Below are 237581 nucleotides of genomic sequence, written 5' to 3' on the forward strand. Positions count from 1 at the left end.
GGAGGTAGTGATTGGGTGTTTGAGGTGTGCATGCAGTGAAGATACAAACCATAAGCGGGAGCACATGTGTTGTGTCATGTGGACAGAAATAATAATGCTTTGAATGGTGTTGACAAGTCATGAGATGAGTCACTGAGTACAGCCAGAAAGATAATAACTTTCTGGAAGAAGAAATCACTTGGGGGGAGAAAACTGCTTTTGCCTTAGTCTTTCTAATTAGTTTGCTAGAAAGGTAGGCACATTATCCAGCCCAGTAAGGCAGCTGTTCGTGACTCACTCTACCTTCTGAGGACGCAGCAAATGGCCACCAGGCCAGTTGACATCAGGGACTGGTCAAGAAAACAAGCTCCAGGCCCTCTGGGACCAGCTCTCCATTGGCTCCATTCCCCATAGCTCATGTCTGGCATGCACAGCACGGGCCTGAACTAACTTAGGGCTCTGGAGGAGGCCCTGAAGTCAAATAGTGGGGAAAGACTTTGACGGACGTGCAGGAAGAAATGGAACAAACCAAGGGTACAATAGAAGGCTGATAGCTCTGTCTCAAGAAGAATGAGTTTGTATATTTATAATCAGACAAAAAGAATAACTATTTCATCAACTCCCCCTATAACCAGTGTTTTGTTTGTTTCTTTGTTTGTTTTATTTGCTTTGGGACCTAACAAAAGGTAGATCGCATTCACGTTAATGACAGCAGTCCTAAAGTGGGCGGGGAACAAGGAGAGTGAGTGAGCCGCAGGCCCCACACTGGCAGCGCCTCTCACTACCCCTCCCACCACGAGACTCGGCTGTAAACCAAGCAGCATGCAACTTTTCAGAATGAGCATGTCCATCCAGTGCGATAGGACTCCAACGGTCATATATGTTTAATTCTATGATTGCAGAGAGGCTGGAGAAAGGGGTTTGTGTGAGCTGAGGAAAGCACCCGCCAGATGTGAGAACACAGCCTGAGGGCCCCTGAAAAAGCTCAGAGTCTGAAAGAGGCGCAGGAAAGGGGGGGCTTTCTGAAGCTTGGAAAGGAGGAAATGAACTCTTTTGTGCCACAACACATTTGGAGGCCAATAGACTGAGCCTGACTAAACTAATAAATGTGACATGTGGCCAGAGTTAGCTAAGACCTGGGAGAATTAACCCATTCAACTGGAAGACTTCCCACAGAACAACCAAGCCGTCTTTCATCAAGAACAGGTTTGTCATCAGACTCATAGGTACAGAGATCAGACTAATGGTTGCCAGAGGGGAGGGGTTGGGAGCTTGGGTGAAAAAGGTAAAGGAATTAAGAAGTACAAATTGATAGCTACAAAATAGTCACAGAGCATAGGGAACGTAGTCAATAATATGGTAATAATTATGTACAGTGCCAGGTGGGTACTTGAAATATCAGGGGGACCACTTTGTAAAGTATATGATTGTCAAACCACTATGTTGTACACCTGAAAGTAATACAGAATAATATTGAATGTAAACCATAATAGAAAAAATATTTTAAATGACAAATGTTACATATAAAATCCAACTTATGCTTCAACACCGGGCTGCAATGCTACGTCCTCTAGGAGGTTTTTCCATTTCTCAGCAGACGTAGTCGTCCCTCCTGGGCTACAGAGGATGTGCTCATGCCTTCCAGAGGGCACAGTCCTTGGAGCTGGGATTGTGCCCCCAACACAGCGCCAGTACTAAAAAGCATGTTCCTTAGTGTTATGAATAAGCCAAAGCATATGTCCATTTAGTTTACTAAAAGAGATCATTAATGATTTAAAAGGTAACAATTTCATCATGGTATGTTTACTCAGTCTGAGAATTTTTAACAGTTGTAACTAATAGTTGGCTAAAATTTAAAAGGTCTGTTCTGTGAAAGCCAATCTCAAGAGAACAAGGAGACATATCACAGGCTGGGAAAAAATAGTTGCAAAAGGTACCAGCTGACACGGGACTGCTAAAAAATACAAAGAAATCTTAAAACTCAGCAATAAGAAAACAAACAACCCCATTTAAAAAAATGACCCAAGCCCTTAACAGACACCTCCAAAGAAGGTATACAGATGGCAAATAAGCATGTGAAAAGATGCTCCACATCATATATCATTAGGGAAATGCAAATTAAATTTCCCTAATGTAAATCAGGGAAATGCAAATTAAATGTCCCTAATGCAAATCAGGGAAATGCAAATTAAAACAATAATGAGAGTCCCCATATACTATTAGAATGAACAAAATCCTGAACATTGACACCACCAAATGCTGGCAAGGATGTGGAGCACCAGGAACTCTCATTTATTGCTGGTGGAATATAAAGTGATACAGTTACTTTGGAAGACAGTTTGGTAGTTTCTTATAAAACTAAATATAGCCCTGGCCGGTTTGGCTCAGCGGTTAGAGCGTCAGCCTGCAGTCCAGAAAGACCCGGGTTTGGTTCCTGCTAAGGGCACGTACCTCGGCTGCAGTTTGTCCCCGGCCCTGGTTGGTCGTGCGGGTGGCAGCCACTCGATGTATCCCTTTCATGTCGATGTTTCTGTCTTTCTCTCTGTTCCTCTCTCTCCCTCCCACTCTACCTGAACAAAAAAATGGAAGAATGTCCTTGAGTGAGGATAAAAAAAAATAATAATAATTTAAAAAAAAACAAAACTAAATATACTCTTACCATATGATCCAGCAATTGCTCTCTTTGGTATTTACCCAAAGGAATTGAAAACTTATGTCCACACAAACACCTGCACATGCATGTTTATAGCGACTTTATTCATAATTGCCAAAACTTAGAAGCAACCAAGATGTTCTTCAGTAGGTGAATAAATAAACTATGGTACAGACAATGGAACATTATTCAGCACTTTTTAGAAGATGAGCTATCAAGCCATGAAAATAAATGAAGGAAACTTAAATGCAGATTGCTAAGTGAAAAAAGACAATCTGGAAGGGGTACATACGGTATGATTCCAACTATATGACATTCTGGAAAAAGCAAAACTGTGGAGGTAATAAGATGATCATTGTGTGCCAGGGGTTGGGGAATATGAGGGAGGGATGAATAGAAAGAATACAGAGGATTTTTAGGACAGTGAACGTATTCTGTATGATACTATAATGGTTGATACAAGCCGTTATACATTTGTCCAAACTCATAGAATGTACAACACCAAAATGAACCCTAAGGTAAACTATGGACTGTGGGTGAATATGATGTGCAATGTAGGATCATAATTACTATAAATGTGTCACTCTGGTGATAGATGTTAAAATGGGGAAGTCTGTGCATGTATGGGGGCAGCAGTATATGGGAAATATACCCCTGTACCTTCATTTCAATTTACTGTGAATCTAAAAGTGCTGTAAAAAAGTTGAGTTGTTTTTTTTTTTTAAAGTAATAGCTGTCTAAAATGTGACTTCCTAGATTGCATCCTGGAACAGATAAAGCACATTAAAGGAAAAACTGGTGAAATACAAATAAAGACTGGAGTTTAGTTAATAGTAATGTACCAATGTTAGTTTCTTTGTTTTGACATATGTACCATGATATTGTGAGATGTTAACATTAGAGGAGACTAAGTAAAAGATATTCAGGAACTCTCTGTACTATCTTTGTCACTTTACTACTATAAATCTAAAATTATACCAAAATTAAAAGTTATTTTAAAAAATTAATATTTGGCATATTTGATGGTTAAATCCAAAGGTTATCTGAAAAACATTCCAAGGAAAATTCATTTATAGCTTTCTAATTCTTGCTTTCAAAATTGTAAGGGATTCTGGAATATTTCTACTAGACATACAAAATATTATAAGAATCCCAGTAAGCATCTGGTAAATTTCTCACCTCTACTACTCCTACCAAACTTCTAGACTCCTGTGGCGGACTATAGGAATAACCACAATTCTTTACCCCTCCATGTATCCATACCTTCTCTGCAAGGTGAGGTAGCAGATCCTACCATCAAGAATCTTTTTCTACCTTGTGAATCTGGGCTGGGATCTTATCATTTCCAGTGAATGTGATGTGCAAAGTCTGAGCCCAGGCCTCATGAAACTTTGATATATTCACCTTCACCATGCGAAGTCTACCACCATGTGAACAAGTCCAGCTCACCTACTGGAAAATTGGAGACAACATGGAACAGAGATGAGCCACCCAGCTGGGCCCACTTTCAACCAGCCAGCTCCCGGCCAATCCAGTTGTTGACCACAGCTGTGTTACTGAACTCACCAAGACCAGACACCCAACCAGCTGATCCTAATCCAAGCTGCCACCCTGCACATTCATAAGCAATAATAAATGGTTGTTGTTTTAAGCCACTAGGTTTTGTTTTGCAGCTACAGTTTACTAATATAACTTCACATACATTAGGATGGTCATTATTTTCAAAAAGAAAATCACAACTGTTGGCAAAATAGCAGAGAAATTAAAACAGTGTGCACTATTGGTAAGAATGTTAAGTGGTGCAGCCATTATAGAAACAGTACGGCAGGACCTCAAAATATTAAAAATAGAATTACCATATGGTCTAGCCATTCCACTTATGAGTAGTTAGCAAAAAAATTGAAAGCATGGTTTAGAACAGATATTTGTATACCCATGTTCATAGCAGTAAATTTTGACACATGCTACAACATTTTATTATATTTAATAAAATAAGCCAATCACAAAAAGATAAATACTGTATGATTCTACTTATATGAGACACCTAGAAGAGTCAAATTCACAGACAGAAAGTAGAATGTTAGTTGCCAAGAACTAGAGAGAGAAGGAGCAATAGATAATTGCTTAATGGGTATAGAATTTCGGTTTTGCAAGGTAACAAGAGTTCTGCACAACAACATGAATGTACTTAACACTACTGAACTGTACACTTTAAAATGGGCAAGACAGCCCTGGCCGGTTTGGTTCAGCGGTTGGAGCGTCGGCCTGTGGTCCTGAGAGACCCGGGTTCGGTTCCCGCTAAGGGCGCGTATCTCGGTTGCAGTTTGTCCCCGGCCCTGGTCGGTTGTGTGGGTGGCAGCCACTCGATGTGTTCCTTTCACATCGATGTTTCTCTCTCTCTCTCTGTTCCTCTCTCTCCCTCCCACTCTACCTGAACAAAGGGTGGAAAAATGTCCTCAGGTGAGGATAAAAAATAATAATAATAAAATAAAATGGGCAAGACAGCCCTGGCCAGTTTAGCTCAGTGGTTAGAGCGTCAGTCCACAGACTGAAGGATCACTGGTTCTATTCCTGTCAAGGGCATGTACCTGGGTTGCAGGTTCAATCCCCAGCCCTGGTCAGAGTCATGTGAGAGACAACCAGCTGTTATGTGTTTCTCTCTGTCTCCCCCTCCTTCCTTTCCATTCTATCTAAAAATCAATGGAAAAATATCCTCAGATGAGGATTAACAATAAATAAATAACATAAAATGGTTAAGATAGCAACTTTTATATTATGTATATTTTACCATAATTTTTTAAAGCTTATGATATAGCCCTGGCCGGTTTGGCTCAGCAGTTAGAGCGTTGGCCCGCGGACCAGAGAGTCCCAGGTTCGGTTCCTGTGAAGGGCACGTGCCTCGGCTGCAGTTTGTCCCTGGCTTCGGTTGGGGTTGTGTGGGTGGCAACTACTCAATGTGTCCCTTTCACATCGATGTTTCTCTTTCTCTCTCTCTTTCTCCCTCTCTCCTTCCCACTCTATCTGAAGATAGGTACAAAAATGTCCTCGGGTGAGAATAAAAATATAAATAATAAAATAAAGCTTACGATATAAATCCCCTACTCTCTATTCAGTCTTCCAATCCCTTCTCAGCCAAACTCAGCCTCACAACATGAAGATTTTATCCAGAAGTCCTTAAAAGATATCTCAAATCACTTGGTATCTCTGATACCAACTTCTACTTTAAAATAGAAAGAAACAGAATACATAAAATTATCCTTTACCATTTTATTGACTAGATGGCAAGAAATTAGTTATTCTAGAAGTCCCCTCCCCCCCCCCATTTATTGGCCACTATGAGGAAACTATACACCCATAGAACCTTTTTTACTACAAAACTCCTGAATTATGTCCTTCCCCCTTCTTTTTTTAAAAAATTTTCTAGTTCCAGATGAGGAAGTAAAAGCTAATTCTTTTTTTAAATTGATTTTAGAGAGAGAGGAAGGAGAGGGAGAGAGAGATAGAAACATCGATGAGAGAGAACATAGATTGGCCGTGTCCCCCCACTGGGAATCTGGCCCACAACCTGGGCATGTACCCTGACTGGGAATCAAACCAGTGACCTCTTGGTGCATGGGTTGATGCTCAACCACTGAGCCACACTGCCAGGCTCTTTCCCCCTTCTTTTTAGCCCAACTGCCTCTTTTAAACCTCACCAGTAACCTTACAGTGAAAAGCCAAAGGACATACTGCATTCTAAAAGACTGATAAATGGAGACTTTTCTGAAGCTCAAGTACAATTATGCTGTATAATTCAAGGATACACCAGCACCCTGCAGTTCAGTGCTTCATGGAGACACCTTCTCAGGAATATAGTCCATAAAAAATAAAGTAATTACAACCTTCATGGGTCATTATCTCAAAAACTAAAGGTCCCAGGAGTGGAGGACAGTACATTCTTATGTCTAGCAAAACATCTTTAAAATCTGTTCTCCTCATTTCCATTATATCCTCCCCCATAAATGCCAGTCTTAAATCCCAACCAAAAATTTCTTTCTTTTAGGCTTTTCTAACATAAATCTGATAGCCTCTCCTGCTGCTTCTGCTGTCCCTGTTCAGATTCATAAAATAAGAGCCAGTGGGGAAAGGAGACAGAGGAAATTGTTTAGTGGCCAAGGCCTTCATTTTCTGTTTTGGGCCAATGAAACATCCCTAAGTAACCTGGTTGGAAGGTCTGATTCTAACAAAAGAGATACATATAGGGAAATTAATAGAAATACTTAAGATCTATTGGTCTTGTGAAATAACTTTTAGATGAGATTTATATTTAAACTATACCAATTCTACTTTCCAGAAAGTGTGTCTCTTAAAATTAAAGCCCAAATGAGTTCGAGCAAAGCTGTTTTCAATGGAGCGGGCTTGACATTTCTCATCCCACACAGAAGAAAATGAAGAGTGGAGCCATCTTCCTTCATGGAAACAATGATTTCTGGTTCTCAATCCACTGGATTCTGACCTAATTGCAACACCACACAGCCTACCCTCTGGAGCCAAGGAAAGGGGAAAACCTCACTCCCTGACACACACAAAGGGTCAACAATAAAGTTGTGCTGGCACCTTACCTCCTAGAGGAGAGGCCAACCATCTCCCAATGCTTTGTAAGAAATATGAGCTAAAAAAAAAAATAATAGCTCTGGCCAGCGTAGCTCAGTGGTTAGATCGTCAGCCCATGCACCATCACTCTCTCTCTCCCTCTCTCTCTTCCCCTTCCCCATCCTTTCCACTCTCTTTAAAAATCAATGGAAAAATATCCTTGGGTGAGGATTAACAAAATAATAATAATAATAATTTAATTTCCTTTGAAGTGAAAGTTGATCTCATCTTATACATAAAATAATCCTTAGAATATGACATCTGCCAACTCTCCCACTGTCAGCTCTCCAAATCTCCCTCAGCCTCTTCCTGTACACTCCGGTTATTGTGAACAGCTCACGCTCCCTAAACCAGAAAGTACCAACCTGTGTGCCACCAATGTATTGCATTACCCAGGGTGCCTTGCAAATCTCATCTTTTTCTCAAGGTATCACTTTCCATTGGGAAGCACTGCCTTTCACACAGTGTTCCTGGACTCAACTGCCTTTTCTGTCTGGAAAACCTTCTATGTGTGTAATTTATACACATCTTTTCAGATTCAGCTCTAAGTATCTGACTTCCTCCTCCAGGAAGTCTTCCCTGATCTGACCTAATCCATCATTCAAAACAGGTTAGGTACTTCTCCTCTAAGCTCTGAAAAGCCCCCTGCACCTAGATGTGTGTACACTGTATAGTGTTATATGTAGCCACTAGTAAGTAGTTCCCAAACTAGATCTTATTTGGAGGGCAAAATCCTCTCAACTGTTGTTATTCTATACTTCAATGAAGTTAGTCTCAGTGTTTCAGTAAGCTTCAGATAATCATCTCTGTCTAGAGCAAGTCTCTTTATCCTTCAAGTCACCCCTCCGATCTCACCTTGGTGACAACCTCCGCTGCCTGACCTCCACTCCAGTGAGAGTGCTTTGCGCATCCTGCATCACAGCCCTGCCGGCGTCGTGTTCTGCTCTGAGGAACCCAGTTTTCTTATCACTAGACTGCAACCTCATTGGCACCAGAACTATGTTTGATTTCTATTTGTATGTCCAATGCTAGCAGGCACCCTCTATTCCTTGAGTAAATACTCTGTTTCCCAAGAAGATCAACCATAATTCAAGATAAGTCACCAGAATGTAAAGATGTGTCAACTTTTCTTACTGCTTTTATAAACCATAAAATTTCCCTCTTTGTACTCTACATCATTGGTTCTCAACCTTAGGATGCATCAGTGCTCCTTCAGAGCTTGTCAAAACATCACTGGGGCCCTGGTCGGTTTGAATCAGCAGTTAGAGCATCGGCCCGCAGACCAGGGGTCCTGGGTTTGATTCCCACTAAGGGCACATACCTCTGTTGCAGTTTGTCCCAGGCCCTTGTTAGGGTTGTGCGGGTGGCAACCAATCGATGTCTCTCTCATGTCAATGTTTCTCTCTCTCTCTTCCTCCCTCTCTCCCTCCCGCTCTATCTGAAGATAAATGCAAAATGTCCTCGGGTGAGGACAAAAATTTAAAGAAAAAAATCACTGGGCCCATGCCCAGAAATTGTGGTATATTGGTCTGGGGTGGGACTCAAGAATTTGCCTAAAAAATATCCACGTGATGCTAATGTTGTAAGTCCAGGAGCCAGATTTTGAGTAGCCCTGTACAAAGCAAGCCATCAGACAACCCAAATAGATCTTATCGAACACACACATCTGATCCAGGACTGAATGAATAATCTTAAAGAGAAATATACCATAAAGTGCTTACCTGTTCTGGGTCAAAAGGAAAAAGCTCTCATTGTTTTGCACCTCACATTTTTATCAATTTTGTTGCTATTGCTTTTATAACATGGTCCCAAAGGGAACTGTCAGTCAATACCTACTGTGAGGGACAGCTGGGTACAGAGTTGAAGACCACAGGCCTGGAGCTAGACACCCTGATATCAAATCCTGGCTCAGCTCTGTGCTTCAGCCTCCTCTCCTGTAAATTAGAAATAATTATAGTCCTCCCTTATGTGGTTGCTGTGAAGCTTCGATGAGTTAGTACGTGCAAAGTGCTTAGCACAGTGTCTGTCTAGGTAAGTCAGTGCTCAATGTATTAGCTTTCCTCACTATTAGTACTCCTAAACATTCCTGTTTTCACACACACACTATCTAATTTAATCTTCACTACAGCTCTATAAACAGCTTGCCCAAGGTCATATAATTAAAAGGAGTCAAAACTGGGATAGAAATAAATTTTGTTTCTAATTATCTTTCTAGTCATTCATACATTTGAGAGCTTATTAAAAGGCAATTTCCCCAGTCCCATCCGACTGCCCAGATTCTTATTCCGGTCTAAGAGGGATCCAGAAATCTGCATTTTAAACTAGCTCCCCAGGGAATTCTAAGTCTGATGTTGGTGGTATAGGATCATCTTTTCTACATATCGCCTTGCAGGGTGAACATTAGAATTAGTGAGAACAAATGAAGGGCAGGACTTTAAAAACTAACTACTAAACAAATGTCTTTTGTTATTATGAAAAGAAATGATTTTTCTTCAAACATTAGAGCTTTATCAAGATAGGAGAAACTATTAGACAAAAGTTGAGAACTGAAAGCTACTGATCTAATTGGACCAGGTAAATGAAAGCTTAAATATTCTCTGGAATCAAGGGATTTAACAAAGACTGAGAACTTGGTTTTTGGAGTCAGAAACACTTGCATTTGATTCCCAAATCTGATCCTTATTATAGAGTCATCTTAAGCAACTTATTTATCCTCTCTGAACCTCAATTTCTTCATTTGTAACTAAAAATAGCTACCTCAGAGGATTGTTGTAAATACTAAACAAACTAATGTATGTGAAGTGTTTAGCACTGTGTCTGGAACAGATCATACTCCATAGATGGTGGCATTGTTATTTCTACTAACGTTGACAGTTACAGAAGTTGTACAGGAAGGGGAAGCAGGTATTTGGCAACACCACAGCTTTATCCACTGGCATAAGATGGTGAAGAACAGGAGTGGAATGGTACTTTAAAATGTAATAATATTTCAGAATTTTTAGTGCTCACCATTATCCCTAACATATGTGTATAAATTGCAGCTCACCATATCTTTACCTTGAAAAATGTGATGAGTGTGTACACTAAAGATTCCCTTCCCAAAAGAGCTCCTCATGGTCCCCAGAGCCTGAGGCAGAAATGAAAACTGGTGCTTGCTCAGCAGTTGCAGGGAAATGAGAAACCTTTTCAGAAAGTCTTTCCACTCTTTGGGAATTTGTCCTCATTAACCAGCCTCTTCCCAAGACGATCATCAGAAACTGTATACTCTAAAATGCCTCAGACATAGACCTTTGGAAAGAGTCTGCAGCCTACCCAACTCCAGTGTCTCCTGTCTTTGGATACAGGGAAAGAATAAGAATAAAAGGACCCTTAAGCAAGAGAACTCATGCTCCTGTTTGGTTCACACAGTCCATGAGCAAATTCTGAACCCAGGCTTGTGTGTGTTTGTATGTGTGTGTGTGCTTGGAAAATAAAAATGTGGAGGTTAAAATTTGTTCTAAATGTTTTAAAAGCCTGTGTTAATGTTGCCTAAACAATCTATGCTGCTGACATGTCATCAAAGTGATTTGGCATGAAATAATTCTTAGAAAACACTTCACTGCAGAGAGAACAGAAATGTACTACTTCTCCAAAAGACAAAGAACTGCTTTGTGAGATCAGCCTATCTGTCAAAGGAGCTGGGCTGTTCACTGGGTGCAAAGGCCACTGTTAGCTCTAATATTCTAAAAGTCTAGGATTTTATTTATTCAATAGATAGATAGATGGGTGCACACACACACACACACACACGCATAAATACGTATTACAATATAAATTTTAATTGGTTCCAAGAATATGATAGAATGGTGTAATACTATTTAAAATTCACAGAATTCTCTATTCTAACATTAAACTTATTCATAAACACTAAGAAATTTCCTACCAAATGAAAAAAGGTGGGATTTCCCCACCCCCCCACCCCCCCAAATTAAAACCATCCTATAAGAAAAGTATCACAGCATTTTGTTAGTTTAAATATTAGGTTAAAATCCTGCAAGTGCTGCCCTGGCTGGTTTGGCTCAACGGTTAGAGCGACAGACAGTGGATCAATGGGTCTCCAGTCTGATTCTGGTCAAGGTAAGTACCTCGGTTGCCGCCGGTCCCCAGCCCTGGTCAGGGTTGTGGAATGTGAAAGATCGGTGACCATCTTACATAGATGTTTCTCTCTCTCCCTCTCTTTCCCTCCTCCCCGCTCTCACTGAAGATAAATAGGAAAATATCCTCAAGAAAGGATATTTTAAAAAATCTTGCAAGTGCTAACACTATGAAATTTGAAAAATGTTATCCAATTTTTAATTAAATGCAATATGCCATGTAATTTATTTACTTATATTTTATATGTAAAGTTTGTTTTTTATAAAGGAAATGTCTCTCTTCTAAAATCATGCACAAAAGTCGAAAATTGAACGTGTCAGTGGAACAAATAGTGGAGGAGGTCTTGAATCCCTTTGCCAAAAAGGCACGTAAAGACCGTTTATCCATAAATCTTAGGTTGTCACACCTTCCTAAATAAGCCTCTTTCCTATTCCTCCTGGGCCAGCAAACCTAACCCCGCCCTCTGTCTTGATCCGGAATATGAAAGCGTTTTCCTTTTCCAAGGTGCTGGGTAACCGTCAGGGCGCCCTGCCTGATAGGGAGGAGGCCGAGCCTCATGTGCAAGGCACACCTCGAGGCGGGGCGCGCACTGGTCACTCCTCCCTCCTTCCCACCCTCCCCCATCTCCACTGTCCGGAACATCAGATTTTTTTTTAATGGCATAAAGGTCCCTGTTGGAAATGCGGTCCATGGCCACTTCTCTTTCTGGGCAGCGGCAGGTAAATATAACGGTGGAAAGTGCCAGTCCCCTGGGCCTGCCCAGAGTAACCTGCCCCCGTGTGGGGCAGAGCAGACACGTTCAAGACCGAAAGGGCAGGAAAACAGAAACGCTCTGAGTGACCTCAGACGTCGTTTTGCTCTCATGAACCGGAAACTCGACGGCACAATCCCAGTGATTTCCAAGGGGCGTGGGTTTCCAAGCTCACAGAACATGTACAGTGTCCCTGTCTGCTAGAGCAGTAAGAACCCAGCTGAGTGTGCTTCCAAGTGTACAAGGCTTCCTGCCTAGGTAAAGGTTTACAGATCACACCAGCCAAGAGGCCCTTACAGCTTGCCCTTGGAGTTTCTGAGCTTTGTGGTCATCTGTAATGCCCAATCAAGGGCCCTCCCCACCACCTAGCTCCTTCCTGACCCGGTGAGTGTGGAAAAAAGGAGCTGGACAATAATTTGACTTTTTTTTTCAATCCTCACCTGAGGATATGCTTTTCATTGATGAGAAAGAGAGAAACATCAGTCTGAGAGAGAAACACCAATCAGTTGCCTCCCGCTCACACCCTGACCAAGGATCGAACCCAAAACCTGGGTATGTGCCCTGACAGGAATCGAACCTGTCACTTTTTGGTGCATGGGACAATGCTCCAATCAACCAAGCTACACCACCTAGTGCCAGACAATAACTTTAGTAACTATTTTAATTTTCTAATTAACCCAGGAGAAATACAAAATAATGTAAACCTTTGCGGGGAAGGGAGTTAATTCTCAAGGCAAACATAGTGTTCTTTTTTCAATGATCTGCACCAAGTTTCTGACCTTGACAGGTGCCTAAGCAGTTGCTGCCAGAATTTTATTCTGGAAATAAAGGAAGGAAGGAGCCTATAAAACAAGTGCAAGTTAGCTATAGTCTCTCTTAAAAGATGAATAGCACCAAAATCTTTGTTTTACATGTTTGCACATTTTACCATGAAACTTCCCATACCACCACCACCACCCCACTTCTCAGCAAACAAAACATTTGAGCAAGGATACGAGAACGAGCACCCATTTCTTAACGTGGGAAACCAGTTCTATTTATGAACATGCTCAGTAAATCCTTGCCCTGCGGGATTCTGCACTCTGAAATGTTTAATGAGAGCTCACCTGGTCTTTGGGCAGGCCTGAATTGAACGCAAATAAAATTTGAACTTCTTGTGCACACAGGATCAAAAAGAGACTGTTGAAAAAATGTACTGTTGTGTTCCACAGGGATTTGGGACCTTCTGTTCATTCCTAATTATCCATACCTTGAGTTTTATGAAATATATCTGATACATTGATGGGGGACTTTTGCAAGATTATTTCATTAAATGTTAGCACTGAAAGGGACCCATTGAGTCAACCTTCTCATCTTTGCAGTTAGAGAATGGAGACACTGAGAGGTGGTTACTTGGAACCAAATCCAAAAGATACAAACAACCCTGAAGACAAAGGAAAGCCTAGAAGCCAACATTCGGGTCTAACCAGCAAGCAGCAGGCCTGCCATATAAAAATCATCTAGGCAGCCCTCCTCCCACCGGCTACCAGGTTACCCAAGGGCCCTAAATTCCCAGAAAGCACTGCATTTGAAAGTCCTCCCCTCCTCCTTTCTTCTTCCCTGGTCCTGAGTACTAGCCCTTCAGCTTTCTAATGAGGCCCATCTGGGTAGGAATGGAGGCCTAAAGCAATGGGATGCTGTCGCTCAGGCAGTGCCATATGTACCAAATGCACAATGTCCACTTCAGCTAAACCCTTTTTGCTTGCAAGAGGTAGCAAGCTTTATTTGAGTATTAATAACATATGTGGCCCTGGTAATGAGAGACGAACTGAGTATGGGGAATGGAGCTCAAATCAAAGCAAAAGCCAGCTGCCCCTTCTTCTCTCTCTGTAGGCATAAACCAGCTGTTTAGAGGCAGAAGGGGAAGTCAGGGGGAATACAAAAGGGGACGCCTCTCCAGTGGAGTTCCATTTATTTTTTTAGAAAGGTTCAAGGGCTTCTTTTGAAATGAGAGCCTAGAAATGAAACCACTACCCCAAATAAGACATGACATTATCTGCAGATATCACCTAATCCATTGTGTAATATTCATCCAAAAGGGGCTAGTTTTCTCTTTAAAGAACCAACCCTTTAAAAAAATTTTTTTTAATTTTATGATTTTAGTTTAGCTAATGAGAAGAATTAGAACTTAACAAAAAAAAATTTGGTTTCAACAGACTTTTATATGTTGAAATATAATACATTTATGTTGAAATATAAAAGTCTGCTAATATATGTTTGTTTAGAAATTTGGACTCCTATTGCATAAGGAATCTTTGTCTTTTGAGACATCACACAATATTTACCTGATCTGGAGCTGCGAATGAAGTTTCTCCTCAAATAGGTCAAGGTTTTCAGCCCACAACACACAGTTCCCAGCACAGGATGCCTGAATATCAGTGTTTTACCCATGAAGGCGGCTGGGTTAAGGCCAGTTTAAAGGCAGCTATTCTTTTTAAATCCTCACCAGAGGACACTTTCCCATTGATTTTCAGATAGAGTAGGAGGGAGGGAGAGAGAGAGAAAGAAACATCAATGAGAGAGACAGACATACTGATTGGTTGCCTTCCGCACCACCCCAACCAGGGCTAGGGACTGAACTGCAATCAAGGTAGGTGCCCTTAACCAGAATCGAACCCACAACTCTTTGGTCCACTGGCCGATGCTCTAACCGCTGAACCAAGCTGGCCAGGGCAAAGGTGGCTATTCTTATTTTTACACTACCTAAATTTCATTATTACACTTCATTTAGAAGTGTCATTCACTTTTTAAAAAATGTGTTTTTATTGATTTTTTTTTCTTAAGAGAGAGGAAGGGAGAGAGAGATAGAAACATTGATGTGAGAGAGAAACATCCATCGGCTGCCTCCTGCACGCCCCTCACTGGGGATTGAGCCCGAAACCCGGGCATGTGCCCTGACCGGGAATCTCTCAGTCCATGGGACGATGCTCAATCCACTGAGCCACACCAGCGGGGCTCATTCGCTTTTTTAAATCATTGAGTGTGTTAATGGGCAAAGTGGAAATGAGTAAAATTTCCCTATACTTCACAACGGTTCTGTTAATTTATGCTTTTAAAAATAATAATAATAAATTATCATCTAACACCCCCAAATGTTACTTCCTAGGGCAGTTACAAAGAAAAGAAATTGATCGATCATGTAAATCAAATGCAAAGATTACAAAAAGTTCAAAATCAGTCATGTTCTTTCTATTTGGGAGGAAAACCTATCTCTTTTGAGCATCACAGTCATGAAGTGGTACATTTCTGATTTAGTTAATAAGAGTCCAATTATATTTGAAATGTAGATTAATTCTCCTAAAAGCATGAATCAATTTGGCAAGAACATCTCAATAATAATGAAGTCTCTTTATTGTTTCCATAGTAAGATTGTGCCCCTATAATTGTGATTAGCTTATTGATACAAATACCTCTTCCCTTTAGTTAATTCAAATAGGACATTTCATAGGTGCTTTCAGCTGATGGGATGGTAAATAATTTTTTGACTAAAAGTCGAAGTGGATTGATTAGAAGCCATTTTTTCTGTTTTGCACAATAAAAAGACGAACTGCATGATTCGCCAAGCCAATTTGCAGAGCAACCTCTTCTCTCTAATTGCTGTCAGACTAATGTAGTAGGAGCTGAGTCCTAGGAAGTAGAGAAATCCATTTACCCAGCCATGACATTTAAGTAGCAAACACAAGTACTAGATTTCTCCATTACCCTTCATTTCAGCCCTGCTACGTTCCACCTGTGACCCTTATGTGATGAGGGCAATGTGCTTTCATACAATTTGGTAACTATAATAAAGGTCCACTTCAAAATTTTTGAGAGCAGACTAAAAACATTTTTTACAAAAGCATAATTAAGTCCATAACCAATCTCGCTAATTCCTGATAATGTATTGGAAAACGAAATTATTTCATAAATGCTCTGATAAATGCACATTGTACCAGAGAGGGAAAATTGCATATTTCCTCTACCACGAACAGCACTGTGTTTGTCACCAATAGTCCCAGCATTGAACAGTGCTTTTACTTCATATAAGACCTGCTTTCAACAACAAAAAGCAGGCAGGTTCTCCAAAAACAGCCTGGGCTCCTTTGTTGTATATCTCACCAAAAAGAAGTGAGAAAGCATTTTCAAATGGAATCCAGATGGAAATGCATATCAAAGAAGAAGAAAAAAAACTCTGTGCCTTTACTTTTCACAACTCCCCTAAGACATTTTGGTCTCAGCCAGTTTCCCCAGGTAAGTTATCATCAAACTGGTACAGAGATGCTCCCGGGTTGTGGTCACTACACTTCCTAGTACAGAGAACAGTACCTGGAATGTAACAGATGGCCCATTAATGTCTGCTGAACGAAGGATGAATGTTTTCAGGGCCCTTGAACTTTGAGGGTGGAAAAAGACAAAAGCAATATATTTAAATAAAACAAACTAAGTCAGTTTTATTTTTATTTTTTTCTGTTTTCCCCCCAACGGGGGGGTTACTCTTGACCTCCAAAAAAGAAATAACAGAAGAAAATTTAGGATTATTACTTCCAATTGAAATCCATTCAGTAATTCATCAACACTACACTGGAAGTCAAAGCATTCGCTTCAGGGTTGAATTCAGAAGCTGACTCCACAGAAAGTCAGCCGAAGTCTGTGCAGTGCCACTAAAATAGAGGACAGTCCTTGGAGGATATGTTATCTGAAAGCTAAATGCTTTACCCTTTTCTTTATTTTTGTTGTTTACTTAAATTGCTTTGGTTTAAGAAAAATTATCCTCCGGAGCTCTTCCTGTTGTAAATTTAATAGCCTAGATATTAAAACCATCAAGTTCGAGGTTAGAGAGGAAAATGCCAACCTTGCTTCCTAATGACAGTGGCCCACCCAAAGAGGCTTGAATACCGTCAACAATATGCTTGATGTGTTAAAGTATATTTAAAAAGCAATTAGGTATGCCAGTCTCAGGCTGAAAACAATTTTAAAATAACACAACATTAAGTCCCTACTTCTCGACAAAGTAGTGATTTGACTGACATGATTTAGACAATGTGCACTGTTTCTACAAAGTAATTTCCACAAGGTGGGAGAGCGTGTGCTTAGGAAGATTCAGGCTACTGTAGGTTTGGTTTTTATCACCCCCATTAAAAACAAAACTGCATATAATTGACTCTAATAGTTTTGAGTAATTACCAAAAACTTCACCACTGTACAAAGCATTGACATTAGTTGCTAAGAGCTAAAATTTAATATTTATTGATCTTTGACTCTGACTTATTAAGATACAGGAAGGTGGAGGGTGGTAGGGAGGACGATGGAAAAAGAGATATAGGTAAAGAACTTACACTGAGAACTTGCTTCACTTAGGTGAAGATTGCACCAAGTCACAGATGAAGTCAAACACCACTGACTTCTCAGTAGCTGTAACTGGGGAGGATGAGTAGCAGCTAAGTGCATGATGTTGACCTGGCAGGACAATGATGAGATGGCTCAACCCTGGACAGCTGAGCCTACTCAGTGCAGTGGGTTGTAAAGCCCATCACGCGGTACTTCCCGTCCCTGGACTGAGGCACAGTACATGGCTAACTGAAAACTTGAGTTTGAGGGAGATCATTTGCCAGGGGTTAATACAAGGCAAGGCATGCAATGGCAAACAGCAAGGCGTAACTCTGGTCCTTTGGTCAAGCCAAGACCATGTAGATATATAAAGGAATCTCAAGACTTTACAGTTGTCTGGAACCAGTGTGTCTGGGCAGTCATCAAAAGTTTGGGGTGCCCTGGCCAGTTTGGCTCAGCAGTTGGAGCATCGGCCTGCGGTCCAGAGAGACCCGGGTTTGGTTCCCGCTGAGGGCACGTACCTCGGTTGCAGTTTGTCCCCGGCCCTGGTTGGTCGTGCATGTGGCAACCACTCGATGTGTCCCTTTCAAGTCGATGTTTCTCTCTTTCTCTCTTCCTCTCTCTCCCTCCCGCTCTATCTGAACAAAAAAATGGAAAAGTGTCCTCGAGTGAGGGGAAAAAAAAAAGTTTGGTGTTCCCCTTGTTTTCTCAAGACTTTACAGTTGTCTGGAACCAGTGTATCTGAGCAGTCATCAAAAGTTTGGGGTTTCACTTGTTTTCTCAAAACTGTCCTGGTAAGACAAATACAACCCATTTCTCAGATGGCATAATTTGACATGAACAAAGCCTGGTTCCTCATGTTCAGTGTAGACAGTGCCTCAGGCTCTAAGATCCAAGTTTTAAATGCCCAGATGTTTGTTTGTTTTTCCTAGAAAGCCATAGCTGTATAGCTTATCTTCAGCAAAAGCAGGGCAGCAGGGTGAAGGTATTAGGAACACAGGCATCAGTCAGAGCCACACAACTGGGTCCCAGATGATGCTTCTGTGATGCACTAGCTGTGTAACTTTGGGCGAGGTAATCAATCTCTCTGAGCCCCATCTGTAAAACGAGGACAGATAATTTGAGGATTAAATGAGATAAGCCATGTTAAGTATTTATCGAAGTACTTGACACTGTGGGCCATCCAGGAATGATTGCTGTTATTGTTACAATCAGACAACAAAATGCTGGACAGAGCTGGAATCTTACATTTGGGCCTCCGAAGGCATAATGCTCCCAGCGAGAGCCACAGCTATTGTTCCACCTCAAAATCGTCTTTGGAATATAGCAAGATATAAATTAATAATTGACTAAAATGTGGACTCTTCTGACTGTGAACATTTTTCATTTCCCTTTGGCTCTAGCCCATGTCCCAACTATTTCCAGATTGCCTCTCCTTGGAAGCAGTTTGGTGTGTACTCTAGAGAGATAGTTATTTTAATACAAGTTCAAACCAAATGTAATTAGTCAAATAAGCTTCTGGGAGAAAAAAAAATGTATCATGCATTCTAGTGCCAAATATTTTCAAATTATTCCTTTGGTCAATGCCTCATATAATTAAGAAACCACTGTATGCTGTAGCAGTGTAGACATTCAGGAATTAAAATTCGTATATTGTCCATTCAAATGGGACAATACCTACCCCTTGAAAAAAAAAAGTCCTTCTACCTGGAATACTCATAACTACTTTAACCTGGGTCATTCCCACTGATAAGTTATTAATTCATTAGTGCTGGTTCTATCAAAATGTAGGTGTCTTTCTCACAGTAAGATAATATACAACTAGGGCCTTAACGGAGAGGTAAATTTTGTATAGGAAAATAAAGACAGAGATGGAAAGAAGATCAGAGCCATAGAGAAAGGAACAATAGAAGATGGAGAGGGGTGAAAAGCTAGACAGTGGTCAGGCCTGCGAGTGGTTATAAGTCCCGGATACTCCAACCAGGAAAGGCAGCAAGCCATTCACCATGCATCCTTTTACAAGTACCTGGCTCCTGAAAAATGATGAATAATATCCAGGGGCTGCACATCAAATAATAAGTCCCAGATACTCAAATCTCAGAAAGGGTTATTTCTTGAATGACCCTTGAGTCTCCAAATTTAGGGACGTTCTGTCATCCAAGAGGCTAAATATGCACTGTTATTCCAGACCCTGAGTGCTTCATTCTCTTAGACTTTGACCTTAGTTCTTGGCTTTCCCTGCGTCCAACTGTCAAGGATTTCAGGGAGTGAAAGGGAGCTTGCCACAGCTACTGAAGAAATAGGCAGTAGTAGGTGAGATATGAACGAGGAAAAAGTAATTTGGAGGCCCTCTAAATTTCAATGTTCAGAGACAAAGCTTCCACTATGCTCTTTCCATTGCACGTTATTTTAATAAGTTTAGAAAAATGTGTTTCAACAACAGCGCTGTGGAAACATACCGTACTCTGTCTCAGTGATTTACATACAGGTAGATAGGACATCTATTTTTAAATGTTCCATCGCATAAATTAGCTTGAGCCCCAGACTTTAATTTTGAAGGAAAATTAGGTTGGATCCAAATAATTGAAGACAGGTGGAGAAAACATTTTAATAAACCTTCATAATTTGACTCATAGTTCCTTAAGCCATTAGTACTCACTTTCATTAGATGCATGATTACTAAGGGGTTGGTATCAGTTAATAACCTGAACATTTGTGGGACCTTTTTACCTAGCTGAAAGCTGATTATGTTTATTAGAAGTACTTTCATCCCTCTTCCTCAGACTGAATTGCCCATTCATCCTCTATGTTATTTCTACCTCTTTTTCATATTATTTTTTATATGACAATGCATGCCAAAAAATACCCTATGTTTGCATGCTGCACTTCACAGAGAACTTTCACAATTATTATTGAATCTATATTATGTAACTTCAAGTTTAAAATAAATCTTTCATTGTAAATCCCTAGAAGATCGTGGCTGAATTTATGTTACTTCTCTTGATACAGTTCATAATCAATAATATTTTCTGATAATGGTGCATTTTTTTAAGATAATAATGAAGCTGTTTTTTCAAATGTACCATAACTGTGTTCTTCTCAACTGTGTTCACAGTATAAATTTAAATGACAATGACTCTTACAATCACATAAGAAAGAGTGGTTAATGTTAATGAGGAAGATGAATGAACCGGGCCCTGGCAGCTGAGAATGTTCGATATTTGCAATTCTATACATTTGTTAACTAATTTAGTTATTTTGGTGAATAAACATGATCTGTGGGCAAGTCACTTATTAGTTCTCTGGAACTAATTGAAATTATTTAAAAATATTTAATTGATCTAACTTGAACTAAGAGGACAAGACTGAAGCACTTTACATCAAAACAGAAATTTCATTGAAAAGAACAAAAGCACTTGAACCCTAACTGCCTGGCTGAGAAAATCTCCCCGAATGAGATGGAGCCAACTAGGGAATCTGTCTGATTCCTCTACTGCCACTGCCACTGCCTTGCATGTTATTTCTGCACTTAACAGCTGTACCAAAGACACCAATTCCCCTAAGTGTGTACTAATCTGAAATTATTTCCATTTCTTTATTGTCCCAACTAATGGATAGAGACTATTTCTTAGATGAAATATAATTGTTACCTTCATTATTTTTTATATTTTATTTACATTTTAAATGGTAATATATTCACATAGTTCAAGAATCATATAATATATAAAAGTATACAGTGAAAAGTATCACACTCACCCCAAGTCCCATCTCTGCTCCAACAACTAATCACTTTTATTAATTTCTTGTATCCCTTTTCGAGTTTCTTTATAAATCTAGAAGCAAACATGCATATACTTTTATTTTCTCCCCCCTTTTTTCCATAAAATGTTGCATATTATATAGTTTACTCTGCCTTTTTGGTTTTTTACTTAACAATGCAGTTTATCCTGGAGATCTTTTCATCGTATCAATTCTTCTTTTGTTTTTTGTTTGTTTGTTTAATAGCTACATGGTATTCCATTGTATGAATATGTCATAGGTGTTTTCTTTTTTCAACCATTTCCCTAACTTTTGCTCCTGCAAACAATGCTGAGATAAGTAACCTTGTTCATTCATTGCAATATTTATTCTAAGATCATGCTTGTGAATGCTTTACTCCTCGTTATCATGTTATACACCATTTCTCTATAACAATTCAGCATGGCTTAATAGATGCTGCTATGGGTACATATAAGAACCCGAAAAAATAGGCACTCCTATGCTGTGGTGTACATCTTATGTGTTATGTGCTAGATACAAGCCACCATCCTCATTAAAATCTAGAGTCCTCATATTCATTCTTTCTTTCTTTTAACAAACATTAAGGGTCTGTGATGAGTCAGGCTCTGTTCCAACCACTGGAGAAACTGAAGTGAGTATAGGAGGCAAAATCCTAATTCTATGGTACTTACACCCTAGTGAAGAGATGCAGAAAATTAATAAATATATAACAGAATCCCATTTTCCTTTACAGAAACCAGCGGAAATCAGGTATAACCTAAAGTTCAAGTTGGCCCAGTGAGTAAATTACCCATCATTCCCATAGTTGAGAAAAATCTGAGCAGTGACCATTAAACCCCTGGCTTCCCTAGAGCTGAGACTTACACATTTTTAATTATTTTTGGACAGGTTTTATAGTGCTTGTTTATGTTCAGACTCCCAACTGAGAAAACATCATTTTATAAAAATGTTGATTCTCAAAAAAGTAATCAATACAGTATAAATATAATGCAATTCCACTCAAAATCCCAATAGGATTTTTTTATAGACCTTGACTGACTGATTTTAAAGTTCATCTTGCCCTACCTAATATGAAATATACTATAAAGCTACAGTAATTAAAACAGTATGTTACTGGCATAGAAATATAGATTGGTGAGTAAAGATAGAAAGTCTATGAACATTCTAATATATATGAGGAATTTAATATTAAATTGACTGAACTGCTATTTTTAGAGATCAAAATGGCTGAAAAGTGTATATAGTATAGTCAAATATATCATAAGGGTAACATTTTATTTATTTATTTATTTATTACTATTTTTTAAATTAATTTATTTTTGTTACAGATGTTTCTGCTTTTTCCCCCACTGATTCCTTCCTCCTCCACCCTCCCTACCCTGTCCCCAGCTTTGTTGTCCATGTCCATTATTCATGCATACATGCATATAAGTTCTGTGGTTTATCTCTCCCCCACCACCTCCTCTTCTGGGCATTGTCAGTCTGTACCCCACTTCCACGTCTCTGGGACTACCCCATTCCTCAGACTGTTATATTCTTTATATTCCATAAATAAATGAGATCATATGATACTTGTCTTTCTCTGTTTGGCTTGTTTCACTTAGGATGATACTCTCCAGGTCCCTCCATGTCATCTCAAAGGATAAGAGATCTTTCTTTCTTATAGCTGCATAGTACTCCATTGTGTATATGTACCACAGCTTTTTTATCCATTCGTCTACTGGTGGACATTTGGGCTGTTTCCAGATCTTAGCTATTGTGAATAGTGCTGCTACAAACATGGGGGTAAGGGTAACATTTTATATAGGTAGAAAAAAGACAAATGATTCCCCAAAATTGGCTATCCATTTGAGGAAAAGAAAATTCAGTTAAATCCTTATCTCAGAGCCAATCATAAAAACCAGTTATTTTATCACTTGTTTTAAAGGTGTATATTATATATATGAATATATATTAGTTAACTTAATTAATGGCTAAAGTAGGTAAGTCCCCAAATCTCAATGGCTTAAAACTCAGGTAAAATCAAAACAACTGTTTCTGATTGAGTAGCACTTCTCCAAGGGATGATTCAGATCCAGGTGCCTTCCATGTTATTGTTCCACCATCTTCAATATTTGGCTCTGTACCTTCCCCTCAAGTTTGCTGTCAACCTAAAACTGCTCAAAATAAAAGGTTTAAAGAAAAAAGAAACACATTTTTTTTTAAAAAATCACATAACTTGCATATATATTTTTCAAAAGATGAAAGGCATATTGGGGAAAACATTCGTAACATAAATATTTCAAATGTGATTATTGTTCAGATGTGAAGAACACCTATATGTCAATTAAAAAAAAAAAAAAGAAATGCAATAGAAAGATCAGGAATAGACTGAAAACTTACAAAATAAGAAACAGAAAAGGAAAATAAGTACAGTATATGAAAAAATAGTCTCATGAGTGATAAGAAAAATTACTTCCCAAGTTAATGCTTCCCACATCACTGTCTAACTGCCTAAATGAAGTTTAAGGGAATGAGAAGCCAAGGATCCCATAGGAAAAGATGGAAACATGGGGCCATCAGGAAATGTTTGAAGAAATGATCTTCCAAGAAATTGGGATTGGTGAAAAATGCGGTATGAGGAAGCAACCAGGAGCAGCTTCAGGAGGAAGACGTTAGAGAAGGCAGGAACTAATGAAATGAGCTCTTAGATATATTAGCTAATATCCCTGGCTCCATTTGTTGATTCTACCCTTGTTTTCCATTCTTTTTTCACTCCTGGTTTTCATAGGCCATTTTGTTGTATTTTATTTTCTTATAAATGGCCTTCTATGTCTGGAACATTTTTGAGAACAGATAATCAAATGAATGAATGATTTGTTCACCAGATGGTGAAATGAATGAGTGGCTGAATAAAATGGTGACTGTTTTAAAAAAGAGAAAGTTCCTCAAAATGATTTGGTGGGGCGGAAATGCCAGACTTTCTGAGAAAGAACTACGCTAGCATCACTGGAGAATAACCTAGACAACAGAGTCCCAGAGAAGGGGATGTATGAGAATCAAAGTTATACCAGAAGCTTCAAGGAATACTGGTCCTGTGTCAGCAGAACTCATAGCCCTGATGTATACTGTGACTGAAAGCACAGAAAAACACATAAGTTATAGTTAGGATAGGTTAACTGTTATAGCAAATAAACCCCCAAATGTATAATGGCTCAAACTTAGTTCAAGTTTATTTCTTGCTCACAAAACAGTATTGAGCAAGTGAACAGGTTGGCAGAACAGTTATTCAGGGAGCCCAAGCTAATGAAGGCACAGCCATCTTCAACATGTAGGTTCCAAGGTTACCCAGGGAGTAACCTCCTTCTAATCAGCCAGAAGGAGAAAAGAACAAGGAAGTTATGGGAGATTTATATGGACCAAACCTGAGAGGAGGACATATCAGTTTCAGATAAAACTAAAGCACGTAATCATACCTAAGGCACGTGACCATATCTAACAACAAGGGAGGCAGCGAAATGTGGTCCAGCTGTGTGCCCAGAATGAAGAGAATAATGTGGCTTTGGATGAGTCCATAGTATTTCCTGCTACAGACCATTAGCAAACCTGAAGTAAGACTTCAATAAGAGACCTCAATAAATTTCAAGCTCTGCACTATGAGTCTCCTTCTCAGGAGACTGGGAACATGTGCCAAACACCTGTTCAAGAGTTACTTTGGTAATAAATTCCAGATGAGAATTCTATCTCCCAAGATTCTATTACTGGAGGCTTTTTCAGGAAACTCTCCCATCCTAGTATCGAGGGAGAAAGGCAAAGAAAGCCCATTCCTACAGTGCATTTTATCAGTCACTGTGGTATCGAGGAGAAATGGGAGATCAAGATTGACCGTACTTGTAAATACAGATTTTTCTGTGCAGCCTTGTGCATTTATGGAGAGAATGTCATGCTAATGTCCATCTTTGTTAAACCATTGATCAATCCTTTTCAGAAACATTTTTTTTTTTAATTATTTCTATTGTTCACTTCTGCCTTGCCCTGGTAAGGACACTTCCACACAGAGTGGAAGATATAAAAGAACCTAGTAGGCACCCATTTTGCTAAAAAGGAGAAATCAATTTTTAGTTTTACGAGAGAGAGATAAAACCCACTTAGAAGGAAATATTAAGAATGCCTATTTAGCCCTGGCTCAGTTGATTGGAGTATGGACCTGTACACCAGAAGGTGGCAGGTTCGATTCTTATTAGGGGTACTGGAGTGGCATGGGGGATGGGGGGAGTGACCAATTCTTTCCTCTTACATCAATTTGATGTTTCTCTCTCTTTCTCTCTCTCTCTCTGTCTCTCTCAAATCAATAAACATATCCTCCCTAGAGGATAAAAAATAAAGAATGCCTATTTAAATGTAAATTGAACTATAGCATTTACACATGTCAATTAAGATCCCTCCAAGAATTTTCTTGAAATATTAGCATTTTCTTATATAAATATTTTTTTGTTTTAAAGAAAGAGACTCACCATTAAAAGTTGTTCTGGCCCTGACCAGTTTGGCTCAGCGGTTAGAGTGTCGGCCTGCAGTCCAGAGAGACCCAGGTTCGGTTCCTGCTAAGGGCACGTACCTCAGTTGCAATTCATCCCTGGCCCTGGTTGGGTCGTGCGGGAGGCAGCCACTCAATGTGTCCCTTTCACGTCGATGTTTCTCTCTCTCTCTTCCTCTCCCTCCCACTCTATCTGAACAAAAAAATTTTTAAAATGTCCTTGGGGCCCTGGCCAGTTTGGCTCAGCAGTTAGAGCGTCGGCCTGCGGTCCGGAGAGACCCGGGTTCGGTTCCCGCTAAGGGCACGTACTTCGGTTGCAGTTTGTTCCCGGCCCTGGTTGGTCGTGCGGGTGGCAGCCACTCGATGTGTCCCTTCACGTCGATGTTTCTCACTTTCTCTCCCTTCCTCTCTCTCTCCCTCCCACTCTATCTGTACAAAAAATGGAAAAATATCCTCGGGTGAGGATAAAAAAAAAAAAAAATGTCCTTGGGTGAGGATTAAAAAAAAAGGTTGTTCTCAATTTCATGGCATGACAGCTTTTTAAAAAGTAAATCATTGTTAGCTCTCATAACATTTGATTTAAGGGACTGATATAGTTTCAGCATGAAAAACGTGATGGCTCCTTTGCCCATGCAAGAAAGGTCATGCCCATGATTTTGTTCTTGCTTGTGCTCTATTAGAAGAACCAAGGTGAAGAGTGACTGTTGACCCCCACAACACAATCTAAGAATAATAAAAAGCTAACATTCACTGAATACATTTTGTTCTTCAGATTACATAAGTTGGTCTCCACAATCACCCAGAGAGGGAAATGGGTAAACATTATTATCCTATTTTTAACAGATAAGGAAACCAAGGCTCAGAGAAGTAGCACTTACTCTCAATTTCACAATAAGTCATAAATCCAGGATTCAAAGCTAAATGTGAGTTATTTGAAAGCCCATTATTATAATCACTCTTCTAAACTAGCTCACATATATCCAGGTCAGTTGGGCTCTTCCCAGTCAGATACTTTTCTCTTGGCTGTATGGAGGCCAAGACTCCTTAGGCTGCACTTGCAACCCCTGGGTCTTTTTCAATTGTGTAATTTTTGGAAGAAGAAAAATAGCAGCCACTGACCCTGCTAAGAAATTCTGCCTACTAGCTGGCACAACCTCATTTGGCTGTCCTGCACTTTGAGCCCGTCCTGCCCTTTGAGCCTGTCCATCAGCTCTTCCAATCAGGGTAGTGCTGAAAGAAAAGAAATGTCAACACAGAATTATATATTCAGTGAAAATATTCAGGAATGATAGTTTGTTTCTGTTTTGTTTTGTTTTGTTTTTTAAAAAAGATATCTCAGCTAAGAAAAACTGTAATTCATTGCCAGCAGACCCACTCAAAACTATTGCTTAAAGAAGTTCTTCAGAAAAAAGGGAAATGATACCAGAGGGAAACTTGGAATATCAAGAATAAATAAAAAGCAAGAGAAATGTTAAATATATGGATAAATATAGATAATTCTTCTCCTCTTGAGTTCTTTAAAATATGTGTGACAGCCAAAAGCAAAAATTATAACAATGTCTAATGGGGTTTGCATTGTATGTAGTTGTATTACATAAAACAATTACAACATAGAGTGAGGAGAGTAAAAGAGACTCACAGGGTGATAAGAGTCTACATTCCACTTTGTGTAGGAATCCCCAAGACCACACTCAGGTTCTGTGATTTTCTAAAAAACTCACAGAACTCAGAAAAGTTATTACGCTCTTCATTAAAGTTTATTACAACAAAAGAATACAGATCAAAACCAATAAAGGTAAAAGGTAGAGTTCAGGAGAGACCAGGAACAAGCTTCCAGTTATCCTCTCCCTACAGAGTTGTATAAATAGCACTTAATTTTCCCAGCAGTGATGTATAACAACACATATGTAATATTACCAACCAGAGAAACCCAACCAAGAATTTGTGTCCAGGACTTTTATTGGGGGTTGATCACATAGTTATAAAACACCTACATGACTGATCTGAATTACTCAGTCCAGCCCACTCAAGGGGTCAAACTGATAAAAGTTCAAAGACCCCACATAAATCACACTGTTAGTATAAATTATCTGGCAAGACCCAAGGCCCTTGGTATACAAAAACATTCTTATTATACAAGATATTCCAGGAGCTTAGAGATTATTTCCCATGAATTTGTCAAGGGCCAGCCCACTGGAATGTACAAGGCTTGAACATCCCAAGCCAGCTGAGTTCATCTTTACTGCCTGTGCTTGAAGTGGTAAAATATTGATTCTAAGTAGTATGTATGTGCTTTATAACCCCTAGACCAATTACTAAAAATAAATATAAAAAATATAGTCAAAGATATAGTGTAAAGGGAAACAAATGAATAAAAATCAGAGGGGAGAAAACAGAACACAAATAATAAAATGATAAGCCCAAATCCAAAAATATCAATAATTACATTAAACATAAATTTTCTAAATACACCAATCAAAGGCAGAGATTATCAGATGGACATAAATGGATTTAAGAGAATAAGAACATGAGATTTTATGCTCTCTACAAGATATTCACCTCAAATATAATGATATAGGTAGATTAAAATAACAGGTAGAAAGTATATACCATGTAAACACTAATCAAAGAAAGCTGGCATAGCTATATTAATAACAAAGTAAACTTTGGATCAGAGAAAATTACCAGCAATAGTGATACTACATAATGATAAAAAGATCAATTCACACCCTGGTCGTTTTGGCTGAGATATTAGAACATTGGTCCACAGACCAAAGTTGAATTCTGGTCAAAGTCACATACATCAGTTGTAGTTTGATCCCCGGCCATGTGGGAGGCAACTAACCTATGTGTCTGTCTCACACTGATGTTTCTCTCCCTCTCTCTCTCTCTCTCTCTCCCTCCCACTCTATGAGAAAAATCACTGGAAAATATCCTTGAGGTGAGGATTAAAAAAAAAAAAAAGATCAATTCACAAAGAATACATAACAATGCTAAATGAATATGTACATAACAACAAAGCTTCATGAAACAAAAACTAAAAGAATTGAAGGGAGAAATAGACAAATCCAAAATTATAGTTGCTTACTTCACTACTATTCTCTCAGTAATCAATAGATTAGTAGACAGAAAATTAGCAAGAATATAAAAGAACTGAATAATATCATCAGACAACTAAATTTAACCAAAATTTACAGAACACTCAATCCAACAACATATTGTACATTTCTTTCAAATACTTATGGAACATGCACCAAAATTGAGCATAACCTGGGTCATAAAACAAACCTTAATATGCTTAAAATAATGGAATTGTAATATATATAAATATTACAAAGATAACAGAAAAATCTACAAATGTTTAGAAATTAAACAATATATTAAGGAAGAAATCTCAATGGAAATTAAAAAATATTTTCAACTGAATGAATATAAAAATAAAACATCAAAATTTGTGGGATTAAGCTACAACAGTGCATAGAGAGATATTTCAAGCATTAAATGTTCATACTAGAAAAAAATGTTTCTAATTAGTAATCTAAGTTTCCACCTGGAGAAAAATAAATCCAATACAAGCACAGGGAATGGGATAATAAAGATGAGTAGCAATCAATGAAATTAAAAACACAAAAACAATTTAAAAAATCCATGAAACAGGTAGTTCTTTTAAAAGATCAATAAAATTAATAAATCTCTAGCAAGATTAAGAAAAAAAAATAGAGTAGTCACAAACTACCAATATCAGAAATGAGAAAGGGGATATTACTACAGACTCTGCAGAAGTTAGAAGAATATGAGGATTCCACAAACAACTCTACACACATAAATTCAAAAACTTAAGTGAAATGAAGCACTTCAACAAAAACCATAAACTCACTCAAGGTAAAACAGATAACCAGAATAGTCTCATAACTATCAAAAGAAATTGAACTATTAGTTAAAAATCTTCTGAAAAAGAAATCTCCAGGCTCAGAATATTTCACTGATAAATTTTACCAAACAATTAAAGAAGAAATAACACAAATTCTATTTTTTCCAGAAAATAGAGGAGGAGGGAATACTTTTCAACTCATTTTATGAGGACAGCATTACTCTGATACTAAAACATGACAAAGACAGTACAAGAAAAGAAAACAACGACCTTATAAATATTTTTGCAAAAATGCAAAACAAAATATTTGCAAATGAAATCCAGCTATATAAAATAAGTAATGCATCACAACTGGTTCAATATGAAAAAATCAATGTGATGCATTATTACAACAGTCGAAAGAAAAACAACATGATCCTATCAATTTATACCCGAAAATATTACTTGAAACAATTCAACATTCATTCATAACAAGAACTCTCAGAAAACTGAAATAGAATGGAACTTCCTTAACCTGATAAAGGTACAGTTAGAGGCTGAAATTGTATCCCCCCAAAATTCATACGTGGAAGTCCTAATCTTCAGTACCTCAGAATGTGACTGTATCGAGGCCATTATGGTGGGCCCTAATTCATTTGACTGGTATTCTTATAGGAAGAGAAAATTTGGGCACCAGAAAGACACAAAAAATGTGTGCACAAAGGAAAGACGTGGGGACACAGAGAGAAAGCAGCCATGTATAAGCCCAGGAGAAAGGTCTCAAAGGAAACCAAATCCGGTAACACCTTGATCTTGGACTTCCACATTTCAGAACTGTAAGAAATATATTTCTGTTGTTTAAGTCACTTGGTCTGTGGTAGTGTATGGCAGCCCTAGCAAACTAATAATACAAGATTATACAGATACCTATAAGTAACATGATATGTAAGGTTGAAAGACTGAGTGCTCCCCCACCCCCACCCCAAGATCAAGAACAAGGCAAGAACGTCTGCTCTCTCATCAAGTGTGAAAAGAGGAGAATTCAGTGATTTATCAAGAGAATCTATTCAATAGATATATTCCATCCCCTCACTTCAATCCCCTTCATCAGACCAACTCCAACACCAATTAAACACACAAATACACACACACACACACACACACACACACACACACAAATTACGCCTATTATCTAAATGTCTTTGTTAAAAGTATTTTTCATTCAAATTACCAAAATAGTTGCCTCAATTCAATTTGAGTGTACAGAGCAGTCTTGGGCATAATGAGGGAAGGGAGCAGGGAATCAAATTAACAGCAAGAGTATGAGCTCTGCATAAAGCACAATTTTAAATGGAAAAAACAATTTCAGTGTGCTCATTTATAAAAATTGCAACCCATATATCCCTGCCATATTGTGGAGGGTCATGGTACATTCGGTGGAGCTTCCTAACACCATTATGTTCTCTAGTCATAGTGTAATATCTGTGTCCTAATTAAAGAGGAACTAAAATATGATTATTTAAAAAGCATAAAGCTTCTTAAAAACCTCAGTTTATGGCAGTTATTTGGAGATTTATCTTCTTCCCACAAATAATGTATCTGAACAATTTAGAACTACTATATACCAAGCCCCACTTCACACCTGCTCTGATAAGAAAAGGGTTTTATGCAAATGTGAAAATTGCAACTGGAGACATTATATGTAGGCTACTTAATCTATGTTAGGGTAGGTCTACATGCTATATGTTGCCAAAGATGGACATGAAAAAAGGTCGTTAAAAGAAAAAAAAAATTATGTTCTGAGGTTGTGTTTTCCTTTGAGGCTCTTTAAACAATGCCTTTATCTGTTTCCTATTTTCCAATTGTCTTCTCCAGCGATGCGGCAATAATTTAGCAGTACGATGTGCTGTCACTTCTGCATTAGTAAACACCAGGACTTGCTGAGTAATTACAGAATAACCTCATAATGAAATGCAGTGAAGAGTTCTAATTAAAATGTAATGTTGCTTAACAACTATTCTACTTTAAATGAGAATTTTCCAGCCATGTATCCTAATGAGTTATCAGAATGCATTACCCCCCAAAAAATGTACAAATGAGAGGGTAAACATTAACTATTACCACCAGTAGACACGTGTGTGGGAACATTTATAATCAAAATTAATGTACTACATTAAAATTATTAAATATAAAAGCACATCAAAATGCTGTAACAACTACAGGGCAGGATTTTTTTTTTTTTTTGAAAGTTCATATTTCACTTTGAAGGAGAATAAATGATATATTATCCCCCAATACAGACGTTAAACTGTCTTTTTCTGAACATGGGAGTAATCCATGTTAAACTAAGAATAAAATCACAGAGCTAGAAGAAAACTCACTGTGTAATCTAAAAATCAAGGCCTTCCTTTTACTTTGTTCTATAAAAATCTGCCAAGAGGGTTATCCCTTCCATATTCTGCTGTTCTACTGCCTTCTGAGCATTTATGTAAATTCCTTTGAAGCTGACCAAGGGAACATGGTGACATGGTGAAAATCTATTATCCATTTCTCTCTTCATATCACAGGAATATGATATTAATATTCACAACCCTCTCTTGTCCCTTTGCATTGCCAGAATTATCAGGTGAATTCCATTTCATTTTGGGAGGAGACCTATCTCCTAATTCTTCCACTGTTACCTGCTGAGATGTGCTATAGCTCCATAGCTTCTCCTCACGCTTCTGTCAAACCATTTATGTTGCTACTTCTACTTATAAGGCCTAATTAATGCCCTTTGGGGTATAAATTTTAAAATACAGTCATGTGAAGCCCAGGGAGGATATTGCCTATAGAATTCTGCAAAATGTGCTCCTGTTTCACATTTCCTATCAGTTTACTCTTTTTCGCCAAGATGCAGAGCTAACATAAATATTGCCATAGACAATCTGGAGCCTTTATTTCCATTATTAGGAATATATGCCCACCTCACTAACCCTAAGTATCTCCCTCCACCAGGTTCTACAGCCCACACTCACTCACAGTACAAGTTGTTGAAGCTGCTATTGATGAAGAGATTTGTTTACAGGTGACTGTAGCAAGCTGTCTTGGGACCCTTTCTTCCCCTGCTACACCAAATAAGTTAAAGAGGTGACATTTCTTAGCTTTTCTGGGATTCCCCTTGGCCAAGGTTACATATGGAACAAGGCTAGAAGTTCTGGGAACTTCTGCTAAGCAGCCTAGACAGGCTGAAAGGACAGGGGAGGAAGGGGCCTTTGCTCAGACATTTCACGTCCCATTCCAGTAATTTTGCAGTGTCCAAGGGCTTTCCACCTGTGTGCAGGAAATTGTCTGTGTCAAGCAGAACCAACGTGGCGCTGACCTCTGCTCAGTTATCAGACACAACAAATCATGGCTGAGAAATGGCAAGACTCTTCCACCTGCTATCCCTTTAAGAACATAAATAACTTCACTAGGCAGTTTTCAAGAGGACAGTGCTTCAGGGCACAAGTTTTGGAGTCAGACAGGCTTGTGTTTGCATCTCAGCTCTGCTGCTTGTTAGTTGTGTTACCTTGAGCAATTTGCTTAATCTTGCTGAGCCTCCATTTCATCATCTATAAACTGGGACTATTAATACCTCACAAGATTATTCTAAGAAATAAATTATCAATATATGATAGACAGTTGACATGGTGACTGATTCAAGTATTCAACTAGTGGTAGCTGCTATCATTATTACTAATTCCCTTATTCATGCTCTTTCCCAAGTGGTAATACCTCCTGGCTTCTGTAATAACACCACCATTCTTCCCCAAAAAAACTTTCAAGACATCCTTGCCTCTTACCCTTCCCTCAGCCCCCCCCCCATACAAAAAAGACCAAGTCTTATCAATCCATCCTCCCCTTTGCATTTCCATTGTCACTCCTCTAGTTCACACCTTCATTACCTCTCACCTGGACCTTCACTCAGTGCTTATTAAAGAATCTACCATGTGCATGTGCAGGGAAATACGAACGTGTGTAACACCTCAAAATACTCGAAATACTTATAATCTGGTGGTGAAGTGGGGAAATACAAACATTTAGAGTTAACAAGACTGCAAGGTCAAATGAAACAGAATGGAATATATAGAAATGTTTCACACATATGTGACGCAACAAAAAAATAAGATATATAGGAAAGTTTCACAGAGGCCATGCCCTGTAAGGTGAAACTTAAACAATGAATAAAAAAGAAAGAAAGACATTTCCGTCTAAGAAAACAGCATGAGAAAATGTAAGGCTTCAGGAAATATGTCATGTGGAGAGAAAAGGGTGTTACAGTGGCACTGGAGGATGGGGTGAGAAGCACAGAGCAGCAGAAGGTGGAAACCCTGAAGGGGTGGGGAGCATTCAAGGGGCAAGAGCATAGGTGTCACATGGCTCCTTCACATTCTGGAGAAGGCAACTTTTATTTCTAGGCCAAGTTCCAAAGTCTGAACCTGGTATTCATTTCATTATAATGTTAAAGGTAACTAAACCTGCTCCCAGTAATGCAATCACTCTTGTTTTTTTAAGTCTATTGTTTTTGTTGTTGTAATCCTCACCCGAGGATATTTTTCCATCTATCTTCAGATAGAGTGGGGGGTACGGGGGGGGGGGGGGGGAGCGGGGCAGAGAGAGAGAGAAAAACATCATAAATTGGTGCCTCCTGCACGACCCTGACCAGGGTAGTGGAACAAACCACAACCCAGGCACGTGCCCCTGACCAGAATCGAACCTGCGACTCTTGTCCTCAGGCTGACACTCCAACCACCGTGCCAAACTGGCCAGGGCAGTCTTTATTGTTTTTTTATTGCAATAGCAAACAGACCACGGACTCACTATTGCTGTGCACACCTGCAGCTTCATATTGCAAGCTTCTCTAGCCCTCAACCTGTGGGCTTTCTCTGGCTGCAAAAATGAGCTCACCACTACGCAGGGCAGGCCCGAGTTGCCAGGGAGTCAGCCAACCACTGCCCAGAGACAAATGGAAGATGGGAGCCTCCTCTGCCCTTAGGTGGGACAATCTGAGGTGTGTTCTACAGTCTTCAGAGGCCCACTGCGGGACATGGCCCCAGTTGTCCCCAGCAGCTCTAGATTGGGTTCCTTCCTTTCCCTCTCACGTCTTTTATCCATTTAGAGTTTGCTGGGGCCACTACTCTGCAAAAAGTAAACTATTGGAGTGTAAATCCCCATGTGCATGTGAGGAAGCCAACCTAAGACAATGCCCAATTAGTCAGCTCAACCTGCCAAAGCAAAGTGCCATAAACTGGTTCAGACTAAACAAAAATTTATTTTCTCACATTCTAGAAACTAGATGTCAAAGATCAGAGCATCAGCAGGGTTGACTTTTTTCTGAAGCCTCTCTCCTTGGCTTGTAGATTATTACCATCTTCTCCCTCTGTCTTCACATGTTTTTTTCCCTCCATTTGGGTCTGTGTCCTAGTCCTCTTCTTAAAGGACATCAGTCATACTGGATTAGGGCCCGTCTGTATGACTTCATTTAACTTAATTACCTCTTTTAAAGGCCCTATCTCCAAATGCAGTCACATTCTGAGGTGCTGGGGATTTGGACTTCAACAGATGAATTTGGGGAGTGGAGATGGACACAATTCAGCCTATAAGAGCCTACTATAACCAAAATAAAAATAAATAAGTATATAAAGTTAAAACATGTAAGCTCCTCCGATCTAACCTCTAACCTTCTCCAAAGGAAAAAGAAAAGAATGAAGAAAAAAGAAAAAAACAATTGAGTCCTTCAGGCTCTTTTTCTATGTGCAATAGGAATGATGTTGCAATGACAAACTCAGGTGTAAAGAAAACATCAATTTCCTTATTTTCTTTGATTGGATTTAAATGAGAACCCTTGTACTAGAAAATTCAATCTCAATTGATCTAGACTCCTTTCCTTCCCTTAAATCACCCCCAAATCATGAAGACTTATGAGATTCCAAGAAAACATGAACAGTTCTCACCTTCAGTCAGTCGTGGTCACTGCTTATTAGCTCCAGGCCCAGCTGCTCCAAAATAGGCAGCTCACATGTCAGGCTCAGGGTGTTAGATTCTGAGGGTTTTGGTGTTCCGGACCCAGTCTTACAGATGCACCCACTTCCTTCCAAGGTCCTACCATCTCCCCAGGCCACAGGTCCCCACCACCATGAGGCAATAGAAAGAGAGTAGCAATTAAGAGCATGGCCCAGGCCCTGGCCAGTTTGGCTCCGCAGTTAGAGCCTCAGCCCACAAACTGAAGAGTTATGGGTTCAATTCCAGTCAAGGGCATGTACCTTGGTTTCAGTTTGGTCCCCGACCTGCCTTGGTCGGGGTCATGTGGGAGACAACCAATCGGTGTGTCACTCTCACGTCAAAAAAAAGAGCATAGCCCAGGAGGTAGGACCACCAGAGGCTCAGTGCTGGCTCTCCTGGCTCTATGCTTTGCGAGTTTTGTGACCTTGGGCAAGGTACTTCATCTCTCTATAGTTCAGTTTCCTCATCTGAATAAAAATACAGTAGCCTGTTTCATGATTAATACTCATACTTATTACAATAAACTTTACATTTCAGATGAGGGAGAAAAAAAGCCCTTTCCAAGGTCACACAGGTAGTTAGTGGCAAAACTAGGATTCAGTGCAAAAACTAATCAGTGCAAAAAACTAATCCTTGGATGATAATTTTGAAGTTTAGTAGCTGATAAGAAAATAACACCAGAGAGAAACAGTAACTCTAGCTATACTGCAAGAGAAGCCACATGAAATAGAGTGGAAGATGGAAGGCTGTCTTCACATCTCCAAACAGAATAGACGCAATGGTCACACCTGAAATTGCTTATTGAACTTATTTGCATGTTTATTTTCCTTGCTGGACACCTTGAGAGATTGAAGACCGTTGCACAGAACACATATTTATTAATTATTTGTTGATTAAATAAACAAAATAAATGATCACTTTTTTCCCTCCTATATTTACTCACAATATATTTTTGCTACTGAAACCAGCATTGCCTCTAGTGGGTATTATGGGTACCTTGAAAATAATTTTATGTAATTAGTGGTATCTTCCACAGTAATCAAACTAATCCTATTACTGATAGAATTACTGATGACTGATGCCCTTTCACCACTTGAAGTTTTGCATTTATGGCAAGTCTACACCATACCTTTCCATTTGAATCATGCAAGACCTAGCTGCTTTATTATTACACACTGGAGCCATTTATCAGACAGGAGTGGTTCTGTTGTTTCAAACTACATATCTAATTTGATAGAGTCCTATATCTCTCAGGTTTTCCAATATTTTTGTTGGATCTGTCCAACATTTAGTAAGCACCTACTGAATATTTGTATGCATACCACTGATTCATTCAACAAATTGTTGAATATTTTACGACCAATAAGAGCAACAGAGTGGTATTATATAATCTCTACCTTCAAGGAATTCTGTTCTACTGGAAGAGACAAGACTTACATGAAAAGATAACTTAAAATGGATCTTATTTAAAGCAACACATTTAATTTGTGAAATGAGAAGCATCGAAGACAAATGAAAAAAAAGAAAACAAATGACAATACCCTTGGTTATTATTTTACCTGCCTTTCCCATTATACTGTGAGTGCCTTGAAGATATGTTATTTTGTAATCTTGGCACCTACTTTTCAAGAGACATCTGATTTTTAACAGGCTTCTCAGGTGATTCTGATGAACAAAGAAGTTTAAGAATCACTACTGGAGACAATAGGGAGGGATCGGGAGCAAAACAAGTGTCATGATAGAGATATTTGATGAAGATTCATCCAGTAGAATACAAGATGGAGCAGAGCATGGTGAAACTGGAGATCAAGGAATACAGAACAAAAGCTGATGCATTTTTCCACGCATAAAATATTAAGAATAGTATGAAGGGAAAGGAAGGGGTGGGCATGGAAAACAATGAGAAAGAGGAATCACTAAACTTGGTGATTGAGTGTTTGCTAGGGAAGAAGACGGGGAGTGAAAATAACTTCAATATTTATAACTTAAGGAACTGGACTAATAATAATAATAACAGCTAACAGGTAAAATCACTGTATCACTGTGGCCTGGCTACCTCAACAGCCACTCCCAACCCTCTTCTTTTTTGCTTGTTTCCCGTTATAGAAGAAAACTGGACAGTCACTTTTTTGGCCTCTTTTACAAGGTTGGACATGTACTTAGTCTTGGCAGTCAGACATACAGAGAACTCATTTGAGAGGCACTGGATGAAAGGGACAGTTGACGCTGGCCCTGCCCATCCCCCTTCTTCCTGCTTTGAATGTGGATGTGATGCCTGGGGCTGCAATAGCCTGGTGATGTAATGTCATAACCATGAAGATGCAAAGCTGACATGCTAAAGATGGCAGAAGGGAAAGATACAAAGAAATGGAGTCTTTGGTGGCACCACTGAACTCTGCTGCACCAAATCTGGAACTCCTCACTCCAGAATTTTAGCCATGTAACATAATGGCATGTGCTTATTGCTTAACTTACTGTTAAGTGGTATTCTGTTACTTGCAGACTAATACAAGCAAACTGATATGAACATTGACTACATGCCAGGCACTGGTCTAAGCAACTTAATCCAACGCTTACAATTTGATGAGGAAGTGTTATTATCCTCATTATACAGATGAGGTAATTAAGGCACCAAACAGTTAAATAACTTGCCCAAGGCCACACACATAGTAAGCGGCACAGCAGGGATTTGAAATCAGGCAGTTAGCCTCCCAAGCCCTCACTCTTAACCACTACATACCCAGTCTCTCAATAACGGTAATGGTGATAACATTAAAATAAGGAGGTCTGAAACAGGTATCAACAACTGGAAATCCAAGTAGAATGTCCATCAGGCAGTTAGAAATGCCAAGTCTGAAGCATTGAATATAAAGGATATTATTTAGAACAAGGAGCTATCTGCATTGAAATAAGAGTTGACTTAGAAACTATAGAAGTTCCAAATTCTCCTCATCTATCTACAGGGTGGGTTGAACAAAACTATATATGTAGCAACCCCAGATTGGCCTGAATAATATTGTTTTGTTGACAGAATGCTTTCAACTATCCCAAAGCTGGCTCCCTTGTTAGTGTATCATTTAAGTTCTGGCTATGAGTGCATCATTTAAAGGAATGTTGTGAAGTGGGGTTCAGAGCTGCTCTTCACTCCTTACTGCCAGGGAAGATTGTTGGCTCTGCACAGCAATTCCTCAGAGTAGGCCAATGCTGAACATGATCTCAATCTTCCAGGCAGCTGCCAGTTTGCAAGGCTGTGCTGACCCAGCAAAATTACCTGGAATCTGGAGTATGGCTTCCAGGGCTGCTGACTGTGTCCTATCACCTTCAACATCAGGGCAGCTCGTCCTCAGAAAAGAGAATGAATGTTTACCTTCGTAAAACTGAGTTTAGAGTAAAAGATGCTCATGAGAACCAAAGTGAGAGAAAGTAGAAATAGGTGATATTCATTCCAAATATTAAAAATAATAAGACCATGCATTTAATTGAGTACTGGCCCTGTGCTTAGTGCCTTTTAATGCTTTCACATTATCTCACTCGAAGCAAGTCAATTTATGGTCTGCTTTTATTTTAACAAAATCATAAAGTGTCTAAAGAAAATTGCTGTTAATCACTGAAGGTATCTTTGCATGTGCCAATTTTTGTTTTTTATCTTTTCTCAAAGGCCTACCAAAGGTCAGCTGGAACATTCTACTGATACTCATGACACTGCAACAATTCTTATGCAAGGCTGACAACCAGGACGATAGAACAGACCTGTGGAAAACAGAGTGGCCTGCCTGGGAGAACTAAGAGGTCACACATATGAAAAAGATACATGTATGAACTTCCTATCGCCAGTTTTGAAAGGTTGGTATTTATATGGTCCTAGAAATTGGAGACAACCTAATTCTTACTGATCCAACATAAGATTGTAAATACTCTGCTGCATTGGAAAATGTCTATTATACAATCCAGGTATTGGTCAGAATGTTTTGTCCTTTCCCTGGTTATAAACTTCAATTAACCCAATTCTGATCTGGACATACTGATCTCCATCACAAATCGCAGATGGCATTGGAACAATTTCACTCATTAAATGCTTAAATTATGTTTACAATCCCTTAAGCAACTAGAGTACACATATTAATGTTTTAATTTATAATCCTTTTGCCAAAGCACTTCTCTTAGAATTTAGTTTAATACTTCTCTAGTCTCGAAACACTCCAAGTTCCATCATTACAATTAATTCCACTCTCCCTAATCAAGGATGCATGTCTTTAATCTCCCTAAAAGTAATGAAGATTATAAATGGATGGATTTCATTACTGTTTATGATTGTGGTTGGGTCCTCAGTCTGGGACCATTTCCCTCTGGGAGGCTAGTCGAAAGCTAAACAACCCTACATTTAGCTGCTAACAACAGCAAAAAAGACCAAAAAAAAAAAAAAAATACACATCTATCTTATTACAGATATAAGAATAAGACAGGCTGAATCACCACTGAAGGAGTTGGTAGTCCAAGACCACTCATGCTTCATGATTGGCAGGTGCGAAAGGTTCCCTCCTTGAAGCCCACTGGCGAGAGGACAAGGGGTCAGAATGTCTATACACCGCCTTGGAGAAGTGACTCACCCAGCATTAGTGGCTAAATCCAGACCGATTGGAATAACACCTGCAGATGGGATCTAATCTAGTATTTAAAAGCACACAGACAGGGAAGTAGCTAGTGAGTCCTTTCACAATTCTGAGAAAGTTGAGTTTTGTCCCAAAAGAAAATGCAAGAGAAATGAATTCCCTCCTAGACCTCAAACTCCTTGAGAATACAAACTGAGTGTGCATAACTACCTGACAAAGTAGATACTATTGTTCCCATTTTATTACGAAGAAATTGAAAATGATCAGTTTGGCCCTGGCTGATTTGGCTCAGCAATTGGAACGTGGCCTGCGGTCCAGAAGAACCCGGGTTCGGTTTCCACTAAGGGCATGTAACTCTGTTGCAGTTTGTCCCCGGCCCTGGTTGGGTCGTGCGGGTGGCAGCCACTCAATGTGTCCCTTTCATGTCGATGTTTCTCTCTCTCTCTCTCTCTTCCTCTCTCTCCCTCCCACTCTATCTGAACAACAACAAAAAAAAAAATGTCCTCGGGTGAGGATAAAAAAAAAGAAAATGATCAGTTTGGTAACTTTTTAAAAAGGAATAAAGCTAGGACTCAAGTTCAGGTCCTTCTGGCTCCAAAGTTCAAGTTCTTTCCATTAAGTCATGCTGCTGCAAACCACCTGCTTTGCTAAATAAAAACCCTCCCAAATTTTTTTCTAATTATAAAATTTATAAGACTATTCTCTGTGTAACCTCCCCCACTTTCTATTCCATGTCCTGTTCTCTGCAGATAATCTTGTTCATTCCTTTAATCAAATGTGGAGATGATTCTGCATCAACCTACTTCTTTGTCTCTTCCCCATCCTCCCTTCCTTCACTACTGTCACTGAGAAAGAGGTGACCCTCAAGTTCTGGGTGACAGACTTTCCACTCTAGAACAGTGGCCCAATTTGTCCATAACCTCACAGAGAAGGCTCCAGCCTGGTAAACCCTACTGTGACTTACTTGAAGCCTCACTGGCCATATTTTGGCACTATTGTCGAGTTGAGCTGGTTCCTCCAATCCCTGCTGAGATCACCACAGCTATTTGAGCTGTAATAAGTAGTGCTCAAACTAGTAGCTGCAAACAGTTCAGTTAAGGAAGCTTATGCCGAATGGTTTGGTAGCCACTGAGGTGTGAATGTGGTTTTATGTCGGTGAGATCATAGACAAGAGTGGTATCATTGGCTATGTTTAAAAACCAATCTTTAACATCTGGTTATATTTGGTTTATTATCTGAGTGTTCTTGGACCATGTGTGAACAGACTGCTAGTGGAATAAAATAAGTCATAATCAATGTTTTCTCTATCAAACACTAAATGGAATGTAACAATCTCTCATAGTAGTAAGCTGGGTCATCTTTGGCTTTGCTACATTAATACAGCTCTAAATGTATATCTTTGTTTAGCTTAAAACTGGAAAGAATATGTACATGAGAGTAACATTTTATTATTTTTTTTATTTTCATTATTATTTTTTTTATCCTCACCCAAGGACATTTTTCCATTTTTTGTTCAGATAGAGTGGGAGGGAGGGAGGGAGAGAAAGAGAGAGAGAGAAACATCGAGGTGAAAGGGACACATGGAGTGGTTGCCACCCACATGACCCAACCTGGGCAGGGACAAACCGCAACCGAGGTACGCGAGGTACGCGCCCTTAGCGAGAACCGAACCGGGGTCTCTCTGGACCTCAGGCCGACGCTCTAACCGCTGAGCCAAACTGGCCAGGGCCATTTTATTATTTTTTAAATGTTTTTATTGATTTTAGAGAGTAGAAGAGAGAGAGAAACATCCATCAGCTGCCTCCAGCATGTCCCCTACTTGGGATCAAGCCCACAACCTGGGCATGTGCCCTTACTAGGAATCAAACCCATGACCTTTTAGTGCATGAAACAATGCTCAACCGAGTCACACTGACCAGGGAAAGGGTTACATTTTAATTTGAATGTTTGAAATATATGATAGTTAAATTTTATTTCCATTCAAGTTAAGACCAAAGCCTTAAGAAAACTAAAAATTGCTGTAGGAGAAATAGAAATAGTCGTCCCTCATGTGATCATGTGAAGCCGTGAGAAGTGGCGAGGCAGGACTGTGTATAAATAACGAATCCTACTTCGCAGAAATTCATTTATCGCGGTAGAGTCTGGAACTTACTGACCGCGATAAACGAGGGCCTACTGTACCATGTGCCGGAGTGGTGTAGTTAAATCATGTCAGTAGTCATAAATAATAAAATTTGGACTGTATTTCTTTGCTAAAATCACAGTTCCATTTCTTAAGGTACTTTAGTCAAGTTGAATATAGCCTCAAGAGAGAATAGCTGGGCGGTGTTCTAAATATGTACCTTTGTAACATCTTTAACAGTAGGACAGAGTGAATGAGGGCCATTAATCTCTCTAGTTTTATGATTTTTTTAGAACCTATCTTTGTGAAATAAAATAGCTTACAGATACTTTAACAGAGTTGTTTCTTAGTATCATCCATGGGACTAAATAGCATATTATGTCCTGAAATAAACAGGATTAATATAAAAAAATTTTTTAATAAGTGACCCTTCTCTATTTCATGGTAAAAGCCCCTCACTGGCCCTTATTCTCATCCATTCTCTGGGGCTTTACTCCATGAATAAGCCTCCCAACCTGGCTACGTTTCATTCTATCTTCATTCTTTCTTCTGTGACCTCTTCCTGCCAATGTAATAAATGTGCACACACACATTCACTTACACATCACTTCTACTCACCAGGCTACTCTTTGAACTACATTCCTGTTCCTCCCTCCTTCCCTTCACTACCAAGTTTCTTTCTCATGGCCTCCATTTCCTCACCATCTAATCATGTATAAAAAATTCTTTCAATAATCATTGAAGGATTAAATCCAATAGCTTTTCCTCAGTTCTCATCCTCCTCAGACTCCATAGCAAGCCACTGTCAACAAGTCTCCTCATTGTCTTCTCCCATGACTTTTTATAATGCTGTTCACTCTCAGATCTACCTCTCATTCTGATTCCTCTTTATCCTTTTGACTCCAAATATACGTAGTTGCTTTGGTTATGTCCATGGTCCATTTCTCTTCTATGTTCTCTCCTTTGGGAATTTTACTCAATCTGTTCTACCAATCTTTTGTCCAGACTAGTACTGCTGTCCATATTTCCCATTATCTGTTGGACATCTGCCTGTTCTTCTGACATCCAAAGTCAGTCTGCTCAAAATAGTTATCTTTTTTGAACATCTATTTATTATATTGTAATAGGAGGTACAGTACAACCTAAACCTGACACATAAGCATATATAACACTCCCCAAAATGATTGCTCATGTGCACCAAGACATGTACAAGGGATGTTCACAGCAACATTTGTAAAAGCAAAGCACTGAAAACAACCTAAATGTCCATGCATAAAATGTGGTCTTTTACCTCAATGAAATATAATGCAACAAAATTAGTAAACTATAGCTACATGCATCAACATGGATGAAACTCAGGAATGCAATGCTGAGTGGGGAGGGGAAAAGCACAAAACAGAAAGATACATATAACACGTTATAAAACATTCAACACTAAATATATTATTTAAAAATACAGAGTGGTAAAATTAGAGAGAAAAGCAAGAAAATGTTAAACACAAAATTCAGAATAATGGTTCCTTCTGAAGGAGGGAAGTGGAATTGGGAAGGAGCAGTCTAGGGGATTTTAAAGTACTGGGAACTATCTAGTTCTGTGAGTGGGTACACCAATATTTGTTGTACCATTCTTTTTTTTTTTTTTTAATCCTCACCCAAGGATATGTTTACTGATTTTAGAGAGAGGGGAAGAGGGAGAGGAAGAGAGAGGAACATTGATGTGAGAAAGAAACATCGATTGGTTGCCTCCCATACTCACCCCAACCAGGGATTGAACCCACAAACCTAGGTATATGCCCTGACTAGGAATCTAACCCACAACCTATTGGAGTATGGGATGATGCTCCAATAAACTAAGCCACCCTGCCAGGGCTGTACCATCATTCTTTAAACTTACATGTGTCTTATAAATGCAGTTAAACTATTCATTATTTAATGAAAACACATTTCAGAAAAGATATAATAGGTATTTTAATCAGTCTGAAAATCTCTTAGTTTTCATTATTATGTGGAATGCAAGTAAAATAACACTGTACTCAATAAATGGGATCTATTTTTATGGGCTTTCAATCACCTGCTTGTCCTATGAGGGTTTTAGGAAACTAAAGCAAGAGTAGCAACAGCATTGATTTGCTGAGCATGGTAGGTACTCAGCAAGCAGCTTTATGAGGTCCTAGGCAGTGCCAGCACAACACCCAATGGAAGTGGAAAGGCTGGATTGTCACACTACTCTTAAAATGTCAAAAATCCAGTTTGAATTATCTTCTCACCGTAAATGTCCTCCTCTACATCTGTGTTCACCTTCACAGCATAGCCCTGCTCTATGACCCTCAGCAATTACCTTCAGCATGCTGGATCAATAATGGCCATCACTTCATACACTGAGGGCTACAGTCATCCCTCGCCACTTCGCACTTCAACTTTCATGGCTTCACTCTATCACAGTTTTTTCAAACATAATTCATTAAAAAGTTGATCGAGACAGTGAAAATGATACACCGCACACTCAGTTGTCTGAGTCAATTATACACCCCTGTATTACAATTAAAATTACTGTACATTGGACTGTAGGCCTATGTATTCCAGCACCCCCGGAAACCCTTCAACGCCAGGTGCAACCACTTGACCACTCCTTGTGTGTGGGCAATAACTTTTTTCCAAAAAATCGGGTGTGGTGAAACCAAGCCAATCAGAGCGTCCTGTTCACTGATTGGCTATCCTATCCTCTTCCTATCCTGGCCACCGATTGGCTCATCCTCACACAAGTTTGTTTCTCTCATACACACTTCTACATCGCTACGTATCAGAAGTATCTTTGCTCTTGTGTTTGCAATTTCTGATAACTTTTATCTAAGCCCCACGATGGCTCCTAAACGTGCTTCTTCTAAGCCTTCTGACAATGAAACTAAGTACCAGAGAAAGATGCTTACCATCCAGGAGAAGGTGAAACTCTTGGATATGATCAAAGATGGCAAGAAAATCTTGGAGGTTGCCCGCCATTACGACTTGAATGAGCCTACGGTTCTTTCCATCCGTAAAGATAAAAAGAACATCTGTGCAACAGCTATTCTCTTTCAACAAGGAAGCAAAGCATGTCGTGACAAGTTGTAATAAGTTCATAGTGAAAACAGACTCTGCCCTAGCTGTTTGGATCAGTGACAGCCGCAAGAAAAACATTCCATTGGATTTGCTGGTCATCCGGGAGAAAGCGAAGCAGCTCTATCAGCGCCTTATGGCAGACGAACCTCAACAAAGACCCTCTTCTGCAATGTTCATGGATTTCACGGTGAGCAAGGGTTAATTCGAGAAGTTCCAGAAAAGGTATAATCTGAAGAGTGTCGTTCTCCACGGAGGACTACGTGAACAACACGTTCCAGAAGATCCTCGATGAGGGCGAGTATCATCCAGAACAGGTGTTCAATATGGACAAAACAGGACTGTTCTGGAAAAGAATGCCTTCCCGTTTGCCTTCATTTTCAAGGCATCATTCATCAAGGCATCAAAAGAACGCCTTCATCATTTTCAAAGATGAGGCCAAGGTCTGTGGCTTCAAGGCATATAAGAATCACGTCACTATCGTTATGTGTGAAATTGCAGAGGGATTTTTGCTCAAGCCTGCTCTTAACTACAAGGCCAAGAACCCTAGGGCCCTGAAGAATAAAATCAAGAACCTGCTGCCAGTGCATTGGATCCAACGACAAGGGCTGGATCATGAACAGCTGTCATTAGACTGGTTCCATGAGTGCTTCATCCCCCAAGTCAAGCTGTAGCTCACAGAGAAGAGACTTGAGTTTAATGTCCTTCTCCTCATGGACAATGCTGGAGGTCATGTGCAAGACCTATCCTACGACGGTGTGCGGATCAAGTTCCTTCCTCCCAACACCACTTCGCTGGTCCAGCCCATGGATCAAGGTGTTATTTGCACATTCAAGGCCCTCTACACCTGAAACACCCTGCAGCACCTCGTTGAAGGCATGGATCTTGAGAACTTCTTGCTGAAGGAGTACTGGCGGCAGTATACCATCGTGACCTGTCTGAAGAACATCCAGGCCACGTTGGCCATAAAGACAGAGACCGTAAAGGCCAGCTGGAAGATGTTGTGGCCTGAAATTGTCCACGACTACAGAGGATTCACTCCAGAGGATATAACCAACTCAGCAGTGGATAAGGCAGTTAGGCTATTCCGGATGCTGGGAGGTTTCACAGATATGACCCGCAATGATGTGGATGAGCTGCTGGAGATACATTTGGACCCCTTAACTGACAAGGATCTGGTGGAGATGACTAAGTCTGCAAGTGAGGAGGAGGAAGAGCAGCCAGAGGTTCCTGGAGGTCAGGAGGAGAAAGATGGCCTTACACTTGAGTGTCTCTGGCAAGTCGTGAGAACTATTAAGGTAGTACAGGACATGATTGGTGAATGGGACCCACAAATGATGTGTGCATTGTGATTCATGCACTTGATGGAGCAATAGAACCCTACAAAAGCCTCCTCACGCATATAAAGAGAGCGCCAGCAACTGCCTATCATAATGTTCTTCAACCGCGCACCCAGACACCCAGTCTACTCCTATTACTCCTTCAGCGGAAGATGATGATGCACCTGCTGAAAATACTGCACCACCTAAAGACTCTCCTACTGAGGTCATGCCTTCAGAGGAGCAGTAACCTTGCTCTTCTTTGCTGTGCAATGCATTTCTTCATTTTCATCATCGAACAAGCTGCACTATTTTCATAGGTTTCACAAGTTAGAACTGTGTGTATGTGTGTGTAATTAAATGTACAATATTTGTAACGTCTAATATGTCTTATTCGCTCCTGTTTTGTCTAATATATTGGACATTGTAATCACCATTGTAATGGTGACTAAAGGGTGTTATTTCATGTCTAGAAGGTTCTAATAATGTTAACAAATGTATTTAAAAGGTCATAAACAGGTTTTCTATGCTCTAACTGCAAAAATATTCGATTTATAAATAAAGAATCCTACTTCGCGGAAATTCATTTATCACAGTAGAGTCTGGAACTGATTAAACATGATAAACGAGGGCCAACTGTACTCTTTGCCAAGTTCTACTGTCTCACTCAGCCCCACAACACCCCTCAGGGGTAGCAAGTACTAAGTCCATTTTATAAAATAAAACAAGTTCAGGGGAGATAAACATCTAAAATTTGTCTATAATCAGTTACAGCAAGTATTGGAGGCAGGATTCAAGTCTAAGTATCTGACTCCTAACTTCTCACCTGGCACTCAGCAATCTTCATCATAGGATTTCCCCCGTCTAGCTAATTTCCCAATGAACCCTCCTCTCCAGTGAGGCAGGCAAGTCTCCTAATGTCCCCTAAAAAAATCAGGCTCAATATGTGTTCACGCCTTTCCTATGTTATTCCCCTGCTGCAAAACATCCTCTCCTTTCCTCTACTCATCCAAATACTATCCAAATACCAAACACTTCTTTCGGGCTTCCATTTGGGACTCATCTCCTTTTGAAGCCTTCCTGAACAAACCAAATCCAGAGTGGTCTCACGTTGTCAAAATCATTTTTGTCCACAAGAGGCAAGGTATTCTGTTCCTCTGTGGCATTTTGTTTTGCTTGATTTGGGATTCTCCACATACACACAACCAATAACCACAAAGTAAACTCATGACTCAGGTACTATACAGACATAATTATAATTCCTGTGGCAGTGGTTCAAAGGAGATTCCAAATCCCCCTCCGTACTTGGTAAACCTACAGATGCCAGACTCCATTCAGGGACTTGGTGAGTCAGAATTTCCATGGCAGAGAGTGGGAGAACCGGGTATCTATATTTTTTACACATCTTAATTGCACCTTCAGGTGAAAATCTTATGTTTTGTTGCAGTTTAGGACCATGTCCATCCAGATAACCACAGTCATAGAAAGAAAAGTGAACCAAAATTAAAATATCTGTACAATAAGATACTTAAGTACATATTTCAAGAAATCTGTTTCCTTAGGGGAGTGATTATTTTAAGGGAAGAAGGAAGAAAGGAAGCAAAGAAGAGAGAAAAGTTAAAGGGGAAGAGGAGGGGAAGGGGCTGTAACTTTATGAAACTTCACAAAATCTCAAGGCAGTTCATTTAGCAGTCCTGATTGATAGGAATTCGGGTCTCTCCCTGGAAGGCCTTACAGAACCCAGCCTATCCAAGGGTTACAAATACAAATACCTACAAGGCCAAGGAAGATACCTAAGTGAGTGAAACCAGCATCATATTAGACAGCAGGAAGTGGAAAGAACACAGGTGAATTAGAGAGTGAGAGCCATAATTAAAGGAGTGAGCAGTGACATAACTGTCTTCAAGAAGCTCAAGCCCACAGTTGCCAGGTCCTCCAATTTATCGGAACAACTGTGATGTTTCCCAATATTTAAGTATTGACAATTTAAAGAAAAAACAAATTTAAACACTGGTCAGGCCTACTTTCCACAGGATAAATATGCTCCTTTTTCAACCACTTCCTTCCTACAGCGTCAGGTCTCTCCTGCCTTAAGCAATATATCACATTCCCACCTCGAATAGCCACAACAATCTTGAGAAAGAATAAAGTTTGATACCTTATATAGTAACAGTTATCAAAACAGCATGGTAGAGGCATAAAACAGACATATAGATCAGTGGAACAGAATAGAGAACCCAGAAATAAATGCACACCTGTATGATCAATTAATATTTGACAATGGAGGCAAAAACATACAATGGGGTAAAGACAGTCTATTCAAAAAGTGTTGGAAAAAATGAACAGATACAGGCAAAAATAATGAAACTAGATCACCTTCTTATACCATACACAAGAATAAACTCAATATAAATTAAAGACTTAAATGTAAGACTTGAAACCATAAAAATTCTAATAGAAAACAGTATAATCTCTGACAAATACTTAGCAATATTTTTTCTGATATATCTCCCTGGGCAAAGAAAAAAAAAAAAAACAATTAGGACTATATCAAACTAAAAAGATTTCATACAGCAAAGGAAACCATCAACAAAATGAAAAGACAACCAACTGAATGAGAGAATATATTTGCCAATGACACATCTGAAAACGGGTTCATATCCAAAACTTATAAAGAACTCATACAAATCAACACAAAAAATTTTTTCAATTAAAAAATGCCTAGCCCTGGCCAGTTTGGCTCAGCAGGTAGAACGTCGGCTCATGGACCAGAGACCTGGGTTCGGTTCCCACTAAGGGCACGTACCTCGGTTGCAGTTTGTCCCCGCCCGGGTTGGGATTGTGTGGGTGGCAACCACTTAATATCTCTCTCTCTCTCTCTCTTCCTCCCTCTCCCTCCAGCTCTATTTGAAGATAAATGCAAAAATGTCCTGGGGTGAGGATAAAAAAAAAAAAAAAAAAAAGGCCCTGGTAGTTTTGGTTCAGCAGTTAGAGCGCCAGCCCGCGGACCAGAGTCCCAGGTTCAGTTCCCTCTAAGGGCACGTACCTTAGTTGCAGTTAGTCCCGGCCCCGATGGGGTCATGTGGGTGACAACCAGTCAATGTGTCTCTCTCTCTCACATTGATGTTTCTTTCTCCCTCTTCTCCCCTCTCTCCATCCCACTCTGTCAGAAGATAAATGCAAACAAAATGTCCTCGGGTGAGGATTAAAAAAAAAAAAAAGGGCACCCTGGCCAGTTTGGCTCAGCGGTTAGAGTGACGGCCTGTGGAACAAACAGTCACGGGTATATTCTGGCCAAGGGCATGTACCTCAGCTACGGTTCCTCCCCAGCCCTGGTCAGGTCATGTAGGAGGCAACCAATGGATGTGTCTCTCTTACATCGATGTTTCTCTGTTTCCATCCCTCCCTCCCACTCTATCTGAAGATAAAGGGAAAATATCCTCAGGTGAGGATTAAAAAAAAAAAAAAAATGGGCAGAGGACCTGAATATACTTCTCCAAAGAGGACATACAGATGGCCAATAGACATATCAAAAGACTCTGAATGTCACTAATCATCAGAGAAATGCAAATTTCACACTTGCCAGAATGGCTATCATCAATAAATCCACAAAGTGTTGGTGAGGATGTAGAGCAGCGGTTCTCAACCTTCCTAATGCTGCAACCCTTTAATACAGTTCCTCATGTTGTGGTGACTCCCAACCATAAAATTATTTTCGTTGCTACTTCATAATTGTAATTTTGCTACTGTTATGAATCTCCATTGGAAATATGTGTTTTATGATGGCCTTAGGCGACCCCTGTGAAAGGGTCGTTTGACCCCCAAAAGCGCTGTGACCCACAGGTTGAGAACCGCTGATGTAGAGAAAAAAAGTTAAAAATGGAACTGCCGCTTGACCCAGCAATTCCACTTCTGGGTATATATTCAAAGAAACTCAAAACACTAATTCAAAGAATATATGCTCCCCCTATGTTCACTGCAGCATTATTTACAATAGCCAAGATATGGAAGCAACTCAAATGTCCATCAATAGAAGAGTGGATAAAAGAGCTTGGTACATATATACAATGGAATATTTCTCAGCCATAAAAGAATGGAATCTTACCATTTGCAACAGCATGAGTGAACCCAGAGATTATCATGTTAAGTGAAATAAGTCAGAGAAAGACAAATACCATATGATTTCACTTATATGTAATCTAAACAACAAAATAAACAAAAGAGAAAGACTCAAAATAAATAGATAAAAAAATAAAAAATAATAGAAACAGACTCATAGATACAGAGAACAGAATGATGGTTCTCAAAGGAAAGGGAGGGTTGAGAGACTGAATGAAAAAGGTGAAGGAATTAAAAAGTACAAATTGGTAGTTACAAAACAGTCACAGAAATGTAAAATACAACATAGGGAATATAGTCAGTAATATCATAATAGCTAGGTATTGTGCCAGGTGGATACCAGAAAAACCCAGGGGGGAGCACTTTGTGAATGAAGCATATTATTGTCTGACCACTGTGCTGTACACCTGAAACTAATACAAAATAATACTGAATGTAAATTATAATTTTAAAATTTTTTAATGTTTTTAAATTTGTCATCATACTGGTTTTTATCACCCTAGGCTATCAGAATAATTTCTGAATTCCAATTCTGCATCCAGTATTTGAAAATCCCTCCCATACTTGAAAAAAAAAACACTCCTCTCTACTTATTCAAGTCATTGCCTTTAAAAAAAAACTGTGGAGCAAGAGCAGACTGTGAGGCCAGCCCTCTGACACACTACCAAAAACCACAATCTCATGAATCCATTTGAATACAGTAAGTCAACAAGTAGGTCCATTTCATTGTTCTTAATTCTATGGAAAAACATGAAAAATGCCTTGCATACCTCTAAATACACTACATATTCCTGTTTTCTCTAGTAATCTAATATTTTATTTATTCATTCAACACATCTATCACTATATTCACAGCACTGAGCCAGGCTCTGGGAATGCAGCAATGGACAGGACAATGTCAAATTTCCGAGCTCATGGAATTTATGTTCTGGCTATAGAGACAATAATTGAACAATAGAGTTCACATTATTAAATGATAATCATGACACCAAAATATTAGTGATTAAATATATGTGTGATTTCCTTCAATTAGGGGATTATTAACTGTGCAAGACACATACTATTTCATTTGAGCCTCACAAAAACTATAGGCTATAAATCATCATCCCACTTTATCAGTGAGAAATCCGTTTTGGCCTAAAGAAATTAGGCAACTGTCAAGGATACATGCCCTAACACTACCACTTCAAAACCCAAAGTTCATCCTGTGACACTGGTTTCAGACTTGCCCTCTTCCAAATGACTGTATGCTCCATTATCAGTACTGGATCACCATCAGTGAATCTTATTAAAGATTAAAAATTGAGTCCAATGCCCTGGCTGGTTTGGCTCAGCAGTTAGAGCATTGGCCCTCAGACCAAAGAATCATGGGTTCGATTCCAGTTAAGGGCACGTACCTCGTACCTCAGCTTCGGTTTGGTCCCTAGCCCTGGTTGGGTCGTGCAGGAGGCAACCAGTTGATGTGTCTCTCTCACACTGATCTTTCTCTTTCTCCCCCCGCCCCTCTCCTTCCCTCCCACTCTATCTGAAGATAAATGGAAAAACATCCTTGGGTAAGGATTTGGGGGGAAAAAAATTTTTTTTAGTCTAATTACTGTAATTCACATTTAGGTGTAAAGGCATTTTAATAGATTAATTTCTTAAATCTCTGGAATGGTAGATGGAAGGGGAGGATTGTTTTGTTTTGGCATGACAGTTTGGGAGAAGTTGGCCAGGAGGTAGCTTTCTGATGCACTTTGCTACATTTCTACTCCATCACAGAAAGACTTGAGTCAGGAACCTATCCTCCCTTCTGAAAGTTTGCAAACGCCAAGAATAAGCCAAAACAGAACTACTCATTACACTTCTTTTCCATTCTCCTTCCACCCTCTACCCATACTTCCCCTACCTCCATTCAGAGTTAAATGTTAAAAATTGTTAAAATTCTTGAATAGTTTGATAACATTTAACAAATGTTCACATGTGAAATCACCAGGGGCAATCTGCCAATTTGTATTTCTCGGGAAGGGGCAGAGGGGATTTAGGCTTCTGTAGCTCTGTTTCATTTCATTAGCACTGAGGTCCCATTAAAATGACATAAAGAACCAGGCCTTCATGGGAAAGTAATAACATCACATACATATTTAAAGCTTATTTATATTGAGTAGTTTTTAAAATGTACTGTAGGCCTGCTGCCCTGAATCTCAAAGCTACAATGAATACTAACAGCATGAATTCACAAATATATAAAGAAAAATACAAAATTTATTGCATTTATTTATGGGACAATCATGTGTCTTTCACTCCTATTAGAGACTGTTCTAAAAACTTGGTGTCTTGTGAGAAAGCTTTAAGACCACCATCAAGGAAGATAATTCACAAAATAATAATAAATGATCAGATTGACAAAGATCCTGTTTATAATACCTTGAATAAGTATTTGAGAGGTTAGGAACTCACAAACTCTGAACTCCAGATGGAAATATGAACTGAAAGAACTTTAAAAAGTAATAATAGCTACCAATGAGTACTTACCATGTGTAAGGCACTGGACTAACTGCTTTAAAACAATACATTTTCACATTATCTCCATTTATGGATAAGGAAACTGATGCTCACAAAGTTAAGTAACAAGTAACATTACTACCAAGGACACAGAGGTAGCATTAAAAAAAAAAAAGGCAATATGGCAAGAAGTATCAAAAATCTTTTAAAAATATGTATTATTTTTTAGAGTCATAAATTCCCCTTGGAGTTTACCATAAAGAAATAATTAGAGGTCCTGGCCAGGTGGTTCAGATGATCGGAGCATGGTCCCATCCCGTACGCCAAAAGGTTGCAGGTTCTAGTCCTGGTCAGGGCACATATAGGAGGCAACAGATCGATGTTTCTGTCTCTCTCTTTCCCTTCTTCTCTAAAATAGATTTTAAAAAGTAATTTTATATAATATATATATATGTGTGTGTGTATAAATACACACACACACACACACACACACACACACACATATTCATCCTCAGGTGAGGATTAAAAATAATTTAAAATACATATAATTTGCACAATGATGTCCATTATATTATTATTTATAAAAGTGGTAAGTAGCCCTGCTGGTTTGGCTCTGCGGTTAGAGGGCTGGCCCAAAGACGGAAGAGTTTCAGGTTTGATTCTCAGTCAAGGGCATGTGCCTCCGTTGCGGGTTTGATCCTCGGCCCATCAGGGTCGTGCAGGAGGCAATCAATCAACATGTCTCTTTCACATCAATGCTTTTCTCTCCCTCCCTCCCACCCTAGCTAAAAAGAAAAAAAAGGAAAAGTATTGAGGATTAAAAAAAAAGTGTACATATATATATACACACACACACATACAAAAACAACCTAAAGCCCTGGCCGGTTTGGCTCAGCGGTTAGAGCATCGGCCTGCGGTACAGAGAGACCCGGGTTCGGTTCCCTCTAAGGGCATGTACTTCGGTTGCAGTTTGTCCCCGGCCCTGGTTGGTCGTGCGGGTGGCAGCCACTCGATGTGTCTCTTCACATCGATGTTTCTCTCTCTCTCTTCCTCTCTCTCCCTCCCGCTCTATCTGAACAAAAAATGGAAAAATGTCCTCAGATGAGGATAAAAAATAAATAAAAATAAAAAACAACCTAAAGATTCAACAACAGTCAAATGGCTAGTTTCAGTGTACAGTGAATTGATGCAATGGAATACTATACAGCTATTTAAAATGATGGTATAACTCTATACTTATTAAAATAGAAACTAGTCCCATGTTAAAAGGAAAAAGCAAAATAGAGTAGTGTATATAGTATGATTGTTATTAAAAATAGGATAGATTATGAGCCCAGATGGTGTAGTTCAGTGGCCGAGCATCAACCCATGCACCAAGAGGTTGCCAGTTCAGTTCACAGTCAGGACACATGCCTGAGTTGCAGGCTCAATCCCCAGTCGATTGATGTTTCTCTCTCTTTCCCTTCCTCTCTCCCTCTAGAAATCAATTTTTAAAAAATTATAGCTACCATCAGCAAATCATCAAACAACTTGCTGGAGAGGATGTAGAGAAAAGGGGACTCTAGTAGACTGCTGGTGGGAGTGCAGACTGGTGCAGCCACTGTGGAAAACAATATGGTGTTTCCTCAAAAAATTAAAAAGGTAATTGCCACCCTGGCCGGTTTGGTTCAGCGGTTAGAGCGTCAGCCTGCAGTCCGGAGAGACCCGGGTTCAGTTCCCACGGGGGGCACGTACCTCGGTTGCAGTTTGTCCCCGGCCCTGATTGAGTCGTGTGGGTGGCAACCACTCGATGTGTCCCTTTCACGTCAATGTTTCTCTCTCCCTCCCACTCTATCTAAACAAAAAATGGAAAAATGTCCTCGGGTGAGGATTAAAAAAAAAAAAAAAAAAAGGTAATTGCCATTTACACAATGGAATACTACACAGCTGTAAGAAAGAAGGATCTCTTACCCTGAGATGACATGGAGAGACCTATGTTAAGTGAAATAAGCCAGAGAAAGACAAATATCACATGATCTCATTTATTTGTGGAATATAATGAACAAAATAAACTGATGAACAAAATAGATCCAGAGACATGAAAGTAGAGAACAGACTGACAAACCTCAGAAGGAAGGGGGATGGGAGGATGGAAGAGATAAACCAAAGAACTTATATGCATATTTGTATAACCAGTGGACACAGACAACAGTACTGTGAAGGTGGGATGGGGACGGAAGTGGCATGGAGGGTGTCAACAAGGGAAAAAGGAGGGACAGCTGTAAAAAAATAATAATTAATAAAAAGAAGAAAAAAAGGAGTTTAAATCTAGCATAAATAGGATAGGTATGCCTTGGCTCATGTGGCACAGTGGTTAGAGTATAGGCCTGCACACTGAAGGGTCATAGGTTCAATTCCTGGTCAAGGGCATATATCTTGGTTGTAGGTTGGATTCCATAGCCCCAGTTAGGGCGAGTTTGGGAAACAATGAATTGGTGTGTCTCTCTCACATTGATATTTCTCTCTCTGCCTCCCTCCCACTCTATCTGAAGACAAACGGAAAAATATCCTCAGGTGAGAATTTTTTTAAAAAGTACAAATTGGGCCCTGGCCGGTTTGGCTCAGCGGTTAGAGTGTCTGCCTGCGGTCCGGAGAGACCCGGGTTCGGTTCCCGCTAAGGGCATATACCACGGTTGCAGTTTGTCCCCGGCCCTGGTTGGTCGTGCGGGTGGCAGCCACTCGATGTGTCCCTTTCACATCGATGTTTCCCTCTCTCTCTTCCTCTCTCTCCCTCCCACTCTGTCTGTACAAAAAATGGAAAAATGTCCTCGGATGAGGATTAAAAAAAAAAAAAAAAAAAAAAGCACAAATTGGTAGTTACAAAATAGTCATGGGGATATAAAGTACAGCATAGAGAATATAGTCAATAATATTGTAATACTTAGGTATGGTGCCAGGTGGGTACTGGAAATATCAGGGGGAACACTTTATAAATTCTGTGACTGGCTCTGGTCAGTTTGGCTCAGTGGTCGGCCCACGGACCAGAGTGTACCAGGTTCGGTTCCTGCTAAGGGCACACACATCGGTTACAGTTCATCCCTAGCCCGTTGGGGTTGTGTGGGTGGCAACCAGTTGATGTGTCTCTCTCACATCAATGTTTCTCCCTCTCCCTCCTGCCCTATCTGAAGATAAATGCAAAAAATAAACAATTATGTGACTGTCTAACCACTATGCTGCACACCTGAAACTAATACAAAATAATATTGAATGTAAACATAATGGAAAAATAAATGTTTTTAAAAAAGAACTCTCGCCCTGGCCAGTTTGGCTCAGCAGTTAGAGCGTCGGCCTGCGGTCCGGAGAGACCCGGGTTCGGTTCCTGCTAAGGTCATGTACTTCGGTTGCAGTTTGTCCCCGGCCCTGGTTGGTCGTGCAGGTGGCAGCCACTCGATGTGTCCCTTCACATCGATGTTTCTCTCTCTCTCTCCCTCTCTCTCCCTCCCACTCTATCTGTACAAAAAATGGAAAAATATCCTCAGGTGAGGATTAAAAAAAAAAAAAAAAAAAAAAAGCTCTCACGCACTGCTCAGAGGAATGCAAAACAATATTATCACTTTGGAAAACTTCAGAAGTTTATTAAATTAAGCATACACCTACGATTTAATCCCACCATTCCACTTATAGGTGTGTACCCAAGAAAAATGAAAGTGTATGTTAACACAAAAACTTGTGACAAATGTTCAAGGCAGCTTTTAATAGCCAAAAACTGAAAACAATTCAAATATTCATCAACAGGTGAATGAATGAACAAGCTGTACACTCACACAATGTGCTACTACTCAGCAACAGAAAGATTGAAATACTGTTATATAACTGGACACACAACACAGATAAACCCCAAAATCATTATGCTGAGTAAAAGAAGCAGATACAAAAGAATACACATTATATCATACCATTTATATAAAATGGAATTTATAGTGACAAAAACAACAAAAACCACCACCAAAAAACAGACTGAGCCCTGGTCGGTTTGGCTCAGTAGATTGAAGGGTCGAGGGTTTGATTCCTGGTCAAGGGCACAAGCCTGGGTTGCAGGTTCGATCCCCACCCTGGTCAGGGTAGTATGAGAGGCAACCAATTGATGTGTCTTTCCTTGGAGTGCTGGCTCTCTCCCTCCCCAGTTTCCACTCTATCTAAAAATCAACAGAAAAATATCCTCAAGTGAGGATTAACAACAAAAAAGACTGATTGCCTGAGGCAGGAGCAGGAAGGATAGACTACAGAGAGGCATAAGAAAATCTAGGGGGCAAGGTAATGATGGAAATGTTCTGTATCTTGATTATAGTGGTGGTTTCACAGATATACAGGATGGGACAAAAGTAGGTTTACTGTTTTAAGTAAAACAGGTTAATCTTGTGTTATTATTTATTACTGTCTTATTTCCCATATGAACAACTGTAAATATACTTTTGCCCACCCTGTATATAACTATCAAAAGTAACATCAGCCTTATGGCAGCATAAGTCATTCCTTTTTCCTCTCTCCTTTTACTAACGAATTAGATATCCATAACCAAACAAAAGTGCCTCTGCACATTTCACCAAGGTTTTCAGCCCACTTGTACTCCAGAAAATGAACAAGATAGCTATCAAAGCTCTCATTAAACTGTACCAATTAAATTAATGCAGCTTGGCCCAGCCATTGTGGCTCAGTGGTTGAGCGGTAACCCATGCACCAAGAGGTTGGCGGTTCGATTCCGAGTCAGGGCACATGCCCAGGTTGTGGGCCCGGTCCCCAGTGGGGGGCATGCAGGAGGCAGCCAATCAATGTTCTCTCATTGATGTTTCTCTGTCTCCCCCCTCCCTTCCTCTCTCTCTAAAATCAAGAAAAGAAAAAATGAATGCAGCTTGTTTTACTATACTTCAACAATTTTTTAAAAAGCTTATAGGAGTTATGTCTTGAAAAATATACATGCTTAGCCCAGTCAGTGTAGCTCAGTGGTTGACAGGCAACCCATGTACCAAGAGGTCGCTGGTTCAATTTCTGGCCAAAGCACGTGCCCAAGTTGTGGGCCCAATCCCCAGTGGGAGGCATGTAGGAGGCAGCTAATCAACATTCTCTCTCATCAATGTTTCTGTCTCTCCCTCTCCCTTCCTTGCTCTCTAAAATCAATAAAGAAAAAATTTTATATATATATATATATATATATATATATATATACACACACACACACACACATACATACATATACATACATGTTTATTACAGTTTAACTGTTTCCCTAAATTCTGTATAAAGGCATTCCAGGTCACCCAATTGGTTCTAATCTTAATAATAACAAAAACAATTGCAGCTAAAATCGATATTTTTATTGGGCATGCAAGTTAGCAGGGGAAATCATGAAACACTTCAAAAGGCACCTAAATTTTAAGCTGAGTTGGAAATATGAATGAATTTGAGAGGTAAGGGGATGAGGGGGCATGGACTCTTTAAGCTTCAGCATGTATATTTACCTAAGTGTTTGGGAAACTACAAATAATTCGGTCTAAAATTCAGAGGCAGACTAGGTAGGAGAAGACTAATGGGGGATGATGAGGCTAAAAAGAACGGCAAAGACCTTACATACTATGAAGAGTTTTAATTTGACCCTTGTAAGTAAGGGAGAAAAGGCTGGTATTAAAGGTTAACATAGAGAAAAATAGAGGAAATTTGTTCTAAAAAGATCATTCAGACAGAATTATGGGAAAGGTTTGGGGGTAAAATAAGGCAAGGATCAATTAGTAAACCTACTGTAATAATCCAGGCCAGAGACCAGAGCCAGAATCAAAGCACCAAAAAAGGATAAATATGGTAAAGTACTATACCCAGTCTTTAGTGACTGAATATGAAGAGAAAATAAAGTCTAATCTCAGCTTTCAAGCACTACTCACAGAGACAAGACTACAAGAGAAAAACATGCAGAAGAAAAACAATGCTATCTCATTTAAGTCTCTTATAGTAAAAGAGCTATGAAAGTATACAGAAGATTACCATATGGCATACATCAGCAAAATCAGTTTAGTTCCTTGAACTCTGATTATCATCTTTCAAACAAAAAAAGATTTAAAAAATATTTTTCTACTATGTCTATATCATATTTTTACATATGCATTTATCCTACTTCCAAATATTTTCCTATTATATTATTTTAACTAAAATAAAACACATCTTCATTTTATTATTTAAGTATTTGTTTAATGTTTTAAAATTCAATACACTTAAAAAAATTTAAAGACAAAGATTAATAAAAATAACCTTACCTTTCAAATGTGACTTTTTAATAGCAACATGGAAAAGTGATAAACAATCTCCCTTAAAAATTAAGTCAACACTTCCAAAACAAAAACTAGAGAGATTTATGTAAAGCTAATTCAGAAAAGGGATAATACCTTATTTTAATCCAAAAAAGTGAAATACTTACTGGACCATAATAATGAAAATTTTAATATGTCATTTAAAACAAATGATTCTTAAAAATAAGGTTTTTTAACCTTTCATTATATTCTCTGCAATGGTATTTTGTTAACTTAATATTTGTTAACAAACATCTAAAATCAGCAAAACAAAAACCAGCAAAACAATTTGCATCTTAAAGCCTGACATTCTGATTTACTGGTTTACATTTTCCTAAGTATATTAATATAAACAAAAAATTTTTTTGAGTATTTAATGTATTAGAAATACAACTACCAATTTAAAATTGTTAACTTTGAACAATATGACACACCAATAAACAGCAATACATTAACAATATCTGATATGAAATAAGTGGAAAACAAATTTCTCAACGAGTCAAGTTCCTTTATGTAATAAAAAAATTTATTAAAAAATCCTAAACACACAAACATGATTAAACACTTTTAAATTAAATTGAAATAAGTTGTGAAACTTCGTTTTTTCCTTTTACGAACAAAATAAAAGTTTCAAAAATAAAAAGACAAATACAATTCTAAATATTTCATTGTTTTCTAATATATTTCAGTAAACTATTTATTCAATCGCTTCTTTAGGTTCTCAAGGTGTGCCACATTAACATCTTCTAATGCCAGTACCATTGCTTTAGACAAGAAAAAATTAAATGAAATAGTCATTAGACAGCACAAATCTATTAGATCTCGCTGACATTTCTGCAAACCTTCCAGGAACTTCTGGTATTGAAGAGGATCCTTTTTTAACTTTTTCATCTCTGGTACTGAAAACCCTATCAGACTAGTAAGTATTTCATCTACAAAGTCTACATCTAGATATGCAGTTCCATCAGAAATCTTTGCTGTTATACTCCAAACACCACCAGAACTCGAGAGATTTCCAGTTAAGGTTACAATAAAGGCTTTGACTTTCACTGTTATAACTTCCTTTGGTTTGCTGGCCATTAGAACAGACAAATATATAAAGGGTGGAGAATACAAATCCATGGTGATAAAAGGATTAGCGCTGTTCTGTGATGATCTTAAAGAACAATTCTGTAAATGGTGATCATTTTCATTAGAAACTTGTGAACTCCTTTTTGGTACATAACTGACCAGTTCTCCACTCAATATGTTATTATTTAAGGAATGTACATCTGAACTGTTGATGGCTTGTTTCACTTTATTATCTGTCTCTGGCTTCTTATCTTTATTTGTAAAACCATGGTATAAGGGTACATTATGATAAACTGAAAAAATACTACCGCTGTGGTCTCTAACAGACAGACAACTAGAAGATTTATCTTCGTTAGTCATTTGTTCAGATGAATTATTTTCATTCCAATTATCGTTTCCATTTTTGCAAATCAAAGAAAAATTATTCAGAGTATTAGGCTTAAGTGAAGATCTCACTATACTTTCATCTGTGATTCTGTTCAAAGTCAATGGCTGCAATTCTTTAGTCTCCGTTTGTTCTTTCTGGACAGCTTCTTCTAAAAGCAAGACCTCCTCCAATGAAAAGTCATCTATTTCCCCATCAGTGAAATGCACAGATTGATTTGGTGGTTTCTCCTTTGGTCGTGGAGAAATAACAAGTCCTGGTTCAAAACGTAACTGTCTTGTGGGAATAGTATTTGAGGAACTACCTGTGCTGAAACTTCTTTCCAAGGAGGTGTCATTATTTGCTGCAAGCTCATCCTTTTCATCAAGACTTGCCAAGAGTTCTTCATCTGAAGGTTCTAACACAAGCTCTAGATCATCTATATTTCTGGGGATGTTTTGGTTAGAATTACTTGGCATGACTGAAACTATAGAATCAGGTTCCCCAATTAATCTTCCAAGTACTTTTTCTTGGGCATATTCTTCTAAAAGAGCATCTACTTCTCCTCCCAACACCTTCACATTTTCTGGTTTCAGTAAGAGAACACCAAGACGGAAAGAAATGATTCCATAAATTAAAATTTTTGTACCTGGAGGAAGATGACTATGAAGAGCTGGAATAGGCTGATATTCCATTCCCTGCACTTGTACAATTCCATCAGTTAGCTGTAGCATCAACATTCGTGAAGGCTTGGCTTCCCAAGGCCTTTGGGTTACTTGTGTTTCAGCTGTAATTAGCTCATTCATAGTATTCTTTCCTCTCAACTTTTGCATCTGGGAATATGCAGGCTGGCTTACATCAACCAATGAGTTAATCTGTAGAGCAAAATATCCATTCAGTTCTCCTTTTGGAACTTCTAAAATGCCATCAGGTAAAAGAGGATGGTCCAAGTCTTTCAGATCGGTAAGAAGCCATTGCTCAAAAACTTGTTTATTCATTTGTGCCTGACTCAAATTAACATTATCATTTTCTTCTTGGATCCAGTTAATACAAGCTTCCAGCCACATTAGAGGCACTTTAACATGCCATGTAGCTAAAAGCCAGGTTTCAACTCTTAGTGCAATACTAGTTACACTCATTTCTTTTAAATAAAATAAATATTATACATCTGTTACCTAAAAACAAAAAAACAAAAGAATTATAATTCAGTACACTTAAATATAGTCTCTCTAATTCTGTACAATGCACAAACAGGCATAACCACAGCCTTTTGATTTTTCTCAATTTCAGCGTCTTAAAATTCTTTCACTTTCTACATACCCAAAATTTAAATATCACAAGTAATCAGGTGGTATAATGAGAAAAGTAAAAGGTTTGAAAGCCAGCTCAGCCAAATTAGTTCTCTGACCTAATAGAAATTTCTTAACTTTTCAAACCCAGTCTTTCCATCTGTAAAATGTCAATACCACTATCTATCTTACAGGATTGTTGTGAGGATTACATGATTAACATTTATAAGGCATAATGTCAGACCTATGAAAGACACACAGTAAACAGTAATTATTACATTAATATAATAATCAGATTTTAATAATTTAAAACTTAGTTAAGAAACAATATCTGAGTATGGGTCTCAGAAATATTCTAAACTCTAATAAAAGCAGCCTCCTAACTATTCAGGCAATAGGAAAAAAAAGAAACAATATTTACTAAGGTTACTTTCATAACTATAATTCATACTCTATTAAAGCATACCATTGTGTTTGATCATATAACACTTAAATATGTGGACTAAGGATAGAGTTATAACAAATAACAATAAATTCTAAGCTAGTATAAAGTATCTTATTTGTTTAGCTACATAATATCAATAGTCCTGCCAGGTAAATATAATTTTTCTGATTTCTCAGTATGATAAAACTGCAGCAACACAGTAAAAATTACTCAACCCTATGTTCACAAAGTGTATTTTTTCTTTCTATAGATAAAGCTATCTAAGAGTTAGCCCTGGCCCATTTGGCTCAGCGGTTGGAGCGTTGGCCTGTTGACCAGAAAGTCCTGGGTTCAGTTCCCGCTAGGGGCACTTACCAAAAAAAAAAAAAAGAGTTAGGATTTATAAAAGTTTTAATACATCCATAAGAAAACTTACCATTTGAAACAGGAGCATAAGATTTGATGACAGGACTTGGAACTGGTTGTTCAGTGAATACTTGTAATCTCTACTGCTTAGAAATAGCCCTGGAAGCTAAGACAAGAACCAATAAGGGTTATAAGAAGAAGCTGCAAAAAGAATCACTAGTCTATTTTCATGAGTGCAAGAGTTTGACGGTATGAGTTTTCAGGTTCCTATTATCAATCAGAGTCAAGTATAGGTAATATAGAATTTTAAAAATGAGGTTTGGAGTGAGATGAACAAAAACAAGTGACCATGAGAAATTCACACACACTAAGCTTGTTTCCTTGTCTGTACTGTACCTACTTCATGAGGTACTATGAAATTGGTAGGGCACCTGCTACGTCAGCTGACCTAAGGGGCAAAACCAGCCCATTTAGGGCACTCACCTCGGCCTCAGAATTAACACCTCTATGGCCAGTAAGTCACAAGGCATCCAGCAGCTGCTACAGGCCGAGAAGCAGGCCACCCAGAAGGTGTCCAAGGCCCACAAAGCGACCAGAGGCTGAAGCAGGCTAAAGCAGCTCAGGCTGAAATTAAACAGTACCACCTGCAGAGGGAAAATGAGTTCAAGGCCAAGGAAGCTGGGGCTCTGGGATCCCATGGCAGTGGCAGTACTGAGGTGGAAGAAAATAACTGGGAGAAGACAATCCCCTAGACCCACTTCTGGCAGACCAGGGACAAAGTCCTGGATAACTGTTGGTCTTGCCAGCGACTTCAGCCAGAAATCCATGAAAACTACTGCATAAATAGATAAGAAGAAGCACCTGTCCATGGATTGCATTTTAGATGCCTTCATGGAATATGAACCATTAGCAAAGCTCAAGCTATTTCTTGTGAAAAGGCATTAAGTTATTGCTGTGTATTATATGGTAGGCCCCTTCACCCTATGAAGAATAGCAAATATTGCTTCTTTGTAAAGTTAAAACTTATCCAAAGATTTCAAATTTTACCTCTTATTTCTAAGAAATTTAATTGGTATATACATTGTCTGGTTTCCTATGCCTTTTAGCTCAAGCAACATATATACTCATTATTAAATTTTTCTTCTTTAGATGTAAAGAAAGCAATTTTCTGAAGAAAGAAAAAGGGATTAAAATTTTTTCCCCTAAAGCTTTCTTGAAGGTCAAGGGTTTTCTCTATGTAAAAGTAGTAAATAGTTACTTGGAACCTGTATTAAGCAGCAGCCAACCTTAAAATACTACTTTCTGGCAAAGGGTTAGAACAATAAATACTACTATAATTGTTTGGGCTGCTTTTAGTTTCCCTTATGCAAAATTACTAGGTAACAACTCAAGAACTTGTTACATGTCATTAGTTAAAAAGTAAAGATTCTTTATCATGTAAAAAAATTTAAAATAAAAGAGCTAGGACAGCCAATAAATTATCCAGTGGTTCAGAGTACAACTATGGTGCCAATTACTTTTCACTTACAAACTGTCACCCCAAACAAGTGGTCACATTATTAGTTTAAAACAGGTTAAAAGTAGTTAGTTGTGAGAATTACATGAATAACATTTTAAAGGAGTGAAGAAGGCCATTATAATTACTAGCTCTCAGATTTAAATGGAAGCATTCCCTAACTTATTGCTAACTAAGGAAATAAAGACACAGTGTGTTAACTTTTGTGTACAAAAGAAAGGAAAATAGGCATGTTCTTATTTCCTTGTATATACATAAAGGACCTCTAGAAGGACATACAGGAAATAAAACTGTTAATACATAGCTACATTCAATAACAAAGATTAAGATCTTTGTGGGCAAGAAATAGAGGAGAAACATAGTAAGTGGATATTAAAGCCCTAAGGAAAAAAGGACTAGATGAAAACAGTGTAGGCTAAAGCTTCAAAGCTCCAAGGGTCCAACGTGCCAAGTAGGGGGTAGAAGACCAGAAAGGTTCCTTACTCAAATCAGGCCAAAATATGTTCCACCTACCACCTACCTATGGCTTATGGAGGGAACAGAGATACCTTGAGAATGGAAATGGGGCCTACATAACACATATAGCATATATAGTATAGTCCAGAAGTAGGCTATTCACATTAAAAAAAAAAAAAAAAAGCCCAAATCCCTAATGAAACAGCTGACCTAGTGCTATGCCAGCCAGAAAATTCAGGCTGAAAGCAACTCCAAAACCACATAAAAGAGAAAAATATACATGGGGAAAACTATCCAACATGAGCTCTCAAACCAAAATTATAATATACTCAAGGAAAACTACCACCGTGAACCTCACTGGCAGACACAACAAACAGGAGAATTTTCACCTGGAGACACTCATATTAAAAATAAAAAATCTTGCCCTGACCAGGTAGGTCAGTTGGCTGGAGCATTGTCCTATACACCAAAAAGGTTATGGGCTCAATTCCCAGTCAGGGCACATACCTAGGTTGGCTGGAGCATTGTCCTATACACCAAAAAGGTTATGGGTTCAATTCCCAGTCAGGGCACATACCTAGGTTGGCTGGAGCATTGTCCTATACACCAAAAAGGTTATGGGTTCAATTCCCAGTCAGGGCACATACCTAGGTTGCAGGACACATATAGGAGGCAATCAATCAATGTGTCTCTCTCACATCGATGTTTCTCTCTCTCCCCCTCCCTTCTTCCCTTCTACTCTTTCTAAAAATCAATGGAAAAATATCCTCAGGTGAGGATTAACAACAAAAAGGATGTTCAATATGATTAGACATTAGGGAAATGCGAAATTAACTCATAGTGCAAACTACACATCTATTAGCATGGCTAAAATAAAAAATAACTGATAATACCAAGTACTAGAATTCTCATATTTACTGGTGGGAATATAAAATTACACAGCCACTTTGGAAAAACAATTTAGGAGTTCCTTAGAAAGAAAAACAGATTAGCATTTACTTAGAAAGTTAAATATATCCCTATACCATTCAATCCAGTAATCATATTACTAGGTATCTACTCGAGAGAAATATAAACTTACACTGAATGTGAATGTTTATAGCAGCTTTATTCATAATCACCAAACCTGGAAACAACCTATATGTCTTTCAACTGGTGAGTGGATAAACAAATTGTGGTACAACATTACAATGCAATACTATCCATAAATGAAATGAATAAACTACTAATAGACGCAATAATATGGATGAATGTTGCTATCAATTGTGTCGCGCACCGCCCCCCCCCCATTCATATGTTGGAATTCTAATGCCTAATGTGATGGTATTAAGAGGTAAGGGCCTTTGGGGCATGATTAGGTCATGAGGGTGGAGCCCTCATAAAAGAGATATAAATTCTTATAAAAGAGAACCACCACCAGCACCCCCAACAGAATTACCCTGCCCTTTTCACCATGAGAGGTTACAGTGAATAGATGGTCATCCATGAACCAGGAAATGTGTCCTCACAGACACCTACCAAATCTGCCATTACCTTGATCTTGGACTTCCCAGCCTCCAGAGAAATAAATTTTTGTTGTTTATAAGCCATCCAGTTTATGGTATTTTGTTATAGTAGTCCAGACTAAGACAAATGTCAAATGCGGTACGCTAAGTGAAAGAAGCCAAATACTATATAATTCTATTTATATGACATTCTGAAAAAGTCAACACCATAAAAACAGAAAACAGTTCAATAGTTTCCAAAGGCTTTGGGTGTGAAGAGGAGTTGACTACAAAGGACACAAGGAAATTCTAGGGGTGATGAAACTATGTATTCTGTATCATGATGTGATAGTGGTGGTGGCAGTGATGGTGATGTGACTATATTTTTATCAAAACTCATACTATAGCCCTGGCTGGTGTGGCTCAATTGGTTGAAACATCGTCCTGTACACCAAAAGGTGGTTGGTTCGATCCCCAGTCAGGGCACATACCCAGGTTGCAGAGACGTGTGGGAGGCAACCGATCGATGTTTCTCTCTCCCTTCCTCTTTCTAAAACCAAATTAAAAAAAAAATTTATAGAACAAAAAGACTGTGAATTTTACTGAACATGAATTATGCCCAATAAAAACTAAATACAAACACCAAAAGAACAGAAATATTACTACTTTTCAAACTTGCTGAGGAAAAGAGAGAGAAAAAATCCAAGAGGTACAATAGGAGCAGAAAAGCATAATAAACAGAATCTACAAATAAGATGGTAGAGATAAGTCTAAATATGTTAACAATCATGATGAAAATACTCACCTATTAAAAGATTGAATAAACCAAATCCAGCTGTATGCTTAAAGACAGACCTGAAAGAAAATAACATCAAAATATGAAGTTAATTAAAATAAAGGCATGTTAAAATCTCCAAGCACAGTTCTATGAAGCCGTAGCCTAAGATTCCAAAATGCTGTTATTTTTTCTTTTCAACCTCAAAGATTACACCAGATCCATGGCTTTTAGGTGAGCTCACTTAGTATTTCCTCTAGTATAATTTCCAAAAGTGTAGTGATGTGATGACAGTCAGCAAGTAAACTAAAATCAGAACAAAGAGTACTTTATTATTTTGTTGTTGTTGTTAATCCTCACCGGAGATAGAGTGGGAGTGAGGGAGGGGGAGAGAGAGCGAGCAACATCAATGTGAGAGAAACACATCAAATGGTTGCCTCCCGCACGACCCCAACTGAGGCCAGGAATGGAACCTGTAACCCAGGTAGGTGCCCTAGACCAGGAATCAAACCTTCGACCCTTCGGTCCATGGACTGATGCTCTAACCACCAAACCAAATCAGCAAGGGCCAAAGTGTACTTTAGTATTTATAAACTGTTTAAGTGAATTATCAAGTATAAATGCCATAGCAACAATTCAGTTGTTAGCAAAATGTTTTGTGCTAAAAATAACACTAGGTACAGTATATACCCCTAAATTATTATATGCAGCCATATACCACAAATGCTATTTTCTACTTGAATCTGTTAAATACTAGGAGATAATAATGCTGATACTTCTGGGAGGAGGGAAGAAACAGTAAGAAAGACAGACTCACTGGTTGTGAATTGAAAAGGTCAAAGCTAGACAGAAAATGAAATGAACAAGGATGAATTTCAGATAGTAATCCTATAATTCCAACAGGCACAGCTCTATAAACACAGAATTAAAGACATGATTTTGCTGAAAATAAAAATTAAAACCTCTTATTTTTAAGACTTTAAAGCTCTTTGCAAAATACTTTTATATCTGCAGTATTTCAAAATAATAATTTATGGTAGGTAGGTATTGTTATCTATTTGGGAAAGAATGAAACCGAGGCATGAAGATTAAGACATAAAGATCATACTAATAGCAGATCTAGAAATAGAACATAAATTCTGCTCATCTCCATTCCTAGGCCTTTTTCTAGACCCTGTTAACTTAAGTGGAAACAGAATATAGTAGTATATCCAGTCCCTTTTTACATATAAAACTCACTCATAAATGGCTATTCTATAAGAGCAGTACACTATTAAAATGAACAGATTTCTCAGATCTCATTTAAATAACAAGCTCATGTAGTGCATTCGAAATTGTTTCATTTACAAAATCAAGATAAACTCTATCACTGATTGCATCTATCTTTATGACAGCTTCAAAACAATGTTATAATAAAGTACCACTTTTCCTGTTATAACTATGAAAATACTGCATAATTTTAAATTTTCAAAAATATCACACACTGATATTTTAAGGCTTATGTATGCGTTATTTAATTTTAATTTTTTCCTTTTCTTTATTGATTTTAGAAAGAAGGGAGAGGGAGAGAGAACATCGACTGGCCACCTCCTGCACACCCCCACTGGGGATTTGGCCCACAACCTGGGCATGGCCCTGACTGGGAATTGAAACGGTGACCTCTTGGTGCATGGGTCAACATTCAGCCAGGGAGCCACATGGGCTGGGCTTTAACTATTTTTTTTTTTTATTGATTTTTAGAGAGAGAGAGAGGAAGGGAGAGGGAGAGAGAGAGAGAGGGAGAGAAACAGTGATGAGAGAGAACATCTACTGGCCGCCTCCTGCATGCCTCTCACTGGAATCAGGCCCATGCTCTGGGCAAGTACCCTGACTGGGAATAGAACCAGTGACCTTTTTTTTTTTAATCCTCACTCGAGGACACTTTTCCATTAATCTTTAGATAGAGTGGGGGGGGGGGGGGGGGGGAGAGAGAGAAACACTGATGTGAGAGAGACACATCAACTGATTGCCTTCCAAGACCCTGACCAGGGCCAGGGACTGAACCACAACCAAGATATGGGCCCTTGACTGGAATCAAACCTGAAACTCTCTGGTCTGTGGCCAAAACTCTAACCACTGAGCCAAACCAGCCAGAGCCCGGGGACCTCTTGATGCATGGGTCAATGGTTAACCACTGAGCAACACCACCTAGGCTATGCATTTATTTTTAAATATTTTATTTATTTCAAACATGCACTTGTTTGTGTTGTTGAACATGGCAAGTAATAAAACTTTTGAAAGACAGTTGGGACAAATTCTGAGAAACAATGCTCAACTAAACCATAACTAAATTGTTCTATTATTGTTTGGCAGTACTAATTAATAATTCTTTCCAAGTACTAGCCTCTAGGATTTGAATCTCCACTTCTGGAGCTAAATGATATCCTATAATTTTATACTAGTATCACAGGTAAAGAAAAAATTTCAATTCCTAAAAAAAACCCTCCAGCCTAGCCAGTGTGGCTATCTAATTGAGCATCGACCCATGCCCCAAGAGGTCGTGGTTCAATTCCTGATCAGGGCACATGCCCAGATTGTGGGCCCAATCCCCAGTGCGGGGCATGCAGGAGGCAGCCAATCGATATTCTCTCTCATCAGTGTTTCTCTCTCTCTCTCCCTTCCTCTCTCTTTAAAATGAGTAAAGAAAAATAAATTTTTAACTCCAAAAGATAACCAAGATCTTTTAAAACAAATGTGCTAAGAGATATTTAACATTGTGCAAGCACTCAAATACAGCGAATAGCAAATATTTTACCAAAAAGTCAAGAATTTTGGGGAAAAATGCTAAATGCACATTTTTACACAGAATTCTTCAATTAACAGCAAAGTAAATGGAAGGTATATAGATCTGAACATGGATCAAGTCCCCACAATTGCATGTTATAATAAATGTAATAAAAAATAATTCTATGCCCTGGCTGGTTTTCTCAGTGGTTAGAGCGTCGGCCCGTGGACCAGAGGCCCGGGTTCGGTTTGCACTAGGGGCACGTACCTTGGTTGCAGTTTGTCCCCAGCCCCGGTTGGGGTCATATGGGTGGCAACCGGTCAATGTGTCTCTTTCACATCAATGTTTCTCTCTCTCTCTTACCCGCTCTCTCTGAAGATAAATGCAAAAAATGTCCTCGGGGGAAAATAGTAATAATTCTATGCTCTGGCCGGTTTGGAGTGGTTGGAGCGTCAGCTTGTGGATCAGAGTCCTGTGTTCGGTTCCCGCACCAAAATAATAAGTCTATGTATAATAGAATTGTTTTCCTACAGGTTACAAAAAAAAAATTAAAAGTTTTAATCAAATGGCCTAGCCAGTGTGGCTCAGTGGATTGAGTGTCGTCCCATAGACTGAGAGGTACCAGTCTGATTCCCAGTCGGGGCACATACCTGGGTTTCAGGCTCAATCCCCAGTGTGTGTGGTGGGTATCGATGGATGTTTCTCTCACATCAATGTTTCTATCTCTTCCTTCTTCTCTCTCTAAAATTTCAATAAAAACATTTTGGAAATTTAATTAAATGAAAAAAGCATTATCATGTGCGATCTGTATTGTTTCCACTGGATTTCAATAACCAAGCCCCTTAATAATTTAGTAAATCCTATTATACTTGTATCTTCTCCTTCAGAGAATTTCTAAGGTTTTCGTTTTTCCCTTTTCCAGAAATTGAGTAACCATAGTTACTGTAGGTAGAAGCAACTCAGAGGGGAAATGTTAGCTAGGGCAGCACAGCTTCCCATCTGCTCATATTAAAAAAAACAGCCCTTAATCCTCAAAAGTATATGGTTTTTATTTTTTAATCCACACCAAGGACATTTTTTTCCATTGCTATTTTAGAAAGGGGGGCGGGAGAGAAAGAGAGAAACATCAATGAGAGAGAGACACATCGATTGGTTGCCTCCTGTACACACCTCAGCCAGGGCCAGAGATTAAACCTGAAATCCAGTACTACATGCCCTTGATCAGGAATCAAACTCAGGACCCTTCCATGCGAGGGCCAACACTCTAACCAATGAACCACAGCAGGTAGAGCATAAGTATGTTTTTTTTTTTAAATTGTTCATTAAGAATTGTTTAAAAAAAAAAAAAGCTCTGGCCAGTTTGGCTCAGCAGTCGAGTGATGGCCTATGGACCAGCGAGTCTCAGGTTCAATTCAGGTCAAGGCACGAACCTCGGTTTTGGTTAGTCCCCAGCCCTGGTCAGGGTCACGGGGACATGCGGGAGGCAGCCAATCGATGTGTCTCTCTCATGTTGATCTCCCCCCCACCACCACTCTATCTGAAGATAAAAATAGAAAAAAGTATCCTTGGGTGAGGATTTAGAAAAAAAGAACACAATCAGGAATGAAGACAAAGATTTATGTGCCAGAGTATTTACACTGTTTTTGCAGTGGGGGGGAGGGGCAAACAATCTATGAAATGTAAGCTAACTGCATCTTTTAAAAGCTTTATTTTTTTAATCCTCACCCAAGGACATTTTTTCCATTTTTTGTTTAGATAGAGTGGGAGGAAGAGAGAGAGAAACATCAATGTGAAAGGGACACATCAAGTGGCTGCCACCTGCACGACCTAACCAGGGCCAGGACAAACAACCAACGTACATGCCCTTAGTGGGAACCAAACCCAGGTATCTCCGGACCGCAGGCCGATGCTCTAACCGCTGAGCAAAACTGGCCAGGGCTAAAAACATTTTTAAGGACTATTTATTGACATGTTCATATTTTATCTTGTTAGGAAAAAGGCCAGTTTAAAACTACATATATCTTAATGCCCACTAATTTTATAATAATGACAAACACTTTTTAAACAAATTTATTAACATTTTGTATATTTTGAACTTGGCTGACCACAATAATCTACATTCTAGATCTTGATTGCAAGAACTAAGCAAAGAGAACAGAGCAGTAAAATTCTCATTCACCACCAAGACTTAAGCATATTTGATCTAAAAATTAATTTTCAGTCAGCCTTGCCTGGCCGGTGTGGCCCCAGTGGATGAGCATCAACCCATGTACCAAGAGGCTGCTGGTTTGATTCCCAGTCAGGGTATATGCCCAGGTTGTGAGCCAGATCCCCAGTGGGGGGCATATAAAAGGCAGCCAATCGATGTTCTCCCTCATCAACGTTTCTATCTCTCTCTCTCAAATCAATAATGAAAAAAAATTTTTTCATTTAATTTTCAGTCAGTCTCACATATTTCAATTTTTTAAAAATAGCAAAAGAGCCCTGGCCAGTTTGGCTCAGCGGTTAGAGCGTCGGCCTGCGGTCCTGAGAGACCCGGGTTCGGTTCCCGCTAAGGGCACGTACTTCGGTTGCAGTTTGTCCCCGGCCCTGGTTGGTCGTGCGGGTGGCAGCCACTCGGTGTGTCCCTTCACATCGATGTTTCTCTCTCTCTCTCCCTTCCTCTCTCTCCCTCCCACTCTATCTGTACAAAAAATGGAAAAATATCCTCGGGTGAGGATAACAAAAAAAAAAAAAAAAAAAATAGCAAAAGAGGCAGAAGTACCATCCTTTTGAGCACTGTATATGGCATTCAACCAATAGCTAAGACTTAAAAGCAATAATACTTAAATCATAATGACTGAATGTTTCCACTATTTTCATCTAAAAAAATAAAGATGAGATACATCTGCAACAAAAATAAATTAATAAAAAAATTAAAAATAAAGGTAATCTGGGTTTTAACTTATTTGTGATGACCTCAAGGTAATCCCAGAATGTTGAGAAGGTACTCTCTGAAAATTGGGGGGAGGGGAGTCGGGGATTACATGTAATGACTGAAATCAGAAAGAATTAATTAGTGATGTTATTTGTGGATCTTCCATAACCTAAAACAAGGAAAAAAAAGAGAACAGGTTTAGAAGTTTGAATCCCAACTCTGCTATGTGACCTCAGACATGTTCTAACAAAGATAACCACAACTTACCCACAGAATTGTAATGATCATTAAACTGCCAGCACGAGGTCTGGTACATGGTGGGGAATTTGGAAAATGTTAGCTAAATTTTAAATAATCATTCAGACAGTGTACAATCTCAATTATATTAGCTTATCTAAAGTAAATCCTGCCCTGGCCTCTGTGGCTTGGTTGGTTGAGCAATGGTCCATGAGCAGGTTTAATTTCTGGTCAGAGCACAAGTCAAGGTTGCAGGTCCCATCCTTTGTCCGGCATATGCAGGGATCGCTGTTTCTCTCTCTCACATGGATGTTTCTCTCTCTCTCTAACTTCCTCTCTCTCTGAAATCAATTAAAAATATATATGTATAAATATACATATTTTTTAATCCTTACCCGACGACATTTTTCCATTTTTTGTTCAGATAAGAGTGGGAGGAAGAAAGAGAGAGAAACATCGATGTGAAAGGATACATCGAGTGGTTGCCACCCGTACGACCCAACTAGGGCCGGGAACAAACAGCAACCAAGGTATGTGCCCTTAGCAGAAACCGAACCCAGGTCTCTCTGGACCATAGGTTGACGCTCTAACTGCGGAGCCAAACCGACCAGGGCAAAACATATATTTTTTTTAAAGAATAAGGTAAATCCCACACCTAAATAATAATAGCTCTGAATTCATTGAGAGTCCAAAATGATCATACAATTAATTACACAAAACAGGAGCCATTGAATGTATTAGTCAACTTGGCAAAAGTCCTTGAATGAGCAGAGGTATAAATATAGTGTGGCTGACAACATTAGAGCACAAAAGCATAGTGAAAGACAAACTTTCCTGTAATTTAAAGAGCAAACCTAAAAAGTAAACCCATGTACTAAGAGGTTGCCAGTTCAATTCCTGGTCAGGGCACATGCCCAGGTTGTGGGCCTCACTCTCAGTGGGGGGCATGTAGGAGGCCGCAAATCAATGTTCTTGCTCATTGATGTTTCTATCGCTCTCTCTCTCTCTCTCCCTTCCTCTCTCTCTAAAAATCAATAAAGAAAAATTTTTTTAAGTAAATTTCAAGAGGAAAGAAAACAAGTGAAAAGGAAAAAGAAAAAAAAAAAAAAAGTGCCACACTGATATCTACAAAAACTGAGCAACAGGCTTTAATCAATTTGAGTTCAGTTAGAAGAAAGTAAAATTGGGAGGAAGTTGTTCCTGGATAGCGGCTTACTTTGCATTCCTACTTAACAGGGCAGAAAATGATGGCTGCAACAGAAATACATACCAGTTTGAAAGAAAGTATCACTAGTATGGTGCCCCTATATGTGCCTATTAGTGTAAGTGAAATGTCCCAGATTTTAAATGACAAAATCAATTAAATGTTGCAAATCCAGCCCTGGCTGGTTTGGCTTGGCGGTTAGAGCATCAACCCAAGACCAGAGAGACCCAGGTTCGGTTCCGCTAAGGGCACATACCTCAGTTTCGGTTTGTCCCCGGCCCCAGTTGGGGTTGTGTGGGTAGCAACCAGTTGATGCGTCTCTCTCACATCAATGTTTCTCTTTTTCTCTCCCTCTCCCACTCTATCTGAAGATAAATGCAAAAATGTCCTCAGGTGAGGATAAAAAAATGTTGCAAATCCAAACTGGCAGATTAAATGTTTACAGTCCAAGTATTCCCAGCCCCCACATATACTCAATTCTTGAACACTTAATAAAAATCTGAACTATGTATCACAGAACCAAAACATGAGCTAAGTTGATTTATAATACACTCTTCATGGTGGGAACCATTAGAAAAACTATATTACCACTTAAAGAGACCTTTTATAAACTCCACAATCCCAGAAACTATGCTTTAACAGTATTTGTTAACTATCCTTCCAGCCAGTAAATGGTGCTTCATGAAGTCTTCAAGTCTTCAGTTCCCCCTAACAAGAGTTTTCTTCCTAATTAGGCAAGTAAAATATTAAGCATAGACGAAATCATAGCCATTTAAAATAGATGTTGGTTATATCTATTTTGCAAATGATTTAAGAGAAGTTAAGTTACAATGTAATGAATCAGCACAAATTGATCATTACAAATATATACATGTATAAATGTATTCTGCCAAGGGTGTATTTACCTTTATATGTAAATTACAACACTTTTACACCGTGAGTTTGGGGTGGTGGAGGAAGGCTGGAGGGTTGAGGAGTCCTAATGTGAAAATTGGGTTTCCCGGGTTTTGTCATAGTTCGGAGCGACCTTAAGAAAAGAGACCTTCAAAGCTTAGCACCGGGGCCTTAGAAGTAACCGAACACAAAGCAGGGAGTGTGAACTGAATACGCTAACCCGGTGACATTGGAGGGCGAGATTTTTGTTTTGATCACTGCTGGATACCCTGACACACGGTAGGCTCTTTAAAGAAGTGAACGAACAGAACGCGCAAGTCGAAACGTATTTTGGGGTTCGCGTCCATTTTGGGCGAATGCAATACTATTTTCAAAAGTTTTCCACAAATAAAATGCAACGATGAGACCACAAAATAATCGCATCACCGGCCCCATTAACAACAACAACAACAAAAAAAAAAAAAAAAACACGGAAAAGAATGAAAAGTCTCTTTTTAACGGAGAGCCCCGTAGAGACGCCTGGACTTCCCCGGGCGTGCTGGCTGAAGGTCGGAACCAAAGGGACAAGTTCTCCACGACTCCGAGGCTCGCCGCCACAACCCGGCGGACCCGCCCGCGTCGCCAGGGATCCAGCCCGAGCAGACTGCCAGCCTCGAAGCGCCAGCTGCGCCCCGCGCCCGGGCCACGCCAGACCGGCGCGGCGGCCCGTTACAGACAGCAGGTTTCCCCGGGGCGGCGGGCGCGCAGACTGCACTTGCGGATCCGCAGCTCGCCCCGCAGCCCGGCAGCCCGGCGGTAGAGGGAGTGCGGGGAGAGAGGGAGACGCGAGTGTGGACTGTGAAAACGAAGGAATTCGTCTGGGCCTACCACCGACCTGGGAGTCCTGCCTTCCCCTCGCGCAACAGCAGTTCCCGGGCCGCGCGACTCTGAGAACAGGAACCGAAACGGCGCGCGCCCTCATGCTGTTTTGCCTCTTCCCGCCTGTTTTGCCGCGCGCTCATGCCCCTCCTCCAAACCCAAAAGATTTCTGCGAGCCCGAAAACGCCCCTTCCCCGCCCCCTCCTTGCACTTGTGGACGAGGCAGCGTTTAGTTCTCGCGAGAGGTTCTTCCCCTCCCCCAGCTAGTGAGTGCGCGAACGAGAAAGGAGGAGGGCGCTCCAGGCGAAAGCGCTGCAGACGCCATTATTCTCTGTTTCTCTGCTGCACCAACCTCTACGTCTTGCTTACGTCCCGCTTGTTTACGGCCTTTAGGTAATTGGGGCTATTGGGGCTATTGGGGCTTCGGTATTACGGACTCAGGCAGGGAATTGTCCTCCCTAAAGGCTGCGTTGACTTTTCCCAAGTCCGGGTTTTCTCTGGCCCTTAGCGGCCTCACAGCCTGAAGGGAGGCGCCGGCAGGGGGCGGGGGTGTCGCCTCCTCCGGCGCCTTGACTGACGCGGCCTTAGACCAATCGCTTCGCCCTGGCGCCACCGCTGAAGCTGGAGCAGCCAATCGGGCACAGCGGCGGAGTAGGAGAGCGCGGGAGGCGGGGGAGAGCGGCGGGGCCCTGCGCTCGTTTCTGTCTAGCTGTGACCGGTTGAGGCGGCGCGGCGGCATAGGGACGACGGCCTCGCGCGGTGAGGAGCGGGGCTAGGCAAACGGCGCGTGAGGGCGAGAGTGGGAGACCAATTTTGTCGCTTGAGGGAGGCGTTTAGGGGCTGCTTGGTGGTTGGCCGATTCTCAGCGAGGGAACGTTGCACGGTTCCCCTCCCCCCACCTCCGCCATTTCCCTGAGCGTATATCCGCAGTTCGCGTTGTTGTACAAGAGGTTTCGGGGCATTACGAGGCATGTGCCTGCAGGATGAGGTGTAGCTTCGTAGTCTTGGGGACTAGGCTTCTTGTTTGGGAAGGAGAAGGGGCCGGCGGGCGGGACCCGAGGGCGGTAGAGATCGCCGCCGTCTTTTGTGTGGCTCCCGCCGCACTTTGACGCTCCTGGCCTGGGCTTGGGGCGGGAGCGGGGGAGGTCGAATGGTCAGGGCTGCCTCCGTTGCTTTGTCTCCCGCGGTGGGGGGAGGGTGCGGGGGATGAGCTCCCGGGGCCGCGTGGTGGGTGGGGGAGGGGGTCGGCTCCCGGCTCCGCCTAGTAGCACGTAGTCGCCATTACAAGGGCGGCCATTTCCTGTCGGATCCGGGAGAGGAGACGTGCAGCGCTTCTGCGCGCTCCTCTGGCTTCTCCATTCCTGTTCGTCGGCTCCGCCGATCCCGGTGTCGGGAGTTGGGAGGGGAGTGCGTGTTTGCCTCGGCTGGTCACGCGCATACTTAGCTATTTTTGCGGCCTGAGGAATGGTGATTGAAGAATCGCGTCAACGTTTTATTCTTACAGATAGACTCAGCTAGTTGTCTGGAAACTCCTTTATCCAAGTCTTCCGCCACACTTCATACTGAACTGAGTGGTGGGCCCGAAGGGGAGTGTTTCAGTTAGTCGTTGGGAGAGTGGCTTATCGACAAACATGGAAGAATGGAAGGCATAAATACTGCCTTTTTTTTTTTTTTTTTTAAGCGCTAGGCTGCCTAGCTATTCCTCTATCTTTTTTTTTTTTTTAAGGAAGGGGGACACTTAACGTTGTCTGCCATTTCTGAGAGGAACAATAACAGGCTGTCTGCAGTCCCAACACCAGTCTGATTGTAGAGGTGTAATTGTTAGGTTGTACCCTTTTCGGCGTAGTGTGAAAAATCTGGCTAGTGTTCAAGGGCTCCATTAACTGTTGAATAATCGAGTACTACTAGCAGTGTGGGGCTGCTCTTAAGTCAGGTTTTGAGATTTATTCCTTCAGCAGATTGACCTGATTATTGGATATAGCTTAAATTTGCCTGTATATGTGGAAACTTTTGAGGTTTTAGAAAATAGCATTTCCAGTCCCGATGGAAAGAAACCAAAAAAATGACTTAGGTTTTTTCATACAAAACTAGTTTTTTATATCTTTCTATAAATTGCACTTTTGGGGACAAAATTGAGATTTATGGGCTGATGTGCCTTTGAGCTTATGTATATTTGTCATATAAAATAACTAGTTTCTGTGGTGGGACTAGATCCAGTGGCTTAAGTGTTCTTTTGCAAAAAAAAAAAAAAAATCAGATATCATAGTTTGGGGTCTTGAAGGCAATCATTTGAGGGTTTAAGACTATAAGTGAAGAAACAAGTTCTAGAAATAGCTCTTTAGCTTGTGTTCAGATCAGTGTTTGTTGGCATCCAATAATCGGCAACCAAAAGGCAAAACTGATTTGTGTTGGTTTTTGTAGGCTACTGCAGCACTAGGGTGTCAGTTGGTCCCGCCCAGAACACTTCAGTTCTGCTCTGCAAGGATATATAATAACTGGTACGTTCTAGAAGCAGAGTCATTTCTTTGCTTTTTAATATACATTTAGCAAAATGCACAGCTTACTTTTAAATAAACCAAATGTACTAGCTTCTTTATTTCTTCAACAGATTGGTGTGTCCATATAATCTAAGAAAATGGAAACTGAACAGCCAGAGGAAACCTTCCCCAACACCGAAACCAATGGTGAATTTGGTGAGAAGACAATTTTATATTTTTTGTTCTGTTAATTTTTATTATTTCTTTATGATTGTGTGTTTAGTCTTGTGAGTTACACCTCGGCTTTCATTTGTGAACTAAAAGTAATCCTCTCTTGCATAGGTAACTATAAACTAAGACGTAAAAGAAAGCCAATAAATACGAAAAAGCTTTTGTAATTGTGTTCTTTAATTCCTGTTTGAAGTATTTTGTGTTATAAGAAACATTACTGGAAGGAAGCATGCTTTGATTCATATGTTATTTAAAAGTCAAAGAATATGAATTGACTTTGATCTTTTTAAAACAAACTTGTAATTAGCAATGAACAGCTTAAGACAATGTAGTTGCTTTCTCTGATTTGAGTTAATTAAATTAAAACTTCAGTTAACGATACTTTTTCTTGAATTTGCTGTGCTTTCTTTGAAATGTGAACTTAATTTCTAGGTAAACGCCCTGCAGAAGATATGGAAGAGGAACAAGCTTTTAAAAGATCTAGGAATACTGATGAGATGGTTGAACTTCGCATTCTGCTTCAGAGCAAGGTATTAATTTTATTCGTGAAAATTTGAAAATGGTTTTTACTTGAGTAGAAATTAAGATAAATTCTGGTTTGGCCCTCTAGGAAGCCTTCAAAGCCATATGGCTCTGCACAGACTTGTAGGCAGTATGATGGCTTTGTTTTTTGCCTAACAGTTAAAATGAAATCTCTTAATATGTTGAGCCATTTTATAGGTCAAACCACGGGGAAAGTGTGGGTGATCCTTAAAGCATTGATGGATCTTGATTACATTGTGAATTTATTAGAAAGCAGTTTGACAGTTTACTTGATACTATTAGATCACAGTGTGAAAGTATCTACCAATATTTATTTATTGTTTTACAGATGGGTACTATAAAATTAATCTCTGCTTGTGTTTTATGTTTAGTGTATTCTGACATTCTAAATATTCCAAATTTTTGTCTTGGTGATTAGACCGCAAAAAGCACATAGATGTTTAGTGTCTTTTAACTTTATTTTGATATCCCCAAATAGATTTTTTAGCCCTATAACAAAAAAAGAGAGGGGTTAGATTTTTTCCCCCCTTTTTGTTTTTTCTTGGTTAAAGCTTCAGAACACAGGAAAGGGCAAAACTAATTTCTTTTTTACTTTTTCCAGAATGCTGGGGCAGTGATTGGAAAAGGAGGCAAGAATATTAAAGCGCTGCGTACAGACGTAAGTATTAAAGAGTTTAAACTACTACTCAAGCAGCTTCAGTTTATGTTTGTAGAAATTTAAAGAGTTGCATCATAGAAATCATTTAATAGTTTAGATACAAGCCATTTGTAATAATTGATTGCATAGATAATTTCAAGGTTTGCCATTCCTGATTTAATAAAGTTGGGATTGGGTTGGGAGGGGAGGTTATATCAAACCTCTTCGCTTTCTAATAACTTTCCACCAAATTATTCACTTCAGGCAAGATAACATCTTAATTAGAAATAACCACAGTGTAAAAACCCTTAATTGCACCATTTCCCATGTGTGAATCAATTACAGTGTCACTGAAATCCATTGCAGGTGGCTGATTAAACTCAAATTTTTATTTCCTTTTTTAATCGTCCATCTGTTCTTTAACAGCTTGCACATGGAGCACAAACAAATTAATATTGAGCTTGCATGATTTAAATATGGGTAAAGGAGAGTAGGCACTTAATCTTAAGGTTGGGAAACCTTATGTCAATAATTTGTTTGAGTCTTCATATTTTATAGTGGGTTGACTCTTGTGATTAGACACATTAAATGTTGGTATCACCAGAAGTAAGCATATTTATAGGACTTGGCTACACCTAAATTCCTCTTTAAAAAATTTCTCATAGTGAACATGCTCTTAATGTTTTCTTGCTAAAATTGAGGCAAATAATAACTTTGTGTTGAATACTTATTTAATAGTATTTCATTTCTCTCTTGGTCGCAGATCTTTGTATGTTCCTCTTGATTACTGTAAACTGAACTTGAAAATTTGTTTAAAATTTTACAAACTTTGCCTGTTAGGATCTAGGAATGCGTTTTAAACCTCCAGGAAACCAACTAGTCTTTTAAGAATTAGGGTTTTTGGTGGTGTGGGAATTTTTGTTTTGTCTTTTATAAACCTCTTTCCTCTTAATCCAGATGTTCTGTATAATTATCATCTGGGTTATTAATTTCCCCATTTCCTCAAGAACTTCAGTAAACTGAGTCATGACAGGTTTTGTGTCTACCCTCATGAGCCAGCCTGCTACTGAAACATCGTTTGTTTTTTTTAAAAAAAAAACAAAAACAAAAACAGGCTAGTACCATCATTGAAGGTCCTTAAATGTTAAGCCACTGTCAGATATAGAGAAGTCCATTATTGTGTTAATCTTCAGAACAACTTAAACTTGTTTCATTAATTGAGAGTATGAGTATAGTTTGTATTAAATTAAAATTTATTGCTTTTCCCCCTTTTCCCTCTCCTTGTTTTTTTGGCCATATATCTCCGTTGCCCATGTACTGGATCGACTTACCCCTGCGTTGCCCACCATGACGTTGGCCCATCCGCCCCTGAACGCCCATGTGAAAACCCTGGTTGGCTATGCCCAAAAATGTGCTCGTTGCCAAACGGGTACCATACTTGACAACTTCTGATTGAATGCCCATGCCCAATGCCAACATCCACGAACGCCAATGACCAATGCAGTACAATGCCAGTGTTTCAGTCCCAGACAGCAGTGGCCCCGAGCGGTATGTCCCAACAGTTTATGCCTCACTGCCTGATTAGAAAGAGAGAAATGTATTTTATTACCTGCCTTTTATATAATTAAATAGTATCCCCTTTAGACGGTGTATTGTTTTTCAAGTTTCTGTCTTATTTTCCCCATTAAGTCTTTTTGTCACTGAACTTTTACCGTGAGTTGCCCACCCAAACGATCCACTAATTTTATTTCGATGGAAGGAGCACAGCTTCAAGTGTTGCATATTTGCTGCATTGTAAATCAAATTGTTACCAAAATAGTCTCTCGCTCTGTCTTTGTGGCCCACCTTGCTTCCCAACATTGCCTGTTCATAATTTTTTCTGATGAAATGCTAACTCTGGTTCACTTTCCTTCACTTCTCATTTGTATTGTCTTTGTTTTGTCTCGCATTTGTATTTGTTTTCTTGCAGAGCCCATTAGTGATCTAATTTCTAACTGGTATCCATAACCTTACTCCAAAGATAATGTTCACCACTTGCATATTCCCCCACTTTGCCTAAGAGAAGGTGTGCCAGTTTTACCAATGTAACAGCGAGGGTATCCTTAATTAACTTAGTGGTGGCGGGGAACATAAATATTCAACTCTGCTTCAGTTCTGGTCAATTTATTGCCCACTTAATCTGAGCCCTTCCAAGAGCCCATTCTCTCTGTCTCTCTCCAAGTCTCCTAATATTGTTATCATGTCTGTATTGGGCATAAAACAAAAATGCATGTGTAAATCTATAAATAGGCTACTTTAAATGGGGAGTGTTAAATAATTGTATGTTACTTCTCTGTAAAAGTTTGTATGACTGCTGGTGATAAACACAAAACTCATTTTTCTTTTTCACCTTTTTTGTACTATCTGGTATTTGTGATGTTTGACAGCATATTGAGTATCAGTGCTGATATTGAAACAATTGGAGAAATTCTGAAGAAAATCATCCCTACCTTGGAAGAGGTAGGCTCATTTTTTATGTATTTGTCGATTGGGGTGGGGTTTTATTGGGGCATAATGGGGGAGGTGGAGAGACAGTGGATATAACAGTTTGTAGCAGCGCCATGTACAACCTGCTACATAGTGTAGAGGGTTACTGTACTCACATTATTTGTTTTAAAATGTCTGGCCACTCCAGAGTAAATATGAACTATTTGGTCATTCACTTTCATGGGTTTAGTATATATTTTATGGGCTTTAGTTTTAGAGGAGGGTTTTTTGTTTTGATTTTTTTTTTTTAAGTTATAATGTTGATTGTAGATGTATGTTAGAAAGGACTGTGTTTTAAAAGTTTGAGGCTTTTTAAATTCTGTATTTAAGTGTGTAGAGAAAAAACATTGTACATTCTTAGTGTAGATGAGCAGTTTCTCGTTATTTAATGATGTAGATGTGAAATGTGTTGTAGTAGCTTTACCAATATATGCGACAATAGCCTGATCACACTAGACACTTAACCTATTACTCTTATTTTTCTACTTTCAGGGCCTGCAGTTGCCATCACCCACTGCAACCAGCCAGCTCCCGCTCGAATCTGATGCTGTGGAATGCTTAAATGTATGTCATAGTGCCACTGAACCCCACTGAAGTATGGAGCCTGGCCCATGGGATTAATTTTATTTTTAACATCGTGTGCTTTTCCCGTCTCTATAGAAAAAGGCTTAAAAACATGATAAATGAATGGTCTTACAACTCACTGTTGACCCTGCTCCATGCTGCAGTGGGAATTAACTACATTTGCAAAGTGCTTTGCAGTCATTTATATTATGGTGTTATTTGAATGTTAATAATGATATTGTAGTAACAGCGACATGCTAAATGGCTGCAGTGTGGGTATGGTGTTGCAGGACCTGAAAATAAAATAGTTTTTTAAGGTGGTGCAGAATGTCCTTTTTGGGCCTGGCTATTGAGGATAATAAGCACATAACTGGTAAAGTTATTGAAATATAAATTCAGGTTGCTCACTGCAACAGTATGTTATGCTTATAGCAGATAAAGTGTGTATTATTGGGGAATCCTTAATTTGGACCTAAAATTTTATAACTCTCCCTCTGCAGTACCAACACTATAAAGGAAGCGACTTTGACTGCGAATTGAGACTGTTGATTCATCAGAGTCTGGCAGGAGGAATTATTGGGGTCAAAGGTGCTAAAATCAAAGAACTTCGAGAGGTAGAGGCTCTGTGTTATTTTCTCCTGTTATATTACTGGAAAATAGTTTTGTATTTAGCTTGCTATTAAAATATCACAATAAGGCCTGGCCACATTATTTTGCCAGAAGTCCTAGGGTTACTAACAAGATTTGGGGTGTGGGACGGGGGTAGTGGATTTATTTAAGGTAAATGTAAGTTTGTTTCCTAGGTTTACTAGCCTCCTCTTCAGTGCACTTTTATTTCTTTTGATTAATGTTTTTTTTCTTTTTTAAATTTATTACAGAACACTCAGACAACAATCAAGCTTTTCCAGGAATGCTGTCCTCATTCCACTGACAGAGTCGTTCTTATTGGAGGAAAACCTGATAGGGTTGTAGAGTGTATCAAGATCATCCTTGATCTTATATCAGAGGTACCTTCAGAATACTTATCTTTCCATTTAACTTCATGACACAAATAGGTCTTGGAAGTAGTTTCAGAATGTTTAGATAGATGTCTTTTACTTGTCCTTTCCCTAGCAATTTTCTGTCCCCCATTTATAGCTATCGCTTTAATTTAGAAATGATTGAGGAGAGCATGGGGAATGGTCATTTGATTGTTGGTGAGATTTTTAAAGCCTTTAGTCTTTCAAAGGAAGTTTATACAGTACTGCATTGCTGTTTCCCAACTGATAGCATCAGTGTGGATTATAGGCTCACCCAAGATAATGATCCTTTTATCCCTTTGAGGTGGTCACCTCTTCCTAGACCTCATTGTGAAACATGAAAGGGGTTTGTAGTCTTTTCTTAAGGTATTAGGGTAAAAATAAGCTGCTAATTCTTCCCCCACAAGCAGTAAAGCTCGCTTTTTGTTTAGGACTCACCAAAAATACTGCATTGTTTTCGGTCCTTTCCTTCCTACTATATTTTTGCCTGCATTCCTATCCTGTCTGAAGTGCCTCCCAGGAAAGAAAAGATTTTTAATGTTTTGTTTATAAAAGTAATGGTTGGCTGTGAACCAAGGCTATTTTCTTTGGTCTATAATATTGCTATGTTTTTGCTTTAGTCTCCCATCAAAGGACGTGCACAGCCTTATGATCCCAATTTTTATGATGAAACCTATGATTATGGTGGCTTTACAATGATGTTTGATGACCGCCGTGGACGTCCTGTGGGATTTCCCATGCGGGGAAGAGGTGGTTTTGACAGAATGCCTCCTGGTCGGGGTGGGCGTCCAATGCCTCCATCTAGAAGAGATTATGATGATATGAGCCCTCGACGAGGACCTCCTCCCCCTCCTCCTGGACGAGGTGGCCGGGGTGGTAGCAGAGCACGGAATCTTCCTCTTCCCCCACCACCACCACCTAGGGGAGGGTAAGTTTCTTCCTCTGTGTATTACTATCATGCAAATTGCTGCACTGTAGGGAGGTGGGTAGGATAGGTTTTTTATTTGATGTGTGAGTAAACTGAGATTACAACCAGTATTATTCTTGCAGAGACCTAATGGCTTATGACAGAAGAGGAAGACCTGGAGACCGATATGATGGCATGGTAAGAATTTTCATTTATCATCAGTGTATATTTGAAGGGTGTAAGGGATTTTGTTCCCAAATATTGTTAATTGAAAAGCTTATCTTACAAATGGACCTCTTAGCCATTTATATCATTTTGGTTGTTTGCTGTACTGTTAAGATTTTGTTGACCATCATCCCCCAAAATATGTGATGTAGAATAGAAATTGGCCATATAAAAACTAGCTCTATGACAGTATTGTGCCAGATTTATGTTAATAACTGTCTTTTAACACAGGTTGGTTTCAGTGCTGATGAAACTTGGGACTCTGCAATAGATACATGGAGCCCTTCAGAATGGCAGATGGCTTATGAACCACAGGTTGAGTATCCTGGGTGTTTGCACTCTATGAGTGATGATTAAGGAGTTTGCCTACTCACCAATAAATGTTTTCTTTCCTCTTAATATTTTTATTTCTTTAAATGCTGTGTACCTGAGTGGTTTCATGCCCTAAGGATTGTTTTCTGAAATACGCTTACTTTACTAGGGAGGATATGGGAGGACTTTGGTTTTCTTAACTGAGGGGTTTTAGGAATACTAAATTATTTGAAGAGTAGTCTTGAAGGCAAAGTAATTTTCTGTTTTTTCTTTCCATTTTTAGGGTGGCTCTGGATATGGTAAGTTTTCTTATTTGTGAAATCAAACATTATTTTATTCTTTCTAAATGAACTTAATGCTCACTATTTAAATCAGATTATTCCTATGCAGGGGGTCGTGGCTCATATGGTGATCTTGGTGGACCTATTATTACTACACAAGTAACTATTCCCAAAGATGTAAGTATCTTTGCTGTAATACAAGGAACATTTAATGAGTTATTTTAAGTTCCCCAACTTAAAATATTTTAACAAAAATATTTCATTTTAGGATTAAAATTGTTTTCAAGGACTTCAGTGAGATGTCCTCCAGTTTGGGATTTTTCAAGTGATGTCCAGTACTATCAAGAGCTGTTTAGATGGTTTTGAGCCCTTGACTTGTTTATTAAGGAAATGTTGAAGTGTTAAATGCATTGTTATTTAAATCTTGACTAGTTTTAGGAGCCATCAGAATAAATGACTACAAAGTTAATGCTCTTGAAGGTCATTTAAAATATAGGTAATGTACTTTCTTTAAGGTATATCATAGACACTTGTTTCTGAAAATTTTTTCAGTTGGCTGGATCTATTATTGGCAAAGGTGGTCAGAGGATTAAACAAATCCGTCATGAGTCAGGAGCTTCGATCAAAATTGATGAGCCTTTAGAGGGGTCCGAAGATCGGATCATTACCATTACAGGAACACAGGACCAGATACAGAATGCACAGTATTTGCTGCAGAACAGGTCAGTTTAAGTTTAGCTTTATGTTAGCCTACACCTACTAAAACTTTAAAAAGCTTTTTCTTCTCAATTGATTTTTCTTTTAGAAGCCATGGTGTCTCAACCTTTTGGGGACCTAACTTCTAAACATTCTAATAGTGTTGCTTTAATTTTCTTCTGCTTTTCTACTAAAAACGGAGACACTCAATACTAATCTTGCTGGAGGAAGCCTTAACCAAGCAAACTTCTCATTTCTCTGGTGAAAACTGCTGCCAAAACCACTTGTTATAAATTATACAGAGCCTGTAGAAAATATAGAAGATTCAGTGGATGTTGGTCTAGTTCTGTGTGGAAGACTAGTGATTTTGTTGTTTTTAGATAACTAAATCGACAACAAATCACAGTCTACCATATGGCACAGGCCATGCCTCTACAGGACAAATGATTGGTGCTGTAAAATGCAGCATTTCACACCTTTACTTGCATTTCTTGTCTTTTCTACCAAGTATTAACAACTTTTTATTTCATTTTCTTAATTCTGCTCTACTAATGTCTGGTTCACTATTAATCATTTTTTCTTGAATCTTACATTGCTCTAATTTGTAATTGCTGATGTTTTTAATTCTTATTTCTAATTATAATGGTCATGCTTATCGTTTTAATTTAGCATTGAAATTGTCTTAATGTTGATTAAGATGTTACGAACAAAAATTCTAATTCGTACTTTTTTTTCTTTTCTTTTATAGTGTGAAGCAGTATGCAGATGTTGAAGGATTCTAATGCAAGATATTTTTTCTTTTTTATAGTGTGAAGCAGTATTCTGGAAAGTTTTTCTAAGACTAGTGAAGAACTGAAGGAGTCCTGCATCTTTTTTTTTTTATCTGCTTCTGTTTAAAAAGCCAACATTCCTCTGCTTCATAGGTGTTCTGCATTTGAGGTGTAGTGAAATCTTTGCTGTTCACCAGATGTAATGTTTTAGTTCCTTACAAACAGGGTGGGGGGGAGGGTGTGCAAAAACTAACATTGAAATTTTGAAACAGCAGCAGAGTGAGTGCATTTTAATTTTTGTTCATTGTTGGTGGTTAGAAAGGAAAATTCCCCCTATGTAATTATTGTGAACACTTTGCTTTGTGGTCACTGTAACATTTGGGGGGTGGGGGGACAGGGAGGAAAAGTAACAATAGTTCATATGTCCCTGGCATCTATTCAGAGCAGTGTGCAGAATGTAATGCTCTTTTGTAAGAAACGTTTTATGATTTTTAAAATAAATTTAGTGAACCTATTTTTGGTGGTCTTTTTTTTTTTTTTTTTTTTTTTAATATGGTCATTTTTCAAATGGCTGGATTCCCCAAACTAAACACTAAGTTTGATTTTCAGCTCCTCTGTTGAACTTGGACTTAGGCAAAAAAAATATATATATATATCTCTTGGCATATTCCGTTCTGGTGGTTTCTGGATGGTTTGAATGTCCATTGCTTGGGAAGAAATTCCATCATACACAATTCATGCTTATAATAAGCTGGGGATTTTTGTTTGTTTTTGCATATGCTTGCCCCTACTTTACACCAGTTTTATATGTTAGTAATTGTGAAGAACCAAGGGTTGGGAGCAGCACTAAAAATTAAGTAATGGTGTACGTGTATACCAGAAGCCTAATGGCAGCAAGTTTTATTAATTGGAGTAATATTTGGTTATGGAAGTGACTGATGCTAAATAAATTTTGATTATTTTTTATTAGATAATTTCTCACCTATAGACTTACACTGTCAGCCTGCCTAGTGTCTATTAGTTAAACTTTGTAAAATATATATATATTCTTGTTTTTCCATTGTATGCAAATTGAAAGAAAAAGATGTACCATTTCTTTGTTGTATGTTGGATTATGTAGGAAATGTTTGTGAAACAATTCAAAAAAAAAAAAAAAAAGATGAAAAAAGTTCCTGTGGATGTTTTGTGTAGTATCTTGACGTTTGTATTAATAGTTAAGTTCACTTCCAAATAAAACTCCTATAATACTAGATTTGATGTGTGCCCAATTTGAACAAATTGACACCTGTAAAATTTGTTAAAACGTTCCTCTTGTAAGGAAATACAGTAATCATAAATTATATTTTTCTGTGTGAAGTGTTTTTCTAGAATTTTAAAAATCTGGTAGAGGTGGTAAATAATTTCAGTAGCTGGGCTCTGTTAGAGGGTGTATATATAAAAGAATGGGAGCTGAGTCATGCAATTTTACAACTCCCATTACCTATGAGAAATTTTTTAGTTTCTTTGATTTCTACCTGTAGAATTAGTTCTGGTTTGATGTTGGAGAATATTAAAATAATGTGTTGAGGTTTCTGGTTCATAAATTCCTGAAACCACCAATTGTCCAAAAGGCATGAGAACTTAACATGGAAAAGAATTCATGTGTGTAGTTCTGCTTAAGTTTAGGAAATGATACATGGAAATATGCCAGTTTAAGGCCATTAGTATTTCAGTAACATTCCCCTTTTAGGGGAGAGGAATTGAAGTGTTCTCTTGATAGTGAAATAACATGGTGTCACTTCAAAACTAGTGTACTACCTGTTGAAAGGTTTTCCCAGAGGTCGTATTAGACTGAGCTGCCAAGTTGGTGTTAGCTTTTCCTTGAGTATTTTAAGAGTGGGTGAGTTAGGGTTGGTGAGGGTAATGCAATCTGCTAGTGTAGAAATGAGCCTTCCCCAGAAAAAAATCATCAGTGAGGACATTTAGTTGTTATTCCTATCAGAGGAAAGCATTCCTAGAGACAACACTTTTGAAGCTTTCATTAGTCATTGAAAAACTTATGTAAATATACGGACTATTAGCTTGTAAGTTTTCATTTTTGTTTTCTACAAACAATTCAGACTGAACACATGAACCTACTAAAGAATTGGAGAATAGCATTGATAAGTTGGGTGTAAAACTGGGAGGGAGAGGTCTTTTGCATTGCTGCTGTTATTGGTAAATGGTGTTTGTGGGCTGGGAATTGAGTTAGGCTGAGAAATTTTGAAGTCAAGTTTATAATTCATTGAACAAATGCAGCATTAAACCAACTTTGTAATAGTGCAAGTACTGATTTTTACAGCCCTCGTATCTCAGTTGGGTAGTGTCTACTGATAACACCAAAATTGCAGGTTTGATCCCAGGTCAGGGCATGTACAAAAATCAATCAATGAATGCGTAAATAAGTGTTATAACAAATTGATGTTCCTTGCTCCTTACTATAAATAATGAAACAAGGTTTTGAAAGTGTTTTTGGCTTAACTTTTTGACAAGTTATTACCAAAATGCCAACAAACGGAAATCAGATTGCACCAAGATTTTACGGGAATGAAGAATTTGAAACCTTTACCTACTATTCAATTTTTAGTAGTTCGCCTTTATAATGAGACTGTAATGGGAAATTTTCATTTGTATTGAGTGATCCAGTAGTTAACTCCTAAATCTTTGATCACTGATACCACTGGTATACATAGAGACTAAATATTTTAGGAAAGTAAACCATCGCCCTGGCCGGTTTGGCTCAGCAGTTAGAGCGTAGGCCTGTGGTCCAGAGAGGACCCGGGTTCGGTTCCTGCTAAGGACATGTACTTTGGTTGCAGTTTGTCCCCGGCCCTGATTGGGTTGTGTGGGTGGCAGCCACTTGATGTGTACCTTTCACGTCAATGTTTCTCTCTTCCTCCCGCTCTATCTGAACAAAAAATGAAAAAATGTCCTCAGATGAGGATAAAAAAATAAAAAGTAAACTATCAAACTAGCAATTCTCAAGAATCATTTCAGTGGTTTGTTTTATAATGTTTTATGTTGGTACTAAAAATGATTTTTCCACAAACATGACAGATTGTGATTTGTTTGAGATGGCTGCTGAAGAGGCCTATATTTTATTTTATTTTAATCCTTACCCAAGGACATGCTTCGAGGGGGCGGGGGGGATATTGATTGTAGTTGCCTTCTGTAGGCTTCCCAACTGGGTATCAAACCTGCAACCCAGGTATGTGCCCTGAGCAAATTGAACCTGCAACCTTTTGGTGCATGGGACTGACACTCAACTGAGCCACTCCTGCAAGGCAAGGCCTATATTTTAAAATTTACTTTCAGATCAATGAAAACATGTCTGTAAGGTTAGTTTGGTTTTTTTAAATGTTTAGTGCCATCTGAATTTTAGAAAGGGGTTTAATCTTGATGGCTAAATTAAATTAACCTTAAATACTATGTTTACATCTGTTTATCGTCAAAGTTTGCCCCTTGCTGGCAAGTTTGAAGTGAGACTAACCCCATTTCTTGATGGTGACACTGAACTTTTACAAAGCAATATCACAGTGTTTTTCAAACTGTTCCTGGGACCATCTTCAACATAACCAACAGTGCTAGTTAAGCATGAAAATGTCTGTCTCACCCCTCAGTTCTAGCGAATCAATCACTGTAGTGAGGCATCAAGAATCTGCATATTTGGCATACAGATGGCCAATAGACATGAAAAAATGCTCACGGTCATTAATCAGCAGGGAGATGCAAATAAAAACTACAATGAGATCACTTCATACATGTCAGAATGGCAACTATCAAAGTGCTGGTGAAGATGTGGAGAAATGGGAACCGTAGTACATTGTTGGTGGGAATGTAGACTGATGCAGCCACTATGGAAAACAATTTCCTCAAAAAATTAAACATGGAACTACCATTTGACCCAGTGATCCCACTTCTGGGTATATATCCTAAGAATCCCGAAACACCAATCAGAATATATGTACCCTAATGTTCATAGCAATGTTATTTACAATAGACAAGGTCTGGAAACAGACCAAGTGCCCATCAGTAGATGAGTAGATAAAAAAGCTATGGTACATATACACAATGGAATACTACTATACAGTTGGAGAAAAGAAGGAACTCTTGCCCGGCTGGAGTGTCTCAGTGGTTGAGCGTCGACTCATACACCAAGAGGTCACCGGTTTGATTCCCGGTCATTGATGTTTCTCTTCCTCTTCCTTCCTCTCTAAAAAATCAATAAAGAAAAAAAGAAGAAGAAGAAGGAACTCTTACCTTTTGTGACAGCATGAATGAACCTGGAGATTATTATGTTAAGTGAAACAAGCCAGAGAAAGACAAATACTATATGATCTTACTTATATGGGGAATTGAACAAAAACTGACAAAATAGGACCAGAAGCATGGTTAAATGTAATAGACTGACGGACCTCAGAGGGGAGGAGGGTGAGTGAGGACAGGAAGAGGTGTTTGTGGGAGGGGTGCAGCAGGGAGGGAAGCCAAGGGGTGAAATGGGTGGCATCTGTAATAGAGTCAACTAATAATAAAGATAAAAGAATCTGTACATTTAACAAATTCCCGGAGTTAATAGTTTAAATTGTTCTATGATTATGTTTCCAAGACCTTCCAAGGTCTTCTGGGTGCAAAGGGTTTAAATGTTCTGATAATGGGAGGAAAGGGCCTTTGTCAGCAATTAGGTAATGTGTAGTAAGAATTACAAGTATATTTCTATACCTTTTCATTAACTTATATGTGTTTAGTTCCCAAAATATACAGGGACAGTTGTAGGCCCTAAGGGTACAGTGGTAAAAATAGTCTATTTAAAGAGACAATCCAATAATTATAACAAATTGATAATGAGGGAAAAAGCTTCATAGTATTGTGAGATGTGTCTACATATGTACATTTACAATCACATTATGTTGCTTGGGACAACATTGTGAAGTGTTAAAACTAGGAAAATCTCAGTATGTTGATCCAAGATTCTGCCCTCTGCTTTTAGCGGATGGAAAAGACGCCAGAGTTTGTGCGCACAGAGGGACATCACTTGCCCAAGGCAGGCCTCAGCGCTTCTTTTTCTGACCTGAGGAAAAGGAAAGAAGGGAATACATGGAAAATTAAAGTCGAGGCAGTAGCCCTGGCCGGTTTGGCTTAGCGGTTGGAGCAGCGACCTGCGGACCAGAGTCCCAGGTTCGGTTCCCGCTAGGGGCATGTACCAAAAAAAAAAAAAAGCCGAGGCAGTTATACATTTGTCTATATATAAAAAAGGGAGCTGAGTTACTGAGCTGGGTGGATGTACAAAATGCAAATGTTATGTGGGATTGGGCTCCACTGTTTGTCAACTGAGCAACTGGCACTGGCAACTGAATTGGGGTAAACTGAAACACCAGCTATCCTATGACCTGAAATCTTTCTAGCCTCCACCTCATTTTTTGTCCAGAACCCATAAGGATTTCCTGTCCTCTCATTCAACAGCTCCACCCCATTTCTACCTGCTTCCTCAAACTCAGACCTGTAACCCCCAGAACTATAATTTTGAGGGAAATAAAAGGCATAGTCACCAAACCCTCACACTTTTCAAAATCTTGTCAAATATTTTTCCCTTCTGGTCACTTCTCCCACCCCCCTTCTCCTTTTCTCCCTGAAATCTACCATTAAGGGACAGGCTTCATGGAAGGGCCAGTTCGAAAAATAAAAGTCTGTGGGATAGAGGAAAACATATGACAGCTGCTTATCAGACCAAAAGAAGGAGAAGTAGTTTTGATAGTAAGGTGAGAGACAGGCAGGAACAGTAGAGTAGAAGGTGCCAGTTTGGTCCCTCATAAACCTCCCCAGGGTTCAGCCTGGTGCAGGGTAAAAGTAGGGGATGATTAGTCAAAGCAGCAACTCCAGATAGGTATGAATAGGAAGCTAAAAGCAGAGAAGCAAGGCTCAAGCCTCGCTTCTATTTGAAACCCTGCAAAGTATTCTTATAACCACAGGGGCTAGTAAAGCACGAAAGAAATTGAGGCATACCATGTTTTGGCACAGAGACTGAAATTACACACACACAAACTCCACAGAATTTCCTTTGATTCGCTTATGGCATCAGAGGGATGCTAGTTGAGTGCTAATGGGATTGCCATGGGGTCACCAAGTGAAGAGGGTGGTTATTGCACAGCAGAAACTATAAGGTAGACAGCCCAGCCAGGGGCTGGATGGAGATGCATCAGAAACTCAAAGGATTGTTAATACTAGTGAAAGTTAAGGTCAGATTGAATTAGTCAGGGAAGACCACTGGGCTGAGTGCTGAAAAACCAGACCAACAGTTATACTAGTTTTAGTCCTTTAGTGGTAGTAACTATGGGAAGAGCAGAGGCCAAAATTCAGACATCAGACAGACTACACCTTAGCTAGAGGTCAAAGACAGTTCGCTGGCAAAGGTTCTTTCCTTTCATTATCAGAACATCTAACCCCTTTGTATTCAGATTTTGGATGGTCTTGGAAAGGTGGAGGTGAGGTAAGGGGCCACAACTAACTGAATAACTATTTCCCTTAAATTAGACCATTTAAAACTGGAAGAGACCAACTTACTTTTACTTGGCAAGTTTATGTGTTTTGTTTACCATCAATGAGAATGGGAACTTAGGAGAAAGAAGGCATATGCGAATTCGAGGGTTCCGGAAGTCCTCATAAATGCTGGAGAGGGGAGGCTACAACTGTCGCACCATGAGTTCTAGGTAGAGGTGGTCCCAGTTGGATTGGAGGCTTGATTTGGTAGATCAAGTGACCTTTTTACCTAGATCATTTATTCATACCTGTGTCTCAGACTGGCCCAATTCTGTGTACAGTTCACACTCCAGAACTATGTAAGATCAGGCTAATCTCCGGTTGAGACCAAATCATAGCTTGACTAATTAATTCCCTGCCCTACCCTGCTTCCCTAGGTCCCTTTCACCCGAAAGCACTTCCCCAGGGAATCGCTTGCACATAAATCCCTGGCTCAGGCTCTCTTTCTAGGGACGCAATCTAAGACAGTTGAGCTGGAGCTAGAGCAGAAATGTACATCTCCCAGACATCCCTGACTTAGATTTTGATGCACTAGTAAGGAGACACTGAGTTATCTTCTTTTGAAGAAGGGGTGATAATTTTTTATTTAATTAAATAACTGCATTCTGATAGACAGGAGTATTTTTTGTTGTTCATCCTCACTCAAGTTTTTTTTTAAGTACTGTTATTTTTTAAATTATTTATTGATTGATTTTAGAGAGAGAGATAGAAAGATAAATGAGAGAGAACATCGACTGGCCACCTCCTGCATACCGCCCCCCCCCCCATTGGGGATCAGGCCCACAACCTGGGCGTGTGCCCTGATCAGGAATCGAACTGGTGACCTTTTGGTGCATGGGTTGACGCTTAACCACTGAGCCACATCGGCCGGGCTCACTCAAGTTTTTTTCCATTGATTTTTAGAGAGAGTGGAAGGGAGGGAGGTGGAGGGAGAGGCAGAGAGAAAGAAACATTGATGTGAGAGAGAGAGACATGAATTGGTTGCCTCCTGCACACACTCTGACCCAGCCGGGACTGAACCTGCAACCCAGACAGGTGTCCTTGACTAGGAATCAAATCTGCGCATCCGATGCTATAACCACTGAACCACACCTGCCAGGGCAGACAGAAGTATTTTTGAAAGTATGTGCATGGGAAGAAAATAGTTTGGATGCTGAATTATAATGGACCCTTTGCTAAACAACACAGCCTCAGTTTCCCTTTTCTAATAGTACCTAGTTTTCCTTTTGGAGTTTTTCTCTCCCAGTTGTATATAGGCTTGATGAGATAGACATTCTGGTCTTTAGAGACTCTTTATCACCCAAGAGGGTAGACTTTTGACCCAGGCTTGCCCAACCAGACTCTTTGTCCTGGAAATTTGAATATTGAGCAATGATGCAAGCAAGTTGCAATGATTATATATTTTTTTCAGCAACACTAGTAAGACCTTTGTGCAGTTTCTGCCCTGAATACTGGGCCTGATTTTTGTTTACAAATCTCTAGCCTTCCCTTCCAACCTGAGAACTTATTTATAACTTTTCAAAAAATTATTTTTGCCTAAATTAATCAGTTGCTATTATATGCAGCCCTTCAATTGAAGAGGCATATCTTTTTCTTAATTTTTTAATTTAAATTTTATTTATTTGAGAGAGAGAGAGAGATCTGTTGTACCATCTATTTATGCATTCATTGTTTGATTCTTTTTTTCCCCCTCATTTTATTTTATTTTGCATTTATTTTCAGGTAGAGCGGGAGGGAGAGAGGAAGGGAGAGAGAGAGAGAGAGACATCGATGTGAGAGAGACACATCCACTGGTTGCCACGCACACGACCCCAACCGGCACTGGGGACAAACTGCAACTGAGGCACATGTCCTTAGCAGGAACTGAACCCAGGACTCTCTAGTCCGCGGGCCGATGCTCTAACTGCTCAGCCAAACCAGCCAGGGCCATTGGTTGATTCTTATATGTGCCCTGACCCAAGATGAACTGGCAACATTTGTGTATGGGGACAATGCTCCAACCAACTGAGCTAATTGGCCAGGGCCAAAGAGACTTATCTTGAACAGGCAGCACTGATAATTTCAGGGAGGAGAGTAACAAAGCAGAGGTGACAACTGCTGGCTCCACCTCAGCTGCCACTACTGTCAACTAATGTCACTTGGGCCTTCACTGTTATGCCATGTGGGGTATAAATCAGTCATTTTCTAGGGGAGTGCCAGGCTCTATGTCAAGGATATCACTGAACATCCAGGGCAACCAGCAACATGCTGGAGTTTCTGGCTTTTTCTCTGTGTTCGGACTCATAAAATGCCACACCTCACAGGCAAGAACTTTGACTTCCTGAGCAGCCACCAAAGCAACTGAAATGCTGGAGGAGTCAATTTTTGTGTGGGGAAAACTGTGACCAGTGGGGCATAAGGAAAAGGAGACGCGTGCCACCCATCGTCGGTCCTCTAGGTCCACTCTGCTTGGGCTGCCAAGGAAACACTGTGGACAGCTGGTGGCAGGTGGTCAATTTCATTTGTCCTGGGCCACCATGCTGTTGTGCTCAGTGTTGTTAGAAATACAGAGAGAATTATTAGACTACAAAGGACTTGACATTTTTGTTCTTGTAATGAGCCACTGGCCAACCCCTTTCACTAAGATGATTCACAATCCAGAATCTTATGGGAGAATTGTTAGCTGTTCCAGACTACTACAAGGTGATTCTTATGCAAAGAGATGGGTCAGGCCAAATCAGGCCATTAAAACTAATTGATCTGAAAACAGAAAGTTGGGTCAAGTATGTGGTGAGCTCAGGTTGCAGAAAAAGCCTAGAACTTTGGGATTGTGGATATCATTTGTTATCCTAAAGTTGGGAATTATATGAAAAATCCAGATCCAAGTTCGTGAAACCTCAACTCAGATGCCTCTTCTATTGGTAACATTGTACCAATCAGGCCATGCACCAAGCAGTCGGTTTGCAACAGGTCCTCTAACTTCCTATCTAAGCCAGTGGATGTCTCCAAGTTTGGTGTGATATTTGCTCTTCTGGTGCACAGAAGAATGTTGACTCTTCCAGGGTCACAGTGGTGATCCGCAATGACCCTTCAGCCCTGGAATACAAAGCGCAGGCTGGTGACAACTGCTTGTGCAACACACCTTGGTGTTTCAGTATCTATGGCATAAGCTTGGTCCTGGAGTGGATTAAGAAAGGTGGTGCAGTGACCATGGAGAAGCTTAGCTCCATCCTATCTCAAATGATTCATGATATCGATGAGTCTCAAAGATTCTATGTATATCTAGTGGACCCCAGAACAGAAGAAGCAAGATTCCATGATGCATCGGCAATGCCGAAAAAGACAATGCTTTAGAAAAAAAGATTTATCAGTAAAACTCTTGAACTCCATGTGATCTCCTTGAAAGGGAATGAGTCTGTAGAAGGCATCTGGGCCTTTTTGTATAAGGCAGGCAGGATGGAAGATGTTCAGAAGTTGGCAGCCTTCATGAAAAAATTCTTTGGAGCTGCATAAGCTATGAACACATCCTAATCAATATGTACTCTGCTCTTGAATAGTGTACACGATTTCAAGTAACTCAGGAGCCCAGCCAGTGTGGCTCAGTGGTTGAGCATTGACCCAATGCACCAAGAGGTCGCTGGTTCGATTCTCTGTCAGGGCACATGCCCAGGTTGTGGGTATGATCTCTAGTGGGGGGCATGCAGGAGGTGGCCAATTGATGTTCTCTCTCATCGGTGTTTCTATCTCTACCCCTTTCTTCCTCTCTCTCTAAAATCAATAAAAATAAATTAATTAAAAAAATAAAGTAACTTCCCAAATAGAGCAACAGCAGCTCGTCAGTGCTGAAAAGGCTTTGGCAATTCTTTTACAGCCTGTACCTTCACTTGTTGTGGACCACGAGCTATTAAAAAATCTTTTGAAGACTGTTGTTAAAAAGAGTCAGAAATACAATCTTTTTCAGTTGGAAAATATGTATGCAGTAATCAGCCAGTGTATTTATCAGCATCACAGGGACTATGACAAAACACTACTTATTCAAAAAATGGAGCAAGAGGTAGAAAACTTTATTTGTTCCAGATCATGATGTCATGATATCACATCTTTTTTTTTTTTTTTGCATTTATCTTCAGATAGAGCGGGAGGGAGGGGAAAGAGAGAGAGAAACATCGATGTGAGAGAGACACATAGAGTGGTTTCCACCCACACGACCCCAACAGGACGGGAACAAACTGCAACTGAGGTACGTGCCCTTCGCAGGAACCAAACCCAGGACTCTGTGGTCCACAAGCTGACGCTCCAACCACTGAGCCAAACCGGCCAGGGCAACATATCTTTATGTTGTTTTTATTTAGTTCACTTTTGTCATGTTCACATAACTGATGCAAGATGAAATCCTCCATCTTTAAGGAAAAGATTAAAATAGTAAATAAAAATATTTAAACTTTTTTAGTATTTATGTACATGTGTAAGATAAATTACAAAGATAACTGATAATACTGGGAGTTTTACTGAACAGGGCACTATAGTAATAGTAATGCTATGGCATATCAGTAGTTGTAGTGTGGACAACTCTTAATATAAAGTTATTGGATAGCTAATGTTTTATGTCACTGAAGAGTAATTAGTGACATTGACATTTTCTGTTGTAAGCACTTTTAGTTTATCCTTCCTAGTTTATTCTATCAGACTAGAAACATAACCATGATGTCTTTGCCATTCTTTTTGTTTTTTTCTTCAGTGCTCATCTCCCATCTGCCTTTAGCTTGCCCTGCCCATTCACTTAAAAGCCAGTGTTCTGGTCATGATTTGCTAGAGGGCCCTTGACAATTTCTGGCTGCACCACAATTCTGTACTTGAATGTCAAAATTAATGCTTTTTATAACATTTTTATAATTCTAATTTGGGTTAATGAATATTTAAAATATTTTTTAGTTAAGTTTTATAATTATACATAACAAACATTAATAACTACTTTGTTGAACAGCTTTTTAACAGCACAAAGTTTTTATATTTAAAAATGTTTATATCCTTCTAAATTTGTGTTTGGGTTATATTCTATAGATAACTTTTATATATAATGTTATAAATATTATAAATTTTGTAATAATGATACCAAAAATTCCTTTTTTTTTCTTAAAGGAATATAACCATTCACCACCATGAAAAAAAATAATAATAAAGTAACTTGGGAATGGCTACAAAAACTTAAACATAGTATTTTTATTTTTTATTTTTTATCTTTATTGTTGAATGTATTATAGATGTTCCTCATTTTTCCCCCATTGACCCCCTCCTCCCCACTGCCACCCCCCTCCTGCCTTTTTCCACACTGTTTTCTGTGTCCATTGATTATGCATATAAGTTCTTTGATTTATTTCTTCTCACCCCCAACCCCCTTCTCTTTGAGGTTTGTCAGTCTAGCAACCAATTTGTTCTTCTTAATCCCTTCACCTTTTTCACCCATTCCCCCAACCCCCTCACATCTGGCAACCAACAAAATGTTCTCTGTATCTATGAGAATGTTTCTGTTCTGCCTGTTTTTATTTGTAGATTCCATTGTCAACAGATATGTATTCATTGCCATTTTGTTTGTTCATATATTTTATCTTTTTCTTCAAAAGGACCCTTCAACATTTCATATAATAATGGTTTGGTGTTGACTTTTTCTTTTTAACTTTTAACTTTTCTTGTCTGGGAAACTCTTTATATGGCCATCAATTCTAAATGACAGCTTTGCAGGATAGAGTAATCTTGGTTGTACATTCTTGCTTTTCATCACTGAATATTTCTTGCCACTCCCTTCTGGCCTGCAAAGTTTCTGTCGAGAAATCAGCTGACAGTCTTACAGGAACTCCCTTGTAGGTAACTAACTGCTTTTCTCTTGCTGCTTTTAAGATTCTTTCTTTGTCTTGAATCTTTTGCATTTTGATGATGATATGTGTTGGTGTGGGCCTCTTGGGGTTCATCTTATCTGGGACTCTCGTGCTTCCTGGACTTGTATGTCTGTTTCCTTCACCAAGTTAGGGAAGTTTCTGCCATTATTGTTTCAAATAGGTTTTCAATTTCTTGTTCTCTCTCTTCTCCTTCTGGGAACCCCAAGATGCGAATGTTGGCATGCTTGAAGTTGTCCAAGAGGCTCCTTACACTATCCTCATTTTTTTGGATTCTTTTTTCTTTTTGCTGTTCTGCTTGGGTATTTTTTGCTTCCTTATATTCCAAATCGATGGTTTGCTTCTTGGCTTTACCTACTCTACTATTGAATCTGTGTAAATTGTTCTTTATTTCAGTTAGTGCCTCCTTCATTTCTGACTGGTTCTTTTTTATGCTCTTGAGGTCCTCACTAAGTTTGCTGAGGTTCTCACTAAGTTCATTGAGCTTCTTTATAAGCAGTATTTTGAACTCAGCATCTGTTAGGTTGCTTATCTCCATTTTGCTTAGTTCTTTTCCTGGAGATTTTTTCTGTTCTTTCATTTGGGACCTGTTTGTCTCCTCATTTTGACTGCCTCCCTGTGTTTGTTTCTATGTATTATTTAGTGGGAGGTATGGGGCTAGCTGACACCATATGCTGCTCGTTTGAAAGAATTTAGGAAAACCTGAAGCAGCATCCAAGACAGGCCAATCCTATGGTTAAGCAACTGGCAACAGCTTGGGTGAGCCTGAAAGTTGGGTGGGGTGGGGCCTCAGGGAATCACCAGGCCGGGGCAACCAACATAGTATTTTTATTGAATGAACATTTTTATTACACATTTTTCTTTTTCCAAAGAACAACAGCAAAACATCCAGTTCTGTAAAATGGTGGGACTTTGAACAGACACCTTAATTCTGACTTGAACTAGAAGCATTTAAAATATCTTCCTCTTTCTTTTCTAATGAATTCTAGCTTATATTGTCTTTGCTGCTACTTTTTCTAGCCAGATCTCAGTATTCAAACTTGTCTGCGGACTTAATTATGCAAATTGCAGTTAATATTTCTGGAGACACACAAACACACATCGTGGAGAGTGAATGGGGTCCTCTAGGTGCCGAAACTTGATCCTTTTCAAAATGACAGCAATAGGGTCTCCTTGGTTCCACAACTGTTAATTCAGGTCAGCACTGACCTATGTGATGAGTGTTTAGGAGTTCTAGGCTAAAGGGCCGATTGGAGAACTTTCTTTATACTGCTATTCTCATAAAGAGATAAAAGTGACATACTATATGTTTTTATAGCAAGGTCTGTTTTAAATACTAAATAGTTTATATCTCTATGCATTTACATTTCTAATAGTACAGTCCTCAGTAACAAATGTAGAGAAAGTATTTATTAGAATCCTTGACTTTGTGTGTTATAGCATTACATTAGCCCAGTATGGCCCACCTCCCACCCTCCCCACTCCCCTTAAAGTTGCTTCATAAAACAGATGTACAAGTTCTCTGATTCACTTGTGCTTTTCTTTCAGTGGGTAGAAGAGAAGGTTGATGGTTGGTTATTTTTTAGATATGTCGTTGGACTAAAATTCTCTGGTAAACTCCCCTATCCTTTGTTCACTTGACTGTTCTCTTCATAGTGTTTGACCAGAGTGATACTTTAAGTGTTGGAAGATCTGTACTAAAGAGTCTTTCCCCTACTGTTTAACCATTGCCAGTATTTTATGTTGAATATGTGAAATACATTAAAATTCTAAAACATCTGAGAGCGAGGTTTCCTTTCCCCTTCCCACAAACTGCTCTGTGGCACAGTTTCTCCATATAGTTTGTCCAATGTAGTGCAGACTGTGCCAACACTCCTACAGTGACTAGCTGTGTCTCTTTGAGGCTCACTGCAAAGCTATGACCAGCATAATACTACGTCCCCTTGTATCGCTTGCTATCTGAACTTTCTCTTTTCCTTTTCTCACTGTCATGCCCTCAGGTTTGACCTCAAAGATAAAACAACATTTTCCCTGGCCGGTTTGGCTCAGTGGTTAAAGTGTCGACCTGCGGTCTGGAGAGACCCGGGTTCGGTTCCCGCTAAGGGCACGTACTTCGGTTGCAGTTTGTCCCCGGCCCTGGTTGGTCGTGCGGGTGGCAGCCACTCGATGTGTCCCTTCACATCGATGTTTCTCTCTCTCTCCCTCCCACTCTATCTGAACAAAAAATGGAAAAATGTCCTCGGGTGAGGATAAAAAAAAAAAAGATAAAACAACATTTAACCCTGCCTCAGGTTGTGTTCAAGATAAATATTCCTTTGTGATTATTTTTATACATTTTTTTAAAAACAGGTTTTTATATTTGTTATAGTTGTATAATCCCCCTTTTGCACTACAATCCTAGCTGAGTCACCTATTGCCAACTAGTGCCAATTCTCCAAATCAAAGTGTGCGAGGGTATACATGCTTGTGTGATCCTCGTTAATAGAAGATACATCAGGCAATCTATCTACTTCTGTTCCCCAGAAATAAAATAAGTAGAAGGGCTACTGCTCCTCTTCCATGTATTTGAATTTCAATTCTGGAAATTTCTTCAGCCTGTCTTTGGGCAGTGCAACAAACCTTTGCTTGATGTTTTCCAGGACCCATTCTACTAATCGCTCAGCTCCAGCTTGTAGCAGCCTTGAGCTAAAGAATGTGATTACCAAATCAGTATTTTGCATTATATCCTGAAATGAAGAGTGAGTTTAGAATTGTTCAAAGAGATCGCATTTGTAAAGCAGTGCGTACACCAAATTTGTATTGTGGTGAAGAGAATCTGTCAGGTAAGAACTAATGCTCTCTAACATCATTCAGATCACTTCTTCCATGACATTTAAGTCTTGTGCATAATCTAGTAAAGGAACATCACTGGAACTCAGCAAACCTCTCAAGGTCTGTGTGGCGTATTCCAGAACTTTGTTGTGTTTTTATTTATTTATTTATTTGTAAAGAATTTTTATTGCTTTTTACAGAAAGGAGGGACAGAGAGAGAGAGAAACATAAATGAAATAGAAACATCTATTGGCTGCCTCTTGTACACCCCCTACTGGGGATCAAGCCCCAAACCCAGGCAGGTGCCCTGACTGGAAATCAAACTGATGACCTTTCAGTGTATGGAAGGACACTCAACCAACTGAGCCACACCAGCCAAGGCTTGTTGTGTTTTTATATTTTTTAATTTAATTTAATTTATTTTTTATCCTCACCTGAAGACACTGCATTTGTCTTTAGATAGAGCGGGAGGGAGAGAGGGAGGAAGAGAGAGAGAGAAGCATCGATATGAAGGAGACATATTGAGTGGTTGCCACCTGCATGACCCCAACTGGGGCTGGGGACAAACCGCAGCCAAGGCATGTGTCCTTAGCAGGAACTGAACCCGGGCCTCTGGTCCGTGGGCTGATGCTCTAACCGCTGAGCCAAACTGGCCAGGGCACTTTTGTGCTTTTTTAGAGAGCAAAAAAAAAAACAAACCACAAATACAAGGTTAGGCAAAAGGAGGTTTACAGTCGTGAATACATGAGTTTATTCTTGTATTATTATTTACTAATTATTGTGTTATTTTTCATACGAACAACTGTAAACCTACTTCTGCCCAACCCTGTAGATTAATGACTTATTATAGAAAGATATAACTCGCCTGGCCTGTGTGGCTCAGTGGTTGAGCACTGACCCATGCACCAAGAGGTCGCCAGTGTGATTCTTGGTTAGGGCACATGCCCAGGTTGTGGGCCCGATCCCCAGTAGGGGGCATACAGGAGGCGGCCAATTGATGTTCTCTCTCATCGATGTTTCTCTCTCTCTCTTCTCCCTTCCTCTCTCTCTAAAATGAATAAAGAAAACAAAATTTGTTTTTTAAATAAATAAAAGGATGTAATTCAGGAACAGCCAGATGGAAGAGAAATATAGGGCAAAGTATGTGGGAAGGGGCACAAATCTTCCTTGCTTTCTGAACGGATCATTCTCCCTGAATCTCTACATGTTCACCAAACTGGAACCCCTGTACTGTTTTTTTAAATAATATTTAGTTCTTCCCTCTAAGTAGAAAATATTAATTTCATTAGTGAAAAGCAAATTGTGATTCAAAAAATTCTAATTAGTTTTGAACTCTAGTAATAATGCTTATAATATATAACAGTGAAAATATATTTATTCTATTATAATAAAATATTTTAAAACATAAATAGAAGTATTTAAGAGTCAGAGTTTTCACCAGAAAGCGTTTAGTCTGTCCCTAAGCCATAGCCTACAGATGGGACATTTTATACACAGTAAGAGAGTAGAAAGGAAAAGAGCCTCCCATGCTACTAAGAAAACTAGGATAATACAATGTTCTAGTAATCAAGAGTCAATTTCAGGAAGTGGTCAATTTTAAATGCTATATATATAAATAAATCAAGGAGAAAAGAAACGGAAAACTTACACAGTAGTGAAACATATCTTTTCTGCTAAGCCTTCTTGAGGCTTTAGTTTATTGATTACTTTGGGAAAGTTGGAGAAAATGAAAATAATTGAGATGCCCTACCTTCACAAAATCCATTTTACTTTTCTACTTTCTTTTTCCTGCATATATGATAAACTACAGCCTCTTCTCTAGCAATGTCCATTGTCCATCCCTTGCTCAAGCCCAGCGATTTTCAACCTGTTTAATCTCATGGCACACATAAACTAATTACTAAAATTCTGCAGCACACCAAACAAAATATATTTTATCTTTTGCCCATCTGACAAAAAAAAAAAAAAAAAAAAAAAAAAAAGGTATAATTTTAATCTATTCACCCCAGACAGCTATTGTATTGGCTGTTGTCATTTCTTAATTTGACCGTCTAAGGGAAAAGAGGTCAGTGTCCCTGACTAAATAGTGAGGTATTACATGTTTTAAAAATTCTAACAGCACACTGGTTGAAAATCTGCTCTAGCCAACTTTTGGAACTTTTCCTCAAGAATACATCTTAACCCACTATTTCTTTTTTCTTTTTTTTGTTAATCCTTAATCCTCACCCAAGGATATTTTTCCATTGATTTTTTTTTTTTTTTTTTTTTACTTCTTTATCCTGACCCGAGGACGTCTTTTTACATGTATCTTCAGATAGAGCGGGAGGGAGAGAGAGGGAAGAGGGAGAGAGAAATATCGATGTGAGATCGACTGGTTGCCTCCTGCACAACCCAGACTGGGGCTGGGGATAGAACCTGCAACCCAGGTATGTGCCCTTGACTGGAAATCAAACTCGAGACCCTTTGATCCTCCGGCCAACACTCTAACCGCTGAGCCAAACAGGCCAGGCTTAACCCACAATTTCTTTATCTGTGATAGCCTATAATGACAGAAAATAGCAGATGTAGCAATGATTATTGCCAATGCTTGACATTTAATTTAGCTATTCAGAATAACAGCTCCCTTGATGACCTGGATACTAACCCGGATTCTGTTCAGGAGGGGGAAATGATAGTGACACAACATCACTGATCACGCCTACCTCCTTTGTTAACCTTTAAAATATAATATTAGGAACTATTTGGAAGTCATCTTGATCTTCTCTTCAAAAGCCTATGCCTATGGGGTGAAGCTCTGGCAAAGGTTTTCAAAAGAAACATAAGTGGCCAGTGTGGTTCAGTTGTTTGGAGTCGTGCCATACATCAAAATGTGGTGGTTTTGATTCCTGGTCAGGGCACATACCCAGGCTGTGGGTTTGATTCCTGGTTGGAGTGTGTGTGGGAGGCATCCGATTGATGTTTCTCTCTCATATCAATGTTTGTTTCTTCCTTCCTCTCTCTAAAAAAAGAAAGGAAGGAAGGAAGGAGGGGAGGAAGGAAGCAAGCAAGCAAGCAAGCAAGCTAGCTCAGCTGGCACGTTCCTTTGGCCTTTGCTTTTACTTTCCTCATTTTTTTCTGAGAACACAATGCTTATAAGGGTAAAGCCATCTTACAACGATAAAGACAGAAGACACATTGTAGATATAGTGAGACATAAAGCAAGGAATCTAGTTCCTTGCACCAGCCTTGGAGTGCCTATACCTCTAGATTTATTAAATGAGAAAAACAATCCCTTTTGTTTAGTCATTAGTCTGGTTTTCTGTTTCATGAAGTACAGTTCCATCCAGACATTTGATTGTCTGCCTTCCCCACTAGAACATGTCAGATACCATGTCTGTATTTGCTACCTGTGTAAGACAGAAAACCCAACTCAAAACTCCTTTAAACTATAAGGAAGTTTGTTAACTCACATAACTGGAGACCCAGAAGTAGGACAGACCTAAGAGTTGACGTGATCCCATTGCCGCGTTCCATTTCTCTTCTATTCTTTTGACCTCCCCTGTGTGTTATTTCATATACTCAGGTTGCCATCAAAAACACTGTAGTAATTTCAAGCCTTATATCAAAGCTCAATGTGTCCAGTGGGAACACGTGAATCACTTCTGGAAGTTGCCCTGGTAAAGCTTTTCTGAAAGCATCCTGAAAAACCTATCTTTGCAACTTCATTGAAATGGGGTACATGCATGATCCTAATCCAATGCCTGGTAAGAGGGTGCTGTTATCCTTAGGCCAGTCCAGACCACCCCTGGAGCTGAGGAGACTGAGCTACACCAACTATGGGTTAAGAGGGAGGGATTCCATTCCCTGGCTGGTTTGGCTCAGCGGTTGGATCATCGGCCTGCGGACCAGAGAGTCCTGGGTTCTATTTCCGCTAGGGGCACGTACCAAAAAAAAAAAAAAAAGAGGGAGGGATTCCTGAACAACATCAGGGTTCTGTTGGACAGGAAGGAGGGAAAGGATGTTGAGTAGGTAAAGAGTTCAATTTTTGTTTTTCAATTTTTTTTTTCTTTATTGCTTTTCGAGAGAGAGGAAGGGAGAGGGACAGAGAGATGGAACCATCGATGAAAGAGAACATCCTCATTGACTGGCCGCCTCCTGCAAGCCCCTAGCTGGGGATCTGGCCCACAACCTGGGCATGAGCCCCGACGGGGAATCGAACCGGTGACCTCTTGGTGCTTGGGTCAACGCCCAACCACTGAGCCACACTGGCTGGGCAAGAGTTCACTTTTTGTATTCCCAGCATTTTTTAGACATACTTAAGAAAAAAAAACATCAAGTTTATGCTTCATCTCAACAATAAGTTTCTTGAGTGAAGGAAGTGTTTTACTCGTGTTTATACTACTCCTAGTGTTTAACTCAATCCTGAACATAGTAGGGATTCAAAGTGTTGATTGGGGGGGGGGGTGTCAATAAGCCTTAGTGAGAGAAAATGGCCTAACTTATTTAGCTTCCTATACTCTTTTGTAGATTGCTAGATTTTCTTGCTAATCAATTTCTTTGACTCCCAAGACTTAGAGTTGCTGGGGTACACAGGAAAAATTCCAAATTCACAGATTCACATTTATTCAACAACTGTATTAGTGACTTTTTCTGGAAAAGTAAAGCATAGTGAAGTCCTGAAAGTTCCTTTTTCTTACCAAAATGAAGAAACCGGAGAGATGATGTTCTGCTTCTCTAGGAGCAGTTGTCAAACTTAAAAGTTCCAAAATATCCCAAAAGTCCAAGGTTCTTTACTGTCAATAACTAGAGATGACTACTGATTTTTAAAAATAGTTGATTTTCAAAGGTGTAAACATTTTATATTATCCATGGAAATTTGTTTGCAAAGAAGAAAAAAGAATATGCCTCTATACAGAAATTTTCGTCACTAGTCAAATTTGAATCACCACTAAATTGAATCCTGTAACTCTCTTCATCCTATGAAAAAAAGTGTTGTTTAAAAAATTGGGGGCTGCAAGGTAGTACTTATTTCCGCTGTCTCTCAGCAGGGCCATTAATGAGTCACTACTTGACAGTACCAGTTCCCATTGAGTAGCCTGGCTTGCAGAAAGTGCTCTTTCCCCGGGGGATCAGTGAACAAGGGTTCAAGTCCCAGGCCATTCTGTGACTAGGGGTTAACCACTCAATCACTTAGCTGCTCCTGCAAAATGGGGATTATGATCGTTGCTTTCGTCACGAGCAAGACTGGGGATGGGGATAGGGGGACCGTCGACCCGTGTCCCGGTCTGGGGGTGGCTCGGCCCTCCGCACGGAGTCCAGAGGCCAGAATGCTCTTCGCGGCCCCAGAATCCGGCAGCTGGGCGTCGCGGAGGGCGTTCAGCCGACTTGGCCCCGGGAGAAAGAAGACGCGGAAACCACGGGAAGGAAATGCAGCGCCCGGACTGGAGTCAGCGGGACTGCGGCCGCGGATGCGCGGCGCAGTCCACCGCCCGAGGGGAGGGTGGGAGCACAGACAAAATGGCGCAGCCGCAGGGCTTAGGGCGGGCCACTCCCGGCCGGCGCGCGCTTGGCCCGTCCAGGCGGTTTCTGGACCTGCGGAATCGGAAACGGACTCCGGGAGCGCGCCCGGGAGAGAGGAGGCGGGGCCGTTGTCCCGGAAGTGCCTGCGGCTGTAAAGGGGCGCTCGGCCGCACGGTCTCCGTAGTTCCCCGCCCGCCCGCGCGTGAGCGTGTGTGTGCGCGCGCGCAGGCGGCGGCTCTCAGTGGGCTGGCCCGCTGGAGAAAGTGTCGTCCGCTAGCCCCAAGAAGGAGGGAGGATGGTCGGGCTCCTAACTCCCAGGGAGTCCGCAAAGTTCATCGCGGAAAACAGTCGAGATGTGTTCATCGACGACGCGGGCGTGCGGAGGGTGGCCGAGCTACTGCTCGCCAAGGCCTCGGGGCCGGAGCTGCGCCTGGGAGGCTGGAAGGCCCTTCACGAGCTGAACCCCAGGGCGGCCGACGAGGCCGCGGTCAACTGGGTGTTCGTTGCAGACACACTCAACTTCTCCTTCTGGTCGGAGCATGATGAGCACAAATGTCTGGTGGGGTACAGGGGGAGAATGTACAGTGGGTACTGGTCCCTGTGCGCCGCGATCAACAGAGCCCTGGACGAAGGTTGGTGCCCCTCCTGCCGGTCCGACCCTGCCGCCTTGGAGGCTTCAGTTCCCCGGGAGGGCCCCAGGGAGCGGATGGGAAGACGGAGTAATATGTTAGTAAGGCGAACTTGAAGTTTTGCATTGCTAGCCCCTCGGCTTAAAGTAAAAGAATAAAAGACTGGCATTAAATCCTTATTCAGTGGGAACTGATTCCAATATCGCAGCTAAGTATAAAAGCCAGTCTGATGAACTCTTGAGAACAAAGGGGACAGACACATAACACATGTTACACAGTCAAAATACACCTGATGTAATATTACATTTGTTAGAAATGAATGAATAAGTACAGATGGGCAAATAGAAAATGAGGGGGCTGCTCTGATTTTTCATGATTCATCCACTTTTAGTTCATTCCCGTAACACTCATTTAGTTTCATATTAACTGTTGTAAAAGAAAGGGACTAGTGAATATAAAAGTATGACATTGTTCCTCTGCGTTTTCTTTTCCTCCCAAAGGGATACCAATAACTAGTGCTTCGTACTATGCCACAGTGACCCTGGATCAGGTTCGGCATATACTCCGTTCTGACACGGATGTTCCCATGCCTTTGATAGAAGAGAGGCATCGGATTCTCAATGAAACTGGGAAAATTTTACTTGAGAAGTTTGAAGGCTCTTTTCTTAATTGTGTCCGAAAAAGTGAAAAAAGTGCACAGCAGTTAATGCAACTGGTAGTTGAAAGCTTTCCCTCTTACAGAGATGTGACTGAATTTGAGGTGAGTTACTTCTGTTGGAGATTTTACAATTCTTTATCTTTTTATTGTCTGCTCTTTTAGTTATTAGGTCGTTTACTTCTGGAACTCTTTTTGAGAATAAAAACTTAAATTTTGAAGTTTTTTCCTGTGGACAAGGAATAGTATCAAAAGTAGTGTTTCGAAGACATTACTTTTCTAATGATTTCTAATCAGTATATTCCCTTTATTCTTTGTACTTTTCTCACTGTCCTTTAAAAATGCTTCAAGCCTAAATAAAACACTGGACCTTCAACATGATGTTGTCACTTAGGGACAAGGAGGTTCTTTTAATACTTCAAAAATTTACTTCATTGGATGAAAATCAGAATGTATACTAAATTCTCTCTCGTAAAAAGTATTTTTTGCAGAGTTCTAATGTATATATACTATTTGTTTTTCCTTTTCATGCACAGGGTACCTTTGACAGTATTATTTGCTTTATGGCACAAACTATTTTAAAGAAATTTACTTTTAAAATAGTGAGCATATTGTATATCCTGCCAGTGTACTCCTGGATTATGTTTTTGTAAAATTTTTAGAATCTGTTATCACTGTGTGTTTTAACTGTGACAAGAATTGAAAGCAATTTCAGCAGAATCTCATAATATAAATCTGTTCACTTATTGCCTAAGTTAATGAACACTTACATCAATTCAGATGTTAAAGCTACCCTTTTGTAGTTACAGTTCAACAACTAAAATTACCAAAAGTATTGCCCTTTATGATTTATAGGGTGTTTGCTCATATGCTCTCACTTGATCCACACAACAACTTCCGTGGGGCCTGAGAACAAGGGGCATATTGTCCTGTTTGCAGTAGGAACCAGTTGAAAAAGAAAGTTTAACTAGTTTATCTTATGTCATTTAGTCAATAGCTAGCTATAAAGTGAGAGACGGCATGATTATGCATGTAAAGATTGTTTTTAATTGCAAGTGACATATATAAGAATAGAGAAAACTTAATCAAAAAGAAGAATTTTTGGATAGTATTGGGGATAGGCACATTCAGGGTCAAGGACTCAATGCCATCAAGATTCAGTCTCTCCTTTTAGCTTCTGTTGTCTCCATTTTTCTCTCACTGTTGACCAACTTTCTCCATGAAGTTCGCCTCTTAGACTTTCTCGGTTCTAGTTCTAAAACTCCTGGGCAAGGACTGATTGAACTGGCAGGGATTATGACCGTTTAGGTGTGGCTTGCAGGAGTGTGTGGATGGGGCAGAATGCAGTTCCTAGAAAAGAGTCTATAGATCAGCTTACTGTTGATAATGCAGAGATTACTTTGAGATTTATCTTTGTCTTTAAAGTATGTTATCTCAGCCTTGTTTTTAAAGAAATTACGGATTCAGTTCCTTGGTCCATCATTTAGGCCATCTGAATAGATAGGGTTGGTAAAAGTAGGTTTACAGTCGTGAGTACATGAAATAGTTTATTCTTGCATTATTATTTATTAATTATTGTATCATTTTCCATACAAACAACTGTAAACCTACTTTTGCCCCATCCTTTATTAAATAGTGTATAAAAGAAATCCAACTGCTGTTCATATGGCTAAGAATCTATATATTCCAGAATCCACATGGTTGTAGTAGATTGGCTAAAATTAAATTTAACATGACTTCAGGACACCATGTTATGTGTTTACTTTAAAAAATATATATATTTTTATTCTTTTTTTTTTTTAGATAAAGAGGAAGGGAGAGGGGGAAAGAGATAGAAACATCGATTGGCTGCCTCCTGCACACCTCATTACTGGGGATCAAGCCCGCAACCAGCAAGTTCTCGGTACAAGGGACAACACTCAATCCACTGAGCCACACTGGCCAGGCTATTTGTTTACTTTTTTTTCCCCCCTTTATTGATTTTAGAGAAGAGGAAGTGAGAGGGAGAGAGAGAGAGAGAAACATCGATGAGAGAGAACATCAATTGGCTGCCTCCTGCATGCTCTGCACTAGGGATTGGGGCTACAACCTGGGCATGTGTTCTGACTGAGAATCAAACTGGCAACCTCTTGGTGCATGGGTTGATGCTCAACCAGTGAGCCACACCAGCCAGACTATTTGTTTACTTTTAAATTGTCCTGAGTTTTTGTTTTTGCGGAAGAAAGGAGTGAATTTTTTTTGTAGATTATAATATTAATTTAGTAAGCTGAGTTTCTGTTTTATTTACACCATAGTGCTTTTGATTTGCTTTGCTGAAAAGTTCAATTTTTTTTTTTTTTTTTTAATCCTCACCCGAGGACATTTTTCCATTTTTTTGTTCAGGTAGAGTGGGAGGGAGAGAGAGGAACAGAGAGAGAGAGAGAGAAACATCGATGTGAAAGAACACATCGAGTGGCTGCCACCTGCACAATCAACCAGGGCCGGGGACAAACTGCAACCGAGGTACGTGCCCTTAGCGGGAACCGAACCCGGGTCTCTTAGGACCGCAGGCCGACGCTCTAACCGCTGAGCCAAACCAGCCAGGGCGAAAAGTTCAATATTTTAAAACTGTATTATGATATAGACTAATTTTAAGGTTGCTGATATATTTTTAAATGAAAATTAGTACCTGAACCATTTCCCATCAGTAGTCATTTCTAAAATACATTTTTATAGAACAATCCCCAAAGTATAACAAAAGTCATAGTTAAGAGTTTTAACACTTTTTTAAAGGAATATTATATTTTTTCAATAAGATTATCATTAGTGTTACCCAAAGCACTATATTTCTATAACCCCTATGATTCCTAACATAACACTGAGCAGGTAATGAAGCTCACTTACTGCTTTGATTACTCAGTTTATACTTATCTTTGCATAGTCATGTAAAAGATACACAAATAATTAAAGTACTTGTGCAATTCCAAATCTGGAAGACTTCTAATGAACAATTTTGGGGCTGCTTTGAAATTCAGAAAGTATTAAAATCAAATATATCTTTTTATCCATATATTTTAAATTTCTAATTGCAAAAGTAAAACATATTATAGAATTTGTAAAGTACAGAGAAGCAGTCTCTATTCTAAGAGGTAACAACTAATTACAATTTGTTCTTTCTCTGTGTATGTGTGAATGTGTATATGTACAGACAGGGGAGAATTAATATCATGCTGTATAAACTTTTAAAATTTAACATATTATGAACATCTTTCTATGTCAATAAAAATTCTTTCACAGTACAATTTTTTTGTAGTACCAATTTTAATAGCTTCACAGTATTTTGGTACCTGGATGTACAATCCCATAATTACTTGCCCAAATTGTTTTACTACAATAATTGTTTTTGATAGACAGTTTATTTTATTTATTTATTTATTTATTTAATCCTCACCCAAGGACATTTTTGCATTTATCTTCACAGAGAGTGAGAAAGAGAGGGGGCAAGAGAGAGAGAGAAACATAGATGTGAGAGAGACACATCGACTGGTTGCCACCTACACGACCCCAACTGGGGCCAGGGACAAACTGCAACCGAGGTACATGCCCTTAGTGGGAACGGAACCTGGAACTCTGGTCTGTGGGCTGATGCTCTAACTGCTGAGCCAAACCGGCCAGGGCAAAACATTCTTAATGGTGGTCAAAGTAACCCAGCTGATGTGGCTCAGTGGTTGAGCATCAACCCGTGCACCAAGAGGCCACCAGTTCGATTCCCTGTCAGGGCACATGCCCAGGTTGTGGGCCCGATCCCCAGTGGGGGGCATGCAAGAGGTGGCCAGTTGATGTTCTCTCTCATCAATATTTCTCTCTCTCTCTCCCTCTCTCTAATATCAGTAAGGAATAAATAAATAAATATAAAAAATTCTTCACTGTCCCCATTTCCTTTAAAAAAAAAAAAAGAATTTACAGAGAATCAATAGTAGAGTAGGTAAAGCCAAGAAACAAACCATTGATTGAAATTTAAGGAAGCAAAAAACACCCAACTGGAACAGCAAAAAGAAAAAAGAATCCAAAAAAAAAAAATGAGGATAATGTAAGAAGCCCCTGGGACAACTTCAGGGATGTCAACATTCACATCATGGGGGTGCCAGATGGAGAAGAGAGAGAGCAAGAAATTGAAAACCAATTTGAAACAATAATGACAGAAAACTTCCCTAACTTGGTGAAGGAAACAGACATACAAGTCCAGGAAGCACAGAGAGGTCCACACCAACACACATCATCATCAAAATGCCAAAGATTAAAGACAGAGAGAATCTTAAAAACAGCAAGAGAAAAGCAGTTCATTACCTGCAAAGAAGCTCCCGTAAGACTGTCAGCTGATTTCTCAAAAGAAACTTTGCAGGCCAGAAAGGAGTGGCAAGAGATACTCAAGGTAGTGAAAAGTAACCACGTACAACCAAGATTACTCTATCCTGCAAAGCTATCATTTAGAATCAATGGACATGTAAAGAGTTCATCACCATCAAACCAGAATTATATGAAATGTTGAAGGGTCTTCTTGAAGGAGAAGAACAAAAATGTGAACAATAAAAGGGCAATTAATACATATCTATCAACAGTTGAATCTACAAACAAAATGAACAAGCAGAACAGAAACAGGCTCATAGATACAAATAACTTTTGTTGCTTGCCAGTTGAGAAGGTGCTAGAGAGATGGGTGAAAAAGATGAAGGAATTAAGAAGTACAAATTAGCTGTTAGACTGATGAACCTCAAAGGGAAGGTGGGAGGGAAGATGGGATGAGATAAACCAAAGAACTTCTATGCATATATGCAAAACCAATGGACACAGACAATAGTGTGGGGAAGACAGGATGGGGGCAGGACTGGGAGGAGGGATCAATGGGGAAAAGGGGGAGGGCATCTGCAATACAATCAACAATAAAGATAAGTTAAATAAACAAATAAAACACACAGAAAAGAACTCTAAATAGTACCATGATTACATAAATTGTATTTTATGTGCCTTGAAAAATATAGGAGGTAAATTTGGAGTGCTAGAGATAATTTAATATTTATTACCCCCCCCCCCCTTTTCTGTAAGAGGTTTCTAAATTCTTAACAACAGGGTAAGATTATTCTCCCCTTGAAAAATATTTTCAACATGTCTTTTTTTAAAAATAGCATTTAATAAAGCTTTGAGATACCCAGGTAACATTTATACTCTCTTCACTCATCAGGGGAAAAGAATTTCTTTTTACAAACGGGCCCAAATCCTTGTGGCAGACACGTGGAGTGTGTTGGAGGGAGAAGGAGATGGCTGCTTTAAGGACATCTCTAGTATTACCATGTTTGCTGACTATAGATTACCTCAGGTTCTTGTTCACCTGGGAGCACTGAAATACTCTGATGAACTACTGCAGAAGCTTCTCAAAGGTTTGGCAGCTTAATTAAGATATTCTCTGTTATACTATGATTTACTGTTGAGTCTCTAGTTTTTTTCACAAAAAGGTCTCTTTCCTTAGGAAAAAATCACTATTTATTGTTAAAAACATATGTAAAGAAAAAAATGCAAGGACAATTAAAATATGGAGAAAATTGCTTTTTGTTGTTTATACTGTGGACTATGGATATTGTGGGAAATTGTACTATTTAGACATAATTTCAGAGCATCATAATAAAATAAAATCTAAATTTATGTTACATGAAGGCATGCAACACTAAGACAGTTCATCAGGTGTAGTATTTGAAGAGTGTTAATTAAGCTGAATAGCACACTATAGTGTGAAATAAAAGGCGACCTAAGAGGTGGTATGTACTAGATTTTGAGTCTGGAGGCTCCAAGGTCTGCCACTGGGTTATCTTGCCAAGTCACTCACTTTTCTTTTTCTTTTTTCTTGTGTGGAATTTTTATGAGTTTATTTGTTTATTTGAGCCAAACTTATGACATGCTGGGGAGCAAGATCTCAAATGCTCCAGTTACTCACTTTTCTAGGTGTATTTATTTACCATTATTGGATCCAGTTATTGATTCTCAAGAGTGGAAACCTTATTATAACATATGAGTACAAATAATTGTGTTTGTGAGAAAATTAGCTTTTTGTTTTTTAAACATTTCTTTGTATAAGAAAAAATTATATTGTGTAACTTTAATGTTAAAAATTTCTCTTTTGGGTGCAGTATTTCAGCTCCTTTTTTCTTTGTTTTTAAAAGAAAGTAGTTTTTATAATTGCATAATTTTCTCTTGTGAAACAGATTTCAATATCCAAAAATAAGAATAATACAGAATATAAAGGTACCATTTATTCCTGTGGTTGCTTCTACCAGGTTTTTATGCTGCCTTGGGCAATGTACTTTGTCCCTCGGTTTCCTCATTTGAAAAATAACAAGCCATTTTATGTTGTAATGCTCATGTCCCAGGTCATTAATTGTTGGATAACTTTAAAAGTGACAACTGTTGCTTGGCTGGTGTGGCTCAGTGGTTGAGTGTCCGCCCATGCACCAAGATGTTGCCAGTTCGATTCCTGGTCAGGGCACATGCCCACGTTGTCAGCCAAATCCCCAGTAGGGGGCATGCAGGAGGCAGCCAGTCGATGTTCTTTCTCATCAATGTTTCTATCTTTCTCTCCTTCTCCCTTCTTCTCTCTATAAAATCAATGAAGAAAAAAAAATTAAAAATAAAAAAGGGACAACTGTTAGCAGTCAGGGCTTCTTTTGCATACAAACATATTCAGCTGATCTTTTTTATTGGGCCATTGTATATGCTGCTCATTCCTATCTCTAAACATTTTCTTGCCTGGTTTTCCTCATCCAAATTTTCTTTTTTTCAGTTAAATCCGACATCAGCAGAGGCTTAGCTCCAGTGCTCCTCTTCAACAGCTTTTCCTGACTCTTCATGATTGTCCATCTCCTCTTGAAGTTTTATAGCACTCAATTGTCACTGCTATTGTGATAAAAACCCTGGTGAGAAGGGATCAATCCAGCATAGTTGGACAGAGCTGTCTGAATTTTCTTCTCACATTCATTTTGTCTCCAGACGCTCTTTCCAGATGTCCATCCACAGCTGTCACTGCCTCCATTTTGTCCAGTGTCTAAAAGGAGACTCTGCTAGCTTGACATAGGGTGAACAAGCTTCTTTGCTCTTAGTTTATTTAAACAGAGTTGGATTTTGGGTTTTTTTTTCAAAAAGTACTTTATTAGCAAACTAGAGGAGAAACAGAAACTGTAAATGTAAAGGTATATGCACTGATTTAAAAAAAAAACTATCTTTTTTTTAAAAAAAAACTATCTTGAGTGAAATCTAAGACAGGATGGCTTCACTAGATGAGGTAGAACTTTCCTTAGCTGGCCTCCAATGATACTTCTTCCAAACTTGAGGATGTGCTACACTTATATTTCTTTTACTCTGTCCTTTTCTGGATATCTCCTAGCCAGATTTCTGTTTATTTTATCTTTAACCCATCAGTCCACTGAGCCACACCAGCTGGCTAAATTTAGATTTTGTACTGTGATTCTAGGGTTGAGTTTTAGACCTAATATGTTGGTCACATTATTTTCCCTGCTGCGATGTTTGTTATTTCTCTCAAATGGTTTCATTATTTTTCTCTTTCAAAGTCCATGTCCTATCCCATACTGTAAGTTGCTGTACCTGTTAACTTTATTAGTTTCATAAGGCTGGCCTAACAAATTACCACAAACTGGATGGCTTAAAACAGCAGAAATTTATTCTCTCATAGCTATGGAGGCTAAAAGTCTGAAATCAAGATGTTGGCAGGGCCGCACTCCCTCTGAAGGCTCTTCAGAGGAGTCCTTCCTTCCTTCTAGCTTTTGATGGTTCCCAGCAATCCTTTGCATTCCTTGCCTTGTACCTGCATCACTCCAAGTATGGCCTTCTCTGTGTGTCTCCTCTCCTTTGTGTCCTCTTCTTTTCTCACAAGGATACCAGTCATAGCATTTAAGACCCACCTTAATCCTGTATGACCTCATGTTAATATGATTATATCTGCAAAGACCCTGTTTACAGAATTTACAGATAAGACCACATTCACAAGTACCAGGAGTTAGGATTTTTTTTTAATCCTCACCCGAGGACATTTTTATGTTTATCTTCAAATAGAGCTGGAGGGAGAGAAGGAGGAAGAGAGAGAGAGAAACATCGATGTGAGAGAGAAACATGGCCCTGGCCGGTTTGGCTCAGCGGTTGGAGTGTCGGCCTGCGGTACAGAGAGACCGGGGTTCGGTTCCTGCTAAGGGCACGTACCTCGGTTGCAGTTTGTCCCCGGCCCTGGTTGGTCGTGCGGGTGGCAGCCACTCGATGTGTCCCTTCACGTCGATGTTTCTCTCTCTCTCTCTCCCTCCCGCTCTATCTGAACAAAAAATGGAAGAATGTCCTCGGGTGAGGATAAAAAAAAAAAAAAAAGAGAGAGAAACATGAAGTGGTTGCCACTCACATGACCCCAACCAGGGTGGGGGACAAACTGCAACCGAGGCATATGCCCTTAGTGGGAACCGAACCCAGGTCTCTCTGGTCCATGGGCCGACGCCCTAACCACTGAGCCAAACCAGCCAGGTCATGGATTAAAAATATATATATATTTTTAGCCCTGGCCGGTTTTCTCAGTGGTTAGAGCATTGTCCTACAGACCAAAGGGTCTCCGTTTTGATTCTTGGTCAAGGGCACATACCTGGGTTGCAGGTCTGATCCCTGGACCCCGTTGGGTCATGCGAGAGGCAACCAGTCGATGTTTCTTTCTCACGTCTATGCTTCTCTCTCTCTCTCCCCAACCCCTCCTTTCCACTCTATCTAAAAATCAATGGAACAATATCCTTGGGTGAGGATTAATTAAAAACAACAACAACAAAAATTATATATTTATATTTATTTATATTTATATATAATATTTATATTTATATTATTTATATTTATAGTTATAGTTATAGTTATATTTATATATATGGCCCTAGCCAGTTTGGCTCAGCAATTAGAGCATCGGCTGCAGACTGGAGAGTCCCGGGTTCATTTCCCGCCAAGGGCACATACCTCGGTTCCAGTGTGTCACAGCCCCAATTGGGGTCGTATGGGTGGCAAAACCACTCTATGTGTCTCTCTCACATCTATGTTTCTCTCTCTCTCTTCCTCCCTCTCTCCCTCCCACTCTATTTGAAGATAAATGCAAAAAAAAAGTCCTCAGGTGAGGATTTTAATTGATCTTAGAGAGAGAGGAAGGGAGAGAGAGAGAGAAACATAATGTGAGAGTGAAGCATCAGTCTGCTGTCTTCTGCACACCCCCTACTTGGGATTGAACCCGCAACCCAGGCACATGCCCTGACTGGGAATTGAACCAGCAACCTTTTGGTGCATGGGACAACACCCAACCAACTGAGCCACACTGGCCAGGGCAGAGTTAGGACTTGAATGTATCTTTTTGGAGGACACATTATACCTTACACTTATTTATTGCTGGGTAACAAATTATGCTAAAATTTAGTGACTTAAACCAAGACATTTATTATCTCATAGTTTCTGGGGATCAAGAGTCTGGGTGCTGCTTAAAGCCTGTGGGTCAAGGTGGCAGTCAAGCTGTCAGCTATGGTAGTGGTGTCATCTAATGGCTCTACTTGGGTGGTGGTGTCAGCCTCCAAGATCACTGCTATAGTTGGTTTGAGAATTCTGGCAAGCTGATGGTTAAGTTTGGAGGAATTGATTAACAAGAGAACTGAAGAGGAAGGAGTGGATTTGTATGTTGGCACCTGGAGCAAAGTACGGAAATAGAGGGGCACAGCTACTGTCTGTTCTTCTACCTGCCCCAGTAACCAGTGCCTAAGCCCTTGGGAAAGATGGGTAAAGGGGACATAAGTAAATTACTTAAGAACCCAATGGGGCTGGGGCATTTTTCCTAAGTCTCATTGGATCACAGGGCCTATCTGGTACTGTGAAGCTCTGTGCAAGATTGGTGACCAAAGGTCAACTATAGCCTGCAATTGTGTTTTGTTTGGCCTGAACAGTGTTTTAAGCAATTTTTAATTAGTTATCAACATTTGACAGGAGATTTCATATGAAAATCAAACTTTCTGACTTGTAAAAGTAGAGAAATATGGAAACACTGGGTCTACCTTTAGATAGGACAGCACACAGTCTCTAGCTCACCACAGTTTGCATCTGGCTACTGCATTCACTTACTCTATCTGCCTGATCCTTATAGGCTTTTGAGTTGATGAGCCCAACTCTAGTGTCAGTGTCAAAGCACAGCCAGTACCCACCCTGTAGGATCAGATATACCCTGCGGGTCCTGTGGGAGCCTCGGCTCCATATTCAGGTAGAGCTGACTAAAGGGTCCTGAATCCAAAGAATGATCATGGTTTTCCTGGCTCAAGTTAACCACTTTGATTTCCTGGGTTGTCCTTGATGCATATGGAGTGTCTCCAAAAACAGTATTCAGTTCTCAAGTGGGGATGGGGATGCTGTTTATTTGGCCCCCTAGGAGTCTGCCAAATTTTGCAGTATTTTTTCCCCACATTAAACCTAATTTTAAATCCTTTCTTTTCAATAGTTTAATAATCTTGCTGTCACACTTTTAAATTTATGGTTACCTTCTATTCTTTTAGTAAATATTTATTGGGGAGGTAGTATGTGCAAGGTGCTATGCTAGGTCCTAGGAATATTGAGACAAACAAACCAGACATCGTCCTTGTCCTTGTGGAACTTGATTTGCAATTTTGAATTAATGCCTGAGTTTATAAATGGTTCAAATTGCCAAAAATTATAAATAAAGTCTGAGGTTTACAGTTTTAACCTGTGTTTTGTTCTATAGTAGTGTTCTAAGTAGATTTCTTATCATTGACTCTTAGTGCTTCTTGCTGTTTTTCCCCTTGCAGGAGAAATGCTCTCGAATGGGAATAGGCAAGAGGTGGAAATCAGAGGGTGCTCACTTTGGTGTGTTGAGCTGATCCGGGATTGTCTTCTGGAGCTTATTGAAAAAAAGGGTGAAAAAACTAATGGAGAGATCAATTCCATTCTTTTGGATTATTACTTATGGGACTATGCCCGTGATCACAGAGAAGATATGAAAGGAATTCCATTTCATCGAACACGTTGCATATATTACTGACCCAAAGTGTAAATTGATCCAAAGAAAACTCTTGCATTTTTATATCACGTAATCATTTATACAATTTCACTTTGGTATTAAGAGAAGGTGGTGGGGCCCTGGCTGGTTTGCTCAGTGGTTAGAGCGTCGGCCTGCAGCCCGAATGGTCAGGGGTTTCATTCCCCGTCAAGGGCACATGCCTGGGTTGCGAGTTTGATCTCCGGCCCTGGTTGGGGAGGCAACCAATCGATGTGTCTTTCTCACATCCATGTTTCTCTTTCTCTCTCCCTATTTCCCTTCCACTCTAACTTTAAAAATTTCTCCTGACACATTACTCTGTATTCCCAAATTTATCCTTTTTCTGCTAGTTTAATTTTGTTTCTATTTTCCCTTTTTGTGGACACATTACAGAAATAATGAACTTGAATGCTTTAAAGCTCAGATTTCTTAAAATCAATCATGTCTTACAATGTAATTAATCTCCAGTGACAATATTTCATCTATTCAATTGGTATCTTTTCTCAAGGTGTAATTTTTTATATACCTTAATCATGTGATGTGTGAGAGCTGTGGATAGGGCTTTTACTGTATAAATGCTACTGCTCTTATAAAAAAATCAATCTTAATAGCTTATTTTCAACTTTTAAAAAAAATTTTGTTTTTATCCTCACCCAAGGACATTTTTCCATTTTTTGTTCAGATAGAGTGGGAGGGAGGGAGAGACAGAAACATTGACGTGAAAGGGACACATCGAGTGGCTGCCACCCGCACAACCCAACGAAGACCAGTGACAAACTGCAACCAAGGTATGTGCCCTTAGTAGGAACTGAGCCTGGGTCTCAGGACCGCAGGGCAACGCTCTAACTGCTGAACCAAACTGGCCAGGGCTTATTTTCAACTTTTTGTTGGTAATGACAGTGGGTTTTATACAATTACTTCAATTTATGATATTGGTCTGTCTAGTTTTATTTTTTCAGAGTATGTAATTACATTGAATTGAATAAAGATTTAAAAAACTTTTCTTAAACTTGGAATGGATTATTTCATTAAAATAGAATTTAGCAGATATAATTTTAAAAGGTTTACAATGAATTTGATTATTTACTTTATATTTCAGAACTCTACCTACCACACACTAATTCCCACTTTCATCCCCACTTTCCTTCTAACATAATTTTGATTTTTGTCAGCTCCCTGTGACTTTGTGACTCAAAAGGTGTCCTTTTCCCAAGCACTTTACTGCCATCTGGTGGAAATTTGTCATAACTTTGTAAACGACAATGAATATGAATGGGCCCCAGTGAAGTTATGTACTGTACAACCTGCACCATCATAACTAAAGTGGTTCCTGTATCGGTCCCTCCCCACTAGGACTCAGGGGAAGGTCATCCCCTCCCCAGTTCCACAGATAGTCTCGTTAATATCAATGGACTATGATCATGATAATCCTGTTCTCTGCCTGTGACTGCTTTAGTAATGGGTGTAAAATCTAGTTCTGACTCTGGAGAGGAAGTCTGCAGGGAGGCTTCTGGGAAAAGGTTTCCTGACTTTAAAGAAAGAGACATAGGACAAGGATCTCTTCCTCTGAGCAGTGTTCTGTCTGAACATGATACCTAAAGCTGCAGTCGCCACTGTGTGGACCCGGAGCCGTACCACACCTGCCCCGTCTGAGCCCATCTTAGTTATGGACTTCATTTCTGAGACAGTAAACACATTACCTTATTACTGCCATCATTTTGAATTTTCTGTAATTTGTAGTAGAAAGTGTCATAACTAATAGTTTCAAATATAACTTGCTCTTGAGGTTCTGGCAAGCAGAAGCAAAAAGTTCTGGCCCTGAAGCCTCCCAGGATTTCTATTCCTGTTGCTCTTCCTCTCCTCACCCTCTGCTGTCTGCTCCTGTACCTTTTCTTCCCCTTCCTCTCTTTTCCCTCTTCCCCTCCTCTCAGCTCTCTCTCTTCCCCTCTCATCTCTCCTTCCTCCTCCAGGCTTGGCCAGCTCTGAGCTTCCTGCTTTCTCCAGTTTACTTCATTGTGTAAAAATGACAGGGAAGGTGTCCAAGACCCAGTTGTCTTTTCTCTTGTGCCACTAAGCACAGCCTGGACTCATGATCCAAGATGTCTGTGTTCTAATCTAGGCAGCAGATTGAAGAAACTATGAAGCTGAATAGTGCCATGTTGACAGGAAGGCTGTAGCAGCTATCATGCATTTTTGCCTTAATCTCACTTACCAGAACTTAGTCTTGTGACCACAGCTAACTGCCAGGGAGGCCAGGAAAGTAGTCTCAGTTCTGATTATTGGGTACCAACTAAACTGTGTAAGGAATGTGGATGGGTATTGGGAAACAGTAAATTCATCACCAAGCATGGATCTTGTAATTTTCATACCTGATACAGACTAAGGTTTTAAATAACATTTTACCTAATGGTTTTAACAACCATTGGTGATCATTTTCCAGATCTGTTATTTCATTAGGGATTTATAAAATTGTAATATTCTTGGTTTTATGGGCCTTGTGCATAGATAACTTCCCTCTTGTTGGATTTCAGGGTAGTCTGGGGAACATAATGAACATGAAGCCAGCTCCTGAAGTTCTAGAAGGTGGGAATGTAGAGATAGGATCTGAAAAGTTGTTTCTGTGGTGTTGATTCATTCCCCACTCCCTCCTAAAGACAATGAATGAAAATGTGCACAGTTCCTGGAGCCCCCTGATCACAGCCCTCCATTCAGAGAGGTCTTGTTTCCTATCAATAAACCAGTTCCCTAGCTGAGATTAAACATTAGTTCTAATTCCTTGGTGACTCACTTTCAATGGCTTTTGCTTTTTGGCCATGCAATCATTTGCCTCCCTCTACAAACTCAAGTATTTAGCCACAGTGCCATGTCAATGCCCTCCAATCAAAGTACACAGGTTAGTTAATCACTTGTTGCAGCATGGGGCCTCTCGGTAAGAGGATGATTTGGGGGAGTGCCTAAGGAAGCAGGGTTCTCTCTAGACTGGATGCTGTCAGAAAATGGGCAAGTCTACCACTGGCCAGCTCAATAAATCTTAAGTATAAGGAGGGCAGGCTAGAGCAGGGAAAAAGCTGAAAGTGGTAAAGAAGCAGCAGTCACTTATTTTAGCCAAGATAGAAGGACGTTTGGTACTACATGTGTGTGGCACAGTGGCTTTGTTTTTGTCTGTGCTTAGATAAAATTATCAAGTGGCCTTATTTTGTCTCACATTATCATGGTGACCACGTCTGATGTTGGTATTCTATGAGCTCATGTTCAACAGTAGTCTAACATGGCAAAGCTATGAATGCCAGGTCAGCTTTTGTGAGGGGCTGCTTTTGTTTTTTTCCTCAACTTTTACCCCTCCCCCCCTCATTAACATTAAAGAACTTAATATATTTCATTCACTTCAATTCAGAAATCTTATATTGAGCTCCTTCACTGTGTCCCCTTCCCTGAAGCTGAATGGGTACTGGTTTAATAATCTGGTGAAGAGGTACAGGTTAAATGAGCCACAGTATATGACTTAGGAATCAGCTCTGAGGAAACTACACCTTCCTTTTCTTGTGAAAGGGACTGAGTCACCTCTCTCTCTCAGTAGACTTTAATCACTTTTCTTTCTCCCCTCTCTCTTTTTTTTAACCTTGGTTTTTTTATTCTCATCCCTTTGGTGGATGCTATTGTCAAAACAAAACCTGAACAAGTAAGGAAATTGATCTTACTCAGTCTATTGCAATATGAAGAGCACCCCAGATCCAAAGTTAAAAATCTCTTGGCAGGGTGGTGTTGCCCTAGTATTTTATGAAGAGTAGACAAGTTACAGGTCAGGGGATTTTACAGGTGAGGTTGTTTTTAATCAAGAGAAATCTCTTTAGGTTACTGAACGGGAAATGTTTATCTCTGTGTCTAGCTGGTTTCAGGTGAATAGTTTTACTTTTAGCTAATCATTCATGAGACAAAGACTGAGGAACTGGAGAGTCTGGCCTTGTCAGCAGGTTTAGGCAAAAGGAGAAAGATGTGTGTTTGGCCTTATCAAAGGCAAACAAGGGAGATGTGAGAAGGAGTCAACAATTAGTCTTACCTAAGTCACATAAAGAATAGTGGTCTTGCCCTGGCCTGTTTGGCTCAGCAGTTGAGTGTTGGCCTGTGGACCAGAGAGGTCTGGGTTCGGTTCCCGCTAGGGGCACGTACCACCAAAAAAAAAAAAAAAAATGGTGGTCTTTTTAGGTAAACCATTTCCCAGAATATAAAAGGGTGGGGGATTTCTCAATGTCACTGTTTTCTGAAAGTACAGAGCTCAGGTAAAGTTCAATATTGTCACCTTCAACCCTTTCTGGTGCTTGTGCATTGGTTGGGAACAAAGTAGGCTGTCATGGCTTAAGGAACATTTTTATTTGCACATTCATTGTATTTGCTCCCAAACCATTAGAGGTAATGACTTTCAAAGTAAGGAAATCCAGAATTATAATTGTGAGTTCTCCACAGTGTAAAATGTCCAGAGTCAAGAGCCAAGAGTCTGGGCTTCCCTAAGGGAATTAGGATATGCTCACTGCCTTGGTCTGTCATCAACTTTTTTTTTTTATCCTCACCCGAGGACATTTTTACATTTTTTTGTTCAGATAGAGTGTGTGTGTGGGGGGAGAGAGAGAGAGAGAGAGAGAGGGAAACATCGATGTGAAAGGGACACATTGAGTAGCTGCCACCTGCACAACCAACCAGGGCCGGGGACAAACTGCAACCGAGGTATGTGCCCCCAGTGGAAACCGAACCCAGGTCTCCCTGGACCACAGGCCAACGCTCTAACTACTGAGCCAAACTGGCCAGGGCTGTCATCAACTTTTGAACAAATCAGTTAAAACCTCTATGCCTATTTAATTTACCTATGAAATGGGATAATTTGATTTTTTAGTTCTGGTTCCAAGTTTCTTTTTGTATCATTTTATAGAATGTATGCATGTCTCAAATTATTCATAGGATGAGGTAGGATGAGACTACAGTGGTTAATTTTATGTGTCAGGCCTGACTGGTGTGGCTCAGTGGTTGAGCCTTGACCCATGCACCAAGAGGTCACTGGTTTGATTCCTGGTCAGGGCACATGCCCAGGTTGTGGGCCAAATCCCCATTGGGAGTCATGTGGGAGACGGCCAATGGATGTTCTCTCTCACCGATGTTTTTATCTCTCTCTCCCTCTAAAATCAATAAAGAAAAAAATTTTTAAAAAGGAATTCATAATTAAAAAAATTTTTATGTGTTAACTTGGCTGCACTATGGTGTCCAGTTGTTTGATCAAACAGCAACAGATGTTGCTGTTAATTAACATTTGCAATCAATAGACTTGAATAAAGCAGTTATACTCCATAACATGGGGGAGGGGGGTTTACCTAATCAGTTGAAGACCTTACAAGCCAAGACAGAGGTTTCCAGAAGAAGAAACAACTCTGCACCAAGACTGAAACATAGAAACCCTGCTTGAGTTTCCCACTTGTTGGCCTACCCTGCAGATTTTAGAGTGAAGGCTACCACATCAACCCATATCTGAATTTCCAGTTTGGTGGCCTGACCTATAGATTTCGGACTTGCCAGCTCCCACAATCATGTGGGTCAATATCTTAAAATAAATCTCTCTTACTCTCTCTCTAGATGGATGAATAGATAGATAGATATTACAGGTCTATAGATAGACCTATTTCTATCTTTATCTCACTCTTTATTCTATTGGTTCTGTTTCTCTAGAGAACTCTAATACAGGTATGAGTAAATAATATGGCAAAATAACTTTGGTCTAACTCAGGGATATTGAATATAAAATAAAAAGCTAATAAATGAATGGTGGGACTAAATTACTTGTCAAATTCCTTTGAGATATAAAATTCACTGTCTAAAGCAATTGGAAGTTTGAAGAAATATATTATTGTGACATTCATCTAAGTAAATTTCTCTTCTCATGTATACATTCCTTCTTTTCTGTTTCCTTTCTGTTTTAATTTATTTGTTTGAGTTAAGGACATTTTAGTTTTAAGTGAAAAAAAAAAAGATAGACTGAAACTAGCTTAATGCAAAAGGTAATGTAATGATAAAAAAAAAAAAAAGGATAAATCCAGAGTAAGAACTGGTCTTAACCATGCCCAGACACCATACCTTGCATTTCTTTTTGCTGTTTGAAGAGAGAACTCTTTTTTAAAAAATCTATAATTATTTATTTTTGTAGTTTTTCATTTAATATTTTATTTATTTTTTAATTAATTAATCAATTAATTTCTGTTACAGATGTTTCTCCTTTTTCCCCCTTTGATACCCTCCTGCCGATCCTGCCCCCCCCCCCCAGCATTGTTGTCTATCTATGTCCATTGGTTATGCATATATGCATATCAGTTCTTTGATTTATCTCTTCCCCCCTCCCCACGTCCCTCCTCTGAAGTTTATCAGTCGGAACCCTACTTCTATGTTTCTGGGTCTATTTTGTTCATCAGCTTATTTTGTTCATTATATTCCACAAATAAGTGAGATCATGTGATATTTGTCTTTCTCTGATTGACTTATTTCACTTAGCATAATACTGTCTAGGTCCTTCCATGTCATCTCAAAGGATAAGAGATCTTTCTTTCCTACAGCTGTATAGTATTCTATTGTCTATATGTACCACTGCTTTTTTATCCACTCATCTATTGATGGACACTTGGGCCATTTCCAGATCTTAGCTATTGTAAATAGTGCTGCTATGAACATAGGGGTACATATATTCTTTCTGATTGGTGTTTCAGGCTTCTTAGCATATCTTCCTAGAAGTGGGATCACTGGGTCGAATGGCAGTTCAATTTTTAATTTTTTGAGGAAACACCATATTGTTTCCCATGATGGCTGCACCAGTCTGCATTCCCACCTACAGTGTACTAGAGTCCTCTTTTCTCCACACCCTCGTCAGCACTTGTTGTTTGATGATTTGTTGATGGCAGCCATTTAAGATTTTTATATATACATATATATATAATTTTTTTTTGAGAGAGTGGAAAGGTGGGAAATTGAGAGAGAGAGAAAGAGAGAGAGAGAGAGAGAGAGAGAGAGAGGCATCCATATGAGAGACATATTGATTGATTGCCTCCTGAACAATCCTGACTGGGGCCGGGGATTGACCTGCAACCCAGGTATGTACCCTTGATGGGGAATCGGACCCGTGCTCCTTTGGTCCTCAGGCTGACGCTCTAACCACTGAGCAAAATTGACCAGGGCCTGTCTTATGTTTTATTTTATTTTATTTTATTTTTTTATTTTTTTATCCTCACCCGAGGACATTTTTACATTTTTTGTTCAGAGTGGGAAGGAGAGAGTGGAAGAGAGAGAGAGAGAAACATCGACGTGAAAGGGACACATTGAGTGGCTGCCACGCACACAACCAACCAGGGCAGGGGACAAACTGCAACTGAGGTACGCGCCCTTAGTGGGAACTGAACCCTGGTCTCTCTGGACCGCAGGCCGACGCTCTAACTGCTGAGCCAAACTGGCCAGGGCTTATGTTTTATTTTAAGTATGTTTTTTAAAATTGATATTTAGAGAAACAGGAAGGGAGAGGGGGAGAGAGAGAGAGAGAGAAACATTAATGAGAGAGAAGCGTTGATCAGTTGCCTTCTGTATGCATGCACCCTGATTGGGGATTGAACCTGAAACCTGGGCATGTGCCCTGACTGGGAATCAAACCAGCAACCATTCGATGCATAGGGCAACACTCAACCAACTGAGCCACACTGGCCAAGGCTGTCTCATGTTTTTTATATGTGTGTCTCTCCCCTGAACAAAGTTGAGAAAATTATCATTATTCTAATCACCTAATGACTTAAAAAAAAATGTCTGGAATACTTTCTTTTATTTTTTCCTGGTTAATATTACCCCAGCTATGTGCTTTTATTTATTTATTTTTCATTTTTTAATTTTTATTCTCATCCAAGGACATTTTTCCATTTTTTTGTTCAGATAGAGTGGGAGGGAGGGAGAGAGGGAAACATCGACATGAAAGGGACACATCAAGTGGCCACCATCCGCACAACCCAGCCAGGGCCAGGGACAAACTGCAACCGAGGTACGTGCCCTTAGCGGACACTGAACTCCGGTCTCTCTGGACCGCAGGCCGGCGCTCTAACCGCTGAGCCAAACCAGCCAGGGCTAATCACCTAATAACTTTTAAGTACTTACTGTTCTGTGTTATTTACAATTATTTCCTCCTTTCAAACCTCACAACAACCCTGTGAAGCAGAGGTGATTTTTATTTCAGTACTTCAGGTGAGAAAACCATATATTATTTGCATCCTTTGTTTGTAAGCATTTTCTTCTACCAAATTTTTGTAAACATGAATTTCAGTGAGGACATAATGTTCTCTTTTATAAATGTACTATTGTCAATTTAGTAATCCCTTTCATTGAACATGTATGTAACTTCCAAGTTTTTGCTACTATAAAGAATATGCTTGTACATGATTCTTTTATCAGTATCTCTATTTTTTTAGGCGAGATGACACGAGGTGGAATTATGTATAAAAGTGTCTGTCTTGCCCGGCTGGTGTGGCTCAGTGGTTGAGCATTGACCCATGTACCAGGAGGTTGCCAGTTCAATTCCTGGTCAGGGCACATGCCCAGGTTGTGGGCCTGATCCCCAGTGGGGGACATATAGGAGAAAGCCAATCAATGTTCTTTCTCTCTCATCGCTGTTTCTATCTCTTCTCCCTTTCCATTCCTCTCTCTCTCAAAAAAAATAAAAATTAAAAAAATTAAAAAAAGTGTCTGTCTCACTTGCCGATATCACATTAGGATCAGTGTTGACAACTTAATAGGTGAAAATGGTTTATCATTTCAATTTGCATTGTTTGATTTATTAGCAAAGTAAAACAATGATGCAAGTCAGACTTTAGCTTTCTTCTAATCCTCTGCCTTCTAGGTCCACATGATCAAGCTTTGGTTTTATTCATCATGGGACTAGACTCTGACAGGCATATCTTTAAGTTCCTACAAACAATCCTTTGTCACAAATGCTTTCGTTAGCTGTGCAGAATTTATTGAAGATTTTCTAGGGGAGAGAGAGGAAGGGGTTCACATCACATACCTCACAACCTAAAGATCCCTATTAGTGATTTCTGTTCTCCCTGGAATCACCTCATCAGCTATCCTCTTCCTCCTCTCTGATTGCCTCTTCCCTACACCTTCCCTTTCCTCCACCTTCCTCATTCCTTCTCAAGTACAGTCACATAATTCTTCCCTTGGTCTCATATTAACAACACCATCCTCTTAGAAGCCTTTGTACCGACCAAATCAAGCCCAGGAGGCTTATCTTCCACTTGGGCATAGGCTAGCAAAGCATCTTCGCAGCAAAATTCTGTCTTTTGGTACATGGATTTCTCATTCCAGCTGCTAAGAAGTAGTATTCTCTATGACATTACAAAAAGTCTACAGGCAAACAACAGATTTGTGGTCAGACTTGTGTTCTAAGTAGATCACTATATGAGGTGTAGAGGATGGATTTGTGAGGGCAAGATTGGAGGCAGGTTCTCGCCCTGCCAAGCCGCTCCACTCAGGGTCCTCTCTGTAATGCCATTCAATTGCATCGGTTTCTTTAGAGAGGCACAGCCCTCCTCTTCCTTTCACCATGCCCAATCTGAAGGCCAGTTTCCTCTTGGTGCCACTCTCCAAGACTCTCCAGTTCATTCTTAGAGTCTCCTTTGACTTTGGAGGGAAGCCTCTTACTTGTGAACCCACTATTCACCACGCTACAAGGCCTAAGACTACACAACTTTCCCTTAGCACTCAGGTCCTTTGAATGAGGACTTTAAAAGGAGACAGGGTTGGAACTGGAGTGGAATTAGCTTTGATCTGCTATATATCCCGTGTGTGTGTGTGTGTGTGTGTGTGTGTGTATCTGTGATAATGACTGGTGTTCACTTTATAATGTGGGAAACTTCATTGACCCCTTCTCTTCAATTTTGGACTCAAGACACCAATTTGGGGGCAAAAGGAAATGTCCCATTCCAATCCTGTTAAGCATTTGCTGACCTCCTCTGCAAATGTGTGGCCTCCTGAATCCTACTGCTGAGCCTTCCTAGGAATTCTCAAATCTCAATTTTCACTCTTATTCACTGAGGCGTTGTCAGTAGGCCAGGCTTATCTATCAATTTGCTGTTGTGAAGCACAACTTTTTTAAAAGAGTTCTAAAAATGCAACATAATTAACAAAGTCATATCTTTGAATTTGAAAAATTATTAATTAAATTATGATTAATTAATAATAATTAAGCAGCTCTTTTTCACCTTCACCCCTACGTTTCATGAGAGAAGGAATGCTTTTTGAAGATGCTTAGATTGTACTGCCAAAAGTGGGAGGCACTGAGGCTATTTTAAACTAAATTGGAAAAGTTAAACACAGAATTACCACATGACCCAGCAATTCCTCTCCTAGATCTATACCCAAAAGAACTGAAAACAAACATTAAACAAATACTCCTACATGAATGTCATAGCAGCATTATTCATATTAGCAAAAAAGTAGAAACAATTCACATGTCCATCAACTTGTGAATGGATAAATAAAATGTGGTACGTCCATATAAAGACATTTATTATTCAGCCATAAAAGAGAATAGAAAGTACTGATATATGCTACAACATGGGTGAACCTAGAAAACATTGTTTAGCAAAAGAAGCCAGATAAAAGACCACAAATTATGATTCCATGAATAGGAAATGTCAAGCACAGGTACATCCATAGAGACAGAAAGCAGATTACTGGTTTCCAGGCATTGGGGGAGAGGGGAATGGGAGTAGCTACTAACTGGTTCAGAAAATTTCCTTTTGGGGTGATGAAAATGTTTTGTAATCAGACAGAAGTCATGGTTGCACAACATTGTGAATGTCTAACATGCTACCGAAGCCCTGGCCAGTGTGTTCAATGGTTAGAACGCTGGCCCAAGCACTGAAGGGTGGTGGGTTGGACCTGGTCAAGGGCATATACCAGGTTGCAAGTTCCATCCTCTGCCCCAGGGTGCATGGGGAAGGCAACCAATCAATGTTTCTCTCTCTCCCCCACTTCCACTCTCTCTAAAAAAACCAACACAACAAAATGCCACTGAGTAGCACACTTATTTTTTATTCCTCACCCAAGGATACTTTTCTATTTATCATCAGATAGAGTGGGAGGGAGAGAGAGAAAAACATCAATGTGATAGAGCCACCTGGACTGGTTTCCTCCCCAACGACCTGACCAGGGCTGGGGAGGAACCGTAACAGAGGTACCAGCCCTTGTCTGGAATCAAAGCCGCAACTCATTGGTCCGCTGGCCCACGATCTAACCTCTGAGCCAAACCGGCCAGGGATGAATAGCACACTTTTAAAGGGTTCATTTGATGTTATGTGAACTTAACTTCAATAAAAATACACTGAATTGGTGGCTTAAATATTAAAATGCAACGTGAATCTTTCGCACATTCATTTTACAAATCCGTGGAGAGTTACTTTGGCCCAGCAGTCTGAAAGGGGTTCCTGGCTGTTGGCTTTATAGCGTCGCTGGGCGGGAGGCCTCCCCAGGGGCTGGCTGGTATGCTTTCCCGAGGCGGGGAGCGACAGGGCGGGGCTTGACAGGGTAGGGCGGGGCCTGGGGCGGGGTCAGACGCGCAGCGTGACGCCCAACCGGAAGGGGGCGCGTTGGCGTCGGGCTTCGCCGGTTGCCGGGAGAACCCGTGACAACAAAAGGCGCGGACGGCGGCGGCCGCGGCGGCGAGTGGGAAGGAAACTGAGGAGTTCTGCGCTGCGCTCGCCGCCAGAGACCGGGACTTTCTCTCGCCGGTCAGTGTGCGGCAGGCGGGAGGACCGGGCCGGCGGAGCTGGGTGCGGTGCGGCGCGGCACCCTGCCATCCTCGCTTCTGCTGCGCCTCGGACCAGCCGTCGGGAGGGGAAAGCGCCTGCCGCACAAGGGCCGCCGCAGGTGGGCTGCGGGGGGCGGTTGGGGCGCTGGCGAGGCCGATGACGGCGCCCGAGGGGGTGCTGGGACCCCAGTCGAGCGGCCGGAGGAAGTTGGGTCCCCCTGAGAAGGGAGGGGGGAAATAGGGATGCGTGGGAGCGCGGGACCCAGCCGCCCTGAGGTGGCTCCTTGTGTATTTCTCGTGTTCGTACTTCTAACTGCGGGATCTGGAAGGCCCACCCCTTTGGGGGTTTCGTTTTGTCGCAGGCCGCCTCTTTTCCTTCGCGGATGTTGAAACTTCGTGCATTTTAAGTGTTATAGAAGTCCAAAGGCCCCTCCCTCAGAGGTAGTCGATAACGGATAATGACCAAATTTCTTCTTTGAAACACCTCTAAAATAACACCGTCTTCTTCAAGTTTTTAAATCTTGGATGTTTTCCCCTCTTTACTCCCTGTATGCTCTGTCTAGTTCTTTATGTATTTGGAGCCTTTTCTGAGATCCTTATGTGATTCACTATCCATTGCTGGGAAGTTTCTCGTGGAAATATTAACAAGCCAAAAGTTTTAAGACACCACTACTTCTGAAAAGCCAAGGGCACAGGATGGTAACAGTATTTGGAAACGCTTATTTGTGGTTAATGACATGGCACCGGTGAGGAAGTATTTCTCTTGCCGTTGCTCAGATTTCAAACTTGCATTGAGTATGCCTAAATATTAGTGCTCTGGATTTTTAAACAAATTCTTGTATATTATATATATATTTTTGCAAGTCAAATGTTTACGGGCCCTTGCCTTTGTAGCCAAATTCCTGTTATAAAAACCAAGAAAATGGGGGAGCATTTGAGATCATGCTTCTCGACATGTTGCCCGTTTTATTCAGATACATTTTTATAAAAGTTCTCCACAGGTTTGCACATTTCGTAGGTCTACAGTCCATTCCCCTCCTCAGTGGGAATGAGAAAAGTAAATGAAAGCAGAGGAGGAACTTTTACATCTCTAACCACTTTGAAAAATATTAATGGTGTTGCTATGTAAAGTTGAGAAATCATCAGAAGAAATTGTGGAAATAATGCAAAGTATTATACAGGCTTTGGAGGGCAGTAGAAAGCTTGAAAATCTCATTGGTATCTCCTGTGGATCATGTTTCTTGAAAAGAGAAATTCAGAAAACGGAAGAACTAATGACAAAAGTCACAAAACAAAAACTGTTTGAAAAGAAGAGTTCAGAACTTTCTAACAAAGAAGTTAGAACTTCCTCACCATTGATTTAAATCAACATCCTGTGTGAAACACAAGTATGCTATTACAAAAAATAAAACAGGAAGGCTACACCAGCCAGCCAAGATGCTGACATTTGGGCACCCTGATTACAGGTGGTGATAAGGACAGTGATGTTCCTGCTGATTAGGCAGTGATTCAAGGCTGCTTTTCTCTGCTGACCTGCCCTTTGAGTCTTTATGCACATTTACTTTGAGAAATACTTCTTGATTTTCCCTTTATCACACTGAGAAACATATACCTTCTTGAACCAGCCTGTGGTTGTCCCTGTCTAAAACCAGATTTTCTTTGTGTGTTTAGCTTGCATTGTTTTAAAATATGCCACCTCTTAGTTAATGTGCTTTATGTCTGTCTTATGAAATAAATATATTCATTAAAAATATATGTTGATGGCCCTGGCTGGTTTGGCTCAGCGGTTAGAGCGTCGGCCTGTGGTCCAGAGAGACCTGGGTTCGGTTCCCGCTAAGGGCACGTACCTCAGTTGCTGTTTGTCCCTGGCCCTGATTGGTTGTGTGGGTGGCAGCCACTCGATGTGTCCCTTTCACATCGATGTTTCTCTCTCTCTTTTCCTCTCTCTCCCTCCCACTTTATCTGAACAAAAAAATGGAAAAATGTCCTCTGGTGAGGATATATATATATTGATGGGGAAACAAACCTAAGAAAATGAAAATATCCCAATTACACTTAGCATTTTTTAAAAAAATTTCTCATACAAGGATACTTTTCTGTTTATCATCAGATAGAGTGGGAGGGAGAGAGAGAGAAAAACATCAATGTGATAGAGCCATATGGACTGTTTGCCTCCCCAACGACCTAACCAGGGCTGAGGATGAACTGAAACCGAGGTACAGTGCCGTTGACCGGAATCGAACCTGAGACTCACTGGTCCGTGGGCTGATGCTCTATCTGCCAAGCCAAACTGGCCAGGCACACTTAGCATTTTTTATTAGCAATTTCTTTGGAAGTACTTAGGCTTGGCTTAATATAGACCATGACTTATTTTAATGTGATGAAACTTCTAATGTAGGTGTTTAGAGACATTCGGAAGAACCAACTCAACACGACACCTCTATAATTTCTTTGGAAAAGTTTCCGGTACCAAATGCTTATAGAGTCCTTTAGGGTCCCAGAAAAGATTTACCATACATTTGAGTATTTATTTTTCAATGCTGAATTTTAGTAGAATGAATAAAACTGACAAGATTACATGCATCTCTTTAGCCATTAAAGATAGTTTGCTAACTCTGTTTTGGGATTTTATAGCCCAAGGGAGCTGATATATTTTTTTACTCTCTGTGGGCTCATAGTAGGGTGATGTAAATGTTTTTTGTTATTGTGATCCTTTTCAGACTATCCACTTGCAAAGTTATAATTACACAGTACTGCTGCAGATTTTCTTAAAGGCTAGTGAATATTAAAGACGTCTTAATTAACATTTCCATAGCAAGTAGTGCTGAAAATGTTACTTTAGTTCATTAGTCTATTAGGTCACTTAATGATATTGTTCAATACTTGCCTTCTCCCAGACTGATTATTTTTCATAATGTGCACTAAAGGTTATCATAGATTACTTGTTACATTTTTAAACTTTTTATCCTACCAAGATAATATTCGTATACCAGTTTTTTTTTAAAAAATATATTTTTTAATTGATTTTAGAGAGAGAGGAAGGGAGAGGGAGCGCAATAGAGACATCAATGAGAGAGAACATCGATTGGCCACCTCCTGCATGCCCCCCACTGGGGATTGGGCCCACAATCTGGGAATGTGCCCTGACAGGAAATCGAACCCGCAGCCTCTTGGTGCTTGACTTAACTAATGAGCCACACCAGCTGGGCCATGTACCAGTTTTTATGTGAACATATGAACATATGTTTTCATTTCTGTTGGGTATACACCTAAGAGTGCAGTTTCTGGGTCAAATGATAACTCTGTTTAACTGTTTTTTAAACTATACTTAATAAGTACTTATTTTCATTTAATAAAAATTTGCATACAATAAAATCCAGATTTTTAAAAAATGTACTCTCTGTTTAACTTTGTGAGGAACTGCGAGACTGTTTTCTAAAGCAGCTGCATCATTTTACATTCTCATCAAGCATGTATGATGGTTTTGTATTCTCTACATTCTTGCTAATGCTTATTATAATCTATCTTTTCTATTAGATTTGTATTAGTGGACGTGAAATAGTACCTCATTGTGGTTTTTGTTGTTGTTAATCCTCACTCAAGGATATTTTTTCCATTGATTTAAAAAAATTTTTTTTATCCTCACCCGAAGACATTTTTTTGTTTTTTTCCAGATAGAGTGGGAGGGAGAGAAAGGAGAGAAAGAGGGTGAGAGAGAAAGGGACACATCGAGTGGTTGCCTCCCATACAACCCCAACCAGGGCTGGGGACGAATCACAACCAAGGTATGTGCCCTTGGCCGGAATTGAACCCACGACTCATTGGTTTGCGGCCGATGCTCTAACTGCTGAGCCAAACCAGTCAGGGCCCATTGATTTTTAGAGAGAGTGGAAAGGAGGAGGAGAGAGAGGGAGAAAGAGAGAGAGAGAGAAAAACATCGACCGGGTCTGGGGATCCAACCTGCAACCCAGGCACATGCCCTTGATCAGGAATCGAACCTGTGACCCTTTGGTGCAAGGGCTGAAGCTCTAACCACCAAGCCACACCTGCCAGGGCTCATTGTGGTTTTGATTGCATTTCCCAAATAGCTAATGTTGCTGAGTGTCTTTGCCTCTGCTTATTGGCTATTTTAATTATTTTGAAGAACTGTCTTTTCATAACCTTTGCCTATTTTAAAATTGGGTTGTCTTTTTACTATTGAGTTGAATAGTAGTTCTTTTTATATTCCAGATACATTCCTTATTAGATATATGACTTGCAAATATTTTCTCCCATTCAGTGAGTTGTCTTTTCACTTCCTTAATGGTATCTTTTGAGGCATAAAACTTTTAGATTTGATTAAGTATATTTTATCTATTTTTTTTTTTTTATTGCTTATCGCTTTGCTTTTGGTGTTATATCTGAAAAACCATTTTCTTTTTTCTTTTTATTTTGGTACGTGCCCCTAGTGGGAATCGAAACCGGGACTCTGGTCCTCAGGCTGATGCTCCAACCACTGAGCCAAATGGCCAGGGCATCTTTTTTTTTTTTTAATTATTTTTTCTTTATTGATTTTAGAGAGAGCGGAAGGGAGAGGCAGAGGGAGATGGAAACATCGAAGAGAGAGGACATTAGTTGGGTGCCTCCTGCATGCCCCCACTGGGGATCAGGCCCACAACCTGGGCATGTGCCCTGACGGAATCAAACCGGCAATCTCTTGTTACATGGGTCGATGCTCAACCACTAAGCCACACTAGCCAGGCTGAAAAACCATTTTCAAATCTAAGGTTAGGAAGAGTTAACCCCATGTTTTCTCTCAAGACTTTTATAGTTTTAATCCTTACATTTAGGTCTGTGAACCATTTTTGAATGAACTTTTGTGTATGTGAAGTAGGAGAAGTAGGAGTCCAATTTCATTCTTATGAGCGTAGATATCCAGCTGTCCCATGATCATTTATTGAAAAGACTGTTTTTCCCCATTGACTTGTCTTAGTATGCTTGTTGAATATTACTTGCCTATAAACATGATAGTTTATTTCTGGATTCTCAATTATTTTCCATTGATCTTTAAGTCTGGCTTATTCCTGTACTACACTGTCTTGAAACTGTTGCTTAGTTTTAAAACTGGGGAAGTGTGTCCTCCATATTTGTTCTTTTTCACTATTGTTTATGTTATTCTGTGTCCTTTGAATATTTCCATATGAATTTTAGGATCGGCTTATCAACTTCTACAAAGCTGGGATTTTTTTTGGAGAGAGAGAGAAACATCAGTGAGAGAGAACACCTGTTGGCCACCTCCTGCATTCCCCAACTGGGGATTTGGCCCACAACCTTTGACCAGGAATCGAACTGGTAACCTCTTAGTGCATGGGTCAATGCTCAGCCACTGAGCCACACTGGCTGGGCGTCAGCTAGGATTTTGATAGGACTTGTGTTGAATCTTTAGATCAGTTTGGAGGATATTGCCATCTTAAATGTTGTCTTCCAGTCCATAAGCATGAGATGTTTTCCCATTTATTTAGATCTTCTTTCCTTTCTTTCAACAATATTTTGCAGTTTTCAAAGTATAATTTTTACACATCTTTCTTTCTTTCTTTGTTTATTTGTTTGTTTATTTATTTATTTATTTATTTATTTTTATGCTCACCTGAAGACATTTTTGCATTTATCTTCAGATAGAGTGGGAGGGAGAGAGGAAGGAAGAGAGAGAGAAACATCGATGTGAAAGAGACACATTGAGTAGTTGCCACCCACACAACCCCAACTGGGGCCAGGGACAAACTGCAGCCGAGGTAAGTGCCCTTAGCAGAAACCGAACCCAGGACTTTTCTGGTCCACAGGCCAATGCTCTAACCGCTGAGCAAAACTGTCCAGGGCACATCTTTAAAAAAATTATTCCTAAGTATTTTATTCTTTTGATGCTAATGTAAATGGAATTGTTTTCTTAATTTATTTTTTAGATTGTTCATTGTAAGTGTAGCTACCAGTTTAATTTTTAATGTATTAATTCTACTAGAGATTGTCACAAATAAGTAATAAAATGCCCAGCTGGAGTGGGTCAATTGGTTGACTGTCGTCCCATGCACCAAATGTTGCTGGTTTGATTCCCGGTCAGGGCACATACTTAGGTTTAGGGTTTGATCCCTGGAAGGCAACTGATCAATGTTTCCCTCTCACATTATGTTTCACTTTCTCTCTCTTTCTCTCTCTTTCTCTCTCTCTCTCTCAGAATGTCCTTGTGTGAGGATTGAAAAAAAAAAAAAAAAGTATAACATAATTTAGGAGAAGAAAAGCAGTTTTTCTGTTAGGCTTGATTGTTTTTTAATAAAATATGACTTTTCAATTTATGTTGACTGCCCAGCCAGTGGTTGAGCTCAGTGGTTGAGCATTGACCCCCTGGGTTGCAGGCTCCATCCCCAGTAGGGGCCGTGCAGGAGGAAGCTGATTGATGAGTCTCTCTCACATAGATGTTTCTATCTTTCTCCCCCTCTCCCTTCCTCTCTCTCTAAAATCAATAAAGGAAAAATTTTTTTAAAAAGATGTTTCTATTTCTTTCTCCTTTCCTCTCTCTCTAAAACTAAAAAAATATATAAAAAAATAAATTTATTTTGACTTCTGGCAATCCTTAAAATTATTTCATGTATTTATTTATAATATTTGTGGCAAAGAGAAGATGTTATTTTTCTATATATAGCTATAAAACCTAGTACAAGGATTTGCTTTTAACACGTGGGCAATCACCCACTTATTTCCTTGCCATAATTTTCTAATTCCCCAATTATTAAATATTAGATTAATGAACCGGGAAGCATATTATCATTATAGAAAGAAGGGCACAGTGGAATCGCATGTGCTTATCATTTAGTTCCATCATTTACCAACGCATGGTCTCCACCCCCTAGATTATTTTAAAACATATTCAGACATCATATTATTTCATCTATAAATTGTAGATGTACTTTTGTAAGACAGATTTACTCTTTGTAACTGTCTTATGTTGGAACAAAACCTGCTGTAATTGACTTTACTTTAGGCGATGATTTGTTTATTAGGATAGAGGAGTTAATAATTAAATTTTGTTTTTATTTTGATACACAGGAGTCCAGATCTTATGTAAAATGGATGGTTCTCACACTAGACACTGAATACCAAATAGAAAATATATTTAGCAAAATCTAAGCTGCCATGGAAGAAATACCAGTAAAAGTTGCTGTAAGAATTAGACCTCTGCTGTGCAAAGAAATTCTTCATAATCATCAAGTTTGTGTGAGAGTTATTCCAAATACCCAGCAAATTATCATTGGGAGAGATAGAGTCTTTACTTTTGATTTTGTTTTTGGCAAAAATTCCACTCAAGATGAAGTTTATAATACCTGCATAAAGCCACTAGTGCTGTCACTCATTGAAGGCTATAATGTAACTGTTTTTGCCTATGGACAAACTGGATCTGGGAAGACATACACCATCGGAGGAGGCCACGTTGGTAAGATTCTCATACTCTGACTTTTGAAACACTTGAAGGAAGCTAAAACATAACAGTACCTGACACATAGTAGTTGCTTAGCATATTGATTGAATGAAATGATGAATAGGATAATCAAATGTGCTCATATGTTATCTTTGAAACATTTGTTTTTAAATATTGACGTTTCATTAAACAATTTAATTGTATTTGTTTGAGAAAAGAAGTTTAAGATAATGTTCATTGTTCAGCCCTTTGACATTTTTTCTGTTTTATTGAACTAAATTTACATATAATATTGTATTAGTCCAAGGTATACAATATAATGATTTAATATATGTTTATATCACAAAATGATTACCACAGTTAACATCAATCACTGCACACAGTTCCAAAAGATTTTTCTTGTGATGAGAAATCTCAGCAACTTTTAAATATACATATATAGTAATGTTAACTACAGTCACTGTACTGTACATTATGTCCCCAGGACTTACTTATAACCGGAAATTTGTGGCTTTTGACAACCTTCGCCCCTTCCCCTCCCCCCACCTCTGGCAACCCTTGTCATATTGAACAGAATTTAGATTAGAGAGATATGAATTAACATCATCAGATTTTCATCTTTTTTTTCTTCAGATTTTACATCTTTTAATAGTCCACTTGTAAATATTAAGTCCTGTGAATAGGACTTAGAGAAAAGTAAGAGAAATGTATTATGTAGTTTAAAGTGTCTTTTTACATTTTCTAGCCAGATTTCAATATCAGCTTTATTGAGGTATAGTTGGCAAAATTTTATATATTTTAAGTGTACATTATGATGATTTGTACACTTCATGGTATATTGTGAAGGAATTCCTCCTAGTTGACGCATCCGTCACTACACACACAGATTTCTATTTTAAATACTGAATACTTTAGGATATAATTTCTCCTGCTTTTACTAGACTGGAGAAGGTGGTATTATAAAGTTTCCTTTAGAGCTGGAAGGAACATTGAAAATAATTTCTGTTTGTTTACAACTTGAGTTGCTCCAGCCACAGGATGCTGCAGGGCTTACTGAGGTAGGTGGCTGGTGACAGCTGGAATTGAAAGCCAGATTCTCTGTTGAGACAGTTTATTGTATTGGTGTTTTTATACTAAAAGCAAACTTTTGAATGTTGTATATATGAAGTTATCATTAGTAGTCTCTGTATGTGTAATGACCTTCCATATTTTTTCTCTGTTTTCATAGTCCTCAAATGTAGAATGTGTGACTTTCAGAAACATCTCTCATTAAGTGCAGGGATGCGCGGGTAGGTTTGGAGGGTGACTGTGGTTTGAGGAAAATTAAATGGAAGAGACTTTAGTGCCCAGTGCTACTGCCCTCCTCAATTTTTTATTACTTTTTTTTATTATTATTTTTATCCTCACCCAAAGACATTTTTCAATATTTTGTTCAGATAGAGTGGGAGGGATATATATATATATATAGAGAGAGAGAAACATTGACGTGAAAGGGACACATCAAGTGGCTGCCTCCTACATGACCCAACCAGGACCGGGGACAAACTGCAACCAAGGTACGTGCCCTTAGCGGAAATCGAACCCGGGTCTCTCTGGACCGCAAGCCGCCGCTCTAACCGCTGAGCCAAACTGGCCAGGGCTATACATAATTAGGAGGTTGTTTTTTTTTTAATCCTCATCCGAGGACATTTTTCCATTTTTTGTACAGACAGAGTGGGAGGGAGAGAGAGGAAGAGAGAGCGAGGGAAACATCGATGTGAAAGGGACACATCGAGTGGCTGCCACCCACACGACCAACCAGGGCCGGGGACAAACCGCAACCGAGGTACATACACTTAGCGGGAACCGAACCCGGGCCTCTCTGGACCGCAGGTGGACGCTCTAACCGCTGAGCCAAACCGGCCAGGGCCATAATTAGGAGTTTTAAGATACTAGATAATTTTAGGGTTTCACTATAAAATAAATTTCAGGTTTTCTACTATTGTGGCTTTTCTTGAAGATTGTAGGTTTTTTTTTGATTGGCCAATGTTTTATGACCTTAAAGTCTCAATATGTGCTTTATTCTAATAGGAGTATAATAAAATGTTCAGATCTTGGTGGCAATAATAATTACACTGATTTTTTTAATAATAAACATTTTTTTTTCTCTTTATTGATTTTAGAGAAAGGAAGGGAGAAGGAGAGAGAGATCAAAACATCGATGAGAGAGAACATCGATTGGCTGCCTCCTGCATGCCCACACTGGGGATCTAGCCCGTAACCTGGGCATGTACCCTGACCGGGAATCTAACCGGAACCTCGTAGTCCATGGGATGATGAACTACAGCAACTGGGCTTATATTGTTTTTAATAAGAGGCCATGAGTATAATTTTAATTCTTTAAGGGAAAAAGTTATCTATTGTCCTAAAATACTTTAAGTACTCTAAGGTACTCTGTACCAGAGAAATAGAAACAATTTTTGATGGTGTTCATTTCCCCCTAGTTTTTTAAAAAAAAATTAATGTTCATTGTAAAAACAATTGCCAAGTGATACTTAAGAAATTAAACAAATGAATGTTCCTCTCATCCCCAGGAAGTAACAGTTTGATGTGTACCATTCTAGAGCACTCTAGACATTTTTCTAGACACATTACGAGTACACATGTAGTTTTTGTTTCTCTTTTTTGTTTATTTAGTGGGATATTATACCTGTGATTCCGTAGCTTTCTTTTTACATTTAACAATATAAAATGTCATTTTATTTCTTCCCATTTGGGCCATAGAATTTCACCTTAATTTTTTGGCTGTATAGTATTTTATAGTTTGAATGGATGGATCATGGTTTATCCATTCTCGTATTAATGGACATTTAGGTTGTTTTGATTTTTACTTAAAAAAGAAGTTGCAGTACATATCTTTGTACATTTAACTTTCTATTCATGCATTAGTATTTCTGTAGAATAGATTCCTAGAAGTGGATTTGGTGAATCAAAAGTCATGCACATTTAAAATGTGGATAGATACTGACAAATTACCCTCCAAAAAGGCTTGTACTAGTTTATATGTATTCCCACCACCAGTATATGAAAGCCATTTGTTCATATCCTTATCACATACTGGATATTATAAATCAAAAGTGTTTTATTTTTACCATCTGATAAGTGAAAAATTGTGTTTTGTTTGAAGTTATACTTCTTGGTGTATTAGTGAAATAGTGAGCATTTTGATTTCCCAGACTGACACCAATTCTGGGTTATTTGTCTGCTGTTTGATTATTGGCCATGAAAATCACATTGTTCCCCCCTTCCCCAATAAATAATTTATTGAGCATTTGCAGTGTCTAGGGTACCATGTTAGGTACTATGGCAGAATGAAGATATCTTATTTTTAAAAAATATGATGCTTATTTAAACTAATATTAATTTTTCTACTTTTCAGAACCTTGGTTGTACTGGCTTTTGCCAGGCTTAAATTTCTCTAAAAAAATTGTTTTTCCCTGTATTCTTTAAATAGTATATAATAGCTAAATGATGGCTGTTGAGGTATAAAACTTTATAAGTTCTATGAAATTGTTTATTTCAAAAAGAAAAATATAGCCCTAGCCAGTTTGGCTCAGCGGTTAGAGCGTAGGCCTACGGTCCAGAGAGACCTAGGTTCGGTTCCTGCTAAGGGCACGTACCTCGGTTGCAGTTTGTCCCCAGCCCTGGTTGGATTGTGTGGGTGGCAGCCACTTGATGTATCCCTTTCACGGAGATGTCCTCCCCTACCCCCGCTCTATCTGAACAAAAAAATGGAAAAATGTCCTCCTGTGAGGATAAAAAAATAAAAAGAAACATATAATAAAATATGCAAAAAGAGAAATATTTTACTTCAGGAATATAAGCCTAGCATTGAAATGTGTTTTTTAGGTTACCAAAATGCATGTTGAAACTTTATTATAAATATTATTTGAAATTGAGCTTTTTGATAAATATTTTGAATTATTTTGCTTTTTTGTTATCTGTTGAAGTGGAGAAAGGCCAACTATATGTACTGGACAATCAAGAATGCTTATATATGCTATAGTTTATAGATATTGCTATTGGCTTGTTCCTGGAAACTCAAAAAGGAATCTTCACTTTCTCCGTTGTATTGGAAAACCTACGGCTTCCTTTGCTTGCCACACGATGGCAGTATTGCATCTTAAATTAGGTGAAAGGCAATCCAGTTTAATAGAAGTTCAGATTTTCAGGATGACTTGCCAAAAATCTTAACATTGGTAATCTTCAACTTGGAAACAACTTGGTTTTAAGGTTCATTTATGAGCCATCATTTTGTAGCTTGGAATATATTTTCCATGAAACAATGCTGAAAATGGTAGGCAGTTTTCTTTCTTTCTTTTTTTCTTTTATTCTCATCCGAGGACATTTTTTTTTAATTTATCTTCAGATAGAGCAGGAGGCAGAGAGGCGGGAAGAGAGAGAGAGAAACATCAATGTGAGAGAGATCGACTGGTTGCCACCCACATGACTCCAACTGGGGCCGGGGACAAACTGCAACCGAGGTACGTGACCTTAGCGGGAATTGAACCTGGGACTCTCCAGTCCGCAGGTGGACGCTCTAACTGCTGAGCCAAACCGGCCAGGGCGCAGCGTTTGTTTCTTTAAAAAAAATTTTTTTTAATTGATTTTAGAGAGAAAGGGAGAAAGAGATAGAAATATCGATGAGAGAGAACATTGATTGGCCACCTTCCACATGCCCCTCACTGGGGATTTGGCCCACAACCTGGGCATGTGCCCTGACCTGGAATCGAATTGGTGACCTCTTGGTGCAGGGTTGACGCTCAACCACTGAGCTACACCAGCCAGGCAGTAGGCAGGTTTGTTTCTAAATTGGCCTACAGAAACTTATTTAACCTTAAGTTCCAATTCATTCTTTCATTTACTTTAAATTTTATCTTGTACTTTTTTTTCCATTATTTAAAAAATGTGGTAAATATGTATATATAACATAAAGTTAACTATTTTAAGAGTACAGTTCTGACATTAAATTCACAGTGTTTTGCAACCATCACCGCTTTTTTGCAGCACCCCAAATAGAAACTTTGTACCCATTAAGAAATAACTCCCCTCCCCCACCCCCTGTAACCTCTAATTTAATTTCTTTCTCTATGAATTTTTATCTTCTAGATAGTTCTTACAAGTGGAGCCATGCAGTATTTGTCCTCCTGTATCTGGATTCTTTCACTTAGCATAATGTTTTCAAGGGCATCCTCCTATAGCATGTATCAGAACTTTATTCCTTTTTATGACTGAATAATATACCATTTTATCTATATGTCATATTTTGTTTATCCATTCCTCTGTTGGGGGCACTTGAATTGTTTCTTCCTTTTGGCTATTGTGTATAATGCTGCTATGGACATTGGTATATAAATATCTGAGTCCCTTGTATGCATTTTTGTTCACTCATAGTGTTATTGTACTGATTTGTGTCCTGGGTTGTAGAAATGATGGAAGAGAAGAGGTATATAGAGTCCTTTGACTCTGCTTTTTCCCCTGATCTGATCCAGTGTCATGACATTAAATACTCTCTATATGTAGCTGACTTTCAATTTTATCTCCAGTCCAGACTACTGTCTTGAACTCTGGACTTATATGTCCAACTGCCTGTTTAGTCTTTGCAACTGGATACTAAAACATCTGTCTCAGTTGGATGCTAACAGATGTCTCAAGCTTAATTGATCAAAAAATGAACTTCTGTGCCCGGCCATTGTAGCTCAGTGGTTGAGTGTCGACCCATGCACCAAGGGGTCACCAGTTAGATTCCAGGTCAGGGCACATGCCCAGGTTGTGGGCCCAATCCCCAGTGGGGAGCATGCAGGAGGCGGCCAGTCGATGTTCTCTCTCATCGATGTTTTGATCTCTCTCTCCTTCTCCCTTCCTTTCTCTAAAATCAATAAAGAAGAAAAAAAATGTTTCTATTTCCCTCCCCCTCTCTCTCTAAAAAATCAATAAAGAAAAAAAAAATTTAAAAAAATGAACTTCTGCCATTTTCCCTTCAAACCAATTCAATCCCCACTCTTCCCTTATCATTTTTTATTTTTATCCTCACTTGAGGACATTTTTGCATTTATCTTGAGGTAGAGCGGGAGGGAGAGAGGAAGGGAGAGAGAGAAACATTGATGTGAGAGAGACACATCGAGTGGCTGCCACCCACACAACCCCAACCGGGGCCAGGGACGAACCACAGCTGAGGTACATGCCCTTAGCGGGAACCGAACCTGGGACTCTCTGGTCTGTGGGCCGACGTTCCAACTGCTGAGCCAAACCGGCCAGGGCTTCCTCTTATCATTTGATGGCAACTCTAGTGGCTCAAGACAAAACTTTGGAGTCATTCTTGACTCATTGCTTTCCCTCACATCTCATATCCAGTCTGTCAGGGAATCTTAATCGTGCTCCCTTCAACATGATTCCAGAATCAGGTCACGTCTTACCTTTTCTCTGCTACCATCCTTCTGTGAGCTACCACCTGTCTACTCTCCAACCTTCTTGACTCTCTGATTACTGCACCGCCTTCTAAGTGGTTTCCCCTCACTCACTCCTGCCTTTCTGTGATATTTAAATCCCAATTTACTGCTGTCCTTCAGTACTCTCTCCTCATGCAGAATAAAACCCAGAGTCTTCTGTGGTCTACAAGGAATTATATGTTCTGGCTTTTGTCACCTCTCTGACCTCATCCCCTGTCACTCTCTTCTTGTTGTTTCTGCTTCGGCTACACTGGCCTTCTGGTTTATGGGTCACAGCAGTTTAGGGTCTTTGTACTGGCTGTTCTCTTTGCTTGGGTTACTCTTCCCTCAGATACCCACATGATTCCTCTGTCACCTCTTTCAAATCTTTGCTCAGATGTCAGCTTTTCAATGATGCCATCATGACTTTCCTACTTAAAGTTGCAAACACCTTCCACCTAAATACACTCATACTTCCATTGCCTCTTACCCTGCCCTGTTTTTTTTATTTGGGCATACCTATCACTTTTAATATACCATTTAATCCACTTATCAGTTATTCTTTTTTTTGCTATTGTCTGTCTTTCCTCAGTACAGTCCCACAAGGGCAGGAATATTTTTCTTCTGTTTTGTTCAGTAATGGTTCTCAGGGTCCCAGAATATAGCCTGGCACATAGAAGATACTAAATAAATATTTGTTGGATGAATGCATTTTGAATAAGGGCATGCATGTGAAAACTTTTAACTATGATTTTGTAGTTATGGTTTAAAATATTTATAATATAGAGAATTGTAAAGAAATACATTATTGATTGTCAATTTTATGTTGTAGCTTTTCTTATATTTTAAGTTTCATATATGCTTTTTTTCTAAATTTTCAGCTTCAGTTGTGGAGGGTCAAAAGGGTATCATTCCTCGAGCTATCCAAGAAATATTTCAGAACATCTCTGAAAATCCTAGCACTGACTTTAAAATAAAAGTGTCTTATATAGAAGTATATAAGGAAGACTTAAGAGATCTTCTAGAATTGGAGACATCTATGAAGGATCTTCACATCCGAGAAGATGAAAAAGGAAACACAGGTAAAGTAGCCTCTTACTTGATAGCCTTCTTTAGCAAATAGGTATGATTTAATTCAGTTTCTGGATACATTCCAAAGAAGCTTAAAAACACATAGAAGCAAAATGAATTTGTTTTTACTTTAAAATTGAATAGCTTATTGATTAACAATATCAGTTAAATTGTCCAGGTGAAAAGTATAAGTTCAGCTGGTGGGTAAGATGAAGTTATTAAATTATAATTCAACATAGTACTTATTTCCTATAATTGCCCCGCCTCAACTTAAGTGAGACTGAAAATAGTCTAAATTAATTTTTGCACTTATTTTCTCTCAGTTAGCCTAAGATTGGAGATGGCTTCTCCCTTTGGTGTTCAGTCAATTTGATCCAGAACTCTCCTTTCTTCTTTGATTTTTGTCCCAGTACACCTATTGCTTCCCTTTTGTTTTTTAGTGTAGAGAGTTATACTAGTGTAGAGTGTGTTTGCTTCTCTATATTGACATTTACTGGTCCTTTGTTGAGCTTCTCTAGGTCTGACTTTCTGTGCTTAGCACCCATTAATCTCATTAAATATCCATTTGTTTGGAAATGGAAGAAGGTTAGAAGGGGAGGGTTAAAATGCAAGTTTTTTAGAGAATAATACTTTCTGCTTTTCTGATTTGAAAGGTAACATGTTCATCATAGAATATTTTGAAAATATAGAAAAGCATAAAGAAGACAATAAAAGATCATCTTTGATCCCAGAACCCAGAAATTGCAATTTCTCATATTGGTGTATTTTCTTCCAGACTTCATTTTCTATGCATGTGTAATGTTTTTTAATGTACTTGTGACCCCCCCGCATATAGTATTGTATCTTATTTTTTCACTTAATATTTATATTGTGAACATTTTCACATAGCATTAAATAGTTTTCAACCTTGTGACTCTTTGTGGTCATGGTAATTTGTCTTCTGGATGTATTATAATAATTTATTTAACTACTATTCCATTATTGGACATTTAGGCTGTTTCAAAGTTTTCACTATTATTAATAACTAACAACTATTCTTGGATGTCTTCCTCTCCTAGAAAACACATTTAATAGAACCTTCCAGGAGATAAAGGGTCCTGCCAGAGAAATGATTCATTGGGGGAATTTCCTAGCAGCTAGGAAAGTAAGATGGCTATTATCATTCGAACAGAAGCCTACAGGGGGCAGTAAAGCCCACCTCCTTATAGGCCCTGTCCTGGCAACCCTGGCATTCCTGGATGTTTGAAGAAAATTGTTTTTTGTTTTGTTTTTTAGAAAGCATACATAGTAATTTATGAAATTATTAGATAATTCAATATAGTTTATTTTTTCTGGGCAAAATTCAGACTGGTGTTTTGAGCTTCTGTATCTTATGAAATATAATTACTGAATGTTTTTATCTTTTATTAAAAATTATAAAAATAATACATTTATTCTAAAATCATCTTACAATACAGAAGTGTACATTGTCACTCCTGATAACCTTAATGATCAAAACATTCTATGACTGATACCAGTCCTGCGAAAATGTTGGGAGGATGTAACAATTTGTCTTGAAACAAATTGCCATATGTCTTATATAATGTCCTACTCACAATCAAATCCATTTGTTTGGCATATTTATTTAGTTTCTTTGTGTGAGCAGCTGTTGGTATCCTACCTGGATGGTGCACAATTAGCATCACCTTTGAAGCTTTTAAAAAATTACTGGTTTCTGGGCCTACTTGTCAGAGATTCTGATGAATTAGTCTGGGATGGGGCCTGGGCATTGGTACTCTCTTTTTTTATAAAGCTTCAGGCGATTTGCAGCTGGATTTGACAATCATAGATAGTACTAAGCTGTACCCTAACATTAGAAAAATATTTGCTATGATTTAGTTACATTTTCATATATTATAATTGCTGATATTTTAGCACTGTCTATAGTACAGGCATTATAGAACTTCAAATGAACCAGGTTGTTAAAAAAAAGGTGTCATAATGGAAATAATGTAAGCCAAATGATTATTTTTCAAAGAAACAGTAGCCTGACAGGATCTGATTAAAAAAGGAAATACAGCACTCTAATTTGAGCCCAGAATTAGGAGCTTTACTGCTTTGATTCAAAGCCAAAATCTACCTACTCCTTTTTGAAATATTTTTGGATATAAGCAAATAATGTGGGTAATAGTAAACTGAGGTTATTTTTTGGTTCTTATTCTGCTGTTGAAACAGAATATTTCTGCTTGTTTTGAATTGCCATCTTATTTGTTTACCTTGCACTCTGATATTATGTAGGGCATACCTGTTTCTAAAATGAATAACTTTATTTATACTGAAGTTTTCATCTATCATTGGTTGACTCCACATATAGAAAAACCTTAAACCTAAGGAGAGCTTGAATAGTAACAACTCTAGAGAAATTATTTATTTATTATATATTAATATCCCAAGGATATTTTTCCATTGATTTTTAGATAGAGTGGAAGGGAGGGAGGGGGAGAGGGAGAGAGAGACACACACATTGATTGGTTACAAGATAAATTATTTTTAAACAATGAATCTATTACTGGTTAATTCTTTTGAATTATATATTTAATTAATATACTATCTTTTAATTAATCCATTAGATTCTACAAATCAAATACTGGAATAAAGAGTTTTTCTTTTGTCATCTACTTTAAAGAATTGAGCATGATGTGTGACTGCAAAGAAACCATATTGTTAAAAATATATATACAGTATGATATCTTTTAGAATTTAAACATCAAAATGTTCCTTGTAAAATATTCCTTTGGGAGATTATCTAAAATTATTTAATGTTGCTGCTATTACTATTATTTGAAATAATATTGGTTTTTTTCCTTATTGTTTAGAGAGAGAGAAAAGGAAAGGGAGAGAGAGATGGAAACATTGATGAAAAGGAACCTCAATTGGCTGCCTTCTGCACACCTCTCACTGGGAATGTGGCCCATAACCCAGGCATGTGCCCTGACCAGAACCGAATCAGTGACCTCCTGGTGCATGGGTCGACGCGCAACCACTGAGCCACACCAGCCAGGCAGAAATACTATTGATTTTTTTAAAGGGACTGTCTTAGCTGGGCAGTCTAGCAAATGATAACTGTTGTATGGTTAATTTAACTACACTGGATTTTAATTAAAACTTGATTTTAAAACTTGTTGTTTAAGTGATTGTTGGGGCCAAGGAATGCCAGGTGGAGAGTGCAGATGAAGTGATGAGCCTCCTGGAGATGGGGAATGCAGCCAGGCATACAGGTACCACCCAAATGAATGAACACTCCAGTAGATCACATGCAATTTTTACAATCAGCATTTGTCAAGTTGAAAAAAATACAGAGGCAGCTGAAGATGGATCATGGTGTTCCCGTCGACATATTGTCTCAAAGTTCCACTTTGTGGATTTGGCTGGATCAGAAAGAGTAATGAAAACAGGGAATACTGGCGAACGATTCAAAGAATCCATTCAGATCAACAGTGGGTTGCTGGCTTTAGGAAATGTAATAAGTGCTCTTGGGGACCCACGCAGGAAGAGTTCACATATTCCATATAGGGATGCTAAAATTACCCGGCTTCTGAAAGATTCCCTGGGAGGCAGTGCCAAGACTGTCATGATCACTTGTGTCAGCCCATCTTCCTTGAATTTTGACGAATCCTTAAATTCTCTCAAATATGCCAACAGAGCACGCAACATCAGAAACAAACCCATCTTGAACTTCAGCCCTGAGTCAGACCGAATGGATGAAATGGAATTTGAGATTAAGTTGCTTCGAGAAGCTTTGCAAAGCCAGCAGGCCAGTAGTATGAGCCAAACCAGCCAGATCCATCGAGAGGAGACTCCTGATAACAGGATCCTTTTTCTTGAGGAGCAAGTAGCTCAGCTCCAAGGAGAATGTCTGGGTTACCAAAATTGTATAGAGGAAGCCTTCACCCTCCTGGTAGAGTTAAAAGATGCTGTCAGACTAAACCAAAAGCAGCAACACAAACTGCAGGAGTGGTTTAACATGACCCAGGAAGTCAGGAAGTCGATTCTCACCTCATTCAGAGGAAGCCGAGGCATTGGAAACCTGGAAGAAGGACCACAGCATATTACAGTTATCCAACTGAAGCGAGAGCTGAAGAAATGCCAGGTACGTAGACACTGCTTTTATAAAATAACTTGTTTAAGGACAAATTTATTTGTGGCAAATAAGAGTCATTGTAGAACTTCAGAAACATTTTAAAAGGCTTATATATAAAATCTCATTTGTCTTTGCTTTGTTTTTCCCTTTTCCTATTCTTTCTCCTCATAATTCATACCTTTCTTGCCTCCTCTTTTTCCCCCCTGTAAAATCTATGTTAGTTTGTTACATTTATTAAATACAATCTGTGGACTTGGTCATTAAATTTAAAGGATGAAAAGAAACACAGTTTCAGAAACAAAATTAAATTATACTTTACTGAGTTTTGTCTCTCTATGGATCAGTGGTTCTTGAAAGAAAATAATACTTTATCCCTTGAGTTTGGAGTAGTGATTTTTTTAAAAACAAACAAAATAATCATATTTGCTACTATTTAAGAAATGTAGGTATATACATGTATAAGTTACATGTATTGCAGTTATGTATATTGAGTTCAGAATTACATTTCCCCACATTTCACAATCCAGTCAGAGAAAGACAAATATCACATGATCTCACTTATTTGTGGAATATAATGAACAAAACAAACTGATGAACAAAATAGACCCAGAGACACAGTGGTAGGGTACAGACTGACAAACCTCAGAAGAGGTCTTTGGAGGGCAGGGGGGAGGGCAGAGATAAACCATAGAACTTATATGCATGTATGCATACCCATGGACATAGACAACAATGCTGGGGATGGGGCGGGGGGTGAGGATCAGGAGGAGGGTGTCAATGAAGGAAAAAGGAGAAACATCTGTAACAAAAATAAATTAAACAAAAACATGTAGGGTTACTTTCTACAAATTTTTATACGTATCCATTACGTAGATTTGAATAAAAACAAAACATTATGTAAAAAATATTAAAAAACATTTATTGAGTAAAGATTATGTGTCACGGGAGAAGTAAAGAGCAAGACATACCTAGTTCTATTTATGTGGAATTTGCAGTTTGGTGGGCACATAGATGTTCTACCAGTTTTTGTTGTTGTTTTTTAATATGTTCTTACTGATTTTTTTAGAGAGGAAGGGCAAGAGAGATAGAAACATCAATGTGAGAGAGAAACATCGATTGGCTGCCTTCTGCATGCTGCTTACATGCAACCCGGGCATGTGCCCTGACCAGGAATGGAACCAGGACCTCTCAGTCCATGGGACGATGCTCAATCCACTGAGCCATACTGGCCGGGCCTTTTAAAATAGGAAAACATAGTTACAAGTAGAAAAATAGTTTAAAACATAGCTGTCTAGTTAGAAATTTTTTCCTCAGTACCTTTTTATACGTATTAGAAAACAGCTAGTTGTGCTGTTGTTTACTATAGCAGTCATTGACATTTTTGTTCACAGGTTTCTGTTTTATTATTATTATTTTTTTTATTTTAGGGAGGAAGGGAGAGAGAGAGAGAGAAACATCATTGTGAAAGAGATACATTGATTGGTTGCCTCCCATATGCTCCCCGACTGAGGATCAAATCCTCAATCTAGGTACATGCCCTGACTGGGAAACGAACCCGTGATCCTTGGTGTACAGGATGAAGCTCCGACCATTTGAGCCAGGGCTGTTCACAGGTTTTCTTTTTTTTCAATCCTCACCCGAGGACATTTTTTTCATTTTTTTTTTTTTTTATCCTCACCCGAGGATATTTTTCCATTTTTTGTACAGATAGAGTGGGAGGGAGAGAGAGGAAGGAGAGAGAGAGAGAAACATCGACGTGAAGGGACACATCGAGTGGCTGCCACCTGCACGACCAACCAGGGCCGGGGACAAACTGCAACCGAAGTACGTGCCCTTAGCGGGAACCGAACCCGGGTCTCTCTGGACCGCAGGCCGACGCTCTAACCGCTGAGCCAAACTGGCCAGGGCCATTTTTTTCATTTTTTGTTCAGATAGAGCGGGAGGGGGAGGGAGGGAGAGAGAGAGAGAGAGAGAGAGACATCAATGTGAAAGGGACACATTGAGTGGCTGCCACCCGCATGACCCAACCAGGGCCAGAGACAAACTGCAACTGAGGTACATGCCCTTAGTGGGAACCGAACCCGGGTCTCTCTGGACCGCAGGCTGACGCTCTAACTGCTGAACCAAACCGGCCAGGGCAGGTTTCTTAAAGTTGAGTTCCCCCATTATATCTATTGATATTTAACATATTAGAATTAAAACAAAAATTTTAATTATTAATTTATTTAAAACTAACAATAATTCATTATATGGTAATATACAGAATATTTTTCATGAACAATATTTTCAGAAACAAATTAATTCTGCACATGTCTTTAATATCTAGCTTAATAGAAGACAGGTGGTTTTTCATATCTGCTTCAGTAGTCAACTTGTTGCAATATGTTGTTTTAGTTGAAAGATATGAAAAAATCTGGCCTCATATAGATTTAGTGGGAAGGAGAGAATATTTAATAACTTTTTAAAATAATTGTGGATGGTGTTTGAAATTACACCAAAATTCAACAAGTAGAAATCTCCTAAAGTTTACCTGCAATGTCAGATTTGAAAATATTTTGTTATATTAAGATCTATACATTAAAATTTATTGGTCCCTTTCTATCTTGTTTTTTTTAATCCTCACCCGAGGATATTTTCCTATTTATCTTCAGACAGAGTAGGAGGGAGAGAGAGAGAGAAAGAGAGAGAGAGAGAAAAACATCGATGTGAGAGGGACACATTGACTGGTTGCCTCCTGCGTGACCCTGATCAGGGCTGGGGACGAACCGCAGCTGAGGTACGGTTCCTTGGCCAGAATTGAACCCCCGACTCATTGGTCCACAGGCTGATGCTCTACTGCTGAGCCAAACCCGCCAGGGTTTATCTTGTACTTTGAATGGATCTTTTAACCACATGCATTGGTCATTTGAAAAATATTTGTGTACTAAGTTATGCAGACATTCTAGATGTTGACATTTCTTTATACAATATAAAAAAATCACATTCATTACTATCACTACTGATCTCACCACCAGTCTTGAAGTATTAGAAGCTGTCGTCATGCTTACAGTAACAGAAATGTTTTCCAAAATTCTAATTTTTACATGAAAGTCAAGTTTTGTCATTAGCAACAAATACTGTTGTTTTCCTAGAAAGTGATGGTTCTCAATTTTGAGAAAATATCTGCCATACACCCAAGTGTGAATAACTAGTTATCTGTTATTCTTAGAGTAAAAACAGTACCTTATGAAAAAAGTATCATTTAGCTTGCGACTCAATTACACAAGGTTTGTCTATCACAGACTGATATTGCCCTTCGGTATGCTGCAGCACTGCTTTGTGCATACCTCCCATTTTGTCTTGTAGAATACTAAAAACAAACAAAAAAAACCACGCAAAGGTTGAGATTTAATAAAATGATTTTATTGCTTTGGCCCGTTTGGTTCAGCGGTTAAAGTGTCAGCCTGCGGACCAAAGAGTCCTGGGTTCAATTCCAGCCAAGGGTACATACCTCAATTGTAGATTGTCCCCAGCGCCTCCGTTGGGGTTGTGCAGGTGGCAACCAATCAATGTGTCTCTCATATCGATGTTTCTCTCTCTCCCTCTTTCTGTTTCTCTCCCTACCACTCTTTCTGAAGATAAATGTAAAAATATCCTCAGGTGGCCCTGGCCAGTTTGGCTCAGTGGTTAGAGTATTGGCCTGTGGACCAGGGAGTCCTGGATTTGATTCTGGCCAAGGGCATGTACCTCAGTTGTGGTTCGTCCCCGGCCCTGGTTGGCGTTGTGCAGGTTACAACCAATCAATGTGTCTCTCACGTCAGTGTTTCTCTCTCTTTCTCGTTCTCTCTCCCTCCCACTCTATCTAAAGATAAATGTAAAAATATCATTGGATGAGGATTAAAAAAATTTTTTTTTATCTTCATCAAGATATATACTTTTTTAAATATGTTTTTATAGATTTTTCATCTTCTTTTTTAGAGAGAGAGAGGAAGGGGGAGAGAGAAACATTAATGTGAGAGAGATAAACATCGATTGGCTGCCTCCTGCATGCCTCCTATTGGGGATCCAGCCTGTAATGTGGGCAAGTGCCCTGACCAGGAAGCGAACTGGGACCTCTCAGTCCATGATACGATGCTCAGTCCACTGAGCCAGCTGGGAAAGATATTCTCAAGTAAAACTGTTATTTGTATTGTGAGCACATGGCAGTGAAGAATATAGTGACTAGTAGTACAGTATGGTGATTTCTTTTATTGCTAGGGTCGATAGCGTTAGCCGCCATTGCTTTTGTACTATAAGTGCAAATGTCATCTTAGTATTATTAGGAAAATAGTTTTGAACTCACGGGCACCCTGAAAGGATCTAAAGGGGTTACTGAAAGGGTCTCTACTTCATACACTCTGAGAACTGCTGCTCTATTACAAAGCTTTTGATATTTTACTATAAGCATTTGAAGCAATACTTTAAAAATCAAAGATTTAAAAAACCCGAGAATCGAACCAGGACCTCCCAGTCCATGGGACGATGCTCAGCCCACTGAGCCACATGGCCAGTTAAATCCTCACCCAAGGACATTTTCCAAATACCATCAGGAGGAGGGGAGAGAAAGAGAAACATCAATGTGAGAGAGAGATATTGATTGGCTGCCTCCCGCATGACTCTGACCAGGGCCAGGGATGAACCACAACCAAGGTATGTGCCCTTGGCTGGAATCAAATCCGATACTCTCTGGTCCTCGGGCTGAAGCTCTAATTGCTGAGCCAAACCGGCCAGGGCAGGATTTATTTATTTTTTTAAGACAATACTTCTGCCATGTTTTTTCCCCCAGATAGAGCAGGCCTGATCCTTTCTCACTGGTATAGGAAACTGGTGTACAGGTAAATGGAAGCTCAAACTTTGGGACACCTAAGAGCTGATGATAGGAAGTGTTTTTTTCTTCATGGTTCTAGAGTGGCTGAAATTGAAAGTACATAAACCCACTCCTTGGGTGTGGGGTGGGTAGTACTTACTCTCTCCATCTGTTGGAAACTATAAGTTTAAACTTGCTCTAGATTGTGTACTCTAGATTAAGATTTTCCAAAGATATTAACGATCTTAATGGAAAAGTGTACCACAATCAGATTGTTTTGAGGAATGCTAGATTGCAAAAGCAAATAGGTTTCTTAATCCTAAAACTTCTCAGAACTTTGAAAGTGTTAAAGTATATTATGAATTGCAAAGTGAAAAGACATAGTATTCAGTGTTCCTCACCTTTAAAAAACAGATTTCCTTTTTTTGCTCTGCAGTCTTGCAAGTAATCATTGGAAACCACTAAACAGTAACTAGAGAAATGATATGTGTCATTCCTCACCCTGTTATGTCTCTTTAAAAAATTGTTTTTAAACTTCCATTTCTGTTTTTTTTGTGAGAGGTAGAATAACATAAGAACATGACTACCAAACATCCAAGGGTGGAATCCTGGCTTCTCTGCTTGCTAGCTCTGTGACCTTGGATAAATACTTCACATCTCTGTGTTTCAGTTTCTCCATCTGTAAAATGGAAACAACAATAACCACCCTGTAAGGTGGTTGTGAAGATTTTTAAAGCATTAGTTCCCATAAAGTGATGAGAAGGATGACTGGCTTGTAGTTTGAAGAGGTGTCTCTTTAGGTCCTCTGCCCATTTTTCAATTGGGTTCTTTGTCTTCCTTTTGTTGAGTTGTATGAGTACTCTATATATTTTGGAAATTAACCCCCTATCTAATGTATTGTTGGCTCTCCTATATAGTGGGTTTCCTTTCCATTTGATGGTTGTTTCTTTTGCTGTGCAGAAGCTTTTTAGTTCATTTTTTCCTTTGTTTCTCTTTCCTTAGGCATTGTGTCAGTGAAAATTCTGCTGCTTGTGATGGCTGAAATTTTGTTGCCTACATTTTCTTCTAGGATTTTTATGTATTCACGAGTCACATTTAAGTCTTTTATCCATTTTGAGTTTATTCTTGTGTATGGTGTAATTTGGTGGTCTAGCTTCATTTTTTTGCACGTAGCTGTCCAATTTTTTTAATGCCATTTATTGAAGAGGTGATCTTGGCTCCACTGTATGCTCTTGCCACCCTTGTCAAATATTAATTGAGCATAATGACTTGGGGCAATTTCTGGGTTCTCTGTTCTATTCCATTGATCTATCTGCCTGTTCTTGTGCCAGTACTAGGCTGTTTTGATTACAGTGGCTTTGTAGTATAACCTGATATCTGGTATTGTGATCTCTCCTACTTTGTTCTTCTTTTTCAAGATTGCTGTGGCTATTTGGGGTCTCTTTGGCTCCATATAAATTTTTGGAGTATTTGTTCTAATTCTGTGAAATATGTCGTTGGTATTTTGATGGGGATTGCATTGAATCTATAGATTGCTTTGGATAATATGGACATTTTAATGATGTTAATTCTTCCACTCCATGAACAAGGTATATGCTTCCCCTTTTTTATATCTTTCTCTGTTTCTTTTTTCAATGACCTGTTGTTTTCTGCAAATAGGTCCTTTACTTATTTGACTAAGTTTATTCTAGGTATCTTAATTTTTTTGCCACGATGGTAAATGGGATTGTTTGTATTGTGTGTTTTTTTTTTAGCTTCTCTTTCTGTGAGTTCATCGTTGGTGTATAAGAATGCCTTCAATTTCTCGACATTAATTTTGTATCCTGCTACTTTGCCAAATTCATTTATTAAGTCTAGAGGATTTTTGATGGAGTCATTAGGGTTTTTTATGTATAATATCATGTCATCTGCAAATAATGACAGTTTCACTTCTTCCTTTCTAATTTGGATTTCTTTTATTCTTTCTTCATGTCTAATTGCTATGGCTAAGACTTCCAGTACTATGTTTAAGAGTGGCAAAAGTGGGCATCCCTGTTTCTGTTCTTAAGGGAAATACTTTTAGTTTTTGCCCATTGAGTATGATGTTGGCTGTAGGTTTTTCATATATGGCCTTAAATATGTCAAGGTATGATCCCTCTATTCCCACATTGTTGAGCATTTTTATCAGAAATGGGTGCTGGATTTTGTCGAATGCTTTTTCAGCATCTATTGATAAGATCATATGGTTTTTATCTTTCATTTTGTTTATGTGGTGTATCACATTTATTGGTTTACAAATATTACACCATCCTTGCATCCCTGGGATGAAGTTCATTTGGTCATGATGAATAATTTTTTTGATGTATCACTGGATCTGATTTGCTAATATTTTGTTAATGATTTTGGCATCTGTGTTCATCAGGGATATTGGCCTTTAGTTTTATTTTTTTGTAGTGTCTTTATCTGGTTTTGGAATTAGGATTATGCCTCATAAAATGAGTTTGAAAGTCTTTCGTTGTCTTGGATTTTTTTTTTTTAACTTTTTTTTTTTTTTTTTCTTTATTGATTTTAGAGAGAGAGGAAGGGAAAAGGAAAGAGATAGAAACATCGAGAGAGAACATCGTTTGGCTGCTTCCTACATGCCCCCCACTGGGGATCAGGCCCACAACTTGGGCATGTGCCCTGACTGGGAATCGAACTGGTGACCTCTTGGTGCATTGGTCAACACTCAACCACTGAGTCACACTGGCCGGGCTGGATTTAAAAATTTTATTTATTTATTTATTGCTTTTCAGAGAGAGAGGAAGGTAGAGAGGTAGAGAGATAGATACATCAATGAGAGAGAACATCATTTGGCCTCCTTCATGCCCTTCACTGGGAATTGGGCCCACAACCTGGGTATGTGCCCTGACTGGGGAAGTGAACTGGCGACCTCTTGGTGCATGGGTTGACATTCAACCACTGAGCCACACTGGCCGGGCCATGTTCTTGGATTTTTTGGAATAGTTGGAGGAGAATGGGTGTTAAATCTTCTTTGAGTGTTCGGTAAAACTACCCCGTGAAGCCATCCAGGCCTGGGCTTTTTGTTTGCTGGGAGTTTCTTGATTACATCTTCAATTTCCTTAGTTTTTATTAGTCTGTTCAAGTTTTCTATCTCTTCCCGGTTCAGTTTTGGGAGACTGTGTTTCTTGAAATTTGTCCATTTTGCCTAGATTGTCCAATTTGTTGGCATATGAAAATTGTTCATAGTATGTTCTGATGATCTTTTGTATTTCTGTGGTGTGTGTTGTTACTTCTCCTCTTTTGTTTCTAATGTTGTGTATTTGGGTCCTCTTTTTGTTTCTTGGTTAATCTAGCTAAGGGTCCATCAATCTTGTTTATCTTTTCAAAGAACCAGCTCTTTGTTTCATTGATCTTTTGAATTGTTTTTTTTTAGTTTCTGTGTTGTTTATTTCTGCTTTGACCTTTACTATTTCTTTTCTTTTACTTGCTCTGGGTTTTTCTTTTTGTTTATTTTCTAGTCTTTAAGTTGTAGGGTTAGAAAGTCAATTAGGAATTTTTTTTTTTTTTATTTCTTGAGGTAGGCCTGTAGTGCTATGAACTTCCCTCTCAGGACTGCTTTCGCTGCTTCCCATAGATTTTGTGGTGTTGTGTGTTTGTTTTCATTGGTTTCCAGAAGGTTTTTAATTTCTCCTTGGTAACCCATTCATTGTTTAATAACATGCTATTTGGCCTCCAAGTGTTTGAATGTTTTTGTGTTTTTGTTGTAATTGATTTCTAGTTTCATACCATTATGATCTGAGAAGATACTTGATATGATTTCAGTCTTCTTGAGTTTGTAGAGATTTACTTTGTGTCCTAACATGTGGTCTAACTTCGAGAATGTCCTGTGTGCACTTGAGAAGAATGTATATTCTGCAGCTTTGGGGTGAAGTGTTCTGTTAATATCAATTAAGTCCAACTTATCAAGTTCGTTATTAAAGGACTTTGTGTCCTTGTTAATTTTTTGTCAAGAGATCTATCTAGTGGTGTCAGTGGGGTGTTAAAAGTCACCCACTATGATTGTATTGCTGTTATTCTCTCCCTGAAGTCCTCTAGAAGGTTTAAAATATATTTTGGTGCTCCCTTATTTGGAGCACATATGTTTACCAGGGTTATATCCTCTTGTTGGATTGATCCCTTTAATATTATGTAGTGACCTTCTTTGTCTCTTATTATGGCCCTTGTTTTGAAGTCTGTCTTATCAGATATGAGTATTGCTATACCAGCTTTTGTTTTTTTTTTTCATTTTCATTTGCTTGGAACATTTTTTTCCATCCCTTCACTTTCATCCTGTGTGAGTCTTTTGTTGTGAGATGGGGCTCTTGTAGACAGCATATATATGGGTCGTGTTTTCTTATCCAGTCAGCTACCCTGTGTCTTTTGATTGGAGCATTTAAGCCATTTACATTTAAGGTTATTGATGGATACTTATTAATTGCCATTTTTATTTTATGCCTGCCCCCCCCAACCCCCCCCGCCCCCGCCCCCGTCTCTTCTTCTTACAATAGTCCCTTCAGCATTTCTTGCAGTGCTGGTTTGGTGGTAGTAAATTTCTTTAGCTTTGTTTTGTTTATGAAGCTCTTTATTTCTCCTTCCATTTTGAATGATAGCCATTCTGGATAGACTAGTCTTTGATTCACACCCTTGCCTTTCATTACTTTGTATACTTCATGCCACTCCCTTCTGGCCTGCAGTGTTTCTATTGAAAAATCAGCTGAAGTCTGATGGGAACTCCCTTGTAGGTAACTTTCTGTCTCTCTCTTGCTTTCTTTAAGATTCTTTCTTTGTCTTTAATGTTTGCCATTTTAATTATGATGTGTCTAGCTGTGGGTCTTTTGGGGTTTATCTTGCTTGAGACTCTCTGTGTTTTCTGGATTTGTGTGACTTTTTCCTTCACCAATTTAGGGAAGTTTTCTGTCATTATTTCTTTAAACAGGTTCTCTATTCCTTTCTCTGATTTTTCTCCTTCCGCTATCCCTATAATGCAAATGTTGTTACATTTCGTATTGTCCCAAAGTTCCCTTAGACTTTCCTCCTGATTTTTATTTTTCTTTTTTTTCCCCATTTGCTGCTCTATTTGGGTGTTTTTTCTACCTTGTCTTCTAACTTGCCGATTCGGTCGTCAGCTTCTTCTAATCTACTATTGAATCCTTCTAAGGTATTTTTCATAACAACTATGTCATTCTTTATTTCTTCTTGATTTTTATTCATAGCTTCCACCTCTTATTTTAAGCTGATGTAGTTCCCACTAAGCTCTTCATAATTCTTATTAAGTTGCTTGTAGTTCTCACTAAATTGTTTGAGTACCCTTAAAATTATTGCTTTGACTCCTTTATCTGACAAATTGCTTTCTTCCATTTCATATAGTTCCTTTTCTGGTGATTCCTCCTTTTCTTTCATTTGGGTGCTGTTTTTTCATCTCACCATTTTAGCAGTCTGGTAGTTCTAGGTGCAGTGAGGGATGTTGGAATGTGTAGACAGGTCGGTGTGTATCAAATAAGGCTGCTGTGCCTTCCAGACTGTTTTGGTGTGTGGTGTCTCTTGCCTGCTGTGGGTCCTGGAGGATTGACAACTTGCAGCTGTATTAGTCTGTCATATTAGGTCTCTTGTGCAGGTCTTGGCTGCCTGAGTCTTGCTGCTGCTGTGGCTAGGGCACTGCTCCTGATCAGCCTCTGCTGATGCTCTTGGGGATGGGTCTCAGCTGCCAATCTTTGCTGCTGCTGCCTGGGGTGCATGGGCCCAGCTGGTGCACTGCTGAGGTGCGTGGGTTCTGCTGGTGCGCTACTGGGGTGAGTGAGTCCTGCTGGTGTGCTTCTGGGGTACTCAGATGCCTGGTGGGGCTCAGCTCCTGATCATTTGCCACTGGAGGCGAGTGTAAGCTCCTGGTTTGCGCTGCTACTGCTGCTGCTGTTGCCAGGGGGTGCTCTAATTTCCAGTCCTCTACTGCTGTTGGGGGCTGAGGATGCTCAGCTTCCGGGACTTTGCTGCTGCTGGGAGAAGGGCTTCATTCCAAATCTGCTGCTGCAGTTGTCAGGAGCAGGTCTTGGCTGCCAGAGTCTTGCTGCTGCTTGGGTTGGGGCACCACTCCTGATCAGCCTCTGATGATGCCACTGGGGATGGGTCTCTGCTGCCTATCTGTGCTGCTGGGGATGTGTCTCAGCTCCTGAGCCTCAGCTGTTGTTGGGGGTGGGGCTCCACTCCTGCCCTGTCACTGCTGCTGTGGGGGAAGGTGCTGGGCTTGGATCAGGCTTTTGCTGTGGGGGATGGTGCTCAGCTGCTGGCCAGTTGTGGCTACTGCAGCATGCACCTCGATAGCACCACTACTGTGTGCAGGTCTGTGTTGACACAGTGGGGTCCACTGGTCCAGTGGTGTAAGGTACTCTGGTGGACTCAGGTCACTCGGCCCCACCTTCTCCCCGCTGCCTCTTCCCAGAGAAGACCAGGGATCTTCCAAAATGGCAGGGCCGTATGGCCGTGCAGAGAGAAGCTCCCTGATAAGCCACTTACTGTGGTAGCCAGCTGCTCCCCATCCATAGCATAGGAACCCTCTGCCCCATGTTTCTGCACTGCTCAAGGTTGCTCATCCACACTCATGTCCATTCACACTCTCTTTCACTCTCACTGACTCTCTCACATTCACCCTCTCTCTGGTTCTGCCCACCTCCATTGCAAATATTCTTTATTCAAACATCCAAATACATTCTTATACTCTATAGGTCAGTTTGGAAAATGTGACCTTTGATTTTTAAAAACCCACATTAAAATCTTATGGCAATTCCAGCAAACTTGTAAAATCTTATTGAATATATTCTAGAACCTGAATAACCTGTTTTCATTTTAAAAGACAGGAAATACAAATCAGGAGAATCTTCTAATCTTTATTATAATTCTTATGTTACAGCAATGATAAGTCCACTTAACTGTTTCTGCCTTTCTTATAAAGAAACCAGGAAATAAGTTGAGAATTAGAGTAAGAAAAATTTTAAGAGACATTGTCAAGCTGTTATTAAATCACTGCTTTTGTGGTAGTATCTGGGCTCTCTTGAGTGTTTTTCATGGTGAATCTCTTGTGTTTTCTTTCCCTCCTCCCAGTGTGCTCTGGCTGCTGATGAAGTAGTATTTAATAAGAAGGAACTGGAGGTGAAAGAACTAAAGAATCAAGTGCAAATGATGGTGCAGGAAAACAAAGAACATGTTCTATCTTTGAAAGAAGCGCAAAAAGTGAATAGATTGCAGGTAGAATTTCTTAATGTATCTAGCTCTTTAGATTTAGTTGGGCTAGTACCTAACTAAATAGATAAGCATTTAAATGAAAAATGGAAATGTTTACAAAAATAGGTTTCAGTTGAAAAGTTCTGAACACAGGCACCTGAAAGAGTTATTGCAGTTTTTCCTCTAAGGCGGTATAAAGGGAAACCATTTTTATTGTTAGCTTAACTTATATTGTTATCTTTTCTTCATCCTTTTCCCTCTCATTGTTTGCCAAGGTAATAGGCAATGTAATATTGTTAAGAGTTGGATGGTAGGTAAGCAATGATGAAAATAATGCAGAATTTTGTGGCCCTGTCAATGGAATGAGCCCACTTTTAAACTCCTTAAGGACCAGATGGCAAGTCTGGTTCCCACCAGCTGCAGAACTTCCAGTTCCATGTCATTTGCTGGGAGGAAGTGAATCTTAAATTTTGGTGAACAGAGTATGCGGTGCAGCATTATTTCTACACTCTTTGGAAATGTCATATTTGTCATGTACAAAATCACAGTCACTATTAAGAAGTATTAATTCGACCAGCTTACAATTCCAACAATCCCTCTGCTCTAATGGGCTTCTGTTGTTTTCATGTGTAATAATAAAAGTCATTATTATTTTTAAAAAAAGAATTAGACAGTAAACACATAATTTAAGCTTTTAAATGTATTAGATTATCCTTTTATATTACATCAGTGATTTGCTCTTTAACTTTGGTGGTTTAATATTTCAAAATTTCTATCTTAGCTTTCTTATTATTAACATGGATATGTCTGCAATGTAACATGGTATGTCCCTAAATACACTTTCTGGCTGTGAAACGTGCCCTGGCCCTCAACAGTTAATTTCATTTAAAGCCTTTATCTTCTTATCAGGGAGTAACTAATGCCTTGAGAAATAATCTGATCCAGCAAACTGTCAACCCTCAGGAATCCTTCATCCCTTCTTCTCTGAGAGAGCCATTCTTTTTGTTGTTGTTGTTGTTAATCCTCACCCGAGGATATTTTTTCCATTGGTTTGATTGAGAGAGAGTGGAAGGGAGGGAGGGAGAGAAAGAGAGAGAGCGAGAGAGAAACGAGGATGGGAGAGAGGGAGGAAGATAGAGAGAGAAACATCGATATGAGAGAGACACATCGACTGGCTGCCACCCACATGACCTCAACCAGGGCCGGGGACAAACTGCAACCGAGGTATGTGCCCTTAGTGAGAACCGAACCCGGGACACTCTGGTCCGCGGGCCAACACTCGAACCGCTGAGCCAAACTGGCCAGGGCTGAACATTTTTTTTTGATTCATCCATGTAACTGTAGCTTGTTTAGTTTTATAGCTATATAGAATTTCAGTATATGAATATATACCATAATTAATTTATCTGTTCTGTTGATGGACTTTGTTTTTCATGAATATTCTTATACATGTTTCTTGGTGCACATAAACACTTATTTCTTTCAGGTTTGTGTCTAGGTCATAGGGTAGGTGAATCTTCAGTATCAGTAAATAATATGAAACTGTTTTCCAATTTACACTGGTACCAGCCCTATGTAAGCATTCCTTCTGCTCCGCATACTTACCAACGTTTTGTTATTTTTTTTTAATGATTTTTTATTTTTCAATTACAGTTGACATACAATATTATATTAGTTTTAGGTGTACACCATAGTGATTAGACATTTACATAATTTATGAAGTGATCGCCCCAACATTTATTATCATTAATTTTTAAACCTTAGGCAGTCTGGTAGGTATGTAGTAGTAGTTTCTTGTGGTTTTAATTTGCATTTGCTGGAAAATACTTGTTCATGTTTTTTGGCTCTTTGATTATCTTTTTCTGTAAAATATTCATTCAAGTCTCTTGCTTGCTTTTCTTTTGGACTTTTTTTTTTATTTTTTTTTATCCTCACTGGAGGACATTTTTCCATTTTTTGTTCAGGTAGAGTGGGAGGGAGAGAGAGGAACAGAGAGAGAGAGAGAAACATCGATGTGAAAGGAACACATCGAGTGGCTGCCACCCGCACAACCGACCAGGGCCGGGGACAAACTGCAACCGAGGTACATGCCCTTAGCGGGAACCGAACCCAGGTCTCTCAGGACCGCAGGCTGACACTCTAACCGCTGAGCCAAACCGGCCAGGGCTGGACTCTTTTTAAATTTAAATTGCAGAAGTTTGTTATACAGGGGTTGGTAAAAGTAGGTTAACAGTTGTTGAGTACATGAAACAGTTTATTATTGCATTATTATTTATTCTTGTATTTATTTTTCCATATGAACAACTGTAAACCTACCTTTGCCCATCCCTGTATATTCTGAGTATGAGCTCTTTGTCAGTTATATGGTTCCAAATATTTTTTTCTCTTTTTGTGGCTTTTTACTGTCAATGACGTCTTTTGATGAAAAGATATGTTGTAATCAGTCCAGCCAGTGTGGCTTAGTGAATTGAGTGTCATCCCATGGCCCATGGACTGAGAGGTCCCAGTTCCATTTCTGGTCAGGGCACATTCCCGGGTTTCCGACTTGATCCCCAGTGTGGGGTGTGCAGGAGGCAGCCAATCGATGTTTGTCTCTCACATTGATGTTTCTATCTCACTTTCCCTTCCTTTCTCGCTAAAAAATCAATGAAAACATATTGTAAAAAAAGATATAATCAAATTCAGCAATCTTTTTTTATGGTTAATGATTTTTTGCTATAACAAGCCTTTTCTTGTAGGATATTTTCTATATTATCTTCTAGGAGTTTTATTATTTTGCCTTTTTAGCTGTACAGTACTTCTGTAATTGGTTTTTGTGCATGGGGTAAAGTAAATGTCAATTATTTTTTCTCAATGTAGATATCCATCTGTTCTGTCACCATTTATTGAAAAGATCATCCTTTCACCACTGTTCTGAGAGCTATCTTTGTCATAAGTCAAGGTTCATTCGTGCCTGAATTTATTGTCTATTCTGGAACTTCTGTTGTATCCTTGGTTTTTCTATTGTAGGTTCATAATAAGTCTAGATATTCAGTAGAGCAAGGCTTCTGCTTTGTTTCCCTAACCTCTAAGAATGTCTTGGTTCCATATAAATTTCAGACTCAGCTGTCAAGGTCCACAAAAAAACAAACTCATTTTTTATAATTTCGCTTGGGATTGTGTTAAATCTGCAGATCCATTGGGAAAAAATTGAAATCTTTTTTTTTTTTATCCTCACCCGAGGACATTTTTTTTTTCCATTTTTTTGTTCAGATAGAGTGGGAGGGAGAGAGAGAAAGAGAGAGAGAGAGAAACATCAACGTGAAAGGGACACATTGAGTGGCTGCCACCTGCATGACCAACCAGGGCCGGGGACAAACTGCAACCGAGGTACACGCCCTTAGCGGGAACCGAACCTGGGTCTCTCTGGACCGCGGGCCAAAGCTCTAACCGCTGAGCCAAACCGGCCAGGACAAAAATTGACATCTTTTGATTGTCTTTTTTTTTTAGTTAGTCCTCCTCCAGGGATATTTTTTTCCATTGATTTTTAGAGAGAGTGGAAGGGAGGGAGGGCCAGGGATGGAACCTACAACCCAAGTACATGCTCTTGATCCTTTGGTGCGTGGTCCGACACACTAACCATTGAGCAACACCTACCAGGGCTGATTATGAGTCTTCTAATCTATGAACATGGTATTTTCCTTCATTTACCATTTCCTTTGCTTTTTCTCAATAGTGGTTATGTGTGTGTACACAAGTCTTGCACATCTTTTGTTAGACTTATACCTAGGTACTTGATTTTTTTAATATCACTAAATGGAATCTTTTTAATATTTCATATTTTTAATTGTTTGTTGGTATGTGTAAATGTATTGATTTTGGTATATTGATATACCCAGCAAATTCACTTTTTAATTCTAATACTTAGGTAAATTCTTTCAGATTTTATTTACAATTGTTTTATCTGCAAATGATGACAGCCTTGTTTCTTTGTTTATAATCCATATACCTTTTATTTCTTTTTCTTGCCTTTCTTCATTCTTCAGTACAGTGTTGAATACAAGTGATGATAGCAAGCATACCTTGTCTTGTATCCATTCATAGAGGAAAAGCTTTCACTATTAAGTACCATGTTAGCAGTGGGTATTTTTTATTTACCTTCTATCAATCCAAGACACATTTCTTTGCTAAGAATTTTTATTATGACTGGATATTGAATTTTATCAAATAATTTGTTATCATGAATTTTTTAAATTCTGTTAATATGGTGAGTTATATTGATTTTTCTAATGTTAAATGTCTTGCATTCCTGGAATAAACTTTTTTTTTCTGGTCATGATATATTGTTGTGTTTGGGGTTCCCAAGACCACCCTCAGGTTGGGTGATGCACTAAAGGGACTCAGCATATTGTCATGCTCTTGGCTAAGATTTATTATAGTGAAAGGAGGACAGTGATTAGCAAAGGATAGAAAAGGCGCATAGGGCAAAGTCTGGAGGAAACCAGGTTCGGACTTCCAAGAGTTGCTTGCTTCCTAGTGGAGTCACACTGATGTGCTTAATTCTCTAGCAATGACTGTGACAACACATGTGAAATGTTAATTACCAGGAAAGCTCAGAAGATACTCACTGCCTACAGTTTTTATTGAAGGCTAATCATGAAGGTCCTCTCTGCCCAGCATGTACCAAAATTCCTGACTACCAGAAGGAAGGCAGGTGTTTAGCATACCACTTTGTCTGCACTGACAGTTTGAGCTGAGCCACTCTCATCTATGCTTGTTTCTATCTGCATTCCACATGCAGCTTAAAATATCTCCTAATTTAAAAAAAATCCTAACCCAAGGATATTTTTTTTTCATTGATTTTTAGACAGAGTGGGAGGGAAGGGGTGGAGGAGAGAGAGAGAAGTGGGCAGAGAAAACCATTCATGTGAGAGAGACACATCAATTAGTTGCCTCCTGCAAGACCCCAACTGGACCGGGGATCGAATCTCTAACTGAGGTATGTGCCCTTGACCAGGAATCAAACCCATGACTCTTTGGTCCATGGGCTGCCACTCTAACTGCTGAGCCAAACTGGCCAGGGCAAAATATTTCCTAATTTTTGTTGTGACTCTTTTCTTTGAACTATGGGATATATATATTTTATTTCTAACACATGGATGATTTTTTAAAATTAATTTTTAGGTTAAGTGCATTGTGGTCCCTGTGATTTCAGTCCTTTGAATGTGTTGAAACTTCCTTTATGGCTCAGTATAAGAACAGTTTTGTAGATGTTACAGATGTGCTTGAAAAGAATGTGTATTATGTAGTCATTTGGTGCTATTAATCCTGTTATTCAAATCTATATTTTCACTCATTGGTCTGGCTCTTTTTGTTATATCAGTAATTTAAGAGTGGTGTTAAAATCTCCCACTGATTTTGGATTTGTCTTCTCCATGAAGTCCTGCTTTCTGCATTATATATTGAAGCTGTATTATTAAGTACATAGCAATGTAGACTTGTTACATTATCCTAGTGAGTTGACCTTTTTAAAAAATAATTTTTATTCTTTTTATCTCTTGTCATGGTTTTTGCCTTAAGGTTCATTTTGATATGACTATAGCTATGCCAGCTTTCTTTTGTTTAATAGTTACATGGTGTCTCTTTTTTATCTTATTTTTAATCTTTCTGTGTCTATTTTAGTTCTGTTTCTTATAAGCAGCAGATTAGATAATTTTATAATCTTATCTGACAGTCCTGTTTCTTATAAGCAGCAGGTTAGATAATTTTATAATCTTCTCTGATAGTCTTTACCTCTTAATAGGATTACTTTGTTCATTGATGAATTTAACATAATTACTACTATATTTTGGTTATAATCCTATTATTGTGCCTTTTTATTTATCCTACCTTCTCGGTGTTCCTTTTTTTCCTCCTTTCTTACCTTCTTTTCGATTGTGTATTTTAAATTTTTATTTCATTAGCTTAGAAGTTCTACCTTTGCCTTAATAAAGTCTAATATTAATTGGTATTTTCACCATTTGAATACCCACCCTCAACTTATTTATGTGCCATTTAGTTGTATATTTTAATTATCTGTATGCATGACTTTTAAATAAGGTTGCATTTTTTTTTTTTTTTTTGGTATGTGCCCCTCGCAGGAACTGAACGTGGGATTCTCTGGTCCACAGGCCCACGCTCCAACCGCTGAGCCACACTGGCCAGGTCTAAGGTTGCATTTTTATAGCTCAACATTAACATAGTGAAAATTTAGTTTTTTTTTTTTTTCTTTTTAAACATTATAGTACAGTGGAATGTTAAGATGAATGACAATTTCTTGTTTATATAGTTTTGTGCTTATAAAACAAAGATTGATGTTAGAGCTTCTGGATTGGATATACTTTAAAATTTTCTTTAAAAAATAGAAAACAAAACAACAACAACAAAAATAAATTAAAAACATTTTTCTTTAGAGGATACATAAAAAACTAAACCACACCCACACATACACACAGTCTCCTCCCCTCCCCCTGCCTCCCATATACAATATGTCCTGCCTTTGATTTCTTTTTTTTTTCCTCACCTGAGGACATTTTTCCATTTTTTGTTCAGGTAGAGTGGGAGGGGGAGAGAGGAAGAGAGAGAGAAACATCGATGTGAAAGGGACACATCGGGTGGCTGCCACCTGCACGACCAACCAGGGCCGGGGACAAACTGTAACCGAGGCACACGCCCTTAGCGGGAACCGAACCCGGGTCTCTGGGGACCGCAGGGCAATGCTCTAACCGCTGAACCAAACCGGTCAGGACCTGCTTTTGATTTCTAAGTTCTACTTTCTCCCAGGACTATCAGTTGCCTATCTTCTCTCTCTTATTCTCTGGGCTTTCTTTTTCACTGAGTAAAGGCTTTCACGTCATTGCACCTGTTGCCACTTTTTGTCTCCTTTGCTGTCACCTCTGCTATTTGCAACTCTTCCTCCACTTTTCAGCATTCTGGTCTCTTGTTACTTCTTGGATTTCACCCAGAGTCCAAACTTTTATAAAATCAGCTAATCAGAGTGCTTCAGGTTGGCAAACCGACCAATCACAGTGTATGGGGCCTTTTTTTTTTTTGAGTATTTAACTCTATGCTGTGTTTGTTGCTGCTTACTGTTCGAAAGTGTTTACCATTCAGAACAGTCCTAGATACTTGTGAACACCAGAGGCTAGTCTTTGAATCAATGAGGATTTACTGTCCTGTTAAGGTAGTTGTGATTTGGGTCAGTACAATTTATTTTTTATCATTATCTACACCTGTACTAAATATCTTTATTTTTAAAATTCTCATCTCTCTTCTGCAAAGAATGAAAAAATAATAGAACAACAACTTCTTCTGGATCAAATGAGTGAAGAACTAACAAAACTAAACCTGTCAATGACTTCTTCAGCTAAGGAAACTTGTGGAGATGGACCAGATGCCAGAATACCTGAAAAGAGACCGTATACTGTACCGTTTGATACTCGTTTGGGGCATTATATTTGTATCCCAGCAAGATCAGATGCCAGGAAGGTAAAGTCTGAACATTAATCTCTTATTTTGAGATCTTAAAAATATTATATGTAATATAATAAATATCACAGTGTATTTGTACAGTCTCAGAAGGTACTGTTTGGTTTCTGTTTGGTTTTATAGACTTTTGTGTATTCTCTTTCTTTTAATCATATCATGCTTCTTTTTAATAAAAAATCAATAGGAGAATGTATAGTTATAGTTGGAAGGAATAGTTAAAGATAATATCTGCATTCATCAGGGAGGAAAAGCTATCCTTTACCATCATATTTTCAGACATGACTAAGTCAAGATATCTTCATGAATTTTTTTTTCTTTAACTACACCAAGTTGAGATGAGGTTGAGGGTATTTATTTTGACTTATTTGGTTTGCCTTATTATTTTCAAAATGACATTTATGTGTTAGTCAGTCTTGCCAAGCTGAATATCAAGAATGTATAAAGATCAGTATGAACTTTTGTTTTAATTTTATTTACTTATGAATATGTGTGTGTGTGGTAAATATACGCACACTCATTTGAAAAAGCATCAAGTAATCTCTACTATAGAAAAGTTTAATTAGCAGATTCATGTATTTGGGTTTCTCTTAATTTTATGAAGGGAAATGATTTGTTTGAGATCTATGTGATGGTTACAGGCAAAGGGATAAGAAATATGCTGGTTGTTATAGACTATGCAGTCAGGCAGGCTTGGGTGTGAACACCAGCTCTATTGTCTAGGACTACATGTCACTAAACCTGTGGAAGCCCCAGTTTCCTTATCTGTCAGAATGGGGGAAACATGGGGATGTATGGAGGATTTACATCAGATGTTTACTCAAAAAGTGCCTGGCACATTGTGTCCTCAATCTATGTCAATGGGGTGCTTTTACTATGTCCCAGGCTCAGTACCTCAGAGTGATTAAGGCAAATATTATCTTTACCTGTATGGTTTTCAATTTTGAGTGGTTGAATTTTAAAATTTAAACCTTTGTTATTAATTTTGGTTTTACTTTGTAGAATCTTTGGCATTTTCCTTATGGTTGAATATATGGTACCTTTTCATAGAACATTTGGGAAGAAAGATAAATTCTCCACATGGTTCACATTTGATATCTATTTTAATTTAATACTTATATATCAAGTCTTCTATATTTTATTTCTATTGGTTAGTTATGTTTCTGTCCATTCTTTTATTAAAAAAATAACATTTGAGTTTTGTTTTTCTGATTACAAAAGTTACATATACTTATTCTCTCTCTTGGTTTCTGTTTTTTATTTTTACTAGACTTTCACTCACACACACACACACACACACACACACATACACACACAGACTCTTTGAGAAGTTAGAGCTCTGTGGCCTCTTCTGAAGGGTAGGCCTTTCTGTTCTTATCTCTAGTTGTTTGATTAGACCTGAAGCAGACATCTAGAATTATTTCATATTAGTAAATTCTTTTTTAAATATGTTTTTTTCCTTCTCCTTTATTGATTTTAGAGAGAAGGAAGGGAGAGGGAGAGAGACATAGAAATATTGATTAGAGAGAACATGGATTGGCTGCCTCCTGCATGCCTCCCTAATGGGGAAGAGGCCCACAAACTGGGCATGTACTCTGCCTGGGAACCGGACTGGCGACCTCTTGGTGCATGGGTTGATGCTCAGCCACTGAGCCACTCCGGCTGGGCAGCAAATTAGTAAATTCTTAGTTTTGTTTTAAAAATTTTGCCCAGCCAGTGTGGCTTAGATTGAGCATTGTCCCATGGACTGAGAGGTCCTGGTTTGATTTCCCAGTCAGGGCACATGCCTGGGTTGTGAGCCTGATCCCCACTGGGGTGTGCAGGAGGCAGCCGATTGATGTTTCTCTCTCACATCAATGTTTCTATTTCTCTTCCTTCCTCTTTCTCTAAAAAAATCAATAAAAAAATAGGAAAATAAAAAAATAAAAGTGCTCTCTTACCATTAAAAAAATTTTTTTTTCCTTGTACCCCAAAATAACCCTTCTAGCCACTGTAAGAAAAGAAAAAGGAAAACGATGCAAAGGTCATATGATCAGTGTTTTGAGAGTTCTCTTGCTCCTACTGTGTGTCCAGAAATCCTGGCCACCTCCTTTGCCTGGCCTGGTTATTGCAGCAGACATGAAAAAGCAGGCTTGCATGAGGAAGACATATAGTATGGCAAGCCTTGTTCAAGTCCTGTTTACTGTTCCATTGTGTTAAGTATAAGTGGGATGTCTCATACTGGATACCAAAACTAGCTAAATTAAGCCAAAGAAAACATATGAAATACGATTTCATTTTCTCCTGGATTTCTGTCTCCTTGGCAGAAGTCTAGCTAATATTTTTCAGCCCTAATTCTTTTATTTTATACTTCAACTTAAAATACTTTAAAAAGAAAAGGGGAAAATAGCTTAATTTATTTTTAAATTGATTAAAGAAAGAGTTTGATTTTATTTTTTATGCTCGTTTATACATATTGGAGGGAAAGAATGAAAAGGTCTTATTTTAAAGTGTATTATATTGTATTAATACACATACTTTCATTACTAGCTTTTCTCATTTAATATATTACAAACATTTGACAGTCATTAAATATTCTTCTATAATATATCATGATTTTTAATGTCTGAATTATATTTATTCTAAGGGCATACCATTGTGTACTATTTCCTGTTGTTGCACATTTGTTTTCAACTATCTCTTAATCTGAAAAGTTTAACACCAAAATGGAATTATAGGACATATCTACTTATGCAGAAATCCTAAAGAAATTGCCCCTTGCAGTCAAACAGTATACAGGTAAATAAAATAAAAGTACTAATATTATGTACCAAATTGATACAAAAAAAAGAAAAACTCACTCGTCTCAATAGGTACCCACAACTCATCTGGTGGAATGCAGAGTTGAATCTTGATTTAAACTTAAACTATAATGGAGGTTTCTAACTTTCTTAACATTGAAATGTGATAATTAAAGCCAACAGCCAGTGCTATACATACTAAAAAGGCACTTTGCATAGAAAAAAATTTACAAAGGTGGTTCCAGTCATTACTTATAAGGGTTTAGTATAATGCCACAAATGCTGATGAAAATCTGCCATATTTCATTGATTATAAGACAGACTTTTTTTTCATATTTATCATCTTTGGTGGAAGGATATGTTGATCACATGTCATAGTTAGACAGCTTTTTTTTCTTGGTGGTATAAAAATAATGGTTTGTCTTGTAGTTAATGGCAAACCATTTTAGATTTGATGAAAAATGGTATCATGAAAAGAAAATAAAAGCAGGTACACAATATCACTTTCAGTAATTGAAATAACTGTATAGTAAGAAAACCAACCAAAGTATTCTGAAGAGATACATTTTTAAAACCTTCTGGAATATCCAGATTCGTAAAAGTGGAATACTTGTAAAATTATTTTATTGATTTTAGAGAGAAAGGAAGGGAAGGGGGGAGGGAGAGAGAGAGAGAGAGAGAAAAACATTGATTTGTTGTTCCACTTATTTATGCATTCATAGGTTGATACTTTATGTGCCCTGATCAGGGATTGAACCGCAACCTTGGCCTTTCAGGATGATGTTCTAACCAATTGAGCTACCCAGCCAGGGTGAATCACATTTTTTTTTTTGTCACAAAATTTCTGTGCATAACCCCACTGTATAGGTTAACAGCCTTTTCAGTCTTTACTAAGATTTAATCTCTCATATAAAGGCCTTTTTTCCCATAAAATAAATTTTTGATATTTTAAAATTCCTTATTTTTATACATAGCTGCTCATGGTGAAGAGCAAGCATAACAGAACATAGAGAAGATGTGTCTGTTGAGCTTTGACCAGGTTCCTTTGCTAGCTAAGTGACTCATTCTAGCAGAACACAACTGCACAGTAGCAAAATGACACATTAAGTCTCATGAACCTTTGCAGAACTCTCAATTGAAACTACAAAATTAAATATGGAAGCCACAATCTGTGCTGAATGAGTTAAGCAAAGTTGCAGCAAATCTGTTGAAACAAAATCAAATATATCACTGATGAGAGATTATCTTATTTACGGGGATTTAGAATGTTATGTTCAGGTCTGGGAACAGCACATTAAGTCACATTAGATTATTTTCAGAGAAAAAACAAGTTGCTGAACGACATTTGGGAAAATCTGAAGTACCTCTAGATTTAGTCTGATTCAGAGGGGACATGATGACTTTTCAAATATTTGAAGGTTTATCATTATTTAACAATAATGGGTCTTCTTTAAGAAAAAGAAAGCCTGGCCAGTATGGCTCAGTGGATTGAGCATCGTCCCATGGACTGAGAGGTCCTGGTTAGATTCCAGGTCAGGGCACATCGATCCCTAGTAGGGAGCATGCAGGAGGCAGCAGGTTGACATTTCTCTCTCACATCTCTAGAATTTGGACCAGTGAGAAGTGCTAAGGGAATGAAAAAAGGGGCTTATTAGTGCGAACTGTCAGAGATGATATGAGAGGCCTTGTGAGGTGCCCCCCCACCCTAGTAATGTGTTTCAGCAGAGGTTAAACAGTAATTTGCAATATTACAGAGGAGAGTCAAAAGGGATGGAGAGTTGAACTCAGTAAGTAACCTTAAATTTCTCTCTAACCCTGTGGCTTTGTAAATCTTCAGACAATAAAAAGGTAGAATAAAAAATGGCTTCTAATTAGATATAGTCTCAGTTATCTGAATTATCAGCTTATTTGAGTACTTAACATGAGATCTGTACTTTTGGGGGTATGGTTGAAAACACTAAAATATCCTTATTGGGGATCTATGGAATGCAGAAGCAACTGAGGGAGCCAGGACCCAATACCCAGATAGGAAGGGGCTGGATTATAGAAGGCTTTAGGAGCCTGGAAAGGGCAAAAAAACCCATTGTGTTGAGTTCAGTGACTGTTAAAAAATTAGTTTGCTAAATGTTACTCATTGTGGCAAAATTTATTTGGTGTCCATTATTAAGCTGGGTCATTTAGTTTGCAAATTACAATCCCAGAGAATAAAATTTGACTCTGAACAAAAAGTATTATTTGCTCCTGAAATAATTCCCGCCCCCCTGACAAAGAGAATCCTTGATGCCTATCAGCTATGGGGCAAATGGCCAAGCTGGGTATATTGTGCTTGTTAGATAAATATTTCTTGAGTTGGTTCTTCTATAAATAATTCTCACCTCACCTCAAATCCCAGAATTGGGAGACATCCTAGAAAATTTGATCCCCTATTCATTATGGTGTTGATCTTATTAGGTGATCAACAGTGGAGGCAAAAAATCATATCAAAGAATCAGGTAGGCTTTTCTGGGAGGGGTACATGAGGAACCTATGTCAACTGAATCTTGAACACCTTATGATATACACATTTCACTATATGTTGTAATTTTATTTTTAAAAAAATTTGTATATTGATTTGAGAGAGGAAGGGAGAGGGAGAGAGAGAGAGAAACATCGATGAGAGAGAACATGGATTGGTCGCCTCCTGCCTGCCCCCCACTAGGGATTTGGCCCACAACCTGAGCATGTGCTCTGACCAGGAATCAAACTGGTGACTTCTTGGTGCATTGGTCGACGCTCAACCATTGAGCCACAATGGCCTGGCAAAACATTTTTAAAATTCAGATTTGATATACGTCCCTCTCATTTTATAGCTGAGGAAACAGCCATATTGGGGGTAATGGACCTGTCTTACCTAACGTGATCACACAGCAACTTCTTGATAGACTACAGTGGCACTTTACTTTTAAGAGGCAGAGGATGGATGAACAAAACAACTAGGTCACCAGCTTTGTAGGCCTTTCTTTCCCAAGATGAGCTAATTCTGGGGAATGATTTTCCTTCTAATCAGCCTTAAGGGCTCTTTGTTACATCAAAGGTCCTCCAGGGCAGTGCCTGGTCTTAGGAGCCCAACTAACAATGTTCACATTTAATGTTATTTAACAATGTTCATTGAACATTATCTAACCTGAAAAAGGAAGTGATTTGATTTGCCTAGGTTCCCAAAGCCATGTAAGGAGGTTGACAGATGATATGAGCTCAGGAAAAGAAAATCAAGCAGGTAGCAATGTGGCTTGTGCTTTGTTGTTGTTGTTATTCTTTTGATTTAAGTATGTTTTTATTTTTAGAGAGAGAAGAAAGGAGAGTGAGAGAGAGAGAGAGATGCAAACATTAATGCGAGACAAACATTGATTGGCTGATTCCTGCATGCCCCTCACTGGGGACTGAGCCCGAAACCCAGTCATGTGCCCTGACCCGGAATCCAATGGGTGACCTCTTGGTGCATGGGACAACGCTCAGCCACTGAGCCACACCAGCTGCAGGCTTTTTTTCTTATAAAAAACTTTTTAATTGATTTTTTAAGAGGGAGAGAGGGAGAGAAACATCGATGTGAGAGAGAAATGTCAATCTGCTGCCTCCTGCATGCTCCCTACTGGGGATCGATGTGCCCTGACCTGGAATCTAACCAGGACCTCTCAGTCCATGGGACGATGCTCAATCCACTGAGCCATACTGGCCAGGCTTTCTTTTTCTTAAAGAAGACCCTTTAATATTTCATATAATATTGGTTTGGTGGTGATGAACTTGTTTAGCCTTTTTTTTTTGGTCTGGGAAGCTCTTTATCTGTCCTTCAATTCTATATGATAGCTTTGCTGGGTAAAGTAATCTTGGTTGTAGATCCTTGCTTTTCATCACTTTGAATATTTCTTGGCACTCCCTTCTGGCCTACAAAATTTCTGTTGAGAAATCAGCTGACATTCTTGTGAGAGCTCCCCTGTAGGAAACTAACTGCTTTTCTTTTGTTGCTTTGTTTTTAACCTTTTGCATTCTAATTATGATGGTTTTGGTGCAGACCTCTTTAGGTTCATCTTGGTTGGGATTCTGTACTTTCTGGGGAATTTTTCCTTCGTAATTTTTTTACATAGGCTTTCAATTTCTCTCTTCTCTTTCTGGCATCTTTGTGAAGCGAATGTTGGTATGCTTGAAGTTGTCCCAGAGGCTCCTTACACTATCTTAATTTTTTTTGGATTCTTTTTTCTTTTTGAGTTCTGCTTGAGTGTTTTCTGCTTACTTATCTTCCAAATCTCTGATTTGATCCTCTGCTTCATTTGCTTCAGTGTTGATTCCCTGTAATGTATTCTTCATTTAAGTTAATGCATTCTTTGTTTCTGACTGGTTCTTTTTTATATTTCCACTTTTATGTTTCCTATCTCTTTGTTGACATTCTCACTAGTTCATCTACTCTTCCCCTAAGTTCATTGAGCATCCTTATAACCAGTGTTTTGAACTCTGCATCTAGTAGATTGCTTGTCTCCACTTTGTTTAGTTCTTTTTCTGGAGTTTTGTTCTTTTCTTTCATTTGGACATGTTTCTTTGTCTCCTCATTTTGGCAGCCTCCCTGGGTTTGCTTCTGTATATTAGATAGAGCTGCTATGTCTCTAAGGCTTGGTAGAGTGGCCTAATGTACTAGGTGTTCTTTAGGGTCCAGTGGCACAGCCTCCCCCATCACTCGAGCTGGGCAATCAAGGTATACCCCCTCCCCCTTCGTGTGGGTTGTGTATACCCTCCTCTTGTAGTTGAACCTAGATTATCTTTGGCACGTAAATGGGAGGAGTTTGCTGGCTGTGACCACTGACTTCTGACCATCACAGAGGATGAGCTGTGCAGGGCTCACCTTACAGAGCAAAACTTCAGTGGGACTCTGGTGCCTGCTAAGTTTGCCCATTGGGTGTGTTACTTGTGGAGGTGGTTGGATGGTTGTGCTTCTACATGGTCTGCAGCTGTCCACTGGATGGGCCTCCTGGGAGGTGCAGGCCAAGGTAAGCCACTGCATGTGTTCAGCTGGGGGCCTCTTGGCATTGGCTACAAAGTGATCTACAGATACCTGCGTCTTTTGCTAGGCTTAGAAGTGCCCAGGCACCCTGGCCAGTTTGGCTCAGCAGTTAGAGAGTCCGCCTGCGGTCCCGAGAGACCCGGGTTCGGTTCCCGCTAAGGGCACGTACCTTGGTTGCAGTTTGTCCCCGGCCCTGGTTGGTCGTGCGGGTGGCAGCCACTCGATGTGTCCCTTTCACATCGATGTTTCCCTCTCTCTCTCTCTCTCTTCCTCTCCCTCCGTCTGTACAGAAAATGGAAAAATGCCCTCGGATGAGGATAAAAAAAAAAAAAAATTACGAGAAGTGCCCAGGCGCCCTGGCTGGTTTGGCTTAGTGGTTAGAGCGTCGGCCCATGGACCAGAGAGTCCCAGGTTCGGTTCCCATTAAGGACACGTACCTTGGTTGCAGTTTGTCCCTGGCCCCGGTTGGGGTTGTGTGGGTGGCAACCAGTCGATGTGTCACGTCAATGTTTCTCTCTCTCTCTCTTCCTCCCTTTCTCCCTGCTCCTCTATCTGAAGATAAATGCAAAAATATCCTAGGGTGAGGATTAAAAAAAAAAGAAGTGCCCAGGCAAAGCCAAGCTGTGAACCAAGGCAGCTGCTGCTAGTGCTGTGCCTAGAGCCACTTAGCAAAAAGTACAGAAAAGGGCTTGCTGAGGCCAGATGATTGTTTGAAAGATTTTAGGAAAATCTGAAGCATAAGCCATGACAGGCAATTTGCATAGAAAAGCCACTGGAAACAGCTTTGGTGGACCTGAAAGTTGGGTGGCCGTGGCCTCAGAGAATCACCAGGTTTGGGCAAATAGTGTGAGTTAGGTTGATGGAGTCTCAGGTGTCACCCGCTGTGGGCTCTGCAGGGGGAGGGCTCATCAAAAGAACAATGACCTCTGCTGCACCTTTCTCTTGGAGAAAGCTGCCCACCAGCTCTTACTCTGATGCTGGACAATTCAGTTCTTCCCCATGTCTCTGGTGCCTTTCAAGCTGCTGACGCTCAGAGGAAATGAGTATGAGTGAATCTGTGCGGGCCCTTTAAAAGGAACTGCCTGGGACTCTAGAAGTACTTCGTCTTGCTCAGCCTCAGTACCCACTGGTTTTTACAGCTAGAAGTTATGTGGTCTTCTCTTCCTGGAATGGGAGGACTGGGATCCCTTGCTCCTCAGGGGAGACCTCTGCAGCCGAGATATCCCTCCCAATTTTTATTTACCATATGTAGGTGTGGGGACCCCCCCCCCCCGCCATTCTGTATCTCTGCCCCTCTTACTAGTCTTAATGTGGCTTCTTCTTTAATTCCCTAGTTGTAGGACTTCCATTCAGCAAGATTTCAGGTGGTTCTGAATGATTGTTGTTCTGTAGTTCAGTTGTAATTTTGATGTTGTGGAGGAGGTGAGTACCGTGTTTCTGTATGCTGCCATCTTAACTGGACATCTCATGTTATAATAATACTTATAATAATTTATAATTTATATTAATAAATTGGATGTCTTTTCTAAGATTTTATTTTTTAACTTTTTTGATAAATTACCCTGAGATTTGGTTACAGAGAAGTGGTGAAAAGAAATATTTGGTAACAGAAACTAGAATAAAAGTATAAAGGCAATTTCTAATTTATTGTTGTTTTCCAAGCTCATTTTTTGAGAACTTATGGTACGTTGCCAATGGAAGTATGTTATAATATATAAAGTTCTCATGCTAGCTCATGATCATATAATCATCCTATGATACATATTAAGTACATTACTTAGAATATTAATTCAGCTATGCCTCTTAAATACATTTCTTTTTTTCGTTGTTGTTGTTCAGATAGAGTGGGAGGGAGAGAGAGGAAGAGAGAGAAACATCGATGTGAAAGGGACACATCGAGTGGTTGCCACCTGCACAGCCCAACCAGGGCCGGGGACAAACTGCAACCAAGGTACATGCCCTTAGTGGGAACTGAACCCGGGTCTCTCTGGACCGCAGGCTGACGCTCTAACCGCTGAGCCAAACCGGCCAGGGCAGTAAACACATTTCAATTTCCAAATTGAGAATATTTTGACTTAGCAGAGGGAGTGGCTCTGGATTTCTTCATTTGGTGGATTTTGACTGGATGCGGATGCAGATCCTCAGCAGCAACACCATAATTCTCCAAGTGTTCAGAACTGGGAAGACTGGTGGGGTGTGCAACAGTTGCCTCCTAGTGCACTGTGTATAGGCTTTGCATTCGTTGGGGAGTGCCTTTGCTATTTAAAGTTGTGATCTTTTCACTCATGCCTCTCTTTGGTTTCATAAAAATGAATCCAAATAGTATTTTCCATGAAGCTGAAGTTTAAGATAGAAAAGCTTTTTAGAAGAGAAAGAATGGTGTAGATTCTGAAAGAAGTATGTGTCCATGAGGCACGATAGTATTGTGAAATGAATTTTAATATTTTTGTGGGGTAATGCATATTTTTAGTGATTGGATATTTTAAGAGAAGTACTCTTAATAACCCCCTTAAGACATTTTGAGTAATAAGATAAAAATAGACATTTAAAAAATCACTTTTTTGTTGTTGTTGGGTGGGGGAATTACTTGTAAGGTCTACACAAGTCCTTCTGTGTACTCTCTGGATCGAGTAGTTGCTGGATTTCGAACACGAAGTCAGATGCTGCTGGGTCACATAGAAGAACAAGATGAAGTCCTCCACTGCCAATTTTCTGATAACAGTGATGAAGAATCAGAAGGCCAAGAGAAATCTGAAATTGGGTATGTTAAATATAAACTGATTTAATAAACATATTATAATTTTATGATGCAATAAATATATACAGATGGAGGTTTTTTCCATTAAAGCGTATCTTTTCCATTTAAATAACAGTAGGTACTTTTTGCTAAATGTGATGTCAACTAATGTATGAAACCAGTGTTTGAACACAGTCATCAGTCTTACAATTGAAAAATAATTTTGCTTTCAGAGCTTTTATAGTTGTTGGATTTTAATTTTCAGAGAGAATGTTTTTGGATTTCCTATTTCTGCTGCCACAGAGGCAACAAACATAATTAGTTTCCCACTAGGCCCAACATAGGTGGGAATATTAGTAAAATTCTGTTTATTTTATATAATTAATTCTTTTAATATTACTGTCACTTTTTCTTTCTTTCTTTCTTTTTCTTTTTTTTTTTTTTTTGGTGAAACGATTGTATTCAAACTTTTCACTTCCATTTGCAGTATCATCATTTTTTAGATCATGAATTTACTATTTCAGCCATTTAACAGAAATCTTCAGAGCCCATTTTCACTTTTGTCCAAATCTTGATAACTGCTATTTATAGTGAGTGTGGCTCAAGGGCAGGGATATAATTAGCATTTCTGGGAAGTGCAAATTGAGCAGAATGCAATATAAAATGCAAGGATATAAGCAGTGAGCATAGTAAGTTTGGGTTTAAAATAAAGTACAAATTGTACCATGTAAATAAGAATGTCTTCTGTGTTCGTTCCTTTTTGGGGGGAATACGATGAAGAAATGAGTTAAATTCTTTAGAAGACTTAACGGTGTTTTATTTATTTATTTATTTATTTCCTCACGCGAGGACATTTTTCCATTTTTTGTTCAGATAGAGTGGGAGGGAGAGAGAGGACCAGAGAGAGAAACATCGATGTGAAAGGGACACATCGAGTGGCTGCCACCTGCACGACCAACCAGGGCCGGGGACAAACTGCAACCGAGGTACATGCCCTTAGCGGGAACCGAACCCGGGTCTCTCTGGACCTCAGGCCGACGCTCTAACCGCTGAGCCAAACTGGCCAGGCCATTTATTTATTTTTTTCAAGCTTCGACTTTCGACATTTTTTTTTTTTTTTTAATTTTTTTAATTTATTTTTTTGTTACAGATGTTTCTTCTTTTTTACCACATTGGCACCCCCCCTCCCACCCCACACCTGCCCCGTCCCCGGCTTTGTTGTCCATGTCTATTGGTTATGTATACATGCATATAAGTTCTGTGGTTTATCTCTTCCCACCCCCCCCACCCCCTCCTCTGACGGATGTCAGTCTGTGCCCTACTTCCATGTTTCTGAGTCTACCGTATTCCTCACTGCTATGTTCATTATATTCCGTATATAAGTGAGATCATGTGGTTCTTGTCTTTTTCTGTTTGGCTTATTTCACTTAGGATAATACTCTCCAGGTCTCTCCATGTCGTCTCAAAGGATAAGAGATCTTTCTTTCTTACAGCTGCATAGTACTCCATTGTGTATATGTACCACTGCCTTTTTATCCATTCTTCTACTGATGGACACTTGGGCTGTTTCCAGATTTTAGCTATTGTAAATAGTGCTGCTATGAACATGGGGGTTACTATTACTTTTGAAGGAAACTAATTTGAGGGCAGATTAGTAAACACTAACAGACAATTTACCTTTGATCCTGATCTTTTTCTTTTTTAGGCATCAAAGTCACTCATGGATTCAAAAGCCAGGCTCTGTTTGTTCTCTTGTTGAATTGAATGATATCCATGATCAAACACAAAAGTCAAGTTTAGAGAATGAAGGTACACAGACTATCTTAAGTAATTTACATCTAATATTTATAAGACACTTCTCTTTTTCTTTAGTCAATAATTTGAGAAACATCTAGGAATTCTCAATGATGGGAACTTGGTAGGAGTGTTTTTTCGGCTGGTAGAACTTTCTTTATGCTCTCTGTTCTACTTCTGATTTTCCATTCTTTTTACTCTTAATAAAATTTCTTTTCCACTGGTTGCAGTTTGTCTCCGGCCCCGGTTGGGGTCGTGTGGGTGGCAACCACTCGATGTTTCTCTCTCTCTTCCTCCCTCTCTCCCTCCCTCACTCCCTCCCGCTCTATCTGAAGGTAAATGTAAAAATGTCCTCAGGTGAGGATAAAAAAAAAAAAATTTTCCACCAATCAGTTTGCTTAGAGTTACAGGCTAAGTCTCTCAGAATGGGGATTTTACTTTCAAACCTAAGTTGGTATGCACTGTAGTCTTGACTACTTTAAAATGCATCTTCTGTAATTTACTAGGTGTGCTTGCTTTCTTGCTTCACTGGCACACGTGCCTACCATTAGTGATGTACCCTTGGCATTGGAGCCAAACTAATCTACGGGTGCTCATAATATTTGAATACACATTATTTGATGCATAACAGTGTAAAATATTTATGTTTCAGAAGTTATAGTAGGAGATGTAAACTCATTTATTTTGGCCTATGATTGGTGAAAACACAAAATATAAGAGGATACAGAATATAAATAACATGATAAATAAGTCCTACACTATGACAATAGCCTTTTTAAAGAGCCTATGCAAAATATCCTTGAGTAAGGATTTAAAAAAATAAATAAATAAAGAGCCTGTGCATGTAATATTTAACAAAAACTGACTTATATGTCACAAATAAACCTGAAATAAATAAAAAAAATATGTAAGTAATATGGGTAAATGATAGTCAAGTTGCCCTTCTTGAACTGTTTGTTACTGCTCTAAAGCCAGGTAAGAATCTTATGCCAGAATGTAAATCGTTGCACTAGCTCTTCACTGAGGAAGTATTACTGTGAAAAAAGAGATCAGCTGAGCCCTGGCCAGTTTGGCTCAGCGGGAGAGTGTTGGCCCTCGGGTTTGATTCTGGTCAAGGGCACGTACCTCGCTTGAGGTTTGTTCCCAGACCCTGGTCGGGGTCGTGGGGGAGGCAACCAGTCTGTGTGTCTCTCACGTCAAGGTTTCTCTCTCTCCCTTTTTCTCCCTCTCCCTTTCACTCTCTCTAAAGATAAATAGAAAAATATCCTCAGGTGAGGATTAAAAAAATAAATAAAATAAATAAATGAATTTAAAAAATCATCTCAACTAAACAGTGACATAATTGATTTCTGTTCTGGTATAAGATAATAACAAATGGTACTAGCCCACATTCTAGTAGTCTGGTATAGACTACATTCTTTGATTACCATAAGACTGGAAGTTAATAGGGCAAAAATTCAACCTTCTACCCACCTGGAGATTTTACACCTTTCTTCTTTCTTTTTTCTTTTTTTTTAATCCTCACCCGAGGATATTTTTTTCCATTGTTTTTTTTAGAGAAAATGGGAGGGAGAGAAGGAGGGGAAGAGAGAGAGAGAGACATCAGTGAGAGAGAGACACATCAATTGGTTATCTCCTGCACATACCCCAACTGGGGTCAGGGATGGAATTTGCAACCCAGGTACGTGCCCTTGACCAAAAATTGAACCCATGACTCTTCAGTTCGCAGGGTAGTGCTCTAATCACGGAGCAACACTGGCCAGGGCACACATTTCTTAAATAACTCAAGTTAAAAACTCAAATCATAGCCCAGCTGTATTGGCTCAGTGGCTGAGCGTCGACCCCATGCACCAAGAGGTTGCCGGTTCCATTCCAGGTCAGGGCACATGCCCAGGTTATGAGTCTGTTCTCCAGTGTGGGACATGCAGGAGGCGACCAATCAATGTTCTCTCTCACTGATGTTTCTCTCTCTCTCTCCCTCTCCCTTCCTCTAGTTCTAAAATTAATAAAGAAAAAAAAAATTGAAAAGGAAAAAAACCCTCAAATTATAGAATATCTAACAGCAATGGAAAACTGTGTCAGAACCTACGGGATGTGACTAAAGCATACACACACACACACACACACACACACACACACTCTTACTGTAAGGTAGAAAACTAAAGTCCCGATTTCTGTGTATTTTTTCCTTTCTTTCCTTCCCTCTCTCTGTCTCTTTCTCTGCTACCCCTAGACTGCTTCTGTGTTCACTTTTCTTTTTTAGCTCTACTTTTATTGAATATAAGCAGATAGTTCTATTTCTCGGTTCTGTTTCTTTTATTTTAAAGATTTTAAATAAATCTTTTATTTTAAAGATTTAAAGGTTGAATGTCTCCAGGAGAGTCAAGAGTTGAATTTGCAAAAATTAAGGAATTCAGAACTCATACTTACTGAAGCTAAACAAAAAATGAGAGAACTTACAATTAACATCAATATGAAGGAAGATCTAATTAAAGAGTTAATGAAAACAGGTAATAGTATCCTTTGAATCTTGCTTGTATAAGAAAGAAAAACTTCTAAAATTGTTTCTGATGTGTAACATTTACTTTCGTTTTTGATGCTCAGGACTATCCACTGTAGCTTGGCGTTTGGTATATCAAGGTGTGTTCTAGAGCCAATATGTGGAGGCTAGTTATTAAAAGTACTTTATTATATTGGGATTCATTAATAAATTGTTCTAACTAGTGTGAAGTCTGTGCTGTGTTGACTTCACAGCACTTATGCTTGTGGCACTTATGCTTTTTGCCACTTTTAAAGAAACATTATACTAGGCATTTGAGATGTTTTATTAACTCATTTTAATAATTACTTATTTTAAATTAACTTTTATTTTCTTGGGTAGTTTATTTTTAACAGTAATCATAAACTTTATATTTTAAATACGATTAATTTTTATTTCTCGAAAGATGTAAGGATTTATTCTTGAGAGCTGTTCTCTTGAGTGATCCATGCTTTTAGCTCTTCCCCTTAGTCTGAAATTTCTGCCAGGTTGGGTGTATGCTTCACATCCTGTCCTCGCCCTCAGCTACATTAGGCTTGCCTACTACTTTGAAATTCAGTTAAGAATAGAAGGAATAAGAGACACTAGCATTTCTTTCCCTCAACTCCAATGAAAAACAACTCTCTGGTCACATTTAGGGGAACTGAAGGAAATACTACCTTTTCTTCAAGCCCAAGGCTATAATCAACCCAGACTACATGAATTATGGTGCCAGCAAAGGGAAACCTGTCTTCCCACTTTCCACTCTTTCTTGCAAACCTTCTTTCTAGCTGATGGTCCTTCTTTCTTAACCACCTCTCCCTGGCTGCTGTCCCAAATTGTTTTCCTTCCTCATTCCTAGTGACGTATGTTCTGGGCATCTTCCCAGCTCCAGAATCCCACTGTCACAGGCAGGATTAGTGCCAGAAAAACTCTTTTAGGAATATCCAGGAACTGATTTAGGGTTTAAATAGCTTCTGTATCCCCAAGATTTTATTGCCTGTGGAAGTTGAGGATATTTACTCTTCTGGTTATCCAACCATGGGATATCTCACTAAACAAGCACACTTTTTAAATTTAGCCTGGGCTACCCATCTTGGTTGCCTTAATATAGAGGATACCTGAACCTACACAGAGAAGGTCCCCTTCTTTTTTTATCCTCACCTGAGGACATTCTTTCGTTTTTTGTTCAGACAGAGTGGGAGGGAGGGAAGGGGAAGAGAGAGAGAGAGAGAGACATCGGCCTGAAAGGACACATCGAGTGGTTGCCACTTGCACAACCCAACCAGGGCCGGGGACAAACTGCAACCGAGGCACATGCCCTTAGCGGGAATCGAACCCGGTCTCTCTGGACCGCAGGCCAACGCTCTAACCACTGAGCCAATCCGGCCAGGGTGAAGGTCCTCTTCTTACTGGTTAGAACCAAGGCAGTTTGGAGCTTTCCTAAGAACTCTGAGAAATGGTGACTAGTGAAAGGGTCATTGTGTACTTACTTTTCAGAGGTGCCTCAATGAAGATTTGTCCCGAATAGCAGCTACTTTAGCCAACACTAACAGTGACTAGACTGTATTTCATCAATTCTAATACACATTTTTCACATTTTAATATCTCTAAAATCAGATGTACCTTACAATCAGTGGCATCTTAGTATATTATCATGTCTGGTTAATTGGCACTATACCATTTTCCTTAGTTCATAAAATAATTGGTGTGTTGAACACATTATGGGGCTTTAGATTCATTTAAATATAGTAGTCATATCTATTTTAAAGTTAGTCAAATTATAGAGTTATAGAGCCAGTGCATTTAGTTCAATAATGCCTTTTTATTAAAAAATTAAGAGATTAACAGTATGAGTGTAACAGGCTGTCCCTGGCGATTATTTGTTCCATGACCTCTGGACTCTTATTTCTCACTGCTGCAAATTTGCTAGTCTTGTTCAGGGACAGTTGACTGTTCAGAACCAATCAAAACCAAGTTTTTAGGTTCAGTATCTGGGCTTAGAATGAAAAGAGATATAGAAGTATCTTATTCTATTTTTCTCTGTGTTCTAAATATTCATAAGAAAAGTATTTTAAAATTGATCTTTAACAAGTTCAGTGGAATGAAAAAGGAGGGGGCCAGCTCTAGATTCAAATATTCTCCTTTTTTAAATGTTTTTATTGCTTTTTTAGAGAGAGAGGAAAGGAGAGATAGAAACATTGATGTGAGAGAAACACATGGATCAGCTGCCTCCTGCACCTCCTCTCTCCCCTCTACTGGGGAATGAGCCCAAAACCCAGGCATGTGCCCGACCAGGAATCAAACCAAGCCTTCTTAGTCCAGGGGACGACACTCAATCCACTGAGTGACACTGGCCGGGTTGGATTAAAAGATTCTTAAGAGACAAAACAATCAGATGTATCATGGACCTTATTTAGGTTCTGATTAAAATAAAATAAACCAATTGTAAAAGACATTTTGAAACAATTGGGGAAGTCTGAATAGGGACTTGTGGCTATTAATATTGTTAGATGTGATAGTGACTTTTTGGTTATTTCCATATTTTGTATAGATGCTTATTGAAGTATGTATAGGTGAGCTATGACATCTGGGATTGCTTAACAATTTTTAAGCAAATTTAAACAAAAGAAAAACATAAATGAAGCAACTGTGGCAAAATCTTGATAACTTTTGAATCTGGGTGATGGGGGTTTGTTATATTATTTCCTTACTTTTGGTATGTTGAAAATTTTTTATAATGGTGAAAAAAAAGAATTCAGAGAGACAGAATATGGGTAGCAGGAAGTTGAAGTGTAGTAAGAATCCAAAGCGTCACACCAAATATCCCTTTTTTTTGTTTGGTTTTGGTTTTTTATCCTCACCCAAGGACATTTTTGCATTTATCTTCAGACAGAGCGGGAGGGAGAGAGGGAGGAAGAGAGAGAGAGAAACATCAACGTGAGAGAAACACATCAAGTGGTTGCCACCCACACGACCCCAACCAGGGCCAGGGACAAACTGCAACCAAGGTACATGCCCTTAGCGGAAATTGAACCCGGGACTCTCGGGTCCGCAGGCCAACGCTCTAACCACTTAGCCAAACCGGCCAGGGCCCAAATAGCCATCAAACTAGAGTTTGATGCCAGCAGAGCTAAACTACATATTCAGGAGTTCAGAACTGTCACACTAAAACACAAAAAAGAACCAATGTGAAGATTAAATGGCACCAGATGGAAAACAGTCTTTAAGGAACTAATTATTAAGAGGCCACGTTGCAAGTTGTGTTTGATGGGGATGGGTGGAGCAGCTGGGTTTTTAATGTGATGCCTTAAATAGTTACACTGCCCAGATGGATTTTTAAGAGTAGAGCATTTTGTTGTCGTTAATCCTCACCTGAGGTTATTTTTTCCATTGATTTTTTTGAGAGAATAGAAGCGAGTGGGGTAGGGAGAGAGAGAGAAACATCAATGTGAGAGAGACAAATCGATTGGTTGCCTCCTGCACGAGCTGACTAGGTGAGGATTGAACCTGCAGCCCAGGTATGTACCCTTGACCAGGAATTGAACCTGCGACCCTTTGGTGCTCGACTGACGCTGTAACCATTGAGCCATGCTGGCCAGAGCAAGAGTAGAGCGTTTTTATGTTTTTGATGTTTTACTTAGTTTTTAAAAATATAGTTTATAATTGTTATTACTATTATTATATAATTGTTATTATTATTATTACTATGGTAAAGGTAATGATGCCAAGTCTGTAAGCAAACAATATTCTCTGAAAGTAAGAAAACTTGCACATGAAGCAGAACAGGCAAAAGTGGAATTAATTGAGACAGAAAAGCAACTACAGGAACTGGAAAACAAAGATCTTTCAGATGTTGCTTTGAAAGTAAAATTACAGAGGGAGTTCCGTAAAAAGATGGATGCTGCAAAGCTGAAAGTCCAGGTAATTTTAAAATGTAATTGAGAAAACCAATTTAAAACTTTCTGCTGTTGAGGATTCTTGTACTTAGTGAGGAAAAAAGTAGGATTTAGTTTATAGCAGCAAGACAAACTGGAATGCAACTTTTCTTTTCCAGAGTGCTGGTAGGTTTATATAATTTTGATCTGGGTAATATATTTCTGCATTCAAGAAGTACATTATTTTAATTAAAAAACCATAAGGTAAGAAATAAAGATAACCACAGAAATAATGTCCTTTTCTAAAGGACAAAAGATTAATGATTAAATAATATATATAAAATATCTGGTACATGTATCTGGCACTTTGTAGATACTCAACAAATAATAACTCAGTTTTCTCAAACCATAACTGATCTGTTGAATAAAGGTTAATACCTTTGAGTACTATATTTTATTCTTAATTTTATAATGCTGGATTAGATATAACCTCAGAAGTAGCTACAGTTAAAAATTCTATGAGAAATACTTCATTACAGAGAGATTTTGTGGTTGGCATTGGTGGTATAGTGGTGAGAATAGCTGCCTTCCAGAGAAATTTTGTATAATGAAGCCATTTTCTTATGCTTTTGGTATGGTCAGAGTGCTGTATTAGTCTAATTATCATGAATTTGCTATGATTCCTTTTCCATTAATTATTCATAATTTATTGCTTTCATATCATTTCCACTATAGGTAGAATAGAATTGTAGGTAACCTGTTCAGAGCATTATTTATTTATTTTTGAAACTGTTCCAGTTATTTTTTTTTTTTTATCCTCACCCAAGGACATTTTTTCATTTTTTTGTTCAGATAGAGTGGGAGGGAGAGAGAGGAAGAGAGAGAGAGAGAAACATCGACATGAAAGGGACACATCGAGTGGCTGCCACCTGCACAACCAACCAGGGCCGGGGACAAACTGCAACCGAGGTACACGCCCTTAGCGGGAACCGAACCCTGGTCTCTCTGAAGCGCCAGTCGATGCTCTAACCACTGAGCAAACTGCCCAGGGCCAGTTATTTTCTTTTTTTAAAAAAATACATTTTTACTTATTAAAAACTTTTTTTCTTCATTGATTTTAGAGAAAGTAGAAGGGAAAGGGAGAGAGAGATAGAAACATCAATGAGCGAGAACATCGATTAGCTGCCTCCTGCATGCCCCCCACTGGGGATCAAGCCCAGAACCTGGGAATGGAACCAGTGACCTCTTGGTGCATGGGTCAGCACTCAACCACTGAGCCACACTGTCTGGGCCCAGTTATTTTCTTTTCGCAAGGTATTTGTTCACTGCATTTCTCCTGTGTGTTGAGTCCTATTCTATGTGGGAATGCAGAGGTGTACAGCAGCCCCAAGGGTTTTCTTATGACATCTCAAGTAGCCTCAAGTCAATACCATGTTTGAACTGACGAAAGGAGGATGTGGTAATTGTATGTATCACACCTTCCACTTTCCTTCAGAATACTGATTTTCACTTAGCAGTTTGAGAGTCTTGGGATCAGTTCTTTTGTACTGCTTGACCCTTTAAATTAAGGCTGTGATGTCTATCAAAGTAATTATTTTAACAAAACATTAGTAGAACAAAACAATTAAGATTTTTCTTTTGGCCCTGGCCAGTTTGGTTCAGTGGTTGGAGCATCAGCCTATGGACCAGAGAGTCCCGGGTTCAGTTACCGCTAGGGGCATGTACCAAAAAAAAGATTTTTCTTTTGTGTTTAAAATTTATTTATAATTTCATAGTTTTATATCCTAGTTTCAATTTTGATTATAATTTTTATACTCAATATCAATAAGTAATAACCAGAATTACTATTTTTCCAAGAAAGTTATATTTATCCTATATATCTACTGTTTAAGCCTTGTTTATAGCCTTAGCAAAGATTATTTTTATATGTTCTATATCTCACACAACTAAAATGGTTGAGTTTAAAAGATTAAATGAAAGATTATTAGCCCTGGCCAGGTAGCTCAGTTGGTTAGAACGTTGTCCTAATACGCCTAGGTTGCAGGTTCAATCTCCGGTCAGGGCAATACAAAAAGGAACCAATGAATACATAAATAAGTGGAATACAAATCATTGCTTCTCTCTCTCCAAAATCAATCAATCAATCAACAAAAAATAAAAATAAATGAAAGATTATTGATATTGTGAATTACCGTGTTCCTTTTGTTTTCCAAGTTGCTTGCTGCATATCCTTTTCTGCTAAGTGTACTGATAAGGAAAGGAAAGAAGACACAGAACTTAAGTTCAAAAGAAACATGTCATATAACAGAGGACTGAAACAAGATTCCCATGTAGTTTTAGGAATTTCTGTGCCTCTGACATATCCATGCACAATTGATAGGGGGGGATGATGGAAATGATGAGGATGGTGATGGGGTGAGGAGGAGGATGATAGTTACCCGTTATTAGTGTCTACAAAGTGCCATATATATACCAGGTGTTTTATATGTGTTGATCATTATTTAGTCCATTGAAGTGTGGTCATTTTTACCCTTTTTGTAAATGAGCAAGCTAATATTTAGAAAGGTAAAATAACTGTTTCAGAGTCACAAAGTTGTAATGACAGTACTAGCTTTCAGTATTCTAAGATATACCACTTTAAATATAGAAATACTAGAGTATTTGCTTGGTTTTTTTTTTGTATAATGAAGTTATTTCAGTTTGTAAAACAAAAATTTCTTTTAATTAAAAAAATTTGAAATCTGTATTCTTTATGTTATTATATATAGTTATATGCTGTATTAATATTTTAATGCTAACTGGTGCACTTTTGAGCATCTGGAATAAGAGTAAAAGATAGTGACGACCTATCTCACTTTTAAATAAGATTTTCAGTACTTATAGTGATGTGGAAAAGACATTAAAATGCTAGTATCATCATTTTGCTCCATCATTGCAATTACTGTCAAAATTAAATATTCTGTTTTATATTATTTTAATTTTTACCATATACATATAATATTTTGTAATTACAGTACTCATTAATAAAAAGCAAAGAGATTAATTTTGTTCTTTTTCGCTATCAACATTAGGAAGTATCATCATTCTTAATATCTAGTGAAAATTATGTTGGTTTCCCAATTGTAAAAGTAGAAATATAGAAAACAATTGTGAGCCTATCAAAAATAAAAAATAAATTAAAATCTAGGCAAAATGCCTACACTTACCATTGAGTGAAAAGTTTGTTTACTTGACATTTATGAGAGATGCAGTTTTTCATTTTGAAATGTTCTATATGATCTCAGGTCTTACAGAAGAAGCAACAAAATAGTAAGAAGTTGGCATCACTTTCGATCCAAAACGAGAAACATGCTAATGAATTAGAGCAGAGTGTAGATCACATGAAATATCAAAAGGTACAGCTGCAAAAAAGACTTCAAGAAGAAAATGAAAAAAGGAAGCAACTGGATACAGAAATTAAGCGGGATCAACAAAAAATCAAAGTAATATTGTCATACTTTCCTGCTAAGCATAATGTGAAATATTAAATGGCTCAGAGCTAAGGAAGCCAAGGTCTTGATTTGACTTCTGAGATATCTAACCTCTCCTTGGCTGCTGTCCTTATTCTCTTTAAAGCTTTGCTCATCTACATAGTAAAACCTATTTATTGAATTCTGAGTACTGTCTTGAAGGCTTTGACTTCACAAAAGAAAGTTCAGTGATAGTTTCTCAAACTAGGGCCTTACCTTAAGTTGCAGCTGTCAAAAACATATAAAGCCAATTTCCTAAATAACATCTGACATTTGAATAGTATTTCCCATTTTCATAGTGCTTAGAAAAGCATTGTCCATGTGGCAGCATAGAAAAAAGTACAAGGTACCAGTTCATTCATAGTGAGCAGAAGAGTGATATCAGATCTGTATGTACAGCAGTTCTATAGAATGGACTGGGATGGGCAGGAACTAGTGGTGTCAGCGTGGGCTCTGGAGCCAGGCTAGCATAGGTTCAAATCCCAGCACTCTCAGTTGCTAGCTGGATCATTTATTGAGAAAATCACTTACCCTCTCTGAGTCTCTTTATTTATATCTATAATGAATGACCTTAATCATACCTGCATCACAGGACTCTTGAAGAAAGAGAATGATCATGATCATAACAACAATAAAAAACACTTATCTAGCACTACATACCAGTCTCTTCTGTTGAAATATTAAGCCAAACCCAAGGCTTGGAACATAATTGGAGATTTCCTAGATACTTAATTTTGGAATATAATCAATTCTCAGACCTTAAAAAAAAAATCATAGAATTTAGTGATGGAAGCGAACTTTAAAAGCATTTAAGCTAAATTACTTATTCTTTTTTTAATGCATTTATTGAGATGTATTTCACATACCATACAATTCATCCATTTAAAGTATATAGTAGGTTTTGGTATATTATAATTAATTTTTATAAGTTGTGGTAAAATGTATATAGCATGAAATATATTATTTTACCCATGTTCAATTGTACAGTTCAGTGGCTTTAATTATACTCACAATGCTGTGCAACCATCACCATCTATTTCCAAAACTTTTTCATCACCCTTAAACAAATACTTTGCCACCATTAATAACTCCCTATCCCCTCCTTCCCCCCAGCCCCTGGTAACAGCTAATCTACTTATATCTCTGAATTTGATATTTCATAAAAGTGGAATCATACACTATATTTGTCCTATGTCTGTCTTATTTCACTTAGCATAATATTTTCAAATTTCATCCACATTGTAGCATGTATCAGAATCTCATTTCTTTTTATGGCTGAGTAATATTCCATTGTATACATATTCCACATTTTGTTTATTCATTTATTGATAGACACTGCATTGTTTTCATCTTTCGCCATTGTGAATAATGCTGTGATAAACAATGGCATACAAGTAATTGTTTTAATCCCTGCTTTCAATTCCTTTGGAATTGAAATACCTAGGAGTGGAATTGCTGGGTCATATGGTAATTCCATATTTAGCCTTTTTGAGGAAGCACTAACTGTTTTCAGTAGAGGCAGCATCATTTTACATTATCACCAGAAATGCATGAAAGTTCCAGTTTCTCCACACATTTGCCAACACTTGTTGTTTTCTGTTGTTGTTTTTTTGTTATAGACACCCAAGTATGTATTTCATTGTGGTTTTGATTTGCACTTCCCAAATGGCTAATGATGTTCAGCATCTTTTCATGTGCTTATTGGCCATTTGTATATCTTCTTTGGAGAAATGTCTATTCAAGTTCTTGGTCTACTTTTTAAAAATTTCTATTCCAACCCTTTTATTTTTATTTATTTCTTAATTGAATTTATTGGGGTGACATTGGTTAATAATATTAGGGTGAAAAAGGTGAAGGGATTAAGCAAAAATAAACAAAACCCTCACAGACACAGATAACAGCATGGTGATTACAAGAGGGAAGGGGGCTGGGGGAGGTAGGAAAGGTAAAAGGGAAATAAATGGTGTAGCAGGAGACTTTGTCTACTTTTTAGTTGGATTGTTTATCTTTTGTTGTTGAGTTGTAGGAGTTCTGTATATATTCTGTACATTAAACTCTATCAGATATATGACTTCCAGTATTTTATCCCATTCTGTAGGTTGTCTTTAAACTTTCTTGATAATATTCTTTAATGCAACAAAGCTTTAATTTTTATGAAGTCCAATTTATTTTTCCTTTCGTAACTTGTACCTCTAGTGTCATTTCTAAGAATCCATTGCCAAATCTAAGATCATGAAGACTTAACCTTATGTTTTTTATAAAGAATTGTATGGCTTTAGCTCTTATATTTAATAAGTTGTTGATCTATATTTAGTTAATTTTTGAACATGGTGTGAAATAAAGGGCCAACTTCCTTTTGCATGTGGAAATCCAATTGTCCTAGCACCGTCTGTTGAAGAGACTGTTCTTTCCCCATTGGATGGATTGTTATCCTGGTCAAAAATCAGTTGGTTGTAGATTTATAGATTTATTTCTAAACTCTCAGTTCTATTTCATTTGTACATACGTCGGTCCTTGTGCTAGTACCACAGTGTTTTGATTACTGTGGCTTTGTAGTAAGTTTTGAAATTGGGTAGTAAGTCTTCCAACTTTGTTGTTTTCAAGATTGTTTTGGCTATTAGAGATCCTTTGCAATTTCATAGGAATTTAAGGATCAACTTTTCCATTTCTGCAAAATAGCCACTGGAATTTTGATATGGATTGCATTGAATCTGTAGATCTTTTAGTATAGTATTGACATTATGACAATATAACATCTTCCTATCCATGAGCATTTATTTAGGTCTTTAATTTCTTTTAGGAATGTTTTATAATTTTCAGTGTAGTAGTCTTTTACTTCCTTGGTTAAATTTATTCCCAGATATTTTATTCTTTTAGATGTTATTGTAAATGGAATTGCTTTCTTAATTTCCTTGAGTTACTCATTCTTAATAATAATGGTAATAGTTATTATTATGGCAGTAGTTGACATTTATTGAGTATTTACCCTCAGTCAATACTATGCTAAGCACTTATGTGCTTTAACATACTTAATTCTTCTATATTTTCAACTTTTCCTTTCTCCTAGAATCCTTCTTTAAACATCTTAGATTTTTTTTTAATCCTCACCTGAGGATATTTTTTTCCCATTTATCTTCAGACAGACTGGGAGGGAGAGAGAGAGAGAGAGAGAGAGAGAAACAAACATGGATGTGAGAGAGACCCAATGACTGGTTGCCTCCTGCACGACCCCAACCAGGGCCAGGGACCGAACCATAACCGAGGTATGTGCCCTTGGCCGAAATCGAACCCGAGACCCTTTGGTCCATGGGCCAGGGCTCTAACTGTTGATCCAAACTGACCAGGGATAAACATCTTAGATTTTTTCTCTCATCCTAAAATTATCCTCCTTTAGTCTTATAATACACTCTCTCTCTCTCTCTCTTTTCCCTTCATAACCAAACTTCTTGGAAAAGTTTACTGCATCTGTTTCTGTTTCCTCTGCTTCCATTCATTCTCTTATCCTCTCCAGTTTGGCTTCTGCCTCCCAGCTCTACTGTCCATTGCAAAGCTCTGAGAAGGTCATTAGTGCTATCTCTGTCACTAAAGCCCTTGGCTTAACACCTCAGTTGCATCTAGCACAGTTCACTGCTCTCTCCATCTTGAAATATTTCCCCCTTTGCCTTTATGAAATTATTCTCTCCTTGTTTTCTTCTCTTTCTGATTGATTATTCTCTGTCTTTACTAGTTCACCCTACACTATCAGTTCTTTACATGTGGGAATTCTTCAAGGCCCTAGCCTGTGCCCTTTTATCTTCTACACTCTGTCCTGGGTGACCTAATTTTTTCCATAGCTGCAGTTAAACTTTGAAAACTCCCAGATTTAATCCTTGATTCCAGATTTTCTCTTTAAGCCATGGATTCATATCTAATTACTGATATTTTCATTAGGTTATTCTATAGATGAATTTATGACATTCCTTATTAAAAATCTCCCTACAAGCCCCGCTCTGTTTCCTTCAATGGGGGAGACAGTGTCATTTTCCAATGTGATTTACATGATACCTCAATCTGTCATTTGGGTAAACTAGAAACTTGGCAGTCATCCTTAACTCTGCCTCTTCCTTATCACCCATATCCAATGAACTGCTAAGTCCAATAGATTATATCTTGAATCTGTTAACTTCTCATTTCTACTGCCAACAATCTAGTCTCTGTTACAGTCCTTGTTCCATTGTGAGGATCAGGCCAGCCTGTCAGTCTTATGGTCTTTGGGTCTCAGCTTCTCATCCCTCAAAGGCCATGGCTTAATCCAGGGTTGGGAACGTCTGGCCCGCAGGCTGTATAAGGCCTGCAAGATCAATACCAGCTAACATCACATGCCTCACCAAATTAGCCTGACCAAATATAGCAGGCTAATTTAAAACAAAATTTTTTTCTTTATTGATTTTGGAGAGAGAGATAGAAACATTGGTGAGAAAGAACACTGATTGGCTGCCTCCTGCATGCCCCTCACTGGGGATTGGGTCCACAATCTGGGCATGTGTCCTGACCGGGAATTGAACCAGTGACCTCTTGGTGCATGGGTCAATGCTCAATCACTGAGCCACACCGGCCGGACAGCAGGCTAATTTTTAAGTTGATGATTTGGTATGGCCTGCAAATGATGTTATAAATATCCAAATGGCCCTTGGCAGAAAAAAGGTTCCCTACCTCTGGCCAAATCAACAAGGCATAGAACTCTCTAAATTTATGCTTAGGAAAAGGAAAAAAACTCTTCTGATCAGAGTGTATAGAATGCTGAAATGCAATTCTGCCTGTAACTTAAGCTTTTTACATTGTTATGTAGGACAGTTTTGTTCCTTTAGCTGTATTTCACATTTTAGGGAAATGACCCATTTAAAAGGGAGAATTGAGTATTCCAAAGAAGTATTGACATTTGTACTATTTCATGCACAAACAGAAACCTGCTCACAGTCTTAAAGATCATCTTGCCCTCTGTTTGGAGCTAACTGACACTTCTGTTTGATCAGTTTCCACTCAACTAAGCCACTTCCAGAGAATACAATGACTTCTGCGTAGGTTCTCCTTAGAGCAGCAGTTCTTAACTGAATTCCATGGATGAGCTATAAAGAAAAGGTATGGGAGGCCCTGGAATTGTGGGCCATAGTGTGCTCTTGGGCCTTTTTATTTCTTTTTTTTTTATCCTGAGGACATTTTTCCATTTTTTGTTCAGATAGAGTGGGAAGGAGAGAGAGGAAGAGAGAGAGAGAGAGAGAGAAACATCAACGTAAAAGGGACACATCGAGTGGTGGCCACCTGCACAACCCAACCAGGGCCAGGGACAAACTGCAACTGAGGTACGCGCCCTTAGCGGGAACCGAACCTGGGTCTCTCTGGACCGCAGGCCGACGCTCTAACCGCTGAGCCAAACTGGCCAGGGCGGGCTTTTTATTTCTTTCAGCACCAATTTCCTCATCTATAAAATGTAGTTTATAACAGCCCTAGCAATAGGACTATTGTGAGGATTACGTGGGATACTTAAATAGATATAAAAAGGCTAGCACAGTGCCTGGCAGACAATTATTTTAATTGTAACAGGGATCACAATATAAAATAAAGGCAATAATGTCTACTGCAAAATGTAGAAGAGGGAATTAGATCGACTGCAGTATTATTTTAAAGCATATGTGGAACAACAGGAATAGTAGAGTTAGCTCCAAGTAGAAGGTGCTTTTATTTAAGCATCTTCAAGTTGCTGTGACTGTGACAGGGGCCAAACTATAATTATGAACTAGATCTAGGGAAGCATGAAAAATTGATGGGTAGTAAATATAATGGGGTCCAAATTCACTCATAATGCAGAGAACATTTATTTAGTGTTTAGCAGACCTGTTTTCTTTATGACACCCCCCCATCCTGCCCAATTCATGTCATGATAATTGCTGGAAACATGGAAAGTAATCAAATGTCCAGTCTGTTTAAACTTTTTCTGATAACTTAACATTTCCTTTGAATAATTCTTAGCTCTCTTGAATAATAAGGTGTAGCTTCTTAGCTTTTTCTGCCTTGTGCTTCTCTCCCTAAGATGGAATCTGGTGTATGTGGTGGTTGGGTGTGTAGGTTTTTATTGCATCCTATGGAGTTGAGGGGGAAATGGCCTCCTGAGTTTTAGTTGGGCTTTGGATGTGACTGGCTGCAATCTGCTCTCCCTTGTCCACCTTTCCCTGCTGGCCCCTGATAATGGAACCCATGGCTAGTATGACTCATAGTCTGGTCTTGCTTTCAGCTTAGAGCATGGAGGTGTTTTGACTTCATTTCATTTCCTAATGGCATTTATATTATAAATCCCTGTTGAGCCTACTAGGTCTTCCATCTACCTTGCTAACCTTGTAGTCTATCCTCACCTTCATTTGTGTCAATTCTTCATGATAAATGACCCCCAATGGCTCTCAACTCAGGGTCCAGGTCATCTGAGGTCAAGAGGTCCAATTAGTCTCTTTTTCCTGACTATGCTCTTTCAGCAAGGCTGGGCAATCCCATTTGGGTGTGGGACTTCTGCACTGCAGTCTGCATTCTCTCCTTCTGCCCTCGTGATGCCTTTACTTATCACCCCCTTTCTGAGCCAAAACTTGAGAGGAAAATTGGGACATATATCTTTCTTACTCTTTATTTTCTCCTTTCTGCTGTTCCCAAGGCAGGGAAATGGTAGACTTCCTTTTTACTTCTTTTTATCAGTACTTCTGAAATCACCTGTGGAAAAGGTACAATTTTTATTTTATTACTAATTTATCACAGCCCAATACTTTTTAAAAACATGAACTAGTTGAAAAGTGAAATAAAAATTAAAACATAAAAGTCCATCTTTAAATTATTAGATTTAACAGACATAAGATTATGTCAAATTGCCCTAAAAATTTCTAAACACTCAATTTCTGTACTTACCCATCATGGATCAGGAAAAGATGGTATGCCCACTTTGATTCATGGCTACCTTCCTGATTCCTGCCAAGCTGTAGTGGTGACAGTGGCATCTTCTCTAAACCTGGGGAGAGCACAGTGAACATTGGCCCTCTTGACATGACTCTTAAGATGTGGAAGGAAACTAAAGGAATTTGGAGAATACTCTTCACAGGACCATGATCTGTCTTGCAAAACTATTCTCGTGCTGCAAAATCTGATTTTTGAATGCCAGAAATGGACTAGTACTTTTCTTTTTACACTTCTATTGTCATAAGTCCTAATATCCCCATGCAGATGGGTACCTTGGATGGACTGAGGGTAATGAGCTCTGAAAGGCACAAGAGTAACGCACATTTATAATTTTCAGACCCATCCATGTTTATGCTAATTTGTAACACTGTGAAAGAAGGAAAAAAAAACAAAAACCCTTAGTTTTGTTAGTAGAACCTGATTTTTACTGTGAGATTTTATTGCTTTGGTGAGGGGCTAATGTTATTTTCTTCTCAAATAGCCCCAATCTCATCTACTCATTTTCTTTTTGCAGCTAAGAAAGCAAATGTTAAAAAAAAATGATATTTCATCAATGTTTAATGATGACCACGTAGTAAAAGCCATAAGGTGTTTCTGATTTCTGTTTTCTGCAGGAACTAAAGTTAAAAACACAACCAGAAGAAGATCTGAAACTGAAAGCTGAGGACCTTGATGCATCTAAGAAGGAAAGGAGAAAAGGTTCGTTTGGAAGTATAGACCAACTCCAGGTTTGTCCATTGTATTTAGTGTTTTTTGGTTTTTCTTCTATTTGATGATTGTCTAATTAGAGGTAAAAAGTGAACTCTGAATAAAATCTTTAAACACTAGGTTTTGCCATTTGAGGGTAAAATTTCTAATATTTCTTCTGAAAATTTTCTGTTATTGAAAAATTATCATCCAGAAATGTGCTGTATTCTTAATTTCAGTAGAAATGTGTTTATTTGAATGCTGTGGAATGTAAACATGAAATCCACATTCACCAGATTTTATCTATTCTAACCATGTCAAAACTGGTTTATTCCCATGGAAAAATATATTTCTAAAAATCAGAGCTCTCCATTAGTTTTATATGCACTATATATTATATATTAAAAAGCTATTGTTTTAGTGCCATATTTAAAAAATGAAATTCACGTCCTGGCCGGTTTGGTTCAGCGGTTAGAGCGTCAGCACGTGGACCGAAGAGTTGCAGGTTCAATTCTGGTCAAGGGCACGTACCTCGGTTGTGGTTCGGTCCCCAGCCCTGGTTGGGATCGTGCAGGAGGCAACCAGTCGGTGTGTCTCTCTCACATCAATGTTTCTCTCTTTTTTTCCTTCTCTCTCTCTTCCCTCCCACTCTGTCTGAAGATAAATGGAAAAATTTCCTCAGATAAGGATAAAAACAAAACAAAACTGTAATTAAACTAAAATGCACATACATCACCTTGATTCTGAAAAAAATATTTGTTCTCTTCCTAAATTTTATACTTTAATAGTAAAATTTAGTTCATGAATATATAGCAGGTCCTCAGATAATGTCATTTTATTCAGTGTTGTTTCATTATAATATTGATAAGATGCTTTAGGAGCTTAACTTTTGTTTACATCAATTAGCCTGTGGTAAAATTGGTTTCATTATATGTACGTTTGCTTAAAATTGCAGAACCTACCAACAGTGTTAAGTGGGGACTTACTATATTCCCAATTATTTATTTATTTTTTTAAACATATCTTTATTGTGGAATGTATTACAGATGTCCCTCTTTTTCCTCCCTTTGACCCTCCTCCGCAGTCCTGTCCCCTCCTGCTTTCCCCACACTACTGTCTGTGTCTATTGGTTATGCATATATGCATGTAAGTTCTTTGGTTTCTCTCTTCCCGCCCCACCTCCCCCTTTCCCTTTGAGGTTCATCAGTCTGACATCAATTATTTATTTTATTAGTGTATTTTCGAAATTGGTTCAAGAGCACTTTTGGGTGGAAAAGGGAGAGTGTGGGGGGGGTGAGAAGGAGAAGTAGGGATGCATAGAATAGTGAGACCTATTTTTCACAATGTTAAGGATCTAAATTTTAAACAAATACAATAAGAATAAGATTCCTGTTGCTTGCACTGTGTTGAGTTAAAAGAAACAACACACAACTGTTCCTGTCTGGTGTGGTTCAGTGGTTGAACATCGACCCATGCACCAAGAGGTCGCAGGTCCAATTCCCAGTCAGGGAGGCAGCCAATCGATGTTCTCTCTCATTGATGTTTCTATCTCTCTCTCTCCCTTTCTCTCTCTCTAAAATCAATAAAGAAAAAAGAAGTTAGTCCTGGCTGGTTTGGCCCAGCGGTTAGAGCATCCCGAGAGACCAGATGCTCTAACTGCTGAGCAAAACCGGCCAGGGCACAACTTCATGTTTTTTAATGTTCTAAAACAAAAACCCATGTTTTAGAATTTGGCTCTAAACAAGGACAAGATTTATATGCTAGTCAATATGAATATCTAGAGAACTTATAAGACAGTGATTTGATATGAAGTTCCTTTATAAGAAGAAAGTATTTAAAATCAACTCTATGGTAGGAACTTTTGCTATAAAAAGAGAAAAGACAAATCAAGAAATTTTCAGAAAACTGAGATACAGTGAATTACATAAATCATAACCTTCATTATATGAAATGCAGAAAAATCCATTTATCAGTTTCCCTAAAAAACCTGTATTATGTTAGCAGACTCCTACCTATTCTTCAAAGCACTGCTAAAATATTACCTACTCTGTAGGGCTGGTACTGGCATGTCTTCCATTTCCAGACAAAACCAATCTATTTTTGTTTACATGGTACATAGGAGTTAGCATTTATCATCAACAATAATAATTTTTTGGTTTCTCTCCTGTTGTAATGGAACTTACAAAAGCTCTATTGTTCATCTTTCCAACCCCACTCACAGTCAAGGAATGTTTGAAGAATATGTTTAGTTGCTAGACTTCTTAGGATCTCACATATGGACTTTTTAAGGTATCGCTAGCTGGATATAATCAAAATAAAGTATTTCTATAGTTGCTCTGGGATATCCTTTGTGTTCTAAAAATTGTAGAGCTGCTGTTTTAGACTTTAGTAAGGTTTGGATGTAATAGTGCTATAGGATCATACTCTCTAGGTGTAGATGGAAGACTGATATCTCTGGACCAATTGTGCTGTGGCTACTTTGCTTTTTTTTTCTCATGCATATTTTCTGTCTCATTATCTTAATGTAGATTTCAAGGAACCATTTTTTATCAAGTTTGAGAAGAACTGGAAAATAGTACTGTATTTATTTGTTATCTTATTTGTTGTTTAGTTGGCATTGCTTCATTACTGTTAACACAGTGCAAATGAGTGCTTAGTAGAATTCACCTTGAATAGTCATATTCCCTTCATATTTTTGTTTGTTCTTGCTTCTGGGTATTCTTAATTCAAGAGAGTATTAAGATGCTTGTTTTGGAACCCTGGCCAGTTTGACTTAGCAGTTAGAGCGTTGGCCTACAGTCCAGAGACCTGGGTTCGGTTCCTGCTAAAGGCACGTACCTCAGTTGCAGTTTGTCCCTGGCCCTGGTTGGGTCGTGCGGGTGGCAACCACTCAATGTGTCCCTTTCACGTCGATGTTTCTCTCTGTCTCTCCCTCCCACTCTATCTGAACAAAGTATGGAAAAATGTCCTCGGGTGAGGATTAAAAAAAAAAAAGATGCTTGTTTTGGAAATCTTTCTGACTGTATTTTATTGTATAGTTATTTGATGTTGACAGGATACAGCGCAGAGTGGATTTCCATGCTCCATTATCAGTGTCTTCCACTGTGTGTATTCATTTATTCACTTCATTGATTAATTGATTGAATCAGGCATTCAGTCATTCATTTAACATTTTATTGAAGGCAATCAAGAACCAGGTTTTGGGGATACAAAGGTGAAAAGTACAGTCCCGTAATCAATCAAGGATCTCAAGTTGGGGAGACAGACTCTAGAGCAACCAGCAGTGTAAGTGCTGTGATGGAGGTATGCACCTCTACAACAGAGGAAAAGATTCTCAGTGTGTTCTCTGAAGTAACTCTTAATATATGTAAAGAAAATTGTCAGTTCTATCTTGGTCAGCCTAAAAAATTCCAGACTAAAACATTTGGGGAGTAAATTTTAATTCCTTATTAAACAACACAGCAAGATGTTGACTGGAACCACGTACTTCTAGACAGTTTTAGTCAGGAACACTATTTTGTTATTTTCACTAGTAATTTTCAAATGTTTATTTAAGGTGTTTTAGCCCATCTGAAATTATATTACTATATAAATTTTATGGCAGAAGGAAAAAAATAAAATTTCTTTGGAATTTTAATGTAGAAATTGGATGAGCAAAAGAAATGGTTAGATGAAGAAGTAGAGAAAGTTCTGAACCAACGCCAAGAATTAAAGGAGCTGGAAGAAGACCTACAGAAGCGGGAGGCCATCGTTTCTAAGAAGGAGGCCCTATTACAGGAGAAGAGCCACCTGGAAAATAAGAAGCTGAGAACTAGTCAGGTATTCTATTTAATATGCTCTTTCATTCTGGTTGTATGTCATATAAAGTAGGATTTTTTTCTCTAAGAAGTAAACCAGTGTGAACTCAGAAATCAGAAGGACACTCTTCTGGTTTTCATTGTATTTTGCTTATTGCTGCTCATCTAATGCCATCACTAAAATCTGTTGCAATTTTGAAGTAAAATGTTCAATGTTCTGCCAAGTATGATTTATTTGTTACTAACTTTTTTTGGTGTTTTTTAAATTATGGTAAAATATACATAACGTAAAATTTACCATTTGACCATTTTAAAATGTAGAATTTAGTGACATTACATTCACATTGTTTACAATCATCATTACTGTCTAAAACTTTTTATTACCCCAAACAGAAACTGTAACCATTAAGCAATAATCTCCATTTCCCCCTGTTATTAACTTTAATGCATATTTTTAATACTATTTGATGTTTTACACTGAACATTGATAATCTGGAATAATAGACTTGAAAATGATCTAGCTATCACTACTCAAAGTTAGAGGTTTGCAGGATTTCAAATTATAAAGACTTGGGGACCTTTACAAAAATTTTTGCTGGAGGACTTGGATTTTATGAGCCAGTCAAAGAAGTGGTTTTATGAAGGAATTTGCTTCAATTTCAAGTTTTGAAGAAAGAATGATTTTGAAGTGAGTAGAAGGACCATGAGACACATTTTTGATATATCTTTGCAAATCTTCAACATTAGCAACAGCAACAACAGAATCTAAAAATGAAGCTGGGTTGCCCCGACTTGAAAAAGACTTTCTATCCAAACCTTTGCCTCCAGCAGGCCTTGAGTCCAAGGTCAATTTATATATTGAATTGAGGGACAGAGAGGATCAGTGACCTGCTTCTTTATTAGATCTGCCTTTCAGCCAAAATATAGATCAGTAGGATCTGAGTTGACAGTGGCGTGTTCTTAACCTCTCCACCTCAATATAACAGGTAGACAGGGGTGGGGACCTGTACTTAACCTCTGCTCTGTTCTCTGTTCTCCAGACATATTGAAATAGCTATTAGCACCAGGCTGCTGGACAGAGGGGTAGGGCCACCCTCTCCAACCACCCTAATTGCTGGTGCTATAACCAGGTAGCATGCTCACACTGGCTGTCAGGGTGAAGTTTTAAAAGCTACCCCTCAAAACCTGTAAACAAGAATAAAGGGGACTGCCAAATTAAAATATCAAGTGAGTAAACAGAAGAAAATAACCTGGAACTTTTATGATATGTTCTGTATCACAAAAGAAGAGGAAAGAATAAAAAAAATAAGAGAGAAAATATTTTTACAGAAATAAGTTTACGCCCTGGCCAGTTTGGCTCAGCAGTTAGAGCGTTGGCCTGCGGTCCAGAGAAATAAGTTTACTCCATGATACAAAAAAAATGAAAACAGATATTTTATAGTTTCAAGAAGATGTACTATTTAGGAGCAAGAACATAAGTAGATACTCACTGCGATAAGTAGAGAGTACAAATAAATGAAACCCACAATGGATCAAAGCAAAATTGATTCTTTGGAGATTGTGTTAATGAAACAGAAGGAAAACTTGAGACTGTTACACTACTGGGTTCTTTTCTGAACAAGAGGCACAACAAGATTATAACTTTTTAGTGTTTAAGAAATATTTACAAGAGTCCTGACAGGGTAGCTCAGTTGGTTAGAGCATTGTCCTGATACACCAAGTTTGTGGGTTCAATCCCCAGTCAGGGCACATATAGCAGTGTACCAATGAATGTAAAAATATAAAGAAATACAAGAATTGATCCTATGTGTTTCAGACAAGGAACGTGATAGTTAAAAAACTACATTCATACCATATATGAATTTAACTCCAAAATGAGTCAAGGACCTAAATGTAAGACTTAAACTATGAAACTGTTAGAAGAAAATATAGACATAAATATTCATGACCTTGGATTAAAGCATTGGTTTCTTGGATATTACACATAAAACACAAGCAACAAAAGAAATATTAGAGAAATTGGACTTCATCAAAATTAAAACCATTTGTGATGCAAAAGACCCCATTAAAAAGTGAAAAGGAAACCCACAGAATGGGGGGAATTATTTGCAAATCACATAATCAGATAAGGGAGTTGTATCTAAAATATATAAAGAATCCTTATAACTCAGTAATATAAAGAAAATCCTATTAAAAGTGGGCAAAGGATCTAATAGACATTTCTCCAAAGAAAAGAGATACAAATGACTAATAAACATATGAAAAGATGTTCAACATCATATCAAAATTACAATGAGATACCACTTCACACCCATGAGGATGGCTATAATCAGAAAAATAGATAATAAATGTTAGCAAAGATATGAAGGAATAGGAACTTTCATACCCTGCTGGTAGGATTGTAAAATGGTTTAGTTGCAGTTCCTCAAAAGAGTAAACATAGAATTACCACATGACCCAGCAATTCCACTCATAGATATATATCCAAAAGAAGTGAAAAACATATCTATATGAAAATTTGTACGTGAATGTTCATAACAGCAAAAAAATGAAAACATCCTAAATATCCATCAGTTGATGAATGGATAAACAAAATGCGGTATATCCTTACAATGAAATATTATTCAGCAGCAGAAAGGAATGAATTAGTGATACATTTTAAAGCATGGATAAACTCTGACCACATGTAAAGTGAAAGAAGCCAGTCATAAAAGACTACATATTATTTTATTTGAAGATAGAATATGGACATTTTCAGGTGAAAAGAATCTCCACATGACCTGTCTCAGGAAACTATTAGAGGATGTACTCTGCAAAAAAGAGGGTATAAACTATGAAAAAGGAAGACTCAGGACTGAAAATGTGATCCAACACAGAAATTTCCAGGATAATACCAAAGGAAAGTCCCAGAACAATTTGTCTAGCATAGAGCCAGAATATGGAGGCTCCAGGCAAAATATTCCCAGAAAAGAATGAATGAAAAGATTTCCTGATTTAAGTTTGATCAAATGAAGAAATCATGTTCAGAGGAATTTTAAAGTACTATTGGACAAGAATTAGTTATAAGATACAAAAAAAGTATCAGATGGAATTATGATCTTTATTTATTTATTTATTTAAAAATCCTAACCTGAGGACATTTTCCCATTTTTTGTTCGGATAGAGTGGGAGGGAGAGAGAGTAAGAGAAAAAGAGAGAGAAACATCAACGTGAAAGGGACACATCGATTGAGTGGCTGCCACCCACACAACCCAACCAGGGCCGGAGACAAACCGCAACTGAAATACGCACCCTTAGAGGGAACCGAATCTGGGTCTCTCTGAACTGCAGGCCGACGCTCTAACCGCTGAGCCAAACTGGCCGGGGCAGTATGATCATTTTTTAGTCGATAGTTAAGATATAAACTATTCACAAGGTCATGTAAACTGAATATTGATTTAATAAAAAACTATAATACATATTGGGAGAGTGGAAGGAGAAGTAGGAAAGAGAAGGCATAGAAGTACTAAGTCCTTATCTTCCATAATCTACAGTCAGTAGACAGTATCTAAAATTGATGTTACTTAGAAACATGGACATAAACACCGGAAGAAATATCTAAAACATTGAAGATGGTTGTTTCTGGGGATCAGGACTCAGGTGAAAGGGTGAGGTAGGGGATGGCTTTTCTAAAAATTATAAACTTTATGGCAATATAAACATATAATGACTTTGATGAAAAAAATATTTTAAAAATTAACTTACTCCATAATGTAGAGCTCCCATAAATCTAACTGGCTATATTTTCTGACCAGAATGAAACAAGTAGAAACAAATTATATGTTTAAATAACAACTAACCAAATCTCAAATTCTAGGAAATTTTAGTGTAATTAAGTCTACTATGTAACCAGGCCAAAGAAGAAAAGTTCAGTTTAGAAAAATCATAAAGAAAACTGCCTCTCAAAAGCTATGCTGTGTAGTCTGATGTGGCCAAGCAATACTTGGTAGTAAATTCATTGTTTGAATTTTTTGGGGGGGAATTGCCAATTTTTATTTTACCACATAAAACCATTTAAAGCCCTGACCGGTTTGGCTCAGCGGTTAAAGCATCAGCCTTCGGTCCAGAGAGACCAGGGTTCGGTTCCCGCTAAGGGCATGTATCTCGGTTGTAGTTTGTCCTCGGCCCTGGTTGGTCGTGCGGGTGGCAGCCACTCGATGTGTCCCTTTCACGTCGATGTTTCTCTCTCTCTCTCTCTCTCTCTCTTCCTCTCTCTCCCTCCCACTCTGAGCAAAAAATGAAAAAAAAATGTCCTCTGTTGAGGATAAAGAAAAAAAAACCATTTAAAAACTATTGTTTATGAAAACTACCATTACTTTATAATAAAATAGACATTTTACCACACACAAAATAGAAAAGAAAATTTCAAAATATAAAACAGGTGTTTTTGAATAATAATATTATTTTAATTTCAGGTATACAACATTATAATTCTATATGTGTATACTCTATTATTGTGTGCTCACCACCAAAAGTCTAGTTTTCATCCATCACTATATATTTCACTACCTTTACCCATTTCATTTTTTTAAAAAAGGCATTCAACTTAAGATTTTAGAAAACCAAGTCCCCGTACCCTCCTCACAAAAAAATCCATGGGAAAAAACAATAATGTAGAAGCTAAAAAAATATTCATTTAATAATTTTCTCTCTGTGGTTTTAAATTATATGTACTTTTTATTTCTAGTAACTTTTTTGGGTATCTTGTGGATTGTATCATTTTAGGCTTTAAACACAGATAGTTTGAAAATATCAACTCGCCTGAACTCATTGGACCAAGAGTTGTCTGAAAAGAAGGTGCAGCTCCAGAGCAGCACAGCTGAGGAGAAAATAAAGATTTCAGAACAAGTTCAAGCCCTCCAGAAAGAAAAAGATCAGCTACAGAGACGAAGAAACAGTGTGGATGAGAAACTTAAAAATGGTAGCGTGTTGTCACCCGAAGTAAGTCAGTATTCTTTGGAACTGGAAGTGCTGTATGATGGACCACTTGGATGATTTTCTCCCTTTGTCACTTAAACATAAAAATGATAAATCTGGTGGACTTTGTTTCCTTGAGACTTTGTCAGATGTGATGAGTTTACCTGGCACCACAAGCCATGCTTGACTGGAGACTGCCATGTCCTTATGTAGAGGACCATGAACATGGCCCCTTCCCATGGATTGCCAGGAATTGGGACACCAACACTTTTCCTAGAGTCTAGCCTTTCTCAGCTGGGTTTCTCATCTGAACTCACAAAACAGACAGTGACTTTTTTCTTATTTCTTCCAAAGAGGGGCACCTTCCTTCTCTCTGTGCATCTTTCTTGAATGATACTAGGTAATTCATTACATAAAATGGATGCCCAGGGCACTAAGGGTTAATTCTTCCTATTACCTTGGTTGAGAAAGGCCCAGTGTTTAGTATGTTCCTTCCAGGTAGATACATAAAATTAAAATCCCAATAGAAATACCCTTTAGTTAGAATTTTCATTTAAGGGACCATATAGCTCCTCTCACGTTTATTTATTTATTTTTAATGGTGTAAACGATATTTATTGGCTATCAAATTGCCCCAGACTTTGTCTTTTTTCAGAATTTTACCTCAGTTGGCAATGGTACCTGTACCTTACTTGATCAGACAGAGATGAATTTTTGAGCCAGAATTTTCTCTGCGAATATTTATTGTTGATGTCCTGTCATTACCAAAGCAAGAGAAAATTGCTAAGAGAAAGTGAGTAGCTGGAAAACATGCACCTTGCTGAATCTTGTAGTGTTTTAGATTAGAGCAAGTATGAGAGGAAGTTAAGGGGGCTGGTTAAGAAGGAACAGGAGAAAGAATTTCATTCTATTATATTATTGTTCATTGAACTGATGAAAGGTATTAAAGACTAAGTCGATTAGAGGCTCTGTGGCATTTAAGCCTCTACAGCAGCTTTTTAACTCAACTTAGGTAGCTGTGCAGAGGATCTCAAATTCAGGCTGTCCTTTCAAGACTGTTTAAATTGGAGCCCAAGCTTGTAAATTTGAAGGTATGAGAATCTAAGATACAGCAAAACATGTTAAGTATTTAAGGAATTTTGACTGCCCAAGACTATTACTGGGCCCAATGGAAGAAACAAAAAAGCAAAAAAGCATTATGCTTCTCTTGAGAAATTCATACTCTATCTGGAGAAAAGAGAAAGATAACATAAAAAAGCAAGTTACAGCCCTGGCTGGTTTTGCTCAGTGGTAAGAGCGTCGGCCTGTGGTCCAGAGAGACCCCGGTTCGGTTCCCACTGAGGGCATGTACCTCAGTTGCAGTTTGTCCCCGACCCTGGTTGGGTTGTGCAAGTGGCAACCACTCGATGTGTCCCTTTCACGTCGATGTTTCTCTCTCTCTCTCTCCCTCCCACTCTATCTGAACAAAAAATGGAAAAAATGTCCTCGGGTAAGGATTAAAAAAAAAGCAAGTTACAGACAATATAATAAAACCGTACTTATTATATTATTTATACAAAGCAATGCAGTGATCATTTGGGGGAAGGTTATTAAGGCAGCCTTAGTGGATTGGAATCTTGAGCTGGATTATGAAAAACCTACTATACTGGTCAATATAAAAAAGGCTATTTTAGATAGAACACTTAAATAAGGCATAGATATGGGAATGAGCAAATTATGTTTGCAGAAGGGTAAAGGGTCCATTATTATCATCAAGAAACATTTAGTTTCTTTTTCACGTGGAATTCTAGAACTAAAAATATGTGGGGTTTTGTGGTGAAAATAGAAGAGTGTGCATACTACCTATTTAGCAGTCACTCTGGGTTGGTGTGAGAGAGTGATGAGAGTCTCCTGCAGTCGGTGGGGTTCCATTTAGTCCTATGAGCTTCTCTGCATCCTTCTTCCACGTGGTTGCTTCTCTTTAAGTATGGCTCTGAAATGGGCTCTGACTCTCCCCACTGTTTTCAATCTATGATTAATATTACCAAATAGATCTGCCAGTAACAGATGGTGGGGAACATGAGATGCTGATGTGATACAAGATAATAAAATCTAGGTGGAAAGGCTTGCTGTTTGGATGTCTTTAAACTTGCTTAGAATTATTTTTTCTTTCCACAATAAATCAAAATATTTTTCTAATTGTATTCATGGGAAAATGATAGCTTTTAGATCACTATATAATTTCATATAAGCAAATCATCTCATTTGGTAAATCCAGAAACCAAGATTTTATTTTTTTAGATTTTATTTATTATTTTTAAAAAATGTGTTTTTATTGATTTTTTCAGAGAGAGTGGAAAGGGAGAGAGAAATAGAAACATCATTGTGAGAGAGAAACATCGACCGGCTGCCTCCTGCATGCTCCCTACTGGGGATCAAGCCTGTGCCCTGTCTGGGAATAGAACTGGAACCTCTCAGTCCCTGAGACTGTGCTCAATCCACTGAACCACACCGGCTGGGCCAGAAACTAAAATTTAAAAAAAGATTTTTTTTCTTTCTTTATTGATTTTTGAGAGAGAGGAAGGGAGAGGGAGAGAGAGATAGAAACATTGATGAGAGAGAACATCGATTGGCTGCCTCCTGCATGCCTCCCTAATGGGGATCAGGCCCACAACCTGGGCAATGCCCTGACCAGGAATCGAACCGTCGACCTCTTGGTACATGGGCTGATGCTCAACCACTGAGCCACACCGGCTGGGCAGAAACTAAGATTTTTTAAAAATTTAACTATGTTTCTAATAATGCAGAGCAGTTGCCTAGTAATTGAGGTATAGAAGAAAATATTATATCTATGTTTATTTCATATTTTAAACTTCCAATTTCATGTATTAAGATTAGAAGAAATGTATAATTATAGAGAAATATACATGTATGTAGTGTTTGCTCAGAAGTTTTTGTTAGTTTTGTTTTCTTTTTTACTGGTTGGGATATGTGATCTAAAAGATTTGGAGACCACTGCTTTAGATCCCTGTTACTCTCAGATTGCTCATGTCTGGACCAGCAGCAGCAGGATCACCAGGGAGCCTGTTAGAAATGCAGAGCCTCAAACCTACTGGATCAGAAGTCTGCATTTTAACTTTAATTTAAGCTCCTTGGTACACGATCAAATTTTAAAAAGTTCTCTATGATAAAGTATAGTCAATTCTTGGTAACCTATGGTTTGAGTTGTGGCAAATTTTCATCCTGGGACAGTTTCCCATTGCCACTCATCTTATCAACCTATACCTATTGCTGGGTTAGAGGGAACCACAGATATTTACACACTGCAGCCTCACTGGAGCAGGCTGGTCTCAGGGTTCTATACTCACTGTAGTACCTTATAATATCTTGGTGCTTCCTTAACTTAGATCAAAACTGTAGGAACTAAATTTGTAACAAATTGTTCCCAGCCACATATAAAGGCGAACTGTTTCCACATTTGTTTTTTGTGTTTTTTTTAAATCCTCACCGGAGGACATTTTTTTCCCCATTTTTTGTTCAGATAGAGTGGGAGGGAGAGAAACATCGACGTGAAAGGGACACATCGAGTGGCTGCCACCTGCACAACCCAGCCAGGGCCGGGGACAAACTGCAACCGAGGTACATGCCCTTAGCGGGAACCGAACCTGGGTCTCTCTGGACCACAAGCCAATGCTCTAACCGCTGAGCCAAACTGGCCAGGGCCACATTTGTTTTTTATAAAAATATAATTGCACTATGCATTCATAAGTCAAATATGTTCTTTGAATAACTTACTTTATTTTCTGGTTCCTCATTTATTCACCTAAATACCTTTCAGGATTTAAGTTTTCTTATTTTTCTTTAAAAGGTGAATATTTTCTTTTTTATAGAGTGATTGTCAAATCATCAGATTCTTGATGGTTAGTGATTGCACAGAGAAACAAAATGGCTGTAGGATATATTTTTTTTTTCCAAATGGCTCTTTCAGGATATTTTATAAAATGACTTTTAAAAATAAGTATTATTTGACCTTCCACTGGAATAGGTTGTTACATACCATTTCCATGAATTTCAGCAAAGGAGTTCTGGAAGTAACTCTGTTCTTTAGGTAGATTAGAAATACTGACACTGTTTTCCTTGAAATGCTGGGGAGAGGAGTGGAAAGAAATACTTGGGTCATATAACCAAGATATAATGAAAATATATTTTCTCTTCTTCCTTCATTAACTCATTCAGTAGACACTTACTGAATTTAAACTGTTTGATATATACTGTGCTAGGCAATGAGGACATTAATACAGACAAGACACTCTGCCCTCGAGAACTTAAAGTTGAGGTGACTTCCACCACATGTACAGGTATAAATTTATGAATCTATCCAGGTTTCAGCAAGTCCAGAATAATTTCTTACCAGAAAGTTGGATCTCACCCCGCAAATAACATGTTATTTGGATAGCTTGAAGAACCACTAGATTTTCTGACAGGTATTCATCATATTTTTTTTCCTACAAAGGAAATCTTCTCTGTCATGTGAACAAAATGTGGTTATGCTGCTACCACTTTTTTTTTTTTTTTTTTTATCCTCACCCGAGGATATTTTTCCATTTTTTGTACAGATAGAGTGGGAGGGAGAGAGAGGAAGGGAGAGAGAGAGAGAAACATCGACGTGAAGGGACACATCGAGTGGCTGCCACCCGCACGACCAACCAGGGCCGGGGACAAACTGCAACCGAAGTACGTGCCCTTAGCGGGAACCGAACCCGGGTCTCTCCGGACCGCAGGCCGACGCTCTAACCGCTGAGCCAAACTGGCCAGGGCTGCTACCACTTTTAATTCCTATATTTCCCCTCCAATGATGTCTCATAGAAGTCTTATGAAATGTTTCATGTCCTTACATCCTCACTACCTTTTTTTAATGCCACACTGTTTTTTCCCCTAGAGATTCGACTCTGATTATTAGTTCTTAATTTATTCTGAATCTATTTCTTCTTTCCCTCCTGGCAATATATTGTTTGAATAGATCCCTGAAGAAATATCAGGCGGTCTCCAGATCTCACTGACACATAATATATACTTTAGGAGCTAGGGAAGGAGATATATGACAAAATTGCTAATACTGTGTGGCCTGAAGCTATGAGTGTACTCCTTAGTGATCAGCATTTGCTGTATGACATTGGGATGTTTCATAACTCGCCTAAGCTTCTACCTCTCCCATTTTACTACATAGGTTTATTGCAGGGATCCAGCGATTATGTTATATATGTATACAAACATAAGTGAACTGTGTAGCATAGCAAGCACTCAATAAACATTATTTTCTTAAAGTTTAGTAGAAGAAAGGTAATGTCCATAAGACTCAAATACAGCAGGTCCTTGAGTAATGTCATTTTGTTCAAAGTCATTTTGTTATAATGTTGATGAGGGTAAAAAAATTGATTCCAGGCCGGGCCACTATCTGTTTGGAATTTGCACATTCTCTCCATGTCTGTAAGGGTTTTCTCTGCAGATTTCTATTTCCTCCCACATCCCAAAGCTGTGCACATTAAATGAATACATGTGTCTAACTTATCCCTGCCAGAGTGAGTGTGGGTGTGGGTTGGAGTGAGTGCGTGCCCTGCAATTGAAGGGTATCCTCTCTAGGGTGGGTTCCCACCTTTCTCCCTCAGTTGCAGGGACAGGTTCTGGCCACCCATAACCCTGAACTGGAATCAGTGGGTTGGAAAGTCATTATTTTACTTGTTTTTATTAATCTTTCTTAAATCTGTAGCTCACATTTATTTCAATGTTTAATATTAAAGTGTTTTGGGTCTTTATTTAGAGGTTTGGTGATGTTTCTGTGGCCGAATATATGCCGTAGGAACTTCTCATGTTTATATCAATTAGTGTATGGTAAAATTGGTTTTGTTATACATTGTTTTACTTTAAGTCACAGTCTCCAGGACCCTACTGAGGATGTTAAGTGAGGACTTAATGTAGCATAGTAAATCTTAGTATATGACAGAGTCCAAGTTATACTATTCCATTTAAAATGAGTGATTTCTGTTGTATTATATCTAGGAAGAACATGTTCTTTTCCAACTTGAAGAAGGAATTGAAGCTTTGGAAGCTGCAATTGAATACAAGAATGAAAGTATCCGAAGTCGCCAGAACTTGCTCAGAGCTTCACTTCAAAACCTCTCTCATAGTGAAGCAAATGTCTTGGAAAAACTAATTGGCCTGAATCCTACTGAGATTAGAGCTATCCTTTTCAGATATTTCAATAAGGTTAGTTTTTGAGGGATAAAAGATTTTCTTCTAAAGAGGGGTAAGATGCTTACATATCTCACATTTATTTAGAATTTTTACAGAAATTGAAAGGCTTATAGATTTGATGCTATAATTACAGATTTAAGCATAATTTCTGTTTACAGTACTGCATGTTGTCATCTGAAAGCTTAGTGATAATTCAAGTGTGTAGGCCTTTGAAAGAAGAGCTTTTTGAAGTAATTTTTAAGTCAAAGAATTGAAGCTATATTCCTCAGTCACTACTTCTTGATGTTTTCTAGATTTGGATGTTGCTAATCAGCACTCATGAAAAATCAAGGGCCTCCAAGTTTGGGTTCCCTTTAATTCATTGCTGTAGGATAGGGGTACATTTACTTTTTCATCATAACCTGTGAATTGATATGGAGATGAAGTGGTGCACCACTGACAAAGACAGTGATAGATTTTAGCATTAACCTGGATATGCTTAATATTCATTAAAATATTTTATATGTATTTGATAGTTTACTGATCCAGAAATGTTTTGTACCACAGAGAACTATATATTTTCTCTAATGTATTCTCTAAAAATTTTTTTTTTCTTTATTGATTTTAGAGAGAGAGGGAGAGGGAGGGAGAGAGAAACATTGACTACCTCCTGCATGCCCCCTACTGGGGATCTGGCCCACCACCTGGGCATGTGCCTTGACTGGGAATCGAACTGGCGACCTCTTGGTGCATGGGTCGATGCTCAACCACTGAGCCACACTAGCTGGGCTCTAATGTATTCTTTTAAGATATATATTATGAAGTGTTAAACAAGTAGGTGACTTTTTTTCTCTGAAAAGTATATGCAATTGAAGGGAATATCAGACAATTAATGAACAATAAAACACTGAAGTTTAAAAATAAAGTTCTAATTCTGTTAGACAAATGAAAGAAAATGAAAAATGAGTGGAAATGTTGTACACAGCCCTCCTCTTGGATAATTACTATCAGTCATAATTACTGATGAGAATGAATCCTATCACTGGGAGTGGACGGCAGAAAAATGGTGCAGTGCTGAGCAAGGTTTTGATACAAACAGCTCTTTTGTGGTGCTCTTAGATCAAGTGTTCTTAACCCAAAGCATCCAAGCCAAGGTCAGTGGATTTTCTGATCCTGAGAACCATTGGTAGAAATGCATATTTTTCTTAAAAGGTCACTATATTTAACAAGCTTTGTGAAACAGACATTTTTACTTCATATCAATGCAAAGAAGAACCCAGTGGACTAAATGTACAATCTAAAACCAAACTCTGTATTTAGTGTTCAAAAAATTCTGTCACTTTTTTATAACATCCATTTGAACTTCACACCAGGAATTACCTGTTACAATAGTCTTTAGCTTCTTAATATCTTCTTAGACTAGAGAAGTAGAATTATAGGAGTATAAATGTAAACTATAAGATTATAAATGTCTAAGAAATAGTGGGGGGTAATTAGTAGAGCAACATTATACTTGAATAAAATTACTACCAGTTAAGAATCCCAACAAATTCAAAAGGCTGTTGGGTATGTTCAAAGCATTTGTCTAGTAATACCATGGTGATTAAGGAAGTTCATTTTACGTAGCTTAACAGAAGTAGATTAATCTATTGTATCAGGCTATCTAAGACAGATTTAAAAGGTCAAAAAATGTATTTGCTAGGTGGTTAATTTGCGAGAAGCTGAACGAAAACTACAGTTACAGAATAAAGAAATTAAAATGAAGATTCTGGAACAGGATAATATGGTTCGTGAGTTGGAATCTGCACTAGAACATCTGAAATTGCAGTGTGACCGGAGACTGACCCTCCAGCAAAAGGAACATGAGCAAAAAATGCAGTTGCTGTTAAATCATTTCCAAGGTACCTGCTCTGTTGTCAGTTCTGTATGTAGGAGGGGATTTGGGAAGGAAGATAGAACAGCATTTGATCACTTAAAAGTCCACATGTCAAGAAGTTGCTACCTATACATGTTTTTTGCTTTCCATGTTTGGTTAGCACATGTTGGGATAGCTGCCTTTGATGTAGGACTTTTCACGCTTGAGATGCCACCACTTGTGCTTGTCCCCAGTGCCACACAAAAGAACTGATATGATCCTGTTCGTTTGTTGTTGGTCTAGTTTTTACATAGAAATGTGGGATGACTTCTGGCTTTATGATGTACAGTTGAAAAGTGTCTATCTCCTAAGGATATAGTAATTGATATTTAAATTAATTTCCCTTCATAAAATTGAAGTCATAGGCTCTGTCAGATTTGTAGTTACATTTCTCATTATTTTTTCAGTTGATTATAACTTTTATGCATTAAGGTTATATCTTAGGTCAAAATTAGTCTGCCATTGATGGACACACACTGTTACAGTGCACAGTAGTTCAACCATCAACTCTGGTGTGGAAAGAGCTGTCCTAGCAGTCAGTCCTCACATTACCTGGACATATGGCTGGTACACAAACAGTGCTGTGGCAACAAAATCACCACCAGGCGATACTGGTAATGCTTTAATCCAGGCTGTTTAGCTGCTTAGTCTTGATTCTTATGCATTTATGGCTGGAAATGAGTTAAAAGGGATCCGGAAGAAGCAATCTGAGGAAGCAGAAAATTGGAAATTATTATGAATTTAAGTGCTGTGGCAATTTGCTTCTAAGTTAACTCTATAACCAGTTAATTGGCATCCAGTTGCCTGATGATAGGATTTTCTTGCCAGGATCCATACATCATATCATTCAAATGTGCTCTGCTTACCTTACTTTAGTTCCATCTTAAGGATCTAAAGAGATTCTTTTTTTTATCCTTACCCGAGAACATTTTTATATTCATCTTCAGATAAAGCAAGAGGGAGAGAGGGAGAAAGAGAGAGAGAGAAACACTGATGCAAGAGAGACACATCGACTGGCTGCCACCCACACAATCCCAACCGGGGTCAGGGACAAACCGCAACCAAGGTATGTGCCCTTAGTGGGAACCGAACCTGGGTCTCTCTGAACTGCGGGCCGATGCTCTAACCGCTAAGCAAAACCGGCCAGGACCTAAAGTGATATTTTAATAGAATTTTTAATGTACAAAGTGGGGCAAAAGTAGGTTTACAGTTGTTTGTATGGAAAATAATACAATAATAAATAAGAATAAATAATAAATGTATTTTGTGTGTTCACACCTCTAAACCTACTTTTGCCCTGCCCTGTAAAGTCTAAGTTTATACTACAATAATACAACTTAAAGGTTCTAATTAATATTTTTGAATATCTAAACTTGTCCCCATTGGTTTATGTTCTAAAACCAGCAAAACCCAGGAACCTTCAGAAAATACAGACTTTCAGATGTATTCTTTCCTGTTGGTAAATCTATAAAATGGCCTTACTGGTTTGTAATTTTCTTTTAATATAACTGGATGTTTATAAAATATGATCGAAATATATTTGTATATTTACAGGGTGGGACAAAAGTAGGTTTACAGTTGTTCATATGGAAAATAATACAATAATTAATAAATAATACAAGCATAAACTGTTTCACATACAACTGTAAACCTATATTTGCCCCACCCTATTATGCTATTCCCCTTTCTTTTGTGGTGTTTTCCTTTGTCATTTAATCTTTCTAGCTTCTTTGAGAGGGGTGTGTGTGTGTGTGTGTGTGTGTGTATGTGTGTGTTTTGGTTGTATATTTTCTGGGCCGATAAACCTTACGCGTGTGACTTTTCATATACCCACTGTTTCTGATATAAACTTTAAGATATTGTTGCATCTGATGGGCAAAGTTCTATATGTAAACTTCTTATAGAAAAAAACCTTCTGTTGTTCTAAGGATAAATCTAGTTAGTGGCTATTCAGAAAGTACTTATGAATCATTAAATTATGGTATGGGGTAAGGTAGAGAAGGTAACTAAGGCATCAATCCTACTTCGAAAAATTTTACAGGCAGAAGAATCCAAATTGTAGATGAAAACAAATCCATTCACTTAACAGATACACTGTAGCATACATCTGACCCTTTAAATATGAAAATACATAATTTTCTATAATTTATTTTAAGATGATTTAAAATGTAAATTTCTGTTTTATAGAGCAAGATGGGGAAGGCATTATGGAAACTTTAAAAACATATGAAGATAAAATCCAACAGCTGGAAAAAGATCTTTATTTTTATAAGAAAACCAGCAGAGATCTTAAGAAGAAACTTAAGGAACTGTTGGGGGAAGCAATTCGGAGGCAATTGGTACCATCTGAACGTAAGACATTTTAGTGCTACTTGTCATGCTAACACTTTTTCTAGCATTTGGTGAAGGCGGTCTGATTTGTAGTTTAGCTTTTCCCAATTGATTTGATTATTTAGGATTACATATTTAACTTCTGTTTGACTCTGTAAATAAAAATAGTTGGCTAGTCTGTGTATAAGACAGAAAGAACCATAGGAAAAGTGAATGAATGAATAAATGTATGTGTGAAGGAAACTACACATGATTACCTATCATGTGCCATAGGCTTCTGTATTCCCTAACTTAAAATAACCCTATAATCTAAGATAACTGTTATTTTCCTATTTTATAGTAAATTAAGCCTTCTGATTATCACTCAAAAAATGTAAAATAAATAGAGAATAATAAAAGTAAAGGTAAAATAATATATACATTTCTAAGATCAGTCAGGTCTTCTTCATATCATGACCTCTGGAAACTTAAAAATATAATAAAACCTGACCTGGCCAGTTTGGCTCAGTGGTTAGTGTCAGCCCTCAGGTCAATGAGTCTTGGGTTTGATTCTGGTCAAGGGCACATACCATGGTTGCAGCTTGTCCCCGGCCCTGGTTGGGGTCGTGTGGGAGGCAACCAATTGATGTGTGTCTCTCACATCAATATTTCTCTCTCTCTTTTTCTTGCTCCCTCATTCCCTTTTCACTCTATCTGAAGATAAATAGAAAAATATCCTCAAATGAGGATTAAAAGAAAAAAAAAAAATATATATATATATACAATAAAACTCATTGTTGAGACAAAAGATGTTTTCTTGTCTAATTATATGCAGAGATGTAGAAGTAGCACCTTCCTATATGAAATGTTAAAACCTGACACAATACTTTGCAAAAGTAAAAAGTGCAATTAAAATATACCCCCTTTAAGCCTGCCAATTACAGAGGAATCAGTATTTCTAAAAGATTATATTCAACATTTTATAAAAGAATTAGCCTTCCTTTAGAGAAAATATTCTTCTAATACTTTAAGTATGGCTTATGAAAATTTGACTTTATAGCGTTTTAGAACATACCTGTTTTGTACCCATAGAGTAAACTTCTTAAAGATGGGTACAACAAAAGAGCAGTGAAAAATTATATGTATGCATAATGAAAAGTTATGTGTTGAGCCCTGGCCAGTGTGTCTCAGTTGGTTGGGTGTTGTTCAGTGCACTGAAATGTTGCCAGTTTGATTCCCGGTCAGGTACATGCCTGGATTGCGGGCTTGATCCCCAGTAGGGGGTATGCAAGAGGCAGCTGATGAATGTTACGCTCTTACATTGATGTTTCTCTTTCTCTCCTTCTCCTTTCCTCTCTCTCCCTAAAAAAATAAAAGTTATATGTTGACTATGTAATGCAAGCAGAATTAACATAATTTTAAAACTCAGTAATATTTTAGAAAGGTAGTTCTAATGCTACTGTATATTTAGCATATTTATGATTTACACATATTTTCACAAGTAGTTCCATTTATTTATTTATTTTTTATTTTTTTAATTCTCACCCGAGGACATTTTTCCATTTTTTTGTTCAGGTAGAGTGGGAGGGAGAGAGAGGAAGAGAGAGAGAGAGAGAGAGAAACATCAACATGAAAGGGACACATTGAGTGGCTGCCACCCGCAAGACCAACCAGGGCCAGGGACAAACTGCAACCGAGGTACGAGCCCTTAGCGGGAACCGAACCTGGGTCTCTCTGGACCACAAGCCGACACTCTAACCGCTGAGCCAAACCAGCCAGGGCACAAGTAATTCCATTTAACACCCAAATTCAACTTAGGCCAGTGTCTGCTAAGCCCATTTAAAAAGATTTATTTGTTTATTTATTTATATTTATTTATTTTAGAGAGAGAGGAAGGCAGAGGGAGGGAGAGAAACATTGATGTGAGAGAGAAATATTGATCGGTTGCCTTCCACATGCACCCTTACCAGAGATTGAACCCGCAAGCTGGGTATGTGCCCTGACTGGGAATTGAACCTCAGACCCTTCAGTGCAGGGGACATTGCTCCAAATAACTAAGCCACACCAACCAGGGATAATCCCATTTTTCTTTAATCCTCACCCGAGGATATTTTTCTGTTTATCTTCAGATAGAATGGGAGAGAGAGAGAAGGAGAGAATGGGGAAGAGAGAGAAACATCGATGTGAGAGGGACACATTGACTGGTTGCCTCCTGCATGACCCTGACCAGGGCTGAGGACCAACCGCAACTGAGGTACGTGCCCTTGACCGGAATCAAACCCTTGACTCATTGGTCCGTGGGCTGATGCTCTACCGCTGAGCCAAACTGGCCAGGGTGCTAACACCATTTTTAGATGAAGGAATTTTAACTTACATAGGTGAAGTGACTCGTGAACAGAATAGTAATAAGAATTATGGTCTTTGGTCCTTCATCTTCTGACTCCTGGTCCAGTATCCTAGGATAAAAGTTGTCTAAGGATAGAGAAGTGATACAAACATACAAATTCAGTCAAAGAGACTAAACTTTCTGATTTTCAATGTAGTAATGCAGAGGTACTTACTAATATAATTAAAACATTTAGCCCTGGCCAGTTTGGCTCAGCGGTTAGTGTATAAGTTTAAAAAACCTAGTTCCTCATTCTGCTCTTTAAGGAAACAAACACAAAAACCTCTACGAAAACTAAATCTTGGAGATGTGTAACGTGATAATTATTATACCCGTCTGATCAATTTTCTTGGGAGGGCTAGTCTTGTTAATAATGTTGAAGATATTATTTCAACTACTGTACTATTCTACCTTGAAACATCTTACTTTTATTTTTTACTATAAAAAGTGATAGTTACTATAGAAAAATTAGAAAATACAGGGAAAAAAATCACCCATAATTCTGCCCAGAACTATAACTTTTAGTATAATTCTTGTATTTTTCTCATGCTTTAAAAAAATATAGTTGGAATCATATTGGGGATATAGCTTGTATGATATCCTATCTCAAAATGTTACTCTAATATAATCACATTAAACAAGATTTGTATGAATTATAAAATATAGCAATGTAAAGATATTAATTTTTTCTTTATTGATTTTTAGAGAGAGAGGAAGGGAGAGGGAGAGAGAGAGAGAAACTGTGATGGGAGAGGACATCTATCGGCTGCCTCCTGCATGTCCCCCACTGGGAATTGGGCTCACAACCCGAGCATGTGCCCTGACCGGGAATCGAACTGGTGACCTCCTGGTGCATGGGTCAGTGCTCAGCCACTGAGCCACACTGGCCAGGTCAATTTCAATATATTAAATTCTGAGTTTCCTAAAAAGTACTATATTCTTACTAATCGGTATCCTAATTAATATGTAACTGTCTTGGTATTCAGTTCATTGGTTTTTGATAGTAGTCTTTTCATTGTCTGCGTACCAGGCTTGTATTTATCTTCTTTAAATATTTTTATCATTTTCAAATGTATAAAAATTAATCTTTTAACCAAAATAGTGTGGTCACTTCTTGGTCATGCCTCTTTATAGTGCATGTGTTTTCTAGCTTATTTTGTGAGGATAAAGTCAGTTTATATGGACACACAGTCTGTGCACTTGTTTATTTAAATTTCTATTCTTGTATCAATTTAAATCACTATAAAACTTTGTGTGAGGATACTAGAGTCAGAAGGTCTGGGTTGGAATCCTAACTTATTTTACTAGCAGTGTGACCTTAGGTGAATTAATCTTTCTCTAATTTGTTTCCTAATGGAAAATTCTGGAAGAGGGAAACTTTCTATTGTGAAAAATCCAAATGGGCTTGGGAGTGGGCTTCTCCAGTGAGCCTGTCTGTCTGTGCTCTTCCACATATGCCTCTGTGACCTGGGCTGCTGGATTTTTTTTTTAAATTAATTAATTAATTTATTTATTTATTTTGTGGTACATGCCCCTAGCAGGAACCAAACCCAGGACTCTCTGATCCGCAGGCCAACGTTCAACCGCTGAGCCAAACTGGCCAGGGCGCTGCTGGATTTTTTTAAAGCTTCCTATTGACTCTAATGTGAAACAAACCCTGGGAGCCACTGTCTGTGGTCAGCTTTGTGAGGATCTGCTAGTTCTACGTAAGGATCTATATCATTTGCTAGTTCAGGGTTTTTTGTTTTTTGAGAGAAATTTAAAAACTAGAATATAAATTATGTTTTAAACCAGGAGCCACAAACTAACATGCCTGCAGGAGCTCGGGAGGCCAAAGTGAGCAGAAGAGACTACAGTCGTTGTCTAAGTGGGGAGGGGCAGCTCTGCTCCAATTGCTATTCAGAAATTGTCAGTTCTCTTTTTTTCTAGAAATGTCGGAATTCTGTGTTTTTATATGAAACTTTCCAATTTTTAAATTTGGGGTCATGTATTATTTTATAGGCTAAGTAAAATCTGTCTGTGGGCCAGATTTGGCTTGGGAGTTGCCATTGTGCAACTTCTGTTTTTATACTTGGTATTCATAGGACTAGAAGTGTACTAATCATGTGTCAACATATGTTAAAGTTGGCATTTTTTATTATATGAGGTGTATATGGACTTCCCTTAAGCAAGTTTTTGTCTTTGTTATTAGATGATTCTATGATTTGAGGACCTCAGGCTTTGTTCTAGCAAGATGTCCTCCACTGAGGGGCTATACTCCTGTCTCTATTTTGATAGTAGGATCCCAGGGTATATTCAGAGAGCAGAACCCTCTTATCATGCTAGGAGTGCTAACCAGGACTAGCTTTTCACACATATAATGCCAAGTCTCAGAAGAGTTGCTGGAGATATGGGGCAGAGACAAAATTCTCCAATGCTGGCTTCACTTAGCCAGGATTTGGAATGTGATCACCAGTGGCAGTCCTGATGGAGGGCAGCTATGGAAGGGCATCAGAGAGGCCGAATGCACTCCTGTGTTTCCAGAGAGTACCAAAAATACTAGCAGACTATTTCTCAACTTTGTTCCAAGAATGAAAAGTTCTCAGTTATTCACATGCATGATGCCTCGATGTAAAATCAGAATAATTCATATTCACACTTCTATTTGTCTAAGAATTCATTTAACAACAACAAAAACGGAAACAATTTATATTGAGTTATAATAATGTGATTAGTATACCTGAAACCTATATAATTTTATTAATCAGTGTCAGCCCAATAAACTCAACAAAAGAAAAAAAAAAATGTAATTTTGGCCCTGGCTGGTTTGGCTCAGCGGTTGGAGCATCGGCCTGCGGTACAGAGAGACCCGGGTTCAGTTCCTGGTAAGGGCACGTACCTCGGTTGCAGTTTGTCCTCGGCCCTGGTTGGTTGTGCAGGTGGCAGCCACTCGATGTGTCCCTTTCACGTCGATGTTTCTCTCTCTCTCTCCCTCTCTCCCCCTCCCGCTCTGTCTGAACAAAAAATGGAAAAATGTTCTCGGGTGAGGATAAAAAAAAAAAAGTAATTTTGTTAAAATATCATGATAAAAATACCTGCTTTTGAGGAAATCTCTAAATGTTTTTGCTTTTTGGATTATTTTTAGATCATGATGCTGGAGATGGAATCCTGAACTCAGAAGAAGCAAGAATGGTTTCAGAAGAATTAAAATGGGCATCTAGAACTGAAAGCATGAAATTAAGTGGAAGGGAAAGAGAATTAGACAGTTTGGCAAGCAGCTCAAGAACACAACCAAATCCTCCTAAGCTCTGGGAAGACAGCCCAGAATTACCTCCAATTTATAGCTCTTTAGCACCCACTAGTGGGCATTTGTTAAGTGATGAGGATAAAACAGAAATAGATGAAAAGCAGTTTACAAAACTTCACAATCAACCATCACCCCAAATTCAGCCAATGGGAAATGTGGGACAGCTTCATGGTGTCATGCCTGTAAAGTTGTGTCGCAAAGAGTTACGTCAAATTTCTGCCTTGGAACTATCATTACGACGCTCCAGTCTTGGAGTTGGGGTTGGATCTATGACTGCTGATTCCATTGAAGTAGCTAGGAAACCAAGTGACTTAAAAACTTAGGTAGTTACCAATAGAACTTTTAATTTGCTTTTCCATAATAACCAAATACACATTTTTCTAATACTATCAAGTAATGAAACATTTAAATATTTCCACTTATAAATTTGTCTAAAATTATTTTCCAGGCATATTTGAAGAACAATACTAAGAGTAGAATAATAAACTATAATATCCTTCAAATGTATATTATTATAAAATATAAAAGTACATTATTATGTATGTTATGCAGTAATTATAAGTTTTTTATTGTTATTTTCAAATACAAGTATATTTGTGTTATTTTAAAAGATCCAGTTAAATATTGCTGATGTCAGAGGGAGAGTCACCTACTGCATATGTATTGGCACAGCTGAAAATCTGTGCCAAAAAGCGGTCTGTGGGTCAAGGCATCTGGCTTGATTTCTGGATTAAGGTTAATTTATGGTCCTCAGAGCCTACAGAGATTGAGTGATCAGTCTTGATTTTTTTTAACCTGTTAACCAGAGAATAACCGGGGAACTCCCTTTTCACTGTATGCAACGTTTGACATATTTATACGTCCTGCTCGGTTAACAGGTTAAACACTGTCTCTGTTCTTCTTCTGGAATTGTTTTTAGAATGTTACATTATTGATTTGCTAATAATACAGAATATAAGTTTTCATTTCTCACCTGCCTGTCTATTCAATATATCTCTATGCTAATAAAAATGGAAGAAATGGGTGCAGTTCTGTGGAACACGGAGATAATTATAGAATAACAGTAAAACATTCTAATATTTCAAGCAAAAACTATCTGGTCACATGGAGTGCACCTGTAAAGCTTGAAGTCTGGCCAGAGGATCTTCAGCTAATAATATGATGGGCTTAATCCGAGGTTTTTCTCTACAACCTGCTTAGTCAGGCTTTTGCACACAGACAGGCCAGACTACATTGGGGCTGTAAATATGTAAATGAAAATTTTTCTTCAACATTTTTTTGGTCTAAACCTTATTATATAAGTTTCATTTGGAATTAAGAACTAAACATTGATTTACCCAACATAATACGTTTGTATTTTTGTACTATATTTTTCAGTCACAGAAAATATCTCCTTATGGTGACCAGAGAGATATTTTGTTACTTTTTTTTAGGTATGTTGTTATTACTTTTCCAGATTCTTACTTGTCAATAAAGTTGTTTCTTTAATTAATGTTTGGGTGGGACAGTAGCAAAACCATCCTTACTTCCAGGTGCCTACTCAATTAGTCATCCACTTCCTTGCTGACTCTACTTTTTCTTATCAGATCTCACTAATTTTTTTTGTCCTTTTCTCTGTTGTTGTTCACTCTGACCATCTTACCTAAGACCCAAACTGTCACCCTGTGCTCAAAGACTTAATGGTTCCTTTTTTTTAAAATTTTCTAGCTCCTAAGGGTTAAGGTTCCTTGGTCCCACAGCTAAAAACCAGTTTCTATAAGAAAAGAAAACCAAACCAAAACACACCTCTAAATTGGTGAATGTTTCTGTATCTTTTAAGCATGGTACTAAAATTCATTTAAATTATGGGTTAAATAGATTTCTATGAACTTAGCTGGGAACTGACCCACAGTTTATTAGGTCAGCCCTATGAGAAACTGCTTCAAACAATGAATTTACAAACTACCTTGGAAATTTTATTTTTAACACACTATTTGAAATCAGACTCTGGTTATAAGTGAGTCTCCTCTTTATGCCTTTGGTTTGTATGATATATATTTTATGTATATCCTACATAATGTGTATATAAATAAATGATGGCAAAAGGCCAGTGCCTTAACAAAGCACAGCAATTATATATTTATTAATAAATACATATTTATTAATGAAGGTCCCAATTGTAAATAATTTAAAAATAATTCATGTAAGAATGTATTCTGATGCTGGAATCCTGCTTGCCCAAGAAAGTGACACATATTTGTTTTACCTGTGGAAATATAAACACATTATCTGAAAGCCAACTGACAAGACAAGAAAATTTATATCCAACCAACAGTGATTAGATTTGATAATACAAATGTTAACTGACTTCTAAAAATAGCAGAGGTACAGTTTTTTCCTTCTAGTTAAACATATATCCTGTGATAGAGTTCATATAAATATACAAGCACACACACATAAATAATGTCCTGAATAATATATTCTGGAAGTGAACCTCTTGTCATTCTAGTTTAGTCACAAAGGAAAGAAAAATTAAGGCATCTGCTCAAGGTAAGTAAAATTAATTTTTTATATATACTACTAATAAATTTTACTTTCTATTTCACACGTTTCCTTTAGTCTAAACATTTTATCATTGTGTTTGCCTTTTTGCATGTATATAAAATGTTTATAGTTTTCTTATTTTTGTTTCTTACGGGCTTTTCTCCCCACTTATGCCAGAGCCTTTGAAAGAAAACATGTTTGTGTCTGAGAAGTACTGTTCCTTCTCTAACTCCAGAGTGTTGTAGGTGACATTGTTGGAGAATTCTGTAAGGATGGGTAGTAAGAATATCAACGAAAGTACTTTTATGCTTTATTTTACTTATTTTTTTAATCCTCACCTGAGGACATTTTTGCATTTATCTTTCAGATAATGGGGGAGGGAAAGAGGGAGGAAGAGAGAGAGAAACATTGATGCGAGAGAGACACATCAAGTGGCTGCCACCCACATGACCCCAACCGGGTCCGGGGACAAACTACAACCGAGGTATGTGCCCTTAGTGAGAACCGAACCTGGGAGACTCTGGTCCATGGGCCAATGCTCTAACCAACCGCTGAGCAAAACCGGCCAGGGCAGTACTTTTATGCTTTAATGTTTATTTACTTTTGCTAATTTTTTTTTTATTGTTCTTTTTCTTGGGGGGGCCCACAATTCAAATGTTTATTTTCTTTTGCTAATGTTTTCTTTTGTTGTTCTTTTTTTTTTTTTTTCTTTGGTCCCACAATTCTTCATATCTTCATGAACTCAGGGTCTAAGGAGTCAGCTAAAACACACATGGTCTTCAATAATGTGGACTTGATTGCCAATAGTAATTGGCTAGTTTGTATTAGTTCAGGTCAATAAAGTGATAAATCCATATTTAAGAATGGTGTCTTGTATGAAAAAAATACAGGTCTTACATTAAGTCTTAGAATGAATTGATAATGAGTCAAATCCTTAGTGGTTCTATAGTCAGCACAAATTCTTATGCATTAAATACAAGTGTGACATATTTCGCTCTTTCAATTATTTTTTTTAGGCACATACTTGTGGCTTTTTAAACCACCAGATTATCAATATCTGAATGTTTAAATATCTATAATATCTGTAAGTTCATGTCCACAACTCCTCTCTGAACTTCACTGGAATTTATTTTTTTATTTTTTATTTATTTTTTTATCCTCACCCGAGGACATTTTTCCATTTTTTGTTCAGATAGAGCGGGAGGGAGGGAGAGGAAGAGAGAGAGAGAGAGAAACATCGATGTGAAGGGACACATCGAGTGGCTGCCACCCGCACGACCAACCAGGGCCAGGGACAAACTGCAACCGAGGTACATGCCCTTAGCGGGAACCAAACCCGGGTCTCTCCGTACCGCAGGCCGACGCTCTAACCGCTGAGCCAAACCGGCCGGGGCCTTCACTGGAATTTTTAAAAAATATTCATTATGGCCCAGGCCGGTTTGGCTCAGCAATTAAGAGTGTCAGCCCGCAGACCAACTGGTCCCGGGTTAATTCCAGTCAAGGGCACATACCTGGGTTGCAGGTTCCATCCCTGGCCCTGGTCAGGGTAATGAAGGAAGCAACGAATTGATGCAAGACACATCAATGTTTCTCTCTCCCCACCATCTCCTCTATCTAAAAATATCAATGGAAAAATATCCTCAGGTAAGGATTAACAAAAAAACAAAACAAACAAAAATTAATTATGTATATTTTACATTTAAAGTTGTTACAGCCCTGCCTCGCCGGTGTGGCTCAGTGGTTGAACGTTGACCTGTGCACCAAGAGGTTGCCAGTTCAATTCCTGGTCAGGACACATGCCCAGGTTGTGGGCCCAATCCCTGGTAGGAGGCATATAGGAGGCAGCCGATCGATGTTCTCTCTCATTGATGTTTCCATCTCTCTCTCTCTCTAAAATCAATAAAGAAAAAAAATTAAAAATAAAATAGTTATTACAGTCCTGGTCGGGTAGTTCAGTTGGTTAGAGCATCATCCCAATTTGCCAAGGTTGTGGGTTCAATCCCTAGTCAAGGCATGTGAATCAACCAATGAAGGTATAAATAAGTGGAACAAGTTGATGTTTCTCTCTCTAAATAAAAATTAATAAAATTATTACAGGCTGCGGGTTGCTTTTGCTAGTACTGATAACACATTCTTCTACATTTATATTATATTATAAAAAATTGAAAATAAAGGTGGGAATAACATCCTTCTACAATAAATATCTCAAAATGCATTGGGTATGTAGTATTTTTTAGTTCATATGGGCAATAGTGTTCAAAGGGTGGGGTAGTGGAAGACTGCCCAATGGGGAGAAATATTTTATCACTATCATTGTTTACCTTGATCCCGACACATTTTTTTTTAATTCTCACCTAAGGACATCCTTCCATTTATCATCAGATAGAGTGGGAGAGAGGGGGAAAGAAACATCGATGAGAGAGACACACTGACCATTCGCCTTTTCCATGACCTGACCAGGGCCAGCGACAAACCACAGCCGAGGTATGTGCCCTAGACTGGAATCAAGTCTGAGACTCATGGGTCCACTGGTCGTCGCTCTAACCACTGAGAAAACTGTCAAAAGCAGATGACTTTTCATAAGTTTTATTGTTTTAAAATTCTCTACAAACAATGCACCCCTTATTGCCTGTACCAGGAGCAACTGCTTCTGTTCCTTGCTCTTGAAATGCAGTGCATACATGACACCACATGTTGGAATGGTGTTTGATTTTCATAATGTCTTTCATGTTGACCCCAAGAATACCCCAACATGGAAGTAATTAGAACAAGATAAATTATAGAAAGCTCAGAAAAACTTGATGTTATAATATTGGCTTTTGATGTTCTTCATAGTTCTTATTTGTCTCTTTATATTTTTTTCCTAGGAATTTCTACAATAAATTAAGAGAATCGCCACTATTTGAAATGCTAGCAGTGTAATTTAATTAAACACAAATATATTGACCTAGATTTAGGTATTAGGTTTTTCTGGTAAATTATTACACACAGCTCTACTTAGTTATCTCTAGTATTTTAAAAGAAAAATACAACAATCTCACATACTTTGTTATAATAAGCAAGATCCTTATATTCCCAAGGAATGGAACAAAATTCACAACAAAAGACTAGAAAACTAAACATAAAAAAATTTATGATTGTTGGAAATTTAAAGCTATTTATTAGTTAATACCTGTGTAATTAAAGTAGAACAAAAGAAATGTATTTCGAAATAATATACACTTATTTTTTTCAAGCTTATTACAGTATATACAAAGCAAGATATAATTTTACAAGTCTAAAGTGGTAAGGTTAGAAGTTATTTAATCTGAGGAGTCTTTTAAAAGAATCATTTTTCTAATCCCAACCCCTTCTCCAATTACCAAAAACAAATTATAGGCAAATTATGGCTTTACTTACCCCTCACTCATAATGTTCCAGGATTCAAACAGCTCTGATAAGAACATGAGACAGAGATTTATTTTAAAGCATTTCATAGATCAGCAAAGAATTTTAAAAAATATTTTGAGCGTCCTGGCCAGTTTGCTAAGTGGCTAGAGCGTCAGCTGCGGACCGAAGAGTCCCAGGTTTGATTCCAGTCAAGGACACGTACCTTGGTTGTGATTCATCCCCGGCCCCAGTTGGGGTCATGACGGTGGCAACCAATTGATGTCTCTCACATAGATGTCTCTCCTCTCCCCCCACTCTGTCTGAACATAAATGTAAAAATATCCTCGGGTGAGCATGGCTAGTATAGCTCAGTGGTTGAGTGTTGACCAATACACCAAGAGGTCGCCAGTTCAATTCCTGGTCAAGGCACATGCCCAGATTATAGGCCTGATCCCTAGTTGGGGGCATGCAGGAGGTAGCCAATCAATGTTCTCACTCATCGATGCTTCTCTCTCCCTCTAAAATTAAAAAAAATATATCCTTGGGTGAGGATTAAGGAAAAAAAATATTTTGAGCCCTGGCCAGTTTGGCTCAGCGGTTAGAGCATCGGCCTGTGGGCCAGAGAGACCGGGTTCGGTTCCCGCTAAGGGCACGTACCTCGGTTGCAGTTTGTCCCCGGCCCTGGTTGGGTTGGGTGGCAGCCACTCGATGTATACGTTTCATGTTGATGTTTCTCTCTCTCTCCCTCCCACTCTATCTGAACAAAAAGAAATGGAAAAATGTCCTCGGATGAGGATTAAACAAAACTATTTTGAGCTCCCTGGCCAGTTTTCTCAGTGGTTAGAGCGTTGGCCTGTAGAATAATGAGTTGCGGGTTTGATTCCGGTCAGGGGCACGTACCTCGTACCTAGGGTTCGGTTCATCTCCGGTCCTGGTTGGGGTCGTGCACGAGGCAACCAGTCAATGTGTCTCTCACATTGATGTATCTTTCTCCCCCATCTCACTCTATCTGATGATAAATAGAAAAATATCCTCAGGTGAGGATTAAAAAAAATTTTTTTGAGCAAATATATTTTATTTCTCTGGCAACAGCACTGAAACAACTTTAATCTTTGGCTATCTCTAAACCCTAAAGAATACTCCTAGGTAGTATTGATTTTGCCATTTGAAATATACATCTCGCCCAGCCGGTGTGGCTCAGTGGTTGAGTGTCGACCCATGCACCAAGAGGTCACCAGTTCAATTCCTGGTCAGAGCACAGGCCTAGGCTGTGGGTCTGATCCCCAGTAGAGGGCATGCAGGAGGCGGCCAATGGATGTTCTCTCTCATCGATGTTTCTATCTCTCCCTCTCCTTTCTGCTCTCTCTAAAAAAAAAGAAAGAAAAGAAATACACATCCCGGTTTTTACTGGTTCTTCTTCCTGTGATTACTGTTAATTCAGATTACATGAAAAGAAACTGCTCTAAGCAGAATTTAAATGGGAATTGTGGAGCCATTCAATAGAGAACTATAAGAAACAGTTTTGGATAAATTCCAACAGCCATAACATAGACCAAAGAAAATAGAACTTTAGTGGTTTTACCACTGAAGAGCCACAAATTGCATGCCAAAACAAACATTGTAGGCATTAACTGACAGTATTTACCTTTATAAAACAATAGCCATTTTGCTTAATTTTGCTCTCTGCTAGAGTAACCCTGATTTTTTTTCTACTGAAAAACTTCTGGATAAAATACATCTATTCATGATTACAAATGAGCAGCTATTGACCTGTCTTGAGAGGCCGAATTGATGTTATTCATTTTTGTTTGTGGCCTGCAGTGGTATTTCACTATTCACCCAGAAAAGGAGTGAGGAGTTAATTTGAATTCAACTGATTTATAATTCTGATAACTTATAAGTATTAAAATTGGCAAAGTTTTGTTGTTACTTTCTAGCATTTGAAGAGTGGGAACATGGCAAAGTATTTTGTTGTTGTTAATCCTCACCTGAGGATATTTTTTCATTGCTTTTTTTAGAGACAGTGCAAGGGAGGGTGGAATTGGGAGAGTGAGAAAGGGAGGGAGGGAGGGAGGGAGGGAGGGAGAGAGAGAGAGAGAGAGAGAGAGAGAAACATTAATGTGAGAGAGACACATTGATTGCCTCATGCACCTACCCTGACTGGGGCCAGGAATTGAACCTGCAATCCAGATACATGCCCTTGACCTGGAATCGAACCCGAGATCCTTTGGTTTGTGGGCCGACACTCTAACCACTGAAATACTCTGGCTAGGGCAAGGCAAGGTATTTTTGTATTGAGGGGCCAATTGCCTTTCAAAATTCTCATTACCTGGAGGTTGGGCAGCATCTGAATTGTTCCATTTGAAGCCTGGAACTAAGCCTATCTGTTACACTGGACCTTTTCCCAGCTAGCACCAGGTATCACCAGGTGACTGGAACATGACCAGAATGACCCAGCTTATAATCTTATTAATGGATTACATTAAATAATATTTTCTAAAATACCAAAAAGACCTTTCTTTTCTTTTTTTTAAAAAGCAACTTATTAATAACTTCTTTGCATTTAAAACGAAAATCTATTTTTCAAATGCAATTCAAAGTATTTAATAAATTGGCAGGGAAACTGTTATTTTTACTACATGATAAATAGCCATTTGCTTTATTAAATACACAAAAGCATTTTGAAAACTAAAGTATATATATTTATGATATAATTATAGATTTTTCTATAGAGTTGGAAGTCAAATGAGAACTTTTCAGCACATATGTGATTGCTTATTTTATATACATCACAAAACTTTTAAACAAATTCTCAGAGTTTAGTTCTATATGTCAGCAATAGTAGAAATAACAGTATTCTCTGGGAAGTTTTATATGAATTCTATTCTCACGGAAATATTTCAAAGACCTGGCTGAGTACAGTAGTTTTAGAACCATAAGAAGTGCTTTATGACTATTTCTTTGATTTATGAATAAAATAATATGTTTTTAGTGGGTTTTTAACCACGGGTTTTTGGCTGTTTGTTACTTATTTCCTTAGTAACAATTACATTTGTGAACCAAGAATGGTTTCTGTGAGGTAATCACAAAGATACTGAAAACTATATTTACCCCCCTGACCGGTTTGGCTCAGCGGTTAGAGCGTCAGCCTGTGGTTCAGAGAGTCTCTGGTTCGGTTCCCGCTAAGGGCATGTAACTTGGTTGCAGTTTGTCCCTAGCTTTGGTTGGGGTCGTGCGGGAGGCAGCCACTTGATGTGTCCCATACACGTCAATGTTTCTCTCTCTCTCTCTTCCTCTCACTCTAACTGAACAAAAATAGAAAAAAGTCCTTGGGTGAGGATAAAAAAACAAACTAACTATATTTATACCCCCTCAAGGAAACTATAAAACAGTAAGTGGATTTTTTTGGTACATGTCTAGTTATGGGATCAAATTAACAGCAAAGTCAGTCATTGGCATTTGATTTAGCTACTATATACAAGAAGTATATTAGAAATAAATCTGACATTACCAATGGTGGTCTCTCCTTTATAAGCATTCTGAGACAAGCTCATTCTCCTTAGTTTGCAAGTATCTACCAATGTTAAGGAATAATTCGTCTCTGTATAGATCAAAGCATCATGACCTGTACAGCCAAGTAATCAAAGAGAAGGTCAAGACTTTAAGAGTAATGGAACCTACAATCATAAGTATTCTACTGGATTGTGAACAAATAAATCAGAGAGGAAGAATAGTAACAACAGTTTTCCTGAAAGAAGTTACCTTCAGTAACCAGAGGTCCTCTTAGTAAAGTTTATTACAAAGTTCACTATCTTCCATAAGAAGGGAAAGTATATGTAAAGACCTGATTATGCCAGTTTAATTGGCCAGGTCAAAGTTGAATTTTAAGAGTTCTTCATATATTCTAATATAAGGTCCTTCTCAGATATCTGATTTGCAAATATTTTCTTCCATTCTGTGGGTTGTCTTTTTACTTTTTTGATGGTGCACTTTGAATTGCAAAAGTTTTTACATTTTATGAAATCTAATTTATTTTTTCTTTTGATTGATTGTGCTTTAGTTGTCACATATAAAAAACCATTACTTAATCCAAGATCATGCAGATTTACATCTATGTTTCCTTTTAAGAGTTTTATAGTTTTAGCCCTGGCCGGTTTGGCTCAGCGGTTGGAGCATCGGCCTGCAGACCAGAGAGTCCCGGGTTCGGTTCCTGCTAGGGGCACATACCAAAAAAAAAGTTTTATAGTTTTAGTTCTTATAGTTATATCTTGGTTTATAGTTATATCTTGGGTCCATTTGGAATTAATTTTTGTACGTGGAGTGAGGAAGGAGTCTAATTTCATTTTTTGCATGTGCATATCCAGTTGTTCTAGCACTTTTGTTTTAGCCTCACCTGAGGACATTTCTGTTTGTTTTTTGTTCAGATAGAGTGGGTGGGAGAGAGAGAGAAAAAAAAACATCGATGTGAAAGGGACACATTGAGTGTTTGCCACCCACACGACCCAACCAGGGCTGGGGACAAATTGCAACTGAGGTAGATGCCCTTAGTGGGAACCGAACCCGGGTTTCTCTGGACCGCAGGCCGACGCTCTAACCGCTGAGCAAAACTGGCGAGGGCTGTTCTTGCACTTTTGGTAGGAAGAAAAAGGCCTTTTCCTTATTGAGTTGTTTTGGCACCCTTGTTGAAAACTAACTGACCATAGATGTTTGGGTTTGCTTCTGGACTCTTGATTCTATTCTATTGACTCACATCTGTCCTTATGCCTTGATTACTGTAGCTTTGTAGTAAATTTTGAAGTTGGGAAATGTCAGACTACCAGCTTTGTTCTTTTTTAATATTGTTTTGGTTGTTTGAGGTCTCTTGAGTTTTCACATGAAGTTTAGCAATAGCTTATCCATTTCTGGAAAAGAGCCTGTTGGGATATTTTCCCCTCCAACAGATGTATTTATTTATTTAATTTATTTTAGAAAGGAATGGATTTTGAGGAGAAAAAATATAGGGCAGAGAGGTATGGAATAGAAAATAAATACAAATGTAAGCTGTTTTGTTGTTTTGAACCACAACAATGAACACAGAGAATGCCATGTACAAAACAACACAAAGTTTCAAGATCCAGGTGTTTCTTTAGGCAAGGCTGAAGATTTCAATATCTGGTATTTGAAATCTGGGCTGCAGTCCTTGTTTTTGGATGGATCACTAGGTATGTGGCACAGTCCATGCTTTAACCAGATTTGAACAAAAGAATGGCCACTTGGCCCAGGTAGAAGTAGATGAAGTGTTTGGAGTTCCTCCCCACGATGTAGTGCCAGGTGTGGTTGTACTTCTTGTCACACTCCTTCACATGGGCTGAAATGTCCTTCTCTATTTTGTATTTCTCCAATGCATGAGTAGCACACTCCACTTAGTTCTGTTGCATCACCTCTGACATATCATCGACATTTTTTTTTTGCTTTTGCTTTATTTTATTAAAATAATTTTTTTTCTCTTTATTGATTTTTAGAGAGAGGGAGAGGGAGAAATAGAAACATCGATGGGAGAGAACATCGACTGGCTGCCTCCTGCGTGCCCCCCACTGAGGATCGGGCCCACAACCTGGGCATGTGCCCTGACCAGGAACTGAACCGGCAACCTCTTGGTGCATGGGTCGATGTTCAACCACTGAGCCACACTGGCCGGGCTATTTATTTATTTTTATTAATTTATTTTTGTTACAGATGTTTCTCCTTTTCCCCCCCATTGACATCCTCCTCCCTTCCCACTCCCCCGTCCCCAGCTTTGTTGTCTATGTCCATTGGTTATGCATACATGCATATAAGT

At 38.8% G+C, this 237581-nt stretch overlaps 5 protein-coding genes, 1 long non-coding RNA gene and 3 pseudogenes across 15 annotated transcripts; 7 read left to right on the top strand and 2 right to left on the bottom strand.

Annotated features, from left to right (window-relative positions):
- Nucleotides 1-39473: 39473 nt before the first annotated feature.
- Nucleotides 39474-41468, top strand: LOC118629285 (annotated as a pseudogene).
- An 18802-nt stretch (nucleotides 41469-60270) lies between these two features.
- Nucleotides 60271-76440, bottom strand: RMI1 (RecQ mediated genome instability 1). Of its 5 annotated transcripts, none has more exons than XM_036261993.1 (5): nucleotides 70883-70922; nucleotides 67499-67548; nucleotides 63721-63881; nucleotides 63308-63403; nucleotides 60271-62333 (listed from the first exon to the last, which is right to left on the bottom strand). In XM_036261993.1, the coding sequence occupies exon 5, from the start codon at nucleotides 62295-62297 to the stop codon at nucleotides 60417-60419; it is 1881 nt and encodes a 626-aa protein (XP_036117886.1). In that variant the 5' UTR covers nucleotides 62298-62333; nucleotides 63308-63403; nucleotides 63721-63881; nucleotides 67499-67548; nucleotides 70883-70922; the 3' UTR covers nucleotides 60271-60416. The 5 variants fall into 5 exon arrangements, with proteins under 5 accessions (XP_036117886.1, XP_036117888.1, XP_036117885.1 ...); XM_036261997.1 differs by having other exon boundaries at nucleotides 60327-62033; XM_036261995.1 differs by lacking the exons at nucleotides 63721-63881; nucleotides 70883-70922 and adding an exon at nucleotides 76359-76440.
- LOC118629286 lies at nucleotides 63745-64088 on the top strand (annotated as a pseudogene).
- Nucleotides 76441-76603: 163 nt separating the features above from the next.
- Nucleotides 76604-88872, top strand: HNRNPK (heterogeneous nuclear ribonucleoprotein K). Of its 6 annotated transcripts, none has more exons than XM_036260530.1 (17): nucleotides 76608-76735; nucleotides 78764-78840; nucleotides 78951-79035; nucleotides 79483-79580; nucleotides 80195-80251; nucleotides 81735-81778; nucleotides 82657-82729; nucleotides 83249-83320; nucleotides 83821-83934; nucleotides 84199-84327; nucleotides 84960-85267; nucleotides 85390-85444; nucleotides 85703-85786; nucleotides 86067-86082; nucleotides 86159-86241; nucleotides 86617-86786; nucleotides 87509-88872. In XM_036260530.1, the coding sequence occupies exons 3-17, from the start codon at nucleotides 78978-78980 to the stop codon at nucleotides 87540-87542; spliced, it is 1395 nt and encodes a 464-aa protein (XP_036116423.1). In that variant the 5' UTR covers nucleotides 76608-76735; nucleotides 78764-78840; nucleotides 78951-78977; the 3' UTR covers nucleotides 87543-88872. The 6 variants fall into 6 exon arrangements, with proteins under 6 accessions (XP_036116425.1, XP_036116423.1, XP_036116427.1 ...); XM_036260534.1 differs by having other exon boundaries at nucleotides 87569-88872; XM_036260531.1 differs by lacking the exon at nucleotides 76608-76735 and adding an exon at nucleotides 77001-77101.
- Nucleotides 88873-91936: 3064 nt separating this feature from the next.
- Nucleotides 91937-97574, top strand: LOC118629287 (annotated as a pseudogene).
- A 10910-nt stretch (nucleotides 97575-108484) lies between these two features.
- Nucleotides 108485-120797, top strand: CUNH9orf64 (chromosome unknown C9orf64 homolog). The gene is made up of 4 exons (XM_036261357.1): nucleotides 108485-108894; nucleotides 109392-109651; nucleotides 114765-114960; nucleotides 120400-120797. The coding sequence occupies exons 1-4, from the start codon at nucleotides 108558-108560 to the stop codon at nucleotides 120630-120632; spliced, it is 1026 nt and encodes a 341-aa protein (XP_036117250.1). The 5' UTR covers nucleotides 108485-108557; the 3' UTR covers nucleotides 120633-120797.
- An 11690-nt stretch (nucleotides 120798-132487) lies between these two features.
- Nucleotides 132488-226230, top strand: KIF27 (kinesin family member 27). The gene is made up of 18 exons (XM_036261637.1): nucleotides 132488-132560; nucleotides 139519-139903; nucleotides 147237-147437; nucleotides 150597-151555; nucleotides 163485-163628; nucleotides 170904-171110; nucleotides 181511-181677; nucleotides 183359-183462; nucleotides 185802-185957; nucleotides 189684-189889; nucleotides 193128-193325; nucleotides 200939-201052; nucleotides 204654-204830; nucleotides 209573-209788; nucleotides 215801-216007; nucleotides 217677-217875; nucleotides 220077-220241; nucleotides 225710-226230. The coding sequence occupies exons 2-18, from the start codon at nucleotides 139606-139608 to the stop codon at nucleotides 226192-226194; spliced, it is 4203 nt and encodes a 1400-aa protein (XP_036117530.1). The 5' UTR covers nucleotides 132488-132560; nucleotides 139519-139605; the 3' UTR covers nucleotides 226195-226230.
- LOC118629909 (centromere protein R-like) lies at nucleotides 133323-133912 on the top strand. The gene has a single exon (XM_036261638.1). It carries the CDS (start codon nucleotides 133554-133556, stop codon nucleotides 133803-133805), a length of 252 nt encoding a protein of 83 aa, XP_036117531.1. The 5' UTR covers nucleotides 133323-133553; the 3' UTR covers nucleotides 133806-133912.
- On the bottom strand, nucleotides 213806-222671 carry LOC118629910. Its single transcript, XR_004959518.1, has 3 exons — nucleotides 222574-222671; nucleotides 218442-218596; nucleotides 213806-213888 (listed from the first exon to the last, which is right to left on the bottom strand). It is a non-coding gene; the product is annotated as an uncharacterized LOC118629910 (long non-coding RNA).
- Nucleotides 226231-237581: the final 11351 nt, after the last annotated feature.

This window comes from Molossus molossus, unplaced genomic scaffold (assembly GCF_014108415.1).
Source record: "Molossus molossus isolate mMolMol1 unplaced genomic scaffold, mMolMol1.p scaffold_m16_p_14, whole genome shotgun sequence".
NCBI lineage: Eukaryota > Metazoa > Chordata > Mammalia > Chiroptera > Molossidae > Molossus > Molossus molossus.

Excerpts from the sequence above, each read along its gene's own strand:
- RMI1 (XM_036261995.1), bottom strand. The coding sequence starts at position 62,297 with ATGAGTGTAACTAGTATTGCACTAAGAGTTGAAACCTGGCTTTTAGCT.
- HNRNPK (XM_036260532.1), top strand. The coding sequence starts at position 78,978 with ATGGAAACTGAACAGCCAGAGGAAACCTTCCCCAACACCGAAACCAAT. Across the intron at positions 79,036-79,482 it reads CGAAACCAATGGTGAATTTG|GTAAACGCCCTGCAGAAGAT; the intron begins GTGAGAAGACAA and ends CTTAATTTCTAG. Across the intron at positions 82,730-83,248 it reads TCATCCCTACCTTGGAAGAG|GGCCTGCAGTTGCCATCACC; the intron begins GTAGGCTCATTT and ends TTCTACTTTCAG.
- CUNH9orf64 (XM_036261357.1), top strand. The coding sequence starts at position 108,558 with ATGGTCGGGCTCCTAACTCCCAGGGAGTCCGCAAAGTTCATCGCGGAA. Across the intron at positions 108,895-109,391 it reads CAACAGAGCCCTGGACGAAG|GGATACCAATAACTAGTGCT; the intron begins GTTGGTGCCCCT and ends TTCCTCCCAAAG. Across the intron at positions 109,652-114,764 it reads GAGATGTGACTGAATTTGAG|GGGAAAAGAATTTCTTTTTA; the intron begins GTGAGTTACTTC and ends TTCACTCATCAG.
- LOC118629909 (XM_036261638.1), top strand. The coding sequence starts at position 133,554 with ATGGTGTTGCTATGTAAAGTTGAGAAATCATCAGAAGAAATTGTGGAA.
- KIF27 (XM_036261637.1), top strand. The coding sequence starts at position 139,606 with ATGGAAGAAATACCAGTAAAAGTTGCTGTAAGAATTAGACCTCTGCTG. Across the intron at positions 147,438-150,596 it reads AGATGAAAAAGGAAACACAG|TGATTGTTGGGGCCAAGGAA; the intron begins GTAAAGTAGCCT and ends TTGTTGTTTAAG. Across the intron at positions 171,111-181,510 it reads CAAGATCAGATGCCAGGAAG|GTCTACACAAGTCCTTCTGT; the intron begins GTAAAGTCTGAA and ends ATTACTTGTAAG.